Source organism: Salmo salar, chromosome ssa13 (assembly GCF_905237065.1).
Source record: "Salmo salar chromosome ssa13, Ssal_v3.1, whole genome shotgun sequence".
Lineage (NCBI taxonomy): Eukaryota > Metazoa > Chordata > Actinopteri > Salmoniformes > Salmonidae > Salmo > Salmo salar.
The window spans coordinates 36905718-37194075 of NC_059454.1; the positions used below are offsets into that span (position 1 = coordinate 36905718).

Here is a 288358-nt window from a genome sequence, read left to right on the forward strand (position 1 = left end):
GTCATTACCTAGGCCTACATAAGTAGTAATTACTATTGTGGTCTAATACAAGACGCATAGCATTACAGTTTCTGACAATTGCTTACACATGATTTCTGAAACTATGGCTCCTTTTCCCTAGACTACACACAAAACCCCAAAACACACACATGCAAAACATCACACATCTCTTGCAAAACCAAACACGTGATTCAAAACTATTTTAACTCTTCTCTCAAAATTGTGTTCCTGAAACAAAACTCTACACACAAACCATGAAATTATGAGCTTTTATACATGCCAACTACACACGGATGTGACACATGTAAAGCACTACTATCTTGTATTTTGCATGTTCAGTGGAGTCCACAGCAGTTTGTCATAACACTCACACGTACATGCACAAATATATACAGTATGAATGACTATTCAGTATATATTTACACTATAAAACAGAAATACAAGGGGGTAAATGTATTGACAAAGAAAAACATTGTATTTACATCCAGATTTCGGGATGAACAGTAACAGACAAAACAAATACAGTTGAATATAAAAACAAATACAGTTTTTTACTTTATAGTAACAAGCCTTAGGGTGCATCCTGTCTCGTATTTGGGCCTGGCTACAGCACCTCATCAACATCACAAGCGGTGTTCTCTCGGTCTAAACAGCGGTGGAAGTAGCGTATGGAGTGGCGTATCCAGCCCTGGCATGTCTCCTTCTTGTCCTCGTCCCCCTCTTACGCTCACTCCGCTCTCTCTCCAAAATTGGCCTCCGTTGTTGTCCAAACCAAGAAAGCCAACCTGAAGCCTATTTATAGTGCTCAAGCTCTGATTTCTAAGTGAAGAAATTAGGTCTAAGTGTTTTCACGGAGTAGCCAATCGGTAAAAGATTGTGGCATTTTGGATGGCAGTGTTTTCCAAACAAAACAAAAGACCTGTTCGTTTTGAATGATGTGTCTAATGTAGAGAACTGTGTTTAGTGTTTTGCAAAAAGTGTGTTTTACAATTGCAAACTGACTGTAAAGCTAATAATGTGCTTGCAGTTTTGCAGACTTGGTCTGAAGATTGGGTACATGAGTTAATGGTTTCACTGAGTATGCCTCAAGTTCCACTTTTAGTGTGTAAGCGATTGTAAAAAACTGTAAACAATAATACATGAGGTCATGTGCTTCACAATTTTTTTAAATCATGGCTGTGATGTGGCATAGCCATGAGGCAAAGCAGATTGGCTAACCACCACAGCCATGGCACAAATGTCATAACACATGCACTCGAGTGTATTATTGCTTTTATACAAAGGGTCACCAGCATTAAAACGCAAGATTATTTCCAAAACCATCAATTTTTCAACAAAACGTGATGCTAAAAAACGGTCAAGTGCAATTTTAGGCATTCTGATCGTTAGTTCTATTCGTATTGACTGTCATGTAAAGCAAAACTACCTAACCACTGTCTGATAGTTCCAGAACTTTGCAGGTTGCTATGGAGGCTCTTCTCCCTTGCTAGTTATCCAACTATACAGCTAACACAATTAATTCAGACTGAAGCTGGAAAGTCCGCAAACTAGCTGCGTTTCGTTTCGTTTGACCTGTTTTCATGGTTTCGACTGTCTCGTTCATTATTATGGGACACAGTGGAGAACGAATTTTAATATTGCTTGCTACAATGTTGCAAATATCGGAGATAACGTCTACATACTTTTTACAGTGGAGGTCAAGTTTATGAATTGCATGACTGTGCAGATGAGACAGACAGTGGATCTGTAAAAGTTGTAGTAGTGCGTTGCTAGGTAACCACAAACAATTGCACTTTTTATGAATGTACTGGCCATGTGTATGGTGTCTAGTATATCATGGGCAGATATAGTCGAACAATGGGAATTCCAAACCACCCATTGTATAAATTGCTTTTAATAATCCATCAGTGAATGTAGCCTATCAACGTAGGTATAAAGTCATAGGCCCCTGCCAATGAGGCAAACACAGAACCGACCGCTGAAACGGAGCAGGTGGCGCCCCCCTGTGATCATGCATATATTTGGTAAAACCACAATACAATACCTTGATATTTCTTAGGCCTAACTAATAAAGAAACGAATAATCAAATGGTTACCTATTCATTCGATAATAACCACACCACATCATGATGGTTTATTGAAATATATACAGAATCATTTGAAATATTTTTAACATGATCAGGATTTAAGATATGGCTAACCTCCAATTAGACATATTCAATAAGATAAACTGAGGCCTTGCATTGAGAGAAAGGTAAACAATTTGTTTTCAATCCAAACAGTCACTCATCATATTACAACTAAAAGCGTATTTGAAAGGACATTTAAGGTCTGCTTTTAAAACAATTAAATGTGGTTTGGCCTTAGGATATTAGGGCAAAGGGTTTCCTGCTTACATACATAAGCACTAATGAGTGCATAATCATTTCAAATAAAATCTGCATTAATTATGACTTGTGGGTACATTCCCACAAGCTTTATGCATTACAATTCTAAATATTTCATAGCTTAATACATCCTAAAAAATTCTAGACTTTCAATGACCATATATTTACACACACACACTTAGCAAGAAAAGAAACGTCCTCTCACTGTCAACTGCGTTTATTTTCAGCAAACTTAACATGTGTAAATATTTGTATGAACATAACAAGATCAACAACTGAGACATAAACTGAACAAGTTCCACAGACATGTGACTAACAGAAATGGAATGTGTCCCTGAACAAGGGGGGGGGGGGTCAAAATCAAAAGTAACAGTCAGTATCTGGTGTGGCCACCAGCTGCATTAAGTACTGCAGTGCATCTCATCCTCATGGACTGAACCAGATTTGCCAGCTCTTGCTGTGAGATGTTACCCCACTCTTCCACCAAGGCACCTGCAAGTTCCCGGATATTTCTGGAGGGAATGGCCCTAGCCCTCACCCTCTGATCCAACAGGTCCCAGACGTGCTCAATGGGATTGAGATCCGGGCTCTTCGCTGGACTTGGCAGAACACAGCAGGAAATCACACACAGAATGAGCAGTATGGCTGGTGGCACTGTCATGCTGGAGGGTCATGTCAGGATGAGCCTGCAGGAAGGGTACCACATGAGGGAAGAGGATGTCTTCCCTGTAACACAGAGTTTAGATTGCCTGCAATGACAACAAGCTTAGTCCGATGATGCTGTGACACACCGCCACAGACCATGACGGACCCTCCACCTCCAAATCGATCCTGCTCCAGAGTACAGGCCTCGCTAGTTCCTTTGACGATAAACGCAAATCCGACCATCACCCCTGGTGAGACAAAACCGCGACTTATCAGTGAAGAGCACTTTTTGCCACTCCTGTCTGGTCCAGCGACGGTGGGTTTGTGCCCATAGGCGACGTTCTTGATGTCTGGTGAGGACCTGCCTTACAACAGGCCTACAAGCCCTCAGTCCAGCCTCTCTCAGCCTATTGCGGACAGTCCCAGCACTGATGGAGGGATTGTGTGTTCCTGGTGTAACTCGGGCAGTTGTTGCCATCCTGTACCTGTCCTGCAGGTGTGATGTTCAGGTGTACCGATCCTGTGCAGGTGTGTTGTTACACGTGGTCTGCCACTGCGAGGACAATCAGCTGTCCGTCTTGTCTCCCTGTAGCACTGTCTTAGGCGTCTCACAGTACGGACATGGCAATTTATTGCCCTGGCCACATCTGCAGTCCTCATGCCTCCTTGCCGCATGCCTAAGGCACGTTCACGCAGATGAGCAGGGACCATGGGCATCTTTCTTTTGGTGTTTTTCAGAGTCAGTAGAAAGGCCTCTTTAGTGTCCTAAGTTTTCATAACTGTGACCTTAATTGCCTACCGTCTGTAAGCTGTTAGTGTCTTAACGACCGTTCCACAGGTGCATGTCCATTAATTGTTTATGGGTCATTGAAAAAGCATTGAAACTGTGTTTAAACCCTTTACAATGAAGCTCTGTGAAGTTATTTGGATTTTACGAATTATCTTTGAAAGACAGGGTCCTGAAAAAAGGACGTTTCTTTTTTTGCTCAGTTCTCTCTCTCACACACACACACACACACACACACACACACACACACACACACACACACACACACACACACGTCAAAAGTTTGGACACACCTACTCATTCAAGGGTTTCTTTATTTTTACTATTTTCTACATTATCAAATAATAGTGAAGAACAATAGTGAAAACTATTAAATAATTCCACTTGTGTTATGTAGTAACCAAAAAATGTGTTAAACAAATCTAAATATATTTTAGATTCTTCAAAGTACCCACCCTTTGCCTTGACAGTTTTGCACATGCTTGGCATTCTCTCTACCAGCTTCACCTGGAATGCTTTTCCAACAGTCTTGAAGAAGTTCCTACATATACAGAGCACTTATTGGCTGCTTTTCCTTCACTCTGCAGTCCAACTCATCCAAAACCATCTAATTTTGGTTGAGTGATTGTGGAGACCAGGTCATCTGATGCAGCACTCCATCACACTCCTTCTTGGTCAAATAGCCCTTACACACCCTGGAGGTGTCTGGTTGAAAAACAAATGATAGTCCCACTAAGTGCAAACCAGATGGGATGGCGTATTGCTGCGGAAGCCATGCTGGTTAAGTGTGCCTTCAATTCTAAATAAATCAACAACAGTGTCACCAGCAATGCACCCCCACACCTCCTCCTCCATGGTGGGAACCACACATGCAGAGATCATCCATTGAAGAGGAGGCGTGGTGGTACTTTGCTGGTGACACTGTCAGTGATTTATTTAGAATTCAAGGCACACTTAACCAGCATGGCTACCACAGTATTCTGTAGCGATATGCCATCCCATCTGGTTTGCGCTTAGTGGGACTATCATTTGTTTTTCAACAGGACAATGACCCAACACACCTCCAGGCTGTGTAAGGGCTATTTAACCAAGAAGGAGAGTGATGGAGTGCTGCAACAGATGACCTGGCCACAACCACCCATCCTCAACCCAACTGAGATGGTTTGGGATGAATTGGACCACAGAGTGAAGGAAAAGCAGCCAACAAGTGCTCAGCATATGTGGAAACTCCTTCAAGACTGTTGGAAAAGCATTGCAGGTGAAGCTGGTTGAGAGAATGCCAAGAGTGTGCAAAGCTGTCATGAAGGCAAAGGGTGGCTACTTTGAAGAATCTAAAATCAAAAAAATATTTGTTTAACACTTTTTTGGTTACTACATGATTCAAATCAAAATCAAATTGTATTTGTCACATGCACCGAATACAACAAATGATAGTCCTTACAGTGAAATGCTTACTTACAAGCCCTTAACCAACAATGCAGTTAAGAAAAATAAGTGTTAAGTAATTTTTTTTAATAACAAATAGTTAAAGAGCTGCAGTAAAATAACAGTAGAAATGTGTTATTTCATAGTTTTGATGTCTTCACTATTATTATACAATGTAGAAAATAGTAAAAATAAAGAAAAACCCTTGAATGAGTAGGTGTCCAAACTTTTGACTGGTACTGTACATACACACATTTAGAATTATCCTACCAAAATAGAATAACAAATTAGAAAATGCAGTTAAAATAAAAACCTTGCTAAATAAACATTTCACTCAAAGTTTTCAAGCAGAATCATAGCACAGTTTTTCACTCCTTAATAACGCATTAGATGAATTTGGCTAAATTATGACAAAAGGCACACTATAAGTTCTTAACTTGATGTCCACAGTTATATATTTAAGCTATCCTACAGCTGTAGTTTGTAAGGCTTTCATAATATAGACTTGCATTGTAGCAGAACAAAAACATACGTACTGAACTTTCTGAAAATGTTGGTCAACATATCTCTAAAATATGCACATACCAGCTGTTTGACAAACCAAGTTGCTTCAGTCATTTAAAAGGTCCAATGTAGCCGTTTTTATCTCAATATCAAATCATTTCTACATACCAATTAAGTACCTTACTGTGACTTTTCATTTAAAATGGTCAAAAATAACTTCTTAGTAAAGGGCAATTCTCAAGCAAGAATTTTGCTAGGACTGTCTGGGAGTGGTTTGAGTGGGGAGGGGAAAAGTGAAAATGAGTTGTTATAGATGCGATAAAGAGGTCAATGGATCGCAGACCACGGGGGATAGGAGGATGCCGGATTGGTGGACATTCAACAAATCTGATCTAACAAAGTGGATATTTGTCACGATTGATGCATTTTAACAGGCCCACAATTTGGGCTGGACGATATATCGAATTATTCTGTTTTATTATGCTGGAACATGGCTGTGGGGACTTGCTTCCATTCAGCCACAAGAGCGTTAGAGAAGTTGGGCGATTAAGCCTGGCTCGCAGTCGACGTTCCAATTCATTCCAAAGGTGTTCGTTGGGGTTGAGGTCAGGCCTCTCTGTGCAGGCCAGTGAAGTTCTTCCACACCGATCTCAACAAACCATTTCTGTATGGACCTCGCTTTGTGCACGGAGGCATTGTCATGCTGAAACAGAAAAAGGCTTTTCCCAAACTGTTGCCACAAAGTTTGAAGCACAGAATCGTCTAGAATGTCATTGTATGCTGTAGTATTAAGATTTCCCTTCACTGGAACTAAGGGGCCTAGCCCGAACCATGAAAAACAGCACCAGACCATTATTCCTCCTCCACCAAACTTTACAGTTGGCACTATGCATTCGGGCAGTTAGAGTTCTCCTGGCATCTGCCAAACCCAGATTCGTCTGTCGGACTGCCAGACGGTGAAGTGTGATTCATCACTTCAGAGAACACGTTTCCACTGCTCCAATGGTGGCGAGCTTTACACCACTCCAGCCGACACTTGGCATTGCGCATGGTGATCTTAGGCTTGTGTGCGGCTGCTCGACCATGGAAACCCATTTCATGAACCTCCCAATGAAACAGTTCTTGTGCTGACGTTGCTTCCAGAGGAAGCATGGAACTCGCCCAGCCTGACCCACAACTGAAGTCTGATTTGGATATGTTTGGCTGTTTTAGCTGCATAACATCAATAAGTTGTCCCTTTTCAGGTTTAGAAGAAGTGATTGCTAAATTTTAACTCCCGTTGGTATAAGCTGGAAGCACACAGAAATCGGTGGTGGTAATCAAAGTTGTTTTCAACTATATTGCAGTTGATTGATGACTTGATTGGTGAAGATGATGTGATTTAACATGTATTCGGGTTGACATCCATACAAGCATTATACTCCTATTTCTACCTCAACATAGTGTGAAATACACAAACAATAGCATAAATGTAAATGTAGGCTAATTTTGCTTATATTTTGGGATCTCCCCCACTGCGTTTCCATGGCATTTTCCTTGTTTTGGTCAACTTCCATTGACCTCTTTACCACATCTGTTGACACTGAGAGGTTTGGAACTATTTCTTATCAGTCTATTTGCTAATTTACTGCCATGGCCAAAACTCCTTCACATCAAAACAGGCTGAAATGTTAGGCAGTCTCTTCAAACAGCTCTTACACTAAAAGGACATTATAATAATTTGCACAATTTTACTCCAACCTCAGAGAGGAAATATATATATAAAACACAGGAATATCACATTTGACTGCACCGGGCCTTTAACAAAATGTACAATAATAAGCAAGTGTATACAGGCCAGCCATGTTACAGCTTGAAGCCAGGAAGCAGGCTACTACTTTGAGCTGAAGGGAGCAGGCTACTACTTTGAGCTGAAGAAGCTGGACCGGCCCTGGGGAGCCATCAGCATACTGGCCTGGTTCTTGTGTGTGATGTGAATCTAAAGAAGGAATATGAGAAAAAGGTTGCTTTACTCAAATGGCCATGTTTAACACCATGTTATATTAACAACATATTATTAGGATCAAGTCCCATGGGCTCTAGCAACCGAACCTGCTTTCAACTCTGCTTGCCAATCTGGCTTCCTAGCACTCACCGTACAGGGTGGCTGCATCCAGGGCTCTCCATCTATCTGCATCGGTAAAGGTTTCTTAGTCCTGAGAGATGGACAGAGATAAGCAAGATAAGTAGTGGGGATGGAATGTTTTTGTATATCTCAGCCAGTCTGTACACATCTCAACATGTCACAAACACTCACCTGATTGTGATCTGGGAGGTCTTTGCTAGTCGTATAGCACTCTTGAGTCCTGTATATATCTGTCCCATCTCCATGGCCCCTTCAAGGCCAACTACCTCCAAACGCCGGTCACTGACATCTGTTACGGAAGATAGAAACACTGAACATGCAATTCACACAGAGGCAGTCTTTTTCAGCCTGAGACCAGCTGTTAAGATTCAAACATACTTCTCAACCCATCCAGGGTCAAGGGCCTCTTCCAATGAAAATACCATTTATCTTTTAACAGCTGTGACATGAGAACTAACATCTCACATGATATCCTAACAATATAATTTACCAGACACACCCTTTAACATTTTGAAATGTTTTGCCCTTGGTTAAAGCCAAGGGATATCGCTGTACCTTGTCCACTGACTTTCAAGACTTCAGGGTCAACAATAACCACAGGCATTTCCTGAGGATTCATCAAGCACTTGCATTCACTCTTCTTGGCTTCTCCCCACAGGTTGGATCCACCGTGCATGCTGGGAATGTTGAGGACAGCAATCCCCTCCATAGAACGGCTACTCAGGTCTAATGGGGTGCCGCAGCACTGAGGGACGTACAAAATCAGACAGAGCAACTTAACGAGATGCCATAATGGGATAAACATAAGGCATATCACAGAACTATCCGGTCGCCTGTGTTAACCACAACCTTTATGTAATTCTGCATGCTAAAAATATGTGCTTGTTTGCAGACCATGTTGAGGTATGTGTTAAGGTATATGTTTTTTTTTAGATAGCTACTGTGTTTATGAGCTGATGCAAAGCTGTGTGTTTGCCATCCTCACCTCAATTGTTAGACATTCATTCAGTTTCTTGCATGAAGCAGAGATGGTCTCTGAGGTGGCAAACTCAAAGTACCACAACTTGTTCTTCATTCTGAGATATTGAACAACATTCTTGGATAAACGTAGGGTCATTTACACCATGCACAAGGTGACAACCCCTAAAAGGTTAGTCCCCACATGTACTATAGGACTCTGGCCTGGTTATTCAAATGTGTTTACCTGCTGTTGAATTTCTGGGGGTGTTTCTCTCTCATCGTATGAAAACGGTGGGCAATAGAGGCGTCCTGTCAACATACAACAAGTTCTGAAAAGTTGATAGCAAAGCATTCTGGTGTGTGCTGTAAGTACATAGCCTGGTCACACATTTGTTGCTGTCTTCAATGTGGAAATGGCCATAGGAGTTGGCAAGACAGCACAAACTGATCTGGGACCAGGCTAGAAGTTAATTCCCCTTGTTCCTAACTCACCACTCCGATGGAGAAGTAGTTGTTGATGATCTCATAAGGCACAGGGTCTCCTGTCTCCTGGGGGTCCTCTAGGATCACCTCTACATTCCAGCGGTCCATCAGCACCGGGGTGCTGACCTCGATCTCCTTCAGGATCCGACACAGATCTGTCCCATCATAACCTACACAGACCACAGAGGTACACTATAAGGGATAATTCTGTGCTACCAACGGTCCCACACACAAGTACAAAAACATACAAGAAACTAAGATGAAACACCCAGAGACAGTGATTCTTTCATCACATACAGTAGAACTGTGGACAGCAAATACTGGATATATGATCCGTGAACACACAAAGGGTATAATGAAAAAAGGTAAACCCTGTGCCCACCTCCTCCCCATCTAAGACAACGTGCGAGGTCATTTCCTGTGCCCAGGGGTAATACAGCCACAGGTGGCCGCACTTGAAGATTGGCTTTGTCTGATTGAAGCAGAAGGGGAGAAAGAGAGATCAATATTACTCATGTCTACTACACGGGATGCCATTTCTGTAACATGTTTGAGTCTTTGGTTAGGAAATTCATAGTTTGAAGTTGATTTGTCCATCGGCATGTATAACACATGGTTTACCAACATTGTGTACTTGACCCCACCTATAGCATCAAGTATCCAGCCCACAGTGCCATCCCCTCCGCAAACCAAGATCCTGTAATCCTTCAGAGATCTGAAGAAGCACAGCCTGAAACACAGACGTAATATTATGTTGTGGGTGCAGGACAGGACCTAAAAAAACATTCACTGATGGTTATGGCATCTCAGACAGATATAAGCCATTCAAGTCAACAAAGAGAGGAATTGTATTTTTTTATTTTTGGGGTGATTTCTAAACATCTCTACTAAAACAAAAGATAGGTAAATAAATCTGATAGAAAATGCTTAACAAAGTCATCAAAAACATTGAGATAATCCATGACCAACATCACGGTTATATGTGCAAGACACCAAGTTTATATCAGACACCAAGATCACAGAAGATGACAAAATTTGAGGTAGAATAACTCAATGAACAAAAACATCTATCATAGCACCATTCTGGGAAGATCAGTGATCTTTGTAGTATTGCTCAATTTGGGACCTGGATATCTGTCTCAGCTCCTCAATGATATTAGTGCCTAGATCACTGTAGTGACTGACTGTAGTGTTGTCAGCTTCCCAGAAGGAGGGAGTGGATCATGACACTTTGTGTTTTCTTTGTGTGAGGTTGCTTTCTGATAAGGGCCATTATTCTTCAAGTTGAGGAGAAACGTTGCACTAATGCTGGGGCCCAAAGGTGGTCTGACTGAAGCACCACCCAGAGGTAGTGTCAATAGGACTGGAGTTACAGGAGTAACCAAGTAACCTCCAAGAGATGGAGGAGCCCCCTCTGAAAGTGAAGATGAATCATAAAGTTAACTAAATGCAAAATCCCATATCTAATGTAATTAAGCTAAAGTAATGTTAACACAACTCACCCTCCGATTTCACAACTGCGACTGATGTTTCTCTTCCTCTTCCTCGGGCTTCACCGTGATTGACTGTTGCTGCTCAGCCTCAATCTGTGATAGTATCTGATCCTTCAAAACGTCTATGACTGCATGCCCTACATCAGTGCAGTACAGCATTATTCAATAATCCTTTATTCTTTCTAGTTCTGAGCCTGTCATCTCGCCACCTATGCTTCACGTCGCTTACTGTTCGCCTCACGCTACCCACTGCATTGATTTCCCATGTAATACTGTCCCAAATTCAATGCCATTCACCACTCCGTTTATTTCCCATGAGTAAGATATTTTCGTGGCGCATTACCTCCCTGCTCAGCACTTGTATCTCTTTCGCCGAAATTCATTTTTCATCTGTGCTTGTCTGCTTTCTTTTGAACACGCAGAGCTGCCTTGCCTCGCATAGTTTATAGCCTGTGACTGAGCCTAATTTGAATCAAGTCCATCGAGTTTGTTGAGGAATGTATTTATTCGCCCAATGTTGAACTTTGAATGAGATAGTAAGTTGCTAGCTAGGCCAATCCTCTGGAGCTCCCCAAAGTTTCAAAATAAAAGTATTCACCTGAAAACATTTAAATTGTATAACATTTTATGAATTTATATAATATTCTAATGGCTTACACTGTAATAAGTTGACTTTTATATAAACTTCGGTCAATTGAACAGTTTACTATAATTTTCGTGGTTTGAATACTTAAAGGACCTCTACTGTGAAAAGTTTGAAGAACGTTTCAAAGAATCCACTAGACTACCATACTTATATAAAAAGTCAGCAGAGCTGTTCTATAATTTTGATGCATGCTTTCGCTTTGGAACGTCTCAAAACCGTTGCACTCAAACAATAAGATAACTTTCATGTTTCTGGTAATGAAATTATATTAAGGCTCACACACAATCACACTCCCAAAAAAGTAAACGTTTTAAATGTAATTTTTGGAGATTCAAAGTAGCTAAATATACCTCAGTTGTCCAATTAGTGATTCATCAGAACAGAGTCGTTTTTCATTTCATTCTCATACTGGTCTCTACCATATGTCGTTGTCCATATGGGAAACCTTACCCTGGTCCAGGTCCACCATTGGAGAGGTTATACACCTGCCGTGGATTCAGCAAATACTGAAATTTGCGCAGAACTCTGAAATAAAACATAACTTTCTTGTCATTGTAAAATACGAAGATTGACATGGTTTCGTAGTAAACTATAAATGCCCATTTGTGTAGGAGTGCTCACGAGTGGCCTCACCTTTCTCCCTGCTTGCCTCCACTTTTAGGGTTCACAAACACTAGAAGAGGATGAGTGTCTGGTACCGGATTAATCTGTTCAGGGATAAATAGTTTCAGGCTACTGCAGTTTCACAAATGGAGACACGATGTCAGTGTATTCAGATGGAAAATAGTTAGACACTGCTGTTCATGTGCTCACACCAAGTACTATCCAGCGGTCCTGTAACAGGGAAAGGCCTAGACAGGGTACTAGTATGTACCTGAAGCACCTGTCCATCAGGAGTGGTGTTGTGGTCACTGTCGTCGGCTGAGCTCGAGGAGCCGTTCTTCATGCTGTTTGGCCTCTCCTAATGGCGTAAACAGAGAAATGGACAGGCAATTAATGTCATCTTTAATTATTTGTTACTTTTATTTCAAACTTTTTTGTTGTTGTATTTTCTTAAAACTGTATTGTTGGTTAAAGGCTTGTAAGTCAGCATTTCACTGTAAGGTCTACATCTGTTGTATTCGGCGCATGTGACAAATACAATTTCATTTGAATTGCGCAAAGACCAAGAGGGGGATTCCTCATGAAACTAGAACAAAAAAACAACAACATTTAATACATATAAGGGTCCTTTGGAGGAAGGATTGTTGACATACACTGAGTGTACAAAACATAAGAAACAACTTCCTAATATTGAGTTGCACCCCTTTTTGCCTTTAGAACAGCCTGAATTTGTCAGGGCATGCACTCTTCAAGGTGTCAAAAGTGTTCCACAGGAATGCTGGCCCATGTTGACTCCAATGCTTCCCACAGTTGTATCATGTTGGCTGGATGTCCTTTGGGTGGTGGACCATTCTTGATACACACACGAAACTGTTGAGCATGAAAAACCCAGCAGCATTGCCATTCTTGACACACTCAAACCAGTGCGGCTGGCACCTACTGCCATACCCTGTTCAAAGGCACTTTTGTCTTGCCCATTCACCCTCTGAATGGCACACATTCACAATCCATGTCTCAATTGTCTCAAGGCTTAAAAATCCTTCTTTAAGGTGTCTCCTCCCCTTCATCTACACTGACAGAAGAGGATTTAACAAGTGACATCAATACGGGATCATAGCTTTCACCTGGTCAGTCTATGTCATGGAAAGTATAGCGCTAATGTTCCTAATGTTTTGTACACTCAGTGTATATTTGACATTTGTATCTTAAAACATAATTGAGAAATTATTAATTGAAGTTGGAATATTTGTGACATTTTGGCCTTACCCAGGACTTATTTAATGTTTAATCTGTATGTGCTACAAAGCAAACATTGGTTTCCTGAAGCTTTACAGCTTGCTCTGTAATATATGAGTAGTATTATTATAATTTAATTTTGTTTGTATTTTTACCCCCCTTTTTCTCCCCAATTTCGTGATATCCAATTATGATCTTGTCTCATCGCTGCAGCTCCCCAAAGGGCTCGGGAGAGACGAAGGTCGAGTCATGCGTCCTCCGAAACATGACCCAATTCTTAACATCCGCCCGCTTAACCAAGAAGCCAGCCGCACCAATGTGCTGGAGGAAACACAGTTCAAATGACTACCGAGGTCAGCCTGCAGGCGCACAGCCCGCCACAAGGAGTCGCTAGAGCGCGATGAGCCAAGTAAAGCCCCCCCCTGGCCAAATCCTCCCCTATCCCCGGACGACGCTGGGCCAATTGTGCGCTGCCCTATGGGACTCCCAGACACGGCCGGTAGTGACACAGCCTGGGAACAAACCCGGGTCTGTAGTGGTGCCTCAAGCACTGCGATGCAATGCCTTAGACCACGGCGCCACTCGGGTGGCCTATGAGTAGTATTTTGATTTCAATAATAATTTTCTGATATTAATTTATGAATATTGAAAATATTGAATTTTTGATTTGGCAAAATGTTCAAAACATGATGATACTCTACGTTTACGGGACAGGAGGTTGGTGGCACCTTAATTGGGGAGGACGGGCTTGTGGTAATGACTGGAGCGTAATCAGCGGAATGGTATCAAATACATCCAACACATGGTTTCCACATGTTTGATGCCATTCCATTTACTCCATTCCAGCCGTCATTATGAGCCGTCCTCCCCTCAGCAGCCCCCACTGATCTACGGGCATATCACTGTTCCAGAGTTGGATCTCTGCTACTTTTAGAGTTATGATCCAATTTGTATGCATTACTAACAGAGTGAATGTGAAAATCGATTCAAAATGGTTGACCTCTGCTGGTGATTTGCAGAATGTGCAATGATACAAGTAAAAAGAGGAGTGTGATTGGTTACTATGCCAATTTCTCTGTTTAAAGATGCACTACACAGAAATCGCATTGCCATTTCAGGTTGTGAAAAAACAAGCAAGTATAGTGTAGAGAATCATTGTACCATCTAAAGTGTTGTGAAATATTTTCCATAACCAAAAATATTATATTTTCATATGTTTGAAACTGTAAAAGTAAAAGACCCAAAACTAAAATGTACAAACTGGAAGCCTAGAAATAGCACACATAGAACAGATATACCACTTCTTAGACTTGCTTTCAACGCGATTGACAGATCTATAACTCACATTTCTATGTGAATTTGGTCAGGTCGCCCAAAAAGTTACATATTGTAGCTTACAAATGGGTCATAACTTATAAAATCAGCAGAAATCCCACTTTGGAACTTTGATATGCCTGTAGAATATTATGTTTAATATGGCATCTTTTCTAAAATGGCATATTTTCAATATTTATGTTTATTTATTACAATATTCATAAATTAATGTAAGAAAATTGTCATTGACATCAAAATACTATTCATATTAGAGACACCAATGTTTGCTTTTGTAGCACTTAACAGATGAAACATTATGGAGTCAAAGGAGGCCTGGGTAAGGCCAAAATGTCACAAATGTTCCAATTTGAATGAATTACTTCTCAATTATGCTTTAAAGGGGAAATCAACAGTTGCTACACCCATTTTTGGACTTATAAATTAATTATATATCTTATAAATGCCTCATGAGCTTAGTTCAACTGCTGTTACTCATCAGAACTCCAAATATGAGCTTGCTTTCTCCAATGTTTGTAAACAAAGAAAATGTAAACAAACACTACAAAACTATAATTTTGATATCATGGACGGTCAGCCCTTACATTCATAGCTCTGTCTATGAATTTGAGAGTGATTCAATTTCTCCACCCCCATCCCTCAGCTTTTTACCGAACCATGGGTGGGGAGGCCACTTTGTTATTGTTCCTACTGCTGATTGCCGCTTTAAGATACAAATGTCAAATATATTTAAACGATCCTTCATCCAAAGGACCCTTCGATTAATTAAATATAGTGAAAATCCCAAATCACTGTCTTTTTTGTTCTAATTTCATGAGGATCACCCAGAGGCACAAAATAAAACAAGAAGCAATGACAATATGATAACCAAATGTATCGTTTCTCAAGCTGGACATTTTAGATATCCTACTATTACCATTGCATGTGAGTGAATGTTGTTTTTAAGATAAGAACAAAGTTATTTCGCACAGTTAAGGTTCCTAAACATATATCTTTGTGAGCTTCATACAGTATATTCCATTTGACAGTGTTGGACAACTGTAACAGAGCAGCTGGTGATCCAGTACCATTATAACAGGGTAGATGGCCCAGGGGGGCAGGATATGGTCTCTGAGAGGTCCACAGTTACAGTCGGAGGGCTCCTGGGAGGCACAGTCATCATGGCGCTGGAACACAGAGGCAGCCAGTGATATAGCTAGCTTTTATCAAATTATTAATGAATAAAGCCAATAACATTTTATTTCTAAAACCCTTTCTACATCAACAGTAGTCACAAAGTGCTTATATATATATTTATTTTTTTACAGTTGTGAATCTTTATTATTTTTGTAAAAAAAAAATTTAAAACACCCCCCCAGTATTGTTAAAATATGTAGTTCCAGACGTAGCTCTTTCAAGACCCCTCCATTAACAGATTTCACAATAGATTGTAATGTAAATCCTCTGCGGGGAAGAAAACATCTGGCCTAATAATTCCAAGGGGCCTGACTCACACGACCACAGAGCTACTCAGGAGCCCTCCCTCCTCACCATGGAGTGGCACCAGACACAGTGCTTTCCCGTCAGCCCGTGGTAACTCTTGATCTTCTTCTGACACTTGTCACACTTCCCAGAGTCACAGTTCCCACTGACCCAGTCATGGGTTGGAACCTGAGACAGGAGACACAGGCCCAGTAAGATGCAAGACAGACATACTGTACATAAACGGGGACAAAGAGAATGGCTCAGACATTCAAATTACAACATACACTAAGAATGAAGAGGCATTAGAAATATTAAGATAACATTTTACAATGTAATTTGCAGTTGTTTGGGAAAAAACCACTCATACCCCTGTGTCTTTCTTAGACTTGACATAGGTCCTGGTACAGGGAGCTGGGTTTCTGTTGGCACACCGTCCATGGACCGTGTATTTACAACCTTGAAAACAAAGACAAGTAAACAATGCATTACGTGTCTCCATTGTTTAACTATTGTTATTCTCTCTCGTTTATTGATTTAATTCATCATGTTAATCAAGACTAGAAACAATGGCTGATGATTAAGTAGGCAAGAAACATTGCCACTACATTGTTTTTCTATGAAAATGATTTGGAAATATACTGCAATGCAGGGATGTCATAGGTCATTATGACATATCTTAGCATACATTTTAGCATACGTCTTACCGTAATCCGGTTATGAGTATGAGATTTCATTAACTTGCTTTCAATTACATGATCAGGATAGATGTCTTTCTGCTCAAAAATTAGCTTTGAGTGGATTGAGAAAGTGAAGTTGTATTGCCCTCTAGTGGTGAGACTAGACAGTGTCACTCACAGGTGCAGCAAAGTCCCTGTTTCCTTAGTCCTAGCAGCATGTTCTGACAAACGTTGCAGTAGACAGGCTTGTTGAAATGCTTCATCCTCCATAGGTGCTGCCCATCCTTCTGAGTCATCTGGGGGTGGAGGGGGAGAAAATACATATTATGTTATCATCAATGAAATATATAAAGTATGTGCTTTTGAATCTTTTTTTTAATGTAGTTTGCTGACAATTTCTGCACACTTCTAGAACAAACACTGAATCTCAGGGTAAATGTCTATACTCCGCATAATCTAATCTCATATTTGGAAAACACTATGTAAGCAATGCAAGCATTGATACACATCTCATTCTAATATTGGCTCATGGTTGGAAATTGGAGTGTCATCTGCCATGAGTGATTCTATTAGCAGCAAAAATAATCAACACCAATCCTAACCCAGCTAGCACATTTCCCATTGGGCACAGATGTCAATTCCACGTCTCTTCCACGTTGGTTCAACGTAATTTAGTTGAAATGATGTGAAAACAACATTGATTCAACCAGTGTGTGCCCAGTTCCTGGGAAGTTGTGGGAATGTGTATAGGGTGTTTTTGGTTTTCAGATTGATTGCGGGAACTACCTTTTCTGACCGGTAAAACTGAACATTTTTTAAACATTCTAAGAACAAAAGCGAACATTCCAGACCGTTCTGGAAACATTTGTTTTTAGGTTGCATGGAGGTTCTGAGAACCTTTACTCAAGTTCCTTGGATGTTTTCCTGGGAAGTTTTAGTAACGCTTGGAGAACGGAAATTATAGGTTATTTGAAGCTAATTAAATAACATTGAGAACATTCTCTAAATGTTCTGAATGTTTTCTTATGGTTATTATTGAAAGTTTTCTTATCATTGAGAACAAAATGTAAAGGTTATTCAGATGTTTTTAAAATAACTTCCTTTAAAACCTTTAGTGAATGTTTCAATAAGACTTTTAATGACACTGCAAGTACAGATAGAAATGAATTTGCTTGGAACACATTTTATTCTCTATGGTGACGCAGCATCAGTGAAATTCAAATTAGTACACTGCGCCACCAGGGTAGAGCTAGCAAACCAGGGTTTTTTTACACATACAAAGCTGTTCATTTTAGTCTATTCAAACAGACCCCATTTCAAAGGAAACAAGCACTCATTAAGATCAGGTGTGGACAGCTAACACACTTAAAGAAGATAGAGAGCACCTCCCGAGTGGCTCAGCGGTCTTAGGCACTGCCTTGCAGTGCTTGAGGCGTCACTACAGACCCGGATTCGATCCCAGGCTGTGTCACAGCCGGCCGTGACCGGGAGACCCATGAGGCGGCGCACAATTGGCCCAGCATCGTCCGGGTTAGGGGAGAGTTTGGTCGGACGGGATTTCCTTGTCCCGCCTCGCTCTAGCGACTCCTTGTGGCGGGCCGGGTGCCTGCATGCTGACTTCGGTTGCCAGCTGGGTGTTTCCTCCGACACATTGGTACAGATTGCTTCCGGGTTAAGCGGGCAGTGTGTCAAGAAGCAGTGCAGCTTGGCAGGGTCGTGTTTTGGAGGACGCATGGCTCTCTCCAGAGTCCGTGGAAGAGTTGCAGCGATGGTACAAGACTGTAACTACCAATTGGATATCACGAAAAAGGGGTAAATGTAAAATCGTTTACTGAAAATGCTATATTTAAATATCTCATTTACATAAGTATTCACTGCCCTTTGCTATAACACTCAAAATTGAGCTCAGGTGCATACAATTTCCTTTGATCATCCTTGAGATGTCACTACAACTTGATTGGAGTCCACCTGTGACCAATTTAATTGTTTGGAAATGATTTACACACTTGTAAACATAAGGTCCCACAGTTGACGGTGCGTGTCAGAGCAGAAACTATACCATGAAGTCCAACAAACTGTCCGTTTATCTCCAAGATAGAATTATGATGAGGTCTATATCTGGGGAAGGGTATAAAATCATTTCTAGAGTGTTGAAAGTTTCCTAGAGCACAGTGGTCTCTATTGGGAAATTGAAAAGATATGGAACTACCCAGACTCTGCCTAGAGCTGGCCATATGACCTAACTGAGCAAGAAGGACCTTGTTCAGGGAGGTGACCAAGAACCCAATGACCACTCTGGCAGAACTACAAAGTTCCTTGGCTGAGATGGGAGAACATGCCAGAAGTCTCTACAGCACTTCACCAATCTAGGCTTTATGAGAGAGTGGCCAGACGGAAGCCACTCCTGAGAAAAAGGCACATGACAGAGCGCCTGGAGTTTGCAATTAGGCAGGTGAAAGACAGAGCATAAGGCAAAAGATTCGGTGGTCTGATGAGACAAAAATTTAACTCTTTGGCCTGAATGCAAAGCGCTAAGTCTGGGAAAAAAACAGGCACAACTCATCACCTGTCTAACATCATCCCTACCGTGAAGCATGGTGGTGGCAGCATCATGCTATGGGGATGCTTTTCAGCGGCAGGGACTCCGAGAATAGTAAGGATAGAGGGAACAATGAATGAAGCCAAATACAGGCAAATACTTGATGGGAACCTGCTTCAGAGTGTAAACAACCCTAAACTGAGGCAAAGATTTACGTTCCAACAGGACAATGACCCCAAGCATACAGCCAAAGCAGCGCTGGAATGACTTCAGGACAAGAATGTGAAAGTCCTTGAGTGGCCAAGCCAAAGCCCAGACTTGAATCCCATTGAACTCTGAGGACAGACATGAAGATTGCTGTTCACCCCCACTCCCCATCTAACCTAACAGAGCTTGAGAAAATCTCCAAATCAAGATTTTTGAAGTTGATACAGACATACCCAAGATGACTTAAAGCTGCACTCGCCGCCAAGGGTGCATCAACAAAGTATTGACTCAGGGATGTGAATACTTATATAAATGAGATATGTCTGTATTTAATTTTCAATAAATTAGCAACAATTTCTAAACATGTTTTTCACTTTGTTATTTTGGGGTATTGTGTGTAGATGAGTGGGATTTGTTTTATCCATTTTCAATTTAGGCTGTAACAACAAAAAGGGAATAAGTCAAGGTGTCACATCCTGACCATAGAGAGCTTGTATTTTTCTATGGTAGAGTAGGTCAGGGCGTGACTTGGGGGTTTTGTCTAGTTTATTTATATGTTGTGTTCTAGGTTCTTTTTTCTAGGTTGGGGTTTTTGTATGATTCCCAATTAGAGGCAGCCGGTCATCGTTGTCTCTAATTGGGGATCATATTTAAGTTGTTGTTTTTCCCACTAGTGTTTATGGGAGATTATTTTGAGTTAGTGTAAGTTGCACCTCTTCCTCACGGTTTGTTGTTTTGTTTATGGTTTACTGTATGTTTTGCATAGTTTCACATTAAAATGTAAATATGTGGAACGATACCCATGCTGCGCTTTGGTCCGTTCCTATACACAATCGTGACACAAGGGGCATGAATACTTTCAGAAAGTTCTGTATGTTTTTAAATAACATTCTTAGAAGGTTTTCTGAACATAACTAAAGTTATTGTGGTTTTTATGGAAAGTTATAATTTTCTGAGAACGGAATTAATGTTTTTAAATAACACAGTAACAAGGTCACAGATTTTATATGCCCTTATCTAGATTAGACAGAAATCGACAGTAACAAATGCTTTTACAAACATTGGTTTAAATGACTCATGGTGCCTCAGCTTAAAGCCAGACTTTCAGTCAGTGTATGTGTATGAAGCATAGCCCCTGAACTCAGCAAAGTGAGAGAGCTCTGACTCTCATTGGTGGCCTGAAATAGCCGGAGGGGAAGTCCCTGGCATTGTTGTAGAGGCGCGAGAGAGACCAGTTTACAGTTCAGACCTTCAGTCAGCTAGCCAGACAGTCCACTTTGCCAGGCAGTCAACTAACAGACCCAGAAGCAAACTGCATTATCAATAAGTAGGCCTACCCACAATACCAATATATTTTCTCAGACGCTAGTATTTCCAAATCACAGTCTATCGGGAGATCAGAGTGCTGTGGCACCCCAATTAGTTTAGTTGTTTCAAACAATCACTTCCTCTTTATACTGTAACAATCAATATCTATTTCCTTCCTTTCCGTTGTAGTTACTACTAATTGATGAAGATGGTGATGTTAGATGGAAAAGTTACAGCTAAAGTGGAAAAAGCTTAACTCACTCTGCTGGTGGTGCAGAGATGCTGTATATGTGAAAGAGGTGACATTAGCAAGCCCGCAGCACTGAGTCAGCAGAAGGGTGTTGCAGAAGGCGAGGGGGGGGGAAGTGTGTGCGCTCTCTCACTCTCTCACTCTCTCACTCTCACACAGAGAGAGAGATGAAAAAGAAACTCCAGAGACTGTTGGAGGCAGTGACATATTGCTAAAGCTGGTTGAAAAACAGTACATTAGCAGCGTAAACATGCATTAGGAAATAAGATCAAGAGGACGTGTGTACTCCTCCCAGCCCAGGCTCCACAAAAAACCTGCTGACGCAATAAAGAGGAATGAGTGATGGATGGTCCGACTCCTACCTTCAGCTCCAGTAACACCAGGGTTGTATTCATTAAAGCACACCATAGCAAAATGTTTTGCAGTGGAAAAAAACAAGCATTTCTTATTATTGGACAAGTTCAGGTAGTTCCCCCCGTTTCAGTTAGTTTTCTTCCATTTTGTCCCTAATGAACACGAACCAGCAGGTGAACATGGTTCACCAACCTTCAGACCCAGTAACACCAGCAGGGGGACGTTGTTCATTCCTCCCTCCACCCACTCATCCAGAGAGACCGTGCCACTGCTGTCTGCGTCAATGGCAGTCATCATGTCCTTCAGCACCTGAACAAATGAAAGTGCCTTATAACGTAGTGTCTAAATGAGCATTCTTGAGTGGCTGTTTGTGCAGAAGATATTTGCAGAAGACTTTAGGTATTTTCCCCTCTATTAAAATGATAGTCAGTTATTGTTCGAAATCCCAAATTTGACCACACTTACTGGTCTCAGCTCAGACACATCCCAGCCAAGGTAATCTGCAGCGTGCATCATCTGAGCAATGATCCGGTCCACCTCCTGGGTTCATACAGGCAGGAGAACATAACTTATTGTTAGTTGAAGAACTGATATACCTTGTGGAAATTAAAGTGTATAAGGTGATATCGCCTTCAACAGCCAGTCATTACATGTTATTACATTGTTATTACACTGAAATGGGCAATCTGGTACAATACCCATTACCCATTTCTATGTAGATCATAAGAAATATGACTAATTGCCTTACGGAGCTGTCAAGGACGCCATTGCCATCTCTGTCGTACAGTTTAAAAGCAACTGAAAGAGGGAGAAATTGGCATATAAAAATCTTGGACATAGCCATCAAACAGCATATCTATAAAAAGAGACTGCAGTATGGAGCTGATACATGGTGGAGAAAACAGGATCAAGACTCACACTCCAGCTTGTCTCTGGGCTGGCCATCCTCCAACAGGGAGAAGTAACACGAAACGTCCTTCAAAAATACCTCTTCTATGAGAGAGAGGAGGTGAAGGAGGAGGGGGAAGTTAACACATAGAGCACACATAATCATGTGCAGTCTGTGGACTTTGATAAATGAACTAGCATCGAGAATAGTGAAACTGTTGACTATAGACAGACAATAATATGAGTCTACGCGAGGGTAAATAAACGTACTAGCATTGTCCTGCCCGTCAGGTTCAGTTCCGCTCTGGAAGGATCGAAAGAGGCGCTGGCAGAGATCCTTAGGGAAGTCCTCCACCTCCAGATAGGTCTTCAGGAAGAGACGGAAGCCCTCCTCATTGATACACTGCAGCAGAGGATGGGATATCAATCAATCAATCAATGATTCAAATGATCGATCAATCAATCAAATGGGAAGATGACAGAGATCTCGTGATTCTTATCAAAACATTCTGATTTAGGACGGAGTGATTTGGGTGCAAATAATAATAATTCCTAGACGTTACAATGATGAGGGGATTTGGTCAAAACATTATTATTTTCTTTACATTTTACTCATTTAGCAGACCCTCTTATCCAGAGCAACTTACAGGAGCAATTGGAGTTAAGTGCCTTGCTCAATGGCGCCAACAGATTTTTTTCACCTAATCGTCTCAGGGATTCGAACCAGTGACCTTTTGATTTCTGGCCCAACGCGCTTAACTTGTTCTTAACCACAAACTTCATCTGACAACTTTGTCTGTATCGCACACTATAGCAGGTTGGGAGATGCCAAAGAAAATCAATATTTCATCCATTTGTGCCGCCTGATATTCCTGGAATAACTTAGGGGGAGTAATTTGCTTAAGGGCCACAAATCAGAACACCCTCTGGAATACTGAACCACAAACCCATTTCTGGTCGTAGTTGCTTTTCCCTGAGTGATTCGCTAAAGAACTGCCCCAGTAATACATTATGGTACTGCAAGGCAGCCCAAGCTCAATGGCAGCCCCCCTGCACCTCTCTGATTCAGAGGGGTTGGGTTAAATGCAGAAGACACATTTCAGTTGTACAACTGACTAGGTATCCCCCTTTCCCTTTCAATGCTAAGAAGACTTGGGTAGAGAAGGAAAGGACGAGATTCCCGACAACAGAGTATACAGTACATAACCATACTGATCAATGCTTTTAGTCAGATTTCCCACTTAAGTATTCTACTTCGAGAGTTGCTGCTTCTTTCTCATCATCCTCATTGAGAAATATCAGTCTTTCTGTTCTGTAACCCATTGTTTCCCCTAGCTTAAGTCCGTAAGTCCTAGTTGCTATGTGTTGTTTTTATCCATCATATGAGAGAAGATTGGATTTACCCTAATTATTTGGCAAATCCAACTGCTGATACCGGCAATACTGGAAAACCTGTCCCGTTAAATCACCTAATGGCTTACTCTGCATGATGCCAGCACAACGTCAGTCAGAGGACTTGCAGAATTGGCACGATTTGAAGAGGTAATTTCCATTAGAAACTTCAGCGGTTTGCAAATTCATCAACCCCTGAAGACAATTCTCTCCTAATTGATTTGATGTATATACAGCGCTCTTAGGTAGTCATGTCATATTCATCAACATGATTCATGTTTAAATTATAATAGATTTTCTAAAAAGAAAACCAATGGGTATCACATGACCATAACAATCACTCTAAAATGTCACGGCAAACTGTAATGTACAACAGACATTTATCAAGAGGGACTGAGAGCAGACATGAGTTGTGGTTGGGTCGATATCAACCTGGCCATGGTTTCCTCTCACCTCTCCATGTCTGTGCTGGGCCAGCCTGCCATCTACATCAAATTCCCTCAGCACATCTTTAACCTTCAGCGTGCAGTCTGGGAGGAGCAGAGAGACACAGGTCACACACACACACAGGTCTCACACAGGTCTCACTCAGGTCTCACTCAGGTCTCACTCAGGTCTCACTCAGGTCTCACTCAGGTCTCACTCACACACACACACACACACACACACACACACACACACACACACACACACACACACACACACACACACACACACACACACACACACAAACTCTTATTTTAGAGTACTATAAACATGAATGTCTAAGTAATAATTGTTACAGAGAATGAGTATAGAATCAGAAACTATAAGTATTACTATAAGATAGTATGCATACCCCTTGACTTATTACACATTTTGTTGTGTTACAGCCCGAATTAAAAATGCATTAAAAAAAATGTCCCTCTCCCACCTACACACAATACTCCATAATGACAAAGTGAAAACATGTTTTTACAATGTTTGCAAATTTATTGAAAATGAAAGTACTCACACCCCTTTGCTATAACACTCCAAATTGAGCTCAGGTGCATCCAATTTCCTTTGATCATCCTTGAGATGTCATTACAACTTGATTGGAGTCCACCTGTGGCCAATTCAATTGTTTGGACTTGATTTAGACCTGTCTATATAAGGTCCCACAGTTGACGGTGCATGTCAGAGCAGAAACTATAAAAACTATGAAGTTCAAGGAAACGTCCGAAGATCGGCGAGATAGAATTACGATGAGGTCTATATCTGAAACAAAACAATTTCTAGAGTGTTCAAAGGTTCCAAGAGCACAGTGGTCTCCATCATTGGGAAACTGAAAAAATATGGAACTACCCTAGAACTGGCCATTTGACCAAACTGGAGCAACCGGGCAAGAAGGACCTTGGTCAGGGAGGTGACCAAGAACCCAATGACCACTCTGACAGAACTACAGAGTTCCTTGGCTGAGATGGGAGAACATGCCAGAAGGACAACAGTCTCTACAGTAGTTCACCAATCTGGGCTTTATGGGAGAGTGGCCAGACGGAAGCCACTCCTGAGAAAAAGTCACGACAGCACGCCTGGAGTTTGCAAAAAGGTAGGTGAAAGACAGAGCATAAGGCAAAAGATTCTGTGGTCTGATGAGACAAAAATGTAACTCTTTGGCCTGAATGCAAAGCGCTAAGTCTGGGAAAAAAAGAGGCACAGTTCATCACCTGTCTAACATCATCCCTACCGTGAAGCATGGTGGTGGCAGCATCATGCTATGGGGGATGCTTTTCAGCGGCAGGGACTCCGAGAATAGTAAGGATAGAGGGAACAATGAATGGAGCCAAATACAGGCAAATCCTTGATGAGAACCTGCTTCAGAGTGCAAACAACCTTAGACTGGGGCGAAAATGTACATTCCAACAGGACAATAACCCCAACCATACAGCCAAAGCAATGATGGAATGGCTTTAGAACAAGAATGTGAAAGTCCTTGAGTGGCCCAGCCAAAGACCAGACTTGAATTCCTTTGAAATCTGTGGAGAGACTTGAAGATTGCTGTTCACTGCCGCTCCCCATCTAACTTAATAAAAGCTTGAGAAAATCTGCAAGGAAGAATGGGAGAAAATCCACAAATCTAGATGTGCAAAGCTGATACAGACATACCCAAGACGACGCAAAGCTATAATGGCCACCAAAGGTGCTTCTACAAAGTATTGACTCGGGTATATTAACTAGATATTTCATTTTCAATAAAATATGCAAACATTTCTAAAAACATGTTTTCACTTTGTCATTATGGGGTATTGTGTGTTGATGGGTAAGAAAAAAAAATCTATTTTGAATTCAGGCTGTAACAACAAAATGTGGACTAAGTCAAGGGGTATGAAAACTTTCTGTAGGCAGGAACTACAAATATATAAAATTCTACATAGCAACATGACATGTGTATTACATGACAGATGTATTACGGCATTCAAATGGATAACAGACACTAGGATAAGAAATCCAGTTTTCTATTCCTTAATTTTCCTTAACATTGATGTTCAGAAAATGTCTAAATCCAGAGATCTACCTAGAAAAATGGTGGGCCAAATGCGGCAACGTTTTGCAGATACTTAGTAAGAGACAGTCATCACCACTTCCACATATGAGAGCGTGTGGGTGTAAGGGGAAGGCGATGCAGGGCTGAGGAGGCTTCCTGCCTGCATGTACTCACAGTCAATGTACTGCTGTAGCTGGATGAAGTCGACTGGGTTCAGCTCCTTCACCTCTGGGTCTGTGGGGGCGGACATGCTGCCTGCGTCTGCACATACCGCCGGTGCAGAAAAGGGCGAGAAGAGAGGAGAGGAAAACGAGTTACATCAGTCTTCTGCTGTGTGAATGTGAAATGGAGGCGGCTCAGACATCAAACCAGAATTGTAAGCTGAACATAACAGTGCTAGGTAGTAACTCACAAGGCAAGGCTTTGTTTAGAAAGACGCTTCAAGATGCTTCAGATCATCACACCATGCAAACAGGTTAGCAACGGCCTGTTAAAACCCACAAAATTTACATCTGCAAATTGGCATGAACCACATAGTTCAACACCAGCAATGGCTTGCAAATACCCTCCGTGTCCTTTAGTCATCTCCAGTCATGATGTTAATAGTGTTCAGAGCAAATGTTTCAAAAACACCTGTCTTTCCACTCCCATGTTTCAAATGACATTGTTGATGTTAACAACGAGCAAGAGAATGCACAGTATCCCAGTGCTAAGCTGACAAGCATAAGCAGCTTCAAGGAGCATTTGGTACTTTAGAACGCCCCGTGGCCCCAATACAAGCTCTGCATAAGCAGTATCAGGCTACAGACACACCAGAGACATTATACATGTCAAGAGTTTTAGTCTCCCCAAAGCTTTTTTCAGAGTGTTGTCTGACCCAGTTTTCTATTCATTCATCAACTTGTATGCGTTTCTCTGTAAAATCCAACACCTCTTCCTGAAATAGTCTGGCAAGTGTCAACCTTTTCATCTTTGTAGCTCTCCATCCACAATTTCTCTCTTCAAATCTGCCAAAAAACAGCAGTTTTTGGATCAAATCATAAAATAATGTAATAAATCATCTCCATTTTAAAATGGGTTATTGTCCCAGTACCTAATAGCACTACGGAAGTATAGGTCAGACAGTCAGTATTATATCTACAGCAATCAAAAGTCTGTCAGTTATGGAGTAGTGCTGAGAAAAGCAAAATAATAAACTGCTAAATGCCCACGTTCAATGTGACGTGAAACCACAATCTCTCTGTGCTAACAAAGGGTCACGTTGTCCCTTCTTAATTCCCCTCAAAAAGGTTAGCAGCGTTGCCTAGCAGTTTTGTTTAGGCAGCCAATCAGTTGAGAGGAGAGAATTGACAGGAAAGTGCCATTTGTTGATATGGCAGGCTTTTAAAAAGAACTACAAGGACTTATTTTATACTGCACATCATGCAAGGTTTTGGATTCCAGTTAGGGCCTTACTATACAGTTCAAATAATCTATCCAATAAAATTTGAATTGCTAATTTCTGCTAATTTGAAAGCAGAAAATCAAAACATCTCAAAGAGCATACTAAAGTAGTGCTTCTAAACAAGACATGGAAAATCCAGTTTTAGGCTACTTCTAGATCAGTTCCCTTGCCTTGCCTGTGGCAATATGGCAGATGGCAGTTCTGCATGCCCTTCAAAGCAATACACTGATATTAGCATGTCTCTATTCCCTCATGTCGGACAGACGATGTACCACCCTTGTCTGACATGATTTAGGCCAGGGCAACCTGGGTAAAATCTGATTCACTACTTCCTGATCAGATATTATATTTGCATGCAGGATTTTTACATGCAGACTGTAAATCACTAACAGACAGAACAACATGTGCTATATATAAAAAAGCACTGTAAGTCGAAATTGGCCCCCATCATGAGCCACCCCATCCTAACCTCACCCCTACATGTCAGGATTGTGCTGATTGTGATGAACATGGGAGTAGATTGGATGAGCTGAAAGGGGGAGATCCAGGCAACCATCTATCAAGGCACAACAGAAACCTCAGCAGGTTCTTATCTGCCCGTGGAGTCATTCCACCTCAAAAAGCACAAGAAAGAGGATTTCGACACCCACCATCTCAGATTGTGCTGAAATGGTTTCTGTAGTTGGAAACAGATAAGATGGGCATGCCTGAAACATTATTTTGCTGAAAAATGTTTAACTCTGAGAAATTAAGCTAATTGCACACAAAATTGGCAATTTCAATTTAGAGGATTCATATCATATTCAATAAATATAGTACCCAACATCTGATTTGTACCAAACCTCTTCTTAACAATGTCACGAGGAATCTAAATAAAATTGTCAAAATCCACCCATGGAACCCCCCAAACTCCACATGAAGCCCACTCCAATGGCCAGTATACAGTATCAATTCTCTATGTTGGTCAAGTAGTATCTAAGCTGCAGCTTGGAGTATTGTTTAATCATACTATGCTATTCTCTGTGAATTTGGTAAAAAAAAAAAAAAGGTTCATAAAAATGTGTCATTGAAGTAGCTTGCATTTTCCCCATAAATTAGTGTGAACGTACCCGGTTTTGCCCACTAGATGCCGCTGTTCCTGCTACCCTACTATCCATTTTGCTGTTCGCGCAAAAAAATGAAGTGATGACATGTCAACTTCCTTGGATTCTAATTTGCTCTCTGTTTATCATAGACGCTTCAAACAACTTTATAAAGATCGTTGACATCTAGTGGAAGCCGTAGGTGTTGCGAAATGAATCCTTTCTCACTATGGTATCTATAAAACAATGACACTAAATAGTACAGTCACAAAATCCACAATTTTTTGGATCTATTTTTCACAGGTTTTTGCCTGCAATATGAGTTTTGTTATACTTACAGACACCATTCAAACTGTTTTAGAAAATTCAGAGTGTTTTCTATCCGAATGTGTTAATAATATGCATATCCTAGCTTCTGAGTTGGTGTAGGAGGCAGTTAAAAATGGGCACATATTTTTTTCAAAATGTCTCAATACTGCCCCCGAGCCCCAACAGGTTAAATCGATTACATTTTTACTCGTGATTAAAATAAATGATATCATAACAAGTCAAGCCAGTCCTCCATGAAAGCAATTCAGTTTGTCCTTCTCTTAGCAACTAATACTTCATCCTTGAATAGTCCAAAAAAATAGAAACTCTCTGAGAGATCTATCCCTATGTTGCAATTATCATATGAAGACTCTTCCTACAAGCCCACAATTGTTATGGAGAAATGGCCTCGTGACTGTTGTGACAACCCTAATAGTATAATACAATTATAAACTATTGCATGGCAGTCTTGTGTTTTTAAATACAATTATTAGAAAACATCTTTATATGTTTTGTGTTTAGTGACACTTACCAATCAATCTAACCCAATACCATTACCATTGCAAAACACCACAGAGTGTGTGTTTGTGAATTTTACCATTGAAGACCCTTAGCTAGAGACCATAACATTGAAATCATTAGCACTGCTGTAGCCTAATGGTTTGCTTGTTCATCAGGAATGGTCTAATCCAGACCTTTTTTAAAGGGAATAAACAACACATACAGGGTCGTTTCCTGGACACAGATTAAGTATAAGAGAAGTACCCAGTGAATTGCTTTCATGGAGGTTTCGCTTGAATTGTCAGCACACCATTTTTTTATTTTTTTTATTTATCTAGGCAAGTTAGTTAAGAACAAATTCTTATTTTCAATGACGCCTAGTGGGTTAACTGCCTTGTTCAGGGGCAGAACGACATATTTTGACCGTTACTAGTCCAACGCTCTAACCACTAGGCTACTTGCCACCCTATTTATTTTTATCATGGGCAAAAGTTAGTTTTTTTAACTTCAAGTTTCAATAAAATGGTTGCTATCATTTAGTAAACACAAGAGACCAGCAAAAATGTATGTATAAAAGGGTGTGGCAGTAGCAGGAAAAACTGTATCTATTGGGCAAAACCTGGGACTTTCACACCAATTTATGGGGAAAAATACAAGCTTCTCTGAATAGAGGGAAGAAAACATCACCAAATTCACTGAGAATACATTATAGTATGAATAAACTATACTCCAAGCCACAGCTTCATATTACTTTTCAAACAGAGAATAAATACTGTATTCTGGACATTGGGTGGGGCTTGATGTGGGGTTTGGGGGTGTATGTGGGTAGCTTTGAACAATTTTTTATTGGATTCCTCACATCTTAATCATTGTTAAGAAGAGGTTTGGTCCAAATCGGATGTTGGGTACTATATTTGTTGAATATTATATGAATCCTATAAATTGAAATGGCCAATTTGGTTGCAATCAATTAGTTCAAATTGTCTTTCAACAAAATAATGTTGCAGGAATGCTTATCTGTTTTTAACTACGGAAACCATTTCAGAACAGTCTGAGATGTTGGGTGTCACGGCTTGCTGAAATAAAATGGAATGACCCTGTGTTCTTTATATTCCTGTGTATACAAGCAGCCACCTGTCCCATCCTGGGCTAGGTCATTATTTGGTACATTTTCCAGCAATCAATTCAACATTACTGATTATTCATCTGTACTTGGAAAGATACATAGAATTTTGTGACGCAAGCAGATGAAGTCATAAGGGAGTTGAGGAGAGGATCTGTGTACATTTCATTTTCTCTGTGCAGATATAGATTATAAAACTACATATATTTTACCATATTGCAGTGCAGTAGGTATCCTAATTATCCTTCTTAAATTCAGTGTATATAGCCTATAGTTTACATATAGGCAGTCCATCCTTACAAGGTTAGTTTCAAGGTATAGCTGTGGGGATTTTTTCCATGCGTGCAAGCTGTCGAGACGCCCACACCTTTTGTCGAGGAAATCTGCTGTTTTGTAACAGTTAGGCTAGAGAGCAACAACCAATCTTAAACTTTTGTTCAAATTTTGTGGTTGAAAAACAGTAATTTGCTTTGAACAGTGACAGCATGCCTCATACTGTCATAGCTAGTTGTTTTTCAATAGAAACCAAAATATTTTCGGCACCGACCTAGATGATCTATAGAGATTACATCAGGTAGGTTAACAGAGGGAAGGAAGGGCATGCTTGGTTGCTATGGAAAGTGTTTCCCTACATCAGCTGCGGTCCGTCAGTGCATTTTCATGGGTGACTGACAGGAGTGGACCAGGGAGGGAGGGCGGGGGGAGCCCTCAGCCCAGCCAGCCAGACGCTATGAGTGTTCCCCTGCGCCCACGCCTCCCCTCCCACGCGACTCAGCTCTACCCCTCTGAACTAAAGGCCACACAGACTAGATTGCATTCCACATGCAGATGCTAGTACTGTGACTCATGCTGTGAGCGGGGAATACTCCCTCACTCTAAAAATGGACCCTTACTCATGAGGTCACTTCTCAGGTTTCATACAAAATAAAATATATATTTTTGTTGAGTGTTGAGAACAGAGCTGGAGTGAAAATTCTTGATAATGAAGTTTGCGTTACTGGAACTTCAACCTTTACTTGTTTAGTATTCCTATTGCACTGACACTATCTTTCTTGTACATTATCTGAATTGAGCGCAATTTCTAATGTCAGATCAGATAACTAATCAAGTTATTACATTTACAGAAATTGAATTATATTTGAGACGAAAACAATAAATGTCAGAAGTCAGGCAGGGTTTGTCTGAGTGGAAAAACAGATTTTGGCTCCTGTGCATGAATCACACATTTCTGTAAAATGTGGGCGAGACACAGCTTGTTGCCTTTTAATTATTTATTTCCACCAAACAATGAGTGTATGGCCCATCACTCTTTTGACATCAATAAAAAAACGTATGCAACAGGCTGTGGGCGGAGGCAGTCCCGTGGAACATCGTGGTGCTTTGAATACAGACAAAACACAAACCCCGCCTGGACTTCTGAGCGTGCACCCTTCCCTTCTGTAACCACGCCACTTTCACTCTCTGAGCGTTGCTACGTGTTTGGAGGACCTTTTCTCCTCTGTTACTGCACGCCTGCCTTTAGAAAACCATTGTACATTTCAATCTGTGCACAGGGAGCAAATTATATGTATTTGTATTGTTTACTAATCATGCTGTCAATTGGAAAAACACAAACACAGAGATAACTAATATTTAACAATCTACATTTCATTCATTTGACTATCACGCCATTTAATATTATAGTTAAACAATGTGCAATCGAGTATTTTTAATTTAGCTGACTAAGATCAAGAAATGTTCATGAGAAGCGAATAACAATGCAAGTATTTAATTAAGATTGTAGGATGAATGAGTTCCATAATACAAGGCGAAACCATGAGTTACAAGGCATTACTGGCAAAGGCATAATTCTAGGCATGTAGATCTTAAAAGGTACAAGACAAAGCATGAACGAAGCAAACCTGCTCAGGCCAAGCAGTCTATAAGAGGAGCATTTTCATACAACCTTTTCTGGAGGGAAGGGGTGTCAAACTCATGTCTGCTGGTTTTTGTTTTTGTCCTTTCAATTAAGACCTAGACAACCAGGTGAGGGGAGTTCCTTACTAATCAGTTACCTTCATTTATCAATCAAATCCAAGGGAGGAGAGGAAACACGTACACTCAGCCCTCCGGGGAATGAGTTTGACACGTGCCGTAGGGGGATAGCAGGGCAAGGGAGAACAAAAGACCTTCATTCCATTTATACTAGATCAGACTTGTTTATATTCAAAGTCAATTATTGACCAACCATAGACCAAACCAAAAATAATACAACTAAGATGTCCAATCAGATAGAACCAGCCAACATCCTCTTGAAAGGGGATCACAACTAGGTGTGATGACCTAAGGGGGTGGGCTGAGTACAACAGAGATGTTTACTCTGAACAGAGTAAAAATTACCACAGAGATACAGTACCAGTCAAAAGTTTGGACACACCTACTCATTCAAGGGTTTTTCTATATTTTACTATTTTCTACATTGCAGGATAATAGTGAAGACATCAAAACTATGAAATAACACATACGGAATCATGTAGTAACCAAAAAAAGTGTTAAACAAATCAAAATATATTTTATATGAGATTCTTTAAAGTAGCCACCCTTTGCTTTGATGACAGCTTTGCACACTCTTGGCATTCTCTCAGCCAGCTTCATGAAGTAGTGACCAATCAGTTTTGTTGTCACAGGTAGGGGTGGTATAGAGAAGACAGCCCTATTTGGTAAAAGACCAAGTCCATATTATGACAAGAACAGCTGAAATAAGCAGAGAAACGACACTCCATCAATACTTTAAGACACGAAGGTCAGTCAATACGGAAAATGTCAAGAACTTTGAACGTTTCTTCAAGTGCAGTCGCAAAAACCATCAAGCACTATGATGAAACTGGTTCTCATGAGGACCGCCACTGGAAAGAGAAGACCCAGAGTTACCTCTGTTGCAGAGGATAAGTTCATTAGAGTTACCAGCCTCAGAAATTGCAGCCCAAATAAATGCTTTACAAAGTTCAAGTAACAGACACATCTCAACATCAATTGTTCAGAGGAGACTGCGTGAATCAGGCTTTCATGGTCAAATTGCTGCAAAGAAACCACTACTAAAAGGACACCAATGAGAAGAAGAGACTTGCTTGGGCCAAGAAACACAAGCAATGGACATTAGACCGGGGGAAATCTGTCCTTTGGTCTGATGAGTCCAAATGAGTGATTTTTGGTTCCAACTGCCATGTCTTTGTGAGACGCAGAGTAGGTGAACGGATGATCTCCGCATGTGTGGTTCCCACCATGAAGCATGGAAGAGGAGGGGTGATGGTGCGGGGGTGCTTTACTGGTGACACTGTCTGTGATTTATTTAGAATTCAAGGCACACTTAACCAGCATGGCTACCACAGCATTCTGCTGCGATACGCCATCCCATCTGGTTTGCGCTTAGTGGAACTATAATTTGTTTTTTAACAGGACAATGACCCAACACATCTCCAGGTTGTGTAAGGGCTATTTGACCAAGAAGGAGAGTGATGGAGTGCTGAATCAGATGACCTGGCCTCCACAATCATCCGACCTCAACCCAACTGAGATGGTTTGGGATGAGTTGGACCGCAGAGTGAAGGAGAAGCAGCCAACAAGTGCTCAGCATATGTGGAAACTCCTTCAAGACTGTTGGAAAAGCCTTCCAGGTGAAGCTGGTAGAGAGAATGCCAAGAGTGTGCAAAGCTGTCAAAGGCAAAGGGTGGCGACTTTGAAGAATATAAAGTATATTTTGATTTGTTTAACACTTTTTTGGTTACTACATGATTCCATGTGGTATTTCTGGGGTGATGTCTTCACTATTATTCTACAATGTAGAAAATAGTAAAAAAATAAAGAACAACCCTTGAATGAGTAGGTTTACAAACTTTTGACTAGTACTGTATATTAAACATCATTACATTCATTTAGATGGCACCAAAGTTCTCTTTAGATATCAACTTTCAGATAGAATAACACTATAGCATCCATGTTTGGTATCTAACACATATTTCAATAGTCAGTCCTCTAGATACTGTAGACCACTTGTCAAACTAATTCCAAGGAGGGCAGAGTGTTTTCACTCCTCCCTTGTACTTGCTTGATGATTTAAGGTCACTAATTTGTAAAGAACTCCCCTCACCTGGTTGTCTAGGTCTTAACTGAAACCAAAAAACTAAAACCTGCAGACACTAGGCCCTCCATGGATCGAGTTTGACACCCCTGGTGTAAAAAGAGCGACATTTTGGCCCCTCCATGGGGAGAGCTGACTGGCCCTTGAGTTGTGTTCTTGTGTTCATGGGCCATTTTCCATGCAGCCCCAGGTGACAGATATACCATAAGTTGGGGGCAGGGCCTACACACACAGACACCACACACACACTCTCTCTAGCTCTATTGAACCCGATTAGATCCATTTCATTTCTCTGCAACAACAGACAGAGAGAAGATCCTTTCCCAGTGTGACCCACGTCCTGATGTGTCTGTAATCTGTAAAGATTGTCTTTTTGCTCATTAACCAATTGGTTGACCTAACCAGGAATGCCTCTCTTGATGTTTTCCTGTGATTTTTTACATGTGCAGCATGATCTGATAAGTCTGACTTGAATAGGAGACTAGCCAGTATTTCCAGAATGGTTTTTTGTCTTCCTCTCCTTCAGTGTAGAGGGAAACCAGGAAATTGACGTTTTAACAAGAACTGATGACCTCACTTAACTTGAATGAAAATACTGTAATTACACTGAAATACAAAGTATAGCAAAGTCTTTCTTCTTAATCAACCTCATTGTTATTTTAGCTAAATTCCATATTCATTCATGTAAATTTATGAGTCAAAAAACTCTGTTTATTATTTTTGAGAATGAAATTGAACGATAAACACAATTTCTTCTTCTCACAACAAAAAAGCTATTAAAACATTGAATGTTTGTAATTTATACAAGGTTTTTTCTAGAATGTATTTATTCCCCTGACTGGTTTGTATACTCTGTTTCTTTTCCTATATTATATCTCTGTTGTACTCAGCCCACCCCCTTAGGTCATCACACCTAGTTGTGATCCTCTTTCAAGAGGATGTTGGCTGGTTCTATCTGATTGGACATCTTGGGTGTATTATTTTTGGTTTGGTCTATGGTTGGTCAATAATTGATTTTGAATATAAACAAGTCTGAATTGCTTTACAATAAAAAAAAACGATTAAAACATTTTAATAAAAACAATAGGATTATGTCTAGACAAAAATACATACACAAATGACAAAATTGAAAGTTGACTGTTTGTGGTTTCATTACACATAAATATGTAATATGGTATAGGAAACCTGTTGAACATATATCAGAAGGTATAAGCACCAGTAGTCATAATTATAAATGATGCAAGTGTGATTATGTTGTGTGCTGAGCAATGTGCTGGTTTGTCAGCTGTTTTAGGTGACAACTACATTTTACATTTACATTTTAGTCATTTAGCAGACGCTCTTATCCAGAGCGACTTACAGTAGTGAATGCATACATTTCATACATTTTTTTTTTCTTCCGTACTGGTCCCCCGTGGGAACTAGGCTTATTCTTCTCATAACAAGAACATAAATTGAAGAGACAACATGTATTTTTCCACCAATTATCCTGCATTGAGAAATATTTCCAAGGATGTCAACATGTTCCATCCATACAAGTCTCTTTGCATCATGAATCACATAGAGGGATAACATTATCTGCAGGAAGGTATAAAAAGAAAGCGGTCTGGTCTACAATATTGAGTCATAATATAGAGATTACAGTTGAACACCTCTATATCATAGTAGTAGGTTAGCCTATCCTAGGCTATACCACATTTCCTGTGCAACCTCCAGGCTAGCAAGCATGTCTAAAGATTAGGTTATAGGTTAAGGGGGGAGACTTACCACTGGGACCATGAAGCTGTAGATGTAACCTATTATCAGAGTAGGCTGCCACTCAAAAAGTAGCCTAGGTTTTGCCCACCGAGGGAACCAACTGAGATCAGTTGGGCGAGGCGAGGGATAGTGTAATCTCTCTCTTGAAATGTGTATCTTACCCACATTTGGCAGCGGCGCAACGAATCATTCACAGGCAATATGTACGCAAAGTTGTAAACGGTCGTACACGATTGTTTGAACTTCAGCCAGGGTGACTGAATGAGGGATGTTTTGAGCGTCAATTACCTAGATTTCGCGATGATGAGCGTTGTCCGTCCGTCGTTCTTCGAGCGGGTTGCAGTGCTCCACGGCGAGGGGGCACAATTCAAAGTTTTAGACGCAGCAAGGCGTCCGAGACAGTCTGTGGTGGACGCTGTAATAAAGTGGTCTAGTTGTCAGCTTTCATTTACCCAGATAGAATAGGAAAGATTGCCTGACTCCCACGTCCGACTCAGCAATGTCCCCCTCCCGTGCAATAAAGCATTGCCTGAAAGCACCGCCTCGAACTGTCATCTGTGCGCACTTTGACCGACGCGGCGATGATGTACATTGGGCTTGCCCTGTTTACTCCAGTCTAGTGAATGGGTGTGGGTTCTTCTTTTATCATTTATGTGTGCTCGGCTATAGAGCAGCGATGAACAAATCCAGTTGCAGTCGATAACTTCCTATTTGCCAATATTTTATTTTCAAAGCGTTGTGCGCACTACGTCTTCAGCTAAGAGGTTTGGACCAGTTTGGCACAGGTGGATGAGATCTGTAACAACAGCAAGGTTGTTGGTAGGCTTACCGAGCTCCCAACTGCCTTGTTACAGTAGCCTAGAATGCAACACCATTTATATGTCAGTGTGGCAGATATCAGTCCCATAACAGGGTGTTGTTGAGGCAATGATGGATTGACAGTAGCCTAACTATTGATTATGCCTAACTATTGTCCTTTTGATGGCTTGCATTTATGAGGTTAAAGCATTGAACAAACAGATATGCATTGTGAAGTCTGGTCCAACAATACAATTGTATTGGCATACAGGTAAAAGCTGTCTCAATCCATTAGATCAGTGGCAGGGGGAGCGGGGTCCAACTTACTTTAAACTTACTCTTGAAAGTTGTAATAGTTGAAATTGGGTCGTGCAAAATCCGATTTCCTCTTGTCAAGTCAGTCATAAAGTATTTATAACCTGTCAGAAATGTCCAGATCAACTAGCCCATGTCAGCTAACGTTTTTTTAGCTAGGTTTTGTAGCCCATATATTTTGTTGTAAAGCTTGAGCCACTTAAAGAGCATATGAACACACGTTAGACATGGCAAAATGTATAGAATTGAAAGAAAATTAGCTTTAAAACAGCAAAATGTTCTCTGACCCATGACAAAATGTGTAGAATTGCAGGAAATAAGCTTTAAACCTGTGCAAGATGTTCCCCAATGCTGGAAGAGGGGCCTGAGCTAAACAATTTGGGAACCCCTGCATTAGATACATTTTTAATTTTGATTTAACCTTTATTTAACTACGCAAGTCAGTTAAGAACAAATTCTTATTTACAATGACGGCCAACCCCGGCCAAACCAGGATGACGCTGGGACAATTGTGTGCCGCCCTATGGGACTCCCAATCCCAGCCGGATGTGATTCAGCCTGGATCATTGAACACCAGATAATGAATCAGAGGATTTTCAGGCACAATAACAAAAACATGCCATTTGGCAAAGCACATGGCATTCCATCCATTCACAACAAAGGGAAGGATTTAAAAGTAAAGTCCTCAATAGAGTATGGGCTGCTGGCCAGAGCTCAGCGGACACTGCTGCTGTAGACATACTATACACAATGACTGTACTGACCATGTGGGTGTTTGTGTGGGGAGACAGACGAGGAGCTGCCAGATAGACTGCTGCTTAGACCCCTAATGATCAGAAACCATTGATGTATGAGTCCCTGCTTGGAAATAGGAGTGACTTAATACCGTAAGAAAACAGTACCATGAGTATCACAATTGCAATTGTATTTATTTTTGTCTGTACACCCCACAGCTCAAAAGAGAAAATGACACAAAACATAAAAAAATGACAGAATGACAGGAACAAAAGATAGAATACAGAACAAAAGTTTCACAATCCAAATTGATCTTCATTTAATTGACACGTTTGTACATTATGGTGACACAAACAAAGTAACATGAAGTTAATTTCCAAATGTTTGTCAGTGGTGTAAAGTAACTAAGTAAAAAACTTGAAAGTACTACTTAAGTTGTTTTTTGGGGTATCTGTACTTAACTATTTCTATTTTTGACAACTTTTACTCCACTACATTTCTAAAGAAAATATGTACTTTATACTCCCATACATTTTCCCTGGCACCCAAAAGTACTCGCTACATTTCGAATGCTCAGGCAGGACATAAATATGGTGTAATTAACACACCTATCAATATAACGCACTGTCATCCTTACTACTTCTGATCTGGCGGACTCACCAAACACAAATACTGCGTTTGTAAATTATGTCTGAGTGTTGGAGTGTGCACCTGGCTGTCCGTAAATAAAAATTTAAAAAAGGAAATTGTGCCGTCTGGTTTGCTTAATACAAGGAATTTGCTGTTTAGCATTTACATTTACTCAAGTATGAAAATGTAGTACTTTTTCCACCATTGATGTTTTTTTGTACTCCCTGTCTTTAGATCAAGTCCCTTTTCATTTGTTACTTTAGTTTCATTCAGTTATTAAAAGCCTTTAGATAATAGTTATGTAAATTTTAAAAAAAACCCACATAGAAGCTTCAATCATGATTGAAATAAAACAGATTAGGCTACACAATGTTACATCCCAAACGTTTAATGTCATTTGGACCCAACTTTATGTTGACTATGTACAACAGAAGCAAAAGGACAATTATGAGCTTAACTGTATTTACATAACACGAAAACATTTTCAAGCATAGTCTTCCAAATAAATAAATAAAATGCATGGCACAAGAAAATAAGCTAAACATCATGACATATTCACAAAAAACAATGCTGGAGCGAGCAAAACATGTCCAAAGGTAGCATCCTGAAACACATGGCCTATGTTTACACAGATAGCCCAATTCTGATCGTTTCCCACTAATTAGTCTTTTGACCAATCAGATCTGCTCTGAAAATGATCTGATGTGAAAAGATCTGATTGGCCAAAAGACCAATTAGTGGGAAAATAAATCAGAATTGTGCTTCCTGTGTGAATGCAGATGGAAACCAACGGACAAAAATCACATTGTCTAATTATTGTATCAGAAGAATAGCTAGAGAGTGTATATTTCTTCAATATAATATTTGTATTTACATAATTTTTATGCTCATTTATTTACACAACAATGTATGATGGGGGAATCTAGAGAAACTTAGAAGATCAGACAAAGCTTTTAATAGCACATTATGTGACTGTTGTAAACATTCCATCTTAGAATATCCTGGTTATTATCAGTTATGTTCTTTTTCCAGGTGTATTTTTGGAAATGTCCTTTTAAGGCAAAGATATTAAGCTCATATGTAAGTAATACTCCTCTTCTGGTCATTTTAGGATCCTTTCCGATCTTCCATTCTGCTTAATCCCCCCCCCCTTTTCACTTTCATCTTTCAAGAGACAAACATTTACATAACCATTGTGAAATTGAAAAAAAAAAAGAAAGATGTCTGCCACTCTGGTATGCTCCCATGATGATTTAATCAGACGCAAAAAGACAATGTTTCGATCCGAGTTGGATCTTCAGGGATCAAAACATTGTCTTTCTTTAGGGTCTGATTACATCACCATGGGAGCATACCATTTCTTTTTTCTTTGATTCGTTCTTCTGTCCTGCACCTGATAAGTTGAATGTGTGTATTTTCATATATTTTTTTCCATCGGGAAATAGACCCATAATTTGTATGTTTTTAGAGAGGAGTATTTTTTTTTTTTTTGAGGAATAAATCCCTGACATAAATGTCTGCACTCCTCTCTGCCAAACTACACTAGACATTCTCCTAATGTTGGCTAATTTCTTAGAAAATCTCCTTCCCTCCTTGCGTTCTTATAAGATCTCCTCCACCCCATGGGCAAAGATCATGACCAGGCCAGGCTCTAGGATCATGTCCTCTCCCATGTGTTGATTCTCACAGGCCATCAACACCACCGCCTGTTTCCCAGGGATCCGCTTGGCAACGTAGTTCTCGTAGTAACGCCGGTTCATCTGCCGCGTCTCCAGCGTGGCCAGGCCCTGCGGCCAGTTGCGCTCGTGGGCATTCTCAATCAGGTCGTTAACGATGGACAGAGGACAGCCGCTGTCGATGAGTGAACGCTTGATGACCGCCTGGAGAACTGCGTCTGGCGTGGAGATCATCCCGCCCCAGCGTGTCACCCGTGCAGGTTGGAGGGAGTTGACCCATCTGTTGGAAAGGAACAGGTGAGATGGGGAATAGGGATTTTTTTTTTTATAGCTCTAAAGCACTTTGTGACAATACTGCTGATATAAAAAAGGGATTTATTAAATTTGATTAAGTTCAGGGTGATTTAAGTGGTTGTACACATTGATAATTTAAACAAACAATATCCAAAACACAGTAAATGGATGACGCTTGCTGAAATAAAATGCTGAAACTATGTCAAAATATCCTAAAAGGACAGGGCCAGGGGAACAGGAGAGTAAACTCACTCCAGGATCTCGTTGTACTCAATGCTCTCCTCCAGGTTCTGCATGTTGGGGTTGGTGCTGCGTATTGCTCTCATGTAGGCTTTTAGCAGCTGGATGTCCCGTTTCTTACAGAGAAAGACACAGACAGATTATATTCCTGACCTTTGAGGAACAGAGCACTAATGGATTTTTATGAATTACGCATTCGCATATGTTTGTGCGCTGTGTGTGTGTGTGTGTGCGCGCGTCTGTTTACTTGTTCCCCCAGCTGGTGCTTGTGCTCTACAGCATTCTTCTCCAGTTCAGAGATCTTGGTCTGCTGCTGCTGTACCACGCCACGTAAGTGCTTGATGCAGTTGTGGTTGCACATCTCATCTTTTGGCATCTCTAACCTGTAGAGAAAGTGTGACCTTTTGAAACTAAAGCCACTAGATCACTCGATTTGTATAGTATTTAAATAGGCAAGTTTGTATATAAGAATTTGTTCTTAACTGACGGCCTACCCCAAACAAACCCTAACCTGGATGACGCTGGGCCAATTGTGAGCTGCCCTATGGGACTCCCAATCACGTGATTGTGATACAGCCTGGAATCGAACCAGAGTCTGTATTGACGCCTCTAGCCCTGAGATGCAGTGCCTAAGCCCGCTGTGCCAGCGGGAGCCCCCACTCTAGAGACCACTACAAGACTAGATACTGTCACATTCTGCAGTGGTGGTGCGGCATGCCCAGGAACTCAAAAGTCATAGCCATGTTTTTCATTCTGGCCGGTCTGTTCTACTCTGCTGTGTAATGTGCTCTAAGGTGACTCACCCACAGCCCTCCTCACAGTTGATGGGCCTTTTGGGGTTGTGCTCACAGTCCTTCAGGTGAGACTGCAGTTGATCTAGCCGCAGTGTGGCTGTGCAGCCGAAGCCAGCGTTGTCACAAGCAATCTGGAGTTTGGAGAGCATGTTGCGCATGATGCGGGGCACGGGCCGGAGGTGAGCCAGTGTCACCACGGTGCGGTCCACAGGACAGATCTGCTGCTGATTGAACCACTGGGTGATGCAGGCGTTGCAGAAAGCATGTTCACAGTGCGGGGCCTACACATGAAAGAAATAATGAGAGGAGATGGAGAAGGGTAAAGAGGTAGGGGGAAATAAGCTTGTTTTGTATGAAAAATAAGAATTAAATCAGTAGGTCTTTATCCCAGAAATAGGTGACTAGCTGAGAGGAAAGTTTTATTTTTATTACAAAAAAATCTTAATTAAATTGATAAAAGGGATTAACAATTCCTTGCATGGCCTGGCTGAGAAGGGAAGAGGGAAATGTAGGGCACTAACCTGCACTGGCTCCTCCAGTACCATGCTGCAGATGGGACACAGCAAGTCTTCATCCACCTCCCCTTGGAACCTGGTGACATCATACCCCATGGCACATCACTGAGACACACAAGTTTCTGCAGAATACAAGCCGGGTAGGTGAGTCACTGCCTGGAGAAAATCCATTTCACAATGCAAACCTGTCTAGAGGACTGTTTATGGCATATCTGCAAAAGCAATGCAGCAAAACAAACATAACCCATCCTGTGCAATGAACATAACTTCAAGGTCAAGCCTTGTTGTTACCATATTTTTAGCATCGTAAACAACCTCAGCTATATCCTCATGCTAAACAATGTTGAGTGGCTCAAACCAGTAGTTTGAGAGAACTAGTGAGAAAACAGAAAAGCAGTGCCATTACCTCACTCACAAATGGCCCTCATTTCTCCCATTCAGCAGGACTGTCAAAGGTCACATGGAGTGGCTTTGATGAGACATTGTATTGGGAGACAGACACAATCAGACACATAAGCCTAACTTTCTAGGCATTTACTTAGAAATGGTATCATGGCAATGACACAGAACTTAAACCAAAGACAGTACAGTATGGTTTGAAACTCCGCAATTACAATCCTTGGGGCTGCAGCCAGGGTGGGAAATTAACTTTATGGTCCGCCAGCCACTGTGGCAGGTAGATATATATATATTTTTTAACAGTCACTCAGATTTCTTACCAGTCAAAACATTATTTTCACTATAATTACACCAAAAATCACCACAGAAAAAATGGATGAGCATGCTTTCTATCGTTTCTAAAACAAGAAATGTATTACTAATAAGAAATAATGGGATATATATCATTACATTTGTGACCTGTGTCTTTTAATAACCAATGTACGTTAAAATAAATAATTTAGTATTACAATCTAAATGTACCTTTAATCCATCTGTCTGCATATTTCAAGATATGGCATATGAGTGTGCAGTGAGATATGGGTTGAACGCTACTTTTCTTGTCAATTAGCTTGAAAAAAACATGCACTTAAAAAAATGGAAATCAACCAGTCCTCCATCTTTAATACAATGGAAATGTCAAATGCTTATTATCTAAAATGTTGAAAGTGCGTGGGTAATAGAGAGAAAAAACCAAATGGTGCGGTTTGAGGCCATGTGGCGGAGAATGATGCAGGCGCTGGATATGGGGGTGTGAGCATGGGGATCTGGGCAGGAGTTATATTGTGGATGTTTGTGTGCGTCTGTCTGTTGTCGTTTGTATGTGGATATATATTTTTTTACATTTTCAAATAAAATAATGTTACTTAAAAAATGTTTTTAGATACAACAGTAAAAATAGAGAAACAGTTCTGCCACAAACAGCTGAGTGATACAACTTATGTATTATGATTGTTCAGGGCTCTATGCTGACATTTTGTTCTCCTATGTAAACATACAGAAGCACACAAATAAATCTAGGAGAGCAATTAATGTATTTGAGTGTTTTAATGACTATGTATAACAGTTTTTTGGGAGTTATCCATGCTCAATCATTAGGTGAGATTTGCTCCCGGGTGGCGCAGTGGTCTAATAAGGCACTGCATCTCAGTGCAAAAGGCGCTACTACAGTCCCTGGTTCGAATCCAGGCGGTATCACATCTGGCCCGTGATTGGGAGTTCCATAGGGCTGCGCACAATTGGCCCAGCGTTGTCCGAGTTTGACCGTCATTGTAAATAAGAATTTGTTCTTAATTGACTTGCCTAGTTAAATAAAAATATCAAAAAAGTGTTTAAAAAGACAAAACATTTTAGCTAACCCTTTAAGGGACGGGCCGTTACCGTGGTAACTTGAGCACTTGTCTGTGACCAACAAAAATCACCAACTACGACGTCTTCCTAGCTGCAGACAGTTGCAGCAAACTCAAAGTAACATTGAAAAACAACCTAACGTGTGAACAAAACGATGTAACTGGCTAAGAAACGCGAGGACAATGTCACACTTTGGTAGTATTTCTTGTCAAAACGGCCAATTTCTACATGTGGGTTTTGGATTTAAAACACTTCCCAAATGCTCTGTGACCACCCGCCAACGTGGCCGGTGAAATAGACATTCTTACCCCGCGAATGACAACATTTGGCGGGTGTTAATTTCCAACCTTGGTTGCAGATGCTGCTTTGGCATACTGAGGATGAAGAGACAGGGCATTTCATAGTTTGATCTGACTAGGCCCTGTTTTCTGGGTGGTGACTACGAGCCTGCTGATTAACACAATAGTGTAATCACAACTAGCTACCATAGATGATAGACTGTAGCCTAAACAATCAAATGGAGAACATCTCTGCTTTAAACCCTCGCTGCCTAGCCTCCAGCTGACTTGTGACATATTCAGTATGGCAGGCAGCAACACTACACAGCAGACTGGGGAGGGATGGTTAAATAAGATATTCTCTTATATCTAGCTGAAATTATAGGACACTTTACAGACTGGCTTTAATGAAATGCGATAGCTAACCAGCTCAAGCTAGCTAGCTAGTTAGTTAGCAGTCTAACAGACCTGCAAAGCTGCAGCTTATACATGTGAGTTATACTAACGTTCGTTAGCAAGCTGCCATCAAAGAGAGTCAACGTTCGTTTCTTAGTTTAGAAAATAAGTAAAGCCAACTAGCTAGATAGGTTGATCTAGTGATGGCTAGCCTAGCTAGCACTGTAGCTGACTGGCTTGCTAGGCCAACTGTTGGCTATATCAGCACGCTCTTGTTGACTTGCTAACGTTCTTACTGTAACCCTTTTTCAAATAAAATATTCTGTTATCGGGAATAACCACTTACGTCCTTGAAGAGCAAGCAAAATGATTGCGACAATTTCCGTAATTTCACCTCTGCTGACAGTTAGCTAGCCTCCAGCCACATCAGCTAGCCTAAGTAGGTTGTTGCTGGTTTAGTAAGCAAGCCACTCCGCCTCCTCAACCCGACAGGGGGGCGTCAGAGATGATTGAAATCAAATGATATTTTAAAAAAATGTAAGAAAACTAATTGTATAAAAAAAAATCTGTTGATATTATTGAAAATAAAAACAAGGCAACAGTGAACATGTCGTCCCCCACGAATGGTGCAGCGCCCCCCCTTGAGCCAAGTGAAATATCGCGTGTGACTAACACGTTTCAGTTAATTACTATATAGCTCCGGACTTGGGCCAATCAGTTAAATTTTGTACATGCAGGATCGCTATGGCAAGACGCATCACTCCCCCAAGTTTCTTCCAAATCGGGACAGTGCTGTCAAATATCGCGTGTGACTAACACACAAACGAATGGGGATGGAGAAAGATCCACAGTCCTCGATTTCATCGTGGGGACCATTATCACTAAATCTGGTTTGTAATTCAACGTAGGTCATTGGATGTGGGCCCTCAAGCTTGAGGCCCTTCGGTGCTTCCTGTGGAAGTGACTGACTCCTAAGGTCCCTTGCAAGACTACCTATTTGGGTCACTGTCCTCTGTACTGATCACTGTCCTTTGTGTTCTCTTTTTTGTGTGAAGGTGACTATGCCTCTTGTCAGGCCTGGGTCTAGACCACCATCATAGTTTGGCTCCCATGGGACGTAGATGAACCAGCAAAGACTGGCTCTGGGGTTCAAGACAGAATTCTCCTCTTTGGACTTTTCTGATTATCATCGTCCGACTCATAATCTATTATCCCATTAGGCCTACTCATCCCTGTCTTTCATTAAGAGATTTTAATATTTACCTGTAATGTATTCTTCAACATTTAAGTGATAACGACTTGCATACAGTAGGCCTATCACCAGAAAGGTTGCGAGAATTAGACTATTCTTTTTGTGAAAATTCAATCAACTCAACACTTGTCAAATCAAATCACATTTTACTTGTCACATGCGTCATAAACAACAGACATGGACTAACAGTGAAATGCTTACTTACAGGCCCTTCCCAACAATGCAGAGAGAAATAAAAAAGAGAAATAATAGAAAAGTAAAACACGTAAAAGTAATGATAGATACACAATGAGTAACGATAACTTGGCTATATACAAGGGGTACCAGTACTGAGTCTATGTGCAGGGGTACAAGTTAATTGAAGTAGATATGTACATATAACTAGGAATAAAGTGACAGATAGTTAAATAGTGACATACGCTGCTGCTACTTTTAGCTAACTATTTAGCAGTTGTATGGCTTGGGGGTAGTAGCTGTTCAGGGTCCTGTTGGTTCCAGACTTGGTGCATCGGTACCGCTTGCCGTGCGGTAGCAGAGAGAACAGTATATGACTTGGGTGGCTGGAGTCTTTGTACATTTTTAGAGCCTTCATCCGATACTGCCTGGTATAGATGTTCTGGATGGCCGGGAGCTTGTCACCAGTGATGTACTAGGCCGTTTGCACTACCCTCTGTAGTGCCTTGCGGTCGGATGCCAAGGAGTTGCCATACCAAGCGGTGATGCAGCCAGTCAAGATGCTCTCAATGGTGCAACTGTAGAACTTTTTGAGGATTTACGGGTCCATGCCAAATCTTTTCATCCTCCTAATGGGGTAGAGGTGTTGTCTAGCCCTCTTCATGACTTTGTTGGTGTGTTTGGGCCATGATAGATCCTTAGTGATGTGGACACTGAGGAACTTAAAGCTCTCAACCCGGTCCACTACATCCCTGTCGATGTGAATGGGGGCGTGCTCGGGCCCTACGTTTCCTGTAGTCCACGATCAGCTCCTTTGTCTTGCTGACGTTGAGGAAGAGGTTGTTGTCTTGGCACCACACTGCCAGGCCTCTGACCTCCTCCCTATAGGCTATCTCATCGTCGTCGGTGATCAGGCCTACCACCGTCTGGCCCTCTGGGACATGTCCAACCTCAAAGCACTTCATGATGACAGCCCCATCACACTTACACCGTTCATCATGAAGGGCTTTGAGATGCTGGTCATGACCCACATAAAGGCCAGCATAAGAGCACACTGGACCCACTCAAATTTGCCTACCACTCCAATAGATCCACGTAAGATGCCATTTCCATTGCTATTCACATGGCTGTAACGCATATGGACAAGAGGAACACCTATGTGAGAATGGTGTTCATTGACTACAGTTCAGCATTCAACACTATTGTTCCCTACAAGCTCGACACCAAGCTCAGAGCCCTGGGTCTGTACACCTCCCTCTGCAACTGGATCTTGCAATTGGATTCAACAACACCACCTCCACACTGACTCTTAACACAGGGGCCCCCCAGGGGTGTGTCCTCAGTCCTCTGATGTACTCCCTGTTCACCCATGACTGCGTGGCTTTGCACAACACCAACTCCATCATCAAGTTTGCTGACAACACCATGGTTGTAGGCCTGATAAACAACAATGACAAGTCAGCCTTTAGGGAGGAGGTAAAGGTAAGTGAACTGGCATTGTGGTGCCAGGACACCAACCTCTCCCTCAATGTCAGCAAAACAAAGGAGTTTATTGTTGACTTCAGGAAGCAGACGATGGAACATTCCCCGATCAACGGGACTGCAGTAAAGAAAGTCAGTAGTTTGAAGTTCCTTGGCATCCACATCACCGAGAACTTGACCAGCACCACCACTACTCTACTTACTAAGGTGGCTGAAGAAATTTGGCATGCCAACCAGGATCCTCTCCAAATACTACCGCTGCATCATCGAGAGCATCCTGAACGGTAGCATCACGGCCTGGTATGGGAATTACTCCGTCCATGACAGCAAGGCCCTCCAGCGGGTGGTGAAGACAGCCCATGCTCCCACCCATCCAGGACATCTACTCGAAATGGTGCCTGAGGACAGCATCATCAAGGACCCCACAAACCCCAGCCACGAGCTGTTCACTCCCTTACCGTCGGGCAGACATTATCAGAACATGAAGCCTGATACCAACAGGCTCTGAGACAGTTTCTATCTACAAGCCATCAGACTGCTGAACACTTGAACTGGACTGACCACCTGCTTAGATTCTCCACACATACGTTTATGCTACACACACATCACAACTGCTACTACTAGACTCTTATTATGATTGCTAAATACTGCAGAATTTAAACACTTGCCTTCCAATCCCCCCTTCCCCATAACACGTGCAAATATTGGACAATATTATATTGTATTATACTTATGCTAAAATGTTTATTATATTTTACTGAGCCATTTACTTTGTTTGTATCATCTTTTCTTATTTTGTATTGTTTTTTCATTGTCAAGAAGGAACCTACAAGTAAGCATTTAACTGGACGGTGTATACCATGTGTATCCCGTACATATGACTAATAAAACTTGAAAGGAATACATTTCGGTCTATGAGATCATCTTCTCAAAATGTATATGATCTCCTAAACCTGTGTTAACCTCAGACCTTATTTTTCTCGCGTTTATCCCAAAACGATATTCTTTCCCCCCATAGGAATGGCTGAACAAACAAGAGTATAACTTGTTTCCGTCCTAAAAAATTGAAATTAGTTTGTATTTTCTACCTCTGGATCATTGGTCTTAATTTTAAGGTTATGGTTAGGCATAAGGTTAGCAGTGTGGTTAAGGTCTGAGGTTAACATGCACAGGAGATCTTATGCGTTTTTGTTCTGAGATAATCAGTCAATTAACATGACCTTTATGAATCCTTTATGTTCTTGTTTTGATTACATAAATACTTCAAAATTGACTGATGAAGATGATCTCATAGAAATAAACGTATATGATCTCCTAAACCTGTGTTTAACACAGACCTTCGGCGTTTCTAAAACATTCATTTGCCCATTGCTTTGGCCAACGAGACATGACAGTTAGCCTCCATTAGTGGCTACAAAAAGACGCCATTCTCTTTATTGCCACTCTGTTCTAACCAGGACATGGATATATTGAGGTTTTGAACATTTCTCATGAGCCTTGGCTTGAGCAATTCAGCCTGCTTCATTGGAGAAGGTAGGTCAATTGCTGTTATCAATGCTTTGCGGCCTTTCTTATCTGTTTCATGACTCGGCTGTAAATGAACGAGTCGTTATAATATTAACTCCAAAAAATAAAAGACTTCCCCCCAGGCTCTTCAATCCTCTAAGCAGCAGGACAAGATAAGATGTATTTCGAGACTGGTGAAAGCAACAACGAACAACCCACGTGAGTTGCCTGTATGCCCCAGAAAATGTCAGGTTTTGTAGGTTCGCTGACCTGTAAAATGTTTGGCATTCAGCAACTGTAACAGTTTCAATTTTGCGGACTAAATGACGAACAAACTGGCAACATTCATGAAGGAGTCATTGAGACATTTCACGGTACCTGATTTTTAATGAACGTGCCTCTTCATATTCCTTTTTTGCAGTTAATTTATAGGATGTCACCTCTACTGACGCTCGCAGTAGGACTATTTGTCTGTCTGTCTCTGCTGGAGTTTGGGGCAGGGGCGCAACTTTCTCTCAGTGGCACAGTGAAAACACCAGGGAATATGACAGACAGGATATCAAATGGAAGCCGACAAGAGGGGTCGACATCTGAACATTTAGATGAGGCTTTTGAAGAGCAGGTGAGACTATTGTGGAAGACAGGCTATACCAGTTTGTATTGTCTCCAGCCCTCTGAAATATCTGAATTTGGCCTCAATAGATCAGTGCTACAACAATTTAACAGCAATATTATGAAGATTACGTAATTTAGAGTTGATAAGGTCACAAGTTAACCTTTGAGACACTGCTGTCAACAGCACTAAATCTATTTTGTGCTTTGTTAAAAATATAAAATATCCTATTCTAATAGTTTAACAATGTCAGTATTTTACCACTGATGATTATTGCTCTTTCTGATAATTTCAGCTGTCCATTTACTCTTGTAAATACCTGTCTTTTTTTCCCAGGTCTTCTACTTGCAGCGTCTGTTCCATCAGTATGGAGACAATGGGACCCTGACCTATAAGGGCCTGCAGAAGTTACTGGGCAGCCTGGGACTAGGGCAGGTCAGTGTGTTGGGGATCAGCCATCGAGGATCGAGGCACAACCATAACACTTTGACACAACCTCACCCTCCTCATACACAATCTCATGACCATGACGATCAGGAAACAGACACCCCTAGTCCTAGTAGACCTACTCAACCACCCTCCTCCGCAAACACAGCCAGGTGAGATACAGATATTACAACTGATTTGATCCCATGATTGTTAGAGATATACAGCCACTTTTGAAGTAGGGAAGTTTAGCATTTGTGCTCATCCGGTTATGAATAGTTAGTTACACACTGACACCTGAATAAACTGTACTGCCTCTTCTTCTCAACCCGCTCTGAAAGAACCCCACAGCCTGGGATATCAGGGTCTGCTGGATCTAGGTATAAAGAGGGCACCACATTATCATCTGATAATGTGATTAAGGAAGAAGTCCTTCCGTGGTCATCTCCTGTTGCACACTCTATTCCTGTCCAAGGAATGTTTAACTCCCTTGTGTCAAATCACCCCACTCAGAGGCATCTTCATGGGAACGTGAGTAGTCAATAAAAGACAATTGATCTGGTTAATGTTTTGTGCCAAACGCACAAAGTTCACAACTCAATTCTGCTTACTGTTCTTGGCAAAATGTTATCCTCAGGTTTTTATTTGACATTGTTATTTAAAGGGAGTTAATGACAAAATCCACTATCAAAACATTCCCCTTACATAAAGTTTCTTTTAACCCTTTCCTTTTCAGTGTCTGAACGTTACTCAGCTCTTGTGGAATTTCGGTCTGGGAAAGGCACCCCACATCACTCCTGCCCACTTCACCCTCCTGTGCCCAGCTCTGCTGTACCAGATTGAAAGTGGTGTTTGTCTACGCCACCCAGAGTCTGATGGGGCGGAGTCAGAAAGGAGTGTGACTTTCCTTAAAGGTGCATTTATGAAACTAGATACCAACTATGAGAGGGAATGATTTATCGATATAGGATGTTTTAAAAAACAATGTAGCCTTTTACAACTTGGAGCATAACTTAACAGTTAGGATACACTAAGACTTAACATAACCATGGAAACTACAATACCCTATTGTTTAAGCAGAATGAATACAACATCAAAATCAATATAATATTTAGTTTTTTCCCCCGCAGCTTTGGGATGGAGCTCCTTAGCTCTGGCTGTGATCAGCCTGCCGTCTCTGCTGTCTTTGAGCCTGGTTCCCCTTCTGCCCCCTGCCCGCCTACGCTCCTTCCTCTGTCCAATGACAGCCTTGGCTGTGGGGACGCTGTGTGGAGATGCCCTGCTGCATCTCCTGCCTCATGTAAACACCCTACCAAACTGTCAAACACTACATACAGTGAGGGGAGAAAAGTATTTGATCCCCTGCTGATTTTGTACGTTTGCCCACTGACAAAGAAATGATCAGTCTATAATTGTAAGGTTTATTTTAACAGTGAGAGACAGAATAACAACAACAAAAAAATCCAGGAAAACGCATGTCAAAAATGTTATAAAATGATTTGCATTTTATTGAGGGAAATAAGTATTTGACCCCCTCTCAATCAGAAAGATTTCTGGCTCCCAGGTGTCTTTTATACAGGTAACGAGCTGAGATTAGGAGCACACTCTTAAAGGGAGTGCTCCTAATCTCAGCTTGTTACCTGTATAAAAGACACCTGTCCACAGAAGCAATCAATCCATCAGATTCCAAACTCTCCACCATGGCCAAGACCAAAAAGCTTTTCTGGATTTTTTTGTTATTCTGTCTCTCACTGTTCAAATAAACCTACTATTAAAATTATAGACTGATAATTTCTTTGTCAGTGGGCAAATGTACAAAATCAGCAGGGGATCAAATACTTTTTTCCCCTCACTGTTCATACCAGTGCTACTGTCTCTGTTTAGTCATGGAGGGTTAAGTTGTAAAATCTAGTAGTAAATATAAGTCTAAAATGAAATGCGTTGAATGAAAACCGTCTTGTATTATCTGTGTCCTGCAGGCTAAGACTGGGCCACACTCAAGCCACTCTGAACAACAGGACTCCATACTGAAGGGCCTTTGTGTGCTGGGAGGGTGCTACCTCCTCTTCATCTTCGAGAGCCTTCTAGGACTGAGGACCCATTATAAGGTTAGCTGGATTTCGAAAATAAAGAAGTTGTGCCACTGTTTTATGATACACTGTGCATAGTAGTCATTGGGAGATTCTCAATTGCATACTCCTTATGTCCTCCTCGCCTCCTTCTCAAAATCCATTGGATGAGAAAGCCAGAGGTCCCACCCCTCTGACCATCTCCTCCAATGGGTTTTGAGGCAGCGAGGACGCGAGGTGTATGCAATTGAGATTGTCCCTAAGTCATATTGTTTATGTTGGAAAATAGGGAATTGTTTAGTCTTGTATTGCTGATGTGAATGTTTAAATTATTTTTTTTTGTCATCAGAAAGTTAAGAGGAAGCGGAAGCAGCAGAACACCACTCTAAATCCTGACCCAGAGAGGGAGCTTACTGCTCTGCAGAGTGAGTTGGAATGTAATACTTATGTAACTTTGAGAGCATTTATGTCCGTATTGGCAGAGTTGAACCGTTGCATTGTAAAACATCTTTCTCATCTCTCCCGTTCTTAAGGCCCCACCGTTCTTGAGCAGACACATTCCACTGAGCAGCATGGTCATTCACACAGCCCGCCTGGCCAGGAGCAGGTTGGGATGGGAAGCTTGGTGTGGATGGTGGTTATGGGAGATGGGGTACACAACCTTACTGACGGACTGGCCATTGGTGCAGCATTCTCTCAGAGTCTGGCTGGAGGTCTCAGCACCACCATAGCTGTGTTCTGCCATGAGCTTCCTCACGAGCTAGGTAGGTATACATGAACATCTCACCTTTTTGTGAGGTGCATGTAAAAACAGAGATGGGTGCAACACATAAAAGCATTGCACATCGACATGCCCTTCAAAAGTTTAAGCCTGGTACTATAACGTTTCAGGTAGACCTCTGTAATGAGTATGAGACTATGAAATTGATGCATTGTGTTTATCTTTGCAGGTGACCTGGCAGTGCTGATGGGAGCAGGGTGGCCTGTTCGTAGACTGGTTATCTTCAGTGCTGTATCAGCCCTACTGGGTTTTGTGGGCTTGCTAACTGGCTCTGTCCTGGGCCACCAGTCAGCCCACATCTCCCCCTGGATCCTCGCCCTCACCGCTGGGGTCTTCCTCTATGTGGCCCTCGCTGACATGGTGAGTCACTACGGTGGAAGGAGTTCCACACCCTTTTCACATTATCGGGCCAACATGAACTGCACTGTGCTGGTTCAGATATTTCCTTTTCAGCATGGTTCCAGCAACTATAGTGGCTGCGTAACCAGGCCAGCACAGCTCAGCTTAGTGTGAAAAGGCATTTTACAGACAACTGTGTCTATTAATTTGGTCAGCGTAATAATGCTGCATTTGTCATTTTCTCCTTTTGCTCAATAGTTGCCTGAGATGCTTCATGGTGATCCTGGCCCGATGGGACCCTGGACTCGCTTCCTGCTACAGAACCTAGGCTTGTTGGCAGGGGGTGCAATCATGCTGTGTATCGCTCTGTTTGAGGACCATATTGCCTTCAACCTGGGTGATGTCTGATTCAATGAAGGATATGAGTGGATCAGATTCTAAACCACTGGATTGGTTACTCTTTCAACTGAAGTGCAATTGGCCAATACCAAATGACTTCTTATCGGAGTAGACTTTGGTCCGGGTGGTAATTTGCATTACTACTAAAGGCCTGAAAAACATGATTTAAGATTACATCATTAACTACCAGCTTCACTTTAGAGCACTCTGGATGCGTTTACACCGGCAGCCAAATTCTGAGCTCTTGCCCAATTATTGGGTAAAACGCATCCTCTAAGACACAAGATTTTACATTAAGCAGACGCTCTTGTATTGAGTAGATACATTTCTTGTCCCACGTGAGAATCGAACCCACAACCCTGGTGTTGCAAGCGCCATGCTCTACCAACTGAGCCACACTGGACTACACAGTTTGATGGTTAGTGTGAACAACACATGGAAATCACCCTTGCAGGACCAGATGGCCAAGAGAATGACCCTACACTGATTTTGCTTGCTTAAATGTTTTATGAACCCTATGATTTTTTTCTTCCTAAATGTACTGTGCAACTTGTTTTCTACTGTTTCTATATGAACATTGATTTTATTTTGAGATTGAAATCAATGTGAGTCTTAATCCTATTATTTCAGACTGATTTGCAGTGGTTGAACCATGTTTCAATATCCAATTAAATCTTTTTTAAATCTTGAATACTGTATAGCCATGTCAGCAATTCAATAAAGGTGGCCCTTTTATATTTGGCCATGAATCCAGAGCACTTCTCACTCGTTCCACATCTAGGACTCAAATCAGAAACACACATTGCATTGAATATTCAGCAATAGCACTTTATTTAAAACACACAACCAACCCTAAGCCACAATACTGAATGACAAGACCAACTGGCTGCAGCAAACATTGTATAAAATAGAGTTAGGTTCAAATGTTTAATAAATCCTTTAAAATCATTTTAGCGTCAAAGACAGATGCAGATTCTTCCAAAATTGTGAATTATCTTTTACATTTCTATAACAAATTACCATTTACATATTGTCCACACAATGGAATAACAAGGCAAAGTGCTTTCAGGATCGATTGCATTGTCAAATAAAGAAATGGCTTGAGGTTTTGGAGGGATAGTGGGGTGAATGGAATGTGGGGGCAGGGCAAGGGTCTGTCTGGTCAGATACCTGACCTCTCACTGGTCCCCTATTCACATGGAATTAAAGCAGCTATACAGAGATTATGGTGGGGAGGCAAACACCTACCAACAGTTTGGTTTGGAGTGGATTAGTGTTTTTGAAGGCATACGGCTTGAGGGGAACAAAACTCACCCACGTACAGAATATAACAATGTGCATATAACCTGACTCCCCCATGACAACCTGTGAAAAATATATATTATGATAGTACCAAACCAGCTGTACGTACATACATACATACATACATACATACGTATGCAATAACTAACCCAACAAAACATTCACATTCCAGGAAGCTGTAAACTTTAACTGAGATGTAGAGCACAACATGAAAACATTTGTACATCGGTTCAAGACAAAGACAAACAGAAAATGCCAATGTACTCATTCATGTAATTCATCCCAAAAAGAAGGGGGTTTGCTATGCAAGGAGCACATCAGTCAAAATTAATGTCTAGCGTGGGTAGAAGACATTCGTTATCAGCGTCATAACACAGTCTGGCTTCACATCCCAGTGCTATTTTCTACGTTTTTCATAAATAATTTCATGTTGAACACACAATTATACATACAATCAAGCACACATGTTGAATTATAATTGTTCATGGCAAAATGCTAAGGTTCTCATAGGCTACTGTGTATTTGTTTGTTTGTCAAAACAGGTGGAGATTAACTCAAAGCTGCAATTTATAGGAGGTAGGAAAAATGCTTCTACTGAAAACCGCAAGAAATGCAAACAAGTTTATTTACATGGATAATACCATTAAATGTACCAACCTTATAGAATTTGTAGTAAGTGAGAGGCGTGTTTATATTCCTTGACTGGCCATGTTTGAATTCATTAATTTGGAAATGGAGCTACATCATTGGTCCTGGTGTCATTGCCATCACACGTCTAGAGCACATGCTGGTGATGGCCTTTTCTTCTCACAGTAGAATAGTATTAGAAGGTTTGTAAATGAGGTAATCAAGCGTTAAAATAGGGAATTGTTCCTTCCGCTGGGGGGGGGGTGGGGGTACAGCAACCTGTAGGCCTGTCAAAGATACTACCATTCACCAGCAAAGAAGTTTAGAACTTGTTACCCAACAGCAAAGCTTGCAAAAACTATTGGAATGTTTGGCGGACAAACCAAATCTCTTTTTAAAGGTGCATTGAGAAACCATTTGATTATAACTAATCATGTGCCCTAATTCAGACTCCTCCCCCTCTCCTGGTATGTGGTCCACTCCAAGGTATTTACAACAGATAAGCCACTGAGTAAAACAGGCAACTAACCCTTAGTCGGTCTTTATCAGTTTACATTCAGTTAGGGTGCTGCAGAACAAATAAAGAAACAGCAGAAGGACCAACAAATATCACAGGATATACCCAATGAATACATCCTTTTCCCATGTATTGCTCAGGGAGCACATAAGCCATAGAGTACCTCCAACTGATCGTGTCCTAATCACTGTGCTCGAGGTGAATCACCATTATGGAGATACTCCAGAGATTGTCTGGCCAAAGACATCATCATGGGTGAAGTAGAAGTTGCTTGTACAGCAAATTACTGCAATAATGGCTAACATGGTTTTCGAATATTTCCTACCTCAGCTGATTAAAAAGGGGAATTTCAAGGGGAACAACCAATATCGTACGGGCTTCCAACATAGTACATGTCAAAGGGCCTCCAACATGTCAAAAAGATGTATACAGTAGGTATACACGTCCTACCCTAGGCACTGAGCTGATCTTACGATACTGGTACACTTTATTCGCTACCTTTTAATTTCCATTGTCATCGACATGTCTGATTTAAACAGGCCTGCCTACTTACATTAAGGGATACATGCCATTCACCCCCTCAACATTATACATAGAGTTCAGGAAATTGTCTCAACTTTTTTAAGCTGTTCTGATCTTCACTGAACAAGTTTATCACACACAGAGCAAGTAGTAAGATTGTGAAAGATACTAAACGGGGGTGTGCGAGGGTGAGATGAATTAGGGGGGAGTCTCTCTTAATGTTTCTTTCGAAAACAAGAAGGTATTTCATCATGTCTTTAAACCACTTCATTTACGTCCAAAAAAAACCCCCATATCATTTGATATGGAGGACGATGCATACGTACACACGCAAGCAAAACATTTAAAGATTGAAGGAGATTCACTCCATAAAATGCCATCCAACTGCAATTACAAAAAACCACATGGTTGATCTACCAGTCAAATCATCTTGTACACGGTCTCCCTTATGAGCAAGCAGCTTTGATACTTAAATATCAAAATCACACAGTCCTAAGAATGCAATTCCATATTCTAGATTCTAACAAGTGCCACTTCTCTGGACGCAAAGCAGCTAGGAAAGGTTCCAATCCTACTGCCCGCCGCAGAAAGTCTATTTTGTTTTTGGCCTTGAAAAACGCAGGTCATGTTCTTTTACTTGAGGAAGAAAATGATAAATAAGGTTTATTGCACTCGTCTTTTTCAACCATAAAAAATAAAAATAGAGGCAAGCTTAAAGAGGACGATCTACCTCGCCCTTATGCTAATATCAGACAACGCATGTTATATTACAGCACGGTCACACTATCAACGCTACACACTGCTACTAAGAAACCCCTACTTTCAATCAGTCTAATACAACAAACACTCCAAACAGTTACAACCAACACATTATCATTACTACTGTACCCCAATAGGATTTCCACAACTTGATCTATTCTCTACAGCTAGTGAGTTTAATTAAATACATACAACTGAAACAATCTGAATTGATATGCTCAGACTTCAGGAGAAACTACATTTACAGTACTGATACCGACCATCCAATCCCATGCTTTCCTATTCTCCATGACCACCATTCTTGGCTCTAACCGCCACAGCACTGAGAGCCATCCTTGAGGTGACATTAAAGAATAATGGGTCCATCTTTGGATTTGTGCTTTCAAAAAGTTACTTCAATATTGGTGCATTCAACATCAGAAAGGAGATTGTTCAGATCGTTCACTCCATATGACTCAAGCTCAGAGACCCATAGCATGCACACAGAATCGGCCAAGAACGTAAAACAGGAGTTGCTTATTATAGCTCACATCACATACTGTAGGTTGAGAATGTTCTTTTCAGAGAGATGCGCTCTTCTATGCTTTTACATGTCATTCATAAGGCTTCCGGGAGGTATAACTGGAAGACCATGCGGTAGATAGAGCATTCATTTTAAAAAAAACATTTAAAAAAAGGCACCAACCACCTCTGAGGTGGTTGTCACACAGGTCCAAATGATGGAAGAAACGTAATGAGACCACAAGCAGGGGGAAAGCTAGCATGAGTGAAACTCTACAAAACCTCCCACGTTCACTAACTTGAGGGGGTAAATAATTACTGCATAGCAGTCCCCCCACTATAAAATGTGTTTTCACACTACTTTTCCTCATGACCTCCATTGAATTACAGATTCTTCTGCCCTTCACATACTAGAACTCTCATAATTTGGTCCGTAGAAATCACACTGACAACAAGGTAGACGTCTGTGTTCTTCCTTTCTCTTCTCTCCAACCGGTATGGAGGTAATTCATTAACAGCGTTATTTGGTTTTGGAGGTGACAGTCAAGCTGACAAGACCGGTAATAAGTGAAATCCCAATTTTTCCACTTACAAATATGGCAAAATCCCCAAAACAATCACAAGGCAACCTTGAGCAGTGTGCCACCAACATGGATGCATGTGCTTCTACACCAAAGGATCTTTGTGTGCGACCGAAATGACACCCCATTCCCATTATAGTGCACTACTTTTGACCCGAGGCCCCCCCATAGGGCTTTGGTCAAAAGTAGTGCACTATGTAGGGCATAGGGTGCCATTCGGGACACATCCCATAATAGCAAAACCAGCAGAGATTTTAGCAGTCCCACTGGGAAACATAACTAGCAAGATGGTCGGTGTTATAACGTAGTAGGTACTGCAAGATACTTGTTCCTTTGCCTTTAAAAGGCTCTGCTGTGAATTAAAGTTTTACATTTGTATTCTATGAAAGATACTTCAAGTAAGAATAGGGGCATCCATCGAGGACGAGGTAAATCTATTCCCTGTTAACCATACATCTGCAAACATCAAAAACTGTTCTAGAATAATTACAAACCACGGGCAAAGAAATAACCATTCATTATTATTATCAGTTTATGCCAACACAAATAGTCTGTCATTTTAAATCTTCCATCCATTCTTTTCTCCAGACTACCACCAACTCTATTCTATGATTGCTTTCCACTTCCTACGATCAGTACTAAGTGGTTCAAACCATTAGTCACCAATGACATCATGACCTGTATCTGTGCCAGCAATGCTTCAAATCAGAACTTAATAATCATTCCAACAACAACAAAAAATATATATAATAAATGTTCACTCTAACCATGGCTACCACAGTAAATGAGTCCAAACAAACACATTTTCTACTGACCAAGTACAGTATGACTATCATGCTTAAAGGCAAATAAAGGTTTCTATGGCACTAAATGGATGTAGCTAGCTAGGTGTATTTTCCTTTTCAAAAACCGGCTATCAATGAATGTAAAAAAAAAATGAAAGCATCTACAGCGTAGTTAAATTTCCTGTTCAGAAGATATTGTAAGGCAATCTTAATGGTGTTAGAGATTAATGTTCAAACCCTCCAACCTCCTGTCTCCATTGTCAATACATGGTTATGACACACACATAGGGGCTTAGGTATAGCTGGAACACATTTAAGAAAGACCCATGACAGGAAGACTAATACGACGATTACTTCTTGCTGCTACTTTACCGTTTCATGAATGCCAGAGAAATGTAGTGTAATAGTTCAAAAGTCAGGAGAAAGCAAGTAGTCTTGTTCCAATTTGACCCTAGATTCACGTCAGTCAATTCATGGCTCAGATTAATATTCAGTATGTACATTGCTCGAATGCCTGCATATTTCTCAAACCCATTGCTATTATTATTATTTTTTTAAATATTGTTTTATTATCCAATGTACTTTGGCAAATAAGGCCCTAACTGTGACCTAAGATTCTCATGTGACGACTACTCCGCAAATCTTCAATTGGCATCTATGAAATGCTTTGTTGGATTGGCCTAAACACAGTCGAAGAGCAATAGATGTGCTGCACACGTCTTTCACAGTCATTAATGCTACAAATAATCCTTTCATTGCTTCCTAATATTAAACCCTAGGGAAATATATTTTACTTGTTTCTTTAAAGTTAGAATTATGATCTCAAGCTCCTTTACAATGAGTTCTCAGTCTATCAATGGAACACAGATATGGGGTAGTCCCAGATGGGATATATACTGAAGAACTGGCGCCATCAACTGGACAAGGGAATTGAAAAATAAAATCTACACACACACACACACACACACACACACGTTCCTCTGCTCAGACGTTGCTGACACATGCCAGATATGTAAAATACCCATCAGGTAACCACATCACTATGTTATAGCAATCAGGTGCCTGACAGCACGCAGTCAATGACGTGGCACGCTACCATCGGCTGATGCATGTGGTGTCTGAACTGGGGAACGTGAACCCGACCTGCTAGCCAGACACACCTGCGGTTGGATGATTGAGGTAATCAGTGTCTCTATTGTACAACATGCATCCCTCAGTGTGGAGTTAGGCGAGGAGCCCGAGGAGGATACAAGCACGGCGAAAGCAAGCCTAGCTAAATCACTGGACTAACCACAAGGACTAATAGCGGACCCTGGGCTGGCATCAATCAAACCGCATCGTGATGACTGGATTTTGGACCATGAGATCTTTTTAGCTTTAGAGTTTTGAAGTTAAATCGCAGTCAATGAAGCAGCGTATACAATCCTTGCAATCTGTTCCTGTCTTTTGCACTTTAGCTACAACCCATATGTAAATATACATATGCATTTATTCAGACTGCACACAGATATGCTGAATGTGTTAAAGTGCTTAACTATCTCAAGTGCCTTGGATCAGGGCTAAAATGGAACTGCATTGTAGTGTGCATACAACTAAAATAATGCCAATATGATTTTCCTGTTGTTCGTCATCAATCCATGTCATTTGGTTCCTGGTTCCACACAGCCCGAGACTATTCCCCCTTTACACATGACGACATCAAAAGACTATACACTTCCCTTTGTTCCTCCTCTCCCCCAGACAACACTGACTATAGGGCACAACATGATATGCTACTCTGGTATCATATTAGGTCCTCATATTTCTCATCCAGAACTAATGCATGTCATTTAGCATTCATCAAGAGATGAGGTTGTGGCGAAGCATGAAATGAAAAATGAGTCCCAGTGAATCACTGAAATCTATTGATCCTCTGATGATATAATAGAAATGGTAGTGTAAAAAGATTTAAATTAAGTCAGGCAAAGAGCTCCAGTGGTCTGATAGAACAATCTACAATGTATGTAGACCCACAAGACAGGATACATACCAAAAAAGGAATTTCACACTTATCGGCTTTACTAAAAACACAAGTATTACTACTGGCCAGATGAGAGTGTAACATTAGTTTCCTCTCAGTTCCTTCCTACAGTAAGTAACCCAACGTACCTACTAGGCTTTCAAGTCTCTTTAGTTAGTCAAGAATTCTGTCCGGAGACATGAACAATCAAGTCCAACCAAGGAATCATATCCTCAACAGATGAACAAGTCTGAATAGGATCCAATGCTTCTCTGCTACCCAGTGGGTGAGACCTTAGTGTTCATCATATCCTGCATCCGTACTGCCATGGAGGCAATCAATTGCATTTTTTTTGTTCTAGGCACAGAGCGAAAAATGCCTTGGACACAGACTTCAGCCATTAGTCTAGAATAGATCATTTCCATGTTGCTAGTATCGGTACTCAAACAAATAAGGTGAACATCAAACAAGATTTCCAAGGAAACAAAAGCCCTTGAGACTATGATTGTCTTTTTGATAACGTTCAAAATGCCAGAAATTAAATATTGCTTAAATTATACAATAACAAAAAAGGGAAGAACACTGTCAGTCCAGCGTTTCAATCTCACACCAGAACTGACCATCGTACTAGACAAGATACAAGCTTTTTGATAGAGTGGTATTTCTCCAGCTCCAAAACGGCTGAAGTAACATTTCGGGAAATAATACAAATAGGATTCCTCTCCGAAGGTAATTCGAATTCAATGTACCAAAATGGTTTGGGAATGATTTAAGGAAAGAAAAATGGGAAATCAATTGAAATGGCTTGTAAGATTATCACTGAGCAGTAATCTTAGAATTCAAGATAATGTGTTTTGCTGAAGGTCAATGGGGCGAGTCCGCTCCTAAAGACTTCAAATAAATAAAGGCTTCATTGCTACTACTTTCCCTGTCTAGCCGTTCAGCAGCTGCAAAATGACTTAAGAGGTATCTCAACATCGATCTTTCTCTGTAAATATTTCTCAAATAAATATTTTGTCAGTCATAGCAGTGATATTCACCTTTGGTCATAATGTATATGCTTTAAACCAAATTCTCACTTAGTAAACACAAAATTGTGTTCTAGACAATACTTCAGCATTGAGAGCAAATGTATGCTGAAATGCCAACCTGAGCATTGTTCCCCTTTGTAAGGAGACATGCTTACATATTCATCTTTCAAACTTTAGCAGCCCTATGAAATTCTCCTCTATGAAAATGCCCCACAAAGAAAACGAGGCCAAAAGTTTAAATATTAGGTTACTACAGAAGGTACATATTATAATTTTTTTTGTTCAAGTCAGAATCTTTATATTTTAGCATTGCACTTTTGGGTAGGACTTTGTATGGTTCATTCATAAAGTCCTAGAACCCTTTGGATCATTCTCCTTTTAGGAAGGCTGTGCATTTCTCTACAAGGCCAGCACGTCAAAGGATGTTAAATACTGAATGATATGAAGAGAAAAAAAGTGACTCAACAAAAGACTAAAAAGATTAAAAAGGAAAAAAGAATGAACAGTGCTTTTAGCTGTCAGTCATTTTTCTGTGCTGACGAGTACCTATTTGCGGGACATTATTTAAAGGGGTTTGTGGGTGGTTATTAGTAACCATTTTGGGACAAAGCAGTATTCCAGTGACCTTACAGAAAGAGAGATCGGTCTCAGTGTTAAGCACTAACTTATACAGAGCTGGGATAGATAGATGCTGTGGGCTCCATTTGCATATAGGTTTGACTGCACTTCAGGAGAAGATCACTCACACACACACAGACTACCCTGTGGTGGTGGTAGTGCTGTCAGACAGTAGATGTAGGATGACCTCACTCAGAAAGACATCCGTCCAGGCTGACAGCGGCATGGCGGTCTTTGACATAGCCGTTGTGATGGTGGAGGCCTCCGTTGGGCAGCGGCGTGCAGGCAGCAGTGATGCCGCAATGCTTCAGTAGGTTGAGACCGGGGGAGACGGAGGAAGAGGAGCAGGGGCAGGAGGAAGGGTCCAGAGGAGGGAAAGGTTTCATGGTGGAGAGGATCAGAGCCAGGCAGTCAGCTACGTCCTTGTTGGGGGCGCAGGCCAGGGCTGGAGTGTGTCCTTGTCGACAACAAACGCACAATCAGACCGCATACACTGGAAAGCTGTGGTCTATGGCTTATGCTCAAGGAAAATTGAAATACCTAAAACAAGTAAGTACCGTAAAACTTCAGTTAAATAATGGGTCTCAAATAGCCACCCGTTTCTTAATAGCCAGGCAACGGCACATTTCAGAAAATAAACGGCTGTTTCAAATATAAGTAGGGGCTAAATTAATTGTTTACGAGGTTTAATGTTTGATTGGTTAAATTAAATAATTCAGTAATGGACTTGAAAAAATGATAGCGATCATGCGTTTTTTTTTTATTTTATTTTATTTTTTATTTTTATTTTTTTTTAAATCGGCAGGAAGAAACTGTTAGCCATCGGCTGCTAACATCTGAGAACCGCTAGCTAACTGACAAAAACAGTCAACTTCGGGAGTACAGACCTCAAAAAAAAAAGTGAATAAATAAAATTGGCCACACGCCCTCTAGTGGCAAAGGTATGCACTACCACAAATGCAGTCCAAGGAGAATCATTATTCTGTCAAGGAAAAGTTATTTTTCTATTTTATAAAGGCATTCTAAGACAGAATAAATGGGACAGTGTGTAAATTATAACACAGGAAATTAAGAATTTGATTAAAATCCTGGAAGGGAATGCTGTAATTAAACAATTAACTACGCAAATGGGCAAAAAGGAAAGACGCCTGGCTCAAATAGAAGCCCGTCTGTAATAAGCACCTGTCGTGTTCAGTGATCTAAGCAAATAAACACCTGGGCTATTAATGAAAGTTTTACGGTAAGTAACAAAAAATCTGAAGTCAATTAGAAATCATTTCGAGCCCAAGCCCATAACAACAAGACGACATGGCGTAGGACTTTCTGATGTTTACAATGAAGATGTTTGGGCAAAGAATAAAGTGGAATAGTGTCTCTTACCCTCCTCATCCACTGCCAGCACTGTGGCTCCTCGACTCAGCAGTGCCTGGACAACTGTGGCCAGACCGTTGCGTGCTGCTAGATGCAGCGGCATTTGCAGTGCAGCGTTGGTTGCATTGATGAGGGTAGGGTTATGGATCTCCCCCAGAATCAGCAGGGCACACATCTCATGAGCCTGTGAGACAAATAGGAAAAACATGCTTACATCAACCATCATCATCAATACATGTTCCATCATCTCAGGCCATAAGAGAGGTGCTGCATAGTCACGGATTTCTGAGCTTGGATGATATTTTAAGTGGTGCTTACTTTGCTGCAGGCCAGATGCAGGGCAGTGTTTCCATTGTCGTCCAGCAGTGTCAGGTCAGCCTTGGCTCGGTGCAAGAGGATGGCTGGAAATTACACAGGATTCATCCCAACAGATAATGCATTCACTCTCATCAAGCGTTACTTCACAGGACTTGCTGAACTCTATCCTTTTACAAAACATCAATGGAAAAGGTGCTCTGTAGACTTACCCACGGTGCCACTCTGTCCATTGTCGGCGGCGACCATGAGAGCAGAGCGTCCGGTGTGGTCCACGGCATTGATCTCAGCTCCGTGGCGTAGGACCAGCTGCAGCCCCGCCACATCCTCAGCACATGCTGCGGCATGAAGAGGGGTCCTACAGGCACAGAGAGAGAGACAGCCCATCATTGGTGAGCTCAGTATCGCATGACAATGAAACTACAGTTAAAACTGGATGAAACTGGAGTCCACATTAAGTACAGAGGTACAGCTTTAAAAAGGTATACAAATGACAGGAGACACCCAAATAAACATCTAGATAAGATAACAGCACCTTGCTCTCAATAGGCCTACCTTTCTTTAGTATCCCTGGTGTTAACCATCTGTACGCCAGCAGATTCCAACAGCATCTCTGCAGCTCCACTATGGCCATTCATTCTGCAATATCGCGAAGATGACCAAACATGACCGAATTAGTGCTAAAACATCAAACCCATCACTGATCCTTTCCCAAACACTTTTTACAGACATTGTCCTAATAATGTACAGGTAACTGCCAAAATAAAGGAAACACCAATATAATGTCTTAATAGGGCGTTGGGCCACCATGAGTTAGAAAAGCTTCAATGCAGCTTGGCATAGATTCTACATCGGTCTTCCACCAGAAATTCCATCATTTGGTGTTTTGTTGATGGTGGTGGAAAACGCTGTCTTACACTCCAGAATCTCCATTAGTGTGCAATTGGGTTGAGATCTGGTGACTGAGACGGCCATGGCATATGGTTTATGTCATTTTCATGCTCATCAATCCATTCAGTGACCACTCGTGCCCTGTGGATGGGGTCATTGTCACCCGGGTGATGCATAGCCATGGTAGACAAAATAATGAGTCATGGGTAACTGCATACGTAGAGCCTGTCTGAAAGTGGGCGTTGCGAGACAAGTGGGAGGATCAACACAAGTGGGTGTATGGAAACCTAACAGCTAATTGGGAAGATTGGTTGCCACTCAATACAGTTTTGTGCGGCTACTTTCTGCTTCCTTGTAGCACTTTAGCTAAGCCTAACCCTTTTCCTCCTAACCTGCCTAGCTAAAATGCTACAAGGAAGCAGCCACGCAAAACAATCGTGAGGGGCAACCAATCTGCCCAATTAGCTGTTAGGTTGACACACCCACTGCTGTTTATCTTCCCACTTGTTATTTTGCAACGCCCACTTTTAGATACTCCACATATGTAGTTACCCATACATGAAAATAATATGCCTGCCCAGCATTTTTATACATGTCCCTAAGCATGATGGGATGTTATTTGCTTAATCAACTCAGGAACTACACCTGTGTGGAAGCACCTGTTTCCAATATACTTTTATCCCTCATTTACTCAGGTTTTTCCATTTTATTTTGGCAGTTACCTGTATAGTCATGTTTAAAACATTTACTAGAGAATACTCACAGAGCACAGTGCAATGGGGTAAAGGAGTTTCCCTCCTGGATACTACACATTTTGTGTTCAAGTAAAACCTCCAAACAGTCTTCTTGCCCTGAGAAAGAAGACAAAGTGTGTTTCAAATTTGCATACTGCTAGCGATTTCATTTGAATAACGAACGGTCACGCAACAAAAACGGATATAGGTTCTCCCCTCACATTCGATTTATACATACATTTCATATACAGTTCCTTCAGAAAGCATTCACACCCTTTTGACTTTTCCCACATTTTGTTTTGTTACAGTCTGAATTTAAAATGTGATTGTGTGTCACTGGCCTACACACACAACCCTATAATGTCAAAGTGTAATTATGTTTTTAGAAATGTTTACAAATGAATTAAAAACGTAAAACAGAAATGTCTTGAGTCAATAAGTATTCAACCCCTTTGTTATGGCAAGCCTAAATAAGTTCAGGAGTAAACATTCGCTTAACAAGTCACATACTAAGTTGCATGGACTCACTCTGTGTGCAATAACAGTGTTTAACATGATTTTTGAGCGACTACCTCAACATACAATCATCTGTAAAGTCTCGCAGTGAATTTCAAAACAGATTCAACCACAAAGACCAGAGGTTTTTCCAATGCCTCGCAAAAAAGGGTACCTATTTGTAGACGGGTTAAAAAAAATACAAATAAAACAATTCTGACATTGAATCACCTTCGTGAAGTTAACACATTGGATAGTTTATCAATACACCCAGTCACTACAAAGATACAGGCGTTTTTCCTAACTCAGTTGCCGGAGAGGAAGGAAACCGCTCAGGGATTTCACGAGGCCAATGGTGACTTTAAAACGGTTACAGAGTTGAATGACTGTGATCAGAGAAAGCTGAGGATTGATCAACAACATTGCAGTTACTCCACAATACTAACCTAAATGCCAGAGTGAAAAGAAGGAAGTCTGTACAGAATAAAAATATTCCAAAACATGCATCCTGTTTGCAACAAGGCACTAAAGTACAAAAGCTAAAAAAGTGGCAAAGAAATTAACTTTTTGTCCTGAATACAAATCACTATGTTTGGGGCAAATCTAACACAGCACATCATTGAGTCCCACTCTTCATATTTTCAAGCATGGTGCTGGTTGCATCATGTTATGGGTATGCTTGTCATCGGCAAAGACTAGGGGGTTTTGGAGGATAAAAATAAGTGGAATAGAGCTAACAGACAAAATCCTAGAGGAAAACCTTGTTCAGTCTGCTTTCCAACAGACACTGGGAAATAAATTCACCTTTCAGCAGAACAATAACCTAAACACAAAGCCAAATATACACTGGAGTTGCTTACCAAGAAGATATTGAATGTTACTGAGTGGCCGAACTACAGTTTTGACATGAAAATGGCTGTCCAGCAATGATCAACTACCAACTTGACAGACCTTAAATGTTTATAAAAAGAATAACACCCAAAAAGTCTACAATCCAGGTGTGCAAAGCTCTTAGAGACTTACCCAGAAAGACTCACAGCTGTAATCGCTCGCAAAGGTGATTCTAACATGAATTGACTCAGGGGTGTGAATACGTACGTATGTATATTAGATATTTCTGTATTTTATTCTCAATAAATTTGCTAAATATTCCAAAAGTATGTTTTCACTGTCATTATGGGTTATTTTGTGTATATGGGTGAGAAAAATTCCAATTGAATCCATTTTGAATTCAAACTAACACAAAATGTGGAATAAGACAAGGGGTAGGAATACTTTCTGAAGGCACTGTATACACCTATTGAACGCTGACCTTGGTAAGCAGCCCAGTGTGATGGCGTGTACTCTTCATGGTCCAATAGGGAGTCAAGAGGGTCGGAGCGCGTGGCCGCACGCAGCAGATTGGCGAGGATGTCAGTGTGGCCGCGGGAGGCAGCGTAGTGCAGTGGGGTACGACCCTGGCCGTCCCGACACAGTGCAGAGGCCTTGTGGTCCAGCATGGCTGTGACACAGTCATCACGGCCCAACGCAGCCTACGGGACAGGGACACACAGGGAGGGGCGAGGGACGGAGATGGAGTCATTTCCTCTCTGCTCTAACCTAAGAGTTACACAGCTAGATTTCCTCAAATTCTACTGTGCTTTAATAATTATTTCAAACTAATGCTGTTCCTTTAATAAACTCATGTTAGTGTTCCTCTCTATCACATAACTGAACCAGCCACGCTGTACAACATTAACTTTTTCACAGGACACAGTAAGTGTAGTGGATGTGTAACCAGCCCAGTACTGCTCAGCTCAGTAGTGTGACTCACCCCTCTGTGCAGGGCAGTGCTGCCCCTCTTGTCTTTGGTGTCAGGCCAGGCTCCCTTCTCCAACAGCAGGTGGACACAGTCTGTATGGCCACCCAGGACGGCCAGCATCAGAGGAGTCCTGAGGAAGAGGGGTACCACACAGTCATTTACATTACAATACAAGCCAACATCAACAATAAAGCCTCCTAGCAGGCAGAATGTGTGATTCTGCAAATCTTCAGTAAACAGCTTAAACGGTATTCCTGACTCTGGATCTACACTAAAAATAAACAGAATAAATTGGACGTCACAATCAAAGACAACGTCAACAAAGCTTCCTGGCAGGCAGTGAGAAATAGAGACCACTCACTGTTCCTGTGTGTCTGTAATGTTGGTAAGGTCTGCCTCCTCCCCACTGTCCACCAGCATGTGCAGACATTCAGTGTGGCCATTGGCAGCTGATATGAAATGACAAATATAATTTCATTACAAACTCCACCCTGTCTGCTAGTTTCTAAGCCATTACATACTACCTAAGATAGACAATATGGAACAATACACAGGGACACATGCTTGCAAGTAAGATAGTCAATGTATTCATTACACCTGGCACATAAACTAACTTGATTAGCATCATTTGCAAAAATGCATCCCGCAACCAATTCTAGGAAGGGCGGTGGGGGGGGTTGAGAGGCATGGCGTGATCCGTACCTGCGACATGTAGAGGGGTCCACATGTGTCTGTTCTCGTTGAGGAGGCAGGATGCCCCCTGGGCTAGCAGGACCTCTACACAGCGGGCGTAACCTCTCTGGGAGGCCAGGTAGAGCACAGAGCGGCCCGAGGCATCCTGCACGTCCACGTACGCAGCAGTCTCCGTCAGCACACGCAGCGCCTGCCAGTGGCCATTATCAGCCTGAAGGGGGGAGGAGATGGTATACGACAGGAAACAGTCATGCTTTTGGCTGCTCTATATGAACATGGCATCTTCTTCACACAGTCTCAAGCGATGCATCAGAGAGGGTTTTAGGAATGAAAGGCACACTTACAGCTAAATGCAATGGACTCACTGGAATACTGCTCTCGATGTCTCCCAATGCGTTAAACGACATTTCCAGGAGCTGAAGGAACATGGTCATGCTGCATTACCGTCCACACGGCAAGGTTCACGATGAAAAACTATTCACCTGTTTAGCTTCGTGCGGTATTGAACGCAAACAAAAGGACTCACCAGTTCCAGGTTCTGCTTGTTGCCGTGGGAAGCAGCATAGTGAACAGCACTGTAACCTTTAGAGTTGACCAGGGATGGGTCGGCACCGTTGTCCAACAGATGCTCCAAGCAACTACTTACAAAGACAGACAAAAACAACAGTCAAGTGGATGTCATGAAATATACAAAATATTGAGTCCTTTAAGCAGATCTTTAATTAATTATATTCTGGACTGTAGACGCTATACAAAACAATGGTTGCAGACAGTAAACTCACAAATAGGACTCCTTTGCTCCATCCTCCTCCCTCTGAAGAGTCCCGGGGAAATGTCGGTCCATTCTGGAAGTGTAGAATTAACACATTTAATGACAAATTCAACACACAGCCATGTTTCCTGAAAGCGTATTGTCATGCGTCAGTGTATTTTTGCGATGGAGTGCGAGTTCCTACCTGCAGAAGGCCTGGGAGGCAGCAGAGTAGTGCAGGGGAGTACAGCCTGTACGGTCAGGCTCGTTGACCTCAGCGCCAGCGCTCACTAGGGTCACGGTGCACTGGTACCTCCCATTAGCAGCTGCATAATGCAACGGAGTCCTGAGCGAAGGAAGGCCCACAGAACCATTATCAGTCCATTCATCAAACGTATTCACAAAGCACTTCTTACAGCAGACGTTACCACAAAGCTTTTACAGTAACCCGACAACCTTAAATCACTGACTATTCCACCGAACGTTATCGCATACCCACACCAGCATGAGTACAAACAGAAAGCAAACAATTAACTGCAAAAACTCACCTTCCCGACTTGTCCCTCTGATTCAAGTCGGTACCACTGCTTAAGAGCATGTTCAGACATTCAACGTTTCTGTCAGAAGAGAAGTGAGGAACACCACGATGAGAACGGCTGACTCGTTAGACAGCATTAACCAACACAATGGCTCAGAGTAGGTCCAGTTTTGGAGTGCGGTTCTGTGTCTTACCCTCCAGAGGCAGCAGCGTGTAGACACGTCCTTCCAAAGTTGTCTGGGATGTTGATGTCAAACCCAGCTGATAGAACGTGCTCCTTACTCATAGATGAAACAATACTGTACAGCTGCCCTGAGGGGAGAGGAGGCAACTAGAAATAACATCCAACACGTGACACTACAGTCAGAGACAGCCCCTCCAGCGTATAGAATCCAACAGATGTGTGTGTGAATGAATGATATAATATATATAAAAAGTACCAACCTGAGGAGAGTAGCTTGCGACAACAGTCTGAAAACCCATAGAGCACAGCCAGGTGCAGAGGGAACATCCCATGAATCCCTTGTCTGGCTGTATCTGCACCGTTGGTCATCAGAGTGCTGATCAGCAGCTCATGGCCGTACTTAGCAGCAACATGAAGGGGGGTATTGCCATATTTATCCACACTGTCAATCTCTCCACCTGGGGGGAAAACAAAGTAACAGGATGAGACAAATGAGTAGAGAACCAGTGGGACAAGAGTCACTTAAAGCAGCCTCACAGGTCAGTCAGAGGGGTTGTCATGGTTACCGTTTTGGATGAGGATCTGAGAGCGGGTGAAGCGTCCGTGAATAGCTGCCATGTGCAGGGGGCTCTTCCCTTCTTTACTCTGGAGACGGAAAAAATAAATGTTTTACTTGTCTTGCAGACAAATCATTGTTTATTCCCCACATATTAAAACAAAATGTCAGGGTGAAAGTGGTGGTAGGGATGGCATTAGTCAGTCTTAGAGAAGGAGTGCAGATCTAGGATCAGTTAAGCCTTTTAGATAATAATTAATTTGATTATATGGACAGGAGTTAGGGTATCTGAGATCAGCAATCGTACTCGGAGACCATTTTTTAATACATTAGGGCCCCATACCTGCTGGTTGACGTCAGCCCCGTTGTTGACCAGCAGCTCCAGGCAGAGGGCCCCGTTGGTGGATACAGCGGCCAGGTGCAGTGGGGTGTAGCCACTCCTGTTGGGCTGGTTGACGTTAGCTCCGTGGTTCACCAGCTCGTTGGCCACAGCCTCCTGGCCCGTGTAGCAGGCCACATGCAGTGCAGTGTTCCCAAAGGCATTGGGCTCATCCAGCTAAAAGAGCACCAACACACAAGACATGAGTAGTTAGCTAAGTAACAAAAGGTCAAAAAAATAAAAAGATAAAACAATTGAATTGTAAATCAGAGATAATCCTCTGCCTCTTCTGAACATGGCCAGACCATGGTTGGTAATAAGTATTATTTGTATTGGCTATTTTGAGAGTCCGTTTACCCATTTGAACCCCACACTCACCTCTGCCCCGAGCCTCAGAAGGTACTTGACGATGTCAATGTGTCCGCTGGCAGCTGCAGCATGTAGAGGGGTGTAGCCCTGCTTGTCCTGGCAGCCTTTGTCTGCACTCCGAGACACTAGCAGCTTCACCACCTCCAGATGCCCTATAAGACACAGGGGAGAGGCCGGAGTGTGAGGAGAGGGGAGAGGTCGCGGTGTGAGGAGAGGCCGCGGTGTGAGGAGAGGGGAGAGGCCGCGGTGTGAGGAGAGGCCGCGGTGTGAGGAGAGGGGAGAGGCCGCGGTGTGAGGAGAGGGGAGAGGCCGCGGTGTGAGGAGAGGGGAGAGGCCGCGGTGTGAGGAGAGGGGAGAGGCCGCGGTGTGAGGAGAGGGGAGAGGCCGCGGTGTCCTGTTTTTAATGTCACCCTCTTGTGAAGACTACAGCCACTGTTCATCAGAGCAGGGTGAACTGTAGTTTTTACTATGCTTTCTGGAAAGTAACTACTTTTCCAGGGGAACAAATAGTTACTTTGGAGTTGACTGCAACTATTTGAATACAGATCCTCAAAAATGACTACTTTCTAAAACTATTTGAATACAGATCTCAGGAAGTGACTGCTTTTCTGAAACTATTGGATTGGTTGCCTTCAACTGATGGCAGGGAAGCATGTGGAACTGCATGTTGAAGATAGAATGAATGAAGAGCACACATAATATCCTATACAATTCCAATCTGTCTGACGGTCATATCTAATCTACAAAATACATCAAGGTTATTATAGCAAACTAAAACTAATCATGAAAAAAAAATGAGTTAGTAAACTGAAATAAAATTAACCAACCTGTTTGAAAAACTAAAACTATTATCTTTGACTCCTATACCAAATAAAAATAAAATAAAGCTTCAACCCCATTTCATTGTATTTTATTGGGTTCTCAAGCTTCTGAATCTGGCAGGTCACACTGAAATGGACTTCATCATTTAAAGTTAGACTCAGCGAGATGACTGCAGATATTGGGCGCGTTTCATTGTTCAGGTTAAAGCAACCGACTGTAGACGAAAGTGGAGGAGTGAAGTTGGGGGAGGTGCATCGGCGACAGCAAAAGCCGGACACTAATGTGGTTTTCCAACAACAAGGCTCAGTACAACATGGCAGTGCTGCCATTGTTTCAGACCTGGGTTCAAATACTATTTTAAATATCTCAATTACTTTCAAATGTTCTTGTTTAAAACACACAAGGGATAGTTCACTCCGAATATAAACTAACATGGATTGTCCACCTACCAGGCTGTAGTTGATTCAAGAAGGCACTTCTGGGATATAACATTTCCTTTCTAAACATAAGCCATATTTTTGTACTCTTATCATTTCATTCTCAGTAACACTTCTTGTGCCTGTGTAATAAAACTGTGATTACTTTTGGAGCAACGTTTTATTAGCACATTTGCATTTTAAATGCATAGCAATGACAGAGTTTTTGTAACCACTGTACACAAGAGGAATAGTGACTGTTCTTTATTCCACTTATGTAATAACTATTAGGCCTTTTATAAAGCAATTTTCAAAGTCCTATGTAACAACAATGCTGCTATGGTAATAATCACAGTTACTACACATGTATAAGAACTTGATGTCAAGTGTTACTCTATCACTTTGTCTCACTCATTCTGAAAATATATTTGTTAGTAATTTTGAAGTTGCGAAAGTGGTTTACTGTATTGTTGAGGTGATTCCAAGTCCCTCACGTAATTCATTCTAGGCTATAGGCAAATAAATAATATTTGAATATATGCAAGTTGTTCTTCTGAGACCTGTATTTGAATATTAAAAGAAAAGTTGCTTTTAGTTGAAATTCTATATAAACTATATTTGACGACTTTGAGTATTTGAAAAATGTGTATTTTCAAATAAACTACAAAATACAAAAATGTTCAGCCAAGGTCTGCTGTTCATTCTACTTAAAACAGGACTTATGGAGAAACAACTGCATTTTTTCATCACCTGCCATTCATGCCAAGTTTCGAAAATTCCGATTTTTCCATTTTTTTGTTGTTGTTGCGGCAATCAGCAGTTAAAACAATAAAGCGCTCTTCGCGCCACTGTTCCGGTCAAAGGCTGATGGATGGAACTGGAGAAATGTAACCTTTCAAACTTAGAGTGCAGTGGATGCAAGGAATGACTATCCATTTTATAAAAATGATCGTTTTAACCCTGTTTTGAGGCTATACAGTGTTGTTTAAATTTACTTTGTTTACAAACGGAGTAAAACAAGTTCATATTTTGGGTTCTGATGGGGTACGACAGTTGAACTAAGCTCAAGAGGCATTTAGAAGTTACATTCTTCAAGAATCAATGGGTACATGTCATTTATTTATCAGTCCAATGGTGGATATAGCAACTGCAGATTGTCCTTTTAACAGTTTCCCAACGCAGAATCCAGCTCACCCAAGTACGCTGCCCAGTGGATAGGCTGTCTCTCTCTCTTATCATTGGCACTCAAGTTGGCCCCTTTATTGAGCAGCAACTTTACCATCTAAGGACAGAGAAAGTTAATATAAATATATTATATACACATACATGTCATTTTCATTATTCATACACCTGCTAACCTGGGTCCGTATTTGCAAAATCATCTCAGAGTAGGCATGCTGATGTATGATCAGTTGTTCTTTATTTTAACTCATAATGAATAAGATGGGAGACCTGATCCTAGATCAACACTCCTACTCTGAAATGGTTTGTGAAAATGGCGCTGTTCTAAGTATAAACAATATTTCGAGCCCTCCCCTCTCACCTCCATGTATCCGCTCTGAGCAGCATGGTGCAAAGCGGTTCTGCCAGTGCGGTCTGCCATGTTCAGATTGCTCAGTTGTGGTAGCAGGGCCTCTGCACAGCGTGTGGCTCTATTGGCAGCTGCAACATGCAGTGGTGTCTGCCAGAACTTGTCCCGTGCATTGGCCTCAGCTCCCTGCCGCAGAAGTAGTCCCACTGCCCTCTGGAGAGAGAAGGAATAAAACAGGGCTTGAGAAAACACTTCTTGACAAAACCCAAACATTGTCCATGTTTGAAACAATTTGGTACTAAGTGCTATATAAATCTTAACATGAGAGAGATGATCAACATTGCTTACTTCATTCCGGGAGGCAGCTGCCCTGTGCAATGGAGTTAACCACACATGGTCCTTAGCATTTACATTTGCACCTATGAGAGTGTACAAGACAAGGAGCATTATTAGAGGGCCATGACAAGTACAGTAGAGTCATACTAATGCACAGACACTACACAGTGTTACTACAACTGCAAGAAGACCAAAACCACATTTTCATTGCACACACATCAGAAGGTCAGGCGGGGGCGTTCTGTTTAGTGAATAGAAGTACCAGTGATTGGTCCATTTTGGTCACAATTACCTGCATTGATGAGGAAGTCCATGATATGAACATCTCCCAAACAGGCAGCAGCATGTAGTGGCGTACGGCGCTCTTGGTCCTGTGGGGAAAAGACAAATTAACCATTTGTATTGAGATGCAAAATCTATCTCCCTCTTACCCCGTCAGCCACCAATAAACACATTTCTGAAATATTGCTGAAATATTTACATTTAGGCCTTCTGTTGACTTTGTACTGTTATTGTATATACACACACTACCATTCAAAAGTTTGGGGCTGCTTAGAATTGTCCTTTTTGAAATAAAAGCAAAAGAAATTGTCCATTACAAATGGAGAAACTGCCAAGAAATGTAAGATCTCGTACAACGCGGTGTACTACCCTCTTCACAGAAAAGCGCAAACTGTCTCTAACCAGAATAGAAGGAGTGGGAGGCCCCGGTGCACAACTGAGCAAGAGGACAAGTACATTCGTGTCTCTAGTTTGAGAAACAGATGCTTCACAAGTCCTCAACTGGCAGCTTCCTTAAATAGTACCCGCAAAACACCAGTCTCAACGTCAACAGTGAAGAGGCGACTCCGAAAAAGCCCCATCTCAGACTGGCCAATAAAAAGAAAAGATTAAGTTGGGCAAAAGAACACAGACAATGGACAGAGGAACTCTGCCTAGAAGGCCAGCATCCCTGAGGCGCCTCTTCACTGTTGATGTTGAGAATGGTGTTTTGCGGGCACTATTTAATGAAGCTGCCAGTTGAGGACTTGTGAGGTGTCTGTTTTTAAACTAGACACTAATGTACTTGTCCTCTTGCTCAGTTGTGCACCGGGGCCTCCCACTCCTTCTATTCTGGTTAGAGACAGTTTGCGCTTTTCTGTGAAGGGAGAAGTACACAGCGTTGTACGAGATCTTTAGTTTCTTGGCAATTTCTCACATGGAATAGCCTTCATTTTTCAGAACAAGAATAGACTGACGAGTTTCAGAAAAAAAAGTGCTGTTTCTGGCCATTTTGAGCCTGTAATCGAACTCACAAATGCTGATGCTCCAGATACTCAACTAGTCTAAAGAAGGCCAGTTTTATTGCTTCTTTAATCAGGACAACGGTTTTCAGCTATGCTAACATAATTGCAAAAGGGTTTTATAATGATCAATTAGCCTTTTAAAATGATACACTTGGATTAGCTGTGCCATTGGAACACAGGAGTGATGGTTGCTGATAAAGGGCCTCTGTACAGTGCAATGCACACGCACCGAAACTAAAAATGTTGGTCTATAAATATAAAATAACTAGAGATTTCACACCAGTGACCTCAGTAAATGTTTTCCTGCCTATTAAGATTTAAATAACTTGAACATATTTTTTTGGTAACATTTTTCCCAATATTGTTTTCCTTTTTTAAAATCTCCCCACGTACCTTCTGGGGACTGCCTTCTTAACCAGATGGAAACACTGCTCTTGGACAAAGTTACTTTATCAACATATTTGCCTGTATTCACACTCCAGTGTAGTAGCCCATCCGGCACAGCCAGAAGAGGACTGGATACCCCTCAGAGCCTGGTTCCTCTCTAGGTTTCTTCCAAGGTTCCGTCCTTTCTAGGGAGTTTATCCCTAGCCACCGTGCTTCTACATCTGCATTGCTTGCTGTTTTAGGCTGGGTTTCTGTATTGCACTTTGTTACATCTTCCGCTGTAAAAAGGGCTTTATAAATACATTTGATTTACTGTAGGCCTATGTAGATATTCCTTTTTTTAAAGCAGATTCTAGCTACAATAGTCATTTACAAAATGAACAATGTCTACACTATTTCTGATCAACTTGATGTTATTTTAATGGACAAAAAAAATGCATTTATTTAAAAAACAATAACATTTCTAATTGACCCAACTTTTGAACGGTAGTGTATATAGTAACGAGGTTTCTGGGAAATACAAAATAAATTAACTCATCACATGAACTGGGTAAAGGACCCACACGGCACCCCTCTACTTGCAATAACTGGAGAGATGTTGAGATACAGTCCAATATCAATGGCATAAACCCGAGCCCACAAGCATACCAGTGCATTGACATCCTCTTTCTTGTTGTGCAATAGTTGTTGAATTTCATCGGCATTCCGATTGAAAACCGCTTGGACCAGTGGAGGCTGGGGAGAAGAACAGGAGAATGTCACGCTGTGCTTAGCAAGGAATGGTAGCTAGTTAAGTGAACAGTTTACATACATCAATCAGCGACACTTGGGCCGCGCCGAGGTTTAGCTAACGTTGCCATCTAGCTAGCAATCCTACGACATTTCTTTCAGACAGATACTTTCGTCAAACGTTATTGAACTATTCGACTTTCAGGAAAATGCTATCAAAACACGGGATTAGCTAACAAACCAAAAGTCTATCAGCTAGACAGCCAAATAGCCAGACTGGCTTTTCAACTAGCATGCTAGCTACTTGCTAGCTCACCTGGTCTGTAATGTTGAGTACTCCCATCTCCCAAAATCAGCCAGGACGGAGCTCCTTCATTAGGGTGGAACTGCAGTGTATATTAAACGATAGTTTTGATTTTCATTTTTCAAAGTTAACTCATGTAGCTAGCGATCTACAAGATAGCGCTTGATCTGTGTTGCTGTCCGTCTCTGCTTGATGTTTGTTTGTGGCTTCGGCTTTCTGCTGTCCTGCACATGCGCAGTTCCACGCGCGTTCTTATTTAACCTCAGTGGTCTTGCTCTCCCAGACAATGCGAGGGCCTCTGTTTTCAAGGGGAACGACAATAATATACTACTGAATACAATTCCAAATATTCTCGCCATTTTTTAAATGGCACTAGATTAACATATAAGGAATCATGGTTTACTCCCAAAAATGTTATTCGGGAGCAGGACTGCTGATATTTTAGGCTACCTCCGACACAGTTGGTGGCAGCAACGCATCCGTGGGTCACTTGTTCTGTTTAATATTAGTTTGTCCAAAAACAGCACTGGTGTAAAGTATTTAAGTAAAACATACTTTAAAGTACTACTTAAGTCGTTTCTGGGGGTATATGTACTTTACTATTTTTCATTTTTTGACAACTTTTACTTCACTACATTCCTAAAGAAAATTTACTTTTTATGCCATACATTTTCCCTGACACCCAAAAGTACTCGTTACATTTTGAATGCTTAGTAGGACAGAAATGGTCCAATTCACGCACTTATCAAGAGAACATCCCTGATCATCTCTACTACCTCTACTACCTCTGATCTACCTCTGATCTGGCAACTCACAGATGCTTTGTTTCTGAGTGTTTGGAGTGTGCCCCTGGCTATCCGCAAATTAAAAAACAATTATTCCATCTGGTTTGCTTAATATAAGACATTTGAAATGATTTATACTTTTACTTTTGATACATAAGTATATTTTAAACCAAATACTTTTATACTTTTACTCAATAGTATTTTACTGGGTGACTCACTTTTACATGAGTCATTTCATAATAAGTTCTTTACTTTTACTCAAGTATGACAATTGGGTACTTTTTCCACCACTGAAAAACAGTATGGTCAAAGATCATCTATTGACAAGATAGTCGAGTGACCGCTCTTAACAATGGAAATAAATGTCATCAAAGATGGAAGGAGGCGAGATTAGTTTGAACCATTCTAGCCAACGAGAAGGCAGATACGCATGTGAACAAGCGTATATTTTTATTTTATTTAACTAGGCAAGTCAGTTAAAAACAAATTCTAATTTACAACGACGGCCTTCCCGTCATATATCCGATATAAAGTATTTGGGGGGGGCGAAATTCCACGTGTGTTCACATATCAGTGCATTCGTAACAATTTAACCATTACGAAACGTATATTCGTTCAAATAAGTCTCGAGTAACAAATTAGCTTTTTTATTCATTTGTTTGACTTGCCTACAAATATTATTCACTTCGTGGTCTTATTTTCGTGGACAGATTTTGGCCAGAGTAAACCATCTCGTTTCGTCTCGTCCTCTCTGGTAAGGTTTGTCCCTGGCCTGACCGACACCGGTATTTGTTTACTTTACTGAGCACAGAGAAGGACGATATTTGAAGGGGCTGTCGTTGTATGGGAAAACCCGAAAGCGCAATTTATGCACCCTCAGCGACCCAGGACATCGAGCTTGGAATAAATAGATGACTTTATGAACGTTTTTGTAATATAGGCTAAACGCGGCCTTATTTGTTGCGTCTAGGCCTATTTGGATAAGTGAATTGCTTCAAAAAGCCAATCCGAAGTGGGCGAAGATCTGTGTTTTCAGCAGTAACCTACAGATTCAATGATCCGTTCTCCAACTTGAGGTTGTGATCAAATAACCCACATAAAATATAATGGCAGCCTCAACAACTGCCCGGCGAATGCCGATGGGTGTGCGGACATTCAGTGAATTTCTGGAGATTGCTGTTGGCTCAGGTCGCTCACCTTGTCACACCGCGGGGTCAAGAGAACATATGAGACAAACCATCAGGTGAGATTAATAAATGTATAACTTCGAGTGACAGCGTCAACCAATCAGTGCCGTGCGTGCGCATTTTGCATCTATTTCAATCCCCTATGGGGCAGGTTTTTGTTCCAACCAAGCACTGGTTGAAATAATGAAGGTCCACTCTGAAGAACATTACGTTCTTCCTGTATAATTAGCATTTAGGACTAAAACGTTCCCTTTTCAATCACATGTCATAGGCTATGCATATTGTGTTATTCTTCATATTGGTTTCACTATGTAAGTAGTTGCCTTGCTCTTTGTAATTCTTCTATTTCTGACGAATTCTATTTCCATGACTGTCACAGTTATTTGTAGTGAGCACCTGGGGTGTATTCATTACGCCGATTCTGTTGCAAACGTTTTTAAACCGAAACTGTTTACGCCAAACAGAAGACGTTTTGCAACGAAAATTTAAGTTTCTATTGGACAAATTCAAGTAGGTCTCTCCCCGTTTAGTTCCTTTTGCTCTGTTTGCATCCATTTTGGTTCTTAAACAGTAAACAGTTTCCTTTACAATACTTAATGAATACACCCCAGGGGTGTATGACCAGGACTCCCAGAGTGCTTTGCCAACAGCAGGATTGGGACATGATGACATCAGTTCCCTGCATCAGAACCTTCATGGGCTTCACCCCTGGGGGGTGTTCATTAGCCGAGTTCCGTTGCAAAACGTTTGTTCTGTTGCAAATTGTTTTGCAATGGAAACCGTTTACTGTTTACTCTGGGAACCAAACGGAAGCAAACGGGGAGGGAACTACCTTAATTTGTCCAATATAAACTGACATTTTCTTTGCAAAACGTTTTCCGTTTGGAGTAAACCGTTATCGTTGTAAAACGTTTTGCAACTGAACTTGGCTAATGAATAGGCTGAGTGGGTCGCATTACATATAGTTCCATTCACATGTTTACTCAGATTATAGCCTAATAGCTTGTCTGAAAGATTGACGGATAGGATACTACTGAGAACTTTTTCCCCTTCTGGCAATATATTATTTCTGCCCTGACTCTAATGGCAGGAAGCCTGCCTGGAAAAGGGTGTTTGTTAGATGTTGTACTATTTTGAAAATTTCCTCTCTTTGTCTCCCTTCCTCATCAGACACTTGTCATCATGCGGTATTGTAATGACCAGGACTCCCAGAGTGCTTTGCCACCAGCAGGATTGGGACATGATGACATCAGTTCCCCACAGCAGAACCTTCATGGGGTTCACCAATAAGAGAAAGGAGTACTCGGAGCGGAGGATACTGGGGTAAGATGGTACCAACCATGAATGAAAATATATTGTAAGACTATATTTCCCGTATGTACAGGGTAAACCAGAGCTTGAATGCATAGATAGAAAGAAGTCATGGCTAGATTTCATATTAAAGTAAAAAATAAATAAAAAATAGGGCCTTTTCTATTTGAAACACAACGTGGAAGGTGTTTATTAAGTTATGTAATGTTGTTGTTTTCAAACTCCTCTTACTATACTGCTTCAGGTACTCTATGCTGGAGATGTATGATGTGGTAGCCAACGTGGATGACTACAAACTCTTTGTCCCCTGGTGTAAGAAGTCCCAGACCATCATGAAGAGGGCAGGCCACTCCAAAGCTCAGCTGGAGGTGGGGTTCCCACCAATTGTAGAGCGATACACATCCATGATCAGTGTGGTGCGACCCCACATGGTCAAAGTAAGTTCATCCCGCTTAATTTGGGATTAAAAATTCCGGTAACTTTCCTAAAATTCCCAGGTTTTCCAGAGATCTTGGTTGGAGTATTCTAGATTTCCTGCTTATTCCCTCCTGATTCCAGGAATCTTCCAACCAGGATTTCTGGAAAACCTGGGATTCTTGGGAACAGATTTTTGCAACCCTACTTAGTCCGCTTAATTTTGGTTTCATGAATTATGATGATAATTGTTTGTTTTGTGACAGGCGGTGTGCACAGACGGAACACTATTCAACCACCTGGAGACAATATGGCGCTTCAGTCCTGGCATCCCTGGTTATCCCCGCACCTGCACTGTGGATGTTTCGGTGAATATGACAGCCCCAGCTTGTGGCCCTTGTCTTTATCTTATGCTGCCCACCTCTCTTCTAATCTTGCTCTCTATTTGTGCATACACCCTTTGCAAGTGAGTAGTCTGAAAAAATTACACTACAGTGCATTCGGAAAGTATTCAGACCCCTTGACTTTTTTCACAATTTGTTACGTTACAGCCTTATTCATTTTCCTCATCAATCTATACAAAATACCCCATAATGACATAGTGAAAACGGTTTTTTTTTTAAAATTTGCGAATGTATTAAAAGTAAAAAAACATACCTTATTTACATAAGTATTCACACCCTTTGCTATGAGATTCGAAATTGAGCTCAGGTTCATCCTGTTTCCATTGATCATCCTTGAAATGTTTCTACAACTTGATTGGAGTCAACCTGTGGTAAATTCAAATGATTGGACATGATTTGGAAAGGTACACACCTGTCTACAGTATATAACGTTCCACAATTGACAGTGCATGTCAGAGCAAAAACCAAATCATGAGTTCGAAGGAATTGTCCGAGACAGGATTGTGTTGAGGAAGCATTGAAGGTCCCCAAGAGCACAGTGGCCTCCATCAAATGGAAGAAGTTTGGAACCACCAAGACTCTTCCTAGGGCCGGCCGGCCGAACTGAGCATTCGGGGGAGGAGGGCCTTGGTCAGGGAGCTAACCAAGAACCCGATGGTCACTCTGACAGAGCTCCAGAGTTCCTCTTTGGAGATGGGAGAACCTTCCAGAAGGACAACCATCTCTGCAGCACTCAGCCAATCAGGCCTTTATGGTAGAGTGGCCAGACAGAAGCCACTCCTCAGTAAAAGGCACATCACAGCCCGCTTGGAGTTTACCAGATGGCACCTAAAGGACTCTCAGACCATGAGAAACAAGATTCTCTAGTCTGATGAAACCAAGATTGAACTATTTGGCCTGAATGCCATGCGTCACATCTCGGGGAAACCTGGCACCATCCCTACAGTGAAGCATAGTGGTGGCAGCATCATTCTGTGGGGATGTTTTTCAGCAGCAGGGACTGGGAGACCAGTAAGGATTGAGGGAAAGAAGAGAGAGATCCTTGATGAAAACCTGCTCCAGAGTACTCAGGACCTCAGACTGGCGCAATGGTTCACCTTCCAACAGGACAATGACCCTATGCACACAGCCAAGACAACACAGTAGTGGCTTTGGGACAAGTCTCTGAATGTCCTGGAGTGGCCCAGCCAGAGCCCGGACTTGAACTTGATCGAACATCTCTGGAGAGACTTGAAAATAACTGTGCAGCGATGCTCCGTATACAACCTGACTGAGCTTGAGAGGATCTGCAGAGAAGAATGGGAGAAACTCTCCAAATACAGGTGTGCCAAGCATGTAGCGTCATACACAAGAAGACTCGAGGCCCGTAATCACTGCCAAAGGTGCTTCAACAAAATACTGAGTAAAAGGCCTGAATACTTACAGTTTAAGTCGGAAGTTTACATACACCTTAGCTAAATACATTTAAACTCAGTTTTTCACAATTCCTGACATTTAATCCCTGTAAAAATTCCCTGTTTTAGGTCAGTTAGGATCACCACTTATATTTTAAGAATGTGAAATGTAAGAATAATAGTAGAGAGAATGATTTATTTCAGCTTTTATTTCTTTCATCACATTCCCAGTGGGTCAGAAGTTTACATACACTCAATTAGTATTTGGTAGCGTTGCCTTTAAATTGTTTAACTTGGGTCAAATGTTTTGGGTAGCCTTCCACAAGCTTCCCACAATAAGTTGGGTGAATTTTGGCCCATTCTTCCTGACAGAGCTGGTGTAACTGAGTCTGGTTTGTAGGCCTCCTTGCTCGCACACACTTTTTCAGTTCTGCCCACAAATTTTCTATAGTACTTTGTGATGGCCACTCCAACACCTTGACTTTGTTGTCCTTAAGCCATTTTCCACAACTTTGGAAGTATGCTTGGGGTCTTTGTCCATTTGGACACCCATTTGCGACCAAGCTTTAACTTCCTGACTGATGTCTTGAAATGTTGCTTCAATATATCCACATAATTTTAGTTCCTCATGATGCCATTTATTTTGTGAAGTGCACCAGTCCCTCTTGCAGCAAAGCAACCCCACAACATGATGCTGCCACCCCCTTGCTTCACGGTTGGGATGGTGTTCTTCAGCTTGCAAGCCTCCCCCTTTTTCCTCCAAACATAACGATGGTCATTATGGCCAAACAGTTCTATTTTTGTTTCATCAGACCAGAGGACATTTCTCCAAAAAGTACGATCTTCATCCCCATGTGCAGTTGCAAACCGTAGTCTGGCTTTTTTATGGCTGTTTTGGAGCAGTGGCTTCTTCCTTGCTGAGCAGCCTTTCAGGTTATGTCGATATAGAACTCGTTTTACTGTGGATATAGATACTTTTGTACCTGTTTCCTCCCGCATCTTCACAAGGTCCTTTGCCATTGTTCTGGGATTGATTTGCACTTTTCGCACCAAAGTATGTCCATCTCTAGGAGACTGAACGCGTCTCCTTCCTGAGCGGTATGACGGCTGCGTAGTCCCATGGTGTTTATACTTGCGTACTATTGTTTGTACAGATGAACGTGGTACCTTCAGGCGTTTGGAAATTGCTCCCAAGGATGAACCAGACTTGTGGAGGTCTACAATTATTTTTCTGAGGTCTTGGCTGATTTCTTTTGATTTTCCCATGATGTCAGGCAAAGAGGCACTGAGTTTGAAGGTAGGCCTTGAAATACATCCACAGGTACACCTCCAATTGACTGAAATGATGTCAATTAGCCTATCAGAAGCTTCAAAAGCCATGACATAATTTTCTGGAATTTTCCAAGCTGTTTAAAGGCACAGTCAACTTAGTGTATGTAAACTTCTGACCCACTGGAATTGTGATACTGTGAATTATAAGTGAAATAATTTGTCTGTAAACAATTGTTTGAAAAATTACTTGTGTCATGCACAAAGTAGATGTCCTAACCGACTTTGTTAACAAGAAAGTGGTTGAAAACGAGTTTTAATGATTCCAACCTAAGTGTATGTAAACTTCCGACTCCAGCTGTATGTAAATGTGATATTTAAGTTTTTAATTTGGTATATAATTGCAAAAATTTTGAAAAACCAGTTTTTGCTTTGTCATTATGGGGTACTGTGTGTAGATTGAGGTGGAAAAACAATTAAATCTATTTTAGAATAAGGCTTTAATGTAACAAAATATGGAAAAAGTCAAGGCGTCTGAATCCTTTCCCGAATGCACTATACATATATACAAAAGTATGTGGACACCATTTCAAATGAGTGGATTTGGCTATTTCAGCTATAACTGTTGCTGACAGGTGTATAAAATCCAGCACACAGCCATGCAATCTCCATACACAAACATTGGCAGTGGAATGGCCTTACTGAAGAGCTCAGTGACTTGTGAAGTGGAAACCTCTAGGAGAAACCGGCTCAGCCGTAAAAGTGGTAGGCCACACAAGTTCACAGAACGGGACCGCAGAGTGCTGTAGCGCGTAAAAATCGCCTGTCTTCGTTTGCAACACTCACTACCGAGTTCTAAGCTTCCTTTGGAAGTAACGTCAGACCAAGCTTCATGAAATGGGTTTCCATGGCTGAGCAGCTGCACATAAGCCTAAGATCACCATGCGCAATGCCTAGCATTGGCTGGAGTGGTGTAAAGATCGCCACCATTGGACTTTGGAGCAGTGGAAACGCGTTCTCTGGAGTGATGAATCACCCTTCACCATCTGGCAGTCTGACGGATGAATCTGGGTTTGGCGAATGCCAGGAGAATGCTACCTGCCCCAATGCATAGTGCCAACTGTAAAGTTAGGTGGAGGAGGAATAATGGTCTGTGGCTGTTTTTCATGGTTCGGGCCCCTTAGTTCCAGTGAAGGGAAGTCTTGCTACAGCATGCAATGACATTCTAGATGATTCTGTGCATCCAACATTGTTGCAACAGTTTGTGGAAGGCCCTTTCCTGTTTCAGCATGACAATGCCCCCGTGCACAAACCGAGATCCATTCAGAAATGGTTTGTTGAGATCAGTGTGGAAGAACTTGACTGGCCTGCACAGAGCCCTGACCTCAACCCCATCGAACGACTTTGGGATGAATTGGAATGCCGACTGCGAGCCAGGACTAATCGCTCAACATCAGTGCCCGACCTCTCTAATGCTCTTGTGGCTGAATGGAAGCAAGTCCCCACAGCCATGTTCCAACATCTAGTGGAAAGCCTTCCCAGAAGAGTGCAGGCTGTTATAGCAGCAAAGGGTGGACCAACTCAATATTAATGCTCATGAGATGTTCGATGATCAAGGGGCCACATACTTTTTGTTATGTAGTGTATTTTCTCTTTCTACTCTGTTTTTTTCCTTTATTTATTCTCTGACTGATATTCTACCCTCTCCTTCCTTCCTGCCACACAGATCTCTTTTGAGTTCCGCTCCTTGCTCCACTCCCAGTTAGCAACTGTGTTTTTTGACGAGGTGGTAAAAAAGAATGTGTCTGCCTTTGAGCGCCGGGCCGGCACGCTCTACGGCCCACAGACTTGCGTCCCACGGGAATTAATGTTCCATGAGGTACACCAAACGTGAGGTCCATCTGGCATTGTGTGCCCTTGCCCCAAACCAGCCTCCACCTTCACCCTGGCAGTCCCCTGTATCACCTAGCTGGAGCAGCAGGACACTACACGACCCAGCCCCCATCAACCGCCTCCAGTCTCCATTACTACCAAGGCCCAGATACCAATAGCCTGGTCCCAGGTCTGTTTGTGCCGTCTTGCTAACTCCTATGGTCACACTGGCATGACAAACAGCTCTTCTGAGATCTTGGACCATCTGTGACAGCAGATCTGGGACCAGGCTAATCTGCCACTAGTGCATCCTCCTCACATTATAGAGTAAGGACCAAGAAATCAGTGTGGGCGTCAGCCTGGCTTATCACCCTACACAACTATAGTTGACTTGAAAGTCCCATATCTTAGCCTGGATCAGTTTCTTGTAAAAAGCTGCCATCTACCTCCTCACAAGGGTTACTCTTCAGCATAGACCCCTTGTTGCAAGAATCCTTCTAAGTCTAATTGTAAAACAAAAAAGCCACTATGCAAATCAGAATAGATGGAATTTATTGCTGTGTAATCATGAGTGAGCAGGACACAATATTGAGTGAACGAATGACATGGACCATTTTGAGTCTGTCATAGTATATGACTGCTTTAGACACTGTAGATTGCTGAAGAGTGGGTGCAGGTGCACTCCACTGACCTGCTAGGTTCTAGTCGTCCAATCCTGTAAAATTAATATATCTTAAAGGGGCAATCCGTAGTTGAAACAATAACAACTTAAGCATGCTCCCCACCACTGTTTTGGTAAAAAGCTGAGGGATTTGGCTGAATAAATGTAACTACTCTCAAATTCATTGACAGATCTATGGATACAAGGACTGACCATCCATGATATCAAAATTATAGTTTTAACCATGCGGATGTTAAAATATATGTTGAGGCTATACATTTTTTTATTTTTTACATTTGCTTTGTTTACTTCTTTACAAACATTGGTAGTAAAACAAGTTTATATTTTGGTTTTTGCTGGGGTACGAGAGTTGAACTAAGCTCGTGAGGCGTTTTATAAGTTATTTGTCAAGAATCAAAGGGTTCATAGAATTAATTTATAAGTCCAAAAATGGATTCAGCAACTGCCGATTGCCCCCTTTTTTTAAAGATATTTTAAATGTACCGTATTGTTTATACCAAGAAGTGCTTTTTAAAAATTTGTTTAAGTTATTTATTATATATATTTTTAAATAGCAAGCCAACTGCTTTCCTTTGTGTGTAGAATGTTGTTCAAGTGCTTCATTTTTCATAGATTAAAACAATCATTGGTCATTTGCACCTTACATTAAGCACATTCAATTGTCTTCAATGTTAAGCTTTATGTAAATATGGAGAACAGGAGCTGTGAAAATTCTATAAAGTGTGTCAACACAAGCTGCCTAGCGAGTTCATAAATGAAACAAGACAAAGTATTGCAATTATTTATGCATGCAAGATATGGCTACTTGTGTAGGATATTTTCTTTGGAATTGCATTTGGTTGTTTTGCCTTTGTTTTTAATGGGAAGAGATTTGAATTTCATTTTAGTTAATGTGTAATAACAAAGGGCTCAAAGTCAAACCGATTGTTTAATATAGCAGTATGTATTTTCCCTCTGCTATGATGGTGGCATTTACTCTCAGGTGTCATGAAAGGTGAACATAGGAAGCAAGTGTACGTCTTTTAAGATTCAAGACTATTCGTTTGTTATTAAAGCAAGAAACCCGGACTGATAAGAAAGGTCTCAATACTTCAAAGCAACTTCCTGTCTTTATCCAGTCTCCGGCATCAAAAAACACAGGTAGTAGTACTGCTTTTGAATCAAATAGCACTTGACAAGTAGAAGCAATGTAGTACAAGCCACAAAGCTAGGTGTTGATGCCATATTGCATTCATTTACCCAGTCCTTTCTTATCAGTGAGCTGTAATAGACTGGATATGGAAAATGAAACAATTAAGTGTGTGGATATAAGGCAATTGCATTTGTGTGCATGTTGTGTGTATTGTAAATGAAGATGAGGGAGGTGGAATGAATCATGTTACTGTATTCATAATTAGGTCTACCTTATTCTTTCAATTCTTTCAATCAAGTGAGCAATAATGCACAGATGGGTGTTGAGACCCATACAGTGTATGAACATAGTATGTTGTTTGAGTTTTGCATGCTGATCAAAGTTGTTTTGCCTGTTAATCATACTTTAGTGTGTATGCATTTCCACCTGTAGCCATGGTATCAGTTGGACAGCAAACATTACAGTGTACTGTGCTCTCCTTTTCTTTTCCATGAGAAATTCTGGTTTTGACCATGAGCAACTGGACACTACTCAATACAAAATGAGTTATCAATGGAATGGAATATTGGGAATATGTGTGCATGCAATGTAGTTATAGAGCCAAAGATATTTCCACCACTCGTAAATGAGTTGTTAAAAAAATAAAATGTGATTGTTCCCGACTATGGGAGTGTAATATAATCTAGCCATAAATCACTGCTTTCAGAAGTTGTGGCATGTAGCAAGCTGTTCAGCTCACCTTTGGGATTTGCTCAAGTTAGAAAACGTTGGCAGGTGGTGTAGAGCTGTGGGGACTCTTGTTAAGAATGCCTTGGTTTGTCGCTATGTAGCAAGTGACGTGCAGGGGTGGGTGGGATGCGGCCTTTTCAAAGGGAAACCAAAGCACAAGCAACAAGAGCAGGGTGTTGGTATCTGGGCCAGTTATTAATAACGACGCAGAGAGGAGATGGGTCTTTTAACTACACTGCTCAAAAAAATAAAGGGAACACTTAAACAACACAATGTAACTCCAAGTCAATCACACTTCTGTGAAATCAAACTGTCCACTTAGGAAGCAACACTGATTGACAATACATTTCACATGCTGTTGTGCAAATGGAATAGACAACAGGTGGAAATTATAGGCAATTAGCAAGACACCCCCAATAAAGGAGTGGTTCTGCAGGTGGGGACCACAGACCACTTCTCAGTTCCTATGCTTCCTGGCTGATGTTTTGGTCACTTTTGAATGCTGGCGGTGCTTTCACTCTAGTGGTAGCATGAGACGGAGTCTACAACCCACACAAGTGGCTCAGGTAGTGCAGCTCATCCAGGATGGCACATCAATGCGAGCTGTGGCAAGAAGGTTTGCTGTGTCTGTCAGCGTAGTGTCCAGAGCATGGAGGCGCTACCAGGAGACAGGCCAGTACATCAGGAGACGTGGAGGAGGCCGTAGGAGGGCAACAACCCAGCAGCAGGACCGCTACCTCCGCCTTTGTGCAAGGAGGAGCAGGAGGAGCACTGCCAGAGCCCTGTAAAATGACCTCCAGCAGGCCACAAATGTGCATGTGTCTGCTCAAACGGTCAGAAACAGACTCCATGAGGGTGGTATGAGGCCCGACGTCCACAGGTGGGGGTTGTGCTTACAGCCCAACACCGTGCAGGACGTTTGGCATTTGCCAGAGAACACCAAGATTGGCAAATTCGCCACTGGCACCCTGTGCTCTTCACAGATGAAAGCAGGTTCACACTGAGCACGTGACAGAGTCTGGAGACACCGTGGAGAACGTTCTGCTGCCTGCAACATCCTCCAGCATGACCGGTTTGGCAGTGGGTCAGTCATGGTGTGGGGTGGCATTTCTTTGGGGGGCCGCACAGCCCTCCATGTGCTCACCAGAGGTAGCCTGACTGCCATTAGGTACCGAGATGAGACCCTCAGACCCCTTGTGAGACCATATGCTGGTGCGGTTGGCCCTGGGTTCCTCCTAATGCAAGACAATGCTAGACCTCATGTGGCTGGAGTGTGTCAGCAGTTCCTGCAAGAGGAAGGCATTGATGCTATGGACTGGCCCGCCCGTTCCCCAGACCTGAATCCAATTGAGCACATCTGGGACATCATGTCTCGCTCCATCCACCAACGCCACGTTGCACCACAGACTGTCCAGGAGTTGGCGGATGCTTTAGTCCAGGTCTGGGAGGAGATAATCCACCACCTCATCAGGAGCATGCCCAGGCGTTGTAGGGAGGTCATACAGGCACGTGGAGGCCACACACACTACTGAGCCTCATTTTGACTTGTTTTAAGGACATTACATCAAAGTTGGATCAGCCTGTAGTGTGGTTTTCCACTTTAATTTTGAGTGTGACTCCAAATCCAGACCTCCATGGGTTGATAAATTGGATTTCCATTGATTATTTTTGTGTGATTTTGTTGTCAGCACATTCAACTATGTAAAGAAAAAAGCATTTAATAAGATGATTTCATTCATTCAGATCTAGGATGTGTTATTTTAGTGTTCCCTTTATTTTTTTGAGCAGTATATTTTCCTATTATTACTAGGATTACAAATCTCCCATTCACTACCATATCCATGACAATCAAATCACAAAAAAAGAAAAACAATTACTTGCATATTGCATGATACTTTACCTAACCAGAACAATATCAATTGATTGTTGAGGACATGAAATAAAGTTCACTAAAAGCCCCACTTCCTTGTTAATCATTCAGCTATCTAGCCTTGTATACAGAAACAGGCTTGGCCTGGTGCAGAGTCTCATGACTACAATTGGGGCTTATGCAACAGTGGTTGAGACTAATTGGTTGTTTGTGTGTGTAACATTATCCTCTGGCTGGTCTCATGACTGTAGTTCTCCACAGAGCCAGAAACATGAGGCAGAGCTGAGACTGGGATTGCTGGGCAGATTTGACACTGCCCTTATGGTAAACTGGCTGGTTGTGTGTACTTTTACATGCACAGTATATTCCTTAATTTCAACACTTAGAAATCCCAGACTATCAAAATCCTATCATGTACAGTCATCCAGGACATTGAGACAGGAGGCTGATCTGCCAGGAATAGATTACCAGTGACTTTGGAATTTTCCATCTGTTATTGAATAAAGCTACACACCACAAGTAAAAACAAACACATGACACCAAGTGTTATTAAATTCATTTATTGGTTTTCCATTTGTTCTCCTAAGCTTCTTTCTCCCATGCCCCATCCCACTATAGTTTCCCAAATGCATCCAACTTCAATGGCTCTTCCCTGGTTTCACAGTCTCCTACACCTGCTTTGATCAGAAACAACCAGATGTTCCACAAGACAAACGAAGAAATCAGAAAAATGTGAAACCCAAGAGACAAAAGCAAGGCATATAAAATTGAAGTAAAAGTCAAACATTGATTATTTTGTTTTTGAAGTGAGCAGGGTCCCACTGATGCGACACAAAATGGAGTGTTGATAATCCTAAATTAAAGCAGACAAGGAAAGCTGCTATGGGCCTCGGACCAACTGCTGCTATGGCCTGAGAGAGCTTGAATCAGTCAAAGCAAACATCCACTTAGCAGCAGAAGAAGCCCATAAAAATGGGCAATAGATTTATTTACAAGACAGGCAGAGTACGTACATCTACTTCATTGTAAGAGTAACTTTCAAAACATGTAAAACTGAAATATGGTGATGAGTGAGGTTGGTTGGAAGTCACACAGCTGTATGACTGAGCAATATGGTTGGGTAGAGCTCATACATTCAAGCTATACATATATTTATAACTATATACACAAAGTATAAATAAAACTACAAATGATGTACCCACTATAGGATTATCCTCTCTATACATTACATGGTTATTCAGTCAACACCCAAAACCTCTAATAAAAAGGACAAAATCAAAATAGGGGTTTTCCTATTTCTAAGAATAAGATTCCAAACTAGCAAGCGCTCATTTTGGAGTAGCAGCTCAAATCACTGAAGCACTCTTCTGGGGCATAATTAGCAACATACATTATACACCAAAATAAGACAGGACCACAACAGATAAAAAGCCCTTCTTGGCTGCATACTTATGTTCAAACACATACTAAAAGCAGAACGCCATGTCCTTCTCTCAATCCTTCAAATATATAAGTCTATGCCATTACTATCAGGCCTCTGGGTACTCCAGGCGACAACCAAAGGTCTTCGATCATATGCTCCTACCTACACATATCAACCCTACATTTTAGAAGATGCCCAGACAGAAAATGAAAGGAAAGAATGTAAAACAAGTTGAATGACAACAAAAGGTTATTTTGATCAGAGGTGTGTTCAAGGTTAAATCCATTGAAATCAGGGAATCTGGTGAGACAAAAAGATTTAAAGGGGCAGTACTTTTTTTAATAAATATTTTTTTTTACTGATTTTCATTCTTCCTTGGATAAATTGAACATCTTCAATAGAAGTTAGATACTTTTACAAGGAAGGACCTTTTTCCTTTACTGGAGTGTAGCTACTGCTAGAGTATAGTCAGGGAGACATTGCATAGAGAAACATGGTGAGGGTTTCAGGCAAAAACAACAAAATATATTTCCCTGTTGGTTTAGATTAGGCAAGACTTTCCAGACAATATTGAAGCGTCAGCAAACATCAGCAGCAAAATGTGACTCAAATTAAGTTACTTGCGTCCTTACCAAGTTAGCTAAATTTGTAAAAAGTTTAATCTTGATGTCAAACTACCACTCAAGTTAAATATAGATGTAAGACATATTCAAGTGAAATCTCAATTGATGACCATATGTGATTACTCTAATTCCCCACATAAAATTACCTTTTTATTGTAGCCTGGAAACCAAACTGCTCAGAGTGAAACAATGGTAAAAACAGAGCACATCAGTTTGGATTGCATACTACTTTTTAAGCCCCTTGACATCTTCAATCAGTTGGTGCAGCCCAGTCCTCACAGGCACATGGGGAGGCTGATGAGATGCCAGCAGACTGCATTGGCCTACTGTACTATAAGTGGCTATACCGAGGTGGGAATTCACATTTTAAAATTCTGAACATACCAACTGCCTCTGTAGTGAACATTTTACAAAATCTGAGCATAGACATGAATTTTTGCAACACGCTCACTCATCACATATTGTAAGGAAGCTAGTTACAGTGCCTCCCAAAGACATGATTGACATTGGGAAAAGAAGGTGAGCTGTAAGCAGATCATTGATGTTGATTGACCTGCTAGCTAGCTAGCTCCATTGTTTAATGATTGGGATTTATCTTCAATGCTCTTAAATAATAACGTAATATAATATTAATTATCTTCTAACTCAAGATATATGGCTGGCTAGTGGCTTTTGTGGATATTTTTGTATATGGTGATTAGCTAGCGTTGGACTAGTAACTGAAAGGTTGCAAGTTCAAATCCCCGAGCTGACAAGGTACAAATCTGTCAGTCTGCCCCTGAACAAGGCAGTTAACCCACTGTTCCTAGGCCACCTTTGAAAATAAGAATTTGTTGTTAACTGACTTGCCTAGTTAAATAAAGGTAAAATAAAAAAAATAGCGCCTAGACTGCCTGTGTTGCTGCCGACTGAGGAAGGGATGGAGTTGGGTCGGAGCGAGGATCCTTAATGCAACCGCTCCTCTCCGTCTTTTTGCCTCTCTGCTGCACGCATCAGCCAACCAGACCAAATATTGATGATGTTAATTAAATGTTATGCTGCTGCGGTAGTACTGTTGACATTTACACACACACACTCGACCGGTGGCCACATCTCAAGCCATGCATGTTTGGAGACCAGCATACGCAAATCTCAGTACTAGGGCAGTCTGGGATAAAGGTGCAACCTGGCGCGTGCAAGCTCTGTACAGGGCAGCCCATCAGGGGCAGCCAACGGACGGGGTGGGTGAACTTGACAACGTCACACCGACTTGCGGGCAATGGGTTCAGATCAACAAAACTTTATTCAAAAAATTATACCACAACCCAAAGGGGCACTTGGCGAGTGGGAGGGACAGGAGCTGGGCATAGGTTGACTCCTATCTGCGCTAAATCATGTAAATATTAAAAAGCCCTTTTTGGATTAAGAAAAGAAAAAAAGAAAGTGTGCCGTCTGTTTGAATCTCTTCCATGGGGATGGGGGCGAGGTTAGCTTTAATTTGAAATACGCCATGCAAGTGACGCGACAAGTAGCCTTGTAGTTTAACTTTTCTAGGCTTTTTGAATGGTCTTCAAATGAGCAAAAACGTAGCGCAATGGTCGTTTTAATGAATGACGATATAATCTTGAAGCCCATTCAAAAGACCAGGGACATGAACACAGAAGTATGATGTAGGAACGCATCACTTGCACACGGTATTTCCTCCCCCTCTTCTTCAGCCAGACTTATTGGCCCCCACCAGGGTCATGAGTCCGTCTGTGCTCATGGACTTGGGGCGCTCCAGAGGGAAGCCCAGGGCTCGGCTCCAGATAAGTTGGGCCAGCACACCCAGGGCTCGGGACACACCAAACAGCACAGTGTAGTAGTTCATCTCTGTCATCCCATAGTACTGTAGTGGACAAGGAGAGAGGTCAGGGAGAGGTCAAATGTTTGTTGCAGAGGTGAGTTATGATTGAAAGGCTGAACTCACAGGTGCTAATATGTGCTGTGATGCTTTTGGTTAAAACACATCTGGCTAACAATGCTGACCAGTCAAAAAGCCCACTTACAAATTCAAGATGGTCCAAAAAAACAGATCTGTATTACAAGACAATATATGCAGTACAACAGGACATTGTTAAGGAGAACACATCTCTCTTACCTGCAGCAGCACTCCACTGTGGGCGTCGACGTTGGGCCAGGGGTTCTTGGCCTTGCCCTGCTCCAGCAGTACTGGGGGCACAATCTTGTAGAGCTGGTGCACCAGTTTGAACATGGGGTCGTTGGGCAGGTGCTTGAAGGCAAACTCCTGCTGGCATTGGTACCTGGGGTCAGTCTTCCTCAGGACAGCATGCCCATAGCCTGGCACCACCTATGGGGGTGAGAGAGGGTGTGATGGGTGATTAGCAAGGTTTACCTTTCTCTCCGGGTTAACTGGTTCTTAACGCAAGGGATGTTTGAAACCGAGAAGCATTAACATGGGATTACTTATTGCAAATACTTTATGGAACTGAAAACCACACTAGTGATGCCATATGGCCTCATAAGGCTGTTATGGTCACTGGTGGGTAAGGTAAGATGTGTCATAGTAGTGAAGCCAGATGTTTTGAGCCATCTCTTACCCTGCCAGACTTGAGTGTGTTCCAGATGTAATCCCTCATCTTCTCATCAGACACCTCCCCTCCCATCTCCTTCTGCAGGGCCGTCAGCCACACCAGCACCTCCTACAGGGCACACAGAGAAACACATCAGAAACACTAATAACCTCAACAAGGCTAAAACAGAAATACTATTCTAAACGCCTCTCAGTGACTGCTGTTGTGCTTATGATGTTAACAAGGATCATGTCTGTCCACTCATGACTCCAAGAGAGAGCAGGTCAGTGAGTCAAGAGGATGTGAATTCTAGTGGCACAGAGGACAGGATTGACAGACCTGGTTGGCCAGCCCATGCAGAGGTCCAGCCAGCCCGTTCAGAGCAGCACTGAAGGAGAGGTAAGGGTCAGAGAGAGCACTGCCCACCAGGTGACTGGTGTGGGCACTGACGTTACCTCCCTCGTGGTCACTAAAACAGGAACCCCAGAGACATTTGGTTACTGTGTTATTCATCACAAAATTGGAATTGACAGTAAATGACTAACGTTTATACAGACCTATACTCGAATACAGATTTATCCAAGACATCATTTTGAATTGTGTCTAACATAGAATTGTTGTCCTGTCAAGTGCAATATATGAACACTAGAGGGCAGAGAATATTCATTTTTGAGGGTTTCACAATTCTCTATCCTTCAATGTCAGAATTTAATAGACAAAATGGCTGCCCCCCCAAAAGTCAAATAAATCAAGGACATGATGGTTAATAATAATATGAATATATGGGTTTTGTACAGCGCGTTTCAATGACCAGGGCCTGAAACTAACCTTTGTCCACTAACCACTGTGGCAGGTAAATTTAACAAATCCACCATCCACTCATATTTTTCTTGCCCTAATTACACCAACAAAATATATAAATAAAAATGAGCATGCTTAGTAATGTTTCTAAAACAATAAAATGTATTACTAGTAAGAAGTGACCAGAGCCTTTTAACCAAAATCTAGTAAAACAAAGCTCACTTGACTTCTCCTCTACTAGCACTGACCTTGCTGAAAGCTACTTTATTGTGTAAAAATTTACTTACTATGACTCAGATATGTGGTTGTCCCACCTAGCTTTCTTAAGATCAATGTACTAACTGTATGTCGCTCTGGATAAGAGTGTCTGCTAAAATGACTAAAATATACATTTAATAAGACAAATCTTCAGCTGCCCCTTTAAGAGAGGGGGTTACAGTGGCAACAAGGGCACTGGAGCCACTTGAAGCTCTATCATAGTCCAACACATGTATGCCTACACACAACAGTGTTCTAGAATATTGGACCGTTGGCGTTCATACCTTACGAATTCTCAGCACAGCTCAAGTCATGTCTCCAACCGTCACCCCATTCAAATTCATTTTTTATTGTTCTTTGTTTTTTTTATCCTCTTATGTTTGTTGTGTAGTAAATATATCCGTTTATTTTCATTGTTTTAATAATTTTTTTAAGCTCGAGTCATCAGTCACAGCGTGCCTGTGAGATAATCTGACTAGTAGCCGATACGTCTTCGCTAGCAGTTGAAGCAAACTCAAACATTGAAAACAACCTCGCTTGTGAACAAAACAATGTAAATAGCTGAGAAACACTCCCTTTAGTAGACTTTAGTAAATTAGACCAAATTTTATGCCTGTGAGAAGCTCTTCTAAAAATTCATCTTCAGTGCGCACAGCTTCCCAACCAGGCAGTGTTGCTGCGTGAAGTGGGATATACATTATAGAACTCGCAGTTCTTTGTGTGATGAAACACAGCCATGAAACAAAAGGACAAACACTTTGAAAACAGCTAAATGAGCTCCTACTTAACTTCTAACTCTATTTTACGTGAAATGCTTCACTGTGGAACCCTGAGCACACCATCCTCCAACATGGCTGGTGAAATAGGCATCTTACCCGCCAATGCCAAAATCTACCTGCATTTGGCGTGCGTTCATTTTTGGCCCTGTCAATGGCCCAAATACACCTAGATGGTAATAATGGTTGACATGTACATCCTTAATACTGGCTTCCCAGACAGTTTAAACCTAGTCCTGAAAAGAATAACCTACTTAAAATTGAATTTCTTCAGCTTAATCTGAAACTGGGCCATAGTACAATACCTGTGGATGGTAAGGTAGAGCCTCATTAGTTCAGTGAACTCAGCAGAGTCGCTGTAGCCCAGCATGTTGGCGAAGTTAGCGGACCAGTCCAGGTTGGAGTCGATGGCGCCAATGCTGCTGCCCTCACGGTACAGGTTACGGTAGATCTTAGCAGCAACACACGGCAACTTGGCAATCAAGTCCATGGAGTCCTCATAGATGAACTGGAATAGAGTAGGTAGTTTAATCAACAGTCAGTAGACTGTCTCCCACAGGATCTAATTGAACGACATGATAAATTAACACAATTACCCCTGCAAGTGTAGTTTATTTTCTGTTGACGTTTCGGTCTGTGAGCTTTTTCTAGACTGTGTCGAATTCTGGGGCTGTAATTCCTTGCACCCCGCAAGAAACGGTGTTGATTTATTTTAGCCCATCTTATTCTAACCAGGAAGTCGAGGAAAATATGAATATGCTCTTTTTCAAGGGAGACCTGGTGTGCATGTTAACATTTACCATTAAAGAATGAACAGACACTTGAAAAGCACTTTAGTGAGGATGACTCATCCATCCAGCATCACCCTCTGCTTTAATGTATTTACCCACACCTGACTGTACTGCATGTAGTGTAATGAATGCAAACCTGGGTTTTAAAATGGTATTTTACATTTTTCAAATACTTTGATCGTCAGCTTTAGCCCGCCTGGAGGGCCAGATGTGAGGTTTACACCGTCGGGACTATTCTGTTATTCATTTTGCCAGGCAAGCTCAATCAAAACACAGCCAAAGTATTTGAAAGATTTCAAATACTAGGTCTGTGAAGAACCTGTGTGTGTGTGTGTGAGAGACTCACCTCCCAGTATTTTGCCTTGTTGACGCCCTCAGAGTAGGCCCGTGCAAAGCTGCTCTCGCTGTTCAGAGCTGTGATGGCAGCGCTGAACTGGGACATGGGGTGCAGGTTGGTGGGGAAGTTATCTAGCATGGTGACCACGTGGGAGGGGAGTGCTGCCCGCTTAGCCCATTCTTTGGACAACCAGCTCACCTGAAAAGATGGGATGCAAATAGGACTGGCGAGTTCAAATAGGGACAATAAAAATGCCACAAGTCAGAACGGAAATGTTCTTTCATCCCAAACACTATAAATCCCCGCCACTTGGCTACCGTTGTAGAACTTCAATGTGAGTCATCAGGAACAAAAAGTAAAACTCAATTGTTGCAATGCCTTCCTCCTAAACCATAAAATAACTTTTTTGTCGTATGTAATGACATAGGAAATTCCTCTAGCTGAGACATATGAGGGTCAAATTAGACCTCTTGAGGTGGCTTCAAGACAGTGCTGCAGCAAACTACTTCTGGTAGTTTTTCTGAATACAGTTCTCAGTTTCATTACAAGGAAGCAAATAAAAAAAGTTGATTGGGCATCTTTGTGTGTATATATATATATATATATTATATTTTTTACTTGAGTAGACTGATTCCTCCCATTCTAACCCTAGCCCATCCAGTGTTAGCCCCTTCTCACCTGTTCCTCTGTGGGGACCTGTCCTGTGACCAGCAGCCAAAAGAGGCCCTCAGGCAGTGGCTCCTGACCTCCTGGAGCCTTGGGCAACAGCTGTTGACACTCTGGAATGCTGTAGCCCCGGAAACGGATTCCCTGAAGGAACAGGACGTACAAGGAGTCATGCTTAATATAGTCATCATATATGGCAAAAGAGCGTAGTCTAAAATGATGGCACAACAAACCACAACAAAGGGGCAGTAGTTACTGTAAATGCAGCTTTATCAACAGAATTATTTGGAATATCTTAACATTCTAGGACTCTTAACTGCCACCAGCTGAGGTTACTGGAGGACCAGTGAGATAACACTTCCATTGACACAGATTTATTTTACAATTCACTGCATGTAAGCAGAGGCAATTTAGATAAGTGCCTATATGGCTTATACACAAGGGTCAATGGTGCTCAGTGTCGACACTTCAATCATTCTGTGGGTGTTACTGTTTAATGGATTGTGTGTGTTGTGAGGACAGGAAACACACCTCATCAGGATCCAGCACTGAGGTCTCGTACACCAGACCCTTCATGCCCCTCATCCCACCATAGACCTGTAAAACAACACACAAACACAAATTACATTCTATACAGAAAGCTCAATTAAGGCTAGACTGACTTGCTCTTTGATCAGTCCAGAAATAGCATGTGTCTCTAAAATCAAATGCGTAATCAGATGAACCATGACCCTAATCCTTCTGCATTCTTCAAAGCCATAATAAGGGTGAAGAGGTCATGCGAGTGATAAACATGTGTGGATGACACAGGCAAAGCGGAGGTGTGTGTGACCCTGGAGTGAGCCTGCTGTAATAAATGGTGTGAGGCAAGAGCTGTGACTCAGCTATGACTGTGCTCAGATGGCAGTGAACTGGCTTAGACATGTGACATCACATGACCTCTAGTATGCTAAAAGGGAGATGGCTGAAGGGCAACATCAGACCCAATCTGGTGGAATTTAGAAAACGGTTTTACCATGATTTCTCTGATCTGTATGTGGTTTATTTCTTCATCAAAATCCTTTCTGATTCTCTTGTATGGTTTTACCAACATCAGGTTTTGAGTTAATGAATACGAGTCAGTTACTTACCATATCAACAGTGATCGATCCAATGTTGGTTTTTCCATACTGCTGTTTGAAGCTCTTGATCCTACTTTGTTCTTTTGGAATAAGGTCTGTTAGAACATCCTTTAGATTCTGCAAAAACACAGACATGTCTCACTAAAAGCTCGGTCAAAAATCACAGCAATTTAAAAACAGCCTATATAAAAGACAACTACAGAGAACCTCTGTGTTAGTCAAACAAACATTAGATCCAAAACATTCACTTGAAAGACACTGGTTTATAAAGTTATCCGCATGGTACATAATGGCAGAGAGAACAGAGGGGGAAACCATCTCTTTTTGTCAACCCCTATTAAAAACAGATTAACATCATGCTTTACTAACAATGATGATAATAAAGGGCAAATTGATGAGTTCTCTTGAAGAGGTAGTCTGATAGTACTTACTGTTGAGGAGCTGGCATGTCTGGACGCCACAAGGATGCAGGTGGCATTCTGCAGAGGAAAATGCAAGTATCAGAAAACATCAGCCTGAGTGTATATGGTCGAAAACCAGAGTTGTCTGCTTTCCAATTTCCAAACTGTAATATCTACTAAAACTAGGCCTAATTGAATCATTGAGCTGACAGTATCATGAAATCCTGATTGCTTGCTGCTCCTCAGGTAGCCTATATCCCGAGTCGCGCAGCGGTCTAAGGCACTGCATCGCAGTGCTAGAGGCGTCACTACAAACACCCTGGTTCGAATCCAGGCTGTATCACAACCGGCCGTGATTGGGAGTCCCATAGTGTGGCGCACAATTGGCCCAGCGTCGTCCGGATTTGGCCGGTGTAGGCCGTCATTGTAAATAAGAATTTGTTCTTAACTGACTTGCCTCGTTAAATACAAAATAAGGGTTCTCCAACTGTTGTCCCACGGGCAGAATTTGGGCCACAAGTGATTTTATTTGCCCCCCCCAAGTTCATATTTTTATTGTTGGACATAAGACTAAAAACACCTGCAAATCATCCCCAAGCAATTTTAATTTGGGAAATCTGTTACAAAGTATTCCCACGCATAATAGAGATATGTAATTGTGTTCCGGCCCCCTGACCATCCGCTCGAGAACAAAAATAATAAATCGGCCCGCCACTGAATGTAGTTGATGAGCCCTGGCCTAGATATTCAACTCCAGAGCAGTGCCGTTCCTGGATTATTGATAGGGCAATCAACATCATTACTGATTTAACATCAACTGTGGCTTTACACAAAGACTTCAGCTACAATCCAACATCAACCATAGAAAAATCTAAAAGAGGCCTGTGTGGAGTATCTGAGAAGGACTGCTCTGTACGCAAGCCATCTGACCCACTGTGTGCTGAAGGAAAAAAGCAGGACATGACTTTTTAAATAGTAGCACAATCATGGATGACAGTCAGGAGGACAAGGAATCCTTGGCAGAGAACACACAAAGAGATTGGAGAAGGGATAAGAGGACCGTCTGGCAGAACTGAAATAGACAAGGTATTGAACAGGCTAGCCAACAAACCTTTACAAGACAACGCTGACAAAGGAACTAGGAAGAAATGCAACCAAGTTTCTGAATGGGCAAGGACTGTCTTAAATCACTATACATATGTCTAATTACAACATGTAACATTTGAAGTGGTCTGCTTTAATGAATGATATATTCTCTTGGATAGGCCTACTGGGAGGCATACTGAGATGTCCTACAAATTCCCTAAAAAATGACAGTCCCTGAACATCAAATTCTAGCTGATATAATGGCATAGGGTTCTGGTAAAACAAAGACATTTCACAGATTCCTAACGGCAATGCTCAGATAATTGACAAGGAATTTCCACTCTGTACAAAGTTCAGAGAAACAATATCCTGAGGCATCATCTCTGTCTGAGGAGTTGAAGGTGCACAGTCCAAAGAAGGTGGCACAAAGAAGATGATTATTGTGATGTGTCAGCTGTCTTGGCAATAGAAAGATCTGGGCAGGAGGCTAATTGATTAAGCAGTACTGTAGGTTACAATCTGACGCCTAACCAGGAAGGTAGCAGTGGCACCCAGGAATTAATACGGACCTCTGTGAAACAGACAAGACAGAATTCTAATCAATGTGTGTTCTTAAGCGTGACACATGCATAGACCTATTACATAATTGGATAGCTAAATTAAAGGGACACTTTGGGATTTTGGCCATGAGGCCCTTTATCTACGTCCCCAGAGTCGGATGAACTCGTGGTAACCATTTTTACCATTCTTGCTACATAGCTAGCAAGATGGAGACTTAGCAACAATACAACACCTGGAAATGAACAAACCTAGAAAGTTGCTGTTGTGTTGGCTAATAGCTATGAATGGACATGTTAGCGCTGAAGGTCAAATGAGGGGAATAAGAAAATGTGGATGGGCATGTTAACTAGCCAGTCAATTAACTTGCCACTGCTGGCAGTAATAGTAACTAGCTATAAGAAATAGTAAAGATTTTGGATTATTCAAGCATGTAGTTTAACTTCATTCCATGTGAGAGGATAGATACCTAACTGTCAAAACATGACCCTCTGGCTATCTAATCGTAGTTAACTAGCCTGTGCCATCTCCTGTGTCAAATGACTAGCTCGCAGTTAACCTTAACAAACTGACGAAACGCGCCAGTGCCAACACAAAAAATCGTTTACAAGAAAGAGGACCATCGTTGCCAAGCACAAACAGTTTGGCGATGTGTAGCTACTACTAGCGTACATGAATGTGCTTGAAAATAACAACCAACATTTTTCCTGGCGAAAATGTAACTGTTAGCTAGCTAACGTTAGTTGTAGTTTAATTGCGAGCAAACTACTATAGTTACAGCTAACACTGACGCGTCCACTCTACTTGCGATATGTTCTTTGCCTCGTCTTACCTTTGAATTAAGGAGTCTTGGCGCTAGCCTGCTGATACCTGTAGTCAGAAAGGACATGGTGTCTGTGGAGAAAATATAATTTATTGTATTTCTGAAAGTCGCTGGTTGAAGGTGCCCCTACAGAAAAAGCACGACTGAAGGTTGAAGATGGATTGGGGCCCGCATGTAGGTGTATCGTTGATTGGATGGTGGTTGTAGCGAAATGTAACCCGATTGGTCAGTTGAGACTCGTGTGTCTCTATCAATCGAAACGATTGGCTAGGGCAGACGGAAAACTGGGGTAATGTTTAAGAACACGTTTCCGTTTCAGTCTGTCACAATTTAAATTAATTGAGTCAGAGTAAAACTGAAGATGTTAGAGAAACTCTGTGGTAAAACTATAATTCAAGTGTAACTCTGTGTTGTTGTATGTGTCGAACTGCTTTGCTTTATCTTAGCCAGGTCGCAATTGTAAATGAGAACTTGTTCTCAACTTGCCTACCTGGTTAAATAAAGGTGAAATAAATAAATAAATAAAAAGTATGGTCAGGGGATGTTTCTGGACAGGACCATATAAACTCCAGGTGTAGATCTGAATGAATTGGATACATATCAGCAATATGTGGAAAATAGATATCCATATTCTTGCCAGATCTATGGGTTACGGCTGTTGGGGTCTAGGGAGAGTAGGGTAAAAGCACCTGGCACCAACGAGACAGTTTCAAGAAATTCTGCGTGACACAACAGACAGTTCACTATTTCAAACCTGGTACTTTGGCTGAGGCTCCACTTGTCCTCTCCAAAGCAGTCAGTGATGGGGAGCTTTTCCAGGAAACACACTAAACAATATTGCAAACAAGGACTTGATTCTTTATTGTAAGGGTTTAGTCAAACAAAAAAAAGGAAACATTTCAAGTCGGGCATTCAATTGCAAACAGACTACATGCAGTGAACCATTGATGTTCCATGGCTTTGATTGGGAGGTGCTAAACATTTGCAGTACACAATACAATGAACAACAAAGTATACATGACTATCAAATTAAATAAAGAAAAACATAACTAACTTCTGAAATAGACGTCCAAGAAATGTGCTTTTATCAAGTTATATTTTGTTGGGTTTGTTCGTTCTGATTGTATCCATCCAAAGTTACCAAATACAACATGGAACTGTTGAAAAGAATCATGCAAAAAGCATGGTAAATACAAAGTCTATAACATCTGCAAGATTGGATACATCTCAGAATTTGCATGGTGAATGAATAGGCTTGTAAACATATCATGTATTTGGCACATTTACAGTGACAGTAGGCCCATTCTGTGTATGCATTACATAACAGCATAACAGGCTGATTTTAACTGTAATACATTGAACCAAATTAGGATCTGCAGGATAACAAAACATAAAAGAATGGTAAACCACTTTACTTCATGCAGCCATTACGACATGCATGTTTAGACTATTTTGTAAACATTATGTAGAATCAACATTAAGACCTGGCCACGGTCACTTCTTTGATAATGGATCAACACAATGTAAACAATCAGCGCAGACTCAATTCAAACAGCACAAACAAAATAAATGCTATATTCCCAAAGTTACTCATAAGTGGTACAGTAGGCTCGGCTGTGATCTGATATTCTTGGTCCATCGCCACTCCGGTGTTCTTGCTGTGGGAAGAGACTAGTGTCTAGTAGTAGTCTGACCTGCGGTAATGCATAGGAGAGTAGTCCTCACTTCTCAGTATGTCTCTTCAGTACCAGAGGTGGGAATACTCAGTCGTCCTCCTCATCCTCATCTGGCTCCTCTATGGAGGCCAGGAGGGGGTTGTGTCTCAGGCAGGTCTGGAGGTAGTGCACCAGGGTCTGTTGAAAATGCTGGATGCTGCGCTGCTCCCTCAGGGTGTGGCCCTCGTCTGGGTACAGCTGCAAGGAGTAGTTTGCCTCTACCTTCACCAGACGGCTCAGGAGCTCCGCACTGTGCTGGAAGTGAACCCGTGCTGCATGCCCAAAGCCAAACAAACAAACACACGAGACACAATAACACAAATGATCAAGTAAGCATTCAGGTATTCATCAGTAGAATTTAATATTTCAGAAAAAACATGGACAAATGTACAGTGGGGGAAAAAAGTATTTGATCCCCTGCTGATTTTGTACGTTTTCCCACTGACAAAGAAAGGATCAGCCTATAATTTTAATGGTAGGTTTATTTGAACAGTGAGAGACAGAATAACAACAAAAATATACAGAAAAACGCATGTCAGAAATGTTATAAATTGATTTGCATTTTAATGAGGGAAATAAGTATTTGACCCCCTCTCAATCAGAAAGATTTCTGGCTCCCAGGTGTCTTTTATACAGGTAACGAGCTGAGATTAGGAGCACTCTCTTAAAGGGAGTGCTCCTAACCACAGCTTGTTACATGTAAAAAGGACACCTGTCCACAGAAGCAATCAATCAATCAGATTCCAAACTCTCCACCATGGCCAAGACCAAAGAGCTCTCCAAGGATGTCAGGGACAAGATTGTAGACCTACACAAGGCTGGAATGGGCTACAAGTCCATCACCAAGCAGCTTGGTGAGAAGGTGACAACATTTGGTGCGATTATTCGCAAATGGAAGAAACACAAAAGAACTGACAATATCCCTCGGCCTGGGGCTCCATGCAATATCTCACCTCGTGGAGTTGCAATGATCATGAGAACGGTGAGGAATCAGCCCAGAACTACATGGGAGGATCTTGTCAATGATCTCAAGGCAGCTGGGACCATAGTCACCAAGAAAACAATTGGTAACACACTACGCCGTGAAGGACTGAAATCCTGCAGCGCCCGCAATGTCCCCCTACTCAAGAATACATATACATGCCTGTCTGAAGTTTGCCAATGAACATCTGAATGACTCAGAGGACAACTGGTGAAAGTGTTGTGGTCAGATGAGACCATTGGACCATGGAGCTCTTTGACATCAACTCAACTCGCCGTGTTTGGAGGAGGAGGAATGCTGCCTATGACCCCAAGAACACCATCTCCACCGTCAAACATGGAGGTGGAAACATTATGCTTTGGGGGTGTTTTTCTGCTAAGGGGACAGGACAACTTCACCGCATCAAAGGGACGATGGACGGGGCCATGTACCCTCAGCCAGGGCATTGAAAATGGGTCGTGGATGGGTATTCCAGCATGACAATGACCCAAAACACACAGCCAAGGCAACAAAGGAGTGGCTCAAGAAGAAGCACATTAAGGTCCTGGAGTGGCCTAGCCAGTCTCCAGACCTTAATCCCATAGAAAATCTGTGGAGGGCGCTGAAGGTTCGAGTTGCCAAACGTCAGCCTCGAAACCTTAATGACTTGGAGAAGATCTGCAAAGAGGAGTGGGACAAAATCCCTCCTGAGATGTGTGCAAACCTGGTGGCCAACTACAAGAAACGTCTGACCTCTGTGATTGCCAACAAGGGTTTTGCCACCAAGTACTAAGTCATGTTTTGCAGAGGTGTCAAATACTTATTTCCCTCATTAAAATGCAAATCATTTTATAACATTTTTGACATGCGTTTTTCTGGATTTTTTGTTGTTGTTATTCTGTCTCTCACTGTTCAAATAAACCTACTATTAAAATTATGGACTGATCATTTCTTTGTAAGTGGGCAAACATAGAAAATCAGCAGGGGATCAAATACTCCCCCCCCCCCACTGTAGATGTTAAAAGCAAAGCAAAGTCTCACCGTCTGCAGTCCCATGTAGTAAGAGGAAGTTCTCATCTTTAAGCTTGTGAGCATCTTCCAATACAGAGGCCGTCTGAGGGGTCAAAACAGAGACAGGAATGACATTATAACATATAATAGATATCATAACAGAGGGCCGAACACACCCTCATTCACATCGACGGGGCTGTAGTGGAGCTGGTAGAGAGTTTCAAGTTCCTTGGTGTCCACATCACCAACAAACTATCATGGTCCAAACACACCAAGAAAGTTGTGAAGAGGGCACGACAGCACCTTTTCCCTCTCAAGAGATTGAAAAAGATTTGGCATGGGTTCCCAGATCCTTGAAAAGTTCTACAGCTGTACCATCAAGAGCATCCTGACTGATTGCATCACTGCCTGGTATGGCAACTGCTCGGCATCCGACCCTAAGGCGCTACAGAGAGTAGTGCGTACTGCCCAGGACATCACTGGGGCCAAGCTTCCTGCCATCCAGGACCTATATACTAGGCGGTGTCAGAGGAAGGCCAAAAAATTGTCAAAGACTCCAGTCACCCAAGTCATAGATTGGCAAGCGGTACTCGAGTGCCAAGTCTAGGTCCAATAGGCTCCTTAACAGCTTCTACCCCCAAGCCATAAGACTGCTGAATGAGATAGGGTGCAGGCCAGGCAGCAGGCAGTTAGCCAGCCTGCCAGCTTAGTGGAGTCTACCACTAGCACAGTCAATGTAGTCAGCTCAGTTATCCCCATTGAGACCGTGTCTGTGCCTCAATCTAGGTTGGGCAAAACTAAACATGGCGGTGTTCGCTCTAGCAATCTCACTGGAATAAAGACCTCCTCCATTCCTGCCATTTATGAAAGAGATTGTGATATCTCACATCTCAAAATAGGGCTTCTTAATGTTAGATCCCTGACTTCCAAGGCAGTTATAGTCAATTAACTAATCACTGATCATAATCTTGATGTGATTGGCCTGACTGAAACATGGCTTAAGCCTGATGAATTTACTGTGTTAAATGAGGCCTCTCCTCCTGGTTACACTAGTGACCATGTCCCCCGCGCATCCCCCAAAGGTGGAGGTGTTGCTAACATTTACGATAGTACATTTAAATTTACCAACAGAAAAATGACTGCATTTTTGTCTTTTGAGCTTCTAGTCATGAAATCTATGTAGCCTACTCAATCACTTTTTATAGCTACTGTTTACAGGCCTCCTGAGCCTTATACAGCGTTCCTCACTGAGGTCCCTGAATTCCTATTGGACCTTGTAGTCATGGCAGATTATATTCAAATTTTTGGTGACTTTAATATTCACATGGAAAAGTCCACAGACCCACTCCAAAAAGCTTTCGGAGCCATCATCGACTCAGTGGGTTTTGTCCAACATGTCTCCAGACCTACTCACTGCCACAGTCATACTCTGGACCTAGTTTTGTCCCGTGGAATAAATATTGTGGATCTAAATGTTTTTCCTCATAATCCTGGACTATCGGACCACCATTTTATTAAGTTTGCAATCGCAACAAATAATCTGCTCAGACCCCAAACAAGGATCATCAAAAGCCATGCAATAAATTCTCGGACAACCCAAAGATTCCTAGATGCCCTTCCAGACTCCCTCCATCTACCCAAGGACGTCAGATGACAAAAATCGGTTAACCACCTAACTGAAGAACTCAATTTAACCTTGAGTAATACCCTAGATACAGTCACACCCCTAAAAACAAAAAACATTTGTCATAAGAAATAGCTCCCTGGTATACAGAAAATACCGAGCCCTGAAGCAAGCTTCCAGAAAATTGGAACGGTAATGGCGCTACACCAAACTGGAAGTCTTCCGATTAGCTTGGAAAGACAGTACCGTGCAGTATTGAAGAGCCCTCACTGCTGCTCGATCATCCTAATTCTTCAGCTTAATTGAGGAGAATAATAACAATCCAACATTTCTTTTTGATACTGTCGCAAAGCTAACTAAAAAGCAGCATTCCCCAAGAGAGGATGGCTTTCACTTCAGCAGTGATAAATTAATGAAATTCTTTGATGAAAAGATCATGATCATTAGAAAGCAAATTATGGATTCCTCTTTAATAAATCTGCGTATTTCTCCAAAGCTCAGTTGTCCTGAGTCTGCACAACACTGCCAGGACCTAGGATCAAGGGAGACACACATGTTTTAATACTTTCTCTTGACACATTGATGAAAATAGTCATGGCCTCTAAACCTTCAAGCTGCATACTGGACCCTATTCCAACTAAACCACTGAAAGAGCTGCTTCCTGTGCTTGGCCCGCCTATGTTGAACATAAAAAAACGCCTCACTATCCACCGAATGTGTACCAAACTCAGTAAAAGTGGCAGTAATAAAAGCCTCTTGAAAAGCCAAACCTTGACCCAAAAAATATAAAAACACTATCGGCCTATATCGAATCTCCCATTCCTCTCAACATTTTTAGAAAAAGCTGTAGAAACTCACTGCCTTCCTGAAGACAAACAATGTATACGAAACGCTTCAGTCTGGTTTTAAACCCCATCATAGCAGAGACTGCACTCGTGAAGGTGGTAAATTACCTTTTAATTTAAATTTAAATGACCTTTTAAGACCAAGGCTCTGCATCTGTCCTCGTGCCCCTAGACCTTAGTGCTTCTTTTGATTCCATCGATCACCACATCCTTTTGGAAAAATTGGAAACCCAAATTGGTCTACACGGACAAGTTCTGGCCTGGTTTAGATCTTATCTGTCGGAAAGATATCAGTTTGTCTCTGTGGATGGTTTGTCCTCAGACAAATCAACTGCCAATTTCGGTGTTCCTCAAGGTTCCGTTTTAGGACCACTATTGTTTTCGCTATACATTTTACCTCTTGGTGATGTCATTAGGAAACATAATGTTAACTTTCACTGCTATGCGGACGATACACAGCTGTACATTTTGATGAAACATGGTGAAGCCCCAAAATTGCCTTCCCTGAAGCCTGTGTTTCAGACATAAGGAAGTGGATGGCAGCAAATTATTTACTTTTAAACTTGGACAAAACAGAGATGCTAGTTCTAGGTCCCAAGAAACAAAGATCTTCTATTGGATCTGAAAATGTATCTTGAAGGTTGTACAGTCGTCTCAAATAAAACTGTGAAAGACCTCGGCGTTACTCTGGACCCTGATCTCTCTTTTGACATACATATCAAGACTGTTTCAAGGATAGCTTTTTTCCTTCTACGTAACATTGCAAAAATCTGCAACTTTATGTCCAAAAATGATGCAGAAAAATTTATCCATGCTTTTGTCACTTCTAGATTAGACTACTGCAATGCTCTACTTTCCGGCTACCCAGATAAAACACTAAATAAACTTCAGTTTGTGCTAAACACGGCTGCTAGAATCTTGACTAGAACCAAATAATTTGATCATATTACTCCAGTGCTAGCCTCTCTACACTGGCTTCCTGTTAAGGCTAGGGCTGATTTCAAGGTTTTACTGCTAACCTACAAAGCATTACATGGGCTTGCGCCTACCCATCTCTCCGATATGGTCCTGCCGTACATACCTACACGTACGCTACGGTCCCAAGATGCAAACATCCTTATTGTCCCTAGAATTTCTAAGCAAACAGTTGGAGGCAGGGCTTTCTCCTATAGAGCTCCATTTTTATGGAATGGTCTGCCTATCCATGTGAGAGACGCAGACTCGGTCTCAACCTTTAAGTCTTTATTGAAGACTCATCTCTTCAGTAGGTCCTATGATTGAGTGTAGTCTGGCCCAGGGGTGTGAAGGTGAACGGAAAGGCACTGGAGCGACGAACCGCCCTTGCTGTCTCTGCTGTCTTATCCGGTGTCCTGTGTGAATTTAAGTATGCTCCCTCTAACTCTCTCTCTCTTTTCTCTCGGAGGACCTGAGCCCTAGGACCATGCCTCAGGACTACCTGGCCTGATGACTCCTTGCTGTCCCCAGTCCACCTGCTGTCCCGAGTCCACCCCAGTCCACCTGCTGCTGCTCCAGTTTCAACTGTTCTGCCTGTGGCTATGGAACCCTGACCTGTTCACCGGACGTGCTACCTTGTCCCGGACCTGCTGTTTTCAACTCTCTCTCTCTCTCTACCGCACCTGCTGTCTCTAACTCTGAATGATCGGCTATGAAAAGCCAACTGACATTTACTCCTGAGGTGCTGACCTGTTGCACCCTCGACAACCACTGTGATTATTATTATTTGACCCTGCTGGTCATCTATGAACGTTTGAACATCTTGGCCATGTACTGTTATAATCTCCACCCGGCACAGCCAGAAGAGGACTGGCCACCCCTCAGAGCCTGGTTCCTCTCTAGGTTTCTTCCTAGGTTCCTGCCTTTCTAGGGAGCTTTTCTAGCCACTGTGCTTCTACATCTGCATTGCTTGCTGTTTGGGGTTTTAGGCCAGGTTTCTCTATAGCACTTTGTGACATCGGCTGATGTAAAAAGGGCTTTAAAAATACATTTGATTGATTGATTGAACAATTAATCAAATGGCCACCCGAACTACTTGCATTGACACCCCCCCCCTTTGTTATTTTGTTATTTTGTTATTTTTATATTTAAAAAGGCAAGTCAGTTTAGAACAAATTCTTATTTACAATGACGGCCTACTCCGGCCAAACCCTAACCCGGACGACGCTAGGCAAATTGTGCGCCATCCTATGGGTCTCCCAATCACAGCGGTTTGTGATACAGCCTGGAATCGAACCAGGGTCTGTAGTGACGCCTCTAGCATTGAGATGCAGTACCTTAGAGCGCTGCGCCACTCGGGAGCCCCCAGCAGTGTAAAAACTTGGGAGTTTTTACACTGCTGATACTCGCTGTTTATTATCTATGCATAGTCACTTTACCCCTACCTTCATGTACAAATTACCTCGACAAACCTGTACCCCTGCACATTGACTCGGTACCGGTACCCCCTGTATATAGCCTCATTATTGTTATTTTATTGTGTTACTTTTTATTTGGTAAATATTTTCTTAACTCTATTTTCTTAAAACTGCATTGTTGGTTAAGGGTTTGTAAGTAAGGTTGTATCACATCCGGCCGTGATTGGGAGTCCCATAGGGTGGTGCAAAATTAACCCAGCGCTGTCCAGGTTTGGCCGTCATTGTAAATAAGAATTTGTTCTGAACTGACTTGCCTAGTTAAATAAAGGTCAAATGTTATTTAATAAAAAGTAAGCATATTGGTGTTTGTGGGTAAAGATGATCCTCACCAAGTATGTGTGCTCCTCCTTAGCTGGGGGACCTAGATACCTCTCTGAAAAGGCAGCACCTATAAATGGTAGAACAATTGTGCTAAGAATTAATGGCTGTTCTGTGCTAGTAAGTTTGACACTATTGTAAAAATGATATGGTCTTCACTCACTGTAGAGTTTGAAGTCTGTTATGGGAGCAACAGCGACTGCACATTTAAACAGCTGGTCAGTTGCAGCTAGCATCTTGAGGGATAAATAACCACCAAATGCCTGTAGAGAATAACATGAGCAACATAAAACAAAAATACTTATGATTAATGCTTTTGCAACATTATGTACAGTATATGGAACTGATGTGTGCACCTGGTCAGATGACCAAATAATATTGTTTAAATGTTTTCTTAGTAAACAAAGTAACCTTGCCATACAGGGCAATCCGCCGATCATCAATGTAAGGCAATTGCATCAACCACCTGTGGGGGCCAAACAAAATACATTATAGTTAATATATACATTATGGAACCAATTTTAGTATATGTAATCATGGCCCATAACATTGTAGGTTAGAAACTAACTCCACGACTCCTAGTTGATCTTTGACTCTGAGGGAACTGAGCTTGCGGGGATCCACACTACTGATCTTCTGTCCCCAGCCGACGCCACTCCTTCCATCCACCCAGGCTACGGCCACGTCATGAGTACTAGCAAGCACCTCAGGCCATCCCATAGCAAACTCCTCCGTCACCGACTGACTGCCTGGAACTCCATCCCTGCGTGACAACAAGAGGAACAGGGTGAGCTGGTTTGGAAAAAAAATTACATTTGGAAAGACTGAGCAAAGGGCAGGTGTTAAAGATTGTAAATGGGATGTGGAAGCCAAACAAGTGAATTTGTGGTTTAGACTGTTGGTCAACAATGGGGAAATCAATGTCTGTTCAAAGTTACGTAATAGGCCGTAAAACTGTAAAAGTGAATCCTTGATATTGGCTCATGTTATGAGGCTTAATACAATGTCATTAGCATGTTATAACACCATTGATGAGCTTAATTTATAATGCATACTAACTTACACAATGATGAGGAGAGGGAGCAGCTTGGCCTCATACCTCTGGGGCATAGACAGCTTCAGGTGCAGATCTAAATGAAAACAAACAAAGGTGGGCCCACACTCAGTCTCAGCTGAGATATACTATATATACATACGCTACCAATCAAAAGCTTGGGGTATTGGACATTTCCTGTTTTTTGAAAGAAAAGCACATTTTTATTCCATTAAAATAACATCAAACTTTGTTAATGTTGTAAATGACTATTGTAGCTGGAAACAGCTGCTTTTTATAATGGAATATCTACATAGGCAATCAGAGGCCTTTATCAGCAACCATCACTCCTGTGTTCTAAAGCCACATTGTGTTAGCTAATCCAAGTTTATCATTTTAAAAGGCTAATTGATCATTAGAAAACCCTTTTGCAATTATGTTAGCACAGCTGAAAACTGTTGTTCTGATTAAAGAAGCAATTAAAACTGTCCTTCTTTAGACTAGTTGAGTATCTGGAGCATCAGCATTTGTGGGTTCGATTACAGGCTCAAAATGGCCAGAAACAAAGAACTTTCTTCTGAAACTCGTCAGTCTATTCTTGTTCTGAGAAATGAAGGCTATTCCATGCGAGAAATTGCCAAGAAACTGAAGATGTCGTACAACGCTGTGTACTACTCCCTTCACAGAACACCGCAAACTGGCTCTAACCAGAACAGAAAGAGGAGTGGGAGGCCCCGGTGCACAACTGTGCATGAGAACAAGTACATTAGAGTGTCTAATTTGAGAAACAGACACCTCACAAGTCCTCAACTGGCAGCTTCATTAAATAGTACCCTGAATAGTCTGGGTAGAAGCTGTTATGACTTGGGGTAGAAGCTGTTTAGAAGCCTCTTGGACCTAGACTTGGCACTCCGGTACCGCTTGCCGTGTGGTAGCAGAGAGAACAGTCTATGACTAGGGTGGCTGGAGTCGTTGACAATTTTCAGGGCCTTCCTCTGACACCGCCTGGTATAGAGGTCCTGGATGGCAGGAAGCTTGGCCCCAGTGATGTACTGGGCCGTTCGCACTACCCTATGTAGTTCCTTGCGGTCGAAGGCCGAGCAGTTGCCATACCAGGCAGTGATGCAACCAGTCAGGATGCTCTCAATGGTGCAGCTGTAGAACCTTATGAGGATCTGAGGACCCATGCAAATCTTTTCACTCTCCTGAGGGGGAATAGGTTTTGTCGTGCCCGCTTCACGACTGTCATGGTGTGCTTGGACCATGTTAGTTTGTTGGTGATGTGGACACAAAGGAACTTGAAGCTCTCAACCTGCTCCACTGCAGCCCCGTCGATAAGAATGGGGGCGTGCTCAGTCCTCTTTCTCCTTTGTCTTGATCACGTTGAGGGGTAGGTTGTTGTCCTGGCACCACACTGCCAGGTCTCTGACCTCCTCCCTATAGGCTGTCTCATTGTTGTCGGTGATCAGGCCTACAACTGTTGTGTCATCGGCAAATTTAATGATGGTGTTGGAGTCGTGCCTGGCTGTGCAGTCATGAGTGAACAGGGAGTTGAGGAGGGGGCTGAGCACGCACCCCTGAGGGGCCCCTGTGTTGAGGATCAGCGTGGTGGATGTGTTGTTACCTACCCTTACCATCTGGGGGCGGCCCGTCAGGAAGTCCAGGATCCAGTTGCAGAGGGAGGTGTTTAGTCCCAGGGTCCTTAGCTTATTGATGAGCTTTGAGGGCACTATGGTGTTGAATGCTGAACTGTAGTTAATGAATAGCATTCTCACATAGGTGTTCCTTTTGTCCAGGTGGGAAACGGCAGTGTGGAGTGCATAGAGACTGCATCATCTGTGGATCTGTTTGGGCGGTATGCAAGTTGGAGTGGGTCTAGGGTTTCTGGGATAATGGTGAGCCATGACCAACCTTTCAAAGCACTTCATGGCTACAGACGTGAGTGCTATGGGTCGGTAGTCATTTAGGCAGGTTACCTTAGTGTTCTTGGGCACAGGCACAATGGTGGTCTGCTTAAAACATGTTGGTATTACAGACTCGGACATTGAGAGGTTGAAAATGTCAGTGAAGATACTTGCTAGTTGGTCAGCGCATGCTCACAGTACACGTCCTGGTAATCCGTCTGGCCCTGTGGCCTTGTGAATGTTGATCTGTCTAAAGGTCTTACTCACATCGGCTGCGGAGAGCGTGATCACAGAGTCTTCCGGTACAGCTGGTGCTCTCATGCATGTTTCAGTGTTATTTGCCTCAAAGCGAGCATAGAAGTAGTTTAGCTCGTCCGGTAGGCTCGTGTCACTGGGCAGCTCTCTGCTGTGCTTCCCTTTGTAGTGTGTAATTGTTTGCAGGCCCTGCCACATCCGACGAGCATCAGAGCCGGTGTAGTACGACTCGATCTTAGTCCTGCATTGACGCTTTGCCTGTTTGATGGTTCGTCGAAGGGCATAGCGGGATTTCTTATAAGCGTCCGGGTTAGAGTCCCACTACTTGAAAGCGGCAGCTCTAGCCTTTAGCTCAGTGCGGATGCTGCCTATAATCCATGGTTTCTGTTTGGAGTATGTACGTATGGTCACTGTGGGGACGACGTCATCGATGCACTTACTGATTAAGTCAATGACAGATGTGGTGTACTCCTCAATGCCATTGGAGGAATCCCGGAACATATTCCAGTCTGTGCTAGCAAAACATTCCTGTAGCTTAGCATCTGCTTCATCTGACCATTTTTTATTGATCTCGTCACTGGTGCTTCCTGCTTGAATTTTTGCTTGTAAGCAGGAATTAGGAGGAAAGAATTATGGTCAGATTTGCCAAATGGAGGGCGAGGGAGAGCTTTGTATGCGTCTCTGTGTGTGGAGTATAGGTGGTCCAGAGATCTTTTCCCTCTGATTGCACATTTAACATGTTGATAGAAATGAGGTAAAACTGATTTAAGTTTCCCTGCATTAAAGTCCCCAGCTACTAGGAGCACCGCCTCTGGGTGAACGTTTTCTTGTTTGCTTATGGAGGAATACAGCTCATTCAATGCTATCTTGGTGCCAGCCTCTGACTGTAGTGGTAGGAAAACAGCTACAAAGAATATAGATGAAAACTCTCTCGGTTGGTAATGTGGTCTGCAGCTTATCATGAGAAACTCTACCTCAGGCGAGCAATGGCTCAAGACTTCCATAGATATCGTGCACCAGCTGTTGTTTACAAAAATACATAGACCGTCGCCCCTGGTCTTACCAGACGCCGCTGTGCTATCCTGCCGGTACATCGTATAACAGCCAGCTGTATGAGTCATGCTTCACCATCTGGCAGTCCGACGGACTTATCTGGGTTTGGCGAATGCCAGGAGAACGCTACCTGCCCCAATACTTAGTGCCAACTGTAGGAATAACGGTCTGTGGCTGTTTTTCATGGTTCGGGCTAGGCCCCTTAGTTTCAGTGAAGGGAAATCTTAACGCTACAGCATTCAATGAGATTCTAGACAATTCTGTGTTTCCAACTTTGTGGCAACAGTTTGGAGAAAGCCCTTTCCTGTTTCAGCATGAAAATGTCCCTGTGCACAAAGCGCGGTCCATACAGAAATGGTTTGTCAAGATCAGTGTGGAAAAACTTGACTGGCATGCACAAAGCCCTGACTTCAACATCATTGAACATCTTTGGGATGAAATGGAATGCCGACTGCGAGCCAGGCCTAATCGCCCAACATCAGTGCCCAAGCTCACTATTGCTCTTGGTGGCTGAATGGAAGCAAGTCCCCACAGCAATGTTCCAACATCTTGTAAAAGCCTTCCCAGATGAGTGGAACCTGTTATAGCAGCAAAGGGGAAACCAACTCAATATTAATGCCCATGATTTTGGAATGAGATGTTTGACGAACAGGTGTCCACATACTTCTGGCGAAGTAGTGCATACAGAGATACATGTTCAAACGTCATCTAATAACCAGGGCGTTTATTTGCTTCAATCACTGAACACAACTGGTGCTTATTAGAGACAGGCTTCTATTTGAGCCAGGCGTCTGTTTCCTTAATGCAAGCTTTTGCTCAATAAAAGGTTGAAAAGACTACCACACTGTTTACTGTGACCAGCATGACCAGTATAAACATCAGAACAAACCCATAGCAGTCGCAGATCAGACTTCGCAAAGGCTGCCCGTCATTCACCCCCGATTTCATGTTCCCGCATCACACTTTCACTTGTTGCACCTTGTCGTGCCTTGTACCTCCTGTCGTTGCAGCAAGATCACAGCAGATAGACTTCAGTATTCAATGCTTGTCCTGGTCCCCAGGATGTCAGGAGATGCCTTGAATACCATCCACTAGGGGCAACGTGAGTACGCATTACTTTATTTTTAACCATCAAATTCTTTTCTGTTTTAACAACATTAACCCTTACCTACTTTCACTTCACCCAAAGACATTTATTCCCACACTGCTGTTTCATCCATGGCAATGATGTTGCTCTCCTTTATCTTCTTTTGTAAAATGTTTATGGAACTCGTAAACAATTCATTTAGACGCAGCGTTTATTTGCTGAAATGTGTGCTGATGCCCGACAATCAAAAGGGACAGGCTGCTATTCAAGACTCGGAGTTTAATTGAAGTTTTACGGTACACTGTAGCAGAGCTCATCAGTATTCTCCCCCTGAAATCTGTGTGCGCTCAACTAAAGCACCAGTAAATGAACTCCTCTGAGTCATGTGTGTCATTGTAACAATGAGTTAGTTCATTGAGTATGTGTACAGTGCAGACACCCACACACACACAATTTGCACACACACGTGAATAGCACACACACACACACACACACACACACACACACACACACACACACACACACACACACACACACACACACACACACACACACACACACACACACACACACACACACACACACACACACACACACACTGTCCTCCCCGCAAAGGGAGAGCATGAATCAGGCTCTCGCTCCCAATGGAGCCCTAATCAGCTAATTAAAGAAAGTATTTTCTTGATGGGTATGCTTCTATATTTGGCTTGTTATTTAGAGGCCTGATATAAGTGGAACCAGTCTGTTCTGTGACTATTTGAACCCACAACAGGCTCTGTTTTGTTATGTCAGTTAATGTGAATGATCATTTTAGACTCAGTGAGTATGGGCCCAGAGTGATATCACACGCTTACCGTGGTTGTCTGCTGCGAGGGTCTTGAAGACAGTCTCTGGGAGACTCTTCCCATATAGGGCCTCAGAGAGAGGTGTGTTGTCCTCCAGAACTACGTATCCTAAAGGAGATCATGCAAACATATATTGACATTTATACAGCCTATTCACAGCTACTCCCCCCTACCCAGTGTTTGAAACTGCTTTAAATTGTTCACTACCGGTTATGTTTGTTTGTACATACTGCCCTCTACTGGCCATTGTCAAAAGTGTCTGATGGTAGAAAAAGAGGAGCAGCCTAGTCAGAGGAACCAGACTGTATAACTCACTGGAGGGGTCCTTAGTGCTGTGAACTGTCACCTTGGGGACTCCGGGACCTGGAGAAACAAGAATCAAAGACAAAGAAAAGGAAAATGTACATATTTGATTATCCTTGATTCAAGCAGGAGGATGTGCTTGTGTGTGTGGGGCACCTACCTAGACAATAAAGTGTGAAATATGTCTGATTGGGGCTGAACTCTGCTTTGAAAAAGCTGCAACCATCTAGAAGGTAGCAGGTCAGACACTGACGTTGAAAGATCCCTTCGAGGTCCACACTGAGAGAGAGGAAGACAACAGAGTGACGAAATACCTTAAAGAACTAATGGATCTGAAACTATTCAGCTGTCCCAATCAATATCTTATTAAGGTTGTAAATTACACCTTAATTAAACAATAATACAATGATAGAAATGCTAAAATGAATAACTGAGTTGACTTCTCAAGCAAGAATACGACTGACTTCTCAAACAAGAATACGACTTTTCCAAGGTTGAAAATAAACGCAACTTTTTTAATAAAAACTCTATATCAGACCTCTCAATAACTATCTCTCTCCAAGGGTACGAAAAAAGAATGCATACACCTTCCCCAGAAAATCCACTTTAAACCAGACACCTTTCTCTCCCTCTGCTCTATCATCTAGTGAGGCCCAAAGCAGAGTAATAAAAAAACTATATATAACATATAAGGTGAATGGACCTGGGGAGCTGAGCACATTAATCACAAGTTGTGGATCAGTCTTTACGGCTGCGTCCCAAATGGCACCCTATTCCCGATACAGCGCACTACTTTTGACCAAGGCCCATAGGACTCTGGTCAAAAGTAGTGCACTATATAGGGAATAAGGAGCCATTTGGGACGCAGTCTTTACATCCTGGTGACGCATTCTCTACCACAGCACCATCCCATCCACTGAGTTGGCTTGGTCCCCTCTCTGATAAATGTGTTAGGTGGGCAGTCTGCCTAAAGTGCACTGGAGAGGAATGGCTTCAGCTGCTGCACTATATAACCCTTCAGCTCACACCTCACTTCTCTGATCATCCACCTTCTCATGAAACCCAAAAGTTGTTGAGCCACCATTGCTTTGACTTGAATTTCATGTAACTAGTTTTGTTTCGTTGGCTGCTAAACTAATATCTTTGTCTTAAAAAATCGGAAATTACATTCCGTAAAACAAGGGTATGTTTTAATAACTAAAACGTCTTGATTTAGGATATAAAGCCAACTTGACTTTTTGACAGGGGATGGCCTCACCTGTACAGGTGTCTGCTCTGTCTGGATTCTTCTGTGCTGAGGAAGTAGCTGCAAACAGAGAAGACATAGTGATGCAGTCAATAGGAAACAGTCAATCAACTCCCATCTTCCAGGACCGCTGAATGTGGAGATACTGTTTGTTAGTCCATCTGGTATTTATGATTTACACGCTTCACTCAACAAATTCATGGTATCAGTTGATTCAGACACTCTCAATAAATGTGAATTACAGAACATGCCCAGTGATTTGAGTCTGACTTTGACTCCATTGTCTATACAGCAGAATGTACAGAATATGAATGCTGTGCAGTATGAGTGTCTTGCTTGCAGGCAAACAGCCTTGCCAGCCACCATATGGGCAATTCCCAGCTAGCACATTTGGTTCCTTGGAAGTTGTGGGAAGGTTTTTGGTTTCACATTGGTTGTGGGAACGAAGCCATGAGTTTCCTGACTGGTAAAACTGAACGTTTAGTAAACGTTTTGTAAACATTTTGAAAACAGAAGTGAAAATGTATTCTGTTTTGGGAACATATATTTTTAGGTTGCAGGGAGGTCCTGAGAACATTTTACTCTGGTTCCCTTAAAGTTTTCCTATATGTTATTTGGTGGTTTTCAAAATACTCCCGTAAAACTTTCACTGAATATTTCAATAAGACTTCTAATAACGCTTCTAGCTTATTTTGTATACAATTTTCTGAACTCCAAGCACACATCATTTCTTTCTTTCTTTCTTTCTCTCTCGGAGGACCTGAGCCCTAGGACCATGCCTCAGGACTACCTGGACTGATGACTCCTTGCTGTTCCCAGTCCACCTGGTCGTGCTGCTGCTACAGTTTCAACTGTTCTGCCTGCGGCTATGGAACCCTGACCTGTTCACCGGACGTGCTACCTGTCCCAGACCTGCTGTTTTCAACTCTCTAGAGACAGCAGGAGCGGTAGAGATACTCTGAATAATCGGCTATGAAAAGCCAACTGACATTTACTCCTGAGGTGCTGACCTGTTGCACCCTCGACAACCACTGTGATTATTATTATTTGACCTTGCTGGTCATATCTGAACATTTGAACATCTTGGCCATGTTCTGTTATAATCTCCACCTGGCACAGCCAGAAGAGGACTGGCAACCCCTCATAACCTGGTTCCTCTCTAGGTTTCTTCCTAGGTTCTGGCCTTTCAAGGGAGATTTTCCTAGCCACCGTGCTTCAACACCTGCATTGCTTGCTGTTCGGGGTTTTAGGCTGGGTTTCTGTACAGCACTTTGTGACATCAGCTGATGTAAGAAGGGCTTTATAAATAAATTTGATTGATTGATTGACATAGAAATACATTTCCTTAGGCATTAATCATGCAAATACATTTATTTGTTATTGTGACACGGCGTTTGTGAAATTTGAACCTATGATCTTCTGTTGTCTATCCGTGGAATTAGTCCACTGCGTTACCAGAATGGAGCTAGTGCGCATGTTTTTTTACACATACAAAGCTGTTCATTTTAGTCTATTCAAACAGACCCCATTTCAAAGGAAACAAGCACTCATTAAGATCAGGTGTGGCCAATTAGTGGGCGTGGCCAACACACTTAACAAGATAGAATTTTGTTGATGCTGAGAATGGAATGTATGTTTTTAAATAACATTGTTACTGAAGTTTTGTGTTTTTTATGGAAAGTTTTCTTAATGTTATGAGAATGGAATTTTTGGTTTATAAGTGTGAATGAATATATATATATATATATATATATATATATATATATATATATATATATATATATATATATATTTTTGTATATATATTTTTTTTACATTGACAGACTGTATAACGTTCTCAGAACAATTTGAGAACATTACTTTAATAGAACCATGAGGAAATCTGTAGGAAACGTTATGCTGAAATACTGAAATTCCCACACAAGAATATTGTTTCTTAACGTTCCATTAACTATTTGAGAACATTCCCAATGTCAAACCAGTTGGAGAACGTTCGTAGAACATTACCGAAATTGAAATTAAATGTAATCATGTTTGAACTTTTAAGAAACATTCTGTTAAAGTAAATGAAATTCCAAAATCTCAAGTTCATTAAATGTGCAGAAAATGTTCTACAGCCAAGCAACTATTCTGCACCATTCCCAGAAAGTTGTGGTTAGGTTGTATGCTAAACAACCATAGGACAATCACGCTATCACCAAGCTCTAAGAAACAAATGGTTCTCAGAACATTATGTGCTAGCTGGGTTGGGACTTTGTGCAACCATCTGGCTACACCTTCCGGTTCCCATCATGCTCTATGAGGATGATGCGAGCACACACACATGCACACGCACACACACTACACCTCAATTTGTCTAAGCATAAAGGACTTGTGCCCCGAGCCTGGTACTGACAGAATAAAACAGTGGACCGCTCAGTCGAAGACCATCTAATCCTGTCTTGTTCAGTTTCAGCTAACTTGATCTGAGCGAAAACAAAGCCAGATCTGTTTTAAGTGAATACTACATGTTCTCTTTAACTTAAATCCATTAACTTTTAGGGATCATGGGCTAGTTCTTTAAAAGGGCAATAATACCCGTATGTGTTTTTCTGTCCTAATCATTGTTCTACAACCTTAGCCTACTTGCAGGGTTGAGTAAGTTACTTTCTAAATGTAATCTATTACAGTCACTAGTTAGTTACCTGAACAACATTTTTATCAGTGATGTAACTTTTGGATTACCAAAAGTACTTTCAGTTACTTTTTTGATTACTTTCCCCTTAAGAGGCATTAGAAGAAGACAAAAAGGATCTATCAAACACATTTGGTGTATTATAGTGGTCTCAGACTAGCTGACCACAATGCTGAATTGAATGTCATTGAGAAAACAGAAAGGTGTCAGAATGTATTTTTTTTTTAGCAAACATCCATTCTGAGTTTAAAAGTAATCCAATTAATCATCTAGTTTTTCAAAAGTATATGTAATCTCATAAAAATATGTTTGCTTGTAATGTAACTGATTAGTTACATAAAAAATAAGATTACATGTAACTAACAACATGTAATCAGTTACTCCCCAACCATGCCTACTTCTCACTTCTAATCATGTAAAGCAAATAAATATAAGCCCATATCGTTTTAATGATAATTTCTCAGAATGGAATACTTTGCCCCAGCCTTTAACTATGCCTGTATAAAATTTTAAATAGATGTGGGTTGAATCTAGCATCAAATTGCAGAGGCTCTCACATACAGTTGAAGTCAGAAGTTTACATACACTTAGGTTGAAGTCATTAAAACTCGTTTTTCAACCACTCCACACATTTCTTGTTAACAAACTATAGTTTTGGCAAGTCGGTTAGGACATCTACTTTGTGCATGACACAAGTAATTTTTCCAACAATTGTTTACAGACAGATTATTTCACTTGTAATTAATTGTATCACAATTCCAGTGGGTCAGAAGTTTACATACACTAAGTTGACTGTAACTTTAAACAGCTTGGAATATTCCAGAAAATGACGTCATGGCTTTTGAAGCTTCTGATAGGCTAATTGACATCATTTGAGTCAATTGGAGGTGTACCTGTGGATGTATTTCAAGGCCTACCTTCACAACTCAGTGCCTCTTTGCTTGACATCATGGGAAAATCAAAAGAAATCAGCCAAGACCTCAGAATAATAATTGTAGACCTCCACAAGTCTGGTTCATCCTTGGGAGAAATTTCCAAACGCCTGAAGGTACCACGTTCATCTGTACAAAAAATAGTACGCAAGTATAAACACCATGGGACCACGTAGCCATCATACCGCTCAGGAAGGAGACGCGTTCTGTCTCCTAGAGATGAACGTACTTTGGAGCGAAAAGTGCAAATCAATCCCAGAACAACAGCAAAGGACCCTGTGAAGATGCTGGAGGAAACAGGTACAAAAGTATCTATATCCACAGTAAAACGAGTCCTATATCGACATAACCTGAAAGGCCGCTCAGCAAGGAAGAAGCCACTGCTCCAAAACCACCATAAAAAAGCCAGACTACGGTTTGCAGCTGCACATGGGGACAAAGATTGTACTTTCTGGAGAAATGTTTTGAAACAAAAATAGAACGTTTTGGTCATAAAGATCATCGTTCTGTTTGGAGGGAAAAGGGGGAGGCTTGCAACCAGAAGAACACCATCCCAACCGTGAAGCATGGGTGGGTGGCTGCATCATGCTGTGGGGGTGCTATGCTGCAGGAGGGACTGGTGCACTTCACAAAATAGATGGCATCATCAGGAAGTAAAATTAGGTGGATATATTGAAGCAACATCTCAAGACATCAGTCAGGAAGTTAAAGCCTGGTCACAAATGGGTCTTCAAATGAACAATGACCTTAAGGACAACAAAGTCAAGGTTTTGGAGAGGCCATCACAAAGCCCTGACATCAATCCCATAGAAAATATGTGGGCAGAACTGAAAAAGCACGTGCGAGCAAGGAGGTCTACAAACCTGACTCAGTTACACCAGCTCTGTCAGGAGGAATGGGCCGAAATTCACCCAATTTATTGTGGGAAGCTTGTGGAATGCTACCCGAACCGTTTGACCCAAGTTAAACAATTTAAAGGCAATGCTACCAAATACTAATTGAGTGTATGTAAACTTCTGACCCACTGGGAATGTGATGAAAGAAATAAAAGCTGAAATAAATAATTCTCTCTACTATTATTCTGACATTTCACGTTCTTAAAATAAAGTGGTGATCCTAACTGGGAATTTTTACTAGGATTAAATGTCAGGAATTGTAAAAAACTGAGTTTAAATTTATTTGGCTAAGGTGTATATAGACGTCTGACTTCAACTGTACATGTTATGCTATGTAGCATCACACACAGAGGCTCTCACATACATTTTCCCGTTGTCCTCGTCCAGGGCACACAGCACAGTGACATCCCAATTACCGGACGTCAGAAAGCGAGGAGGGACAGAGGGGATGGCAGGCTGTGTCACATTGAAGGAGAGAGAAAGAGAGGATGATGAATACAGAAACAGACAGACTGCCAGTGGAGAGGAGATGCAGAGAATAACATTGTCAGCGAAATGTAGTTATTCAGACACATACAATTCAGATACACAGTCACAGCTACCTAAAATAATCACTGCCTAGACAAGACTTCAGTTCTCTGCTATTAAAATCTGTATAATCACATACTGTTGTATGTCACCCTGTTGAAGGCTTAACAATCAGTCTGACGTTAAACCATTGGAGGATGACACAGGGGTATAAAACTTTATTGCCCTCACACTGACCTGCGCAGGGAGACAGGCAATGTGGCGGAACTCCCCTCGGGCACCCTGCTTGGCTGGCAGTGTCAAATAAAACCAAGAGCCATCGGATGAAAACAATGGCACCTCCTGTTGGACAAATGAGACAGGCATGGTCAACAAAAACAATCCAGGAAAAATCACAGGCAGGTCGATTGAGACTGTATCAGCATACCAGTTTCAATGAGTAGCAGATTGTGGGAAATGAGTGACGCCTACCTGTCGTTGGTTTTGCATGAAGTCCATGACCATTGTGTGTTTCTGTAAAGAAATGTATCAACATAATTAAGCAGCCAACATTAATATTGTAATGAATCCATAAGGACTGGTTGGAGAGAGATGGCAGAGAAATGCTGCAGCAGATCATTGGAAATTCATCACAGGCAGTATAATTGACCTTATTTAAGCTGGAAGGAAGAGATATGGTGGCTTACGAAAATCAATCCAAACCCGCCAGAGTGTAAAGGAGATGAAAATGCTATAAAAGTAATGCATGGCAGCAGAGCGAGGAGACCTTATCGAATTACTTTGAAGTGACCTTTGACCTCTCACCTCTGAACATGCCCCTGTGGTAGCCTCACACACACAGAGCTCTGATTGGTTCTGGGCCCGGTTCAACCAACGCACCACCAGACGAGTGCTGCTGATCCACTTCACCATGGAGATGTAGCTGTCTCTAGGGAGACGTTTGAAGAAAGAAATACAGGAAAATAACGTTTCTTGGACAGTAAAATATAAACATTAACAACATTAGTCCTTAGTTGAGCTACAGTATGAAGTTATATTTTGGAGATGGTACCTGGCCCTGAGAGAGTCTGGAGGGATCATCTCTAGAGTGTGAGCTGGACCATAGAGATTCACCACAAACAGGCTGACTGTGGGGATAGTGGAGCCTGCCTATCCACATAGATACACAGATTCAGACTATTACATTAGTATCACATTAGTTAGATGACATGACAGTCTTGGAACTTTTACACATTGCATTATTGGTTAATTTATATATTTTAAAATCAGTGTTTACCTTAGGGTAAGGAAAGAAAACATTGGAGGGATAGACTCCACCCAGGAAGTAAGGTATCTCCATTAAGGGTGTGGCAGAGTTGTTGATGGTGAAGTATGCCAAGCGAGCGCCATCTTTGGACCACCAGTGGGCAGAGTAAGTCAAGAGCACTTCCTCTGTAAACATTTTACAAGAGAACAAAGCAATCAGTTTCAATACACATTTGTTACTCATGGAAGTCCAATTGTTACACATTGCCAATAGTGCAAAACAATGTATCAAAGTCATATATTATCTGCAATACCATACATCTCAGTAAACAGTTTTCAAAATGACAAACCTCATTTTGCAAACAGTTGTCAATTTTGGAACAGTTGGCAATCAATGGCTATGATAGAGATAGGTTAAAGGAAAACTCCACCCAAAAACAATATTTTGGTCTTTGTTTCATTACTCCATTGTTGACATAGTCCCGAAATGTTTTGCTTGTCAGCACTCGAGTTGTCAAGATAGGCGACTTTCAAAATACATAAATCATCTCAGTATGTTGCATCATATGATGCAAAACGCAGCATCTTATGATGCAAAATGCATCATACAGGGATGAGTTCTGTTTTTTGACAGTTACATATCTTAAAAACTTGAGTGCTGACCATGGAGTTGTTTTCCTTTGAGGTGTTAGTCGATGTAGCTGCAGTATCTCTTACCTTCATACATCCAGTCGGATAGACCGTTGACCACCAGCCCCTCTCTGCCTGTGGATGTGAGGCGTAGGGGCTTACTGGTCATGGCTGGCTGGTAGTAGATATCTCCTTCAAACACATAGGCCTGGCAGCAACAGAGAGACAGTACTAATCCATTATCAGAGCAAGCAGATTGAGAGCTCGGTGTTGGCCGGCTGAATCAAACGTCCTATTGTTTCCAAGTGGGAATGCATCAGCCAGCCAAGTTAGAGGCCAATACATCTCAGCTTGCCACTGACTGAATGTGTTGAAGTGCAATTGGAACACAAACATTGCACTGAAAACACTTTACATTCATAACACATAATCCAATATTAATCTGCAACAAACACTGAAATGTTGTTTTTTAATCATTATAACGCAAATATTAAACACAGCTAAATAGAGGTGTTCTAGATTTGTTGTGGTGTTAAATGCATTTCTAGTCCACCAGACACTGTTGAGGTGGGATGCAGAATGATTGAGAGCTGCTGCCTTACCAGCTGGTTCCCCTGCGGTCCCCAGGCGGCGTACTGTATCCCTGCCTTCTCCCCCGCTGGAGAGTTAAGCTCCAGCAGATCTCTGGGACAAACACAGAATCCCCCCCATTAGGAACGAACGGCCTGGCTAAAGCCACTAGTGGATTACAGAGTAGAACGTAGATCCGTCCATGCCTGTTCATAAGCATTTGATAGATATCGTAAAAAAGACAAGATGCAAATGCAAAACCATACAGAGACTGAGATCGGTTCATGCAATGGATCAATACCTCTTTCAATGCATTGGAACAGCACTATGTTCCTCCTAAAAACAGGCAGGCATCTTGTAACAAGACATAACCAGGCATTTCATTTTTGTAAAATGAGCAGATCCTTCTGAATTTCTTCAAGAGGCATTTATGCTCCTCACAAGGCCCAGGCTTTCATCCGCAGATACAGGAGAGCTCTTCTTTACTGGTGGGCCAGCAGGTAGGAGGAATCTCTGGCTGTCAATTTCCCAGCTTACTCTGATAGTTAACTACAGTCAGTAAGAGTAATGGACATGTCTGACATAACAGATGACGTTCAGATGAAAAGAGACACACTTGGAGGTGCTTGGTCAGTCGAGGCCAGGGCCCGCTTGCGTTGGCAATACACATGCCCAGTGCAGCCCATGCATTAGCATTCATTGTCTACAGTACCTACCCATTAGCCACATTGTAGATGGCATAGGATGCTGTAAAGGACTGAGAGAAAACCTGTTGGAGGTAGAGGACATGATGGGCACAGTGGTCCAGAGTTACTCAAGAACACACTCAATCTCAAGCACAGACACACACACTACAGTTAGACCATAGGACAATCCAATTAAGTGAATGAACGGCAAACAATTCCATCAATCACACTGCACCGTCGCAAACATCAGTTCTAACTACCCAGTCAAACAGCTCAAACAATGATAACCCAGTCTCTCCTTAACAGAGAATAGGAGACATTAGAGGAATGATGTCATGTGACGATGAGAAAGATAGGGAGCATGTCTTTCTCTAACCCCGAAGTAACATAATTACAGCCAATATCCCTGAGATTTAAAAAGATCCAGAGGGGTAACTCATCTTGACCAGTGATCAGCTAGGCATGCTGAAGAGGACACTCCATTTCTAAAACAAAGACTTGAAGTGTGTTGTTGGCCCACTAGCTTCTTAAAGAAGCCAAGGGAAAAGCTTTGGAAAGCGTGTCCCTAATCTAATTGAATGTCACGTCTCCGGTAGCATACTTAACAGTGCAATTGGATTACTTCCCATATTGTTAGTCCTCTAAACTGAGAAACACAGAGAGGCAAAGGAGCATGACAATAAAACGAAGGGCTATGTTTCACACCAGAAAATGTCAGCCTGGGAGAGAAAGGTCACTTTCCTACCAGCGGGACATTGCTTTTGAGGAAAAGGCCACTGCACCCAAAACAAACCACAATAACAACAGAAAACAGTCAGATCTGAAGAAAAGTGAGGCACAGAGGTAAAGGATGAGGGTCTGAGAAGAGGAGTTTACGGCTATTTAACAGGTCACAGAGCGAGCAGTGGGGTGGCAGTGTAACGAGACGAGTCCCTCCCGCTGGGTGGAGGGGTGTCGCCTTATCACTCTGGTTAATTAGCTCTTTAGGAATTGTCAACATAGAAGACAAAGATATGGCTCATCATTTATCATTAGGGGAGGAAAGAAGGATACTGCGTGTGAGGAGGGGACTGTGTGTGTATGTGTGCATCGGCGTGTGGGTGTGTTTGTGTGTGGCCGTGCGTGGGCGTGCATGTGTGCGTGCGTCTGTCTCAGTGTGTGTGTGTGTGTGTGGGTGCATGTCTGAGAGCGTGCGTGTGTGTTACAGTTTCTGTGTGTGCTCGTGGGCGTGGGCGTGGGCGTGCGTGTATGTATCTGTGCTCACCCTTGTATGCGTGTCTAAGAGAAAGAGAATGAATTCTAATGTGGCCGCGAAGTAGGTAAGTCATAAATCTTTCCCCAGTGTTCCGCCAGATTGTTCTGCTTCCCCCCATGACTTTACCCCAAATGGAGGAGCCACACTGTAAACAGACCAGTGTGTGTGTGCTCACGTGGGACCTGGCAACAATGGGACAGTAATGAGATTACAACAGTCCTTGTATGAGGCGAGATATTGGTAGGTATTGTTGCGCTGCAGTAGAGTCATTCCATCAAGAAGTGTAACTTGATTTTTTTTTAAAGCTTGATTGTACAAAATTGTAACATTATGTCATAGAGAGCACATGTTCAACTTCCTGAAAAACACTTTCCCCTCTCAAGAGGTTAACTCCATTGGAATCAGGCATCCCACAGCAAAACAAGCTGAAATTCACTCATTTCATTCATCTGCTTGGACTGTCCTCATATTTAGCCTCACAATGAAGTGTTGGACATTTTCTTTTCAGGACAACCTGGGCTGCAAGTAGAACACAAACTAATTTGACATAAACAGTTGCATGCACGAGTTTTATTGATAAATGTCAATAAAACAAATTGGTCTGCCAAGCAAAAATCTGATAAAAAATGAATTTATATGAATGCTGTAAGAAGAAAAATTGTTTGCTCAGTGGGATATGAATATCAAACTAGTCAGTGACAACTGTGTGGAGTTTGGAGTTCGTGACAGCAACTATGTGAGCTTATTACAGTATTACAGACACTATGTCCTGGGATTTCCTATGATCTTCTATGTCGAAGAACCCCTTAACCTTCTAGCGACTCTTGTGTGGCTTGGGAGTGTCATAGAGCAAAATATGTGCGTGTTCGCAGGGGTCTCTGCTTTTCATAGATAGGTCATAGTAGTTTGTAGCTAAAACTGTTCTTACTTTACAGACGTTTTTGTGAGAAGAAAATGTTTTCGGGATCCGCCCTTGTCTCATAAACATCGCTCTAACTCAGTGAATCACACCAGCTAATAAAATCAAATCAAATCTTATTGGTCGCATACATGTATTTAGCAGATGTTATTGCAGGTGTAGCACAATGTATCAGCGGATGCAGCAGATGTAGACGAATCCAGAGGGTTAGAAGTCCAAAACGTGCCGGCATTACCAAGGGACCAACAAATTACTATAGTAAGTGCCTATTAAGTTCCAAATAAAGTAACAGCGTTGACCGTTACAGGGTTTACCATTACAGGGTTGACCGTTACAGGGTTGACCATTACAGGGTTGACCGTTACAGGGTTGACCGTTACAGGGTTGACCGTTACAGGGTTGACCGTTACAGGGTTGACCGTTACAGGGTTGACCGTTACAGGGTTGACCGTTACAGGGTTGACCGTTACAGGGTTGGCCGTTACAGGGTTGGCCGTTTCAGGGTTGATCGTTACAGGGTTGACCGTTTCAGGGTTGACCGTTACAGGGTTGGCCGTTACAGGGTTGGCCGTTACAGGGTTGGCCGTTTCAGGGTTGATCGTTACAGGGTTGGCCGTTACAGGGTTGACCGTTTCAGGGTTGATCGTTACAGGGTTGACAATTTCATCTTAAATCAACCATAAATCCACTTGTTTTTCAAACAATTCTAGCCTGTCTATCTATGGGTAACAGAGTTGATGCGTTTTGCTCGACTCGCTCAGTTTTCCACCGCAAAACACCAGGAAATGTCCATAAAGAGCAGAACCAGCTCACCTGCTTTTACATTATGATTTGACTATTAGATGTTCAATGTCTCTTTGGATTCTTTTTAGAGTGTGCAAAGCTGGCTATTTTGAAGAATCTCAAGTCTAAAATATATTTTGATTTGTTTAACGCTTTTTTGGTTACTATATGAATCTATATGTGTTATTTCATAGTTTTGATGTCGTCACTATTACTCTACAATGTAGCATTTTTTTTTTTTTTTACTTGACTGAGTAGGTGTTCTCAAACTTCTGACCGGTAGTGTAGTATATGAATCACTAATCACATGAAATAAATAATCATCTTCAGAAATGACGTTCTCAAAACAACAAAATAACAAGGGCTTTACAATGATGGTGAAAATTTTGAGAAATCTTGGGGTTAAGTGGGTTAAAATCTTCCTAGAATTCACAGAGGGTTCACTGAGGGTCATGTCAAAATGCTGCATTTTGTCACTTTAGTAAGTCTTTATTCATAGAAAAATCGGATTTATTGAATTCTCCATGTGGTCTAGATTAAAGGGGACTTCATTTAATATAACAGGCTTTTAAAATACAATATTGGTGCACAATTTCTACTTTAAACATCAAAGGGAAGCAAAAGGGACTCATTTTGTGGAATGACCCAGTACACATAATACAGGGATAATAGATTTCTTCCCCCAGCCCATTGTTAGTACTAAACCTGCATTTCTCTCTGGTAGTGCCTCAATATGCTGTCTTTGATACAAGCACTTCATTGTCTGTAACTACAGAGCAGACCCAACTCTCCAGTTGTATTTCCTTTCATTCTAAATTGCACAGTCTTGGCAGTTTCCACCTGTCTGGCTCTGGCTGCATTTCCTCATCCTTTCCACTCTATCTCCATCCATCCTCTCCTTCCCCTCTTTTTGTGTCAAACAAAGGGAACAACTCTCACAAGCACTGACGCAAACACACGCATGCATCAACGCACCCACGCACACACGCACACACGCAAACACACACATTTATCAGACTATTGGCAATTTTGAGGAGAGATTGAAACCTCTGCTACACAGGAGGTTTGAATTTGTTCTCTCCCTTATGCCCCCCTCCCCCGCCACCCCGACTTCTAACTGTACCACCTCTCTCAAAATCTATTTGTTTTCGCCCACGAGGCACAAACCTCCCCAAAGCCTCACAGCTAATATGAAATCCAGGGGATAAGCCTTTCAACTTAACACACAGCCCACTCATCCATTTCCCACCACTGCAGCCCTCTCCTCTAAGCATCCATCCCACTCATTCTTTTACACCCCTTCTGATTGATTTCGATTGGACAGGGTGATCTAAGGGCGAATGGTGCGTATCAAATATTTGTTCTCCCCCTATTGCTACTGCATCTCTCTCTCTCCCTCTCTTCTCTCTCTCTCTCCCACCCTGCCTCCCTCTATCTCTCTGTCTCACTCTGCCATTCTCAGCGGCTCACTGCTCCTCTCCCCAACAAGAAAGCCTGTGCTTGCGGCAAACGGCTATTGTCAGCTGAAAACCCCTAGAGATAGAGAGAAAAAAGTGAGTTAGAGATAGATAGAAAGAGTGAGGGAGTGAGAGAGAGACAGGCAAAGCAAAAAGAGAGGGAAAGACTGATCTTGTCGCACCCTGATCTGTTTCACCTGTCTTGTGCTTGTCTCCACCCCCCACCAGGTGTCTCCCATTTTTCCCATTATCTCCTGTGAATTTATACCTGCGTTTTCTGTTTGTCTGTTGCCTGTTCGTCTTGTTTTGTCAGGTCTTACCAGCGTGTTTCCCGGTTCTCCTGTTCTCAAGTTTTTCTTTTCTAGTCTTCCCGGTTCTGACCTTTCTGCCTGTCCTGAGCCTGCCTGCCTGCCTGCCAGCCTGCCAGCCTGCCGTCCTGTACCTGCCTGACTCTGACCTGGTTTAACAACCTCTGCCTGCCGTCGACCTGCCTTTTGCCTGCCCCTTTCGAATATGAAATATCCTGAGAATCAAACTGCCTCCTGTGTCTGCATCTGTGTAACATCCTCGTGATAGATCTGACTCCATTTAATACTATAGTAAAACCAGGTGCAATCAAGTATTATGCGTTTAGCTAACTAAGATCAAGAAATGGTCATGAGAAGCAAATGCAAAACGCAAGTATTGAATAATTTAGTAAAATTAATGATACCATTATACAAGGCATAATGCATAATTTACAAAGCATCACAAGCCATTATTCTAGGCATGATCAGAGAGGGAGAGAGAGAAGTCATAGCCTAAAAGGCCATGTCCCAAGAGTCCATGGGGTGGAGAGAGTATCTCACCAGGTCAGGAACAAAGAAGAAAAAGACAATGAATCTGAGACCCCTTTATAACATCTGAGCTGTTGACCAATGGCATTACTGTAAAGTTAACCTCCAATCAGATATCAGACCTACAGGACGTAAAGACAACAGAACATCTGCTTCTCAAAGGTGACACGAGAGGGTTGGAGAGCAACACAGAGAAGGCTGAATTACTAAGACAACACAAAGGAAATCCTTGCATACAGTGTAGCGTCACTTTGGGAGCTGGGAAGCCCTACAAAAGGTATACGGTGTGATCATCAACTACTAAATGAGAGAACTTAGGAGAGCAGAGCCTACAGCAGAGCGAAAGAGAGAGAGAGAGAATGAGGAGCAGGGAGAGAGAAAGAAAGGGAGGGAGAGGGAGAGAGAGAGCAGATCCTATACACTCAGAACAGCAATATATCTGTTCTGGGCTCTTTAATATGGTGGAAACTGTGCTGAAAGCACCCCCCCCATTACCCATATATTACACCTCTTGCTCCCTCCTTTGGGGAAACGGGAAGCTATTTATTAAGCGAGTGGATATTTACAGAAGGAGAGGGTTGGCGGGGGAAACAGGGAAAGCTATTACAAGGGAAAGAGAGATGAGAAAATGCATGTGTTGTTAGAGTTGTTTGTTATGCTGGGGTTTGCCTCAAACCACCTGCAATTGTGCATTATACATTAGACTCTAGTATAAGCTCCTCATTAACATTCCCCACCAAACCAGCAGGGTGATTTCATTACTGCATGCAGCTCCAACTTTAACACCCCATCTCCCTCATCACATCTCTCCCCCTCCCCACACACTGCTATCTACATCAAACTGATCCGTCTCTCTCAGCCATCTAATTCCCTCCATTCTTCTACACCACTTCCCCCATAATTACCTAGTCTGAATATTCCCCACACATTTTGCCAGTGATTTGACTATTGGCTGTGCCTGAATAGCATGTAAAACAACAGACTGCTGCAGTACTGTAGTAGCATCACTAGTTCTCTATTTTAAAAAGCGCATTCACACATAGGAGGACCCCGTACCGGGAAGAATCTACTTTCACCCTGCTCCCACCTAATCTCTCTCTCTCTCTCTAACTGTTTCATAAGGGACTTTCCTCCCCCTCGTTCATTCCACTGACTGTAAAGGCTGGATTAGAATGCATGGCATTATTGTACTACAGCCACCATGCTGTGCGGAAACAGACGTGTTGTTAGTCGCAAACAGAAACAGATTTGACCCAACTGATTTTCTCTGATGGTCTGGAATAGGTTTGTGGCGCTGCTGTGCAAAACGGTGCGTGAGGGAGTAGGAAACCACATTGCATACAAGTCATCTTTGGTGTCATTGGGTATTACTTTGGCTGTGAGTATGATAATTGATCAGAATGATTGACACTGTAAAAATAATATGGAAAGAGCAAGCTATGAGCATGTTATCTGGTCAAAACAAGCATCACTCACTGGCTGAACGTTGTATGCCAACAGGACAAACCTCTTGTCTGCAGACACATGGAACTTTGTGGTAGTCAGGTCCTGGAAACACGGAATGAACAATATATCAACAACATGCATCAAATTAAAAGATACACATGTCAGTAACTTACTTGGATCTCATATTAGCCTTAACCTTCAAGAACAACATCGCCTCGGGGCTCATATGGATAATGTCAGGGATTGCACTTGGAAAGCCATGGCCCTAGGTGCAGTATCCCTGCCTACGTCATCCGCTGAACGCTAAATACTGTTGTAGGCTATCAGCTACAGTGTGGAATTAACATAGCAACAGAGAGGATAAACTGGTGAGAGCCAGAGAGGAGACTTCTCCCCATCTTGACAACAGAACCCTGCGTAGCTCCTAGGCAATGACCCAGATAGGTTTTTCAGCCTCGCTTTGCCAAACCAGGCACTCCTCAAAATGAGGCCCTTGCAAGAAAAATCTCTTTGAAGCCATATGTTGAGGTCTTCAACTGAATAGTGAGGGAACCAAATAGACCTCCTCTACATAGCTATATTAGAGTGAAAGCGACTACTGCTCTTTATTTTTTCTAAAACTACAAAAGTTTGAACAGTCATTCTGTATCCTCTCTCCATCTGGGAGGCCCTGTCAGTCTATTGAACGGTCCATTTGTCTGGCTGTCTCTGTAAATGAGCCAATCGATAGTGGAATAAGTCTCCTCTACTGTAGGGCCCCAGGGCCGTAACGGGCTGTTACTCACCAGGGAGCTGTTGTCCAGCAGGGTAGCTGTGAGGTTGGAGTGGAGGCTGTAGGACAGGACATGGCCCTCTCTGGTTCTGAGAGCAACCTCATTCTCTGGAAGGGACGACACAGGTCCAAGGGAAATGTGAACCTTTTAGTTGGTTCACTCGATTACAACATGAATGGGAGTTTGCATAGGCTTCCCTACACATGTTGTATCTTGTTCCCCTCCTTCGGGGTATCAAGGTTTATGAAATCAAATTTTATTGGTCACATACACGTGTTTAGCAAATGTTATTGCGAGTGTATTGAAATTATTGTGCTTCTAGTTCCGACAGTGCAGCAATATCTAACAATTTCACAACAAAAACCTAATACACACAAATCTAAGTAAAAGAATGGATAGAAATATGTCAATATATGGATGAGCAATTTCAGAGCAGCATAGGCTAAGACACAATAGATAGTATTGAATAGAATGCATTATATACATATGAGATGAGTAATGCAAAATATGTAAAAATTATTAAAGTGACATTAAAGTTATTAAAGTATCCGGTACATAACTGTTGGTTATTTGTTTTTACGTTTGACAGTAATATCTCACTAAATCTCCTGACACTTGAGCTGTACTTTCAGATATCAAACAGAGGCAGCAGGCTAATCTGGGTTAGCTCAGATAGAGCTAGAAGCTCTTACCATTCAACCAGGTCACACAGGGGTCGTGAACTGTATACTCCTCGTTCGCCAGATCCTCCATGGTGAAACGGGATTGCAGTAATAGATGAGACTCGTCTTCCAGAAAAAGAGAAAGAGAGAGAGAGAGAGAGAGAGAGAGAGAGAGAGAGAATATGACATTTGAAGTGTCTCTATTCCTTTGGAACTTTTGTGAGTGTAATATTTATTGTTCACATTTATTTATTATCTGTTTAATTTGCTTTGGCAATGTAAACATATGCTTCCCATGAGAATAAAGCCCTTTGAATTTAATGTTGAGAAAGAGAGAGAGAGAGAGAGAGAGAGAGAGAGAGAGAGAGAGAAGGAATGGGAAAGTGGGAGAAAGCCAATGGGGATAAACCCTCTGTTTGTGTACACCATATCCACCCAGGAATGAACATGAATCTTGCTCTATTTCACACAGTCCAATGCGCAGCTGTTCCTGGGGCTTAGCCTGTTCTTAGCATAGCACTGGAGTCTCCGCTTTGGTCTGAGTGTCTTTTCAATGCAGAGGAACTTTGTGTTTATCATCGTTGGTTTGTTTTGTCCTATTGGTAATGTTATTGTTGATATGTTTGTCTGATGGAAAGCCTTGTGAGTCCGTTCCCACTCCTCCTCCCACTGCATCCTCTCTCCTCCTCTCTCTCTCTCCCTCCCTCTCTCTTACTTCCTCTATTCTTCCACTCCACCCCTTGCCTTTATTCCCTTCCTCTCACCCTCCTACATTCATATTCTCTCTTTCTTTTTTTACCTTTCCTTCCCTCCCCATTCCTTCTCTTCCCTCTCTCACTCTGTGTGTCCTCTTACCAGGTGTGAGCATGATGACTGAGAGGATGACCAGCGATAGAACACCTACAATCACCACCATGGCGATCGCAATGCCCTTCCAATTCCGTGGTGGACCGGCAGAAGCATGCATGTCCTGCCAAGAGAAACACACACACACACATACAAACACATGCACATACACAGTGATGAGCGTTGTGACACACACACACACACACAGCTGAGAGACAGAACATTAGTGCTGCTTCATTTCCGTAGCCTCACAGCGGGGGTTTCTCTGTCAGACAAGCGGATCTGCTGTGCAGGCTACAGGGAGACTCTGGGGGAATAAGAGCTGCTCACAGCCTTTCACTATGACAGCAATCTGTGTGATTTAGAGTGATTCTCCTTAAAGCAGAGCGAGAACGTTTGCCGGTGAAAAGCTTGAAATTAATTGCAGATTATATTTTCTGTCATGGCGTAATTTCTCGATACTGTCGCCTCATTTCACCTGTTACAGCTTTAATGGGGCATATGGTAGGGGTTGAGAGGGGGAGGGGCACACTTTCCATGAAAACTAGAAGACCAGAAGACATTCTGCAAGAAAAGCATTTGTTGGAAACATCTGCATAGAAGTCTGTGGTGCAACATGATAAATCAAACAGACTTGACGGGAATTGAACAGAAAGTTTAAGAACACAAGGTGAAACATAAATAAGATTGGGCATTACAGTACAATAAACAGCTGCCATAGGAATATTATGTCTGTATATTCTCTTCAGATGCTACTCCGAGCTCTGCCGGAAAGAGGGAGCCATGGTATCAGTCACAATTAAAGATAACGGCAGACGAGCTACTCTGTGATCCCTCAGAGTGTCTGCCTATCTAAGACCGGACGCTGGAGCCCAATGCTCACTGATGTGTGAGACCTCAATCACAGAGCAGCCATAAAGCTCAGCCTTCATTATGGCCGCCTGCCTCTGTAGCCTGGCCTTGTCCTTGGAGCCACAGAGCCACGGCCGGGCTGCTGTCCCCCATCACCATCACCTTCCTCCAGGCCTTGATGTGGCCTGGAAACAGCCATGCAGATCGCTAGTTGACAGATTGCTGATCCTCCATCCAGCTCTGTGTTACACCAACTGTCTCTGAACCGTCACTATACAGCAACTTTAGCACTCACACACACACACACACCAATTTCTCCTTATGCAATGTACAATCCCCAATCTTGGTCACACATACTCAGAACCTGTCTGCATACTCGAAACTTCTGTGAAATGTCTCCCAATGGGAAAATGGGGAGATAACGAGGAGACAACTCCTATACCTTGACTGGTTGCCAGTATAGATTTTATTTTATTAGGATGCCCATTAGCTGATGTCAATGGCCCCAGTCTTACTGGGGTCTGACACATACCAAAACACATTAACATGTAGTGTGTGTGTGCGCATCTATCAGTTACACATACAGTACGTACACACAACAAGTAGGTCACATGGGGGAGAGGCGTATTGCCGTGTGTTGTTTCTTCATTTACATTTACATTTTAGTCATTTAGCAGACGCTCTTATCCAGAGCGACTTACAGTAGTGAATGCATACATTTCATGCATTTTTTTTGTACTGGCCCCCCGTGGGAATCAAACCCACAAACCTGGCGTTGCACACACCATGCTCTACCAACTGAGCCACAGGGAAGACCATTTGGTTTGCTATTCACTTGCGCTACATGAGATGGAAGGGAGTTCCATGCAATCATGGCTCTGTATAATACTGTACATTACCATGAATTTGTTCTGGATCTGGGGACTGTGAAAAGACCCCTGGTGGCATGTCTGGTGGGATAAGTGTGTGTGTGTCAGAGCTGTGTGTAAGTTGACTATGCAAACAATTTGGAATTTCCAACACATTAATGTTTCTTATAAAAACAAGAAGTAACACAGTCAGTCTTTCCTCAACTCTTAGAGAGACTGGCATGCATAGTATTAATATTAGCCCTATAAAGAGCAACATGTGCCCCTTTATTCTAGGCCAGCTGCAGCTTAACTAGGTCTTTTTTTGCAGCACTTGAGCATATAACTGGAAAATAATCAAGATAAGATAAAACTAGAGCCTGCAGGACTTGCTTTGTGGAGTGTGGTGTCAAAAAAGCAGAGCATCTCTTTATCGCAGACAGACCTCTCCTCATCTTTACAAGCATTGAGTCAATATGTTTTGACCATGGCAGTTTGCAATCTAAGGTAAGACCAAGTCATTTTATCTCCTCAACTTGCTCAATAGCCACACCGTTCATTGCCAGATTCAGATGAGGTCTAGGACTTAGGAAATTATTTGTACTAAATACAATGCTCTTAGTTTGACAGATGTTCAGGACCAGTTTATTACTGTTTATTACTGGCACCCCAGTCTAAAACTGACTGCAACTCTTTGTTTAGGGTTGCACTGATTTCACTACAGTAGCTGTGGTTGCTGACACGTATAGGGTTGAATCGTCAGCATACATGGACACACAGCCGATGTCTTATCTTTATTAGATCATCCTGGCTCCGGTTTCATAACACGTTCAAATTAAAACCACTACTTGCTGGGCCAGTAGGGACAACCCCCACCGCGGTCCAGAGAGACACCAAACCAATCCAGGCTGAAACACAACCGGCCGTGATTGGGAGTCCGATAGGGCTGCGCACATTTGGCCCAGCGTCGTCCGGGTTTGGCCGGTGTAGGCCGCCATTGTAAATAAGAATTTGTTCTTAACTGACTTATCAGACTGGCCAGTAGCTTCCACCCCCAGACCATCAAGCTGCGGAATAGCCACAAGGCAGCTAACTGCTCCCTCTGTCCCCCTGGACTACCTCCCCCTCCCCCCATTCTGCTCCCACCATGGGTATTCTACATTACCCTGCCCCCACCTCCCAAATGGACATGTATCATTGCTACAGTTGTAAATGTGTATATATTATTACTATCTCATTCCCTTCTGGTATTTTTACCTGCACTTTTGGAGCTTGGAGCATAAGAATTTCACTGTACCCTGCGAGTACATCTGTGACCCTGTGCATGTGACTAAAAAATGAAACTAATCTAATCTAAAGCAGACACACACACAAACACATGAAGACCCTAGCAGAGACACATGGTTAACCTAATTTCTTTGCTCTGATGAATCTACTATAGACAGTGTTTTGATTTCAAAGTCCTTCCCTAATGGCTGCATACAACACTCTGCTAAAACATCCCTAATGGGATGCACCGCGACGGGAGGCGTGGTGCATTAGACTACACTTCCAATTAAGGCTGTATGCACCGTTGTAAGAAGATAGAGAGGGAGAACCCTGTGCATGCTGGCTGGGGGAAGAGGGAGTTTTGTCAAAGTTGCAAAAGAGACACAGATACAGGGGACAGGAAGAGAATCCCAAGTGTGGATACACACAGCCACCACAGTCTGGGTGGATTTCAGTGATGGTGATGCTAAATCTGAGGAATTGAGGATCCAACACAGCACTGGCTGCCAGAAGAGGTGGACAGATGAGGGATTAGGTCCTGTCAGTGAGCAACCTGCTTCTAGGAGTTTGATGTTAATATCACCAGCAGGCACACTTTCTGCTGACCCAGAAAAGATCCTCATGAAATGAAAATAAAGGAATAATGTTTAACACACTCCTCAGTGAGCCATCCATCCGAGAGAGTCGAGAGGAGCCTCTGATAAAGCTTTGATGAAGCTGTCAGTCAAACCGACACAAGGGCAATCTACTGCTCTGCAAAATGTAGATTTGTAAGGGCAACCAACCATGGATCTCTTGGGGAGAGCACCTTGCGAGAGTCCTCCACAAACATTTCCAGTGCTGACTAAGTTCATTGCATCAGTAAGAGGTAACAAAGCTCCACTCCCAACATGGCAAACAGACAGAGCAGATCAAGGGAATTACCCTCAACAAAATGAGATGATTGATACAGTGTGCAGCTGAACAAGGTCCAGTGGGAAACAATTAATAGGAAGAAAGCAGCCCGTAAAAGGGACATTCAGATGGGCGGACCACTGCAGAGCGTCCCTCCCCGCAAAATATGACAACTTGTGGAATCACTGGACATATACCCTGACCCCTTTCTTCACTGAGAAACTCAACTAACGATTACAGCCTCTTCTTTAAACGAAACACATGCTGTATGTACATTGTAATAAATTCATTGTATTGATTGGCTACAGACTCAATAAGGGAAACCACACAAAATACAATGAATTACTCAATTTGCTCCCAATGCACCAGAGCTAGTTGGTGGGAGATTCTATATGGCTGTTAAAAATTCATGAATTAGACTCTGGGGATCTCCTTAACTCCTTGTCTGTCTTTCATTGGAACAGGTGGTGAACATCCCACAATAAATCACCCGAAGCAGAATCACACAGCTAGTGAAGCTACTGTTGACACATGTTGACTCTCATCTACATATGGGCAGTTCCATGCAAAAGTTCATAGGAGTGTATCAAATTGGGTGTCAAATGAAAGCTAAGACTGTATATTTTTGGGAGATTAGTTTCCTTTTTCAACCATTTTCCATCCCCCCCAAAAAATAGACATAGGTAAAGGCTTTGGTATCTGGATAAACAGGTGGAAAAGGGGTCTTAGAAAACATCTACCAGGAAAAGTCTTAAAAGGTCAAAGAAATACATCAAAACACAATAATATTGACGTAAAGACGCTTATATTTAGTTTCTGAGAAATTGTTGACCTTCTGTAAGTTGAAGAAATAGTGCCTTGTGCTTTGTAATTCTGTTACCAAAAACACACATATCTTTAGGATGTTTTCAAATTTCTCTCCCTCATGAGGAGGGAGGATAGTGAAAGTTCACAGAAGTAACAAGTAAAGGTAGACCTATCAATTAGTTATAGGGATTTTACTGATATACATTTTCTTTATGAATTAGTAAATTATTTAAACTCCTAATTCCATGACCAAATTGATAACGGAATTACCAAAATATCATTAACGAAATTACTGCAACTGAATTGGCTACAATGGGAAATCATAATAGTCACAAACCACAGTTGGGTCACCTGCTACTGTCCTCCCTTCCACTGGCATACTGTTATGTTCAGCTCAGAATTGTTTTCTTTGTCTTTCTGTTATCCGGTGGTCAAACCAAGAGTGTTAAAACAGTCTGGAAAACCCCTCCCTCTCTCACTCTCTCTGCCTCTCACTCTCCAGTTAATATCAACTCTTACTTTTGAAATTTGGTCATTCCACCCTGGCCTTGATGTTAACGTCCATAAATGGACCGAACTGATCTGATCCTAGCATAGTTTGGATAGCACAGTACAGTGGAGTTCAGTACAGTGAGTAGAGCACAGTAAAATACAGTACAGTACATTACAGTATAGTGAGTAGAGCACAGTACAGTACAATACAGTTGTCGGTGAAGGAGGACCAAAACGCAGCAGGTATGTGTATGCTCATCTTGCTGTTTATTTACTTTCAAAATGAACGTACAAAAAATAACAAAACACGACCGATCACCAAAAACAGTCTGGTAAGGCACAAGGCGAAACACAGAACAATCACCCACAAATAACAAACACAAACACACCCTCATATATGGGACTCTCAATCAAAGGCAGATAGACAACACCTGCCTTCAACTGAGAGTCCCAACCCCAATTAACCAAACATAGAAACAGACATACTAGACAAATCATAGAATACCTGAAAACCAAAAAGTGCCCAAAAACCCCGGAATACTTAAACCAAATGCCCCTTCAACAAAACACACCACCCCGAACCACATAAAAGGAATACCCTCTGCCACGTCCTGACCAAACTACAATACCAATTAACCTTATACTGGTCAGGATGTGACAACAGTACAGTGAGCAGAGGGTGGGGACAGCTCTTTTTTCCATCATATTTTGGTGGGTCATAGAGAAAAAAATCACTGTTTTATAGCTCATCTCATGCTATTGTTCACATTTTGGCATGAGGCTTAGACAAAATGTTTCTGTTTTAAAGCTAATTTCCTGCTGCTCTACACACCTTTCCATGAGGCTGAGAGAGAACCATGCCGTTTTAAAGCTTATTTCTTGCAATTCTACACATTTTGCTATCATATTTCTGGGGGCCCCCAATCAATATTTACTTTCTTGCTTGCCTCACATCCTAAAGGGTTGTAGGTGGTAGGCTATGGATGTGGATGTGGGGTTGAGGAGGCTGACAAATTAGCCCTTTGGGCTAATACCACATAATGCAGCGCTTGCCTCAGTCACATGGAACAGACACAATGCTTTAGCCTCCTCGGCTGCAAGGCATTCTCCCTTCCTTTTCATGCATCCCACCAAACATTATGAAATGACTGTACAAAAGGGCTCTGGGTGGGTACTGTATGACTGCTGCCCCCGCCACACATCCAGTCCTGCTCAACCTTTACTACTCCTCCTCATTGTCATGTCTGCCTTGGGGAGAATGGGGTGTGATGCCACTGTAAAGCATGGGCAAGAGGAGAGATGAGATATGAGAGAGATGTACATGTCCTTTCAGATCCTGACGCAGGCACACACGACTGAAAAGTACAGCCTGAATGTTCTGTTTCCCCAAACCCATCACAGATAAGAGCTCCATATCTGCCTACAGAAGTGTGAAATCTGTGAAGACAGAAGCGAGCACTGAGGTGCAGTAGCTACATGAATTGCTTTGCTGTGTAAAATAAAAGGCATTGATTGGGACTGGGCCATAGCACAGAGAGACATTGGCCTGGGAAACAATAAGGGATATGGATACGCTGACTAGTATTTGTGGCTTCCTTGTTTAAGCTACAAAATTTTAGGGATTTATTCTAAATTGAGGGGATATGTAAAAATATCCCAACTGGCCACTTCAGACAGAAAATACATATCATGTATTTTCAATTATTTACAATGTCGCACACTATGAAACATACCAATACAACCTAATACAGCACTGATTAAAAACATTTTTGTTAACAGTCTGACACACGATTTGTCAGCCATATGCATTAGTGCAGCTCTGAACTGAAATGCTGCCATGGTTCAATTGCTGCTGTCACTGAGAAGGTGATGGGTGATGTATATTCTTAATTAGACAATTTGTCAAGGCTATAAAGTATTACTGTACTCGAGATGAAAAGCATACAGCAACAGACTAACTAATCTCCAGGGACAATGTAATTCTCAGAGAATTCCTAAAAAAAATGTTTGCAGCGATCAGCCACTGTCCACAAAGATGCAACCAACTACCGTCACATGTTGTGACTTTGACATTTCTTGGTGTCAGCAATTCTGCGACCTATTGACAGCCTGCAAGTAGACCTACATAACATGCAAAAACTGTTGCAACTTCTTACTTCTCTGTTTGGATAGGCTCACAGAACTGCTGAATGAGTATGCAGTGGACATAATTCATTACAAAGGGGCAAAGAAATATGACGTTAAAATCAGTGGCAAAAAAAGTATGAAATGTAAAATGCAGGAAAACATAGGGTCTGGTGATAAATAATAGACTACTTTGATATTCCGATTTTACATCAATTTAATTGAGTGGGTAGATTGCTTATACACTTTATACAATTAGGCTACAGAATAAAATTGATTATCCATCCATCACCTGCTCATTCACACTCTGTGATTGCAGAGCTCTCTTTATCAGCATGCAGTATAATAATATATAATAAAGTAAGATCCTCCCCTTTGGCATTGGTAATCCGGTCATGATTTCACTTCAGATTACGCTACAACTGAACAGGCATGTCAGATCTATTCACAAAACAAACATAAATATTTCAATTGCGATAAACGCAACGGGAATGCATGATGTGTTTTCAAATCTACAGAATTGAAATGTGTCAGTTTAACAAAAAGTCACCACATTAAATCAGTTTGCGATAGAAGAGACGAATGCTGATATGTTTTGGGCTACAATGCACGACCACTGCAGTCAGTGCAGTCAGAGCACAGAAGCTTGTTCAAGAAATAGCAGTATTAATTACATATTTAAAGTATATGAATGAAAGATTAAAACGCAAAAACAGATACTTATCGATAATCAAATCATGTTGATTTAAATGAAAAGACGCTGACTGGTCACAACAGAGAAATACTAACAGGCGCATTTACAACAGTAGCCTACAAGCACATACGCGCACATTCACGCACACGCGCAACTTCAACGTTTATGCATGCTTATCAGAGAGCTGCATCAATGATATTTACACAGATACAGCTCAATGATATTTTACAACAAAAATAAATCGTGGAAGCAACTTAAAAATAATGAAACTATTCAGTAAGCCATTTACCAGGTCCGTGGTCATGTTCTGTTGTGTAGTGGCAATCATCTTTGCTGTCTTCAACAAGCGTCTTCCTAGAATTAAATCGTGCTCCTTTTAGCTTTTGATCTGCATGCATGCATTGTTCGCAAGTTGTCCAAGTGAAAACGTTGATCTCTCTCTCTCTCTCTCTCCTTCTCTGTCTTCCTCTCTGTCTCTGAGGGAGGGAGAGTTTTATGTGTGTGTTGTTCTGTATATGGTCATTTGACAATTCCTCACTGATTTTCAATCCATACCACTGATTAGCTCAGAAATTAATCAAGACACGGTCAAAACCTCTGTCTCAGCAACATTTCATGGTCATACCCACTGGGCACACTGGTTGAATCAACGTTGTTTCCACCTGATTTCAATGAAATGATGTTGAACCAACGTGGAATAGACGTTGAATTGACGTCTGTGCCCAGTGGGTAAGTAGTCGCGGGGCTGAAGGCTGGGCTGCTGGTCTTACTGTTGCATGCCAGCACTAAATCACAGCTACTGAAATCAAATAGCCTAATTATGATGCCAATATAAATATAACATCCCAATAATCAATATGATATAATAAGAATAATAAATACAAATGAATGTTAATAATACTAACGCTTAATAATTATCATAATAATCATCGTCATTCAAACGTAATATGGATTATTGTAGATTTTCCCAAACGTTCATTCATATTTGCCACATTTTATTTCTGCTACTGTTGCTTGCTTGCAGGACTGTCTGATCCAGGATCAGAGCTAAGTGCTAACCGTTTCATGGGGCTGCTGGTCCCTATGCGCGCGGACGTACAGCTACGTGAAGAACGTCAGTTGATGTTCATTGGCTAGCGGGTAAATTTGAAATGAAACGTGCCTGTCTTACCTGAATTCACACTTCCAGGAGCTGAGGGTGAGATGATCCGAACAAAAGAATAACTCACTTGTTCATCAAGTGACAAAAGAGAGGTCAAAACATTTGGCTGTGGAAAGGTTTAGGTGTTTTGTCTGCCTTATTTCATTAGAGTGGTGGACTCAGCAAGCGGTATGTAATTGTAACGTTAGTTATTCTATTAACGTTAGCATGCTAGCTAGCTGTAGTTTTTTGAATCATAGTTACATCACTAACAATGTTGGCTAGCCTAGCTAAATCTACTGTTGCTTACTAAATTAGCTAAAGGTATTGTATGTTTTTTTAATGACAATCAGCATGTTTACTCGCATCTTCAACGTCAGTTAGGTTACTATGATGAATAGAGTAATAGTAATGGCGTCTTTTTAGGCACAAACTCCGCCATGGTTCGTTGGACAAAGCTATGGGCGTTTGGGATAAATGCCGAAAATAAGGTCTGTGGCAAACACAGGCTTAGGAGATCTTATACGTTTTTGTTCTATGCGATAATCTTCTAACCTCCACTTTTTGTGCAAATGTGATTTATTTTATGTAATCCAAAAAAGCACAGGCTTCTAATTCATAACGGTAATTTTAACAGATTGATGTAATCTCATAAAACGCAACGTAAAATCTTCTAATGCTGTGTTAACCTCGGACCTTATTGTCGGAGTTTAGCCAAAACCGTATTCTAGTTCAAATAAAATAATTTCCTCATAGAAATGGCTGAACGAACCAGAGGTAACTCCTTTTCGGTTTATAGGACTAACGTTACAAACTCTATGATTAGGGTTCACCAGCAGAAAATTGTGCCGAAACAATTACCTTGGGGATGATGTTATTCAATATTGACATTTAGCAAAATTATTTTTGAGCCTCATAGAAGTTCATTATCAGTATTGGTTTCTATGTGCCCTTTATTTTCCCCAGAAGATGGACACTGCTGTGATGAACCTACACAGCTTGTTTGGCAATCTGCGGTCTCATGTAGACATACTCAATGAGAGCATTGAGCCCCGTAAGTAATTCTGTTTAATTTGATTTGACAAGGAGATTCATAATATAGACGATGGATAAGATGTATTTAAAGCTAACACTCATTATTGTGCAACTTCTCTTATCAGAGTTCATCCAGATGGCCCTCAACTTTGAGGACTGCCGTCGTAGATGGCTCAGGCTTGAGCGGGACCTGGGGTCCTGCAAGGAAGTGCTTTCCAAGGCAGAAACGGAGAGGGGAGCCCTGGAAGTCAAACTCAAGCATGCTCGAAATCAAGTGGACGTGGAGATCCGCCGCCGCCAGAAGGCAGAAGCTGACTGTGATAAGTTGGTGTGTATGCACAGACAAAGTCTATCTTCATATTTTCTTCACTGGCACCCTCAGACTGGTTCACTCTTCTCCCAATAAACTGTCGAATGGCTTCATACGACTCCTCTCACCTCCGCTCTCCCTGTGTTCTTCTGTGTTACAGGACCGCCAGATCCAGCTGATTCGGGAGCTTCTGATCACTGAGGGCTCCAGCAATAGCATCCAGCTGAATGAAGAGCAGCGTTCTGCTCTGGCCTTCCTTAACGCTCGTTCTCAGGCGGCACCAGCCAACCTTAACACCAGCCGAAGGTAAGGACCCACTTCTAGTGCCTTGCTCCTGTTCATGAGTTGGAAAGCTTACCAATGCATTTTCTATTAACATATCAACATCTGAAAAGTTACAGTATTTAATCTGGTTATTTTCCATAGATTGAAGACCATAGATGAGTCTGCCTCTATTTCATCAGACATCAGCTATGATAAAACGGATGACTCTCTGGTAAGTTTGTATTTGTCTTGTCTAAATGCTTAAGCCTCTGAATCAAGTATATTACTCATCCAAACCTTTAGCTTGGGGAATGGCTAAAGCAACCAATGCATAATATCATTTAGATGACAAGTTGACATATTTTGCAATAATGAACCTGGTCTGTTTGTTTGATAAACCATTCCAGGACTGGGACTCATCCATCGTGAGAACTGTGCGACTGAAGAAACGTGAAAAGAGGGTAAGCAGTTCATTGGAATTATTTATTGAATGTGTAACTGAAGGGCGCGGTGGTGTATTTGTTTATTAACATGTTTGACATCTTCATTACAGCGTTCTGCCTCAAGACATTTTGTTGATGGTCCCCCATGTGCTTCCAAAAGGTCTCGATCAACAGGCAGAACTTCTGAGAAGGTAAAGGTTTTAGTTTCATTTCTATAAATATGCCCATTGCCCGAAACATCTGCAACCCTTTAAAGGGTCTCTTAAAAAGACAAATATCTTATCCCCCCCCCATGCAAACACTTTTTAAAATGCATTTATATAGAATTTTACTAGCACTGACTTTGCTGATAACTTTTTTATTTAAGAAATTACTTACTACGACTATTGTGGTTGTTTCACTTAGCTATCTTATTGTGAAATTTCATTTCTCAACTTCATATTAATAATCTCTAGCACTACTTGAACATCAACATATGAAAATGGCACGTTTTGTAGTTAAAAAGATGTTTCCAATACACATCGACCAATTAGTAGGCAATGCTTACTCATTGGTTAAAATCACATGATGTTCACAGATGTCATTTGAAACACTTATCTTCCTGTCTTTTTTTTACTACCAAACATAGAAATGCGCCATTTTCACATATGTTGATGTTGGGGTGGTGCTATGCTGAAATGTCCCTTTAAGATGAATGCACTAACTGTAAGTCTGGATACGAGCATCTGCTAAATGAATAAAATGTAGGTAACTGAGAGCGGTTACTCATTATACTGTTGAGGTTTAAAGTGATTTGACTGATATGTTTAATGGCTGTAGGGAAATGAGTCTCTTGTGGCCAAGACTACAGTGACCGTGCCTGCTAACGGAGGTCCCATCGAAGCTGTTTCTACTATTGAGTCTGTTCCCTACTGGACTCGGAGCAGGAGAAAGACTGGTAACAGCTCTTACTCATTTACTGTGGATTTTGTGAACTTTAAAATGGAAGATGGTATTTTTATGTCGAAGCATGATAGGATATTTATTTGGGAAGCAGCACGCAGCGGGACTATATTAGTTTATCCTTGACAATGTGACATGGTCATAACTCATCATAGCTGCATTGTCAGAGCAGTATTTGACCTTTCTCGCTCCCACCTGTTCAGCTACACAGGAGTGGGACTCGGAGTCAGTGAAGTCTGAGGATGTCATGTTCAAACAGCCCAGCAGGCCTCAGGAACCCAGCACGCCCCAGGGCAACGGAGGTGTCCGTCTGCACGAGTTTGTCTCCAAAACGGTAGGAATGTCATTTGTTTTCAGTCAGAGAGGGTTATTACATGGGTGAATTTAGCAAGGCAGAAAAGACTATTTTATTGAATTAGCTTTTGTAATAAAAATGTGTTGCTTTGGTTCTTATTTTCAGGTTAAAATGACAAAAGTTATGGTTTGTGCGAACTTGGATCAACCACGCTTTGTTTTACCTCACGCACAGGTAATCAAGCCAGAGTCGTGTGTACCTTGTGGCAAGAGGATCAAGTTCGGAAAGATCTCCTTGAAGTGTCGTGACTGCAGAGTGGTCACCCACCCAGAGTGTCGTGAACGCTGTCCCCTGCCATGCATCCCCAGCCTGAGTGGCACTCCTGTCAAAATCGGACAGGTACAGGGATGTTTCTTGTGAATTCTCAACTTGTAGTCATATACTTAAACAATACGTTCATTCTGATACATGCAACTTGTCTGTCTTCAAACATCTTGTGATTTCAGTGTAGTCTAATGGGATAACCATTCTCTCGTAAATGTATTACCAATCCCAGGGTACGCTTACAGACTACGTCTCCCATGTCCAATCTCCTATGATTCCCTCTTTGGTGGTACACTGTGTCAATGAGATTGAGCAGAGGGGCCTTCATGAGGTGAGTTGTCATCTCCAGTCTGTTAAAAAAAAATCCAGACAGCCTCACACTTGGCTGAAAAATTGCTGTGTTTTTTTTTTTTAAAGCTTAGTTTATACAGTAGTAATATAGCTTCAAACTCTTTTTCACACTTTATCTATGATTGAGCCCAGTTTCACCGTGCTCTTTTCTCTCCCAGACCGGCCTCTATCGGCTGTCCGGTTCAGACCGCACGGTCAAGGAACTGAAGGAGAAGTTCCTGCGTGGGAAGACTGTCCCGCTGCTCAGCAAGGTGGATGATATCAACTGCGTCACTGGGCTCCTCAAGGACTTCCTCAGGAACCTCAAAGAGCCCCTCCTCACCTTCCGTCTCAACCGCACCTTCATGGAGGCTGCAGGTGGGTGTTGGCCCTATAGCGATAAAACAATAACTTTATCACTCTGGTTGGTTTGGCCAGTGGTTGACTAGTAGACTGGATAAAGGTGTCTTTTAGTTGCTTTGCATAGCCATTTTGTCCTTGGGCACACTAAATGTTTTGGTTAGTAATACAGTCAAATGTGGTAATGTTCAGTGTTCCTTCATGATGTTCTTGGTCACCAATAAATCTAGTTACTAAGCCCGTGCAATGTTAAATTCTTCATCTGGACTAAAACAAATAATAATCAATGTCTACAACTCAAATTCTGTGCTCTCTACTGACGTTTCACTTTGTCCTCAGAGCTTGCGGATGAGGATAACAGCATTGCCCTGATGTACCAGACAATCAGTGACCTGCCACAGGCTAACAGGGACACCCTGGCCTTCTTGGCCATTCATCTTCAGAGGTTAGCATGTGCTGTGCACCTCTCCTTACTCATTTTAAATGTAATTGTTGATCCATATCACTGACCCTTTGAGATTTGTTGCTTGTTTTCCCCCTCGATAAATGGGCTCCTATTGCCCAATATTCATTCTCTTTCAGGGTTGCACAAAGCCTGGACACTAAGATGGACATCACCAACCTGGCTCGGGTGTTTGGGCCAACTATCGTTGGCCATGCAGTGCCTGACCCAGAGCCCATGACTATCCTGCAGGACACCAAACGCCAGCCCAAGGTAACTCATTACAGCAACAGTCTTGGTTTAACTTGCAGTAAAAATACCATGGTTACATTTTATCGTCTAATTATTTTAAGTCTTGCAAGTTGTTTGATCTGTCTAGCCCCTTCAAAGAGGATGTGGCAATATGCTGTAATTCCTAAGGAAAAAAACAGAAGCTAATGTATTTCTATTATTACCCAGGTTATTGAGCGTCTGCTGGGCCTGCCGGTAGAGTACTGGAGCCAGTTCATGATGGTGGACCATGACCAGCCGCACCCTGATCACATGATTATCGAGAACAATAACTGTTATACCCCTGACCACAAAGGTGAGCCTAGTCAAGCATTATCTCAGCAACCCAGTACCAAATCCCACGTGAGGGCCTGCCTCTGGCCAGCTCCTCCATTTGGTTAATGTGTTATTATATTGACAATTTATGAAAATATATGTTAAAAACAAATGCAGATGTACAGGTTGGTAACCAACTGGGGTAATGTGACTAATATTGACTGTGTATTGATATTGTTCCAGTGAGCATGCTGGGTCCTCTCACCACTCCAGAGCACCACCAAATGAACAAAACCCCGTCCTCCAGCTCTCTGGGTCAACGCATGAGGTCCACCCTGAGCAAGACTACACCCAAGTAAGCGCTCTGTCCTGTCATGCATTTTACTTATTCAGTATTTGTTGTAAGTCACTGAAATGTGTATGTAGTTCCTGGCTGAAGGACTTGGGTTTTCGCTAGTCTCAATGCAAACGCCATTGTTCAACAAAACAGACAGACTTAAGTTAATGTATATGATCTCTAAATAAGTCCTTTCACCAAGTTCTGATTTGCTCCCTTTTAACGTTGGCATCATTTCACTAATGCTAATACTGCCTGGCTAATACTGTTTTTTTGTGTTGTAACTTTCAGATTTGGGAGTAAGAGCAAGTCTGTCGTGGGAGTGGGATTCACCAATCGCCAAGGAAACTTTTTTGCATCGCCGCTCCTCAAGTAATCCAAAGCCACTGCAGAGCAGCTCTCTGTTCAATACCTAGCAATAGATTTGTTATTTTATACAATTTTACACTGCTTCCACAGATGTTTTTAAATGGTAGGATTTGTGTTTTTTTACGTGTGCAAAAAAATATATATTTTACAATCAAAAGGGAGGGTCTCTTTGGAGCTCAGTTTTTTTTAAAGTTGGCTCTGAATCAAGATGCTTTCCGTTGATTTCTCATCACCTCTGGCAATGACATGTACTAGGTTTGTAGATACAATTTAAGGTTTTTCTTCAGTATCCTCCTGTGATTTATTTACAAAGAAACATTTGAACATTGGTTGAGAATGTGCGTGTCTGAATTTAGGCTGGTGAAAAAAGGTTGATCTATTATGGATATCTAACATGCAATTTGCTCATCACTAGTTAGAAAACAACTTTGCATAGAGCTTTTTATGATGGGCTTGAACGGAGTTACTGCGGGTGGCATTATATTTCTGTTTTTTCCTGTATTTGTATAATCACTTTTAAAAGGTCTACATGCTTTAGCAGTTTGATTGTACATGTTTAACTCCATTTGTCTTTTACATACTCAAGACTAGCCACAGTATGGCGATACTAATATGATGCAGCGTCTTTAGTCTGCAGTGTTCTTTAGCTATAATTATCTAACAGAGGTTAACCAAGTAGCTGTATGCTTGGTGAGTCCAGTACATTTTGCCATTGATTCATTCAACTTGATTATACGTTTTTGAAGGGGAAAAAATATTCACCTTTTACTTTTTTAAATGTAACCTTTTTATTTAACTAAGCAAGTCAGTTGACGGCCTACACCGGCCAAACCCGGGTGACGCAGGGCCAGTTGTCCACCTCCCTATTGGACTCCTAATCACGGCCTGTTCTGATACATCCCAACTTAGGTTTAACATTTCACCGGTTTCCTTTTCTGAGCGTTCTATAATATAGCTTATACTCCAAGTAGTCCTCGGACATTGATTACTTCAGTTTTACACACTCTTCATGACCATCTTTGTTTACACAATGGTTCTGGTTCTGGCTATAATGTTCTGTGCCCCTAGCGGCTTAGAACGCTGCATTGCGTAACTGAGAATCTGTGTGTAGAAATAGTGGCATTTCAACAAGAATGTAACATTTCCTTTGATCAAAGCTTTTTCTGGTCACTTTGTTTTGTACAAGTACATGCTGTATGATCTGTGATTTGTAAAAACAGTATACAGTACATTTAAACTGGTCTTTCTCGTTACCTTTCGTTGTTGCTGCACTAACCTAAAAAATACAGGTAACTGACAAAATAATGGAGGGCTACAAAGTATTGAAAACAGGTGCTTCCTAAGTTAGAAGCAATTAACATCCTGTGTATGAAAATGCTGGGCAGACTGTTATTTTGGCTACCATGGCTATGCCCATATAAGATAACAATGCCACCATCCATGAATAGTCACTGAATGGTTTGATGAGCATGAAAACAATGTATGCCATATCAACCACCAGATCTCTACCCAATTGAACACTTATGGGAGATTCTGGAGCAGTGCCTGAGACTGCGCTTTCCACCATCAACGAATCACCAAATTATGGAAGAATAGTGTTGCCTCCCTCCAATAGAGTTCCAGACAGTGATAAAATCTATACCATGGTGCATTGAAGCTGTTCTGGCCCAACACCCTATTAAGACACTTGGGGTTTCCTTAATTTTGTCAGTTACATGTAGCAGAATGTAGATAATTCAGAATACTACTGCAGTCTGTCAGGTCATTACTCCAGTTTTGTGTTCACTTCCTCTAAACAGTTTATTTTTGTATTTTTACTCAGAAGTGCAAAAAACTTCCAGTGGTGTAAGGAATAACAGTCCTTGCATGTCTTCCAAAGCAGACTTGACAGAGTAGCACTGATACAAGTAGGTCTACTACATCAACTGACATTTGCAGTGGTGGAAAAAGTACCCAAGTGTCAAGATATTTTCTATTAAGGTGACTCAAGTAAAAGTCACCCAGTAAAATACTACTTGTTTTAAATATACATAAGTATCAAAAGTATAAATCATTTCACATTCCTTATTAAGCAAACCAGACAGCACAATTTTTCTAGTTTTATTTACGGATAGGCAGGGGCACACCAACATCTACAAACAAAGAATGTGTTTAGGGAGTATGCCAGAGGCAGTAGGATGACCAGGGATGTTCTCTTGATAAGTGGGTGAATTGGACCATTTTCCTGTCCTGCTAAGCATTCAAAATGTAATGAGTACTTTTGGGTGTCAGGGTAAATGTATGGAGTAAAAAGTACATTCTTTAGGAATTTTGTGAAATTGTCAAAAATATAGATACCCCAAAAAATTACTTAAGTAGTACTTTCAGGTATTTTTACACCACTGGACTTTAGACAACTGAAAAGTGGGATAGTAAAAATTGTGGATTTTAAGTAACCCTGTTTATCAAAACATTTGTGCAAGTTAAAATCTTTCGTTTCTGCGTGTGTGTATGTGTACTTCGATATGAGAATATCAAAGACAACCAGCACATTGGATACTTGATGATTATAAATGGTCCTGTTCAGTAAGTTCCCCTTGTGCCAGAACACCCTATTAGAAAGTATGTAACACATCAGAACTTGGGAATTGGCCAAAGGAGAGGAGTGTTCTTGACATAGTTTTGGAAGGCAGGGTCTGAGCCCCACTTCTTCATGGCCTGCTTCTCCAGGATGGGAATGCCACTGACATGACGCAGCAGGAACCACACAAACAGAGGAGATAGCACACTGGCATACTGGGGACCCTTCATCACTGACGAGGCGGAGAGGAAGAGTCCAGACCACTGGAGTATCTCCCCGAGGTAGTTAGGGTGCCTGCTGTAGCCCCACAGCCCACTCTGGATGAACTTTCCCTGGAGAGAATGGGATGGCTGAATTGAGGCTATTCTCTGGGTAAATAAATATTCTATAAATTAACATACAAATACAGGAAGTTTATTTTCAATGGTTTAATAAGAGTGGTTGTGTTTTCATCATATGACAGCATGTTGTAGTGAGAATACTTTGCAACTACCCCACTGCATCCATGATAATTATAAAAAGTCAATGTCCCGAAAACAACGAAGCCCACCAAGCTGACTCACAGCATTATCTGGGTCACTTTTGAAGAACCACTTCTGCTGGTCAGCAATGGCCTCTGTGGCAAAGCCAAGGCCCCATATCCCCCAGCCCAGGTAGTCCCTCAGGCCCAATGGCTCATCTCGCTGCTCACTGTTCAGGATGAGAGTAGGTAGGAGGGTCATGAACACCCAAACAGCTGAAAGAAAGAGGAATAAATTATGTACTGAACCAATGGTAGATTAGTCCACAGAAATGGTCTATCCTACCAATCTATAAATAATACTTGCATACATGTCAAGATAATGCTCCTACTCTCAATTAGAAATTCACCTGGGTCCAAAATATAAAACATTTTCAAAAGAGTACTGTACTGTCAGTGTCCAATGGTAAACCTCATTTATGTTTTCTCCCATTTGGGCAAAATGCACAATACCCTGATATCAGTGGCTATTCTAATCTGGTTTCATACATTTATGAAGAGCGAAACGACTGAGCAGTGAGTTAAAATTGCTTGATGAAAGAAAATAACTGCTGTGGTGGCTGAGTGAGAATAAGAAAAGCCGGCGACCACAATGATTCAAAGTACCTTGAACACTCCAGTACACAAAGAATGTCCCTGGGCTGTCTCTGACATTGTTAAATCTGCGATCCTGGCCGTCCTTCAAGATCCGCATGAAGAGGAATGTTCCAAGCCTGCAGACGTTAGAACATAGGCATTAGTTTGACATTAACCCCGCCATTATTCATTAACTCAACTTTAATGAGTCCCATCCTTAGAGGGTTCTACAACTGGGCCGGGCCAAACCTCAGCCTTGGATAAGACTACTAAACTGACACAACACTTTGTTGATTGAAAAGTAAATGATCAGAGAACACTAAAGCTCTGCAGGTGTTTATAGCTTTTTTGTTCTTCTCCATTGTTAGGATGGGAATTAATTGTTGGGCATAGCAGGTGACATTGGATTGGAGACCCTGCTGTCACCCTGTCAAGCTTACCTTACTCCCCATGCTGTCACCAATCCGGTCTGCACATTTTGCCTCAAATGACGAGTCCCTCCCCAATAGCGACTCAGGTGGGCGAGTAATATAAATGTGCCAGATCCTAAAAAAATACAATCAAAGTTCATCAGCACAAGACATGTGTCCCTTTGGGCGTGGTACATGGCTCTGCCCACCCCTATCACACAGAAGTTGCACAGTAAGGCGTGTTCAATGAATATTTTACCCAGGAGCCTACTGACAGAGTGACAATTGGCTCCAAAGTACAAGGGCAAAACTTTCCAAGAGCACAGACAGCTCAGAGGAGCGGCACAATAATTTTGTCAAGGAATGCCCATTCATCAGGGTCTACAGGTAAGTTGCAGTCTTTTACATAACAAACAGTGAAGTCAATTGTTATTCTTGAATGGTACATACTGTCACAACAGTTTTTACTTGCCCATTGAACTTTGACAGTTCATATATAGATGTCAACAATATTATACTGTAACAATGAAAAACCCTACAACAATTGCCTCACTCAATCCTTCAAATGCAAGGGCCTACATAACTGCTGTTTTCGTTTGGTTTACCATGTTATTGTTGGATGATCGACAAAAGACGGGTTACAATAAAACTGTATTGCTGTGGTTACTCGATGACCGGAGTTGTGACTACTGCACCAATTGCATTCGCGCGAACTACAACGTAACACTGTTTGACAAACATCTCGCGATAGGCCGACACATTTAACACCAATCTCGCGCTACAATGTGAACATTTGTTTAAAATCATCCGGATGCGCTGTCGAAGCTAGGTAATAGATGGATGTTGCAGCATTACCTGGCCTTATTTTAACTTTTGAGTGGAGGCTTGTAAAATTGGTAGTCAGTTGGTCGTAATGTTGAACTAAGCTGATTTTCGGAAGATACTTAAGCTTATCTGAATGAGGGAGGGAGGAGTCATTGAGTTGTTTCACAACAAAGCTGTTTAGATAACAGTGGTTTTGTAACGTTGATATTCATCAGATACAACATGCTATACTTGAATGAAAAACACAATGCCTGATTCCAATGCATACGTTTGGTTTGACCGAACGAATGTTTACATTTTATGACAAAACCGTATACACTGGGTGATTTATTAAACCATTTACAATATGAAATCATAGCGATTCACAAAACAAACAAAACGCTTCGGCGAGAATTGACATACCGGTAGGCTTAAATCAAGTGTTATTACCTGCTAAGTCATAGAACTTCTCGGTTTTGAGAGCTGCTGCTATGGCCCATCCAGCCCACTGGATTCCCAGGTCTGTAGCTGCACATTTCACTATCGTACTGCCCATTATCATGTCCAGTAAATTCTGAAACAACAACTGGTATTCCAACATCGGACCACCCCCACTTTCTTCAAACAACACTCCAGTATAAAGTTCACATCTTCCATAACATTACTTCTTATTCTTGGGTGGAGTTTATCGGCGGTTGGCATCCAACGGTATGGTGCATTACCGCCACCTACTGTACTGTAGTGTGGGTCAGAGACAGGGAGAAACTAAATCCTACCTGCCAGCACCGTTTCTCTTAAAAAAGATAACAACATATTTCAGACTATATCTAACGACGTTCTAATCAATATACTATTTAAACAAATGTTCTGTATCCCCTTCTCACATCATACTAGATCTCAGCTTCTCTCTTTCCCTCTCATACTGCCCACACTGTATTAATACATACTCCACTGTCTCTGTTTCCGGTCAATAATCACACTTTCCTGTTGGATGATTTCCTATCACATTGGATGTCTTATTCAACTGGCTGTGTCCAACCCTTAATCTTGTAAAAATAGCTTACTCTCTTCTGTCTCTTCCGGCCGTCCTCCCCTCCCCGACTTTCCTTGTACTTGAAATAAATGCCTGCCCTTAGTATCTCTATTCCACTGGTCCTGCCATCTCTGCACCATCACTGTCCATATCAGGCTTTTTGCCTCTGCCTTGCTCATTGAAACCACAACATCAATATCCCTACTTCTAAGTGCTTGTTTAGCCAGTACATCAACTGCCTCGTTCCCCTCCACCCCCACATGGGCTGGGACCCAAGTACATCTTATCTGTATACCTATCGCTCTAATCCTGCCATGGGTTTGTAGTACCTCATAAAGGTATTGTCTGCTACATGAGCTAAAGGACAGGAGACTCATCAACACTGCACATGAATCAGAGCAAATACTGTAACTACTCTGTCTGGCTTGATGTCCTCCACCCACTGCAAGGCCAACAGTATGGCCATCAGCTCTGCCGTATATACAGCCAGAAGATCTGTAATTCATTCGCCTGTGTATTACCCACCCACCCAAAGCTTGTGTTCCGTCTTCGCTCATGTTCCCAGCATGCCTGTAAATCCATTTTGAAGGATGAGACACCCCGTGTCCCTGTAGGTTGACCCAATAATTCATTTCCAGCTGCTGACTCCTAATGTGCAATGGTATATCACCCATCTCCACCTGTAGTGCAGACACTAGGGAGGTTCGAAACGCCCAACTACGTATTCTGAGTCCTTGCCCCTGTATGGCATCTAGACTTTCCAATGAAGTCCGGGCTGCCGAACCATACAGTATACTGCTATAGTCTATTACAGATCAGATCAATGCAACATACTTGGACCTCGATGAGGAACGGCCAGCCCCCCCACTCCTTCCCTGTCAGACAGCGCATCACATTTAACACCTTACACTTTCCCACCACTCTCTCAATGTGTTCTGCCCAGGTCAATCTAGTGTCAAAGTACACCCCAAGGAACCTGAAGGACCCCACCCTCTCCAAGTTTCTCCCATATAACCTCAAGCGTACCTCATCTCCCACCTACCTCCAGGCAAAGAACACTGTCTGAGTTTTCTCTACAGAGAACCTGAATCCCCACAATAATGCCCAACGCTCTACTTCATCAATTGCTTCCTGTACCTTCCTGACTATGTAATTCCATAATAGTATGTAGGAGTGGCTTGACTTGTAAAGATATGCTAGGCCCGCTAAGAAGACGGAACTGTAGTCATAAAACTGCCTTATATAGCTACACTTTAGCATGCCGCCAACTTTTTATATATACATATATCTGATAGGTATTGCCAGCAACAAATGCTGCGTTCAAAACAACTGGGAACTCGGAAATCTCCGACTTCAGTGTGTTCAAAACAACTGGGAACTCTGAAAAAACGAGCTCCTACTAGAAAAAAATCTCTTTTAACGGTCATCCAATTAGGAATTCGCCTCTTTCTAGAGCTTCGGCCTAACGATCACTGACGTCATGATATGACTTTGTATTTTTCCGAGTTCCATATCTAGAGATATTCCACAACCAAAATGAATAAAAATTGCAAAATTGGGCATCCCTGTCATACACTTCTGTTAGTGAATCTTTTGGATGTATTAAGGTTTAGTAACACAGAACTATTTATATAAGTGTATATCTTCCCTCTACTTGTAAAGAGATCAACAATCCCTTTCTTAACTTCACCTGGAAAAATAAGTCTCACAAACTAAACAAGTCAGTCCTCTCTAATAAAAGAACTGAAGGAGGTCTGGAGGTGTTGGATTTTGTTGACATAAATAACACTTTCAAGATCAACTGGTTGAAAAGATGTTTGATCAATACTGAATCAATATGGTATTTCATTCCAAATAATGTGTTTAATAAGTTGGGAGGTCTTCAATTTTTACTGAAATGTAATTATATTCCTGAAAGATTACCCGCTAAATTGGCTAGGTTTCACCAACAAGCTTTAATGGCCTGGAAAATATGTTTCCTGCAGAATTTTCCCCCACATAAAGCTCTTTTGTGGAATAATTCTGACATAACTGTAAGGAATAAGTCATTGTTCTACCCCAGCTGGCATGAGAGGAATATTGACTTTGTTCTTGATGCTTTTGACAGCAAGGGTAATATTCTTACATATGAATAATTTATAACATTGAATGACTTTCCAATACCTTTCAGAGAGTTTATTTCTGTGATCAAAGCCATTCCCAGTGGTCTTACTACACTAATGAAAACTCATCTTAGCTTTGGTGATGATCACAAAGCTTATCCAGAACTCAGTTTGGAAGGCGTGGGCTTACTTGAGAAATCTTGTTGTAATAAATATATAAGACAAATTCTCCATTCACGGAACCAACTTACACCTAGAGGAATATTTTTCTGGAACATGCTTATTCCTGACACTGTCTGGATAAAAAGCTTGGTTACAGCCTTACAAATATTGTATACCAAACAAATGTAAGGAAGTGCACTTTAAAATTCTACATAAGGAATATCCATGTTGTCCAAATTTGTGGCTATTGATGATATCTGCGTTTTCTGTGAAAAAGAAGGTGAGAATCTGACTCGTTCTTTGAATGTAAATTTGTGTCAGAGTTTTGGGAAAACCTTGCAAAATACTTATTTACCATTATGAACACTACCCATGTTTTTGACATGAAGGATATAATATGTTACTATTGCAATGATAACAAGACCATTGAAATGATTATGCATTTTTTAAATTCTTGTTGCCAAATACTTTATACACAAACAAAAATTCCAGAATTCTGTACCAAAATTACACATATTTTTGATTGAATTTAATTATCTTGTTAAGACATTATCCCCCGTGAATGACAACAAGAATAACTTTTTTTCAGAGTGAATACAATTGCACTAGAATTGTTTATTTTTTATTATTTTGTATTTATATATTTTTTGTATGTTTTAGTATTTTCTTGTTAATACCTGTGTTTTGTTTTGTTAGACATGTTTGATGTAACAATGTAAGTTGTTGATTTTTGTATTATGAATAAAATAAATATAAAACATAAAACGCCTGTACTTTTATTTCCGCCAACCACATCATTGGTCATGACTCACGATTGCGGTAATGTTTAAAAGTCCCGCCAACCCATCAGACAGTATACCTTATCATCTTCCTGGCTTTGGCACGCATAAACAACCTATTATTGTTGTCCAACATTAAAAAAAAAAGTGTAATTGTCATTGATATGGAAAAGTATAAACAAAACGGTAGCCTACATGTAACCAGCAGCCTGGTCGGGCAAATAGCAACATTACCTGCTCAATTCTTTGCACCAAAAAACCCATTCGTTTAAAAATGTGGCTATTTAGGATATGTAAATTGGCTATTACGATATGTAAATCTAACAAGCCAGGCAACTAAAAGCTACTTTCTAGCCAATTAAGTTTTGGTTTGCTAAACCAGCTAGCCAGCTCATAATTACCTGAACATATCTGACAACCTTTAGAATTGAACTGTAGCCAACTTTTATTCAACATAACAGTAAAATTAACATATTACAGGGTAATTATTTACAAATGGTTTACAACTATGGCGAGCTGCTAATTTACTGTTCGTGAATGTGAAGAAATTAAAGCAGTGCATTGCAATCTGTCAATCTGGAGGAATTTAAAATGTATCGTGTTACCATGACAACGGTTGTCACGACAAAGATCAAAGTTGAACGTCTCTTGCTCAGTAGCCATAAAATAAATAGTGCCCGCACACTCATAAGCTCCGCCACGTACCTTTATTCACAAACAACGTTTCTATCTGACCTGCAAGAATCTTCGTCAGGTTATTCCTCGTTATTTCTTATTTTTACTCCGTTGCCGCCTTAATAATGGCTATATAAAAGGTGAATTCCCGACGAGGTGTAAAGATAGTGCTGTATAAAGGAGATATACATTGCCCAATTGTTTTTACAGGCAACATACCGTGAATCCTATGTGAAAGAAGTAATACACTTTAGTGATGAAGCACTTTTGACATGATGCACGTAAATGACTGTAAACTTGACATAGTATATCTGTCCCACCAATATTCTAATCAACTACTTTTAGGTTGCCAAATTAGAACTCTCCATTCTATACAGACAGATTCATTTTTGTAATCTGTTCTTTCCCCTCTCTACATTCCCAAGCATAAAAACAAACTCAACAGGGAAAAGCAAGAAAAGAAAAGGGGAAAGTATGTCAGACGGCCACAGTCCAAAAGGAGGTTCTGGGGTCTTTGCCAAAAGAGTCCAAAGGCAACTGAGCAGGGGCAAGGAGAAGGTATGCTTTTACATTTCTCAATATAATGCACAGCATGATCTCCAAATGCCTCTCAATCTACCTTTAGAAGAAAAGCATAAAGGTTCAAGCCATTAGAGGTAGCTTGACGTGTACATGTATTTTGTTTCTGACTTTTTAGGTCTTGCAGAAGTTTGGAAAGACGGTGGAGACCAAAGATGAAAGATTTGAGCATTGCCTCTTAAATCTCACTGACCAACAGGTAGTCTTCATTGACAGTCAATCTCCATGCATGAACCAATAATATACACTGCTCAAAAAAATAAAGGGAACACTTAAACAACACAATGTAAGTCCAAGTCAATCACACTTCTGTGAAATCAAACTGTCCACTTAGGAAGTAACACTGATTGACAATACATTTCACATGCTGTTGTGCAAATGGAATAGACAACAGGTGGAAATTATAGGCAATTAGCAAGACACCCCCAATAAAGGAGTGGTTCTGCAGGTGGGGACCAGAGACCACTTCTCAGTTCCTATGCTTCCTGGCTGATGTTTTGGTCACTTTTGAATGCTGGCGGTGCTTTCACTCTAGTGGTAGCATGAGACGGAGTCTACAACCCACACAAGTGGCTCAGGTAGTGCAGCTCATCCAGGATGGCACATCAATGCGAGCTGTGGCAAGAAGGTTTGCTGTGTCTGTCAGCGTAGTGTCCAGAGCATGGAGGCGCTACCAGGAGACAGGCCAGTACATCAGGAGACGTGGAGGAGGCCGTAGGAGGGCAACAACCCAGCAACAAGACCGCTACCTCCGCCTTTGTGCAAGGAGGAGCAGGAGAAGCACTGCCACAGCCCTGCAAAATGACCTCCAGCAGGCCACAAACGTGCATGTGTCTGCTCAAACGGTCAGAAACAGACTCCATGAGGGTGGTATGAGGGCCCGACATCCACAGGTGGGGGTTGTGCTTACAGCCCAACACCGTGCAGGACGTTTGGCATTTGCCAGAGAACTACAAGATTGGCAAATTCGCCACTGGCGCCCTGTGCTCTTCACAGATGAAAGCAGGTTCACACTGAGCACCTGACAGACGTGACAGAGTCTGGAGACGCCGTCGAGAACGTTCTGCTGCCCGCAACATCCTCCAGCATGACCGGTTTGGCGGTGGGTCAGTCATGGTGTGGGGTGGCATTTCTTTGGGGGGCCACACAGCCCTCCATGGGCTCGCCAGAGGTAGCCTGACTGCCATTAGGTACCGAGATGAGATCCTCAGACCCCTTGTGAGACCATATGCTGGTGCGGTTGGCCCTGGGTTCCTCCTAATGCAAGACAATGCTAGACCTCATGTGGCTGGAGTGTGTCAGCAGTTCCTGCAAGAGGAAGGCATTGATGCTATGGACTGGCGCGCCCGTTCCCCAGACCTGAATCCAATTGAGCACATCTGGGACATCATGTCTCGCTACATCCACCAACGCCACGTTGCACCACAGACTGTCCAGGAGTTGGCGGATGCTTTAGTCCAGGTCTGGGTGGAGATCCCTCAGGAGACCATCCGCCACCTCATCAGGAGCATGCCCAGGTGTTGTAGGGAGGTCATACAGGCACGTGGAGGCCACACACACTACTGAGCCTCATTTTGACTTGTTTTAAGGACATTACATCAAAGTTGGATCAGCCTGTAGTGTGGTTTTCCACTTTAATTTTGAGTGTGACTCCAAATCCAGACCTCCATGGGTTGATAAATTGGATTTCCATTGATTATTTTTGTGTGATTTTGTTGTCAGCACATTCAACTATGTAAAGAAAAAAGTATTTAATAAGATTATTTCTTTCATTCAGATCTAGGATGTGTTGTTTAAGTGTTCCCTTTATTTTTTTGAGCAGTATATATTAACTGATATTTTATGATTTAGCAAAGGCATGACAATCTGCCCCTGTAAATGCCAAAAATGAATGTATAGCCTACAAATGACTCTATAACATTTGTTTGCAGATTGATGGGAACCGGTTATACAAAGACCTAAAGCATTACCTTAGTTCTGTCAAAGGTAAACATTTGTTCTGTCTGTCTATGTTGTAAATGATTGTGATCTGTATTTCATTTTTGATTTGATTTATTGGGATCTCCATTAGCCGACGCCAATGGCGACAGCTAGTCTTACTGGAGTCCAACACATAAACACATAACGAAAAAAAACATTACAGACAAAAGACTTTACAATTTACATACATTTAAAAACATGATGTATGATGATGTAACATGTATGATGTTGTCCCTAAATTGCATGGTTTTCTATAGCTTTACCATCAGCGGTGTCCAAGGCCTGATAAAATGTGATCCGTGTTGTCCACTTTTTCACAGAAATGCGGGAAGCTTCAAAACGGCTTTCCCAGTCTCTGTATGATATCTATGAGCCGGACTGGGATGGAGAAGAGGACCTGGGGGCCATTGTAGAGGTTAGTCATAGCACTGCTGTATTATTAAGGATGATATGCATGACTTCTTTGTTGGTTATTATAGTGCACATTTCTGTAAAAAATAAATAAATATATATATATATATCCTATGCCAACAGGGTGAAGACCTCCTGTGGAATGATTATGAGGCGAAGCTGTTAGACCAGGCGCTTCGTACCATGGAGTCTTATATGAGCCAGTTCCCAGATGTCAGGGTAAGGCTGGAAAATGTGCAGGTGGCACACACACACACACACACACACACACACACACACACACACACACACACACACACACACACACACACACACACACACACACACACACACACACACACACGTCCTAAATACAGTATGTTATCTTTCAAGTGCATCCTTCCTCTCCTCCAAATCCCCAGGAGAAGGTGGCCAAACGAGGCAGGAAGCTGGTTGACTACGATTCCTGCCGTCACCACTTGGAGGCGATGCAGAATGCTAAAAAGAAAGATGATGTCAAAATAGCCAAGGTCAGACAGACAAAATATCCCTGTCTACTTACTTTGCACAGCAATTATCATTTAAGCTAAGCTACAAAACTCAATCTTATCATGGTGGTTTTCTCTGTACAGGCAGCTGATGAGGTAAACATAGCCCAGAGTGTCTTTGAGGGCATCAACAGAGAGCTGAGGGATGAGCTCCCTGCTCTCTATGACAGGTAAGGAGTCAGAAGTCAGCACAGAGCAAGATAGCAGAATGACATACCATTCAAATAAATACATCATCATGTCAAGTGTCTAATAACCTATTCATATTAATAATGTTTTTTTCTTTCATTTTGTTCCTAAAGCCGAATTGGATGCTATGTGTCAGTCTTCACAGCCATCTCAAATTTGCGGGACACCTTCTTCAAGGAAATGACTACTGTATGTGCAGTTCATATTATTCTCAATAACTGGGGTGGGAATACACATCCAAAAATAGCAGTCATGTGGGGCTTTGCTTTGGTTTATACAAATGAACAGAACTGTTTTGTCTGCATTTAGGTAACAAAAGTCCTAGCTCTTTCGGTTTATATCTATTCTTGATCTGGTGTAACTTCCTCTCTTTCAGTTCAACAGTGATTTGCAGAATGTGATGAAGGATCTGAAGGATCAGCATCCAGACAAGGTATTTGTCATCAAGGGGTTTAATCGGTAAGTTGGTAAAGATTTTACATCTCTCGCCAGGACTTTTTTACATTTTTTTAATTGACTTTCCTCCCATTTGAGTCTATCAATGGGTTGTGGTCTGGGATGAACTAAACACAAAGTGTATTATAAAGCATAACAGTAATCAAAGCAAAAGTAAGTGTATCAACATGTAGTCATATCCCCCCTCTCACATATCTTTCAGGACTGGCTCTCTGATGAGGCGATCTCTCATGTCCCCCAAGTCATGGAAGGCCAGCTTCTCTGACTTCCATCAGAGTTCTAGTTCAGGCAAGTCAGGCACCCTCACTAGAGACAGGTCCAGCCTCAGATCCCCTAGTAGTCCTCGCTACGATGAGTCACTCACCAGCACACCTGCAGTCTCCTCACGGCCCCTGCCTATTGAAGAGCCCGCCTCAGTGGCCAGAGACCTGGATGCAGACTCCACCCGTAGTGAGGATCCTACTGCAGAGAAGAAACCTGGGTCTGAAAGCAGGGATGACACCACCACCACCACAGAAGGGGCCTCCGGCAGTGGTCAAAAGTCAGGGGAAGAGAAACTGGCGGAGGAAGAAAAGGGTGTTAAAAGGGGAAAGTCTGAGCCTTCTTCAAAACAGCACCCTGTTGCATTAACTGAGAGTACCTCCGAAGTGACAAACTCCCATGACTTGGAGAGTGTTGAGCTCCAGCTCTCGGCCATAGACATCCCCCAGCTGACCATAGAGAGCTCCGTGGCCCCTGAGGACGCTGGGGTCCATGGTGTGCAGAACGGAGCGGCTACTGATGGCTCTGATTCTGACATAGAGGCCACTGGGCTTGTCCAAAAGGTGAGTTGTCAGGATGAGATCTCACTGTAAAAACACAGACGCAACCTTTTATACCCTCTCGTATGTGGTACGTTTTATTTACATGTCAGTCTACTGTAATCAAGACAGGCAGTATAATAATGGGATGCCATCGACAGCTGCTAGACTTTTTTGATCTACTGGTCTATAACTTGTCACTTTGGTCTTTTCTTTTACTTTTAGGCAGAACAATTGCATATCCAGGAGCCAGAGGATGTGAAAAACACTGTGGTTTAATGAAGGATCTCTGAGGAAAATGTTGGTTCCTGTCTGAAGTAACTATAATTATGGATAAGGCTGCTTTTCTTTGTTAACTGTCAAAGTGTTTTGCATTTGTTCACAGAACTAGTTATAGTAATAAGGGAGAGGGGCTGAATACTGAACAAGGGAAATAGGATAAAAATGAAGAGCCTTCTCAATATTACAGGCGGGATATAAGAATATCTGCTGTTTCCACCAGCTGCCTAAGATCTGAAAGCTCTTGCTTGTGGACAATATATTTTCAATAGAGCTGTTTTGTTTTTATTAATAAAATGAGTGGTATGCCTGTTTGTGCTTTGCATAGGTTTCTGCCAATAATCCAATACTGCGTCACCCAATTGTCTTTTAATTTAATTGTAGAGAAACAGCAAGTTCACTAAACTGTAATTGACTTTCATTGATATTCAGCTTTGCAAAATTGAATAGAAAATTAAATAGAAATCCATAGAAAACAATGATTTATTCTCTGTGTGTGATAAATTGTACATGAAGAACTTGATTATTGATTAACAAATGTATTTTTATAATGGCTTGTTGAGTGATACTCCTGGGATTGAAAAACTCAAATGACTGAATGTAAAATCAAAGGAAACCTAGAGGTATCTTTTGATTAATTATGTATTTATAAACAATTTATCATTAAAGTGATAACATCTCTGCCCCTTGTGTCTTGATTTGTCAGTACTGTAAATATTCTAGATCTGCAACAATGTTGCTGCAACATGAAACCTCCCAAGAGCCATTGTAGCAATTTCACGGGTGCTAGCAGACATGCGTTTCAACGCGCAAGGCGAGAACGTTTGGGCGGTGAGCACAGCTGTCTGTTTTTATGTGGTTTTTTTTTCGTTGCTGGATTACTAAAGCTAGCTCGCTTAAAATACTGTATTTCGTAACCTTTTTTTTTTTTTTTTTTTAAGAAAAGTGGTGTCTAAAGAAATGTGACCAGCAAGTAAATATCGCTCAGCAGATATCTCTACTTCCTCAGCTAAAGTAGTTGGGGAAACCTCAACCCCTTTCTCTTATATCGCCGCGGAGTTGAGTTTTGATGACTGGTCGCGCGATATGGTAGCAACATTGTGTCATTATCAGTTGATTCTTGTAAAAATGTCAATTCTGAAAACGCTTTCCTGTGCCTATGTGTGTCCTGTACAACAGCGGTACCTTCCACGGGGTGCTGCAATTCATACTTTTAATTTAAAATAATAGCTAATAAAACCAGCGACTTTTTGCTCGTACTATGTAAACATATTCAATTGGGTCCATGCTATTTGGGATGTTTCTACCCCATTGAAGATGACATGATAAATGGGTCAGGTAAGGTTTAGGGTATTCCGGATAACACCGACCTAATTGAATCTGTTTACGTACACAGCTGCATGATGAACAATGGCAGCATTAAAAGTGTGATGTACCCAACTAGCCAGTAAACATGCTGTTCCAGGAGACAGCTTGAATAAATACCTCAACGATTGATATGCAGAAATGATACCAATATTCTACCCTTTATTGTATTTTTTATTTCCCGGCTATGGCAGTAGCTAAGCCATTTTACCCTAGAGACAGTTCTTTATCTGCATCGACCACATCACGACAATGACTCATTGCATTTCAGTATTTGCATCCGTTATTCTTATATGTCCGGATTTTTTAAACTTTTATTTCACCTTTATTTAACCAGGTAGGCCAGTTGAGAACAAGTTCTAATTTACAACTGCAACCTGGCCAAGATAAAGCAAAGCAGTACGACAAAAAACAACAGAGTTACACATAGGATAGACAAAAGTACAGTCAATAACACAATAGAAAAATGTGTATACAGTGTGTGCAAATGGAGTAAGGAGGTAAGGCAATAAATAGGCCATAGTAGCAAAGTAATTACAATTTAGCAAATTAACACTGAAGTGATAGATGTGCAGATGACCATGTGCAAGTAGAAATACTGGTGTGCAAAAAAAGTAAAATAAAAACAATATGGGGATGAGGTAGGTAGTTGGGTGGGCTATTTACAGATGGGCTATGTACAGCTGCAGCGATCGGTAAGCTGTTCAGATAGCTGATGCTTAAAGTTAGTGAGGGCGATATAAATCTCCAACTTCAGCGATTTTTGCAATTCGTTCCAGTCATTGGCAGCAGAGAACTGGAAGGATGGGCGGCCAATGTAGGTGTTAGCTTTGGGTATGACCAGTGAGATATACCTGCTGGAGCACGTGCTACGGGTGGGTGTTGTTATGGTGACCAGTGAGCTGAGATAAGGCGGGGCTTTACCTAGCAAAGACTTATAGATGACCTGGAGCCAGTGGGTCTGGCGAAGAATATGTAGCGAGGGCCAGCCGACGAGAGCATACATGTCACAGTGGTGGGTGGTATATGGAGCTTTGGTTACAAAACGGATGGCACTGTGATAGACTGCATCCAGTTTGCTGAGTAGAGTGTTGGAGGCTATTTTGTAAATGACATCACCGAAGTCGAGGATCGGTAGGATAGTCAGTTTTACAAGGGTATGTTTGGCAGCGTGAGTGAAGGAGGCTTTGTTGCGAAATAGGAAGCCGATTCTAGATTTAATTTTGGATTGGAGATGCTTAATGTGAGTCTGGAAGGAGAGTTTACAGTCTAACCCGACACCTAGGTATTTGTAGTTGCCCACATATTCTAAGTCAGAACCGTCCAGAGTAGTGATGCTAGTCGGGCGGGCAGGTGCAGCGATCGGTTGAAGAGCATGCATTTAGTTTTACTAGCGTTTAAGAGCAGTTGGAGGCCACGGAAGGAGTGTTGTATGGCATTGAAGCTCGTTTGGAGGTTTGTTACACAGTGTCCAAAGAAGGGCCACATGTATACAGAATGGTGTTGTCTGCGTAGAGGTGGATCAAGGAATCACCAGCAGCAAGAGCAACATCATTGATATATACAGAGAAAAGAGTCACCCAGAGAATTGAACCATGTGATACCCCCATAGAGACTGGCAGATGACCCATGATAATTGAATGAGATTCTATTCTTTGCAATAAACTTTGGTTTTATATTTTGCTAAATTACATAATAAAAGATAAATAGGTTTCTGTGAAGCCTGTTATTATGAGGAAGTGAGTGGGGGCTAGATATTTAATGAGACTGGTTTCCAGGCTTGCCAGGTCTAGGCATATTTCTAGCCAATGCCCATACAAGGCCTGAACTAGTCCAAACATTTTTCACAGGAAGAGAGGTGTTTGCCACATTTATCCAATAGGTGTCTCCATAATGACAATCTAAATAAAACTGGTAAAATTGCTTTACCTTGTTCACAGCATTTCTCCCTTTATTGGTTCATCACACCAAGTGATTTAATCTGAACTATAGAAGTGATTTATAGTGAATGGGTGGCAGGTAGTTTAGTGGTTAGAGCGTTGGACTAGTAACTGAAAGGTTGCATGATCGAATCCCTGAGCTGACAAGGTAAAAATCTGTCGTTCTGCCCCTAAACAAGGCAGTTAACCCACTGTTCCTAGGCCGTCATTGAAAATAAGAATTTGTTCTTAACTGACTTACCTAGTTAAATAAAGGTGAAATGAAATGCTGTTAACACAATGTTAAACATTGTGAAATAGTGTTAATAGAAGTCACATTTCTCTAAAATAATCATATTTTCAACGAGTATAAAAATTGAAAAGCCCCCAAAGTTTTTGGCTTATTTTATTCCACAAAAATGTCAATTCGTGTGGCTGCAGCCTGATGTCCCAGTAATCCATCCCTCTGGAGCAAGATGGAAAGGAAAGAGAGAGGAGATCATCATGAGTCCAGTACATCAAGAGTTTTTATTATTTTTATTTAACCTTTATTTAACTAGGCAAGTCAGTTAAGAACAAATTCTTGTTTACAATGACGGCCTACCCCAGCCAAACCCAGACGACGCTTGGACAATTGTGCGCCGCCCTATGGGACTCCCAATCACAGCCGGATGTGATACAGCCTGGAATAAAACCAGGGACTATAGTGACGCCTCTTGCACTGAGATGCAGTGCCTTAGACCACTGCGCCACTCGGGAGCCCGAGTTTTACTGGTTAGTTTTATTCTACTATTAATCAATCGCTACTATTATAATTTGATAGTCAGTAATGGAGTTAATCAGTTCTTCTCTGTGCCGCTGCGCGCCACTCCTCTGACTTCAACTTCCTGGCCAATGTTAGCTAGCTTGCTGCATACAGGGCTTGAGACTAACTTTTTTCATCACCGTCTCAGAATCATCCCGAAGTGAAGATGAACACTCCCAAATGAATGTAAAAAAAACAAGGTAATGTTTATGTTTTGATATGCCAACATGGGTCTACTCATAGGACCTAGGTCATTCACAGTGATTTAAAAGTCTAATAAGAGTAGCCTACTACTGAAATAGATAAATGGGGATGTCAACTGAGCCAGAAATTCACATAAAACATTTCTTGCCTCTAAAAAATGCCAACATTGGAATAATATTTAAAGTGGCAATATGTCACTTTTTGGGCGACATGATAAATTCACCTAGAAATTTGAGCTATAGATATCATTCTCATTGAAAGCAAGTGTTAGAAGCGGTAGATCTGTTCTGTGCTCTATTTCTATGCTTCCCATTCTTAAGGGAAAACTCCACCCAAAACTATATTTTGGTCTTTGTTTCATTAGTCCATTGTTGACATAGTCCGAAAATGTTTTGCTTGTCAGCACTCAAGTTTTGAAGATATATAACTTTCAAAAAACAGAAATGATCCCATATGATGGATTTTGCATCATACGGGATGATTTCTGTATTTTGAAAGTTACATATATTGAAAACTTGAGTAGTGTGTAGCTAGTTAGTACTACTTAATTAGTTCATTGTTCTCACATCACATGTCATGACTGCCTGCTGCAGCGCTCTCTCAACACCAATGACTGTGCTCAACACACACACACCTTCTGGCCTCCCCACCAATCACTGACTCACTCAGCAACAGCCTGCATCACTGACTGATAGTCTGCAGTAGCAGGTCACAGTGAAATTAATAAAACATAAAAATAAAAAGTGGTGCAATTTAGATGTAGCAACCAATACACTTTCACCCGCAACATCGTTTTCAAAGTAGCCCAATTTCTGTCTTCTCATCTATGACCTCTACCACTGTAAATAGCTTACATGATTCAAACATGATAATTTTTTTCTACAAATCTCTACCCCGAAAGATTGTAATGTTACCTGAATTTAGTACTATTGGTTTGGAATACAGAGCTTTTTACTTATGAGTTCGTGTGTTGTGTAAACAATGACTTAGCTTGTGAATCTGACATCATTCACCATGACTTCTATTCCACCCATGACAAGTAAGTGGGACATGTCGTTTTTGTGCTAGAGATTTGCCATTTTATGTGGCACTTATTTCACAAAGACAAAATACATTTGGTGATATTTGAAGTCAGCGTGTCAATAAAATACTGTAACCATATTTTCCTTCGGAGTTGATGATGCCCAACCCTTTTCGTGACGGCTCTGTTGTTTACCTCTGATTATTAAGACATTGCGTAATGTCATATAGATTCAGAAATTAAACTTCGGCATTACTTGAGGTTCTGGCATGTTTCAGTGTAGCCATTCATACAGATTATTTTGTCATAACACAGTTCACATTGCAGTTTCACAAGTTTATACTAGCACAGCCTACAGTATTAAACAGATTGTTCCAATGCTTTGTCTTCAGAAACAGAGATGAGTCCTACAACGTCACTTCCCACACATACAGTGAACACAACTCTCTCAGAGACTGGCTTTGTCAAGGTGAACACAACTCTCTCTCAGAGACTGGCTTTGTCAAGGTGAACACAACTCTCTCAGAGAATGGTTTTGTCAAGGTGAACACAACTCTCTCAGAGACTGGCTTTGTCAAGGTGAACACAACTCTCTCAGAGACTGGCTTTGTCAAGGTGAACACAACTCTCTCAGAGAATGGTTTTGTCAAGGTGAACACAATTCATCTGCAACATCTCCTCTGGGAATCCCGGCCAGTCTATGCATGTGATGCACTATTGTAAAGTGGTTGTTCCACTGGATATTATAAGGTGAATGCACCAATTTGTAAGTCGCTCTGGATAAGAGCGTCTGCTAAATGACTTAAATGTAAATGTAAATGTAATACAGACTCTCCTGTCATTGGAGGTAGGCCTCATTTATTTGGACAATTTTCTTTTTACTTCACTATGACAAAGAAAATAAAAAGAGAACTGGCAAAACCATGTCTTAAATGATCTATCATTAGCTAAACTTCACAGTCCCTATTCTAAAAGCAGTTGACTCTCTCCAGTGGTCATCGTAGTTGTACTGCTGATGCTAGCTGGCCTGGGTTTCCTTCTGCATCGGTACTTGTGCCACAACAAAGGTGCCTACACAACCACAGGAGAACCTGTCCCGGTGGAAGACCCTGATCAGACCCACGGTGAGACTGTAACTGACGAAAAGGAGTACTTCATTTGAACTTGATGGAAGGATGAAAAGAAGGAATGCGAGGAGAACAGTTTGTGGGCGTTAACAAAATGTTATGTGCCAAACTGAGAGGAAACAGGAAAATGACAACCATCTTTGAAGGCCATCTACAGTATTTCTGCGGTCTTGAGGAAAACCTACATAGATTTTACCCAAGAAAACACTCACTTATAGGCACATAAGCTGGGCAGGAGATGAGATGCATTAGTTAAAGAGGTCTGTGTGTGCACACTGATGGACTACGTAACAGTTGTGTGCACATAAGAGATCGTTGTGGAACACTGGTGGATGGAAGACTTCATGAGATTCTTGCGGGTAAATGTCTTAAGATGGCATCATAAATATGCCTCCATTTCAGTGTCATCACAATTCAGTTATACATCTGCTCCCCATGTCACCTCTGTTTTACTTTTTCTGTATTTAATGAGTATCTCGGGGTGCTAAATGGGGAATTGTATTTGGTGATCAGTAGAAGGCACTGATGAAATTGTATTATTCTTATGCCATTATCCATACTTTACCAGTTGGTCAAAACTGTAAGGATTTTACTATTGTCTTTCTGGGCAGCAAAATGGGAAATGTTGTATTGAATCTGGTACTATTACCAGCTAGAGATTGTATGATCTTATTGAAGTATCTGCCAAAGGTAGTAAGTGACATGACAGACCTCAAGACTGTAGGTCAGATATGGCAATAAAGCTTTTTCTTTTTTTCACTCATTGTTGAATGTCCTTACAGCTTATAAGTGATAGGTGGATAGAACAAATATGTATTTCATACAAGGCTAGAGTTGTTCATTTTCATCACAGGGAAGGTATTTATGCACTGTAAACATTTCTTAAACTCTTTCGATTCATACAGGGCCACTTGAGCTGCTTGAGAGTCCTGATGCTTGTCAACAACAAAAAAATCTAAATGACAGAGAAGAACTCGGAACAGGTAGCATTTCAACTGTCCAAAATATATTTTACTCTAGAAAAAAAACATGAAGTGCACCAAAGTTCCTTTGCAAAGAGTTCTTTCTTCCAGACGCATGTTTCAGCAAACCAAAGTGACTCATCTCCTTAATCTTAAAAGAAAGTGTACCATAGACCATCAAATCACTTTAATACATATCCATATTATAAAAATGTTAAGAGAATCCCTGAACTATAAATGTCCATAAATCCTTTTACTCCACACTGGCTGTGGTTGGCATGGCATCTAGTGGTAAGCATTACAGTACATCATATTGCTGGGTCTAAGCCACCATTATGTTGCTACATTAAACAATAGCCAGGTCTTGGACAGAAAGAAAACAAAAAAAAATTAACATTTGAAGGAATATATTTTTGTGTTTACATTTTGAAAGCTGTGACAGTTTTTAAACGGTATGAAGCATCAGCGTGTATTTGGGAACGGGATACACATTTACAGCTGTGCAAAATATGAGTGACATGATAACCATGTTTGGAATGGTGGCTGGTCATGTGATCAGTGTTACCAAGAACAGATGCAGTCTGATAATACATGTGCAAACAGGTCGCATGCTTGGCTAGCAGTTTACCAGACAGCTGGTCAACTGACCAAAGTGACCTGGAATTCACATTTCAGTGAAGACTACTTCTATCAAACTATCAAATCTAGGCTATTATGTCAGATACCCAGTGACATTCATTTCTATCTGAACAGGAGGAAAAATAAAAACCTCAAGGAATCATGTTTCAACCAAAATATCAAATTCTTGTATGCAGACATGGTCTCACAAACTAGATCAAACCTAGTGTTAGATATTTATTAAAGTTTATACAGTAGTTTAATTAGCAGCACAGGTGTATTGGAAAATAAACTGTGTCAACAGTTGTAAGCTCCACTGATGCAATGCATATTTTTATTTATAAGAAAATGTTCAGAAATAATGTGGTTTAACACTATATTAAACAAATTGGGAACCATAAGCAAGTGATTTTCTGCAGTCCTAAAACATTTAGGAACACCCCCTTTTTGGAGTGAAAGTACATTTAAATGAATTCTAAAAAAGTTGGACAGCAAAGAGTAACATGCATAGCACTGTATTTGCAGGTTATTAGCATTTGTACTAAAAACAAGTAGCAAAATCTATTTCCAGCAGTGCACATAAATTAATGCTTGTGGTATTTCTATAAAAATTAGCAATGATACATCTTTACAAAAATCAAAATTGTACAGAGCAAAAGTGCAAAAAAGCATGCAGAACCACCTAGCCACATTTACATTAAACATTTAAGCACCCCATTAAAAAATACAGCAACAGCAATGCTGGATCGAAGGTCTTAATTAAGTACCATCAAACTCATCACTGCATCCTTAAATCTGATGTTTGCTTTTCAAAATGTGCCATATTTCAATTACTATAATTATAAGTCACAACCAAACATTTACTAGTGCAGTCTAGACCATTTCTTTGGTACAACCAGCTAATTGGTTATACTAACATTAACTAATAATTAATTCAAACAAATCACTAAGATGTGCCCGAAAGTGATAAATATTTAAAGTAAACAAACCGGTTACATTGTAATTGAACCCTCACAGTCCTTATAATGAAGGATTAAAGTAAAGTGTTTAACTCTTAATAACCCCCTGATCTTAGATGATTCTCGTTTACATGACAGTGCTTTTAAGTGTTTAAGAACAGGTGGGTGTCATTTTTTTTAACCAAACACTGGGATGATGTACAAGTCTGGGTATCCGATTTAAGGGGGAAAAAAACTAAAACGGCAAAAATTAAAACCAATAACTGCACAAATGTAAAGCCAACCAACCCTTTCGATGATCCAAATCTCAACTTCATTCTCAGTATTTTAAGTTAATTTGCTTTTATTTAAGTGACGGTGCTCTTTGGGATGCCGATTATGTTCATCTACGGTTGCCCAAGAAGGTACAGTAAACCACCATGGCATGTTATAATCTGGTAATCATTTTGTGATCCATTCTTGTTTGGGTTCTTGTTGTTTAACATACCAGTATTCTATTATACTACAGCACGCGTCTATTTGATCTGATTGAAATTAATCCAGTGGTCGCAGAAACTGATTTTAGATGGGCCAACTGGGCCTATTCAACATGCCATGCAACAGTGAAAACTAAAGTATATATGATGTTCTACTTGGATCAGTAGCACTCTTTGTGAGGAAGACATTAGGCCAAGTCCAACGAGTGTTTATAAACATGAACATTAGTTATCAAGTACAAAATGGTGACAGTGTTAAGAGTGTAGATTGATGTCATGCATTAAAAAATAAAATATAACCAGCAACATGTGAAATGTGTTTTGACCTAAGACAGCAGCACTATCCTTGTAAGGTCAGGAAACCAGTTCAGCAGCCCAAATTATGAATCAGTAATTAAGACTGTTTTGCTTCCAAAGTGGAGTACTGTACCTTTTTATCAGGGCTTTAAAATATTACATTCCGTTAGGTGATATCAGTATCCCCGAAAGGGGTTGGTGGATGGGACAGGAGAGGGCATCATCATTTTGAATGAGGGAGAGGAGTAAGGGGAGAGGTTGCGGAAAACGCTGGCTGTTACCAGATGGTGTACCCGCCATTGGAGCCACCCACGAAGAAGTTGTTCTTGCGCTGTGTCATCATGACGTTGGCACCCTGCATGGCGGCCAGCTGAGCTGCATTAGGCATGTGGCCAGGAGGTGGGGGCTGTGATGCGTTTAGGTGAGGGGGAAGAAATAGTCACATACATGAGTAACTTTACCAATATCTGTTAATCAATTACACAGGATATATATTTATTATATATAATATGAACATTGATTTATGATATAACCACATGACATTGTGTAACATAGGCCTGGGGTGTCAAACTCAATTCCTGGAAGGCTGAGTGTTGGCAGGTTTTCGCCCCTCCCTTGTACGTATTAAGGTAATTGATTACTTCCCCTCATCAGGTTGTCTAGATCTTAATTGGTCACTTATTAAAAGGAAATAACAAAAACCAGCAAATTCACTGTCATCCAGGAATTGATTTTGACACCCCAGATATAGCCTAGGCGTTTTGAGGATACTCACTGGGATGGAAGCACTGTTGCTTTGACCAAAGCGAGCACCAGCATCATATCCTCCCTCCACTAGCACAGTGGAGCCAGGGGGATACATGGCTCCCATGGGGTAGTACGCCATGGGGACGTTGTGGCCCATTGGTCCAACAGCCATGGACTGGGGCAGTTGCATGTACATCTGAGTGCCAGGGTACTGAGACATTTGCTGTAGCTGGCCAGCCTGAGATGGGTGCACATACCTGGGCTGATAGATCTTTGGCGTAATGGAGAACATATGAAAAAAGGAGAGTTAGAGACAGTCGGTCAGTGCGTTTGTATTGATATGATTGGGGAATACGCTTCACGAAAGTAGATAACATGTTTATTCCAAGTGTAAATGGCTACCTCAGAGTATGCAGGTGGGGCGTCTGAATAAGGTGGTGCCTGGGGAGACACTTGCATAGCAGGTGGGTAGATGGGTGCACTACTCTGCTGAGGGTACACAGCTTGCTGGGGATAGGAACCTGTGATACACAAAACAATATACTATTATCAATACGCACACTTGCTTTGTTTAAATCAATCATTACACAATAGCAAAACATTGAGGGCTAACGTCGTTTGTTAATCTACTACCTACCGGTCTAATTAAATAAACGTATAGGTAGCTAACATAACGTGCAGAAAATACTTAATTCATCAATAATGATTACAGTTAGCTAGCTAAGTTAATATTGTCACAACAAAACACTTACCCAACTGACAAAATAGTGACTGACAAGTCCTAGACCTAATTGCAAAAGCTAACTGGATAGTGTTATTGAGGTCAGAGTACGCGGCTACAAGCTAAATAGCATGTAGTAACTACAGCAAGCCTTCTAACGTTACGTATTGGGTAACATTAGCTAGCCGGCTACTTACATATCGACTCCATCACGATTTAGACAGCAGTATCTACCTTAGTGGTTTGGCTAATTTATAATGAAAAGGAAAATACGTCGGTCAAGTAAACATTTTAGTCTCGCTTGTTAGCTGGCTAACTAACCCTTAGCCGCTGTTGTTAGAAAGCTAGCATGTGAGCTAATACAGTGGTTGTGGACGTTAGCTAAATTACCTTTGTTGTTCATTGTCCTGAATTGATGTGTAGTTTAATGCGTCGAATACAATTATTCTGAAGTTAAAAGTATTTTATATAAGGACCGTTTGAAACCAAAAAACGAGATTACGGTTCAGAGTTACGTGACCGTTCACTTCCTTGTTTTTCACTAGATTTTTGTTGTGATGGTTGATGCAATTACGTCATATGTACTTAGCCACTCCCATTCTAGGGGTGAAAGTGCGTGCGCTGTGTAAGTTGTTTTACATTACCTAACTGGTTCAATTTACTTTGTTGTTTTCTTTATATTTAATAAATGTTCCATGGCATTGGATAAATGGGCACTGAAGGTGCTCAACCAGACCTAGATATAAACTGTTCAATAACATTCAAGATAATAAGATAACCAGCAGGTATATATCTCTGGTCACCCCCAAAGCCAATTCCTCCTTCAGCCGCCTCTCCTTCCAGTTCTGTGCTGCCAATGACTGGAACGAACTACAAAAATCTCTAAAACTGGAAACACTTATCTCCCTCACTAGCTTTAAGCACCAGCTGTCAGAGCAGCTCACAGATTAGTGCACCTGTACATAGCCCATCTATAATTTAGCCCAAACAACTACCTCTTCCCCTACTGTATTTATTTATTTATTTTGCTCCTTTGCACCCCATTATTTCTATTTCTACTTTGCACTTTCTTCCACTGCAAATCTACAATTCCAGTGTTTTACTTGCTATATTGTATTTACTTCGCCACCATGGCCTTTTTTGTGCCTTTACCTCCCTTAACTCACCTCATTTGCTCACTTTGTATATAGACTTATTTTTCTACTATATTATTGACTGTATGTTTGTTTTACTTCATGAGTAACTCTGTGTTGTTGAATGTGTCAAACTGCTTGCTTTATCTTGGCCAGGTCGCAATTGTAAATGAGAACTTGTTATCAACTTGCCTACCTGGTTAAATAAAGGTGAAAAAATAAATATATTTGCTTTAAGTTTCCGGCTGTTTATTCTGCTAGTCTTCAAATACTTCCTAGTCTAATAACCTATTTGACGTTGATCATTATAAAAAATAATTGGTTGCTTTTCTGATCCATAAGAAAACAATTGGGGGTACCTCACCACATCATCACTAATGCGCACCAGGGTGATGATATGGAGGATGATATAGCAATTTGATTCAAAATCTTTTCATACACTATTCTGATCATTAAGTGACAGTTAGTAAATTCTTGGCAGGAATATTTCAGCTTCGATGATAGAGGACATTGTGATTTAACAGACAGTAGAGAGCACTTGCCATGGGGCTAATTAAAGATTCAAAAAGCTCAGCTCTCCCTTTGAGCTCCATGGCAATACACTACAAATGCATGCAAATGCCAGTGTCTGCCAGCTGGCAAGAAAAATAGAGCGAAAACACACCAAGGTCTATTCCTCCAAGAGAAATGCAGTGAAATATGGTCCTCAGCATAGTAGGTCATATATAATCAATCAATACTCTATACCAATGGTACATGTGATATGTGACAACAGGTTACAATTATCTAATGAAAACAGAAATCCTTAGTATTTAGGGAAACAATTTATGCTCATGAGTGTGCCCCATCTGTCCAATGAAGTAATTACTTCTGGACAGTATTTCTAGACCAGAGGACCCTTTTTGACCTCCTGGGGGAAAAGTTTATCGTAGTCTCTTTGCTGCTACATTATATTCTGTACCACAGATAAAAAATATAATTAAAAAAGCCAACGTGCTAAATAACTATACTTTTAAAGATGCACTTTCCCTTTAAGGCAGCCATGGCTCCTCTCAAGTCGAGACCGACATTTTTCAATGCAAGATATCCCTTGCATAAATTATGTTCATGACGTAGGGCAAAAGGCCAGATTTGTTGTAATATTGGTGGTATTTTCCATTGGTCTTTACAGCAGAAGTCGATTTTAGATGGTTTCTTGAGGGATATAGGTCATCTGAATTGTAGTATCGAAGGGACCGTCATTAAATATTAAGAAAGAAAGGATCTTCACGTTGCCAACCCTCCTTATCAATGCAAATGCCTCTTTTGTGTGCAGCCATAGCGCCTATCTGGAGCGGTGAGATGAATTTTTTATTATATGTGACTAAAACAAACTGTGGCAAAGATTTTTAAAAGAGGAAAACCTCAGAAAATAAGACACATTTACGGTAAGTTGCTTTGCTTTGCTTTCAGTTTAAGACTTCCATCCGCTATAGCGCGACGAAATGGCGAGAGGAAATTCGTTTTTTTTCTTAATATGCAATGTTCTTAATTAGCATAATTTATATATTTATGATAAAGAGAGGGAAATACATAAAATGCAGACCCCAGGCATGGAATAGCGGGTGATTTTTGTCGCGGCATATTTTATGGCTAACATCGTGTCCTCAAATAAGTACACGGCGATACTTTTATTGCGGCTAGATTGGGGGTGGTGTACGGGGATCAACACCTGCTGAAGTTCTGACAGATCTATAATTTCTGTGTTGGAGTGTGCTGCGCGGCACTGATCTTTTTGATGTTAAGTTAAAATATTTGATAATCTAACAGTCATTTTTCAGCTGTTATCATTCTAGAAAGCTAGATGTTTTGGGCGGACATACTGTAGGAGGGCCTAGCTTCTAGGGCTAGGCCACCTATTATCAAGAAGCTGCCTATTCTTGGTGCATTATTCATATGTTTAATTTGACACAGACTTTGCCTTTATGAAAAATCATGTCATAAAGTATATTATTACTGTGTGTGTGTGTGTGTGCACCCCTGTAGTCCCCAGTACAAGTAGGCCTACACTGTGTCCAGACTAATTCTCCTAGTTGTGGCTTCTATTTCTAGTGCTGTCACTTTTGAGGGATCATATGGTTAGATGTTTTTATACTCTTTAACTTACGAATGGGCAACTTTGATGGGGGTGGGGGCCACAAAAAATCGGAACTCATCATGAGGGGCCACTGTGGCTTGCGGGTCTGTGTACTGACATCCATACACATGCCGTCAGGGCCTTTTTGGGGCCCGAAGCGAAATATTCTAACTCAACAGAAAGTTGAGACCCCGAATGTCTCCCCACCCCCCACCCCCAACCCAAAATAAATATACATACAGTACCAGTCAAAAGTTTGGACACACCTACTCATTCAAGTGTTTTTCTTTATTTTGACTATTTCATACATTGTAGAATAATAGTGAAGACATCAAAACTATGACATAACACATGAATTTATGTAGTTACCAAAAAAGTGTTAAACAAATCAAAATATATTTTATATTTGAGATTCCTCAAAGTAGCCACCCTTTGAATTGATGACAGCTTTGCACACTCTTGGCACTCTCTCAACCAGCTTCACGAGGAATGCTTTTCCAACAGTCTTGAAGGAGTTCCCACATTTGCTGAGCACTTGTTGGCTGCTGTTCCTTCACTCTGCAGTCCAACTCATCCCAAACCATCTCAATTGGGTTGAGGTCAGGTGATTGTGGAGACCAGGTTATCTGATGCAGCACTCCATCACTCTCCTTCTTGGTCAAATAGCCCTTACACAGCCTAGAGGTGTGTTGGGTCATTGTCCTGTTGAAAACAAATGATAGTCCCACTAAGCGCAAAAATCTGTAACCAAAAATCTCATATTTGGACTCATCAGACCAAAGGGCAGATTTCCACCGGTCTAATGTCCATTGCTCGTGTTTCATGGCCCAAGCATGACTCTTCTTCTTATTGGTGTCCTTTGGAGTGGTTTCTTTGCAGCAATTCGACCATGAAGGCCTGATTCATGCAGTCTCCTCTGAACAGTTGATGTTGAGATTTATCTGTTACTTGAACATTTATTTGGACTGGGATCTGAGGTGCAGTTAAATCTAATGAACATATCCTCTGCAGCAGAGGTAACTCTGGGTCTTCCTTTCCTGTGGCAGTCCTCATGAGAGCCAGTTTCATCATAGCGCTTGATGGTTTTTGCGACTGCATTTGAAGAAACTTTCAAAGTTCTTGAAATTTTCCGTATTGACTGACCTTCATGACTTAAAGTCATGATGGACTGTCGTTTCTCTTTGCTTATTTGAGCTGTTCTTGTCAAAATATGGACTTGGTCTTTTACCAAATAGGGCTGTTTCCTGTATACCACCCCTACCTTGTCACAACACAACTGATTGGCTCAAACGCATTAAGAAGGAAATTAATTATTTTAACAAGGCACACCTGTTAATTGAAATGCATTCCAGGTTACTACCTCATGAAGCTGGTTGAGAGAATGCCAAGAGTGTGCAAAGCTGTCATCAAGTCAAAGGGTGGCTACTTTGAAGAATCTCAAATCTAAAATATATTTACATTTTTGTAACACTTTTTTGGTTACTACATGATTCCATATGTGTTATTTCATAGTTTTTATGTCTTCACTATTATTCTACAATGTAGAAAATAATAAAAATAAAAATAAACCTTGAATGAGTAGGTGTGTCCAAACTTTTGACTGGTACTGTAGATGGAAAACACAATTCACATAGGCTAGCCTAATACCTGGTAGTTTTTATGGTACAGTATTTTCTCCTTTCTTAGAATGTCAAGACAGTGACGGCTTGGTGGTGAGAGCACTGAACCATGGACCTTCAGGATCTCCCTGCTGCTGACACACACCTCACTGTCAATGAACAGGTACCACTAACCTCAATGTCAACACTACCTGATATCACGTTAGTTACACACCCCTGTCCAACTTTAAAAATCTGTGTTGCCTCTCCTTCATAGTCCTCTGTTGTAAGCTGTTGCCACCTCCATGTCACCATGTATTTGGAATGATTAACCCCACACGGTCATCTTGAGGTTGATATACTGTATGTTCACTCCGGCTGTGTCCTTTACACTCATAGTCAGCAAACTAAAGCAATTTATATTTTTTTATTACGAGGGGAGCTCTCAGAAAGCATTGCTTGAGATACTTGTTGGCTGATGCTCTTTGTTGTAGTTTTGTTGTACCGATGTTTTTTTCCATTTGTGGGCTTTTGTCTTGGTTCATTGTGTCCTAACGTGTGTGTGCTTGGCCTCTCTGTTGTTCTCCTTAGCCATTCACTGTCTGACTGCAGACATTTTTTCAGCCATTAGGTTCCTGCACATTGAAATTCCTTACCAAAAACAACCAGGTATGCTTTCAGTCTCTCTGTCTGCACCTTTCCCTCCAGCTCAGGTTTTCTGTGCCTCTCCTTTACATCTTTCATGGCTGCATCCACGCATGCATCATGTCTTTGCTTTGTTATATTTACTAATAATATACAAATTGGATTATTAGTATAAGGAAATGGATAGGGAGTAGCTGACCATCATTGTTGACAATAACGATGACAGGTTATGCTCCTATGGCATGGTTTTGCACGTGTAAACTCATGTTCTGTTCTACAAGTAACCTATAGACATTGTCCTCTACCTGGGTTGTCTCAGTAGATAGAGATCGACTGGTATGGCAACATCTAATAATTTGAATGGAGTAACACTGAGCCTAGCCTGGATGTATATGCCTTATAATTATATTATTACTACACAATGAAATATATTCCTGGTCATGGCTCAGAGCAAAAACATTTCCGCTGCTGAGAATAGGTGATGAGTCATTTATTGTGTAGTTGCGTGACTTGTGCTTGTATTCCAATTAAGCTTATCTCAGCAGGGGTGCTGATCTACGACCAGGTCTCTCATTTCCATGTATTCTTATTCATATGATCTAAAAGGTGAAACTGATCCTAGATCAGCACCCCTACTCTGAGACACTTTTTTATAATGAGCCCTGGTCTTGTGTTCTGCTGCACAGGTGATAGTGATGTCTGGTCATGAGACGATCCGTGTCCTGGAAGTGGAGGTAGATCAAGCCTCTCTTCCATCCTCAGTGCCTGATGGGAGGACTGATTCGAGGGGTGAGGATGTGAGTAATCAGGCTAAGCAACCTGAGGCAGGAACACAGGACAGCCCGCCAGCACCCCACAACACTGGGGGAGTAGGTGAGCCCTTTGTAGGATACCGATATGGTAGGTTAGAGTCCATGCAATACAGGTTAAACTGCATCTTGTTTAATGCTGCAGTGTAAAAATGTTTTAACATTTACGTCATTTACGTCATTTTAAGAGTGATGTGTGGTGTGAGCTGATGGTAGACAAACACAGTGTGTTCTCTCTCTGTGCTGTCAGTGCTGGGGGACCAGGTGGTGGCTGTCGATTCTGCAGCCTCTGCTGTCCAGACTCTTGCTCAGACTGCAGTTCCCATCAGTGTCTCCCTGTCGCAGCCACAGGCCACCATGCCCATCACTGTGCAGAGCTTGCAGGGCTGTCAACAGGTGAGAACAATTAAACAAACAAAAACATTGTGTCATGTGTGGTTCCTTCATCTGCCAATAATTTTGATCCTATTTATTTCTCACCCCTCTTCCTAATAAACCCCATCCTCCTTCCCTGTAGGTCCTGACCCAGGATGGTCTGGCCACTCTGATGACAGGGATGATGGCCCAGACAGGCTCCCTGGGCCAGCCCCTGCTCATCCCCCTTAGCATGGCAGGGTCCATGGGGGGCCAAGGCCTGGCTGTCCTCACCTTCCCCACCAGCAACGTAGCCACACTCCCTGGCCTTTCAGCTGCCAGCCAGTCCGGAGGCCTCCTCAAACTACCCTTTGCCGGCTTGCAAGGCTTACAAGGCTTGCAAAGTAAGACGGCAGAGATACACACTTCACAGAATGTGAATCCCTGCATTAATCCACATTGAATCAACAGTCAATAGTTTTTTGGCTACCACATGGGGGACAGTGATGCTTTATCTGTATGTGTTTGGGTTCTTTTTTCCCAGCATCCACTGTGCTAAACCCTGTCCAGACCCAGCAGGCGGTTTTCCAGTCTCAGACAGCATCACTACAGCAGGTCCAGGCAGCTATGCAGCAGGCTCAGCAGAACACGCAGGTGGCTGCAGCACAACTGACCCAGGCCATGCCGTCCGTCTCTCAGCCCAGTGTGTCTGTGTCAACACTCCAGTCTGCAGGCCTCTCCATCAACCCTGCCATTGTAAGAATGTGTTTCTGTATTGTCGTGTATGTGAGTTAACCCTTTACACTCGCGGAAATTGGCCTACAGCATATGGATGGGGCTAAATTGAAATGTTTCTTAGAGAATAAATATGAAAAGTGTGGGAACAATTTGGAGACAATGGGACAATTATTAGACCAAAGTTGAGGACACAACAGTTCACCTGACACAAGACTGAATTCAAACATTACACTGGTCATTTTATGTGTATTTCCTATGTAATTTCAATGCACTTTCAGGCCTCTAAGAAGAGTCTTCAACAATAAGGTGTTTTTTTTAATCTCTCCTAGCTGTGGCTTTGAGGAACTAGAGCAAGCACACTTGTTTTGTTTGGAACAGAACACTGCATCCCCGCCATTACCGTTGTTGTTTACACAATCCAAAGACACCCCATTATAAATCGCAGTCTGGGTCGGGTGGGCATAATTTGAAAGCTTGTTCTATTGCCAACATGACTAAGTTATAAAATACGATCTTACAGTGTAAGGCTTTCACAGGGCAATTCAGAGAAATGGATCGTAATTTTGGTGCGCATAGAAAGGAGTCTTGTATGCATTCAGGTGCGTATTCTGCAGCGAATTTTCTTCACAATAGACAAACAGGATCATTCTATTCAGAACAACCCAGGGTATGACACCATGTCATCTTGTAACTGTACAGCAAACATAACAGTTGTCACTGTATATGACATGAGTTTTACACTCTTAGAAGAAAAGGTGCTATATGAAATTTTAAAGGGTTATTCGGCTGTCCCCCTAGGAGAACCCTTTGAAGAACCCTTTTTGGTTGCAGGTGGAACCCTTTCTACAGAGGGTTCTACATGGAACCCAAAAGGGTTCTATCTGGAACCAATGAGGGTTCTCCTATGGGGACAGCCGATTAACTGTTTTGGAACCCATTTTTCTAAGAGTGTATGATATGAAAATGTGAAGTGCTCATTTGGACTCATGGGTGTTTGGCTTGCTTGTATGACATCAAAGTGGTATTTATTATAATCCTCAACGTCTCATCTTTCAAAATACATTGAGTCCTCTTAATTTACAGCATTTCCTTCACTTAGACAACAACAAATGTGTAAAAGTTGCCCAATTAGTGGTAGGATGGGGGCAACTTCTTGTCGCATGCGGTGCTCAAGTTCAGAACGGCTGTCAGTCAAACCCATACAGAGCTGTGAAGCGCAGAGCCTGAACTCTGACGTAATTTATAGCATGTTACTATACAGCTACAGCATTCTAATTTAGGCGCTTGTCAGTTCCCAAATCTGCAATTTCCAACCTGTATACAGGTATGCGTGTAAAGGGTTAACGGGATGTGCGTGTTTGTTTTTCTGACCTCCGTGTGTTTTGGATTGCTGATCAGCAAGCCATGTTTTTTACTTTAAAGTTTGTATAACTTGAGCAGATGGCTTAATATTTCCTTGTTGTTCATCTACACTGTTGAATATATTGTACCTTGTATTCAAAATGATGACATTATCGATAGTAGAACAATATGTTCTGGATGCCTCCGTTTCTCTCCTCTCAGATCAGTGCTGCGTCTCTAGGGGCTCAGCCTCAGTTCATCAGCTCCCTCACTTCCACTCCCATCATCACCAGTGCCATGTCTGGAATCACCAGCCAGATCATCACCAACGCACAGGGACAGGTGGGTTATAGTGCAAACATAACCACCAAGCAAACATGCTCACTATTTTTCAAGGATGAAAATAACAATCACACAATTTCAACTAATGTGTTATGACTGTTATTATAGATTTATAAACTTCTATTTATCTTAAAGTTGATAGTATTATGATAATCAGTTAATAAAGAACTTATAAACTATTTATAAATTATTTTGTATAGTGTTACTAATAAATACATTCCCTAATTCTCTAAATGTGTCCTCCAGGTGATTGGAACCATCCCCCTGATGCTGAACCCTGCCTCACTGACAGGAGGGGCTGCTACTCAGGCTCTGAATCTCCAGGGCTTTCAAGGCCTGCAGGTCCAGACAGTCCAGCCACAGCTGGTTCTGAACAACCAGGGCCAGATCATTGCCACCATAGGAAATGGACCTGGTACAGTCCCCACTTCTGCTGCTGTTATTCCCAAGCATAATGTTCCTGTGACATTCTCGAAGCCCAGCACCCAGGTACCCCTCTCCACCAATTTTGACCTTATGAGTGCTCCATCAGAATTTCTGAAAAATTGGAAATGCTGTTTTTATGTGGTGTTGGTTGAAATTGGTTTAATGTGAGAATGGTGAGTCTTTTTCGCCTTTTGGATGTTACCAGTAATCCATTGCTGACAGAAATTTCCCCTCAGGCTCAGGTAACAACTGTTACGCAATCACCTGTGGTCATCGCCCCACAACCGTTTGCAATGAAGACAGTCACTCCAATCTCCTCCTCAGTCCCTATCACCTGTGGAGACACACCCACCGTGGGCCAGCTCGTCAGCAGTACGTGGTTCACATTTTACATTTTTTAAATGAATTAAATCCTATATTTAACCAGGGAAGTCACATTGAGATTTACATATTTTTCAAGTGAACCAGGCCAAGGAAAAGCAGCAGCTTCTCTCGAAACATAGAAATATCTACCTACCTACTTGTAAAAAATACCTATCTGCTCTGTCTATTCTCATTTTTAGAGCCACAGCAAGGGTGCACGGATGAGGAGGGCATTAATCTGGAAGAGATTCGAGAGTTTGCCAAGAACTTCAAGATCCGCCGGCTGTCCCTGGGGCTGACGCAGACACAAGTGGGACAGGCCCTCACGGCTACAGAGGGCCCGGCCTACAGCCAGTCTGCCATCTGCAGGTAAACTCCTCTGGTCTACTGGGTGGGGGTGGTTGCAGGCATCACAGTAGAAGTTTTCTGAAATCCATTCTATCAAATATGATAAATAGTGTACGTTGGTGAGCTATGGACATTGTAGTTCAAGGGTTATATTTTGAAAGTGTTGATACTATAGTAGGAATGTTACAGGATAGTAGCTCTGACACTTAAATAAAGATGAACTGGGGTTCAGGTATTATTTGAAAGAGTAGATGTGGGGTTCAATCTGGTTGTTCAGAGGCTATCGTGTTATTCGTTTCTAAATTGTTGCTTCTTGCAGGTTTGAGAAGCTGGACATTACACCCAAGAGTGCTCAGAAACTGAAGCCCGTGCTGGAGCGGTGGCTGGCCGAAGCAGAGCTATGGAACCAAAAGGGTCAGCAGAATTTGATGGAATTTGTGGGTGGTGAGCCGTCCAAGAAACGCAAGCGTCGCACCAGCTTCACCCCGCAGGCCATCGAAGTGCTCAACACCTACTTTGAGAAGAATGCCCTGCCCACGGGACAGGAGATTACGGAAATCGCTAAGGAGCTCAACTACGACCGTGAGGTTGTCCGTGTATGGTTCTGCAACAGGCGGCAGACACTGAAGAACACCAGCAAGATCAATGTGTTTCAAGTTCAGCCTTAAGCCTGTGCAGTAAGCGGACATTGACTAGTAGGAAAGTTGGAAGGACAGCATAATCAGCTCAAGAAAAAACGTTTTGTAAAGACTGTAACACAGTCAACCTTAGTAAGTAGAAAAATTATATGGACTTTGGGAAGGAAAAGGACACTGAATGACACTTGAACTGAGTCTTACTATATGGACATAGAAAACTCAGTTATCTCCTTTTGTTTTGATGTGTGTGTGTGGGGGAGTGAAAGAAAGACATTGCATGTGAAATGTGATTGGGTTAATGTTCACAGACCGTTTATTGTCAGTTTGACAACCTCTTGTTTCATTTATTGATATATCATGCCATTTATAAAGCAATGGCTAGAATTTTGATACACCTGGTTTTATACACTTACCATACAGTTTTGTAAGTGGCTGTCTATGAATTTTATAGCAATGGCCTCTAAAGATATTTGCTTACAGTTGTACAACATCCAATCAATCTGTTCTGATATTATGCAGGTGCCACCAAAAATATAGGTTTGTAACTGGTACGTACAATATTTGTGCGTCTAACTTTCTCACTCATCATTATTCACGATTCATTCAGGATTATCCGTGATCATGGTAGAAGTGTTTAGAAACATATTATTTTCTTATTTACAATAACAGTTACTCCAAAATGAAACAATACATTATTTACCATTAATTTCTATTTGGCATAAAATAATCTGAAACACAACCAAAACATAAACAGCAAATGCATCCAAAAGCAATGCCCCTTTGTTTACCATAGTAAAGGTGGTCATTTTGGATTAGTTCATCTATAAAGCCACACATATTATTTCAAATAGTTAACGGATGTCAGCCCTGCATGGTCCATCAGCAGATGTCACACAGTGAAGAGATTAAAACATTGCCTGTCTCAATTGAGCCAGGTGTCAGTGTGGTTTAATGTGTACTGTATATTGAGAATACTTACATGACAAAAATTATCTAATTAATCAAATTGATTGAATAATAAAACTTGACTATGTGAATTAATTGATTCATATGTTGTAGTTTTTGGTTTGTTATTATTAATATGTATGAAATACGGATTCTTAGCTAAAAGGAATGGTATTTTAGGGACAAACAAAATTGAAGGAACTAATGGCTTCCCTGCCCTTTTCTATAACCTCGTAATTGTTTGCACTTTAGAGATAACTTATCTCAAACAAGATAACTAATGAAAAGCCTTGAGTGCAGTCGACTGCAATGGAAAGGATACAGCTTTGTAGGCTGGCAAAAGCTAAATTAAGTGTATTACATTTGGAAATCTATAATGTTTATTGTTCTAGAAAATGTTTAATCTTCATTGGTTTTTATGTCTGGTCTATTCAACATATTTGAAAATGTAGCAAATGACAACTGGTTAACCAGCATATTTAAGTGGTTGATAATGTTTTGCTTGACATACATATGCTAACATTTTTTAATGGTCAAACTTCTATGCGTAATGAGCATCAATTTTGTAAGGTTATCTTAAGCCAGTATGGTACATGACTGAATGAGAATAAACTACAATACTTGGTCCTTTGTGGTCCCAAATGAATATAATTCATATTCTGATGTTTGTCTAAGTCTGTGATATGCCATGCTGAACCGTGTAATTCATTTGTTCCCCATAATTGCCTTTTAAGATTGATATTATGTTTTCAGAGAGGAAGAAAATAACTGCTATATGAATCATGTGTTATGTTACACAACTGCCATTTCCGAGGTAGCTATAACCTAAAATGTTTTTTAGGATTCTCCCCAGTGAATTGTCTTTTGTCTGAATAATTTTGAGATGACAGAATGCAAATGCAAATCCAATGTCAACACAGTTTAATAGTGTGGTTTTCAGCTTTTAACTATATCACACATTTTGTTGATGTTGGGCATAACAAATATTATTTACACTTGTTGTATAAGGTGTGCAGTATAGAACCAGCAATACATCTGAATAGATGAGGTCATGAGAGTGACTATTATGTGATTTTTGATCTGGGCATTCTCTGCCAAATAAAGGCTTACTGAACACTGTCTGTGTCTTTTATTGTCTTGACTTGTGACTTAAAAAATAGGTCTAAATCACACAATAACAATCCCTTGTCCTTTCTCTAGACCTTAACCCCTTGCTTATGACATCTCTAGTAAAAATTATTTGCGGCTCTAGCCTTTCAAAGGGATTCAGTCATATTTCACACATATCCAGTCTCTTCAGAGCCACAAATACCATAGAGAATGATAAATCAAATCAAATTTATTTCTATAGCCCTTTGTACATCAGCTGATATCTCAAAGTGCTGTACAGAAACCCAGCCTAAAACCCCAAACAGCAAGCAATGCATGTGAAAGAAGCACGGTGGCTAGGAAAAACTCCCTAGGAAAAACTCCCTAGAAAGGCCAAAAACCTTGGAAGAAACCTAGAGAGGAACCAGGCTATGAGGGGTGGCCAGTCCTCTTCTGGCTGTGCAGGGTGGATATTATAACAGAACATGGTCAAGATGTTAAAATGTTCATAAATGACCCGCATGGTCAAATAATAATAATCATAGTAGTTGTCGAGGGTGCAACAAGCACGTCTGGTGAACAGGTCAGGGTTCCATAGCCGCAGGCAGAACAGTTGAAACTGGAGCAGCAGCACGGCCAGGTGGACTGGGGACAGCAAGGAGTCATCATACCAAGTAGTCCTGAGGCATGGTCCTAGGGCTCAGGTCCTCCGAGAGAAAGACAGAAAGGGAGAAAGAGAGAATTAGAGAGAGCATACCATGTTGCTCTACTACTCTCAACACATTAGACATAATGGATGGATTTGATTCAATGTTTTTATTTTTCATCTTGTGGTTTTATTAGTACATTTTTTAATGCAATTAAAAAAACAGAAGCAGTTCATTGAGTATTATTATTATTTGATAGAGGACTCTTTGTATCTGTCCAATTATGGCGTCTGTGAGCGCCAATGATGTGTATATAAACCAATGTTCCACTCAACAAAAATATAAACGCAACATGTAAAGTGTTGGTCCTGTGTTTCATGAGCTGAAATAAAAGATCCCAGAAATGTTCCATATGCACAAAAAGCTTATTTCTCTCAAATTTTTGCACAAATTTGTTTACATCCCTGTGAGTGAGCGTTTCTCCTTTGCCAAGGTAATCCATCCACCTGACAGGTGTGGCATATCCAGAAGTTGATTACAAAGCATGATAATTACACAGGTGCACCTTGTGCTGGGGACAATAAAAGGCCACTAAAATGTGCAGTTTTGTCACACAACACTGCCACAGATGTCTCATGTTGAGAGAGTGTGCAAATAGCATGCAGAGCAGTTGGCAGAGAATTTAACGTTAATTTCTCTACCATAAGCTGCCACCAACGTCGTTTTAGAGAATTTGGCTGTACGTCCAACCGGCCTCACAACCGCAGACCACGAGTAACCACGCCAGCCCAGGACCTCCATATCCGGCGTCTTCACCTGCGGGATGGTCTCAGACCAGCAAACCCGACAGCTGATAAAACTGAAGAGTATTTCTGTCTGTAATAAAGCCCCTTTCAGGGGAAAAACTCACTCTGACTGGCTGGGCCTGGCTGGGCCTGGCTCCCCAGTTAGTGGGCCAATAAATGTAAAATGTAAATGTGAGCCTATGCCCTCCCAGGCCCATCCAGGGCCTAATGAATTTATTTAAATTGACTGATTTCCTTATAAGAACTGTAACTCAGTTAAATCATTGAAATTGTTGCATGTTGCGTTTATCATTTTGTTCAGTATAGATAAAGTTGAATGGGTTGGGGGGATTGGAAGGGGTTTTATTTATTATTTTAAAAATGGGGGGGTGGTAGAAGTTAGTCGGGATTCATTATTATTATAATATTTTGTATTATTTTATTAATTATTTAAAAAAAAATCTTAGTAGTATAGAATTAGGCAGACCAGCACAGTAGGTGGCGGCATGCACCTTTACGTTTATTTGCGAACCGCCATGATATCAGAGAAGAAGAAGAAGCTTTTCTAGCCGAGTAGATAAACACACTTATTATTAGGTTTGTATAGCGATTAATGCAGATTTAATTAACTACCATATACAACTCAATTAGTTCTCGTTTCGTTATATTCGAATAATCAGTGTTCATATCGCTGTTTCCCTGAAGAGAAGTAGCTCATGTTGGAGATAGTTTGCTAACGTTGGTTATCTCAATATGGAGAGAACGAGGGAGCAACATGGCATGCAATGGTCGCAGGGTTAGCTAGTCAACTTACTTGGTTTTAAAGGTAAGTTCGATAGCTATTTACGTACTAGCTAGAAGTGCTATCATAATTTAACTTCATATTAACACGACAAACCACGTTGAGTTGTAACGTTAGCAAGGTAAAACATTCATCCACAATCATTCAAGTTCGCCAGGCAACGTTAGTTACGTTACTGAGTTAGCACAGTAACATTATGCCATATAGCAAAGCTTTTCATTTGGTACATTCGCTAGTTACTACACACAGCATTTAAGTTACCAGTCATTCTAGCTTAAATATCTTTAATGTGGAATACTGCAATACCTGCCAGCTTTGTGATGACATTTTGTGGTCCATACAATCTAGAATGTATTGTCAATTCGTTTGCTAGGCCTATATTAAACCAATAGTCTTTACACTGGTACTGAACTGTGTATGTTTCATGGCATTTCTCTTCCAGTTTGGTAGCAAAAGACATCTACCAGGCTGTAAGAAATTTGCAGTTTGGAATTTTGTGGCCAGGGATCGAGAATTTGAGACAAGTTCGACTGCAATCAATTTCCACGCGTCGTCATGGCTTGGGCTCTGAAGTTGCCACTCACTGATGAGGTGATTGAATCAGGTCTGGTCCAAGACTTTGATGCCAGTCTCTCTGGCATTGGACAAGAGCTTGGAGCTGGGGCGTACAGTATGAGGTATGAATCATAATTGGAAGTCTATTGAAATGTTAAAATGTCAAGACATAGTACTTTGTACTTTTACATAGAAAATCAGTATATGTCAGTGAAAAAAATAATAATACTGTTTTACCTATTCAAGAGTAGGCCCTATCATATTTATCAGTTAGCCTATAATGAGTTGGTGGCCGTCGCTCTCTAGTAATTTGTCCTTTTGGATGGTGTCGGGTGGTGCTGCTTTAAATGTTAGGAGTGTGTGTTTTCAGTTCAGAGAGCGCGTCGGCCAAAGAACCTATGAATAGTGAATCTGTAAAGTAGTTTGTTATGGAACGCATACCTCAAGTGGAAACGGCCTTCTAAATCTAGGCTACTGTTTACTTTCAGTATATTCCATACTAGAATAGAATGCATTTAGAATGTATCCTATTCTCAATGTTGCTAAATTGTCACTCCCAAGCTATAGTTTACCATTTGCTTACTATTTGTGTTGGTGGATAGGACAGCTTCTCAAAATACTTACACACCACCAAAAACGTATGTGAAATGTTTTTTTTTTTGTATTTTGTTAAACATATCACACCCATTTTATAGTGGTTTTACAGAAAAAGCTTTTTTTTGCCAGTAATTCACGAGTTAGCCCATTCATAGACGCTAACTACATTTACCACCTATTGACGATAGTATCTTCTGGCCAGGGGAATTTTATTAAGAGCCCCCAACGCTTGCTCTAAACGTTAACACGCATTGCTTGCGGGACTGTTTTGGAAACATAAGAAATGTGTTTTTCATATCAGGGTGAAATAATAATAAATAAAATGTTTAAAAAAATTACAACACATCTTTTGTGTAAACAGAAGATTGGACACCACAAACGTGTTGTCACGGGAACATACTGTCTGTAACCGTGTTTAAACCGGTTAAAACAGTGTACAGTAAGTGGCAATTATTTTGATGTGATATGAAAGTAAAGGGCTTTATGTTGCACTCCCGAGTGGCACAGCGCTCTAAGGCACTGCATATCAGTGCAAGAGGCGTCACTACAGTCCCTGGTTCGAATCCAGGCTGTATCACATCTGGTCGTGATTGGTAGTCCCAAAGGGCGGCGCCCAATTGGCCAAGCGTCGTCCAGGTTTGGCCGGGGTAGGTCGTCATTGTAAATAAGAATTTGTTCTTAACTGACTTGCCTAGTTAAATATATATTTTTACATGTTTCTAGAACCGTACTGCAATTGAGCTTCGATTCACGTTTAGATGGAGCATTTGGCTGCCAGAGCCAATTCACCTCTAAACAGAACATGTAAGGTCCTTGGACTATAAAGTGTAATGTTAGGCTCCTTTAGTCCATTATTGGGCTAGCACATGTCTAACCTTTTTGTGTAGGGGATACATCCCTCTCTTTCAGACTGCTCTTTTGTCAGTATTGTAAGTGTTCTGTTACATGATACTAAAGTGCCTCAATTGTCAGTATAATTCTTATGTTGAGAGGGAGGATGAGATACCCAGGCTGCATACCAAAGTAGTTGATTGCACAAGTTTTTACTATCGTAACTAATGAACTGTGAAGAAAGTGTGTTATAAATCACTTGTTATTTTCCAGTGGCTTCTAGTGATATTAATTTCATTTACATTTATTGGGTGGGTAACAGAATTTCCTCACGTTTATTTTTTAAGAGTTGAATTTACCTTTTCAATCTGTCTCGTATTCTGGAGGTACAAGTTCTGTTGAGTTGTTTCAGACAGCTCTTGATAATTTGCCAATCTCATGTACTTGTAAAAGACCTTGGCTTGCCATTTCATTGACCATGTTGTCATGCGGTTCTTTCTCCAGCGACGTGCTGGCCCTCCCCATCTTTAAGCAGGAGGAGTCTAACCTGCCCTCTGACAGTGAGAACAAGATTCTTCCTTTCCAGTATGTTCTGTGTGCAGCAACCTCGCCTGCTATCAAACTGCATGATGAAACGCTTACCTACCTCAACCAAGGTTAGCATCTGTCTGTTTTACATTACATGCTTTTGTTGTGAATTTGATGCCAATTTAAAAGAAATAGCCAGATTGTGTGTGCATACATACATACACATTGCATTTGTAAAGTACTCAGACCCCTTGACTTTTTCCAAATTGTTACTTTACAGCCTCATTCTAAAATTGATTTAAATTGTTTTCTTTCCGCATCAATCTACACACAATACCCCACAATGGAAAAAGCAAAAACAGGTTTTTATACGTTTTTGAAAATGTATAAAAAAGAAACTACTGAAATATCACATTTACATAAGTATTCAGACCTTTTACTCAGTACTTTGTTGAAGCACCTTTGGCAGTGATTACAGCCCCAAGTCTTCTTGGGTATGACGCTACAAGCTTGGCACACCTGTATTTGGAGAGTTTCTCCCATTCTTCTCTGCAGATCCTCTCAAGTTCTGTCAGGTTGGATACGGAGCGTCGCTGCACAGCTATTTTCAGGTCTCACCAGAGATGACCGATCGGGTTCAAGTCCGGTCTCTGGCTGGGACATTGACTTTTATTTATTTATTACCACTTTCTCTCCCCAATTTCATGGTATCCAATTGGTAGTTAGTCTTGTCCCTTCGCCGCAACTCCCGTACGGACTCGGGAGAGGCGAAGGTCGAGTTCCGTGCGTCCTCCGAAACACAAGCCAGCCAAGCTGCGCTGCTTCTTGACACAATGCCCGCTTAACCTGGAAGCCAGCCGCACTAATGTGTCGGAGGAAACACTGTACACCTGCCGACTGTGTCAGCGTGCACTGCGCCCGGCCCGCCCCGCCCCAGGAGTTGCTGAAGTGCGATGGGATTAGGACATCTATACCGGCCTAACCCGGACGAAGCTGGGCCAAGTGTGTGCCGCCCCATGGGTCTCCCAGCTGCCACAGAGCCTGGACTCGAACCAGGATCTCTAGTGGCACAGCCTTAGATCACTGCGCACTCGGGAGGCCGACATTCAGAGACTTGTCCCGAAGCCACTCCTGCATTGTTTTGGCTGTGTACTTAGGGTTGTTGTCCTGTTGGAGGTGAACCTTCGCCCCAGTCTGAAGTCCTGAGCGTTCTAGAGCAGATTTTCATCAATGATCTCTCTGTACTTTGCTCTGTTCATCTTTCCCTTGATCCTGACTAGTCTCTCAGTCCACAGCATGATGCTTCCACCACCATGCTTCACTGTAAGGATGGTGCCAGGTTTCTTCCGGAAGTGACGCTTGGCATTCAGGCCAAAGAGGTAAATCTTGGTTTCATCAGACAAGAGAATCTTGTATCTCATGGTCTGAGAGTCTTTAAATGTCTTTTGGCAAACTCCAAGAAGGCTGTCATATGCCTTTTACTGAGGAGTGGCTTCTGTCTGGCCACTCTACCATAAAAGCCTGATTGGTGGAGTGCTGCATAGATGGTTGTCCTTCAGGAAGGTACTCCCATCTCCACAGATGAACTCTAGAGCTCCGTCAGAGTGACCATTGGGTTCTTGGTTACCTCCCTGACCAAGGCCCTTCTCCCCCGATTGCTCAGTTTGGCCGGGCGTCCAGCTCTAGTAAGAGTCTTGGTGGTCCCATACCCCTTACATTTAAGAATGATGGAGGCCACTGCTTTCTTGAGGACCTTCAATGCTGCAGGAATTTGTTGGTACCCTTCCCCAAATCTGTGTCTCGACACAATCTTGTCTCGGAGCTCCATGGATAATTTATTTTGACCTCATGGCTTGGTTTTTGCTCTGACGTGCATTGTCAACTGAGGAACTTTATATTGACAGGTGTGCCTTTCCAAATCATGTCCAATCAGTTTAATTTACTACAGGTTGACTCCAAGTTGTAGAAACATCTCAAGGACGATCAATTGAAACGGGATGTACCTGAGCTCAATTTCGAGTCTCATAGGAAAAGGCCTGAATGCTTATGTAAATAAGGTATTTCTGTTTTACATTTAACACATTTGCAAACATTTCTAAAATCCTGTTTTCACTTGGTCATTATGATAATTTTTTTTGTAATCCATTTTAGGATATAGCTGTAACCTTACAAAATGTGGGAAAAGTCAAGGGGTCTGAATACTTTCTGAATGCACTATATATACAGTACCAGTCAAGTTTGGACACACCTATTCATTCAATGGTTTTTCTTTATTTTTACTATTTTCTACATTGTAGAATAATAGTGAAGACATCAAAACTATGAAATGACACATGGAATCATGTAGTAACCAAAAAAGGGTTAAACAAATCAAAATATATTTGAGATTCTTTAAAGTAGCCACCCTTTGCCTTGATGACAGCTTTGCACACTCTTATCTCAACTAGCTCCATGTGGTAGTCACCTGCAATGCATTTCAATTAACAGGTGTGCCTTGTTAAATGTTAATTTGTGGTATTTCTTTCCTTCTTAATCAGTTGTCTTGTGACAAGGTAGGGGTGTTATTCAGAAGATTGCCTTCTATTTGATAAGAGACCAAGTCTGTATTATGGCAAGAACAGCTCAAAGAAACAAAGATAAATGACAGTCCATCATTACTTTAAGACATGGTCAGTCAATGTGGAAAATGTCAAAAATTGTCTTCAAGTGCAGTTGTAAAAACCATCAAGCTCTATGTTGAAACTGGATCTCATGAGGACCGCCACAGGAAAGGAATTGCCAGAGTTACCACTAGGACAAGTTCATTAGAGTTACCAGGCTCGGAAATTGCAGCCTAAATAAATAATTATATGGACTCTTTGTTATTTATTTTTATATATATATATATATATATATATATATATATATATATATATATATATTTCTCTCACACACCCTCAGTGCCCTCAAAGTATTCATACCCCTTGACTTATTCAACATTTTGACAGTCGGAATAAAAAATGTATTAAATGTATTTTTTTTCTAACCCATCTACACACACAATACCCCATAATGCCAAAGTGAATACATGTTTTTAGAAATGTTTGCAAATTTATTGAGACTTATACAGAAATATCACATTTACATAAGTGTTTACACCACTTAAGTCAATACATGTTATAATCACCTATGGCGGCGATTACAGCTGGTAGTCTTTGTGGGTAAGTCGCTTAGAGCTTTGCACACCTGCATTGTACAATATTTGCACATTGTTCTTTTAATTTTTTTTTAAGCTCTGTGAAGTTGGTTGTTAATCATTGCTAGACTGCCATTTTCAAGTCTTGCCATTTAGATTTTCAAGCCAATTTAAGTCAAAACCGTAACTAGGCTACTCAGGAACATTTAATTTTGTCTCGTAAGAAACTCCAGTGTATATTTAGCCATGTGTTTTAGGTTATTGTCCTGCTGAAAGGTGAATTTGTCTCCCAGTGTGTTGGAAAGCAGTCAACCAGGTTTTCCTTTAGGATTTTCCCTGTGCTTAGCTCTATTTTGTTTATTTTTATCCTAAAAAAAGTCCCTAGTCCTTGCTGACAAGCATCCCCATAGCATGATGCAGCCACATGCTTGAAAATATAAAGAGTGGTACTCAGTGATATGTTGGATTCTCAGGACATAAAGTCCATTTTGACAAATTGTTTGCAGTTTTACTTTTGTGCCTTTTTTAGCAACATTTTTTTTTATTCTGTACAGTCTAATTTTCACTCTGTCATTTAGGTTAGTATTGTGGAGTAACTACAATGTTGATCCATCCTCTGGTTTCTCCTATCACAGCCATTGAAACCCTGAAACTGTTTCAAAGGCCTCATTGGTCTCATGGTGAAATCCCTGCACGGTTTCCTTCTTCTTTGGGAATGGAGTTAGGAAGGACGCCTGTATCCTTGTAGTTACTGGGTATATTGATACACTTTGGATGGTGTAACTTCACCATGCTCACAGGGATATTCATTGTCTGCATTTTTATGTTTTACCAATAGGTGCCCTTTGCGAGGCATTGGAAAATCTCCCTAGTCTTTGTGGTTGAATCTGTGTTTGAAATTCACTGCTCGACTGAGAGACCTTACAATTATCTGTATGTATGTATGGGGTACAGAGATGAGGTAGTCATGAAACAAATCCTGTTAAACACTTATTGCACACAGTGAGTCAATGCAACTTATGTGTCTTGTTAGGCACATTTTTACTCTGGAACTTATTTAGGCTTGCCATAACAAAGGGGCTGAATACTTATTTACTCAAGACATTTCAGCTTTTCACTTTTAATTCATTTGTAAAAATGTCTAAACATAATTCCACTTTGATATTTATGTGCTATTGTGTGTAGGCCAGTGACAAATCTCAATTGAATACATTTTAAGCTGTAACTCAACAAAATGTGGGAAGTCAAGGGGTTTGAATACTTTCTGAAGGCACTGTGTGTGTTCCATCTATCAAAAGATTCTGTTTCGATTTCAGGACAGTCTTATGAAATTCGAATGCTTGACAATCGGAAGTTGGGTGAACTCCCAGAAATCACTGGCAAAATGGTGAAGGTAAGATGAACAAGAATGGTGAGTCGTGAGTGAGTGATTGCATGGGTCTGTTCCAATGAGAAAGACCACATGGGACAATCAGTCATAGTTCCTCAGTGACGTTTTCTGTGTGCCCCCAGAGCATCATCCGCGTGGTCTTCCATGACCGTCGTCTTCAGTACACAGAGCACCAGCAGCTGGAGGGCTGGCGCTGGAACAGGCCTGGAGACCGCATCCTCGACCTGGGTAAGCTGTCTGTCATGGGTGGTGGCCTACTCTGGGTGAAGAAGGATAGGAGGGTGCTGCTTTTAAGACTTTAGCTGCTGTGGCACTGACATGGTTTCAAATAACACTGAGTTGTTTCTTCAGTGAAATAAATTATAGTTGACAACAGGCTGCATAACATAGACTGAGTGCTCACACAATCCTTCTGATAACTTGTCTCGTGTTGCTCCATTGTAGATATCCCAATGTCAGTTGGCATGGTCGACCCCAGGGCTAACCCTACTCAGCTTAACACTGTGGAGTTCCTGTGGGACCCTTCAAAAAGAACCTCTGTTTTTATCCAGGTAGCATGATAAACACACCCACATGGTTGTTTTCATAATGCTGGTCGTAGCTTATCTTCTAACGTCAGTCCGAGGCTATCTGAATGGAGTGGAAACAAATGGGTTTTCAAGCCAAATAGAGCTCTCACCATGTTTGTACTGAATAAAACTAATAGTTTTGTCCTAATATGACAACTTTAGCAAAATCCTTCAGTTTTCAAATAGGCGTGCCGATTCCTTGTTTTAGGTTCACTGCATCAGCACAGAGTTCACTATGCGGAAGCACGGGGGAGAGAAAGGCGTGCCTTTCCGCATCCAGATCGACACTTTCAAAGAGAATGATGGCGAAGAGTATACAGAGCACCTGCATTCTGCCAGCTGTCAGGTCAAAGTCTTCAAGGTGAGAAGAAAGTCTGACCAAAGACATTTACTGTTGCCATAAAGCGTCATTTGATCCTGATCACGGTACTGTCCATTATAAACAACTTTACCTCACCTGTGGCAGCCTAAAGGTGCAGACAGGAAGCAGAAGACAGACCGAGAGAAGATGGAAAAGAGGGCGCCTCAGGAGAAGGAGAAATACCAGCCCTCGTATGAAACCACCATCCTAACAGAGGTTAGAGTCAGTGTGTTGAGTGAATGGGATGGAGGAAAATGTTGGATATGGAGAGGAAGATGTGGTAGCAGTCAGTATGAAGTCTAAGGAATGAAGGAACATGAGCAAAATTATGCATCCTTTAATTATTTGTGTCAGTAATATCATAATGCATAGAAATTCTGTACACAGGATTTCTTCATGAAGTAATAACTTACATCTGGAATGCTGGATTATGTAAAGAGCCTAGGTCCCTCCCTACTAGAATAACAGAAATGTTCTCTTGCAGTGCTCTCCCTGGCCAGAGGTCACCTATGTAAATAACTCTCCATCACCTGGCTTCAACAGCTCACACAACAGTTTTCCAGTGGCAGAGGGGTAGGGATCAGGACATAAACATGCAGCCAGCACTGAACCACACTGCTTGTTACAAATTGCTTATTTTGTTTTATATTTTGTTTTATATGTACATTTATAAAAGATTATGGGGGGATGCAATGTCTAATACTTCTGTTCTTTGTGAATGTCTGTCTGTTTTCCTTCTATTACCAGAATGTCCATCTCAACCTTTTCATGTTCTTTTTCTCTGTCCCTCCCAGCAATGGATCCCCCAGTCACCAGCCAGAGCTAGTTGTTCAGGTAGCAGATGTAAGTACCTGTGTCCCTTCCCTTTGTGTGTCCAAAACCCACCTATGGGTCACAGTTTCCTGCACCATCCCTTCCCATGTCACCAACCCCCACATCTACATGTTTAAAGTCCAGCTTTTTTCACATAACTGATGTTGGCACATTGTGGTCATGCTTCAAGTTTGCCTTTTGCTTTTGGCAGCAGCACTAGTGAAATACTGTAGGAAATTGTCGGTAGTGGGCTATTTAAACTGAAGTGTAAGAATGAGGGCTGAGGCTAGGAGACTGGCTATGTAACTTTGCAATCAGTACGTTATTTTATTTTTAAAGCAGCACGACTTTACATCTTGTTTTCACATGATAGATGTCAGTTTCTGTTACCTGTTCTCCATTGATCACATTTGCATGTAGTCGAACATATTTACCAAAATAATGAATACGACAAAACTGTTTTGTACTTTGCTTAAATGGTTTTCTGTCTGGAAATGATTGGCAACAGTTGGGAAAAGCAAAGGCTATGCATTGATTTGGTTTAGAATACCTGACTAATTTATAAGAACCTGCAGAATGAGAAATGTAATGAAAAAAAAATGTGAATAGGTCCCTTTGCTTTCAACAGTTTTATTAATTTGTGCGAACATTGAATTAGTGCAGTGCTCATATTGAATTGTTTTTCTCTTGTGACTCCCTCTGTTTTCCCATTTATGGATACATAGAACACCAGTTATGTATACATGGGTAAAACATGCCCTTTGTTTTTAGGTCCATCAAAGCAACCATTTAACTACTGTAGTAGACTGTCCTCCATTAGGAATCTGTATCACGTGCATCCCCAATGATTTAATATGGTTGATGGATGAAAGACCTTGAAATGAGCCTAGATAGCCATGTCCGTGCACCTGTCAGTTGAGTTTTATAAAGGGTGTGTACACCTTTTCTCCCTTCTTTCCCCTGCATTATTATCCAATATAGATTGAAAGCTGTCTGACTGATACAATTGTAAGTTTCCAACATTTTCTAAACGTCTGACTCTGATTTAAGATGCAGACTTCACGGTTTAGACCAACTCAAACAGAATGTGAAATATTCACGGATAATATATCTTTAAACGATTGATTGCACTTATTAACCCTATTACTTGCCGTCTGATAATGATAAATATGTATCCAGTTGTTTTGGGTAGTTTGTAATCATTTGTAGGCAGCAACATCTGCCTTAACTCTCCCTAAGGCCTGCTTGAATTTTTTACATGAAAAAAAAAAAAGGTGCAGTTTGTCGAACGACACTAATATTTGCCTGAGTGCCGGTCTGTTTGTGCCATCATGCAAACTCCTTGTCACGCATTGGCATGACAATCATTGGCAATAGAGTTGACCAGAGCACAAACAGATCTGGAACCAGCCTGCTGTAATACTCCCAATACTTGTACCAGCATTTATTATAACGCTTCTACATGATGTACGTAATAGTCATGTAACCATTGCATTTCAAACTAGTTTTGACATAAATGCTGTGCCGAGTGTGTGTATATAGCAATAGGATGTAAAGTGCATTTGGAAAGTATTCAGACCCCTTCACTTTTTCCACGTTTTGTTATGTTACAGCCTTATTTAAAAAAAAATAATAATAATCCCTCAACAATCTACACACACTATGTGGGAACTCCTTCAAGACTGTTGGAAAAGCATTCCAGGTGAAGCTGGTTGAAAGAATGCCAAGAGTGTGCAAAGCTGTCAAGGCAAAGGGTGGCTACTTTGAAGAATCTCAAATATAAAATATATTTTGATTTGTTTAACACTTTGTTTTTGGTTACTACATGATTCCATATGTTATTTCATAGTTTTGATGTATTCGCTATTCTATAATATAGACAACAGTACAAATAAAGAAACCCTGGAATGAGGTGTGTCAAATTTTGCCTGGTACTCTATGTAAATAAGGTATTTCAGTTTTGCTTTTAAATTTGCAAACATTTCTAAAAACCAGTTTTTCCGCTTTGTCATTATGTGGTATTGTGTGTGTGTGTGTGTGAATTGTTTTTTAGAGTAAAGCTGTAACATAAAAGTTAAGGGGTCTGAATACTTTCTGAATGCACTGTATTTTGACAACGTCACTGTTTGCACTGTCAAAATATCACTCCTTGTGTTTTACCCCCATTATAGATAGAAATACATGAGCAAAGTTTTTGGGGGATTGGGAAGGTTTTGAAATATGACGATACAATTTTAAAATTGAGACATTCTGCTTTACAGTTGCCATCCCATCTACTTACAAGAGACAGTGAAAGTCTCCATCAGGTATATATGAATTTATTTGATGGTTTCTAGTTTGAATGTCGTTTTTTGGCTTTCAAAGCAAAAGTGAGATACAGTTAACTGTCAAAATGAAGAAAACGCGAACATAGTGTCTGAATAGGCCGTTAGGCCACCACAAGCCAGAACAGCTTCAATGCAGCTTGGCATAGTTTCTACAAGTGTCTGGAACTCTATTGGAGGGAAATTTCATCATGTGGCGTTTCGTTGATGGTGGTGGAAAACGCTGTCTCGGGCGCTGCTCCTGAATCTCTCATAAGTGTTCAATTGGGTTGAGATCTGGTGACCTGAGACACACACAAACACACACACACTCCCTTTAAACCCCTTATGTTCCTTTGAGACCCCTCTTTCAAAGTGTGATCTCTTCTAGACATGGTAGCCAAAATAATGGACATCTGGGCATTTTTATACTTTACCCTAAGCACGATGGGATGTTAATTTCATAATTAACTCAGGAACCACACCTGTGTGGAAGCATCTGCTTTCAATATACTTTCTATCCCTCATTTACTCACGTTTCCTGTATTTTGGCAGTTACTTGTACATTGCATGTCTTCTCTGACCAGGCTCCCAGCATACATGTTTGCGTGTGTGTAGAACAACCAAGACCAAAACAATTTATTTCTGTGTGCAGATGTGGATGACTGCTACCGTGGTCTACTGTAATTTTTGTGTGTACTGTCTCTTTTGGGACAAACAGAACCTGTTACCCGCGGCAACACCACAGGATGCACAGCAGTGGCTCCATAGAAACCGCTTTTCACCGTTCTGTCGGCTCTTCACTAATTTCTCAGGTAAGAAGGTCATGTATAGATATATATATATATATTGTCAACATTGTCATGTTGTGGAAGTCGGTCTAAAAGTAGGCTGATTTGTTCCAGGAGCTGATCTGTTGAAGCTGACCAGGGAAGATGTCATTCAGATATGTGGGCCAGCAGATGGTATTAGGCTCTTCAACGCGTTGAAAGGACGGTTAGTCTTCTTTCTTATCACTACTTCCATATTGCAGCATTCAAATGCCTATCGAATTTTATCACCATTTTTTTTTAAAGTGAAGTTTGTCAGCTTATTTCGCTGTGTGTGTGCAGGGTGGTACGTCCCAGGCTGACGGTGTATGTGTGCCAGGAATCCCAGCAGGCTCGGGAACAGCAGCAGAAACACGAGAACGGAGACGCAGCTAGCAGCACTTTTTTCGGTATGGGTGTGTCTGTGTGTGTGTGTGTGTTCTACTCTGAGTATACCAAATATTAAGAACACCTTCTTAATATTGAGTTGCACCCCCCCCCTTGCGTTTAGAACAGCCTTGATTCGTCGGGGCATAGACTCTGCAAGGTATCGAAAGCGTTCCACAGGGATGCTGGCCTATGTTGACTCCAATTCTTCCCACAGTTGTCAAGTTGGCTGGATGTCCTTTGGGGGGTGGGGGTAGACCTTACTTTATACACACATGGGAAACTGAGCGTGAAAAACCCAGCAGTGTTGCAGTTCTTGACACAAACTGGTGCGCCTGGCACCTACTACCATACCCCGTTCAAAGGCACTTAAATCTTTTGTCTTGCCCATTCACCCTCTGAATGGTACACATACAACATCCATGTCTCAAGGCTTAAAAATCCTTCTTTAACCTGTCTTCTCCCCTTCTTCTACACTGATTTTTGAAGTGTTCATCAATAAGGGATCATAGCTTTCGCCTGGATTCACCTGGTTAGTCTGTCATGGAAAGAGCAGGTGTTCTTAATGTTTTGTATACTCAGTGTATAAAGCTGACACATGCTTACCTACTTGCTGATGGCGGTGCAATGCATCAAATGGCATAATGATAGCTCTCTGTTTGTTATGGCATACCACACTGTTTCATGTTTTATTAGTGGTATGTACAGGATACACATGGTATACACCGTCCAACGAAATGTTTACTTGCAGGTTCCTTCTCAACAATGCAACAACAATAAGAAATAATATAAGAATAGGAACATAAAGTAAATGGCAGTAGAATAGAATAAACATTTTAATACAGGAAGGCACTATTTATAGTCCAATATTTACACATGGATTGGGGGGCAAGGTGCTACAACAATTATTGATAATGTATTCCTGTACACGTCTGTTGTCTTCTGCAGTGTACCATGCCATCTACCTGGAGGACTTGACAGCAGTTGAGCTGACAGAGAAGATCGCTCAGCTCTTCAACATCTCACCCAGACAGATCAGTCAGATCTTTAAACAGGGACCCACTGGTATACATGTCCTGGTCAGTGACGAGGTAAGGCTGTCTTTAGTCTACCTTTTGTGTTGTCCGAACAGGCACCCTATTCCCATGTTGTGCCCTAGTTTTGCTCAGAGTCCCAAAAGGGGTGCGCTACACAATAGGGTCTGATTTTAGACGCAGCCTTTGTCTCTGGCTCAGTCTGCCTTAAGACTGTCCTAATGTATACAACGTTATTGGCCTCTAAGACGGTGTCTCTCGTTTCTCACAGATGATTCAAAACTTCCAGGATGAAGTATGTTTTGTTTTGGATACAATGAAAGGTGAGTGCCATTCAGTTGTTTTCTTTTACCACAAATATTGGAGGGTGGAGAAGTGTCTGTGGTAGCTACGCTTGTAAAATCACCCTTCATGATATAGGCGCTGTTTTTTTAATCCTCAGCTGAGACGAACGACGGCTACCACATCATCCTGAAATGAAACTGTCTGGGGGATTGTCTAGCCCCCGCTCTCTCCTGACGCCCAACCCTGCCAGCCCCTCTACAGCCTTAGCCCCTGATGTACCTGGACCGTGCTGAAGATAACCCGATCGTTTTGCTCAACGATTCTCTAGAGGCTGCTCGCTACGGGGAACATTTTGGCTGAAGCACCTTGGCCATCCTCGATACCTTATTGTCTTATTTTAAAGGAGTGACACTATTTGAGCTGCCATATTGATGCAACTCTCCAGTCTCCTCCCATGCTAAAAACCCTTTTTAAATGGTTGCATTTTCCTGCTTTGTCGCTCATATGTTTGAAAAAGAGAATGGAAGACACCCTGTCACTGCTTCAGAATCAACGACTTTGCTGTCTTGTTTTTAGAATTCAGTCTTGCATGGGAAGGGATCCACAACAAGAGATGCAGAGTGCGTATGGTCTCCGGTCTCCATCTCCTCCTCGGCTGCTGGACATCAAGGAGTCGTTTTGTGAGGACCGTGGTCATGGTTAAGTAGCTACGGCAACAAAGCTTGCACAGGATATAAAATCTTAACTAGGTTAAAGATACAAAAGGGTTCTAATATCCCATAATTCTTTGCATAAATGCGGAAGCATTCTAGACCACGGGACCAGCAATGTGAGCGAAAATGACTGGAAGCAGTACAGAAAGTGTAAAAATAAAAACAATTGTAGAGAATTTACTCAGCAAGCACATAGCATAACTGTTTTATTCATTTATAGGTTTTTCAAATGATCTACAGCCACTATTACTTGGATTTCCTGAACGCTGGTCATGTTTTCAATGCTAATCCTGTGGAATCCAATAGCGGCGCTGGTCCCATGAATTTGTTTATTTGGAATTATCCAGGTTAGGACAATGTAATATCTTCAACCTTAAATCTGAACAGGAAGTGATGTCATAATGGAAAATGAAAGGGACACTTGCAGCATATATGAGATCCCCTCTGTCCTCCCAGTGAGCGCTGTGCTCCTGTGAAAGCCCACATCTGTCAAGTTGTATTTGTGTTGTCCATCTGTGCAGCTTTTCTAGGTCTTTAATCACTGTCGAGACCGTGTCAGTATACTGTTCTGTTCATGCCTCCCCGTTATTCATTAAACTGATTGACATCACTTTCTTTATTGACCACACACCGTGGCAACACCAGCAACCTACTAGTCTCTGTCTTGCCTGCCAACCCTATTTACCGTTATACTGTATTTATCACTTTACAGTGTCATTACGATGGTTTTGGACAATTTAACTTTTTTTGTAGTAGATGGTTGTTTAAAAGTGTGAATTTTAAATAATGTTTTTCTCTGACTGTTTTTATAAACGTGTAAACGGACGTGTTTCTACCTTGTTTAGAGAGAAGCAGTCTGCATTGTTTTGGGATATTACCACTATCAAGTATTAATATATAATAGTGGGTTGTTTAGGGTATACCAAAGCTGCATGTGGAAAGCTAGAGTTGGTTCCCATTCAATAAGGTTCTACTGAACGCTAGATGTTGCCCATCTTTGTCCCTCATCCAAGTCATCAGAACGATTAAACTACCTTACCCATACATTGCCTGTTTTGTATTTTTCTCTGCCTCGTTTTGGATGGGCACCATTGAGAAAATGTTTTAGACGCCCTGCCACTGATTTGGTCATCTTGGTTAACTCAGAACTTAAATCTCGCATAATTTGGTCAGATGCTTGATTTACGTAATGTTATGACAAATGACGGAGTTGGTAAACAGCTGAGGGATGGGGCTGGAGAAATGTAACCACTCTCAAGCTCATGGACAGAGCTTTGCATACAGGGACTGACCATCCATGATATAATGATCTACAGTGTTTAACATTCACTTTATTTACAAATGTGTTAAACAGCTTATTTTTGGTTCTGGAGTAAGACAGTTAAACTATGCTCATGAGGCATCTAGAAGTTACCAGTAGCCTATATTCTTCAATAAACAATGGATAAATATTAAATAAAGTCTAAAAATGGATGGCAAGATTCAAAGGCAGATTCATATTGGCCATATATATACACTAAATGAGTTTGGACTCCTTGTTGGACACAATAGCTGGTTAAGGATAACCCCATGTCAGAAATACTAGTATTCATTGTATTTTCTACATTTGATAAAATTGTTTGCTATGGCAATTTTGCCTTTTTGATATGAAGGAACACCTTGAGAGGAAGGTGTGAAATATAAGGCATATATTTCAAACTATGATTTAAAAATCAAGTCATTCGTGTTGTCCATCGTATTGCTTATTACAAAATTGGAATTATGGAATGCACGATCGCAGAGAATGGACAAAGAGCTCATTATGACTACACTTCCCAGCATGCGTGGCGCATAGTAAATTTGTGATGTCACAATGAGTATACGGTTACACTGTAGCATTCCTTACTCTATTGTTACTTTGTAACAAACCGGGGCAGAGGCGAGGAAAAGGAGGACGTCAATCTGGCAGAAATTCCGTAACATTTTGACATTACTGTACCAAACAAGGCGAAGAACGTAACGGTCATTATACTTGAAGAAAAACTACATCGATCCGATTGAAACCACCATTGCAAAGAAAGGATAAACGAAACAGATGTCAGCGGATTGCTCTTCCAATGCAAGCATTTAAAGGCTCAAACCAGGAAGATAAGTCATCCAGCAGTTATCTCAAATTGTAACGTCTTAAACGAAACGGATAATGTCAGTAGCCTAATAAATTTCAACTAAAGTGTTTGACGTCCTTCTTTCCCACCGCCTGCCCCGGCTTTAGGATCGCTACGTCAAAGTTAAATGGAACATGCACTCCTGGAAGCGACCATAAAACAAATGTCCTTTATGTAGTCAGTTAGTTCGTTACACTATTTCTGCATTAGTAGGCTGACTATCACATAAATAAGTATTCATACTGAACAAATGAACAATTCGTTTTACTGTAAAAAGCTTTAGCTTACAACTAGAGAGAAGCTAAAACTGTCGGGGAAAAAAATCTAAATAGGGCGTTACAAGATCCAAGAACAATCCTCGGTGAATAAAAGGAACGTTCCGCGTTTTGATCGGGAGAAGAGGGTCCTTTTCTGCCGAAGGTAAGGGGCATTTGGGGGTTTATTAACGTTTTACATGGTAGTTTGTCTTTGCCAAGAGGTGACATGGTATGCTGGAGAGACGGGACCGGTCGAGGCTCCTGTGTCTGGCAGTTAGATTTACATGATTTCCTACTGCACCCAGTCATTCGATCGTCCTTTCACGAAATCTAGTTTGTTGTCGTTTGCGGCCGTTTGAGTCACTCGGTCGTTGAAAGGTTTATTATCAGCAAGTAACCTACACTGTGCGTAGTTTTAGGACTGTCGGAGCTCCTCTGATTGTCATACAGTATTGTCCTCCTTTATTGTACATGCATACTATTGAGTCTAGCCTATGTAAAGTATTGCAATTCTAATAACATAGTATAGGACACTGGCTACTCTAATTTGTTTCAACTAAATTAGGTCATCGTTATGGAATGTGTTTCATTGAGTTCTTCTGATAGCCATTTGTAATGTCTAATGCTTTGCTGAAGAATATAGAAATGTAACAGATTTTGAATTCTACAAAGCCTACCAGCTCACAGTATGAGAACCAAGGCCTGATACATTGTCCTTTGTATGTAATAGTCTAGTCATTAACTGATTTTGGCTGTCTGGGCCTCTTGGTTGTGGACAGTATCACATGATGAACCTGCATGCTTGTAATCATATCAGTCAAATCTTTTAGTGACATTTAGGAACTTTCTGCAATAACTCCACCATGTTTTGTGTAGGAGATTGTTGCTACCTCCTGAAAGGTCCTTCTGTAATAAGGATCATACATAACGTGCATTATACTTTTCCCCTGTAAAAAAACTATGGAGACACATTTACTTGCAATGCAAACTCTATAGTAATAATCAATAGGCTATATTCTACTGAAACTTCAACAGAGAAGCAATAAGTTGCAGTCCCATTTTCCATAGGGCTATATGATCACATTTGAATTCTGAGGGTTGGTTTCACCTCATGGGATGGAAAGGGAAAGGGAGATACCTAGTCAATTGTTCGACTGAGTGCTTTCAACTGAAATGTGTCTTCTGCATTTAACCCAACCCCTCTGAATCAGAGAGGTGCGGAGGGCTGGGGATGCTATTTATGTGGATGTAAAGATCATTGAAACCATGAAGGGGCACACATATGGCTTACAGTAGGCCTACACAGGGGTATAGAGAGAGAGTCTATTCAAAAGTCTCAGCATGGCCCTTATTTGACCCTCTGGTGTTGCCGGAGTGACCTGTCTCTGGCATCCAAATCCCGTGCTATTGAAGGGTCCTGCGCTTTGTTTTTAAAGGAAAAGCTAAAGGGACATAAGGCTATCTATCTACAGAACAGTTCGTTTTTTTCTAAGCCATTCATATAAACCCCTGGCTGCTTTCCTAGTTGCCATGGTGACGTTTCCCAGACTCAATGATTTTGGAGCAGGATTTTCATGCGAGACAGAAAGAGAGGGAGTGATGGGTTAGGAATACAGATGAAAGGAGAGTGAGGCTATAGAAAAAAGCTGATGTCACCTCGGTGTGGTATCAGGAATTGATCCAGATTTGATTTAATTAATAGATGTTTCTAAACAGTTACAGTGGAATAATATAGTATTTTGTTATTCAGATGGGCCCATAGGATATATGTATTATTACTACGTCTGCTGTGTCTTATTCTCATGCCTTGGCTTGATGAAAGTTCATTTTGGTGTAAAATGTCTAGATAGGCCTCCATGGCCTTCACTATTGTATTCATTCATTCATTCATTCCAATTGTGTACCTACGCATATGTGCCAGGCTGTTACTCTATCCCTGTCTGTGACGGCTGCCTACCTTCTGTCTGTCTCTGAACATAATTTGTCTCTTTCTCCACCTTCAGACATCAAGTTTCCATGGAGGCAGTTTCGTCTCTCAGCCTCAAGCGAAGATTTGAGGAGGTGGACAGTGGCTCTCCCTACTCTACACCAAAGGACTCTGACGATGAAATCTCCAGCAGTGACAGTGCTGACAGCTGTGACAGCCTCAACCCCCCCTCCAGCCCTGCACTCACACGTAAGGGCTATGCTACACTGAAAAATGGTTCTCAAATGGTTCTTCCTCAGCTCTTCAGGTTCCTTGGAGAACTCTTGCCCGATAAAGAACCTTTGAGTTATTGAAGAACCTTCAGAACTCTAAAAGGTTTTTGAAATGTTTGGAAGCCTGCAGATGTGTCCCTTTCATAGCACACAGCAAATTGTCCAGTGTTAACTAGTGTTGATATTTCATTGTAACATTTCTAGTGTTGATTCAAGAGTTAAATTAACACTTGGTGTAAAATAACTCCAGTGTTGGTGTTAGTAACCAGAGCTGAACCAAACACCACGCCCTTCAGTATCATATTTCTCAGCATGCTCTAATGCAAGTTGTTTTTTAGAATTGTTTGTTTCAATATTTTTATGTTTAATTGATTAATTAAGCTTATGCTACTCAAATATAAATAACATACATTTTGTAAACTATTCCAATCTGTTACTTGGACTTATTGCTACCGTTCCTGAAATGGTTGTTCCATTTTAGATGTTTAAGGTAGTCTCATATTGTATCTTATGCTGTGTTTAGATGGTACGAGATAGACGCTAGACGGCAAACCAGATGTCATTGTTTTCAATGAGAGCACAACGGTAAAATGCTGTTGAGGCTGGCGGTGAATGACGTCAGCTGCCAAGGTAGACGGGACTTTCCGCCAGAGTTAAAAACTATTTCACCTTTGCCTCCTACGGAATGTTGATTTGCACTGTTTGTTTACTGAAATCACCATAGCAACACATACAGTCGTGCTGGCTAGCTTTTGCCGTAACAGTATTTCTTGTCCTGCTATGCTGACTTGTTTGACAGTTTTTGCATCCCTCGTCTAAATGCAGCATTAGTCTTCCCAACCGTGGCAGTGGTTCTGAATGCAGGTTGCGGATGAATTAAAATTCCAAATGTTGGATATCCCCACTCTGGCTGAATTCCAATAGGAATTACACATCACTTTGCAAGCCAGCATAATGTGACATGCAGGCCTGATGTGGCCTGTAAACTACAAGTTTCAGGACACTATATTAGCTTAAAAGTAGGCCCTCAAAAGAAGGCCTTATGAAATATTTATTGTATTGTCTTAAAAAAATTATGCCAACATATTTAGGATCCCATGGGATCTCAACTGGTGAAGGCCACACAACTGAAAATGAATGAATGCCATAATCATGTCTGTCACTAGCAAACATGGTCATGGGTGGTACTGGTAACTCTAAAATTCTCTCGAAAGGAACCCTGGGAAATATGCAAATAAGGCTTAAAACCTCACGGCAGGGCTTTTCAATTCCTGTGCTGGAAGGGCCGAAACATTTCTGGTTTGGGGTTTTTGTATGGTTCTTCAAAGAACCGTAGCATTTTTGTTCTTCAGATCACTCTCAAGAACCTTATTTGGTTCCAACTTGCAGCTTTATTTTTAAGTGTGTACGGTACAACCAGCATTACTTGTCGGCTAAGGTTCTTACCAATTACACTGATGCATGACTACTCTAGGCAGATCGTTCGTGAAGTAAAAGGATCATTTCAAGTCTGTCTAAAAATAGGCTTGGCATTAAAGTGTATGAAAGGGTTGTTACTCTGTAATAACCCTTATACTATCTGTGGTAATAACCACTCTATGGAAACTGTTCACCCATTCTTACCTCTTTCTCCTCCCTGCTCTTTTCTCCACCTCCCTCCGCCCTCTCCAGCAACCTCCATCCTAAGACGGCACAAGCCCTCTCCAGGCCGGAAGCGGGTGCGGTTCGATGTGGTGACGGTGTACTACTTCCCCAGGCGGCAGGGCTTTACCAGCGTGCCCAGCCAGGGGGGCAGCTCCCTAGGCATGGCACGCCACCACTGCTCCATCCGTCGATACACACTGGGAGAGTTCGTCCGCGAGCAGGAGACCAGTCACCGACACGCCCTGCGCCAACACCTCCGCCAGGAGAAGCTCAACGCTCGCAAGATAAAGGTGAGGTCAAGCATTGGTCGTTCCGAGAGACCTGAAAGTGTTATGTTTTTAATTTCAGGACCTCCTGAGGTTTCAATCGGGGAATCCCTGTTCAGCACTAGTTACACAAGCATATCTTAAGTTAACAATCAGGTTTTAGTGAGGAACGTTTATGTATAACTTCCACCCCCTCTCTAGCTGACGCGTAACGGTACGGTGGAGTGTGCCCAGGCTGACCTGCTGACCCTGGAGGACGTGTCAGACGACGACTTGGATGTGGAGGGTGTGGAGGTGGACGACTGCTTCTTCCTGCAGCCGCTTCCCACAAAGCGGCGTCGGGCACTGCTCAGGGCCTCTGGTATCGCCCGTATAGATGCCCGGGAGAAGGCTGAGCTACGGACCATCAGGCTTTCCAGGGAGGAGTGTGGCTGTGACTGCCGTTTCTACTGTGACCCCCGTCACTGTGGCTGCAGCCAGGCTGGCATCAAGTGCCAGGTGTGTTAAATCAAATGAAATGCTTGCTTACGAGCCCTTCCCGACGATGCAGAGTTTAATAAATAAAACAGTAACACATGAAGAATAAAATAAAATACACAAGAATGGAACTATATACAATTGAAGTCGGAAGTTTACATACACCTTCGCCAAATACATTGAAACTCAGTTTTTCACAATTCCTGACATTTAATCCTAGTAAAAATTCCCTGTCTTATGTCAGTTAGGATCACCACTTTATTTTAAGAATGTGAAATGTCAGAATAATAGTAGAGCGAATTATTGATTTATTTCAGCTTTTATTTCTTTCATCACATTCCCAATGGGTCAGAAGTTTACATACACTCAATTAGTATTTGGTAGCATTGCCTTTAAATTGTTTAACTTGAGTCAAACGTTTCGGGTAGCCTTCCACAAGCTTCCCACAATAAGTTGGGTGAATTTTGGCCCATTCCTCCTGACAGAGCTGGTGTAACTGGTCAGGTTTGTAGGCCTCTTTGCTCGCACACGCTTTTTCAGTTCTGCCCACAAATCTTCTATGGGATTGAGGTCAGGGCTTTGTGATGGCCACTCCAATACCTTGACTTTGTTGTCCTTAAGCCATTTTGCCACAACTTTGGAAGTGTGCTTGGGGTCATTGTCCATTTGGAAGACCCATTTACGACCAAGCTTTAACTTCCTGACTGATGTCTTGAGATGTTGCTTCAATATATCCAAATCATTTTCCTTCCTTGTGATGCCAACTATTTTGTGAAGTGCACCAGTCCCTCCTGCAGCAAAGCACCCCCACAACATGATGCTGCCACCCCCGTGTTTCACGGTTGGGATGGTGTTCTTCTGCTTGCAAGCCTCCCCCTTTTTCCTCCAAACATAACGATGGTCATTATGGCCAAACAGTTCTATTTTTGTTTCATCAGACCAGATGATCATCAGATCAGACATTTCTCCAAAAAGTACGATCTTTGTCCCCATGTACAGTTGCAAACCGTAGTCTGGCTTTTGTTATGGCGGTTTTGGAGCAGTGGCTTCTTCCTTGCTGAGCAGCCTTTCAGGTTATGTCGATATAGGACTCGTTTTACTGTGGACATAGATACTTTTGTACCTGTTTCCTCCAGCATCTTCACAGGGTCCTTTGCTGTTGTTCTGGGATTGATTTGCAGAACGCGTCTCCTTCCTGAGCGGGGGATGACGGCTACGTGGTCCCATGGTGTTTATACTTGCATACTATTGTTTGTACAGATGAACGTGGTACCTTCAGGCGTTTGGAAATTGCTCCCAAGGATGAACCAGCCTTGTGGAGGTCTACAATTTTATTCATGAGGTCTTGGCTGATTTCTTTTGATTTTCCCATGATGTCAAGCAAAGAGGCAATGAGTTTGAAAGTAGACCTTGAAATACATCCACAGGTACACCTCCAATTGACTCAGTTTATGTCAATTACCCTATCAGAAGCTTCTAAAGCCATGACATCATTTTCTGGAATTTTCCAAGCTGTTTAAAGGCACAGTCAACTTAGTGCATGTAAACTTCTGACCCACTGGAATTGTGATACAGTGAATTATATGTGAAATAATCTTTCTGTAAACAATTGTTGGAAAAATTACTTGTGTCATGCACAAAGTAGATGTCCTAACTGAGTTGCCAAAACTCTAGTTTGTTAACAATAAATTGGTGGAGTGGTTGAAAAACGAGTTTTAATGACTCCAACCTAAGTGTATGTAAACTTCTGACTTCAACTGTACATGAAGTGTCTAGGCATCAGGATAGATAATAATAAGGTATTTGAGGTAGATATGTACATGAAGGCAGGGTAAAGTGACTTGGCATCAGGATAGATAATAATAAGGTATGAGTTAGATATGTACATGAAGGCAGGGTAAAGTGACTAGACATCAGGATAGATAATAATAAGGTATTTGATGTAGATATGTACATGAAGGCAGGGTAAAGTGACTAGGCATCAGGATAGATAATAATAAGGTATGAGGTAGATATGTACATGAAGGCAGGGTAAAGTGACTAGGCATCAGGATAGATAATAATAAGGTATGAGGTAGATATGTACATGAAGGCAGGGTAAAGTGACTAGACATCAGGATAGATAATAATAAGGTATGAGGTGGATATGTACATGAAGGCAGGGTAAAGTGACTAGACATCAGGATAGATAATAATAAGGTATTGAGGTGGATATGTACATGAAGGCAGGGTAAAGTGACTAGACATCAGGATAGATAATAATAAGGTATGAGGTAGATATGTACATGAAGGCAGGGTAAAGTGACTAGGTATCAGGATAGATAATAATAAAGTATGAGGTAGATATGTACATTAAGGCAGGGTGAAGTGACTAGACATCAGGATAGATAATAATAAGGTATGAGGTAGATATGTACATGAAAGCAGGGTAAAGTGACTAGACATCAGGATAGATAATAATAAGGTATGAGGTAGATATGTACATGAAGGCAGGGTAAAGTGACTAGGCATCAGGATAGATAATAATAAGGTATGAGGTAGATGTGTACATGAAGGCAGGGTAAAGTGACTAGGTATCAGGATAGATAATAATAAGGTATTTGAGGTAGATATGAACATGAAGGCAGGGTAAAGTGACTAGACATCAGGATAGATAATAATAAGGTATGAGGTAGATATGTACATGAAGGCAGGGTAAAGTGACTAGGCATCAGGATAGATAATAATAAGGTATTTGAGGTAGATATGTACATGAAGGCAGGGTAAAGTGACTAGGTATCAGGATAGATAATAATAAGGTATGAGGTAGATATCTACATGAAGGCAGGGTAAAGTGACTAGGCATCAGGATAGATAATAATAAGGTATGAGGTAGATATGTACATGAAGGCAGGGTAAAGTGACTAGGTATCAGGATAGATAATAATAAGGTATTTGAGGTAGATATGTACATGAAGGCAGGGTAAAGTGACTAGACATCAGGATAGATAATAAGGTATGAGGTAGATATGTACATGAAGGCAGGGTAAAGTGACTAGGCATCAGGATAGATAATAATAAGGTATGAGGTAGATGTGTACATGAAGGCAGGGTAAAGTGACTAGGTATCAGGATAGATAATAATAAGGTATGAGGTAGATATGTACATGAAGGCAGGGTAAAGTGACTAGGTATCAGGATAGATAATAATAAGGTATGAGGTAGATATGTACATGAAGGCAGGGTAAAGTGACTAGACATCAGGATAGATAATAATAAGGTATGAGGTAGATGTGTACATGAAGGCAGGGTAAAGTGACTAGACATCAGGATAGATAATAAAAGGTATTTGAGGTAGATATGTACATGAAGGCAGGGTAAAGTGACTAGGCATCAGGATAGATAATAATAAGGTATGAGGTAGATATGTACATGAAGACAGGGTAAAGTGACTAGGTATCAGGATAGATAATAATAAGGTATTTGAGGTAGATATGTACATGAAGGCAGGGTAAAGTGACTAGGTATCAGGATAGATAATAATAAGGTATGAGGTAGATATGTACATGAAGGCAGGGTAAAGTGACTAGACATCAGGATAGATAATAATAAGGTATTTGATGTAGATATGTACATGAAGGCAGGGTAAAGTGACTAGACATCAGGATAGATAATAATAAGGTATTTGATGTAGATATGTACATGAAGGCAGGGTAAAGTGACTAGGCATCAGGATAGATAATAATAAGGTATGAGGTAGATGTGTACATGAAGGCAGGGTAAAGTGACTAGGCATCAGGATAGATAATAATAAGGTATTTGAGGTAGATGTGTACATGAAGGCAGGGTAAAGTGACTAGACATCAGGATAGATAATAATAAGGTATTTGATGTAGATATGTACATGAAGGCAGGGTAAAGTGACTAGGCATCAGGATAGATAATAATAAGGTATGAGGTAGATATGTACATGAAGGCAGGGTAAAGTGACTAGACATCAGGATAGATAATAATAAGGTATTTGAGGTAGATATGTACATGAAGGCAGGGTAAAGTGACTAGACATCAGGATAGATAATAATAAGGTATTTGAGGTAGATATGTACATGAAGGCAGGGTAAAGTGACTAGGCATCAGGATAGATAATAATAAGGTATGAGGTAGATGTGTACATGAAGGCAGGGTAAAGTGACTAGGCATCAGGATAGATAATAATAAGGTATGAGGTAGATATGTACATGAAGGCAGGGTAAAGTGACTAGACATCAGGATAGATAATAATAAGGTATTTGAGGTAGATGTGTACATGAAGGCAGGGTAAAGTGACTAGACATCAGGATAGATAATAATAAGGTATTTGAGGTAGATATGTACATGAAGGCAGGGTAAAGTGACTAGGTATCAGGATAGATAATAATAAGGTATGAGGTAGATATGTACATGAAGGCAGGGTAAAGTGACTAGACATCAGGATAGATAATAATAAGGTATGAGGTAGATATGTACATGAAGGCAGGGTAAAGTGACTAGGCATCAGGATAGATAATAATAAGGTATTTGAGGTAGATATGTACATGAAGGCAGGGTAAAGTGACTAGGCATCAGGATAGATAATAATAAGGTATGAGGTAGATATGTACATGAAGGCAGGGTAAAGTGACTAGGCATCAGGATAGATAATAATAAGGTATGAGGTAGATATGTACATGAAGGCAGGGTAAAGTGACTAGGTATCAGGATAGATAATAATAAGGTATTTGAGGTAGATATGTACATGAAGGCAGGGTAAAGTGACTAGGCATCAGGATAGATAATAATAAGGTATGAGGTAGATATGTACATGAAGGCAGGGTAAAGTGACTAGGCATCAGGATAGATAATAATAAGGTATGAGGTAGATGTGTACATGAAGGCAGGGTAAAGTGACTAGGCATCAGGATAGATAATAATAAGGTATGAGGTAGATATGTACATGAAGGCAGGGTAAAGTGACTAGGCATCAGGATAGATAATAATAAGGTATTTGAGGTAGATATGTACATGAAGGCAGGGTAAAGTGACTAGGCATCAGGATAGATAATAATAAAAGTAAAATAAAGAACAGAGTGGCAGCAGCAAATGATGAGTATAAAAATGTATGTGTGTGTAATATGTATGTGTGTGTGTGTTGTGTCAGTATGCGTGTGTGTGTGTGAATGTGTGTGGGTTTTGTGTGGGAGTCATTGTCCATTTGTGTGTGTTTGTGCGTTTGTGCGTGATAAGGAGTTTATAACAGAAGGCTATGGAGTTGAGAGGTACTGTATCTGTTCAGCACTCAGTACATATTAGAGCTGTGATGATACCAGTATCACAATATTTTTACCAATGCAAAAATGAAAGCACGAAGAAGACCAAAGTCTTTGGCCCTTTAAAAACCTACTGTATGTAAAATATTGTGTGCTATAGCTTGGAAAACACTGGATGTTTCCAACATTAGTGCTGTTTTCCTAAAGAGGTTACATCCGCTTCGTGTTTTGTTTCCTTGCCACGATACTAATGAGTATTGCGATACTGGTATCGTCCCGGCCCTAGTACATTTGTCAGAATTTGTCTAAAGATAAACAGCAAATCAATGTCTTACAGACAAACTGTCTTTGCTGAGTATTTTATGACTGTATATGTTCTCTCAAATGTTGTTCTCTTTCCAGGTGGACAGGATGTCTTTTCCCTGTGGCTGCTCTCGTGATGGCTGTGGGAACTCGGCAGGCCGCATCGAGTTCAACCCTCTCCGCGTGCGAACACACTACATGCACACCATCATGAAGCTGGACCTGGAGAAGAGGAGGCTGCTGGGGCAGAAGGCCGGGGTCGGGGGGGAACAGTATGCAGAGTCTGACCTGCTGTCCTCCCCCTCCTCCACCAGGCCTCCCTCCCCAGACCTTGACCTGTCCACAGGGGCCCATGGCCTGGACTCTGAGTTAGAGACAGAGGAGAGAGAGGTCCAGATGGTCCTAGAGGCTCAGGACCTCCTGACTGACCAGGCCTGCCTCGAGCGGGAGAACGAGACCGCTGTGCTCCACCTGCAAAGTGCAGAGGAGCAGGAGAGGATGAGGGAGGAAGAGGAGGAGGAGGAGGCGCAGCGGGGCAGGGGGGGAGCAGGGGGCCTGGGGGAGCAGGCTTTGTGCCTTCTGCCTGGGGCCCTGCAGGGGGAGATGCCTGGGGACACAGGGGTTGGGGTGGAGGGGTCCCTATCTCCCTCCTCCAGGGCCCGTTCCCCACTGGGGCTACCCTGCTCTGCATCACAGAGAACCAGGAGGGAGATGGGGAGGGGGACAACCCCTGTGGTGGCCTCAAAGACCCGGCCTCCTCCTCCCTGCTCTACTATCAGATAGGTCCCATGGAGAACCAAACGTTTCACAAGTCTCTGCCTGGGCAGGAGGAGGCGTGTGTAGAGCGAGAACCAGGGGGAGGAGAGCAGCGAGGGAGGGATGAGCATGGAGGTAATACCTGCAGGCAGGATGAGGGCGAGTTTTTGCCCACGGTGGCTCTGTGCTCAGAGAATGGCGTGGGGGCTAAGGAGTTACCATTCAGCCCCCAGCAAAGCTCCTTAGAAGGGCAGTGTCAGGAGGAGGCCTGCCTGGCCACAGAAGGAGAGTTGTACCCACCACTGCCCCCTGAGGTTTAGTACTAGCACCTCTGTCAATGTTTTGCACAATACCTTCATTTTGAGCTGAATAAAGCCTACACTACATGGATAGACAATGACTATGATGTTACAGGTTAGAATTCATGTTAGTAACCGTCATTACTAGAAAAATCTATTTGGAAGAAATGAGCTTGTCCATTAAAATAAAGTGAAGGAGGGAAAATCATCCTGAAAGCACACCCAGATCTTTCCCCCGCAGTAGTACTGTCAGTTCAGTTGGAAGTCAATGAAATGCTCTCATTCTAACGGGGCTGGAGATCATGGGACCTGTCCCAAATGGCACGCTAATCCCTATATAGTGCACTACTTTTTTGTCCAGGGCCCATAGGGCTCTGGTCAAAAGTAGTGCACTGTGTAGGGAATACGGTGCCATTTGGGACGCTGCCTGGTTGGCCTTTACGAAAGAAATGACTCCAGAAGCACGCATGTTTCTCTGGGAGGTGTAACTCAGTAACTGAGAACTAAGTAGTGTTGTTTTTAGTTCCCGGCACCACTAAGAGACGATGTGGTGGTGTGAGTGTTAACATTTGCTCTTGGAGATGTTGGTCAAGGGAGCATTTCAGAATCATTCTTTGGATTCCAGTGGCTTGGTTAAAACAAGAAGGTGAGGTTAAGAAGAATATGTGCTCTGTTGGATTCTAATAAACACCAGTTGTGTTGAAAAAGTTTGACTAATTGGCTAGCATTGTAAATGTCACACTGTTCTGGTACACTTTGTCCAGCTTTTTAGCTGTAAGCTTTGAAGCCAAATTAGGGCCACTGGCAGTATCTACCTATCTCTCTCCCCCCCCCTTCCAGACCTAACAAACAATCCTGGAAATACTTGTTTTTGGTGTACTGTATAAGTGTTTGAAATGGGAAAGGCAGAGCTGAAAGAGCTGCTTGTTTGGTCTTCATGTTGTGGTCTGTCTAGGCACAGGGTGGTATGTGCCCCTCGCTGCATTGGGGCAAAATGGTAAAATATTTGTAGAGATCAAAAGGTTTGCACCGGCTCCTCTTTCTAAATAGCGTCTCTCCGGGTCTACCTACCTTAGGCCTCTCATGCAAACACAGTTTATTTATTAAAGACAAGTTTACCCTATAATAGTGACCATTACAATGTTATGATGTTATTACACTTCGTTTAACAACGTGTCTTTGTAAAATTGGGATGCTGTTGACATTGAGCAACAACAGAAGTCTCTGTGATCTCTGTTTAATCAATGAATGAAAGAAACCTGTCTTTGTTTTTTAGTTAGCATGTCAGATGATCGTACAGGTGGTCAGAGTCCATGTGAAGTGGACCATGTAATGCTGAAGGGACAAAATAGACCTGCTTTGTCCGTCATGTCTTCACGTCATATGATGAGTCGATAAGGGGATTCTCTATGAAACACAGCTATTTTAAGTCATATGACGACGTCATTTTCAAAATATAATTTAAAGACTTAAAAGAAACTGAAAGCCTAAAGCTGTTTGAAGTAGTAATACAGAAATACAGAAAAATGATGTGATGTTGCTAAATGATGTAAAGAGGATATGACAAAACCTTAATTGCATTAGTTTTTGTTGAGTGTGTATGGATGTGTGTGCACGTTGTTTGATTGTCTTTGTGTGTGTTTGAGTTTGTTGGGGGGGGTGGGGCGTGCATACAATTAGTCATATTTCCTAAAAGGTGCTGTGATAGGTTAAAACATGTGTAACTTTTTCTGAAGTTACGAGAAATATATCATGTCAAGGACTACATGTATCTTGATGGACATTGAATCACGAACGTTTCTGATTGAAAGTTTGATCAGAAATGGCATTGTGACCAACCATTTCTGTGGCGAGGGAAGCGTTACATTAAGCCCTCTGACACAGGGATGCAATGGCTGTGGCACACTGTCTGCAAATGATGATAATTGCTTTGAATGACATACTGTATAGGTTGTCAGTATATGTAAATGCGATCCTATAACATATTTTGGTCTTTTAAATGTATTTTTTGTGCTGTGCCTGTTTGTACTGACCTATGTATGTGAGTGTGCCGACTCATTATGCACAGTCTTCATCCTCGCTTGACTGATCTGTTTTAAAGCTTGCTGCCATCTTGCCCAGTGTATCATGTACTGTATTATGGGCCTAACTAACACAGGATGAGATGCTGTGCATGAGGTTTCTGATATGTCTTTTTGCCTTCATTTGTTGTATTAGCAATATGATAATGCTTAAGAGTTGCACCAAAGCAGTGGTTTCAAACCTGATTCATTGCTGTCATCATGCACCCGTTTCTAGAAGAGTTAATAAGTCTCCAGCTCTGATTCATTCTGAAGACTCGTGGTGATCTTCTCAATCGTATAGATGTATTTCCCACCATTGCTTACCTTGACACAGTTCCAGCTTCTAAGTAATTGGTGAGTGAAACTGAAAAGCTGCCTATTGTTGAGTCCTCGTCTTTGGCTTCCTATGAAATAGATTTAGGTTTGGGACCACTGCACTAAATGAGCTCCAACCCACTATGTGATTATATGATTATTATGTTTGTATGTGTCTGTGTGTACGAGCAGAGGTGTGTGTGTGACTGAAAATATGGACTGAGGTTTGGTTGGACTTCATCTCAAAGCTGTGATAATTACTCTTATGCTAACTGTTGCCTAAAGTGGACAAAAATGTTTTATACAAAAAAAAATGTAAATGAAAAGATACATTAAAAAAATAAAACACAAACTCTGGTTTGGATTGTATGATGGCCTACTTTTCTTCCTTGACTATTTGTTGTGTGTTATATTACTGAGTCCTTGTCTCTCCCAGGTGCTATACATGAGCTGTAAAAAGGACAGAATGTCGTCAACAACTTCAGAAGCCATTCGTACGGAACATTCACTAGAGGCTTCAATCTGTTACCTGGATAAGATCCAGGGTGAAGACTTTCTGCAGGGGCTGGCCAGCACCAGATTGGAGAGTTAAGATTCACTGCCGCGTATAAACTGAAATGTAGATGATACTTTTGGAAAAAGTGAGTTTAATCTCTTGATCATCTCTCCAGTGCCAAAGGGACACAGCTGAATTTGGATAAAGTTAAGTACAACCAATTCTTTCAAAAAAGGAGTAGGTTCACTCTGCCATTTCAGCACTAAACTGACCACTATGTGAGAAGAGAGTTCTACCACTTCTAAAACTCTAATCATGGGTTACCGTGTTAAATTATATGGCCACTAGAGTGCAGCATTGATTCATTTTTAAAGTGTTGCACTGCAGTGTGGACTACCCCTTGCTGCCCATGTCAAAAGGCTGTGTATATTTTGGGTTGGACACAACCTTTTGTTTTGAACTGACCATGTATACATTTTATGTTTTTGTTTCTACAAGTCTCTCCTCTCACCCTTATCTTCCTTTGGACCCAGAGATAAATCTGCACTGGCAGCAGATTTGAGAAAGCCCTACATTTCTCTGTTTATCAGAAGAATGTGCTGTGAAGCCATGTCTCTTCCAAAGGTCTCCATTGCAATTTGATGGAGGATCAAAAAGACGAGGCATATTGACACACTCTACTGCAGCCGGGCCTCAGAGTGATCCCTATTGTTTACTTACACATCAGACACACACCGGGAGAAGAACCCTCAGCTACCTTCAGACCAAAGCCCTGGCTGAAGGGCCACCCCCTCTGTGTCATGTTTTCCTGCTGCTAGCCATTCATTAAGAAACTCAAATGGCAATTAACTATGTCAACTTCAACTCTTCTTATTTCTATCCCCGGACAAGAAATACAATTGCTTTTTCACATTTCTAAGAACAATGCAACAGAAGTTCTACCCGTCAGGAATGCTAAATGCTTAGGCTAAATGCTTTTGCTTGGGAAACTCATATTTTCCCCTTTCGCTTCAATGGCAGGAAGCTACTTGCTGGGAAAAGTCACACAATGTCTCTCTTCTATTTCCCATGAGTGCCACTGGGTAGAAGTGACTTCCTGTCAGTTGACGCTTGCTGCCAATGCAGGCAAATTACAGACATTGGCGTTCTCAGCTTGCTATGAGGTCCAGTATCAGGATGCACACAGAAGCCTTGTTTACACTATCCGCTAACATTTGAGTTTTGTGATCCAATCATGTTTGTTGCGTCTACACACTGTATTAAAATGTCTTATCCATCCACTGTGTACGTATTGTGACCAGATTAGCTGGCGCCTCTCTGTATGCAAATTAAAATAATATTTATTTATTTTAAAGACAATTACTGATGCCATAAATCAATGGTGCAACTTGTCAATGATTTTAGAGGCTGGTATATTGATTTAAATGGTTTCACCATCCAGATCTGTTTACAATTGATTGATATCCAGACACAATGTGTGCCTGACTACCTTCGAAGGTGGTCAGGAAGGTTTGATCACAATCAGTAATGCACTGTTAAACCTAAGTTTTTCTGGAATTTACAGTAACATACTGTACTTTTTTTTACAGTAACTTACTGGCAGCCTTTCTTTTTTTTTTACAGTGTACTGTAAGTACAGTGCCTTCAGAAAGTATTCATACCCCTTGACTTATTCCACATTTAGTTACAGCCTGAATTCAAAATCTCACCCATCTACACACAATACCCCATAATAACAAAGTGAAAACATTCTTGAAAATTAAATACAGAAATAACTAATTTACATAAGTACAGTATTCACATCCCTGATTCAATACTTGTTCGAATCCCCTTCGGCAGCGATTACAGCAGAGTCTTTCTAGGTACGTTTCTGAGAACTTCGCACACCTGGATTGTACAATATTTGCACATGACTACTTAGAAATTTCTTCAAGCTCTGTCAAGTTGGTTGTTGATCATTGCTAAACAGCCATGTTTGAAAGCAGACTGAACCAGGTTGTCCTCTAGGATTTTGCCTGTGCTTAGCTCTATTCTGTTTCTTTTTATCCCCCAAAAATTCTTAGTCCTTGCCAATGACAATCGTAGCCGTAACATGATGCAGCCACTACCATATGAAGAGTGGTACTCAGTGATGTGTTGTGTTGGATTTGACCCCAAACATAATGCTTTGTATTCAGGGCATAAAGTTCATTTCTTTGCCACATTTTTTGCAATTGTACTTTAGTGCTTTATTGCAAACAGGAAGCATGTTTTGCAATATTTTTATTATTATTATTAATATAAGTTATTTACAACTTATTTTGTACATAATGTTTCTGCCACAATCTCTTATGACCGAAAAGAGATTCTAGATATCAGGACAGCGATTACTCACCTCGTACTGGACAAAGATTTTTTCTTTAACGAGTCAGATGAGGATTTACTTCAGGCACCCGACAAGGCCAACATCACCGTCATTCGCAGGAGAAGGAGACGGAGATTTCGGAGGCGTAGGTCGGGGTGCATTGTAAGTAAGGATCCGACGGCGAGTGGGTAATCTGACTCTACCATCAGTCCTATTAGCCAACGTACAATCATTGGATAACAAAATAGACGAGCTACGATCATGAATATCCTACCGACAGGGCATTAAAAACTGTAATATCTAATGTTTCACCGAGTCGTGGCTAAAGGACGACATGGATAAAATACAGCTGGCGGGTTATACGCTGCATCGGCAAGATAGAACAGCTGCCTCCAGTAAGACAAGGGGTAGCAGTCTGTGTATATTTGTTTACAACAGCTGGTACACAAAATCTAATATTAAGGAAGTCTCAAGGTTTTGCTAGCCTGAGGTAGAGTATCTCATGATAAACTGTTGACCACACTATTTACCAAGAGAGCTTTCATATATATTTTTCGTAGCTGTCTATTTACCACCAAAAAACGATCCTGGCACTAAGTCCGCACTCAATGAGCTGTATAAGGCCATAAGCAAACAGGAAAACGCTCATCCAGAGGCGGTGCTCCTAGTGACCGGGGACTCCAATGCAGGGAAACTTATATCCCTTTTACCTAATTTCTACCAGCATGTTAAATGTGCAACCAGAGGGAAAAAAATCTCTAGACCACCTTTACTCCACACATAGATGTAACAGTGTAGGTTCCGTCCCTCTCTTCGCCCCAACCCGGGCTCGAACCAGGGACCCTTGCACACATCAACAACTGACACCCCACGAAGCATCGTTACCCATCGCGCCACAAAAGCCGCGGCCCTTGCAACGCAAGGGGAAACCCTACTTCAAGTCTCAGAGCGAGTGACGTCACTGATTGAAATGCTATTAGCGCGCACCACCGCTAACTAACTAGCCATTTCACATCGGTTACACTCACCCCCCCTTTGACCTCCTCCTTTTTCAGCAGCAACCAATGATCCGGGTCACGGCACCAATGTAACAGTGTAGGTTCCGTCCCTCTCTTCACCCCAACCCGGGCTCAAACCAGGGACCCTTGCACACATCAACAACTGACACCCCACGAAGTATCGTTACCCATCGCGCCACAAAAGCCGCGGCCCTTGCAATGCAAGGGGAAACCCTACTTCAAGTCTCAGAGCGAGTGACGTCACTGATTGAAATGCTATTAGCGCGCACCACCGCTAACTAACTAGCCATTTCACATCGGTTACATAGAGACGCATACAAAGCTCTCCCTTGCCCTCCATTTGGCAAATCTGACCATAGTTATATCCTCCTGATTCCTGCTTACAAGAAAAACTAAAGCAGGAAGTACCAGTACCAGCAGGAAGTACCGGTCAATAAAGAAGTGGTCAGATGACACAGATGCTAAAGCTACAGGACTGTTTTGCTAGCACAGACTGGAATATGTTCTGGGATTCTTCCAACGGCATTGAGGAGTACACCACATCAGTCACTGGCTTCATCAATAAGTGCTTCAATGACGTCGTCCCCACAGTGACCGTACGAACATACCCCAACCAGAAACCATAGATTACAGGCAACATCCGCACTGAGCTAAAGGGTAAAGCTGTCACTTTCAAGGAGTGGGACTCGTACTACACCAGCTCCAATGCTCGTTAGATGTGGCACAGCGTGCAAGCTATTACAGACTACAAAGGGAAGCACAGCTGCGAGCTGCCCAGTGACACAAGCCTACCAGACGAGCTAAATTACTTCTATACTCGCTTCGAGGCAAGCAACACTGAAGCATACATGAGATCTGTTCCGGAAGACTGTGTGATCACGCTCTCCGTAGCTGATATGAGTAAGACCTTTAAACAAGTCAACATTCACAAGGCCACGGGGCCAGATGCGCTGACCATCTGGCAAGTGTCTTCACTGACATTTTCAACCTCTCCCTGTCCGAGTCTGTAATACCAACATGTCTCAAGCAGACCACCATAGTCCCTGTGCCCAAGAATACAAAGGTAACCTGCCTAAATTACTACCGACCCGTAGCACTCATGTCTGTAGCCATGAAGTGCTTTGAAAGGCTGGTCATGGCTCACATCAACACCATTATCCCAGAAACCCTAGACCCACTCCAATTTGCATACCGCCCCAACAGATCCACAGATGATGCAATCTCTATTGCACTTCACACTGCACTTTCCCACCTGGACAAAAGGAATACCTACGTGAGAATGCTATTCGTTGACTACAGCTCAGTGTTCAACACCATAGTGCCCTCAAAGCTCATCACTAAGCTAAGGACCCAAGAACAAACACCTCCCTCTGCAACTGGATCCTGGACTTCCTGATGGGCCGCCCCCAGGTGGTAAGGGTAGGTAACAACACATCTGCCACGCTGATCCTCAACACTGGGGCCCCACAGGGGTGCGTGCTCAATCCCCTCCTGTACTCCCTGTTCACCCATGAAAGCATGGCCAGGCACGACTCCAACACCATCATTAAGTTTGCCAACGACACAACAGTTGTAGGCCTGATCACTGACAACGCTGAGACAGCCTATAGGGAGGAGGTCAGAGACTTGGTCCTGTGGTGCCAGGACAACAACCTCTCCCTCAACGTGATCAAGACAAAAGAGATGATTATGGACTACAGGAAAAGGAGGACCGAGCACGCCCCCATTTTCATCGACAGGGTTGTAATGGAGCAGGTTCAGAGCTTCAAGTTCCTTGGTGTACACATCACCAACAAACTATCATGGTCCAAACACACCAAGACAGTCGTGAAGAGGGCACGACAAAGCCTATTCCCCCTCAGGAGACTGAAAAGATTTGGCAGCGGTCCTGTTAGGTGGTCCTTTGCATGGGGTGATGTAAGTTTCCTTCAACAATTAGTCTTCCAGATCGATGACACAGACACAGGAACCTTGGTATAAAACTCTTTAGTAATAAAATGAAATTGCAGACAAAGATTCACATAAAGAGTACCTCAGTAGTCTATAGTAAAGATCTGTGTGGCGAAACAGGAGACAACACTCTTTATACTTAGTTGGTGTGGACAACCTACCGTCAATCATTCCTTAACATTGTTGCATTGGATTAGATACAAAGTATCTAAGATGAGAAAAAGATGTCTAGACTGTGGTTTCTCAATCTACTATCTCGGCCTTGAGGCTGCGTGACTATCAGCAGGTGCTTTAGTTCTCAGTCTGAGAACTAAAGCATTACATCCCCATTACCCAGTATTTTTCCATCATTGCGCATTGCAAGCATACAAAGGTTATCACATATATACAGTAATCATGGCATTGGTGTAAGTAAGCATGTTAGAAATATAATTTGATTTGATTTGATATATGCAGGTGTGCACGTTTCCAAATCATGTCCAATCAATTGAATTGATCACAGGTGGACTCCAATCAAGTTGTAGAAACATCTCCAAGGATGATCAATGAAAACAGGATGCAGCTGAGCTTAATTTCGAGTTTCATAGCAAAGGGTCTGAGTACTTATGTAAATAAGGTATTTCTGTTATTGAATTTTTATAAATTAGCAAAAATTGCAAAAAATCTGTTTTCACTTCATCGTTATGGGGTATTGTGTGTAGATTGCTGAGAAAAAAATTATAATATTGAATCCATTTTAGTATAAGGCTGTAACGTAACAAAATGTGGAAAAAGTCAAGGGATCTGAACGCTTTCCAAATGCACTGTGTAATTTTATGTGTGGGGTACAGACATGAGGTAGTCATTCCAAAATATGTTTAAACACCGAATGAGTCCATGCAACTTATTATGTGACTTGTTTAACAAGTCACATAATAAGTCACACAAGTCACACATTTTTAAGTCACATTTTTATTCCTGAAATTATTTAGGGTTCCCATAACAAAGTGGTTGAATACTTATTGACTCAGGATATTTTAGCTTACATTTTTTAATTAATTTGCGAACATTTCTAAAAACATAATTCCACTTTGATATTATGGGTTATTGTGCGTAGGCCAGTAACACAACATCTCAATTTAATCCATTCTATATTCAGACTGTAACACAACAAAATGTGGAAAAAGTCAAGGGGTGTGAATACTTTCTGAAGGCACTGTAATGGTCAGAGAGCTGGAGAGAACTGAGTGGAGGGGTGCCACACCACACAGCTCCATTCCACCAATCTGCAAACTGTGCTACGGGGTCTGGAAAGAATGTGCTCCCTCTGTGAGTGACGCCAGTGCTATGCCATCATTAGGGTTTCATTGAGCTCAATCTCTCTTAAATGGTACTATTCATAAATTGTTGCCCATGGCTATTTCCCTCCTCTCTCACATGCTGGTGGAACTGAGAGTTATAGAAGAATATCCAGACCCTCCACCATTGAGTTAAGACTGGTAGTTCAGTTGACAGCAGCAGACTCAGATGCCTCCCAACAGGCCTCGAAGAAAGAAAGACAATGAGGCAATGTGGTACTGAAAATGTGGTGACGATATCTGACGTGGAGAATCTGATTAGTGTGTAAACCACAACCTAGCGAATAAAGAGTCTTTAGTCACTTTAAAAGTAATTGGTTTTCATATCACACTCACTCATCTGCCAGTCATACCCAGAACAACTGGGGAAGGCGGGGGCTCACGAGTTTGGAGCCCCCCAGGAGGTTGGTCCCCCCAGATAGTGTATGAAGACGTCATAAACCATGAAAGAAATGTTTAGAATTACAGGAAATTTGCTTTAAAACGGCACAATTTTCTCTCAGCCTGTAACGGCTGTCGTAGAGAGGGGACCAAGGCGCAGCGTGTTGAGTGCTCATAGTGATTTTTTTTAAAAACTCAGAATACTAAAGACAAAATAACAAACAAACAGCCAACAGTTCTGTCAGGTAACAGATAACTAAACTGAAAATAACTACCCACAAACACAGGTGGAAAAAACCCCTACTTAAGTATGATCTCCAATTAGAGACAACGAGGACCAGCTGCCTCTAATTGGAGATCACCCCCCCAAAAAAACATAGAAATAGAAAACTAGAACTAAACATAGATATAGAAAACATAGAAAAACACAAAACACCCCCTGTCACGCCCTGACTTACTCTACCATAGAAAATAACATCTTACTATGGTCAGGACGTGACACAGCCTCATGGCAAAATGTGTAGAATAGCAGGAAATTAGTTCAGAGATTCTTCAAAGTCGGGACAATCCTTGTCCAGCAGGAAAACATAATTTTTATAGTAAAAAATAATATGATTTTGTTGCATTATTTGAGCTTAAAATGTACATTTAGGGGAATTTCCTAAGTGAAAATATTTGTTTTTGGAATTTTCAAAATGCTTTGCTTGGACCGTGAAACTGGGCCCCACTGCCTTCTACAGCAGCTGAAAAAACAAATCACTTCAGAGAAAACATGCTGTATGTTTCTCTGTGTGTGTGTTAATGTTGGACATCATTCTATTTGTATGACAGCTGCTGTTTCCCCTATGCCAAAAGTGAGTGAGCCAAAATCCATAGACATACCATTCAAGTACCTCAACCATACTCAAAAAGTCCATTTGCTTTTTTTCAGACTGGGCCCTACATTTCACAATACAGTCCCCTTTCAGTGATACACAGAGTCAGACTGCCATAAGTACAGTATCTTGGGGACCAGTTTAATAGCACACACTTAACTTCAACCGTGGATAACTCATTTTCCATTGCTCATAAGCTCTGTTGAGCAATAGCATTAAACTATATTGCCCTACAAAGGCAAAACGTTGTAACTACGCCAACAGTGAAACTGAGAAAAATGGCTTTAAAGTATTTTTACTATCCAGTCAAATATGTTGTAGGTAGATAAGTGATAACCCACCGATGTATCATCTAATTATGAAGTCATTTTTATGCATATCAACCATGACCACTGATTTGACCTATGATCCCTAAAATACAGATACTGCAGTCTGCATGACCTTTAACAGCTATATGGGTAATGCAAAGGCAAAGTGCAGTATCTCCAATCTTAATGTGTTGATCCAAATTTGTTGTTGTTTTTCTGTTTTGATGGAAATATTTGAGAGTTCTAACTACATTCCAACTATATTTAATGGTTTTACATGGGCATGTTTCCATGTTTTGAATGTTGTATTGTAGCATTTATTTCGCCATAAGGTAAGGACTATTTCATCACGCAGAATGTTTAAACTTTAAAAACATTTTTTTACTTTGTGCAGTATCTACAATCTAAATGTGCTTATCCAACTTTCTTGTTGTTTTCCTGTTTGACTTTGTATGGTCATTTATTTGACTTTTAGGGATCATAGGTCAAATCAGTGGTCATGGTTGATATGCATAAAACATTACTTCATAATAAGATGATAAATCAGTACATTATAATTTATCTACCTACAACATATTTGGCTGGACAGCAAATAAACTTTAAAGCCATTTTTCTCAGTTTCACTGCTGGCGTAGTCACTTCTCTTTGCCTATGTATGGCAGAGCGGGTACCTGCAGTCATAACACGGTGGAACAAAGCCAAAGTGCAGTGACTTCAGTTACTGCTGTTTGCCTTGATCTTTAATTGGATTTTGTAATTACTGCAAATTTCACAATCCATTTTCTCGGAAACAGAACATAACTGAACCAGGACACTTTGTCACAATATAAAAAAGATATTACAAAGCCTGATTTCAATCTTAACAACATTTTGACCAAAAGTGTAGTTAGTGTGTTTTGCCTTTTTAGGCCAGTATAATGACCTTGGGATCCCGCCCTACCCCTCTCAACCCACCCACACCCACAATCACCCGCCTACCCCTCTCAACCCACCCACACCCACAATCACCCGCCTACCCCTCTCAACCCACCCACACCCACAATCACCCGCCTACCCCTCTCAACCCACCCACACCCACAATCACCCGCCCTACCCCTCTCAACCCACCCACACCCACAATCACCCGCCCTACCCCTCTCAACCCACCCACACCCACAATCACCCGCCTACCCCTCTCAACCCACCCACACCCACAATCACCCGCCTACCCCTCTCAACCCACCCACACCCACAATCACCCGCCCTACCCCTATCAACCCACCCACACCCACAATCACCCGCCCTACCCCTCTCAACCCACCCACACCCACAATCACCCACCTACCCCTCTCAACCCACCCACACCCACAATCACCCGCCTACCCCTCTCAACCCACCCACACCCAAAATCACCCGCCTACCCCTCTCAACCCACCCACACCCACAATCACCCGCCCTACCCCTCTCAACCCACCCACACCCACAATCACCCGCCCTACCCCTCTCAACCCACCCACACCCACAATTACCCGCCTACCCCTCTCAACCCACCCACACCCACAATCACCCGCCTACCCCTCTCAACCCACCCACACCCACAATCACCCGCCCTACCCCTATCAACCCACCCACACCCACAATCACCCGCCCTACCCCTCTCAACCCACCCACACCCACAATCACCCGCCTACCCCTCTCAACCCACCCACACCCACAATCACCCGCCTACCCTTCCACCCTCCCACTGTTCCAGTGATCTATAACTCTTCTGAGAGTTTTGGACTGCTATTTGGGCACGATTGGGCCGAAACCAGATGATTTTGACAATGTCAATGACTCAAGGGGTAAGGGACGAAGATGCCAAAACTAGTGAAAAGAAGGGAAGTAAACAAAGGCAAAAACATGACGGCATTGTCGAGCTGTGCCCTGGGGAGCAGGAAAAACAGCTGTGTGTTGGCTGAAAAACGGTTGGCCATGCTTTCCCTGTTCTGTCTCTGTCCCTATGGAGAACTTCGTCAACTCTAACATCCAACTTCCCTAACAACGGGCTGCAGTCGGCATGCAGTCTGTTTCTGGAACATACACAACATAGAAAAACAGTTTGGACAGAAATTCCCCTGTTTTTTAATCAAACAAATTGTTATTACTCAGTTCTTGATTATTAATCATACAAATTCTCACTACTCAGTTCGTGTTTCTATCAATAAAGTGTCTGCTTCTGTAATATAACCATCCAGACCATTAGCTAAGCAGTTGGCTCTAGGCCAGGTTTCCCCTAAGGTGTTTGAATGTCTAGGTTTGCATAGTTTCTTTACGACAATCAGGGATCACCTCATTTGAATACTTTCTATCGTACTCAAACATTAATACCACAGATGTTTGGGGAAAGTAGATGTGGGGGCATGTGGCAATGTAGGACTGTTTGGTCTAAAGCCATTTTATAATGATGCATTTGCTGAGTGTGAACAAGTAGGATTTCACTTCAGACTTTACTTTAACTAAATTGACCTTTGGTGTAAAATAGCCTTTTCTTGGTTTTGTGATATTCCCATGTTCCCTTTTACTTTGCTGTGATTGGACACTGCGGATCCAGATACAGGGCTCTTCAGTATCAAATGTCATGTCTGGGATTACTTCTACCAGATAATGATAATGCAATGGGGGCTGGTGATGCTGATTGATGGCTGGTAAAATCATCACCTGCATATTGTAGCATTATGCCGTTGCATTATAAAGACAGAGTTACTGAAGTCATAATAATGACCTCAATCTTAAAACTCGCATCCAGCATTCGAGCGGGAAATAAAGAACCCACAGCAACTTTGAGATGTACATGAAAAGCACATTATTATTACTGTAATATTATTATCTACCAATTCCACAGAGGATTCTGACACAGTATGCAAGTGTTCTCAAGGTATTCAAGGTATGACTGGGACTGATCTCTCACTTATTCAGGTCAACACTCTGATTCTGTATCTGGACCTTTTTGAAAGGTGTGAATCCGTGATGAGAAACAGACTCAAAACCAAAGAAGAAAGCATTCACATTTTCGCAACCTGAACTCTCATGTCAGTCACACTCATCAGACGAGCGAAACCTTGAACTAGTGAACTGGTGAGACAAATGACTCTTATTCTGTGAGAGGTTTTTTATCTCTATAATGTACCACCGCCTTCAGAATGGGCTGCTGTGATGTGCCAAGGAGTTACCCAATTTTGTTATCTCCTTGTTCTCTTTTGCCAGTCTCCACTGTGCAGAGCTCATCTTGAGTAACGCATCATTATAGGACGCCAGATAATAGGGAATGTTTCTCTCTCTGTGTGTGTGTATGTGTGTGTGTGTGTGTGTGTGTGTGTGTGTGTGTGTGTGTGTGTGTGTGTGTGTGTGTGTGTGTGTGTGTGTGTGTGTGTGTGTGTGTGTGTGTGTGTGTGTGTGTGTGTGTGTGTGTGTGTGTGTGTGTGTCTTGGGAAAGCTGACTCAGCTAGAGCCCCTGAATGTTTCATGTTTGTTTGTCTGACTGTCTGTCTGTTGGCTTTGTTCAGGATGTAGTGAGGCGATCTGCCAGGGCAAAACCATGCTCTTTCTGCATCTCCTGTTGTGTCCATTGCTGCTGGACTGTGCTGTGCTCCACACGTTCAGAATGTTCAGAGAGTGGAACATCAACTATAATGAAAGTTAAGACCAGACAGAGGCAGCAAACAGGAGCTCTACAAGATGTGATGTTATTCTTGACAGGCAACCAGCATCTCAATTATCTCACGCGGCACACACCAATTTATAGGGACTCGTCAGGCATTACTAATCAATCACTAACATCCAATTCCTATCCTTACACTACTCTTGCCTCGTCTGTCCGTTTTCCTCTTCTCTCCATTTGCCTCTTGTGGCCATTGCCACTGGCTGTTGCCTTCTCTTGCCAACGCTGCCATTTTCTGGCCTCTCCAGACTCTTGCCAGCTGCTTTATCCCACTTTCTATACCCTCTACAATGCTGCTTCTCTCCCACTGCATCTTTTGCCACTTCATGTTGTTCCTGACCTTGACCTTGACCCTGCCCTGGATCCTGGAAAGTCAAGAGGGACTCTTTAGAGCGTGAGTGTGGAGGAGGAAGAGGTTTACATTTGATTACATAGTGGTGGAAATCTGAGGGGGCATATGTGACTGTAAAGCTGGGAAAGGAAGGACGGACACTTCCTTTCTGAGTATCCTATTCCCTACTGAATAAGCGAATCATCATCAGATACAAAAGTTCTTGTTTATGGCAAATCTCAAACTTTGCGCCGGCTGGCCAGTTGACTTCACAAGTTAATTGAAACCCTTGACTGTTGTTAATTTCTTTCTTTCTTTCGGTTTCTGTCTTGCACATTTGACAGGAGCAATGCGACTTGTACCCAGCAGGGGACAAACTGAACTGCTGTTCACGGAGGTTTCAGTAGCAGTCACATTTATTGATCCCTGTTTCTACTTTCCGATGACATAACTTCCTGTTACACAGTGGCACAAGAGGCTACCTGTGAAGACAAAGCTTTGCCCTGTCTTTCTCTACTGAGTTTCCACACACTGTGCTTGGCTTGGCTTTTTTTCTCTGTTGGTGTCATGGAAATGTTTATCTCGATGCAGGCCTTTTGCTGCAGGAGGGGGTTCTTTCCACTAGTGGAATGATCGGGGACATGTAGGGTTGAGACAGAGCAATGTAGAAGAGAGTTTTTCTTTATCATGTTTGGATAAGAGCAAATACTGTAAGCTGTTGTATGTCATTGAGGACTACCTTGTTTATGTGTTTTGACTATTTATTGGAAAGATTCCACTTGACAATTATCTCTTGTAGGATACCTTTTGAGGGGGAGGGAGTTCCCCCATGTCATTTGTTTCTTGTGTAATTGCTCCCACTGTGAGCTTGTACATAGGAAGTTGTAAATCAGCCCATCCTGTCAGTGGTAGACTGATTCAATTTCCCATCCATTAATTTGTTTCAGAATGATCTGCTTGGGCAGTGTCACCACAGGGGGCTGATGTCATAATAAAGTTTGCTTCCTGTTTTGGAGTGATCTGCTTGGGTGGGGACATAATGTACAGCTAATGAGGGGAATTCTTTCAAAGGAACTTTGACATAAACAGGTTCATTAGATGGACGAAGGTAAGACACCAGAAACGAATAGAGAGAAGCACAGGGAAGGGGTCGGCGATGGATTTTATTTTCCTGTTTAAAGCACTGTTTTGTCTGGTATCGCTGTTATTCCTGGCCACGCACTCTACTCCCCTAAAATCCTATCTCAGATTACTGCTGTGAAAACAGAACTAGTAGGAGTCCAACAGGTGATGGAGGGGTGGAAGGAGAGACGGAAGGAGGGGGCTAGCTGTCATAATGCCCCAGGCTCTTCTTTACCAGGGAACTACGACTCACATTAATGACCATTTATGATGACATCACTGGGTTATTTATACCTCCTTTCCAGGGTTCCAGGGGATTTAACCCTGTGAGACCCCCGTTTGCAAAAATGCAACAGGTCCTAAAGCCAGGTCAAACACTACATAGTTCATATCCTTAGACCCAGATGTATCTCTTAGTAGCAGTTGTTGTGTGCCCTGTCTTCTCTAAGATAAAAAAAAACAAAAAAACTTTGAAGCAAACATTCTGAGGCAGAGCTAGAGCTATTTTACTGGTGTTGGGAAAACACAATTTTGCAAAAATGGGTCTCACTTAAGAGGGAAAGGGGATCTCCTCATTGAGAATTGTAGTATCCAGAACTCTGCTCCACTCTAAGAATAAAATTGAATAACAATTCTTCTCCTAAACTGATATTCTACTGCCAAGCGATGTGAGATGTGTGTGTGCCCTGTTTAGCTGCCTTTAGGCTTTCTCTTGTGTGTCAGTGTGTGGGTCTACATTTCAGTCTTGTTTTCCTCTACTATCAATAACAAGATGACAGGAGGTAATTCCAGCCACTAAAAAGAGAGATACAGTACTCTGGAATGTAGAGTTGTAGAGTAATGTGTAGAATTTAGAGAATGTAGAGTAAAGCTAATCAGTCATAAAGATTAAAAGAAAATAAATATGTTTTCCATAAGGAAACTATTACCGCTGTAAATAATCTGTCTGGTGCATGTATGTATGTATCACGTTTGTCTAGCATTGCTCTGTTAATCAAGCGTTACCCCATCCTCAGTAACAGTATGAGACATGGTTGAGGGGTTGAGGATGGATGTGCTGGACTCTGGGGTCACCTGAGCCCACTGATCTGGGACTGGGTGATTTACTGCCGCATTCTGGTGGAGATTTAGGGTGTCACGCTGCCTGCCTCCTTCTTCTCGATCCCACCTTTTTCTTCTCTTCTTTTAACTGCCAGTCTGTACCAGCTGTTCCGTTCCAGAGCTGTCTAGAGCGTTTCCGGCTCAGCACTTCCCATCCCGTGTTGCCGCGGTTTTCCCAACGAGCCTCAAAGGGAGGAGAGGGGATCACATAGTACAGGGTCTTCATTTATCTGGATTTTAAAAACTACGTCTGACAAGGAATTTCTGAGAACTTCAGAGAGGACAGACCTCGTTTCGCACTCATTTTACATGACTCCATTCTTGGATTATTTCCAGGGCCGCTGATAAAATAATTTGAAATGTAACCCTATACTTCTGTCCCTGGGATCAATCTCAGAGGAGAGGGAGTGGTGGGGGATCCAAAGTGCCATACATTTTTGGGCAGTAATGTAAACTAGAGGGCCAGGTTGGTTAATTACTAGGACATGACCTGCTCTGGATCAATGTGTCCTCTTATTCGTAACCCCCCCTCTCTCTCTCTTTCTCTCCTCTCTCTCTCCTTCTCTTTCTCTCTCTCTCGGGTTCTCTCTCTCCTACACCATGTCTGTTGTGAAGTTCACAATACAGACACAACCTGAGCGTTAACGATGAAAGTTGTTTCTTGTTGAGGTGCGTAGGTTAAACATTTATTCAATTAGCAGCCAGGAAAAGCATTGTGTTTTCTGCCTCCTGCTTCCATTTACTGGCGGAGGACTTAATTAAGACCGTTTAGGAGGAGGTGGGCACAACAGACCTCTTGGGGATGTTTTGGCTATGAGAGCGGATGCACTCTCGCCCCACTCCTAACCGTTTCTCTCAACAGCCGGGATTGCAGAAGGTACAGTTAGTTCATGGGTAATTCCTGTATTCCCCCATACCTCAGGTCTCTAATGGCCAGACACTTTTTCTATTAGACCAGCAGACTTAATTTGCCTTGCAATCAAAAGGATGACATCATTAATGTGTGCTTGAAGAGATCCCTCTAATATTCACATAGGCGAGCAAGAGCATGCTAGTAGGGTAATTGTGGAATAGTGGATCATGCTCTGTGATTTAAAGAGGGACATGGGAGTGTGCTGAATGTGGGTCTACTTTTTCAGATAGTACACGTGTCCAGGGCCAGTGCACCTTGAGTAGGGTGTCACTGGATCACCAGATTAGAGGACTCTTAGATACTTAGATACTGGTGTCTACCCCTGAGGGTGTTGGGTGTTCTCCCTCTCCCGTGTTTCTGACCCTTCATTAGGCCTCTGAAGAGTGTGTCCACTCACCCAGGGAGGAGAGGTCATCTCACAGCCCTCTCTAATCACAGACCCTCTCTCTGTAACAGCTTTCCTCCGCCCCATCCCTCCCTCCATAGCCACCCCGACCCAGCAAGCAACCCCCCCCCCCAACTAACTACCACAGGCAGGTGAATCAACGCACTCTTTGTTGAGCCACCTGAAGTCTTTTCCCCCCTGGATCCCTCATTTACTGATTAGTGGCTTGCTTTCCCAGTGGAGACACCAGTGATTCAGAGCTTCTCTTTGTTGTGGTGGAGGTAGCAGCTGCCTCTCATTCATTACCTCCTCACTTTTTTCTTTGTCGTGATGGAGAGAATACCACTCTAAGGAACGTTTTTTTTTTTTACATGTTATTACGGTACTTGGAGTGGTCGTGTGTGTGTGCTGTTGTTCTGTAATCACATATGTTTTCTGTTGAAAAAGGGAAAACGCTTTACCTTTTTGATTCAGTCAGATTGTTCTATATTTGACCAAAACGAATTTAAAAGTTAGTAAAAGGTGGAATAACGATATCATAAAGAGGTCAGGACAAGGAGGGGGTAGTGGTGGTGGAATTGGAGGCAGCCTTGGGGGTAGGGTGTGTCTTTTATTGGAGGGGGGAACACTGTTACAGACACATGCTGTGTTAATGAGGGGGGCATAGGCACAGCCTCTCCCCAGCATGGGTGCTCTCTTGTGGAGTAGGCGGCGGGAACCCTTGGTAGTAGAATGGGGGTTCTGGTCCTAAGTAATGACATCCTTTCATCCTGGTCTTTGTTGGAGACAATGTAGCCTACACATGATTCAATGATGTGTTAGTGAGTTTGAGGTTTCTCTCTATGTGTGTTTACCATACATCACTGAAGTTTGGTTCTCTCATTTGTTTCTTCCGTTTACAGAGAGGGGGATTCCATTCACCCAGAGGGGCCCAGAACTCTTCATCTTCTATTCTTTTATCCTCCTCACAGCCCGCCTCCCAATATAAACAACGTCATAATGACCAAGATTGACAACGGCAAAGATATCAATTCATGTAAGAATCCAAGGAGTCAACTAAGATATTTCCCAGTTTAACCCAAACATGTTACTCTCTGAATAGGAGTCATTCACACAAAGGCCTAGTGGGGAACTTGTATCAAAACAACCATTGAAAATAGTGAATGTTTAAATTAATGTTTTTTTTGTTTTACTTTATCGTTCCTCCTCCTAATGTTTTATCATAAAAAAAAGGTAGAGGTCTTGATTGTTCCTCAAAACTATTTTTTGTGAGTGAAGGTTTTGCAGTGTAGCTTGTCTCTAGACATCTCCAACATGGCTTTTCCTGTCTTGTCTCACTGCAGAGCTGTGTAAGTAGTGGCTCTCCTCTCCTCTCCCATGAGTCACTGCAGCTGGACAGCTGTGAAAGCTGTGAGAGCTGTAAATATTTTCAGCAACAGTCTGGTTTCTTTGGCTGCTGATTACAATGGACATACACATGGAGACTACTACGAGTTGTATGATCCCTGATACAATATGTCCTTGAGTATAGATAAACAAGTAGCCATCACTCCCTTTCTGTCTGTTGCCCCCCCACCCCACCCACCCCGTCCTCTCTCAGACACATATGCAGTTGAAGTCGGAAGTTTACATACACTTAGGTTGGAGTCATTAAAACTTGTTTTTTAACCACTCCACAAATTTCTTGTTAACAAACTATAGTTTTGGCAAGTCGGTTAGGACATCTACTTTGTGCATGACACAAGTCATTTTTCCAACAATTGTTTACAGACATATTTCAGTGGGTCTGAAGTTTACTGTGTTTTACTAAGTTTACTAAGTTGACTGTGCCTTTAAACAGCTTGAAAAATTCCAGAAAATGATGTCATGGCTTTAGAAGCTTCTGATAGGCTAATTGACATAAACTGAGTCAATTGGAGGTGTACCTGTGGATGTATTTCAAGGCCTACCTTCAAACTCAGTGCCTCTTTGCTTGATATCATAGGAAAATCTAAATAAATCAGCCAAGACCTCATAAAAAAAGTGTAGCACTCCACAAGTCTGGTTCATCATTGGGAGCAATTTCCAAATACCTGAAGGTACCACGTTCATCTGTACAAAAGTGTACGCAAGTGCAAACACTATGGGATCACGCAGCCATCACACCGCTCAGGAAGGAGACGCGTTCTGTCTCCTAGAGATGAATGTACTTTGGTGTGAAAAGTGCAAATCAATCTCAGAACAACAGCATGGACCTTGTGGACCTTGTGAAGATGCTGGACCTTGTCAAGATGCTGGAGGAACCAGGTACAAAAGTATCTATATCCACAGTAAAATGAGTCCTATATCGACATAACCTGAAAGGCTGCTCAGCAAGGAAGAAGCCACTGCTCCAAAACCGCCATAAAAAAGCCAGACTACGGTTTGTAAATACACATGGGGACTAAGATCGTACTTTTTGGAGAAATGTCCTCTGGTCTGATGAAACATAAATAGAACGTTTTGGCCATAATGACCATCGTTATGTTTGGAGGAAAAAAGGGGAGGCTTGCATGGGGGTGGCAGCATCATGTTGTGGGGGTGATTTGCTGCAGGAGGGACTGGTGCACTTCACAAAATAGATGGCATCATGAGGAAAGGAAAATTATGTGAATACAGTATATTGAAGCAACATCTCAAGACATCAGTCAGGAAGTTAAAGCTTGGGTCTTCCAAATGGACAATAACCCAAAGCATACTTCCGAAGTTGTGGCAAAATGGCTTAAGGACAACAATGTCAAGGTATTGGAGTGGCCATCTGTCACGTCCTGACCAGTATAGGGGTTATTGGTTATGGTAGTTTGGTCAGGACGTGGCAGAGGGTATTTGTTTTATATGGTTCGGGGGTTATGTGTATGTAGAGGGGTATTGTATTTATGTGTTCTGGGGTTTTTGGTGTATGTTCTTGTTTTGGGTTTCTAGGTTTTCTAGGTTTTGTATTTCTTTGTTGGCCTGGTGTGGCTCTCAATCAGGAACAGCTGTACATCGTTGTTCCTGATTGGGAGTCATACTTAGGGAGCTTGTTTTCACCTGTCTCATTGTGGGTAGTTGTATTTTGCACTGCTGATATTGTACCCTGTGAAACTGTCGGTCTGGCGTTCTTTGTTTCTTGTTTTCGTGTTCACTGTCATTAAAATAAAATATGATGAGCACGCAACCCGCTGCGCCTTGGTCCCCTTCTCTCTTCAACGACGGCCGTGACACCATCACAACGCCCTGACCTCAATCCTATAGAAAATGTGTGGGCAAAACTGAAAAAGCGTGTGCGAGCAAGGAGGCCTACAAACCTGACTCAGTTACACCAGCTCTGTCAGGAGGAATGGGTCAAAATTTACCCAACTTATTGTGGGAAGCTTGTGGAAGGCTACCCGAAACGTTTGACCCAAATTAAACAATTTAATGGCAATGCTACCAAATACTAATTGAGTGTATGTAAACTTCTGACCCACTGGGAATGTGATGACAGAAATAAAAGCTGAAATAAATCATTCTCTCTACTATTATTCTGACATTTCACATTCTTAAAATAAAGTGGTGATCCTAACTGACCTAAGACAGGGAATTGTGAAAAACTGAGTTTAAATGTATTTGGCTAAGGTGTATATAAACTTCCGACTTCAGCTGTACCTACAGACACACATACACACAGTCAGCTGTGAGTGGGCCTCCTATCACTGGCCGATGTCTGGACATGCTCATGTGTTTTGGACGTACTCAATGGTTTTGGCGGCAGATAGCCTGGCGGTTAAGAGCATTGGGCCAGAAACTGAAAAGTCGCTGGTTCGAATCCCAGAGCCGACTAGGTGAAAAATCAGCCCATGTGCCCGTGAGCAAGGCCCTTAACCCTAATTGCTCTGGATAGGAGCGTCTGCTAAATGACTAAAATGTAAAGTGTGTACTAGTCACTGGCCAGCCTCATCAGTAGGCATCTGTTACTGACTGCAGCTATCTAACCCCAGACATGGAAAGAAGTACTCTATGCATCCTCTCAATGACTCAAACCCTTTACTGTAACAATGCAACCAACACCAGACGTCTATGATGAAATTCATGTGGTCTGCTCACAAACAAAGGCTCTACTTTTCACCAGGCGGTAGGAATTCTGGGCCAGTCACCAGTCAGTCATGTGACACGGAGATAGGCCTAGCTCAGTCGGGGATCAAACCAAGTCAACGAGTGCATGATAACTCGTGTCATACTGGGGTTAGAGTCTATGTAAATCATAGCGGCTGTCAGTAGGTTTTCACTTTGCTCTTCAATAACAAATTCTCCACATGGATTCCATCTCCATAGCCGTCCTTGTATCACCTCTTCTCTGCCATATCAAAGAGATCTGATTTGATCTGAGGGATGGGCAGGAACACCTGGCACACAGACAGACGGATAGACAGAGGTCAGTACAGTCAGTACAGAGCACCTGTGGAATTCAGACTGAGACTTCTCACCTGTCTGATGTTGGTGAATGGAGGTTTAAGAGCACCTGATAGTCTGTACACAGAGTACTCTCTTTCACTCTCTCAATGTCTGTCTGTCTGTCTGTCATTACATGTAAGGCTTCAGCACCACATTCTCAGAAAGTGGTGCTAGTGTAACAGTATTGCTTCCGTCCTTCTCCTCGCCCCAACCTGGGCTTGAACCAGGGACCCTCTGCACACATCAACAGCTGACACCCACGAAGCATTGTTACCCATCGCGCCACAAAAGCCACGGCCCTTGCAGAGCAAGGGGAACAACTACTTCAGGTCGCAGAGCGCGTGACGTCACCCGATTGAAACGCTATTAGCGCGCACCACCGCTAACTAACTAGCCATTTCACATCGGTTACACTAGGTAGAACCCTTTTTGGTGCTAGGTAAAATCCTTTGTAGAGGGTGAATGGTTCTACAAATAAACCTTTTATCTTTGAAAGGTTCTTCCTAGAACCCTCTATGAATGGTCGCACTAGCCTCATTAGCCTTTAAAATTCAACTCTTCATGACAATACATTACATATATCATAAAGCCTTTCTTTGAGGGCCTAGTTATACCCTAACACAGTGGTGTTAGGACACTCCTGGTTCACAGGCCAAATCAGGTCTGCAAGTCATATCATGCTTGCTTGCAAAGTGATGTGTAATTCCTATTGGAATCAAGCCAGAGTGAGGATATACAACAATTGGAACGTTGATCATCTGCAACCTACATTCAGAATGACTGCCAGGGTATGGAACACTGACCAATGAGACTACCTAAATCATCTAAACTGGAACAGCTATCTCAGTAACAGGTGCAATTAGGCCAACAACTAACAGATTGTAATAGTTTAGAAATTATGGGTGTGATTTTGAGTGTCTTCCTCTACATAGAGTAAAAATGACACAATCACACTCAAGTCTGGCTATTAACACCAACACTGATGTTATTTTACACCACTGGATGTTAAGTTAATTTAACTCCTGAATCAACACTAGAAATATTACACTGAAAAATCAACACTAGGTAAAAACGGGTCAATTTGCTGTACACCATACAATACACTGCAGGTTCACTCATACTCCCTTCTATACTTATTTGAAAGACAGAAATCATGGCAAAGATATCAACGACGTCAGTAACGTATATGTAGAATGATTAAGGGAATCGTTGCACAAATCATATGCACAAATATTCCAGTATACAGTAGGTACATTTTAAAACGTGATTTTAAATTGATCCTATTATTCAAACTCCTGATGTTAAAGTTTAAACACTGAGATAAACACTAGCGCTCAGGCACTATTTCAAATAAAGCAAATTACAATAAAAAAGCTCATTCAGATTCTAGGTAGAACTCTTTGCCTTACAAAGGACCTTGTCTTCCAAAAAGGGTTATTCAGATGAAAGCGTTTCTTGGTAGAACCATTTCCCTCCCCATAGAACCATTTTGGAACGCTTCTAAAGAATGAGAACAAAAATATACAGTATATCATTTTCACATGCCCCCGCAAAGTTTCACAGAATGTTTCTCCAGATCAAAATGAGGAAGAACCTCCTCACACATTTTATAGCAGAGAGCATGATTTACTTAATCCCCTGCAATATGTTTTGAATCAAACACTTTCCCTTTCACATCTGAAGGGCCCTTACAGAACATTTGAGAACCTGTCTCAGCTTCTCTTCTCACACATGTTTCATTTACTTTGTATATTTATTTTTTGTCAACCTCAGTATTTGGCGGTGAGTTTCACTGCATTTAAAAAGGCTGTGGTATATAACGTTCTTGGGACATCCCTCAACTCTGTTGGTGTAGCCATGTAAATAGAGAAGTGTATTTCCTGAAACGAACCAAAGGGACAGCCTTACTCATACTCACAGTGAGAGAGAGGGCGTTTTCAGTTCACAGTAAGAGGTCTCTCTCCACAGCAGTCTCACTCATGTGCTTTGAGAGCTGGGAGAGGGATGTATCCACAAAAAAGAGGCAAGTGACCCCACCCTCCCTCTCATTTCTCCTCTCTTTACCGAGCCCTCATCCTAAGCCTTCTCTCCTCATCCCATTCCGACGAAGTAGGCACGGCCTGCACCAAAACTGAGAGAGATGGAAGCAATTACATTTGAAGGAAGAGAGGCACGTGAATGGTTAAGGAGGTTGAAGTAAAATCAGGGCAGACCATGGGAATCAAAGCTCTCTCTGCTTTCTCAGTCTGACTGCCAGGACATTGATCAGTGATTTATTTGATCAGTGATTTCTTCCAAAACATTCAGAGCAAGGGAGTTCTGTAGAACTGGGAATTCGAATTAGGGAGGTAGCAATCCGCAACAGTATTATGGTGGAAGAAAACTCTTCTTGGCTATATTGCATGCTGGCCGGCTTAGGGGGAACCTTCAGACATGACAATGGGGCTTACATATACAGTGTATTACTGTGTGCACAGTATCTGTATGGAGAAGATATAGCTAATGCACTTGGATATGAACCAACTATCTACATCTAAATCCATCTTAATTTCTCCATCCAGATGATGAGATCTCACGACTCTTCACCTCTCTCTCTCTCTCTCTCTCTCTCTCTCTCTCTCTCTCTCTCTCTCTCTCTCTCTCTCTCTCTCTCTCTCTCTCTCTCTCTCTCTCTCTCTCTCTGATCCTCCCTGGGCGGTCACATCATACAGTACATAGATCCCTCCATCTGGCCCTGGACCCAGGCAGGCTGAGGTAACCACTCCAGCTCTCAGCTCACGTCAGAGGGGTTATTACAAGGCATGTGCTTCCCAGAGTCCCAGAGTTACCTAACTCCCTGGGTATTGGACCGACCTGGCCCGGTCTACAGAGCCAGAACATGATGAGGTCTTGGGTCCACACACAGCAGGACGTACCCATGGTGACAGCTGCACTGAGATTCCTACACCATGCTTTGTTACCCATGGCAACCCGGATCGCACATACAAACCACAAGACTCTTGGTGGACTCACTCAGATGTTCTGGGCTGTTCCAGTCCCTGGGTAGAGCAGGGGTGGGTGGGGGGGTTGTGATGGGGGGGACTAGGCAATGACAGCTCCTGTGGCCAGGCAAAACACATGTAGAGGCCCGTGCGAAATCACTAAAAGAAATCGGACGTGCAAGCAAATGAGGAGAGTTGTTTTCACTGCACAACTCAACTCCAGAGGTGATAGTTGGTGGAGAATGTAGGAGGAGAAAGAGAAGAATAGTGGGAGAATCAGCAAGCAGAGGAGGAGAGGAAGGAGGGAAGAAATCTCTTCTTTACAGGACTTTTCAGGTCGCAGGGCCTCACAGGGTCAGGGTTCAGGCAACCTTTACTGCTGGTTGTTACTTTGCCCTATTCAGAGAGACTGGATCACAACATTCGGAACAGTTGCTGCCTGCCCGTTATCTTAAGTATGTTCCTCTGCCCTCTAGTTGTTTGACTGGGACATGCAGATTGATAGAACGTCAGCCAACAACACAGTGAGGTATCTCTATGGAACTGGGCCCACTGCCTATGTGGCCAGTTAGATAGTGTTAGATGGTGCTAGATGGTGTTAGATGGTGCTAGATGGTGTTAGATAGTGCTAGATGGCATTAGATGGTGCTAGATAGTGTCAGATGGTGCTAGATGGTGTTAGATGGCGTTAGATGGTGCTAGATGGTGCTAGAATGTGCTAGATATTGTTAGATGGTGCTAGATGGTGTTAGATGGTGTTAGATGGCGTTAGATGGTGCTAGATTGTGCTAGATGGTGTTAGATGGTGTTAGATGGCGTTAGATGGTGCTAGATTGTGCTAGATGGTGTTAGATGGTGTTAGATATTGTTAGATGGTGCTCTGTGCATATCCAGATTGAACTCTATTTAAACCTTATCACTATCACTGGCTTATGAAGAAACAAGTACACACGCACACGCACACACACACACACACACACACACACACACACACACACACACACACACACACACACACACACACACACACACACACACACACACACACACACACACACACACACACACACACTATTCACACACACACTATTCAATCACTTCCTAAGTCCATAGTGACTACTGAGCACAGTTACATGCACACAATATGATTGTTTTGGATAGTCAGATTAATATAATAGTTTGTTAAAGCGTTTACATGCTCTGCAAGAATAATGATTTCCTCAATAATCCTGTTTACATGGACACGTCTGAAATCAGGCTACCTGATGGGACAATCAAAATAAACGTTCTACCACAGTGAACATGTTATTATTGGAAGTTCGGACATATAAAGTTTGTATGTGAAAACTATTTCTAAGAAGCATACTTTTAGTTTTTCAGACCTCAGTTAATTTGCGCATAAGAGGAAGGCTTGGGCTATCAGCGCTGGCACATGCACAGATCAGTTACACCGCTGGAACGCCGATTAAGCTCTTTACATCTCCTAATCATTTGTAAAGATTATTCAGAAAACCAGGTGTTTCAACTGGTGTACACTTACTTCGATTTTGACGGCAATTAAGATAAGCAGAGTAAGGTGTTTACATGACCAGACTCGGCCTACTGCCATTATCAGTTTAAAATTGTATTATTAGTGTGCATATAAACGTACTGTTAGGATGGCAACAGAGGGGATGTAAAAGGGAAAACAGGAGAAAGTGAGAATGTGATGTCTTGGTAGTGGTGCGTGAGCCTGAGCATATATGGAATAGAGGTAGAGAGAGAGAGAGAGAGAGAGAGAGAGAGAGAGAGAGAGAGAGAGAGAGAGAGAGAGAGAGAGAGAGAGAGAGAGAGAGAGAGAGAGAGAGAGAGAGAGAGAGAGAGAGAGAGAGAGAGTAGAGAGAGGTAGAGAGAGAGAGAGAGAGAGAGAGAAGTTGGAGGCCAAGTGTAATTTGGGACTTTGGGACACTGGATCAGATGATTCATAAACATAATTCTGTGACTCATGATGTTTCCAGGAGACCTCAGGGCGGTTCCCTCTCCTCCTTCCCTCCCCTCCTCCCTCCCTTCCTCCCCCTCTCCCCTCCCCCCTCCTCTCCTGGAAGAGTTTGGTGGTGGTCATGTGTGAGGCATCCAGAAGGGGAACAGAGGGTTCATGTCAGGCTCTACATGCTCAGAGCACGGGACAGCAGCATGAACACTTAGTGTTAGTGACTGGGAAGGGCAGGTCACTGAGAAACACTGCTGAGAAATTCCCTGCCTTTTTTAGTATCACAGACAGAGAGGAGAACATGGTGAGTCATACTGTACGTCATCACTAACACTCTCTTAGGAGGTTACTAGTGGTGTGAATCAAGGTCTTGGTACGAACAATCTAATATCACTGTTTATCTTTGGGGATTTGTCAAGATACTGTAGTAGTCACCTTTAATGGTCAGTTCTGTTTGTTTGGAGTGAGGATATTCAGATGATGGTAGACAGAGGTATGAATCACTCATTAGGCTACACAGCGAGCTGTATCACTTCCTGAAGGTCCACTCACCAACGCACCAGTCTGAGGAAAATGTACTAACAATTTACTAAATTTGTCTAAACAAAAATGATTCACCCATATTGAAATTGGGAAGAACATAGTATTCATCATTTCACTCAGAAACAACTAGGTCATAGCAAACTGGACACAATCAAAAGGGAGGGGATTTGGCCATTAGGATTCAGGATGAAGACAGGTGAACACACATCCCCTGGATTCAGATAGAAACCATCTGTGTCCTTGTCTCCTTAGAACCAGTAATAGATGTGTGGCTGACACCTTGACTCCCTGTGGTGGTTTCATGATTAGCTTTACCAGTTTTCTACCAGGGTGTTCCAGTACGTCTCAATCATTGGAAAAGGAACAGATGAGGTAGGATTGGTCCAAAGTGTGTGCTTTTAGAACACCTGCTGAAAGAAGAGCTGTCTCTCATTGGTTAGACATGGTGCGCTCTTCCTCGTTTTCACTGCAACCGTTTCACCAGTGTCCAGGTGGTCCTTCAGCTCCATAACGTCAGCCAGTACACCATTATGTTTATCTTCCTCATAGTGGTATTGTTTGAGTGACCAGTGCAATACGGTGGTAACAGGTGAGCAAAGGGATCTGTCTGTGAGGGCAAAAATAGCTTAAATAAATCCTATTCCCATTTGATATTCCCGCATTTGGCATCCGTCTCCATGAAACGACCTGAGTGACAGAGAAAGCAGAGAGAAAGTACAATGGATCTTGTGTGGAATAATACAACTCTTTTCCTAACACACAAAGAGCATTCAATCATAGCCAACTACACTTTTTTCATCATTGACACATTCTAAAGCAGCCATATGACATGGACTCCAACCAGCACACTTCCTTCCGCACCACAAGCGTGACGTGTCGGCTTCAAAGTTGTCAACACTGTTGTCTCAATAACAAGTGCCAGTAAGCCAGCTGTGAAACGATGCTCTCTCACTCTCTCTGTCTCTCTCTGCCTCTCTCTGCCTCTCAAAGGACTGGTGATGCATTAGCAGTAACACATGAACAAAAACACGCACTGTGGTCTGAGGGCAATTCGTACTATTCTGTACGTAAGTGTGTCACGCTATGATATGTTACATTACATAAGGTTACATTATGAATGGAATAGCGGTCATACAATATCATACGAATTAGATGACGTATAGTATTATACGTCTCACCCAGTCGTACAATAGCATTGGATGGAGTAACTTATTATACATCTTAGACGATGTACAGTATTGCATGTCTTTATCTGAGACCAGGTTGCTTGTTGCGCTGTAACAACAAAGGAGAATTACTGGGAGGATTTACTTCGGCGATTAGGAGAACTAACGACAAATGTTAGGAGAACTAAAATGACAAAGGTTAGGAGAATTTACGTAACAGGTTAGGTGAATTGGGTTAAGATTACTACCTTTGTTTCTGTCTAAAGTAACTAGACCATTTGTAGATATCATAGGTCTTGGAGGTGCTCAGAAATACGTCAAGTATATTTCGTATGGCTCTGAGGCCAGGCTGAAACACACGACATTCCAAAGGGACAAAGGCAGGAAGAAAGGGCTTGTTTGTCTGCCTCACGTGATAACTTACAGACAACAATGCTTTGGCTGAGAAGACATGGCACACTCCCATTTTATGTGTTGATCTATCCCATTATCACATGATAAAATTATTCAATCAAGGGGCATCTGTGCAGAAGGGGTATGCTTTGGACTCGGTGTGCTTCCTGTTGGAGAGGGATAGTCATATTCAACAAACTGTGATGCCAAGTTCTTAAACAGGTGACCAAAACTATCTGGCAACAATGGTGTTATAGATTTACTGCGTATGTTTGCAACATCTCGTCTGTCTTTTCTATGTGCGTGTGTCTGTCTATACAACATGCATCTGTTAATGTTAAATCCACTTACCTGCCCTGTCTTTCCTGAGAAAAATATATAGTTGAATAAAAAAGAGTGATTGAATGTTTTTAGTTTGGAACAGGCTATTTGGATTATGGCCTTCTGAAAGCCAGCAGGAAGGTGTGACAAGCTGTCACCATTTCAGCATTAAGTGTTGTCCAACAGGCACAGCAAAACATTTTCCACAAACATGTCCCTCTCCCTCTTTATTAGAACAGACTTGAACCATAATAGACCTGCCGACTCTCTCCCTCTTTATGACTTGAATCATAATAGACCTGCCGACTCTCTCCCTCTTTCTGACTTGAATCATAATAGACCTGCCGACTCTCTCCCTCTTTATGACTTGAATCCTAATAGACCTGCCGACTCTCTCCCTCTTTATGACTTGAATCATAATAGACCTGCCGACTCTCTCCCTCTTTCTGACTTGAATCATAATAGACCTGCCGACTCTCTCCCTCTTTATGACTTGAATCCTAATAGACCTGCCGACTCTCTCCCTCTTTATGACTTGAATCCTAATAGACCTGCCGACTCTCTCCCTCTTTATGACTTGAATCATAATAGACCTGCCGACTCCCTCCCTCTTTATGACTTGAATCCTAATAGACCTGCCGACTCTCTCCCTCTTTATGACTTGAATCCTAATAGACCTGCCAACTCTCTCCCTCTTTATGACTTGAATCATAATAGACCTGCCAACTCTCTCCCTCTTTATGACTTGAATCATAATAGACCTGCCGACTCTCTCCCTCTTTATGACTTGAACCATAATAGACCTGCCAACTCTCTCCCTCTTTATGACTTGAATCATAATAGACCTGCCGACTCTCTCCCTCTTTATGACTTGAATCATAATAGACCTGCCGACTCTCTCCCTCTTTATGACTTGAACCATAATAGACCTGCCGACTCTCTCCATCTTAATTAGAACACACTTGAACCATAATAGACCTGCCGACTCTCTCCCTCTTTATGACTTGAATCCTAATAGACCTGCCGACTCTCTCCCTCTTTATGACTTGAACCATAATAGACCTGCCAACTCTCTCCCTCTTAATTAGAACAGACTTGAACCATAATAGACCTGTCAACTCTCTCCCTCTTTATGACTTGAACCATAATAGACCTGCCAACTCTCTCCCTCTTTATGACTTGAATCCTAATAGACCTGCCGACTCTCTCCCTCTTTATGACTTGAATCATAATAGACCTGCCGACTCTCTCCCTCTTTATGACTTGAATCCTAATAGACCTGCCGACTCTCTCCCTCTTTATGACTTGAATCATAATAGACCTGCCGACTCTCTCCCTCTTTATGACTTGAATCATAATAGACCTGCCGACTCTCTCCCTCTTTATGACTTGAATCATAGTAGACCTGCCAACTCTCTCCCTCTTTATGACTTGAATCCTAATAGACCTGCCGACTCTCTCCCTCTTTATTAGAACAGAGGCTTCAACCCCTCTGCTGTTTCCTTGTGAAACAACGCACCAGGTTGTTTGAGAGGTAACTCTACCTTCAGACAGGACATGGGACGTGTAAAGTTCCCTGTACTCTATAACCCTGCATCACACAAACTGATATTACAACGCCAATCATTCAGGCCCACCTGTCGTGACTTTATGGGAATCGAAAGACACTCACACTAAAGGCTATCCGTTTCTAAACTTTTCAGATCCTCCAGTGACTTCAGCATTAGTCTCAGGCACACTCAGACAGGATGATTGAACTGAATTCACCACCCACTCTCTATTTAAGCTCATACAGCCAGATAGCCTTTACCCTCACAGTGTTAGTTACCCTAATGCACTGATTGCAGAAAAAGCATTCAATATGTCTTCTATATAAGGCTGTGTGGCTCAGTGTGACACCTTGGTGGTCTGGAGAGCATGAACATCAACATTAGCTTATAAGGAGGAGCCTGTTGCTGTGATTAGAGTACATGTAACCATGCTTTAATGGGAAGTATCATGACTCACCATGATCATCCTAAACATTGTTTTTCACTTAGAGTGCTGGGGACATAGTCATTGTGACGCGTGTGGACTCAGTTGATTGAGTATATTCTTAGAAGAAAAAAATGCGTTCCTCATCCTGGAACATTCTTCTAGCCACGCTGTTGTCCATCAGCCAGGGGTAAACACAGTCTGCACAGGATGTAGAAAACAATGCTGCAGAAAAGGGTTAGATGTGTGATAGGATAGAGGTTTGAACAATCAGAAAGACTCTCGTCAAAGACATGAGGGGTTGTGTTCTGATCGGGAAGCTAGGGCTACAGGTGACAAATGAGGGACTTTCATGATTTTTTTTATTGTATCAATGTAAAAATGGCAGCAATTGTATCTGCAACCACTGTTCATCATACACAGAAAACATTAAAAGACTGTTCCCAAACTTACTGGGTATACATACATTTAGCAGTGTAAATCTGTGGATGAAATCACACAACTCAGCTGAATGTAGACACAGTGACTTCGGAAGGTATTCAGACCCCTTGACTTTTCCACATTTTGTTATGTTACAGCCTTATTCTAAAATGGATTACATTTTATGTAAAAAAATCCTCAGCAATCTACACACAATAGCCCATAATGACAAAGTAAACCCAGGTTTTTAGACATTTTTGCAAATGTATTCAAAATAAAAACCAGAAATACCTTATTTACGTACACTACGGTTCAAAAGTTTGGGGTCACTTAGAAATGTCCTTGTTTTTGAAAGATAAGCACATTCTCTGTCCATTAAAATAACATCTAATTGATCAGAAATACAGTGTATGTGACGCCATTCGTAGAGAGGAGACCAAGGTGCAGCGTGGTAAGTGCTCATGATTATTTTTATTATAACTCAGAACACGAAACAAAATAACAAACAAAGGAAAACAAACGTCACGTTCTACTGGCTTTCACTGAGCTGTACAAAAAACAAGATCCCACAATTGAAGGTGGGAAAAAGGGCTACCTAAGTATGATTCCCAATCAGAGACAACGATAGACAGCTGCCTCTGATTGGAAACCATACTCAGTCAAAACAAAGAAATACACAAACTAGATTGCCCACCCCACATCACACCCTGACCTAACCAAACTAGAGGAAATAAAACGTCTCTCTAAGGTCAGGGCGTGACAGTGTAGACATTGTTAATGTTGTGAATGACTATTGTAGCTGGTAACAGCAGATTTTTAATGGAATAACTACATAGGTGTACAGAGGCCCATTATCAGCAACCATCACTCCTGTGTTCCAATGGCTTGTTCTGTTAGCTAATCCAAGTGTTTCATTTTAAAAGGCTAATTGATCATTAGAAAACCCTTTTGCAATTATGCTAGCACGGCTGACAACTGTTGTTCTCATTTAAGAAGCAATAAAACTGGCTTTCTTTAAACTAGTTGAGTATCTGGAGCATCAGCATTTGTGGGTTCGATTACAGGCTCAAAATGGCCAGAAACAAAGAACTTTCTTCTGAAACTCGTCAGTCTATTCTTGTTCTGAGAAATGAAGGCTATTCCATGTGAGAAATTGCCAGGAAACTGAAGATCTTGTACAACGCTGTGTACTACTCCCTTCACAGAACAGCGCAAACTGTCTCTAACCAGAATAGAAAGAGTAGTGGGAGGCCCCGGTGCACAACTGAACAAGAGGAGAAGTACATTAGACTGTCTAGTTTGAGAAACAGATGCCTCACAAGTCCTCAACTGGCAGCTTCATTAAATAGTACACGCAAAACAACAGTCACAACGTCAACAGTGAAGAGGCCATGACGTGACATCGAAAGAATTGTCTGTAGAGCTCCGGGACAGGATTGTGTCGAGGCACAGATCTGGGGAAAGGTACCAAAAAATGTCTGCAGCATTGAAGGTCCCCAAGAACAGAGTGGCCTCCATCATTTTTAAATGGAAGAAGTTTTGAACCACCAAGACTCTTACTAGAGCTGAGCAGTTGGTGGAGAAGGGTTTTGGTCAGGGAGGTGACCAAGAACCCGATGGTCACTCTGACAGAGCTCCAGAATTCCTCTGTGGAGATGGGAGAACTTTCCAGAAGGACAATCATCTCTGCAGCACTCCACCAATCAGGCCTTTATGGTAGAGTGACCTGACGGAAGCCACAACTTCGTAAAAGGCACATGACAGCCCGCTTGGAGTTTTCCAAAAGGCACTTAACGACTCTCAGACTATGAGAAACAATATTCTCTGGTCTGATGAAACCAATATTGAACTCTTTGGCCTGAATGCCAAGCATCACATCTGAAGGAAACCTAGAACCATCCCTACGGTGAAGCATGTGGGTGGAAGCATCATGCTGTGGGGATGTTATTCAGTGGCAGGGACTGGGAGAACAGTCAGGATCAAGGCAAATATGAACAGAGCAAGGCACAGAGAGATTCTTGATGAAAACCTGCTCCAGAGCGCTCAGGACCTCAGACTGGGGTAAAGGTTTTCCTTCCAACAGCACAACAACCCTAAGCACACAGCCAAGACAATGCAGGAGTGGCTTTGAGTGGTCTCTGAATGTCTTTGAGTGGTCCAGCCAGAGCCCGGACTTGAACCCGATCAAACATCTCTGGAGAGACCTGAGAATAGCTGTGCAGCAATATTCTCCATCCAACCTGACAGAGCTTGAGAGGATCTGCAGAGAAGAATGGGAGAAACTCCCCAAATACAGGTGTGCCAAGCTTGTAGCATCATACCCAGAAGACTCGAGGCTGTAATCACTGCCAAACTCCCCAAGTATAGGTGTTATCAGGTTTGAAGGTAAGACCCAGGTGCAGATAGTGTCGAAGTAACACAAGTTTATTAAATCGAACAAAGGTACAGGACGGCAGGCAGGTTCAGGTCTGGCAGAGGTCGTTAATCCAGAGTAGTGGGGCAAAGGTACAGACAAACAGAGAACACAGGTATAAATACACAGGGGATAATGGGGAAGATGGGCGACACCTGGAAGGGGGTGGTGACAATCATAAAGATATGTGAAACAGATCAGGGTGTGACAGTACCCCCCCCCCCAGGAGACAAAGGGCTGTGAGACATGGGTTTAACTCTGGACCCATGAAAGGTGGGGTGTATACGAAGGGTATGGGGCAACAGAAGATGAACAGCAGAGGGGTTAATCATTTTAGAGATGGGAAACGGGCCGATAAACCAGGGGGAGAGTTTGCGGGATTCCACCCAGAAGAGCAGATCCTGGGTGGACAGCCATACCTTTGATACTGGGGAGCCAGGGTCCGGTGACGATCCGCTTGTCGTCGATACCTGGAGGTGGTCTTGAGGAGGGCCGACCGGGCTTTCCTCCAGGCACAACGACAACGGCGGACAAACATCTGGGCAGAAGGTATGTCGATCTCTTCTTCCTGCTCAGGGAATAGCGTGGCTGATACCCCAGGGAACACTCAAAAGGAGATAGGCCCGTGGCAGAGCAGGGAAGGGTGTTGTAGGCCTATTTGGCCCACACCAGCTGCTGGCTCCAGGTGGTGGGGTTGACAGAGACCAGGCAGCGCAGAGTAGTCTCGAGGTCCTGCTTGGCTCGCTCCAACTGGCCTTTGACTGTTGGTGGAACCCGGAGGACAGACTGGCCGACAACCCAGTGAGGGTGCAGAATGCCTTCCAGAACTGGGATGAGAACTGATGTTGACTATGTAGTCCATGGATCCGGAAAACGTGCTGCACCATGAGCTGGGCCGTCTTCTTTGGCAGAGGGTAGTTTGGGAAGAGGAATGAAGTGGGCGGCTTTGGAAAACCGATCCACCACCATCAAGATAGCAGTATTGCCATCAGATGGGGGAAGACCTGTGAAAAAGTCCAGGGAGATGTGAGATCAGGGACGGTGAGGGACAGCAGAGGTTCTAAGAGACCAGCCAGAGCTTGTCAAGGAGTCTTGTTTTGTGCACAAACTGTGCAAGCAGCGACGAATGCGGAGACGATGGGGACCATGGTAGGGCCACCAAAAGCATTGTCACGCAAAAGCCAGAGCCCAATGGGAGACCGGGTGGCAGGCCAGTCTGGAGGAGTGTCAGGCACAAACATCCGGTTATCTGGGTTCAACTGGGAAGGCTATGCCTCCCGGACCTGTGACTCTATACCCCAGCTGAGTGCCGTCGCCAGGCACGAGGTGGGCAGGATGGTCTTCGGCTCCGGGGTAATAGCCGTGGGGCTATAGCAGCGCGACAGTGCATCTGGCTTGACATTCTTGGATCCCGGCCGATATGAGAGGGAGAAGTTGAACCGTGTGAACAGCAGGGCTCATCTAGCTTGCCTGGAGTTGAGGCATTTGGCGGTGCAGAGATACTCCAGGTTTTTGTGGTCGTCCATACAATGAACCGATGTTCTGCCCCTTCCAGCCAATGTCTCCATTCCTTCAACATCATCTTCACTGCGAGAAGCTCACGATTCCCCAAATCGTAGTTTTTCTCTGTGGCGTTGAGGCGGTGGGAGATGAAGGCACAGGGATGTAGCTTCAGGTCCAGGGCAGAACGCTGGCACAGGACCGTCCCCACTCCTACATAAGAAGCATCGGCCTCCACCACGAACTGGCGGGAAGGGTCAGGGTGTACCAAGATGGGAGCAGTGGTGAAGCAATATTTGAGGTCCCGGAACGCCCGGTTAGCAGCAGAGGACCTCGTGAACGGAACCTTGGGAGAGGTGAGTGCAGACAGGGGGGAAGCCAGGCTGCTGTAACCCGGAATAAATTGGCGATAAAAGTTGGCGAATCCCAGGAAACGTTGCAGCTGCACCCTTGACGTAGGCTGGGGCCAATCTCACCACTCTCACCTTCCCAGAATCCATCTGGACACTCCCACCGGAGATTATGTATCCCAGAAAGGGGATGGTGGAGCGATGGAACTCACACTTCTCTGCCTTAACAGAGAAGAACCTGTTGGACATGAAGCACATGTTCTTTGGGGGAGCGGGAGAAGATGAGGATGTCATCAATGTAGACAAAGACAAAACGGTTCAACATGTCAAAGACAACATTTACCAGAGCCTGGAACACAGCAGGGGCGTTGGTGAGGCCAAATGGCATGACCAAATACTCGTAGTGGCCACTGGCCATGTTGAAGGCGATCTTCCACTCATCCCCCTCCCGTATCCGCACTAGGTGGGTGTTCCGTAGATCCAGCTTGGAAAACACGGTGGCCCCCTGGAGCGGCTCGAAGGCCGAGAAGATGAGTGGTAGTGGGTAGCGGTTCTTCACCGTTATGTCATTGAGTCCCCGGTAGTCGATACACGGGCGCAGGCAGGAGAGGACGAAGTACGGATAAATCCTGCAGCTAGGGAGACCCCAATGTAGTTCTCTATAGCATTGGTCTCCTTCCGACAGCGAGTACAGTCGTCCCCGAGGCGGAGTGGTGCTAGGGAGAAGGTCAATCCTGCAGTCATATGATCGGTGCGGCAGAAGTGAAGGGGCCAGGGCCTTGTTGATCACCTCCCGAAGATCCTGGTACTCCGCGGAAATGGCAGAGAGGTCCAGGGCACCTTCTGAGTCCCCAGGAAGATGTCCCGGGGCAGGTTCCGCTGACTTCAGACAATGGGTGTGGCAAAATGGACTCCAGACCATGATGACACCAGTAGATCAGTTGATGAGGGGATTGTGTCGCTGGAGCCAGGAGAATCCCAAAACCACGGGAATCTGAGGAGACTTGATTAGCAGAAATTGAATAGTCTCGCTGTGATTCCCTGACACCTGTAGGTTGTGGGAGTGGTATTATTAGTGACCCGGCCTATAGAGCGCCCGTCCAGCGCTCTAACATGCATGGGAATGGAGAGGGGCTGAGTGGGGATGTTCAGCTCGGAAGCCAGGGTAGCATCCAAAAAGCTCTCATTGGTCCCAGAGTCAATGAGGATCCGGAGAGATTTAGACTGGTTTCCCCACAGCAGAATGGCATGAAAAGGGGTGTGAGCAAGGGAAGCAGAAAAGTTATCCATATGGCCCACCAGAGTACTCGCTCCTACCGGTGAGCCTGGTCTTTTAAAGGACAAGAGGACACAAAATGACCCAGAGTCCCGCAATATTGACAACTCTTTGTGTTGATCCTGTATTGGCGTTCTGCTGGCAACAGCCCAGCTCTGCCTCGTTGCATAGGCTTGGGAAGCGGTGACCCAGCCATCTTTGGCGACTCTTGGGGAAGGTTGGGAAGCCTCGGGTTCTCTTGGCAACGGGACCATCGGGGACGACTCGGAGGCAAGGTGGAATCCCTGGATGTGCGAGCGAAATCGAATTTCCTCTCCCTCCGTCATTCCCATAATCGCCCATTGATTCGGATGTTCAAAGTGATGAGGGAATCGAGATCTGTAGGTAACTCCCAGGCAGCAAGCTCGTCCTTGACCTCCTCCGAGACACCGTGCAGGAACATATCGAACAGCGCTTCCTGGTTCCAAGCACTCTCCGCTGCCAACTTGCGGAAATCCACTGCATAGTCTGCCACACTGCAGGAGTCCTGCCGAAGCGGGATTAGCTTCCGGGCAGCTTCTCTCCCGGAGAACGGGGCATCAAAAACCTTCTTCACCTCTCCCACGAACCCCTCCAGGCTAAATCATATGGCCGGCTGTTGTTCCCATACAGCAGTAGCCCAGGTGAGAGCCCTTCCGGACCTCAGCGTGATGAGGTAGGCTATCTTGGAGTGATCCGGAGGGAAGGAGGAGGGCTGAAGCTCGAAGATGATGGCACACTGAGCTAGAAATGCCCAACAGGTGCTCGGCTCTCTATTGAAGCATTCCGGGGGAGGTAAGCGGGGCTCCTGAGAAGGTGGAGTGACCGATAAGACGGCACTGCTAACAGCTGAGTTATTGATGGGCTGTGGGGTTTACTACTGTGTTAGGCTGCCTCCCAGACAACCCAGCGGAATTGCTCCAGCAAAATGTCCAACGCCTGGTCATGGCGTTCGGCCAACATTTGGACCCCCTCCATAAGGCCACGAAGCAATTCCTCATGCCTACCGATGGTGGCTCCTTGGGAGGAGATGGCTTTGCACAGCTGGCCCGGGTCTGCTTTGTCAGTCACGGCCATTTTGTACTATCAGGTCTGAAGGTAAGACCCAGGTGCAGACAATGTCGAAGTAACAAAAGTTTATTAAATCGAACATGGGCAGGCAAAGGTACAGAACAGCAGGCAGGCTCAGGGTCAGGTCAGACAGAGGTCGGTAATCCAGAGTAGTGGGGCAAAGGTACAGGACAGCAGACAGACTCAGGGTCAGGGGAGGCAGAGGTCGGTAATCCAGGGTAGTGGGGGAAAGGTACAGGATGGCAGAAAACTAGAAAACAGGAACTATAGACAAGACAGGAGCAAGGGGAAAAACGCTGGTAGGTTCGATGAACAAAACAAACTGGCAACAGTCAAACAGAGAACACAGGTATAAATACACAGCGGATAATGGGGAAGATGGGCAACACCTGGAGGGGGGTGGAGACAATCACAAAGACAGGTGAAACAGATCAGGGTGTGACAAGTGTGCCAACCTTGTAGCACCATACACAAGAAGACTCGATGCTGTAATCTTTGCCAAAGGTGCTTCAACAAAGTACTGAGTAAAGGGTCTTAATACTTTTGTAAATCAAGCTGTTTACATTTTATACATTGCAAAACATTTCTAACAACCTGTTTTTGCTTTGTCATTATGGGTATTGTGTGTGGATTGATGAGGGGAAAAACGATTTAATCAATTTTAGAGTAAGGCTTTAACCTAACAAAATGTGGAAAACGTCAAGGGGTCTGAATACTTTCCAAAGGCACTGTAAATAGATCTGCAAAGGTCTGCCAAAGTAGATGCACCTACCGTAGGTGATGCACAAACACTTCCTCTGAATGACAGATGTAGCCCCAGAGCAGATGGAACAGGTTAATAAAACACACTTCCTCTAAATGACAGATTTAGCCCCAGAGCTGATTGAACAGCTTGATAAACATGGCTACATGAACAAGAAGGAAGCACTGAGAGCCAACATGAAAAAATACTACAGTTTACTATAGAATACTACAGTACTTACTATAGAATTCTGTTGTAAACTGTAGTATACTGTAGAATACTATACTACAAACTGTAGTATCCCCGATAGTATTCCTCACATGTAGTATTTACTATATCATTTTGTAGTATACTATAGTAAATACTACAGTATTATATGCAAAAAAGCACTCTAGTAAATACTACAGTAATATCTGCAAAAACACCAGAATACTATACTGCACACTGTAGTATCCCTCGATCATGTGTAGTATTTACTATATAATTTTATAGTATACTGTAGAATACTATATTAAATTCTACAGTGTTATCCGCAAAAAAATACTACAAAAATGTCTGCACCGAACACTACAGTCCACAAAAACTATTAATACTACAGTATTTAATTTACATACACCCTGCCAATTTCCCTCCTCCATAGCTAAATTTGTGTCATCCATAAATGAGAAACCTACATGCTAAGTATAGACCATATTTTGTCTATCCGTTCAGAACCAAGTCCTTCCTACCTAGAGCCACAAGTTATGGAACTGACTTGTCCAGTTAAATTGAAAAAAAGTAGTGTTTTTGCAGACAGTCCACAAAAACACTACAGTGAATATTACAGTAAAGTCTGCAAAAACACTACAGTGAATGCTATAGTTTTTATACCAGCCTAGTGGTAAGAGCATTGGGCCAGTAACCGAAAGGTTGCTGGATCGAATCCCCGAGTTGACAAGGTAAAAATCTGTCGTTCTGCCAATGAGCAAGGCAGTTAACCCACTGTTCCCCGGGCACCGAAGACTTGGATGTCGATTATGGCAGCCCCCCACACCTCTCTGATTCAGAGGGATTGGGTTAAATGCGGAAGACACACTTCAGTTGAATGTGTTCAGTTGTACAACTGACTAGGAATCCCCCTTTCCCTTCTATAGTATTTTTTTGTGTCAAATCTCTGTTAGAGACCAGTATGGATGGATGGTGCAAGATGGTACGATATGTGTAACATCCCCAAAAATGTGAGTGTTAAAATATTTGTACTTTTCAGCACTACAAGTCTCTAATGTGTCTCATTATATGAGCATGAGGTCAATAGTTTTAATACAAAGATCTGTGTTCTTTTTCCTGTGAATCTCGCGAGGACATGTTGCTTAGATATTGTTCTGGCCCAATCAATCTTATCTACAAGGTTCACTGTCAGAGTAAGAAATGTATATGGCAGGTACCGAGGTGATGAGAGTCCAACTCCTCACAACACTGTTTGCTTTACTGGTGCCATTAGCCATTTGTTAGAAGAAGACATGGCAATTACCCTAAAAAGGAAAGAGAGCTGTAGAGTGCTGTTGAGGGTTTAATGAAAACCCTGTTCCCATGCCTGCTAGGCTTTAAAAAATTTAAACATCTAGGAGAAACGCCAATGATTTGTCAGATTAGAAGAATAACAAACACATATTCTGTGAAAATGTGACTAAAACATACCTTTCCATGTATTCTGTCAATAATAATGTTTATACACTGCTCAAAAAAATAAAGGGAACACTTAAACAACACAATGTAACTCCAAGTCAATCACACTTCTGTGAAATCAAACTGTCCACTTAGGAAGCAACACTGATTGACAATAAATTTCACATGCTGTTGTGCAAATGGAATAGACAACAGGTGGAAATTATAGGCAATTAGCAAGACACCCCCAATAAAGGAGTGGTTCGGCAGGTGGTGACCACAGACCACTTCTCAGTTCTTATGCTTCCTGGCTGATGTTTTGGTCACTTTTGAATGCTGGCGGTGCTTTCACTCTAGTGGTAGCATGAGACGGAGTATACAACCCACACAAGTGGCTCAGGTAGTGCAGCTCATCCAGGATGGCACATCAATGCGAGCTGTGGCAAGAAGGTTTGCTGTGTCTGTCAGCGTAGTGTCCAGAGCATGGAGGCGCTACCAGGAGACAGGCCAGTACATCAGGAGACGTGGAGGAGGCCGTAGGAGGGCAACAACCCAGCAACAAGACCGCTACCTCCACCTTTGTGCAAGGAGGAGCAGGAGAAGCACTGCCAGAGCCCTGTAAAATGACCTCCAGCAGGCCACAAATGTGCATGTGTCTGCTCAAACGGTCAGAAACAGACTCCATGAGGGTGGTATGAGGGCCCGACGTCCACAGGTGGGGGTTGTGCTTACAGCCCAACACCGTGCAGGACGTTTGGCATTTGCCAGAGAACACCAAGATTGGCAAATTCGCCACTGGCGCCCTGTGCTCTTCACAGATGAAGCAGGTTCACACTGAGCACATGTGACAGACGTGACAGAGTCTGGAGACGCCGTGGAGAACGTTCTGCTGCCCGCAACATCCTCCAGCATGACCGGTTTGGCGGTGGGTCAGTCATGGTGTGGGGTGGCATTTCTTTGGGGGGCCGCACAGCCCTCCATGTGCTCGCCAGAGGTAGCCTGACTGCCATTAGGTACCGAGATGAGATCCTCAGACCCCTTGTGAGACCATATGCTGGTGCGGTTGGCCCTGGGTTCCTCCTAATGCAAGACAATGCTAGACCTCATGTGGCTGGAGTGTGTCAGCAGTTCCTGCAAGAGGAAGGCATTGATGCTATGGACTGGCCCGCCCGTTCCCCAGACCTGAATCCAATTGAGCCCATCTGGGACATCATGTCTCGCTCCATCCACCAACGCCATGTTGCACCACAGACTGTCCAGGAGTTGGCGGATGCTTTAGTCCAGGTCTGGGAGGAGATCCCTCAGGAGACCATCCGCCACCTCATCAGGAGCATGCCCAGGCGTTGTAGGGAGGTCATACAGGCACGTGGAGGCCACACACACTACTGAGCCTCATTTTGACTTGTTTTAAGGACATTACATCAAAGTTGGATCAGCCTGTAGTGTGGTTTTCCACTTTAATTTTGAGTGTGACTCCAAATCCAGACCTCCATAGGTTGATAAATTGGATTTCCATTGATTATTTTTGTGTGATTTTGTTGTCAGCACATTCAACTATGTAAAGAAAAACATATTTAATAAGATTATTTAATTCATTCAGATCTAGGATGTGTTATTTTAGTGTTCCCTTTATTTTTTTGAGCAGTATATATATATACAGTTGAAACTATAGTTGAAACTATAGTTTTGGCAAGTCGGTTAGGACATCTACTTTGTGCATGACACAAGTCGTTTTTCCAACAATTGTTTACAGACAGATTATTTCACTTATAATTCACTGCATCACAATTCCAGTGGATCAGAAGTTTACATACAGTAAGTTGACTGTGCCTTTAAACAGCTTGGAAAATTCCAGAAAATTGGAGGTGTACCTGTGGATGTATTGCAAGGCCTACTGTCACGGGTGTCGTTAGAAATGGCGGACCAAAACGCAGCAGGTATGTGTATACTCATCCTCTTTATTTACGGGAAAAGAAGGAAAAACCAAACAAACACGTATACAAAAATAAACAAAACGATGAACGACAAAATAACAGTCTTGAAGGCAACACAGCAATCCAAGAACAATCTCCCACAAATACAAGACAAACACACCCAACTAATATAGGACTTCCAATCAAAGGCAACACCAAACAGCTGCCTTCAATTGGAAGTCCACCCCAATTAACTCAACATAAATCAACACACTCACTAGACTACACATAGAAATACATAAACATAGACCATAACTCAAAACCCGGAAATAATAAATCAAACGCCCTCCTAACTAACACACCACCCTGAACCACATAAAACAAATACCCTCTGCCACATCCTGACCAAACTACAATAACAATTAACCCTTATACTGGCCAGGACGTGACAGTACCCCCCCTTAAAGGTGCTAACCCCGGAAGCACCTTAAAAAACAAAACCCCCCCAAAAAACACAACCCCAAACAACAAAACAAAAATTCCCCTCTACTAAAAGGGAGGGAAGGGAGGGTGGCTGCCGTCAACGACGGCACTGTGCTACACCCCCCCTCCCCAACCCACCTATATCAGGAGGTGGCTCCGGTTCTGGCCGTTCCAGGCAGTCGGGCCACTCTGGCAGCTCGGGGCAGTCTGGCCAGTCTGGCAGCTCGGGGCAGTCTGGCAGCTCGGGGCACTCCGGCAGCTCGGGGCAGTCTGGCCACTCCGGCAGCTCGGGGCAGTCTGGCCACTCCGGCAGCTCGGGGCAGTCTGGCCACTCCGGCAGCTCGGGGCAGTCTGGCCACTCTGGCGACTGTTGACTGGCGGGCAGCTCTGGCGACTGTTGACTGGCGGGCAGCTCTGGCGACTGTTTACTGGCGAGGCTGGGTTTACGCACTTGAAGCCTGGTGCGTGGTGCTGGTACTGGGCGTACCAGATTGTGAACACGCACCTCCAGGCTAGTGCGGGGAGCGGGAACAGGACGAGTCGGACTGGGTTGACGCACTTCCGGGTCCGCACGAGAGACAGGAGCTGGAAACCCAGGGCGATGGAGGCGCACAGTCGGTCTTGATCTTACCTCCTGCACAACCCGTCTTGGTTGGATGGAACTAGTAGCCCTGTACGAGCGGGGTGCTTGTACAGGGCAGACTGGGCTGTGCAGGGGCCTGATGGTAGCCGTGCGTAGAGCGGGAGTTGGGTAGCCTGGTCCTCGGAGGCGTACCGGCGACCAGATGCGCTGCGCAGGCATCCTCCTACCAGGCTGGATGCCTGCTCTAGCACGGCACCTGCGAGGGGCTGGAATAACGCGCACCGGACTGTGCGTGCGTATGGGTGAGATAGTGCGCTCCTCAGCGAAACATGGCGCTCTCCACCTCATACGCTCCTCTATATAACCACGGGTAGCTGGCTTCCGGCTCTTCCTAGGCATGGCCAAACTACCCGTGTGCCCCCCAATTTTTTTTATTGGGGGTGCCTCTCGTGCTTCTCCCTCAGCGCGTCCAAGGCCTCGTACCTCCGCCTCTCTGCCTTGGCTGCCTCAATTTCCCACTGCGGGAGGCGATAATCCCCAGCCTGGTGCCAAGGTCCGGCCCCGTCCAGAACTTCCTCCCAGGTCCATCTCTCCCGCCAGTCCAACTCGAAGTCCCTTTTCTTCTGCTGCTTGGTCCTTAGTTGGTGGGAGATCTGTCACGGTTATCGTCGGTGAAGGAGGACCAAAATGCAGCAGGACTGTGTTTGTTCATTTTGAACATTTATTAAATCAAAATGAACACAAAAACAACAAACAAGAGAACGAACGATCCACAGACAGTCTGGCAAGGCACAAGGCTAAACACAGAACAATCTCCCACAAATACAAGACAAACACACCCAACTAATATAGGACTTCCAATCAAAGGCAACACCAAACAGCTGCCTTCAATTGGAAGTCCACCCCAATTAACTCAACATAGAAACACACTCACTAGACTACACATAGAAATACATAAACATAGACCATAACTCAAAACCCGGAAATAATAAATCAAACGCCCTCCTAACTAACACACCACCCTGAACCACATAAAACAAATACCCTCTGCCACGTCCTGACCAAACTACAATAACAATTAACCCTTATACTGGCCAGGACGTGAAACCTACCTTCAAACTCAGTGCCTCTTTGCTTGACATCATGGGAAAATCAAAAGAAATCAGCCAAGACCTCAGAACAAATTTTGTAAAAGTTCACAAGTCTGGTTCATCCTAGGGAGCAATTTCCATACGCCTGAAGGTACCACGTACATCTGTACAAACAATAGTACGCAAGTATAAACACCATGGGACCACGCAGCCGCCATACTGCTCACGAAGGAGACGCGTTCTGTCTCCTAGAGATGAATGTACTTTGGTGCGAAAAGTGCAAATCAATCCCAGAACAACAGTGAAGGACCCTGTGAAGATGCTGGAGGAAACAGATACCAAAGTATCTATATCCACAGTAAAACGAGTCCTATATCGACATAACCTGAAAGGCCACTCAGCAAGGAAGAAGCCACTGCTCCAAAACCGCCATAAAAAAGCCAGACTACGGTTTACAACTGCACATAGGGACAAAGATCGTACTTTTTGGAGAAATGTCCTCTGGTCTGATGAAACAAAAATAGAACTGTTTGGCCATAATGACCATTGTTATGTTTGGAGGAAAAAGGGGGAGGCTTGCAAGCCAAATAAAACCATCCCAACCATGAAGCATGGGGGTGGCAGCATCATGTTGTGGGGGTGCTTTGCTGCAGGAGGGACTGGTGCACTTCACAAAATAGATGGCATCATGAGGAAAGGAAAATTCTGTGAATACAGTATATGAAGCAACATCTCAAGACATCAGTAAGGAAGTTAAAGCTTGGTCGCAAATGGGTCTTCCAAATGGACAATGACCCAAAGCATACTTCCGAAGTTGTGGCAAAATGGCTTACGGACAACAAAGTCAAGTTATTGGAGTGGCCATCACAAAGCCCTGACCTCAATCCTATAGGAAATTTGTGGGCAGAACTGAAAAAGCGTGTGCGAGCAAGGAGGCCTACAAACCTGACTCAGTTACACCAGCTCTGTCAGGAGGAATGGGCCAAAATTCACCTAACTTATTGTGGGAAGCTTGTGGAAGGCTACCCGAAACGTTTGACCCAAGTTAAACAATTTAAAGGAAATGCTTCCAAATACTAATTGAGTGTATGTAAACTTCTGACCCAGTGGGAATGTGATGAAATAAATAAAATGTGAAATAAATCATTCTCTCTACTATTATTCTGACATTTCACATTCTTAAAATAAAGTGGTGATCCTAACTGACCTAAGACAGGGAATTATTACTCGGATTAAATGTCAGGAATTGTGAAAAACTGAGTATAAATGTATTTGACTTAGGTGTATGTAAACTTTCGACTTCAACTGTACATACAATACCAGTCAAAACTTTTGTACACACAAACTCATTCAAGGGCTTTTCTTTATTTTTTCTATTTTCTACTTTGTCAAATAGTAGTGAATACATAAAAACTATAAAATACCACATATGGAATCATGTAGTAACCAAAAAAGTGTTAAACAAATCAAAATATATTTTCGATTTTAGATTCTTCAAAGTAGCCACCCTTTGCCTTGATGACAGCTTTGCACACATTCTCTCAACCAGCTTCACCTGGAATGCTTTTCCAACAGTCTTGAAGGATTTCCCACACATGCTGAGCACATGTTGGCTACTTTTCCTTCACTCTGCACACCAACTCATCCCAAACCATCTCAATTGGGTTGAGGCCAGGTGATTGTGGAGGCCAGGTCACCTGATGCAGCACTCCATCACTCTATTTCTTGGTCAAATAACCCTTACACAGCCTGGAGGTGTGTTGGGTCATTGTCCTGTTGAAAAACAAATTATAGTCCCACTAAGCGCAAATCAGATGGATGGCGTATCGCTGCAGAATTCTGTGGTAGCCATGCTGGTTAAGTCTACCTTCAATTCTAAATAAATCACAGACAGTGTCACGAGCAAAGTACCTCCACACTATCACACCTCCTCCTCCATGCTTCACAGTGGTAACGACACACGCGGAGATCATCCGTTCACCTACTCTGCTTCTCACAAAGACACGGAGGTTGGAACCAAACATCTCTCAGACCAAACGACAGATTTCCACCGGTCTAAGGTCAATTGCTCGTGTTTCTTGGCCTAAGCAAGTCTCTTTTTCTTATTGGTGTCCTCTAGTAGTGCTTTCTTTGCAGCAATTTGACCATGAAGGCCTGATTCACGCAATCTCCTCTGAACAGTTGATGTTGAGATGTGCCTGTTACTTGAGAGGCATTTATTTGGGCTGCCATTTCTGAGGCTGGTAACTCTAATTAACTTATGTGGTATTGTGTGTAGATTGATGAGGAAAAAAACGATGTAATCAATTTTAGAATAAGTCTTTAACCTAACAAAATGTGGAAAAGGTCAAGGGGTCTGTATACTTTCCAAAGGCTCTGTAAATAGATCTGCAAAGGTCTGCCAAAGTAGATGCACCTACCGTAGGTGATGCACAAACACTTCCTCTGAATGACAGATGTAGCCCCAGAGCAGATGGAAGAGGTTGATAGAACACACTTCCTCTAAATGACAGATGTAGCCCCAGAGCTGATTGAACAGCTTGATAAACATGGCTACATGAACAGGAAGGAAGCACCGAGAGCCCACATGAAAAAAATACTACAGTTTACTATAGAATACTACAGCACTTACTATAGAATTCTGTTGTAAACTGTAGTATACTGTAGAATACTATACTACAAACTGTAGTATCCCTCGATAGTATTCCTCATGTGTAGTATTTACTATATCATTTTGTAGTATACTGTATTAAATACTACAGTATTATATGCAAAAAGCACTCTAGTAAATACTACAGTAATGTCTGCAAAAACACTAGAATACTATACTACACACTGTAGTATCCCTCGGTCATGTGTAGTATTTACTATATAATTTTATAGTATATTGTAGAATACTATATTAAATTCGACAGTTATCTGCAAAAGAAACACTGTAGTAAATACTACAGTAATGTCCGCAACAACACTACAGTCCACAAAAACTCCACAGTTTTTTTTAACTATAGTAATACTACAGTATTTAATTTGCATACACCCTGCCAATTTCCCTCCTCCATAGCTAAATTTGTGTCATCCATAAATGAGAAACCTACAGTGAGGGAAAAAAGTATTTGATCCCCTGCTGATTTTGTAAGTTTGCCCACTGACAAAGAAATTATCAGTCTATAATTTTAATGGTAGGTTTATTTGAACAGTGAGAGACAGAATAACAACAAAAAAATCCAGAAAAACGCATGTTAAAAATGTTATAAAATGATTTGCATTTTAATGAGGGAAATAAGTATTTGACCCCTCTGCAAAACATGACTTATTACTTGGTGGCAAAACCCTTGGCAATCACAGAGGTCAGACGTTTCTTGTAGTTGGCCACCAGGTTTGCACACATCTCAGGAGGGATTTTGTCCCACTCCTCTTTGCAGATCTTCTCCAAGTCATTAAGGTTTCGAGGCTGATGTTTGGCAACTCGAACCTTCAGCTCCCTCCACATATTTTCTATGGGATTAAGGTCTGGAGACTGGCTAGGCCACTCCAGGACCTTAATGTGCTTCTTCTTGAGCCACACCTTTGTTGCCTTGGCCGTGTGTTTTGGGTCATTGTCATGCTGGAATACCCATCCACGACCCATTTTCAATGCCCTGGCTGAATGAAGGAGGTTCTCACCCAAGATTTGACGGTACATAGCCCCGTCCATCATCCCTTTGATGCGGTGAAGTTGTCCTGTCCCCTTAGCAGAAAAACACCCCCAAAGCATAATGTTTCCACCTCCATGTTTGACGGTGGGGATGGTGTTCTTGGGGTCATAGGCTCCAACTCCTCCAAACACGGCGAGTTGAGTTGATGCCAAAGAGCTCCATTTTGGTCTCATCTGACCACAACACTTTCACCCAGTTGTCCTCTGAATCATTCAGATGTTCATTGGCAAACTTCAGACGGGCATGTATATGTGCTTTCTTGAGCAGGGGGACCTTGCGGGCGCTGCAGGATTTCAGTCCTTCACGGCGTAATGTGTTACCAATTGTTTTCTTGGTGACTATGGTCCCAGCTGCCTTGAGATCATTGACAAGATCCTCCCGTGTAGTTCTGGGCTGATTCCTCACCGTTCTCATGATCATTGCAACTCCATGAGGTGAGATCTTGCATGGAGCCACAGGCCGAGGGATATTGACAGTTCTTTTGTGTTTCTTCCATTTGCGAATAATCGCACCAACTGTTGTCACCTTCTCACCAAGCTGCTTGGCGATGGTCTTGTAGCCCAGTCCAGCCTTGTGTTGGTCTACAATCTTGTCCCTGATATCCTTGGAGAGCTCTTTGGTCTTGGCCATGGTGGAGGATTTGGAATCTGATTGATTGATTGCTTCTTTGGACAGGTGTCTTTTATACAGGTAACGAGCTGAGATTAGGAGCACTCCCTTTAAGAGTGTGCTCCTAATCTCAGCTCGTTACCTGTATAAAAGACACCTGGGAGACAGAAATCTTTCTGATTGAGAGGGGGCCAAATACCTATTTCCCTCCTTAAAATGCAAATCATTTTATAACATTTTTGACATGCGTTTTTCTGGATTGTTTTGTTGTTATTCTGTCTCTCACTGTTCAAATAAACCTACCATAAAATTATAGACTGATCATTTCTTTGTCAGTGGGCAAACGTACAAAATCAGCAGGGGATCAAATCATTTTTTCCCTCACTGTACATGCCAAGTATAGACCATATTTTGTCCATCCGTTCAGATCCAAGTCCTTCCTACCTATAGCCACAAGTTATGGAGAATTGTCACTTTTAGTTGTTCTCCAGTAGGTTTTCTCAATGAGGAGGCCCTAATTTCTCTGTCAAAGATAATGAAACAGAATACACTATAGTAAATAAATGGGGATACATAGTCAGTTATCAAACTGAAATGTGTCTTCTGCATTTAACCCAGCCCTTTTGAATCAGGGAGGTGCAGAGGGCTGCCTTAATCAACATCCACAGCACCCAGTGGGTTAACTGCCTTGCTCAGGGGTAGAACAACAGATGTTTACTTTGTAAGCTCAGGGATTTGATCCAGTGACCTTTCCATTACTGGCCAAATGCTCTAACCACTAGGCTACCAATACTACAGCAACATCTGCAAAAACACTAGAATAAATACTACAGTCTGCAAAAACACTACAGTAATTACTATAGTATATACAAAAATGTGCTTACTACAGTATACTACAGGTAGCCTAGTGGTTAGAGTGTTGGGCCATTAAGCACAAGGTTGCTGGATCAAATCCCTGAGGTGACAAGGTAAAATTATTTTGTTATGTTCCCTGGTAGGCTTTCATTGTAAATAAAAATGTATTATTTTTTGCCCAGTTAAATTGAAAAAATCTAGTGTTTTTGCACAGTCCACAAAAACACTACAGTGAATATTACAGTAAAGTCTGCAAAAACACTACAGTGAATAATATAGGTTTTATACCAGCCTAGTGGTTAGAGCGTTGGACCAGTAACCGAAAGGAGCTGATAAGGTAAAAATCTGTCATTCTGTCCCTGAGCAAGGCAATGTTCAGGGACACTGTTCCCTGGGCGCCGAAGACGTGGATGTCGATTATGGCAGCCCCCCACACCTCTCTGATTCATAGGGATTGGGATAAATGCGGAAGACACATTTCAGTTAAATGCATTCAGTTGTACAACTGACTAGGAATCTCCCTACTATAGTATTTTTTTGTGTCAAATCTCTGTTAGAGACCAGTATGGATGGATGGTGCAAGATGGTACGATATGTGTAACGTCCGCAAAAATGTGAGAGTGTTAAAATATTTGCCCTTTTCATCACTACATGTCTCTAATGTGTCTCATTATATGAGCATGAGGTCAATAGTTTTAATACAAAGATCTGTGTTCTTTTTCCTGTGAATCTGAGGTGGGAGATCTCGCGAGGACATGTTGCTTAGATATTGTTCTGGCCCAATCAATCTTATCTACAAGGTTCACTGTCAGAGTAAGAAATGTATATGGCAGTTCCTGAGGTGATGAGAGTCCAACTCCTCACAACACTGTTTGCTTTACTGGTGCCATTAGCCATTTGTTAGAAGGAGACATGGCAATTACCCTAAAAAGGAAAGAGAGCTGTAGAGTGCTGTTGAGGGTTTAATGAAAACCCTGTTCCCATGCCTGTTAGGCTTTAAAAAATTAAAACATCTAGAGAAACGCCAATGATTTGTCAGATTAGAAGAATAACAAACACATATTCTGTGAAAATGTGACTAAAACATACCTTTCCATGTATTCTGTCAATAGTAATGTTTCTATATATATACAAACAAAAGTTTGGACACACCTACTCGTTCAAGGGTTTTTCTTTATTTTTTCTATTTTCTACTTTGTAGAATAGTAGTGAAGACATCAAAACTATAAAATAACACGAAGGGAATCAAGTAGAAACAAAAAAGTGTTAAACAAATCAAAATACATTTTAGATTTTAGATTCTTCGAAGTAGCCACCCTTTGCCTTGATGACAGTTTTGCACACATTCTCTCAACCAGCTTCACCTGGAATGCTTTTCCAACAGTCTTGAAGGTGTTCCCACACTTGCTGAGCACATGTTGGCTGCCTTTCCTTCACTCTGCACTCCAACTCATCCCAAACCATCTCAATTGGGTTGAGGTTGGGTGATTGTGTAGGCCATGTCACCTGATGCAGCACTCCATCACTCTCCTTCTTGGTCAAATAACCCTTACACAGCCTGGAGGTGTGTTGGGTCATTGTCCTGTTGAAAAACAAATTATAGTCCCACTAAGCGCAAACCAGATGGGATGGCGTATCGCTGCAGAATGCTGTGGTAGCCATGCTGGTTAAGTGTGCCTTGACTTCTAAATAAATCACAGCTGATGTCACCAGCAAAGCACTTCCACTCTATCACACCTTCTCCTCCATGCTTCGCAGTGGGAACCACACACGCGGAGATCATCCGTTCACCTACTCTGCTTCTCACAAAGACACGGCGGTTGGAACCAAAAATCTCTCAGACCAAAGGACAGATTTCCTCTGGTCTAAGGTCTATTGCTTGTGTTTCTTGGCCCAAGCAAGTCTCTTGTTCATATTGGTGTCCTTTAGTAGTGGTTTCTTTGCAGCAATTTGACCATGAAGGCCTGATTCACGCGGTCTCCTCTGAACAGTTGATGTTGAGATGTGTCTGTTACTTTAACTCTGTGAGCATTTATTTGGGCTGCCATTTCTGAAACTGGTAACTCTAATGAACTTATCCTCTGCAGCAGAGGTAACTCTGGGCCTTCCTTTCCTGTGGTGGTCCTCATGAGAGCCAGTTTCATCATTGCACTTGATGGTTTTTGCAACTGCACTTCTGGAAACTTTCAAAGTTCTTGACATTTTCCCTATTGACTGACCTTCATGTCTTAAAGTAATAATGACTGTCGTTTCTCTTTGCTTATATGAGCAGTTCTTGCCATAATATGGACATGGTCTTTTACCAAATAGGGCTATCTTCACAGCCAGGGATCAGCCATTATTGATGGCAAAACTGCAGCAATTAGGGTTAAGATCAGTAGTTTTTACAACTAGATGGCTCTGGGATTTGAACTAGCAATCCTTCAGTTAATGGGCCAACACTAACCGCTAGGCTACGTGTCAGCAACAGCAGTACCAGAGGAGGGGGTTTATCCTGTGTGTGTGTGTGTGCGTGCGAAAGAAAAAGAATTCCCCTCTAGCTAGCTCCCCAGTGGTCACTGATTCACTGCTCTGCTCAGTTCCCTCCCTGTATCCCCACTACTCCCAGATCCATCCACTACTTTAGAGCCACATTCCTTCACTGCAGGGCCTCATGGCCAGCCCGGTCCCACAGCACACCGGTCCCACAGCACGCCTGGCCAAATAAGAAAACAGTAAGGGGTCACAGTGTGCTCATTATTCTGAGAGACAAATAGGCCATGCAAATAAAACATGACACCCTAAACAGAATTTGAGGTTCTGAATGCAACGGAGGACAACAGTGGTAGACAGGCAAACTCTTGGTTCAGTGGCTTTTGTCTATCAATTCAAACATTCTACAAACATTCCTGCATATATGTTTTCACTAATAAAAGGCTTTTGACATCTGTAGTCAAAGAGAGATCAGACTTTCTTTAATTACCACAATTAGACCCATCTCAACCGGCAGATAAAGGTTTTATCTTAATTTGTGACCGTACATACATATCCTAATCAGAACCCATGTACTTTATTACAGTCAACGTCCGCACTAGGGGTATGCCGACATGGCCATACTCGTATTCGTAATTGTAGCCGTAAATTGACAGTTGATAATCGGATAGGATCGGATGATACCCGTGAACGGATAAAAAGGAAATGTTTTAATATACCTACAATGCATTCGGAAAGTATTCAGACCCCTTGACTTTTTCCACATTTTGTTAAGTTACAGCCTTATTCTAAAATATATATATTTTAATTCCCCTCGTCAATCTACACACAGTACTCCATAATGACAAAGCAATAAAAAACAGAAATATCACATTTACATAAGTATTCAGACCCTTTACTCAGTACTTTGTTGAACCACCTTTGGCAGCGATTACAGCCTTTAGTATTCTTGGGTGTGACACTACAAGCATGGCACACCTGTATTTGGGGAGTTTCTCCCGTTCTTCTCTCTAGATCCTCTCAAGCTCTGTCAGATTGGATGGGAAGCTTCGCTGCACAGCTATTTTCAGGTCTCTCTAAAGACGTTAGACTGCTTTCAAGTCCGGGCTTTGGATGCTCTACAAAAAGCTAATTCAGAGACTTGTCCCGAAGCCACTCCTGCGTTGTCTTGGATGTGTGCTTAGGGTCGTTGTCCTGTTGGAAGGTGAACCTTTACCTTAGTCTGAGGTCCTGAGCGCTCTGGAGCAGGTTTTCATCAAGGATCTATCTGAACTTTAATCCATTCATCTTTTCCTCTATCCTGACTAGTCTCCCAGTCCCTGCTGCTGAAAAACATCCCCACACCATAAGGCTGCCACCACCATGCTTCACCGTAGGGATGGTGCCAGGTTTCCTCCAGACGTGACACTTGGCATTCAGGCCAAAGAGTTGAATCTTGTTTTCATCAGACCAGAGAATCTTGTTACTCATGGTCTGAGAGTCTTTAGGTGCCTTTTGGTAAACTCCAAGCGGGCTGTCATGTGCCTTTTACTGAGGAGTGGCTTCTGTCTGACCACTCTACCATAAAGGCCTGATTGGTGGTGCTGCAGAGATTGTTGTCTTTCTGGAAGTTTCTCCCATCTCCAAAGAGGAACTCCGGAGCTCTGTCAGAGTGACCATCGGGTTCTTGGTCACCTCCCTGACCAAGGCCCTTCTCCAATTACTCAATCTGGCCGGGCGGCCAGCTCTAGGAAGAGTCTTGGTGGTTCCACATTTCTTACATTTAAGAATGATGGAGGCCACTGTGTTCTTGGGGACCTTCAACGCTGCAGAAATGTTTTGTTACCCTTCCCCAGATCTGTGCCTCGACACAATCCTGTCTCGGAGCTCTACAGACAATTCCTTCAACCTCAGGGCTTGTTTTTTTCTCTGACATGCCCTGTCAGTTGTGGGACGTTATATAGACAGGTGTGTGCCTTTCCAAATCATGTCCAATCAAATTAATTTACCACAGTTGGACTACAATCAAGTTGTAGAAACATCTCAAGGAGGATCAATGGAAACAGGATGCCCCTGAGCTCAATTTCAAGTCTCATAGCAAAGGGATACTTATGTAAAAAAGGTATTTCCGTTTTAGTTTTTTATACATTTTCAAAAATACTCACTGCAAGATAAATGCTGATTAGGAGCAGCGCGTGGAGAGGGGTTTGTGTCTGTGTACCTGTGCTTGTGTGTCTGTGTGTCCTCAGCGAAGTTTGCTGTCACTTAGTCAGAATTTGCATTAGCATTTCATATTTTTTCCCTATCCTTGCCCCAATAATTAGATATTATGCACATTAATAGCTTGATAGCGAACGTCCTCGTCATGTGATTTATCATGGTAGCAGGCAGCAGTAATCTAAATGATCAGACCGAAAACATGCAAGGAAAAGTGATCGGGTGAAATTTTGAGGCGAGTGGACAGAGAAAAACACTTTCTTTGTGTCCATTCAGAGCAGCAGGATCAACGTACAGGCCGCCATTCATTTTACAGACAGGCAAACTTGCCATTTTAGTTATTTAGACTACATAAAACTCATTTTGTCTGACTACTCGGCACACTCTTAATCCACACTGAGCTAAAGACTAGAGCTGCTGCTTTCAAGGAGTGGGACACTAATCCAGACCCTTATAAGAAATCCCGCTACGACCACCAGCGAGCCATCAAACAGGCAAAGCGTCAATACAGAACTATGATCGAATCCTACTACGCCGGCTCTGACACTCGCTGGATGTGGTAGGGCTTGCAAACTCTGACAGATTACAAAGGGAAACCCAGCCGCAAACTGCCCAGTGACGCGAGCCTACCAGACAAACGAATTGCCTTCTATGCTCGCTTCAAGTCAAGCAACACTGATCCATGCATGAGAGCACCAGCCGTTCCAGATGACCGTGTGACTGTGTGAACCCGTAGCGGCCGTCAATGGCCTTTTTAAAAATTACTAAAGTTGCCGAGAACGGCCTTGATTTTCTAACAATAATATCTGTGTCAATATTGCAAAATGTACTTGCTAACAACATAATGTCGTATTCGCGTGGCTGTTGTCATCAACCAGACAGAAACAGGGTATGCTGTCATTTGACTTAAAAGAAAATATCACTCAATTACTCAAAATGACGGCGCTGAAGCGGCCACAATACTTTACTGTGGAAGAGGCTGTATCTATGTTGGTTGGTGGTACAGATTCGGACACATCCTTGCACTTTGAATGCGAGGATGTCGAGGTGAGTGAAATAAGTTAACAGCAGATACAGTTGAAGTCGGAAGTTTACATACACTACTATTCGACAAAGTAGAAAATAGAAAGAATAAAGAAAAACCCTTGAATGAGTTTGTGTGTACAAAGTTTGGACTGGTATTGTATGTACAGTTGAAGTCGAAAGTTTACATACACCTAAGCCAAATACATTTAAACTCAGTTTTTCCCAATTCCTGACATTTAATCCTAGTAATATTTCCCTGTCTTAGGTCAGTTAGGATCACCACTTTATTTTAAGAATGTGAAATGTCAGAATAATAGTAGAGAGAATGATTTATTTCACCTTTTATTTCTTTCATCACATTCCCACTGGGTCAGAAGATTACATTCACTCAATTAGTATTTGGTAACATTGCCTTTAAATTGTTTAACTTGTGTCAAATGTTTCGGGTAGCCTTCCACAAGCTTCCCACAATAAGTTGGGTGAATTTTGGCCCATTCCTCCTGACAGAGCTGGTGTAACTGAGTCAGGTTTGTAGGCCTCCTTGCTCACACACGCTTTTTCAGTTCTGCCCACACATTTTCTATAGGATTGAGGTCAGGGCTTTGTGATGGCCACTCCAATACCTTCCTGACTTGAGATGTTGCTTCAATATATCCACATAATTTTCCTTTCCTCATGATGCCATCTATTTTGTGAAGTGCACCAGTCCCTCCTGCAGCAAAACACCCCCACAACATGATGCTGCCACCCCCATGCTTCACAGTTGGGATGGTGTTCTTCGGGTTGCAAGCCTCCCCCTTTTTCCTCCAAACATAACAATGGTCATTATGGCCAAACAGTTCTATTTTTGTTTCATCAGACCAGAGGACATTTCTCCAAAAAGTATGATCTTAGTCCCGATGTGCAGTTGCAAACCATAGTCTGGCTTTTTTATGGCGGTTTTGGAGCAGTGGCTTCTTCCTTGCTGAGCGGCCTTTCAGGTTATGTCGATATAGGACTCATTTTACTGTGGATATAGATACTTTTGTACCTGGTTCCTTCAGCATCTTCACAAGGTCGTTTGCTGTTGTTCTGGGATTGATTTGCACTTTTCGCACCAAAGTACGTTCATCTCTAGGAGACAGAACGCGTCTCCTTCCTGAGTGGTATAACGGCTGCGTGTTCCCATGGTGTTTATACTTGCATACTATTGTTGGTACAGATGGACATTGTACCTTCAGTCATTTGGAAATTGCTCCCAAGGATGAACCAGACTTGTGGAGGTCTACAATTTTTATTCTGATGTCTTGGCTGATTTCTTTGTATTTTCCCATGATGTCAAGCAAAGAGGCACTGAGTTTGAAGGTAGGCCTTGAAATACATCCACAGGTACAACTCCAATTGACTCAAATGATGTCAATTAGCCTATCAGAATCTTCAAAAGCCATGACATAATTTTCTGGAATTTTCCAAGCTGTTTAAAGGCACAGACAACTTAGTGTATGTTAACTTCTGACCCACTGGAATTGTGATACAGTGAATTATAAGTGAAATAATCTGTAAACAATTGTTGGAAAAATGACTTGTGCCATTTACAAAGTAGATGTCCTAACCGACTTGCCAAAACTATAGTTTGTTAACAAAAAATGTGTGGAGTGTTGAAAAACTAGGTTTAATTACTCCAACCTAAGTGTATGTAAACTTCCAACGTCAACTGTATATGTATGGTGTTGTGGATGTTTTATGCTGTGAAACCTGGGGAATAGCTCTCAGATTAGCAAATCCTGTCATGATCACTTGGCATCAGTGGTGGAGCAGGAGCTCAAATGATTGCTCTCTGTCTCATGGAAATACTTTCAGTGTTTAGCTGTATATAGTCAGCTAACTAGTTGGTTGATGTTGTCTTGTTTCTACTGATGTAATTCATATGGAAACGGCCTAAGCTGCTTGCTATAGCTAGCTAGCTAGTCCGTCATGCAAGAAAAGTTGTGTATATTGGTAAATTTGGGCTGTGCTTGCGAAGCGTCAACCTCAGCTGTCACTTTCACAAGCTAGCCATACAGACAAAGAGATAACTAGCCAGCGAAATGGAAATTAGAGTTGGGCTTAGGTCATGGTTTGTCATGTTTGCTAGGTACATATATTTATAGGCTATACTTTGCCTCATTTTCTTCCTATCCGACAGCTTAGCGGTCATGTTAAGGCAGATGCCTGCGCAGTGGAGCTCATATGAAATTGAGTTGCAGTGATATTTGTTTATATAGCCAGCTAACAACTCGCTTGTTTGGTCCTGTTCCTACCGATGCAATTCCTTTGTAAACTATCCCAGCTTTGTAAATAATCAGATAACATTGGCAAACTCTATAGTTAGTCTGTCAGGCAAGAAAACGATAGTTGGAGGCAACATTGTGCTTCGCTCGTGACGCTGTCACTTGATCGTCTCACTGCCTCCCTACAAAGACAACCAGCTAACTATGCCCATCGAAATAGATTCTAAACCTGTTTGGCTAAACTGCAAATCATTTCATCTTTGTAATCTTTTGCTTTCAACATCCTAAATAAATAAACAATAGTTGATTTTATGTGTTGAATCTGTAAACCATTGTGCTTCATACTTTGACTTCATACCATCAACGAAAAGTAATCTGGCCATGGGTCTTGAAGTGTGTGTAACCTATCTAGCCTTCATGGTTATAATTTGACTCATCTTTGAACATATTCATGAACGTTTTTTTGTGTACTCTATCCTGTCTGATTATCCATCAGTCTGACATGCATGCACATCTGCACACAATGAACTGAGAAACAATCTGGTCAAGGAGAGGTTGAAAATGTCAGTGAAGATACTTGCCAGCTGGTCAGCGCATGCTCTGAGCATGCTTCCTGGTAATCTGTCTGGCCCTGCGGTCTTGTGAATGTTAACCTGTATAACCCTTTAGACCCCAATAGAATTCTAGAATGCTGCTGTAGAATACTGCTCATTTTTAAGATAAAGCTCATTTTCTCACGCATTTCAAACAAACAGACATAGCTCAAAAACCAAGAGTTTGGAACCACCAAACTCTTCCTAGATCTGGCCGCCCGACCAAACTTAGCAATTGGGGGAGAAGGGCCTTGGTCCGGGAGGTGACCAAGTACCTGATGGTCACTCTGGCAGAGCTCCAGAGTTCCTCTGTGGAGATTGGAGAACCTTCCAGAAGGACAACGGTCTCTGCAGCACTCCACCAATCAGGTCATTATGGTAGAGCTGCCAGACGGAAGCCACTCCTCAGTAAAAGGCACATGACAGCCCGCTTGAAGACTCTCAGACCATGAGAAACAAGATTCTCTGGTCTGATGAAACCAATTTCAACTCTTTGGCCTGAATACCAAGTGTCACGTCTGCAGGAAACCTGGCACCATCCCTACGGTGAAGCATGGTGGTGGCAGCAACATGTGTTTTTCAGCGGCAGGGACAGGGAGACTGGTCAGGATCGAGGCAAAGATGAATGGTGCATAGTACAGAGAGATCCTTGATGAAAACCTGCTCCAGAGGGCTCAGGACCTCAGACTAGGACGAAGGTTTACCTTCCAACAGAACAATGACCCTAAGCACACAGCCAAGTCAACGCAGGAGTGGCTTCGGGACAAGTCTCTGAATGTCCTTGAGTGTCCCAGCCAGAGCCCAGACTTGAACCCGATCTAACATCTCTGGAGAGACCTGAAAATAGCTGTGCAGCAACGCTCCCCATCCAACCTGACAAAGCTTGAGAGGATCTGCAGAGAGGAATGGGAGAAACTCCCCAAATACAGGTGTGCCAAGCTTGTAGCGTCATACCCAAGAAGCCTCAAGGCTGTAATTGCTGCCACAGGTGCTTGAACAAAGCACTGAGTAAAGGGTCTGAATACTTATGTAAATGTAATATTTCTGTTTTTTATTTTTTATAAATTAGCAAAACCTGTTTTTGCTTCGTCGTTATGGGGTATTGTGTGTAGATTGATGAGGGAAAAAACGATTTAATCAATTTTAGAATAAGGCTGTAACCTAACAAAATGTGGAAAAAGCCAAGGGGCCTGAATACTTTCCAAAGGCACTGTATCTACCTCAATTACCTCATACCCCTGCCCTTCAACTCAGTACTGGTACCCTGTGTATAAGTTACTGTTACTCACTGTGTATTTATTCCTTGTGTTATAATTTATTTAAAATATTATTTTAAATTTTTCCCTCTGCATTGTTTCAAAAGGGCCCTTAAGGTAGCATTTCACTGTTAGTTTACACCTGTTGTTTACGAATATATGTGATTTGATTTGACATACTCTGTTAATTACCATGATAGTTTGTTAAAAATATAACATTTTGGTATACAGTATTTTTGTAACCTGCTCCTGGCTAGTTTTTCAGTCTCAAAGGTTTACACACAGTCTCTGTCAACATGCTCTCTGTACCCCTAAGACCACTAATAAAATGCCATCATTCATTTTATGCAAAGCTTTTAAAAGTGTGTTTTCGGGCATACATGTGTAAAGTGAGGTAGTAGAGGCTAAGCGCTGCGTGAAGCAGCATTATGGGGACGAGAGAGTGGACATGGGTTGTCAACGGTAGCAGCAGAGTAGGAACTGCTAGTGCAGTGGTTTACAGGCAGGGCCATAGAGAGGCAGGCAGGGCCATAGAGAGCCAGGCAGGGCCATAGAGAGACAGGCAGGGCCATAGAGAGGCAGGCAGGGCCATAGAGAGGCAGGCAGGGCCATAGAGAGGCAGGCAGGGCCATAGAGAGGCCTGGTGTCCTCAGTCATTACGTGTGCCGCTGCTTTACTGCTTCTGAGGCTGATTAGCGGATGTACATAAAAACAGTGTCACGCCTGCTCCCACTCCCCCTCTCTGGCGCTCGAGGGCGCCAGGCGTCCCATCATTACACACACCTGTCACCATCGTTACGCGCATCAGCGCTTTATGGGACTCACCTGGACTCTATTACCTTATTGATTGCCTCCCCAGTATCTGTCACTTCCTCAGTTTCTTCCCCGTGTCTGCATTACTGTCGTTATGTTTCCCTTGTCCAGACGCTGTCTTTGTTTCGTTTCATGTCCGTTATTCATTAAATGTTCACTCCCTGTACTTGCTTCTCGTCTCCCAGCATCTGTCCTTACACATAAGTGCCCATATTCAGACCTTTTGTTGCTATTTAAACTAGGTAAGAGGAAAATGCGTGCACACTTTAGGATCGTCTTTCCCCACCACACACATTGTCTCAGTTGGCATGGGCCCACAGTAAAAAACACACTTGGAGAAGAAGGTCAAATTAAAAAAGATTCAGGACCTGTGGGAGTTTTAGAGGAAAGCAATACTATGATTCAGTCTGGCCAATGTTTCCAGGAGTCAGCATGTAAAACGACAGACAACTCTGTCTGAACAGCCAAGTCCCACTCCTTCATGACAAATCTGTCAGGTGCTTATATTTGTCCCGTAATTCAAGTGTGTGTGTGTGTGTGTGTGTGTGTGTGTGTGTGTGTGTGTGTGTGTGTGTGTGTGTGTGTGTGTGTGTGTGTGTGTGTGTGTGTGTGTGTGTTTGTGTGTGTGTGTGTGAACAACGTAGAAACGGGAAGTGCAGAGGGAAAGAAATTCTAGATCACCTGTACTCCACACACAGAAACACATACAAAGCTCGCCCTCGCCATCCATTTGGTAAATCTGACCACAATTCTATCCTCCTGATTCCTGCTAACAAGCAAAAATTAAAGCAGGAAGCACCAGTGACTCGGTCTTTAAAAAAGTGGTCAGATGAAGGAGATGCTAAACTACAGGACTATTTTGCTATCACAGACTGGAACATGTTCCGGGATTCTTCCGATTGCATTGAGGAGTACACCATGTCAGTCACTGGCTTTATCAATAAGTGCATTGAGGACGTCGTCCCCACAGTGACTGTACGTACATACCCCAACCAGAAGCCATGGATTACAGGCAACATTCGCACTGAGCTAAAGGGTAGAGCTGCCGCTTTCAAGGTGTGGGACTCTAATCCAGAAGCTTTTAAGAAATCCTGCTATGCCCTCCGACGAACCATCAAACAGGCAAAGTGCCAATACAGGGCTAAGATTGAATCCTACTACACTGGCTCTGATGCTCGTCTTATGTGGCAGGGCTTGCAAACTATTACAGACTACAAAGGGAAGCACTGCCGTGAGCTTCCCAGTGACACAAGCCTACCAGACGAGCTAAATCACTTCTATGCTCACTTTGAGGCAAGCAACACTGAGGCATACATGAGAGCATCAGCTGTTCCGGATGACTGTGTAATCATGCTCTCCGTAGTCGACGTGAGTAAGACCTTTAAACAGGTCAACATTCAGAAGGCTGCAGGACCAGATGGATTACCAGGACGTGTGCTCTGGCCATGTTCTGACCAACTGGCAGGTGTCTTCACTGACATTTTCAACATGTCCCTGATTGAGTCTGTAATACCAACATGTTTCAAGTAGACCACCATAGTCCCTGTACCCAAGAACACGAACGCAACCTGCATAAATGACTATAAACGTGTAGCACTCACGTATGTAGCCATGTAGTGCTTTGAAAAGCTGGTCATGGCTCACATCAACACCATTATCCCAGAAACCCTAGACCCACTCCAATTTGCATACCGCCCAAACAGATCCACAGATGATGCAATCTCTATTGTACTCCACACTGCCCTTTTCCACCTGGACAAAAGAAACACCTATGTGAGAATGCTATTCATTGACTACAGCTCAGTGTTCAACACCATAGTACCCTCAAAGCCCATCACTAAGCTAAGGATCCTGGGACTAAACACCTCCCTCTGCAAGTGGATCCTGGACTTCCTGGCGGGCCGCCCCCAGGTGATGAGGGTAGGTAGCAACACATCGACTGCATGGCCAGGCATGAGTCCAACACCATCATTAAATTTTCAGACGACACGACAGTGGTAGGCCTGATCACCAACAATGACGAGACAGCCTATAGGGAGGAGGTCAGAGACCTGACCTGGTGGTGCCAGAATAACAACCTACCCCTCAACGTAACAAAGACTAAGGAGATGATTGTGGACTACGGGAAAAGGAGGACCGAGCACGCCCCCATTCTCATCGACGGGGCTGTAGTGGAGCAGGTTGAGCGCTTCAAGTTCCTTGGTATCCACATCACCAACAAACTAGAATGGTCCAAACACACCAAGACAGTTGTGAAGAGGGCTCGACAAAGCCTATTCCCCTTCAGGAAACTAAGAAGATTTGGCATGGGTCCTCAGATCTTCAAAAGGTTCTACAGCTGCAACATCGAGAGCATCCTGACTGGTTGCATCACTTCCGGGTACGGCAACTGCTCGGCCTCCGACTGCAAGGCACTACAGAGGGTAGTGCGTACGGCCCAGTACATCACTAAGCTGCCTGCCATCCAGGACCTCTACACCAGGCGGTGTCAGAGGAAGGCTCTAAAAATTGTCAAAGACCCCAGCCACCCCAGTCATAGACTGTTCTCTCTACTACCGCATGGCAAGCGGTACCGGAACGCCAAGTCTAGGACCAAAAGGCTTCTCAATAGTTTTTACCCCCAAGCCATAAGACTCCTGAGCAGGTGGCTACCCAGATGGCTACCCAGACTATTTGCATTGTGTCCCGCCACCCACCACCCGCCAACCCCTCTTTTACACTTCTGCTACTCTCTGTTTATCATATATGCATAGTCACTTTAACCATACCTACATGTACATACTACCTCAATTTGCCTGACTAACTGGTGCCTGTATATAGCCTCGCTACTGTTATAGCCTCGCTGCTGTTATTTTTCACTGTCTTTTAACTGTTATTTTTTATTTCTTTACTTTACCTGTTGTTCACCTAATACCTATTTTTTACTTAAAAATTGCACTGTTGGTTAGAGCCTGTAAGTAAGACTTTTCACAGTCCCCAAATCCAGAACAAATTCAAGAAAGCGTACAGTATTATATAGAGCCATTATTGCATGGAACTCGCTTCCATCTCAGATTGCTCAAGTGAACAGCAGACCTGGTTAAAAAAACAGATAAAGCAGCACCTCACGGCCCAACGCCTCTCCCCTATTTGACCTAGATAGTTTGCGTGTATGCACTGATATGTAGGCTATATCTGACATTTTAAATTGGTGTAGTTATGTCCTTAATCAAAGATAAGTATATAAACATAAAGTTAATGTCAGTAGAATATAAGAAACATTTTTGCATAAGTATAATACAGGAAGGCACAATTTATTGTGCAATATTTACATGTGTTTTAGGGAAGGGGGGATTGGAAGGCAAGTGTTTAAATTGTGCAATATTTAGCAATCATAATAAGAGTATGGTAGCAGCAGATGTGATGTGTGTGTCGCATGAATGTTCAGTACCAGTCAAAAGTTTGGACACACCTACTCAATCCAGGGTTTTTCTTAATTGTTGTACTATTTTCTACATTGTATAATAATAGTGAAGACATCAAAACTATGAAATAATACATATGGAATCATGTATTAACCAAAAAAGTGTATTAACCAAAAATATATTTTATATTTGAGATTCTTCAAAGTAGCCACCCTTTGACTTGATGACAGCTTTGCACACTCTTGGCATTCGCTCAACCAGCTTAATGAGGTAGTCACCTGGAATGCATTTCAATTAACAGGTGTGCCTTATTAAAAGTTAATTTGTGGAATTTCTTTCCTTCTTAATGCGTTTGAGCCAATCAGTTGTGTTGTGACAAGGTAGGGTTGGTATACATAAGATAGCTCTATTTGGTAAAAGACCAAGTCCATATTATGGCAAGAACAGCTCAAATAAGCAAAGAGAAACGAAAGTCCATCATTACTTTAAGACATGAAGGTCAGTCAATCCGCAAAATTGAGGACCACCACAGGAAAGGAGACCCTCTTCTGCAGAGGATAAGTTCATTAGAGTTACCAGCCTCAGAAATCGGCAATTAACTGCACCTCAGATTGCACCTCACAGAGTTCAAGTAACAAACACATCTCAACATCAACTGTTCAGAGGAGACTATGTGAATCAAGCCTTCATGGTCAAATTGCTGCAAAGAAACCACTACTAAAGGACACCAATAATAAGAAGAGACTTGCTTAGGCCAAGAAACACGAGCAATGGACATTAGACAGGTGGAAATCTGTCCTTTGGTCTGATGAATCCAAATTTGAGATTTTTGGTTCCAACCGCCGTGTCTTTGTGAGACGCAGAGTAGGTGAACGGATTATCTCCTGTGTGGGAACGCCTTCAAGACTGTTGGAAAAGCATTCCTCGTGAAGCTGGCTGAGAGAATGCCAATATTGTGCAAAGCTGTCATCAAGCCAAAGGATGGCTACTTTGAAGAATCTTTTTGATTTGTTTAACACTTTTTTGGTTACTACATGATTCCATATGTGTGATTTCATAGTTTTGATGTCTTCGCTGTTATTCTACAATGTAGAAAATAGTAAAAATAAGAAAAACCCTTGAATGAGTAGGTGTGTCGAAACTTTGACTGGTACTGTGTGTGTGCGTGTGTGCGCGTGTGAGTGTGTGTGAGTGAGTGCGTGTGTGCGTGTGTGCGTGTGAGCGTGTGTGTGTGTGTGTGTGTGTGTGTGTGTGTGTGTGTGTGTGTGTGTGTGTGTGTGTGTGTGTGTGTGTGTGTGTGTGTGTGTGTGAGTGAGTGCATGCGTGCTAAGGTGTGGAGAATCAGAGCAGGTGGTCAGTCCAGTTCAAGAGGGGACGGGGTTGCCTTATAACAGCCATTGGAGTAGCACTCCAAACCAACCCCCACTGTGTCCGTATCTGTCAGACAACTGTTTGTCTTACAGAGAGAAATGAGGGTAGGACAGGGGCTCAGTGAATAGTGGAGGTTTGAATATTAGTTGCTGCATAAGCATTAATCTCTGAATGTGTTAATTTTCTAGCTATGGGGGGAAACAGAGTAAAAAGGTCAATACAGGTCTTGGTCTTGGTCTGTATTATTCTTAGTATGAAATACATGAGAGTTAAAGATCTCCTGATATTTGGGGACCAAATTATTCACAGTACTAAGATTTTTTTCCTCTCTGGCCCATTCTACTGTGCCGCATAGCAAATGTAACAGGACTTCAGTGTAACAGCCAGTGTAACAGCCAGTGTAACAGCCAGTGTAACAGTCAGTGTAACAGCCAGTGTAACAGCCGGTG

At 42.2% G+C, this 288358-nt stretch overlaps 14 protein-coding genes across 41 annotated transcripts; 7 read left to right on the forward strand and 7 right to left on the reverse strand.

The window, feature by feature from the left end:
- Positions 1-6633: 6633 nt before the first annotated feature.
- On the reverse strand, positions 6634-37171 carry LOC106567181 (diacylglycerol kinase alpha). Of its 3 annotated transcripts, none has more exons than XM_014136191.2 (24): positions 36555-36808; positions 26386-26472; positions 24159-24235; positions 22584-22716; positions 22344-22418; positions 22174-22223; positions 21891-21965; positions 21618-21734; positions 16946-17063; positions 16458-16546; positions 16157-16276; positions 15694-15792; positions 12330-12416; positions 12089-12162; positions 11906-11980; positions 9961-10046; positions 9699-9788; positions 9326-9486; positions 9078-9142; positions 8859-8949; positions 8429-8618; positions 8045-8162; positions 7883-7943; positions 6634-7726 (listed from the first exon to the last, which is right to left on the reverse strand). In XM_014136191.2, the coding sequence occupies exons 2-24, from the start codon at positions 26459-26461 to the stop codon at positions 7649-7651; spliced, it is 2205 nt and encodes a 734-aa protein (XP_013991666.1). In that variant the 5' UTR covers positions 26462-26472; positions 36555-36808; the 3' UTR covers positions 6634-7648. The 3 variants fall into 3 exon arrangements, with proteins under 3 accessions (XP_013991666.1, XP_013991667.1, XP_013991665.1); XM_014136192.2 differs by lacking the exon at positions 36555-36808 and adding an exon at positions 26624-27312; XM_014136190.2 differs by lacking the exon at positions 36555-36808 and adding an exon at positions 36834-37171 and having other exon boundaries at positions 6635-7726.
- A 2224-nt stretch (positions 37172-39395) lies between these two features.
- Positions 39396-45669, reverse strand: rnf41 (ring finger protein 41). Of its 4 annotated transcripts, none has more exons than XM_014135563.2 (7): positions 45351-45669; positions 42949-42988; positions 42549-42664; positions 42037-42308; positions 41481-41616; positions 41246-41349; positions 39396-40979 (listed from the first exon to the last, which is right to left on the reverse strand). In XM_014135563.2, exons 3-7 carry the CDS (start codon positions 42636-42638, stop codon positions 40625-40627), a joined length of 957 nt encoding a protein of 318 aa, XP_013991038.1. In that variant the 5' UTR covers positions 42639-42664; positions 42949-42988; positions 45351-45669; the 3' UTR covers positions 39396-40624.
- Positions 45670-49426: 3757 nt separating this feature from the next.
- LOC106567179 (zinc transporter ZIP5) lies at positions 49427-54800 on the forward strand. 3 transcript variants are annotated; one of them, XM_014136189.2, is made up of 12 exons: positions 49427-49445; positions 49562-49637; positions 49840-50040; positions 50368-50630; positions 50799-50988; positions 51194-51371; positions 51588-51757; positions 52437-52565; positions 52876-52951; positions 53060-53290; positions 53477-53667; positions 53905-54800. In XM_014136189.2, the coding sequence occupies exons 3-12, from the start codon at positions 49852-49854 to the stop codon at positions 54052-54054; spliced, it is 1767 nt and encodes a 588-aa protein (XP_013991664.1). In that variant the 5' UTR covers positions 49427-49445; positions 49562-49637; positions 49840-49851; the 3' UTR covers positions 54055-54800. The 3 variants fall into 3 exon arrangements, with proteins under 3 accessions (XP_013991664.1, XP_013991663.1, XP_013991662.1); XM_014136188.2 differs by lacking the exon at positions 49427-49445 and having other exon boundaries at positions 49543-49637; XM_014136187.2 differs by lacking the exons at positions 49427-49445; positions 49562-49637 and having other exon boundaries at positions 49644-50040.
- A 52-nt stretch (positions 54801-54852) lies between these two features.
- On the reverse strand, positions 54853-78414 carry LOC106567178 (serine/threonine-protein phosphatase 6 regulatory ankyrin repeat subunit C). 3 transcript variants are annotated; one of them, XM_014136186.2, is made up of 26 exons: positions 78188-78414; positions 77791-77877; positions 75762-75840; positions 75482-75552; positions 75146-75346; positions 74797-74884; positions 72374-72516; positions 71960-72172; positions 71627-71705; positions 71321-71518; positions 71071-71188; positions 70887-70955; positions 70544-70684; positions 70370-70432; positions 70114-70225; positions 69932-70003; positions 69597-69798; positions 69256-69343; positions 68907-69024; positions 68406-68625; positions 66628-66715; positions 65529-65612; positions 65186-65331; positions 64977-65059; positions 64668-64842; positions 54853-63744 (listed from the first exon to the last, which is right to left on the reverse strand). In XM_014136186.2, exons 1-26 carry the CDS (start codon positions 78212-78214, stop codon positions 63476-63478), a joined length of 3234 nt encoding a protein of 1077 aa, XP_013991661.1. In that variant the 5' UTR covers positions 78215-78414; the 3' UTR covers positions 54853-63475. The 3 variants fall into 3 exon arrangements, 2 of the variants coding, with proteins under 2 accessions (XP_013991661.1, XP_013991660.1); XM_014136185.2 differs by having other exon boundaries at positions 70114-70228; XR_001320010.2 differs by lacking the exons at positions 54853-63744; positions 64668-64842; positions 64977-65059; ... (8 more) ...; positions 70114-70225; positions 70370-70432 and having other exon boundaries at positions 70578-70684; positions 71071-71183.
- A 1254-nt stretch (positions 78415-79668) lies between these two features.
- On the forward strand, positions 79669-89306 carry LOC106567177 (coenzyme Q-binding protein COQ10 homolog A, mitochondrial). Of its 2 annotated transcripts, none has more exons than XM_014136183.2 (5): positions 79669-80203; positions 81318-81470; positions 81703-81895; positions 82139-82240; positions 86666-89306. In XM_014136183.2, the coding sequence occupies exons 1-5, from the start codon at positions 80067-80069 to the stop codon at positions 86831-86833; spliced, it is 753 nt and encodes a 250-aa protein (XP_013991658.1). In that variant the 5' UTR covers positions 79669-80066; the 3' UTR covers positions 86834-89306. The 2 variants fall into 2 exon arrangements, with proteins under 2 accessions (XP_013991658.1, XP_013991659.1); XM_014136184.2 differs by lacking the exon at positions 79669-80203 and adding an exon at positions 80323-80458.
- Positions 89307-91768: 2462 nt separating this feature from the next.
- Positions 91769-103697, reverse strand: cs (citrate synthase). The gene is made up of 11 exons (XM_014136182.2): positions 103450-103697; positions 101004-101051; positions 100582-100689; positions 99983-100048; positions 99464-99595; positions 98795-98983; positions 97963-98165; positions 96162-96291; positions 95850-95951; positions 95390-95599; positions 91769-95137 (listed from the first exon to the last, which is right to left on the reverse strand). The coding sequence occupies exons 1-11, from the start codon at positions 103504-103506 to the stop codon at positions 94964-94966; spliced, it is 1419 nt and encodes a 472-aa protein (XP_013991657.1). The 5' UTR covers positions 103507-103697; the 3' UTR covers positions 91769-94963.
- Positions 103698-104277: 580 nt separating this feature from the next.
- LOC106567174 (inactive dipeptidyl peptidase 10) lies at positions 104278-145907 on the reverse strand. 2 transcript variants are annotated; one of them, XM_014136178.2, is made up of 25 exons: positions 145480-145907; positions 137220-137334; positions 136395-136490; positions 135715-135809; positions 134960-135031; positions 128264-128316; positions 127580-127661; positions 127065-127185; positions 126379-126533; positions 126154-126251; positions 125907-126030; positions 125574-125615; positions 125340-125444; positions 124939-125030; positions 120085-120132; positions 118987-119105; positions 118839-118886; positions 118533-118631; positions 113410-113476; positions 112915-113109; positions 112758-112812; positions 112510-112609; positions 112358-112416; positions 107158-107230; positions 104278-105427 (listed from the first exon to the last, which is right to left on the reverse strand). In XM_014136178.2, exons 1-25 carry the CDS (start codon positions 145516-145518, stop codon positions 105204-105206), a joined length of 2376 nt encoding a protein of 791 aa, XP_013991653.2. In that variant the 5' UTR covers positions 145519-145907; the 3' UTR covers positions 104278-105203. The 2 variants fall into 2 exon arrangements, with proteins under 2 accessions (XP_013991653.2, XP_045549189.1); XM_045693233.1 differs by lacking the exons at positions 128264-128316; positions 145480-145907 and having other exon boundaries at positions 137220-137321.
- Positions 145908-146230: 323 nt separating this feature from the next.
- Positions 146231-153570, forward strand: racgap1 (Rac GTPase activating protein 1). Of its 3 annotated transcripts, none has more exons than XM_014136171.2 (17): positions 146231-146520; positions 147298-147385; positions 147492-147694; positions 147837-147982; positions 148103-148172; positions 148348-148401; positions 148494-148574; positions 149203-149320; positions 149529-149659; positions 149855-150019; positions 150177-150275; positions 150454-150652; positions 150974-151079; positions 151217-151349; positions 151536-151662; positions 151866-151977; positions 152251-153570. In XM_014136171.2, the coding sequence occupies exons 2-17, from the start codon at positions 147301-147303 to the stop codon at positions 152333-152335; spliced, it is 1914 nt and encodes a 637-aa protein (XP_013991646.2). In that variant the 5' UTR covers positions 146231-146520; positions 147298-147300; the 3' UTR covers positions 152336-153570. The 3 variants fall into 3 exon arrangements, with proteins under 3 accessions (XP_013991646.2, XP_013991649.2, XP_013991648.2); XM_014136174.2 differs by having other exon boundaries at positions 146325-146388; XM_014136173.2 differs by having other exon boundaries at positions 146331-146520; positions 147301-147385.
- Positions 153571-154414: 844 nt separating this feature from the next.
- si:ch211-210c8.6 (uncharacterized) lies at positions 154415-157916 on the reverse strand. The gene is made up of 5 exons (XM_014136177.2): positions 157649-157916; positions 156425-156530; positions 156015-156121; positions 155452-155624; positions 154415-155220 (listed from the first exon to the last, which is right to left on the reverse strand). The coding sequence occupies exons 1-5, from the start codon at positions 157797-157799 to the stop codon at positions 154942-154944; spliced, it is 816 nt and encodes a 271-aa protein (XP_013991652.1). The 5' UTR covers positions 157800-157916; the 3' UTR covers positions 154415-154941.
- On the forward strand, positions 156542-167853 carry bin2a (bridging integrator 2a). The gene is made up of 12 exons (XM_014136175.2): positions 156542-156781; positions 162375-162507; positions 162647-162727; positions 164460-164514; positions 164829-164923; positions 165043-165138; positions 165321-165428; positions 165531-165616; positions 165749-165824; positions 166012-166094; positions 166294-166915; positions 167117-167853. The coding sequence occupies exons 2-12, from the start codon at positions 162424-162426 to the stop codon at positions 167168-167170; spliced, it is 1440 nt and encodes a 479-aa protein (XP_013991650.1). The 5' UTR covers positions 156542-156781; positions 162375-162423; the 3' UTR covers positions 167171-167853.
- A 6892-nt stretch (positions 167854-174745) lies between these two features.
- dazap2 (DAZ associated protein 2) lies at positions 174746-178999 on the reverse strand. The gene is made up of 4 exons (XM_014136170.2): positions 178782-178999; positions 178073-178191; positions 177699-177941; positions 174746-177329 (listed from the first exon to the last, which is right to left on the reverse strand). Exons 1-4 carry the CDS (start codon positions 178792-178794, stop codon positions 177201-177203), a joined length of 504 nt encoding a protein of 167 aa, XP_013991645.1. The 5' UTR covers positions 178795-178999; the 3' UTR covers positions 174746-177200.
- Positions 179000-180579: 1580 nt separating this feature from the next.
- On the forward strand, positions 180580-191306 carry pou6f1 (POU class 6 homeobox 1). Of its 11 annotated transcripts, none has more exons than XM_014136162.2 (12): positions 180580-180951; positions 183327-183422; positions 183863-183907; positions 184570-184783; positions 184943-185088; positions 185210-185450; positions 185591-185802; positions 187309-187467; positions 187714-187956; positions 188130-188265; positions 188457-188625; positions 188924-191306. In XM_014136162.2, the coding sequence occupies exons 2-12, from the start codon at positions 183369-183371 to the stop codon at positions 189270-189272; spliced, it is 1968 nt and encodes a 655-aa protein (XP_013991637.1). In that variant the 5' UTR covers positions 180580-180951; positions 183327-183368; the 3' UTR covers positions 189273-191306. The 11 variants fall into 11 exon arrangements, with proteins under 11 accessions (XP_013991637.1, XP_045549191.1, XP_013991641.1 ...); XM_045693235.1 differs by having other exon boundaries at positions 180583-180951; positions 183830-183907; XM_014136165.2 differs by having other exon boundaries at positions 180584-180951; positions 187348-187467.
- A 1920-nt stretch (positions 191307-193226) lies between these two features.
- Positions 193227-208904, forward strand: LOC106567167 (transcription factor CP2). 4 transcript variants are annotated; one of them, XM_014136158.1, is made up of 18 exons: positions 193227-193534; positions 193953-194187; positions 195998-196149; positions 200513-200589; positions 200709-200814; positions 201031-201137; positions 201364-201516; positions 201622-201732; positions 202001-202089; positions 202311-202359; positions 203311-203337; positions 204591-204635; positions 205354-205447; positions 205538-205628; positions 205745-205857; positions 206777-206919; positions 207134-207185; positions 207305-208904. In XM_014136158.1, exons 2-18 carry the CDS (start codon positions 194066-194068, stop codon positions 207340-207342), a joined length of 1569 nt encoding a protein of 522 aa, XP_013991633.1. In that variant the 5' UTR covers positions 193227-193534; positions 193953-194065; the 3' UTR covers positions 207343-208904. The 4 variants fall into 4 exon arrangements, with proteins under 4 accessions (XP_013991633.1, XP_013991634.1, XP_013991635.1 ...); XM_014136159.2 differs by having other exon boundaries at positions 205745-205851; XM_014136160.2 differs by lacking the exon at positions 203311-203337.
- Positions 208905-209703: 799 nt separating this feature from the next.
- On the forward strand, positions 209704-224199 carry LOC106567166 (cysteine-serine-rich nuclear protein 2). 2 transcript variants are annotated; one of them, XM_045693238.1, is made up of 6 exons: positions 209704-210424; positions 212265-212437; positions 212984-213090; positions 214132-214394; positions 214572-214868; positions 220514-224199. In XM_045693238.1, exons 3-6 carry the CDS (start codon positions 213051-213053, stop codon positions 221195-221197), a joined length of 1284 nt encoding a protein of 427 aa, XP_045549194.1. In that variant the 5' UTR covers positions 209704-210424; positions 212265-212437; positions 212984-213050; the 3' UTR covers positions 221198-224199. The 2 variants fall into 2 exon arrangements, with proteins under 2 accessions (XP_045549194.1, XP_013991631.2); XM_014136156.2 differs by lacking the exon at positions 212984-213090.
- Positions 224200-288358: the final 64159 nt, after the last annotated feature.

What these genes read in the sequence shown, in the direction of transcription:
- bin2a (XM_014136175.2), top strand. Translation starts at nt 162,424, where the DNA reads ATGTCAGACGGCCACAGTCCAAAAGGAGGTTCTGGGGTCTTTGCCAAA. An exon ending in TAAATCTCACTGACCAACAG is followed by an intron (nt 162,728 to 164,459) that starts GTAGTCTTCATT and finishes ATTTGTTTGCAG; the next exon opens with ATTGATGGGAACCGGTTATA. An exon ending in GTCATCAAGGGGTTTAATCG is followed by an intron (nt 166,095 to 166,293) that starts GTAAGTTGGTAA and finishes CATATCTTTCAG; the next exon opens with GACTGGCTCTCTGATGAGGC.
- cs (XM_014136182.2), bottom strand. Translation starts at nt 103,506, where the DNA reads ATGTCCTTTCTGACTACAGGTATCAGCAGGCTAGCGCCAAGACTCCTT. An exon ending in CTCTACCTTACCATCCACAG is followed by an intron (nt 96,292 to 97,962) that starts GTATTGTACTAT and finishes TTCCTGTTTTAG; the next exon opens with TGACCACGAGGGAGGTAACG. An exon ending in TGCATGGGCTGGCCAACCAG is followed by an intron (nt 95,952 to 96,161) that starts GTCTGTCAATCC and finishes TGTGCCCTGTAG; the next exon opens with GAGGTGCTGGTGTGGCTGAC.
- racgap1 (XM_014136171.2), top strand. Translation starts at nt 147,301, where the DNA reads ATGGACACTGCTGTGATGAACCTACACAGCTTGTTTGGCAATCTGCGG. An exon ending in AACCTTAACACCAGCCGAAG is followed by an intron (nt 147,983 to 148,102) that starts GTAAGGACCCAC and finishes TATTTTCCATAG; the next exon opens with ATTGAAGACCATAGATGAGT. An exon ending in AGCAGAGGGGCCTTCATGAG is followed by an intron (nt 150,276 to 150,453) that starts GTGAGTTGTCAT and finishes TTTCTCTCCCAG; the next exon opens with ACCGGCCTCTATCGGCTGTC.
- LOC106567167 (XM_014136158.1), top strand. Translation starts at nt 194,066, where the DNA reads ATGGCTTGGGCTCTGAAGTTGCCACTCACTGATGAGGTGATTGAATCA. An exon ending in AGACCGCATCCTCGACCTGG is followed by an intron (nt 200,815 to 201,030) that starts GTAAGCTGTCTG and finishes GCTCCATTGTAG; the next exon opens with ATATCCCAATGTCAGTTGGC. An exon ending in GAACCTCTGTTTTTATCCAG is followed by an intron (nt 201,138 to 201,363) that starts GTAGCATGATAA and finishes TCCTTGTTTTAG; the next exon opens with GTTCACTGCATCAGCACAGA.
- LOC106567181 (XM_014136191.2), bottom strand. Translation starts at nt 26,461, where the DNA reads ATGTCCGCCCCCACAGACCCAGAGGTGAAGGAGCTGAACCCAGTCGAC. An exon ending in CCCAGCACAGACATGGAGAG is followed by an intron (nt 22,717 to 24,158) that starts GTGAGAGGAAAC and finishes CCTCTGCTGCAG; the next exon opens with TGTATCAATGAGGAGGGCTT. An exon ending in ACAGGGACTTTGCTGCACCT is followed by an intron (nt 16,547 to 16,945) that starts GTGAGTGACACT and finishes TTTGTTTTCAAG; the next exon opens with GTTGTAAATACACGGTCCAT.
- LOC106567174 (XM_014136178.2), bottom strand. Translation starts at nt 145,518, where the DNA reads ATGATTGCCACTACACAACAGAACATGACCACGGACCTG. An exon ending in AGAACATGACCACGGACCTG is followed by an intron (nt 137,335 to 145,479) that starts GTAAATGGCTTA and finishes TTCTCTTGGCAG; the next exon opens with GACATGCATGCTTCTGCCGG. An exon ending in CCACAGGGGCATGTTCAGAG is followed by an intron (nt 125,616 to 125,906) that starts GTGAGAGGTCAA and finishes ATTTCTTTACAG; the next exon opens with AAACACACAATGGTCATGGA.
- LOC106567179 (XM_014136187.2), top strand. Translation starts at nt 49,807, where the DNA reads ATGAACGTGCCTCTTCATATTCCTTTTTTGCAGTTAATTTATAGGATG. An exon ending in TGCTGCATCTCCTGCCTCAT is followed by an intron (nt 51,758 to 52,436) that starts GTAAACACCCTA and finishes TGTGTCCTGCAG; the next exon opens with GCTAAGACTGGGCCACACTC. An exon ending in GGAGCTTACTGCTCTGCAGA is followed by an intron (nt 52,952 to 53,059) that starts GTGAGTTGGAAT and finishes CCCGTTCTTAAG; the next exon opens with GCCCCACCGTTCTTGAGCAG.
- dazap2 (XM_014136170.2), bottom strand. An exon ending in CCCCACCTGCATACTCTGAG is followed by an intron (nt 177,942 to 178,072) that starts GTAGCCATTTAC and finishes ATTACGCCAAAG; the next exon opens with ATCTATCAGCCCAGGTATGT. An exon ending in GCAACAGTGCTTCCATCCCA is followed by an intron (nt 177,330 to 177,698) that starts GTGAGTATCCTC and finishes AACGCATCACAG; the next exon opens with CCCCCACCTCCTGGCCACAT.
- si:ch211-210c8.6 (XM_014136177.2), bottom strand. Translation starts at nt 157,799, where the DNA reads ATGTTGGAATACCAGTTGTTGTTTCAGAATTTACTGGACATGATAATG. An exon ending in GAAGTTCTATGACTTAGCAG is followed by an intron (nt 156,531 to 157,648) that starts GTAATAACACTT and finishes GTATTTTTTTAG; the next exon opens with GATCTGGCACATTTATATTA. An exon ending in TGTGTACTGGAGTGTTCAAG is followed by an intron (nt 155,625 to 156,014) that starts GTACTTTGAATC and finishes TCTTTCTTTCAG; the next exon opens with CTGTTTGGGTGTTCATGACC.
- pou6f1 (XM_014136162.2), top strand. Translation starts at nt 183,369, where the DNA reads ATGGACCTTCAGGATCTCCCTGCTGCTGACACACACCTCACTGTCAAT. An exon ending in TCCTTACCAAAAACAACCAG is followed by an intron (nt 183,908 to 184,569) that starts GTATGCTTTCAG and finishes TCTGCTGCACAG; the next exon opens with GTGATAGTGATGTCTGGTCA. An exon ending in CGTGGGCCAGCTCGTCAGCA is followed by an intron (nt 188,266 to 188,456) that starts GTACGTGGTTCA and finishes TCTCATTTTTAG; the next exon opens with AGCCACAGCAAGGGTGCACG.
- rnf41 (XM_014135565.2), bottom strand. Translation starts at nt 42,638, where the DNA reads ATGGGGTATGATGTCACCAGGTTCCAAGGGGAGGTGGATGAAGACTTG. An exon ending in AACTGTGAGGAGGGCTGTGG is followed by an intron (nt 41,617 to 42,036) that starts GTGAGTCACCTT and finishes CTTTCTCTACAG; the next exon opens with GTTAGAGATGCCAAAAGATG. An exon ending in GAGTACAACGAGATCCTGGA is followed by an intron (nt 40,980 to 41,245) that starts GTGAGTTTACTC and finishes CCTTTCCAACAG; the next exon opens with ATGGGTCAACTCCCTCCAAC.
- LOC106567177 (XM_014136183.2), top strand. Translation starts at nt 80,067, where the DNA reads ATGGCAGCCTCAACAACTGCCCGGCGAATGCCGATGGGTGTGCGGACA. An exon ending in CATATGAGACAAACCATCAG is followed by an intron (nt 80,204 to 81,317) that starts GTGAGATTAATA and finishes CTTCCTCATCAG; the next exon opens with ACACTTGTCATCATGCGGTA. An exon ending in TGCGACCCCACATGGTCAAA is followed by an intron (nt 81,896 to 82,138) that starts GTAAGTTCATCC and finishes GTTTTGTGACAG; the next exon opens with GCGGTGTGCACAGACGGAAC.
- LOC106567166 (XM_014136156.2), top strand. Translation starts at nt 212,278, where the DNA reads ATGGAGGCAGTTTCGTCTCTCAGCCTCAAGCGAAGATTTGAGGAGGTG. An exon ending in TCAACGCTCGCAAGATAAAG is followed by an intron (nt 214,395 to 214,571) that starts GTGAGGTCAAGC and finishes CCCCCTCTCTAG; the next exon opens with CTGACGCGTAACGGTACGGT. An exon ending in AGGCTGGCATCAAGTGCCAG is followed by an intron (nt 214,869 to 220,513) that starts GTGTGTTAAATC and finishes TTCTCTTTCCAG; the next exon opens with GTGGACAGGATGTCTTTTCC.
- LOC106567178 (XM_014136185.2), bottom strand. Translation starts at nt 78,214, where the DNA reads ATGGGAGTACTCAACATTACAGACCAG. An exon ending in TTCTGAGGCTCGGGGCAGAG is followed by an intron (nt 72,173 to 72,373) that starts GTGAGTGTGGGG and finishes GTGCTCTTTTAG; the next exon opens with CTGGATGAGCCCAATGCCTT. An exon ending in CACGCTGCTGCCTCTGGAGG is followed by an intron (nt 70,956 to 71,070) that starts GTAAGACACAGA and finishes CTCTTCTGACAG; the next exon opens with AAACGTTGAATGTCTGAACA.